This window comes from Lytechinus variegatus, chromosome 7 (assembly GCF_018143015.1).
Source record: "Lytechinus variegatus isolate NC3 chromosome 7, Lvar_3.0, whole genome shotgun sequence".
NCBI classification, from domain to species: Eukaryota; Metazoa; Echinodermata; class Echinoidea; order Temnopleuroida; family Toxopneustidae; genus Lytechinus; species Lytechinus variegatus.
The window spans coordinates 12,266,569-12,554,926 of record NC_054746.1 but is presented as its reverse complement, the minus strand read 5'-3'; the positions used below and the strand labels follow the sequence as shown (position 1 = coordinate 12,554,926).

Genomic DNA, 288,358 nt, shown 5'->3' with positions numbered 1-288,358 from the left:
GGTGCTGTTTGACAGATTTGACCTTGCATGATTTGGTAGATTGTTCCAACACTCCATGACCCTTTGGCTAAAGAAGTGGTTTCCTCCATCCAGTCTGAAACAAGTTTGGACAATTTTATTGGGTGCTGTCTGTGAGAGTTGTCATTGATGCTTGATGACCGTTCAGCTGAAGAAATGGTTTCTTATATCAATGGAAAGATTTTTGTTCAAATTTCATTGGGTGCCGTCTCTGAAATTTGACATTTCGCTTCACTACAATGGTTCATGCATTGTATTGTAATGATTGATGGGGGATTATAAACCATTGTGGGATATGAAGTGTACTCTCTCAGGACAAGCCTTTATTGAGTTTCCAACCCATTAGATCTATCTTTCATTGTCGGTGCCTCGCCTGATCTCTCAGAGTTCATGGTTATGTGATGGATATGCAAGCCAACATTTGGTTCTTGTATGATGGTGAATGAATAAATTAGTTATTTTTATCAAAATGCAGTGTTCACTGATAGAACTGCGATTGCATCATGAACAGAAAAGGGTATATATATATATATTTGCAAAATTATAATATATTCCATTTGCTCTTTTGAAAAGAAAACCCCCCCCCTTAAAAATAATTGTTTATTGGCTTGGTTATTTAAATGTGATGAGAGAAATGGAATGGTTTCATAAAAATATTAGAACATTGTAGTGTCAGTCATGGATAGTTAATGCTGAAATGATGTGAAATGATTGAAAATGGGCAGATACAGGGAGCATTTCATGACAAGTTTTTGTTAGCGATTATCACTGATTTGTTCTTAGCCAATCGGATACAAGGATTTGGTGGTGAAAATCACTGACAAATCTTCATAAAATGCTTCCCTGGATGGATAGTACAGGGAGGTATGGGAAGAGAGCACAATCAGTGGAGGGGGAGGGGGAGATGGTTGTAAGGAAGGGAGCAGATTAAAGGGAATAAGGTGGGGTTTTTTCAAGGGTGAATGAAAAAGACTAGATCGATTCTTATGGCAAGGAAGGGGGATGGGGGGTTGGTAAAGGAAATTTCTTATTATGAATGAATGTCCCCCCCCCAAAAAAAAAAGTAACTGTTGCCCCCAGTAACATAATCACTTGGAAAGTTGATGCATTGTCTTGCATACTATTGGCTACACAAAAGATCATTGAAATCATTATTAAAGCACTCTCACTGTGGCAAGTTGTAACCATGTACAACAGTATCCAGAGCACTTCTCTGTAGACTGGAAAATAGGTCTCTTAGTGGTGATGTCACATATTGTGTGATTTTGTCAAGAAGACCCCAAGCTCAGACTAGGCTGTGGGTCATTTTGTGAGGGTTGGGTCTGCCCATTAAATCAGGACATTGGCTGCTATGGTATCTTGTATACTTGAATGAATCTTCTGGACTGCTGGTCAATTTTTTTTTATTGGCTATTTTTTTTGGGAAGTCTTTAATAAAAGGATTTGGAAAATAAAAATGCAATTGCTTTTCATTTATGTTTATTCTGTCCACTGTGTACACATGTATATCATCCACTTACCCGCCCCCTTTTAATCTATTATGAACCCCCCATCCCATGCAAAATTTGGCTTTGTTCCTTAATCCCCCAGGGCGGGCCCCATTGCATGAAATTTACTATTAAGGTAATTTTGCCATCCATTGGGTGGTCTAATTTTTAGGGGTGGGGATGAGAAACAGTGCCTTCCATTTTCTGATTTTGGCAATTCCATAAAATAAGCCTTTTCTACATCCTACTTTATATCTTAAGTTTACTTTACTTCATAAACTGACCAATTCATGGTCATTTGACAGCATTACAGTCATAAGAAGCCAAAAATACTTGGGGTCAGACGCATGGAATTATGGAATTGCCCATTTGTATTTCTTTTTTTTTGAGGGGGGGTCCATGATCATTGCTCCTGCGACATTTGCTCCGGTCTCAATATCTCAGAGTGTAATAGCGTTTTTGGTTCAGGATGATGTACAGACGAGGCTTGGTGTATGTTTGGCTTAATGTGCAGATTTTCCATCAGAGCAATTGTCGCCAGAGCAACTGCCATGGAGCTCCATGGTCTACCAATGGATGGCAAAATTACTTTAATAGCATACAAGGAATACACACCAAGGGTATTAGTAAGAATTACATGCACAAGGCAGAGGCAGAGCTGAGGGCATTTTGACTGTTTCAGAGGTAACAAGTGTGGGTAATTATTCTAATGCTCAAGCAAAATGTGTATTATGTTTTATAGAAAATAGTGATGTGGATCCTTGTTTTTTGATAAATCATTCTCATCTCAATACAGGCAAAAAATTATTAGGGGCTATTTTCACAACTGCATACATGTATATCTGCAGTATTAGATCTGTTCAACGTTGTAGTGAATGGGGTGTGTTTTTAGGGCTCTTTTGAGCTTTTTGGTGAGAGGGAGGGGGACAAAATCAGCCCAAACCCCCATGAAAATTTCTCAATACCAATCTTAATACCATGACCACTCAAGCAATTTTTCTTAATAGCTAAATTTTATAACTGGTCATGAGATAGATTTGAGCCAATCATTTGCTAAGGATCCATATCACTATTTTATATTAATTTCATGCAACAGGGCCCAGGGCTGGTATTCTGAAAATTGGGTTATCTTAACCCCTGTTATCTGTGCTAGCATGTATCTGCATAGCAGTGCACATTTTATCATGAAATAGTTTTTTTTGGGGAAAATAGTCTTTTGTTTATCACAGAATACAATATTTTCATTTCCAGAGGTTGTCAGGTATGACGTATGCCATTGGCTCACTTTGATAGAGTTCTTTTTTTCTTGTGAATGGGTCTTTGTGCAGTAAACATAAATAAATTTTAAAAATTATAACACAGAAAAAATAACAAGATTTTCAGAATACCAGCCTTTAGGTTGTCATGGCTACTGTACAATGTGCAGAAGGTGTAAACCAAAGTTAGCAGGCTAATGTATATTCAAATTGTTTATCGTAGAATTCCTTTTTTTTCAAAAAATTCCTATGTAGGCCTTTATTTTCCTGGTGCAATTTTCATCTTTCTTGTCTTCAGAAGAACATTGATGATCACTAATAGGCCTATAAATCACTATCAATATAAACCAAAGGATTTCCTTTCTTTATGTCCATAGACCCTCATGATTTGGATTACCCTTATCCACAATGTACAAGCCAAATAACCTTCTATTAGCCGCCCCCCCCCCCCTACACAACACTCCTCCCATCCAGATTCTAAAATGTTGCAAAATGGATTGAAATTGATGGCAAACTTTTCCTCCTTTTAAAAAAATGATACTTTATGATTACACTAAATACTGTGTTAATCTGTTACACAAATGAAAGTAAGCTTGGTCAGCCCCATTTTTTCCATGATCCAAAAGAAAAATCATATAGAGTAAAATATTAAGTTATTGGTTAATGCCTTAATAACAATGCACTTTGCAACATTTTAGGTATAATTGAATTGAAAAAATGGGAGACAAGAGTGAACTTCAAAAAATGAACATAATTTTCTTGAAAATATTTTTAATTTGATAACAGTTTAGATTGATTTAAAATAGCATTTTCTGACAATGTGCTGTATATTTTGTCACACAGTCGATTTGTATTCTATAGTAATAATAATCAATCCACTGAAAGACACAATACTTAAGAAGTATGTATGTAATTAACAAGGCAAAAATAAATATATCAAATTGGCAATGCTAAAGGGTATTTTTTTTTATGTTTCTTAAGTTTATCATATAGGTTTGGTTATGAAGATAATCGGAAGTTTGTTCAGTTCTCTTGCTGAAGTGATCATTAGATCAGGTTTATCAATGTGAACATTAATTTCATGAAGTTCACTCTCATATTCCAAGAGGTCTGTAAAAAATGAGTAGACAGGAGAAGAGAGGCAGAGGAAGAAAGAGAGTAAAAGTGAGTGAGAAGGGGTGGGGGAGAAAAAGAAGTGAGGAAGAATGGGAGAGAAAAGGTGAATAAGATTGTGATGAGATCATTTGACAAGGGCGAATAAAAGAGCTGTGGGTTAAGTTAGATATGCTCGAGTTATATACCAAGATCGAAAGGGGGTAAGAATAGCTGAAAATGAATTGCAGTGACGGGAGGTGAAAAGTTAAAATGCAAACTCTGTCAAGAGTGAGGAAATGGATGAGATATGCATTTGGCATTCAAGATGGAATGTAAAGAGGGTGAAAAATTGAGGTTTTTATTTTTATTTTGAGGGGGCAGTAAAATAAAGTTTGAATTATTAATGATATGTAGAAAATTTATGATTGGTAATTATTCAAAGGAGTTGAGAAGGAAGGTGTTGAAATGACGAATGCAAGTTAACAATGACAAGTACAGAGGAGGAATTAGAGAGACAGAGGGTTAGGAATACGATTTAAATGAAAATAATGAGTATTATAAAGTAGAAGTATAAAATGAACATGATGGGCAATTCCATAAAATGATCAACCTCATTGTATACGTCCGATCCCCATTTTTCTCAAGTTTTACTTCACTTCATAAACTGACCAAGTCATGGTCATTTGAGAACATCACAGACTTTCAAAAGAACAAGAAATCAGAGACAGATAATTTCATGAAGGTCCCACATACAGGGGGTCAGACGTATATATTTTGTGGAATTACCCTGATGATGAATGACAGCGTTTAGTGATGAAAAATCAACAACCAAATATTACATAGTTTAGTGATGAAACTACAAAAAATGTGAAGGGATAGATGGGGATAGATAGGAATGAAATGGACATTTTTTTATAAATCGATACGAGAATAAACACAAGTAGCCAAAAGAAGGTGTTAAACGATCATTTACTAATCAATCGTCCTGGGTATCGTTTCATAAAGCTATTTGTAAAGTTACATGCGACTGGAACATGTTTTTAGGTGCTAAGTCAGCTAGATAGACATCTGTCAATGAGCACAAGAAAGGATACTAGTCATGCTTAAAGTCATTTGTAACTAAGAAACGACTTTATGAAACGGTCCCCAAGCAAAAAAAAAATAAATAAAAATAATAATGATAAAAAATTAGCCCAAATATCATCTGCACAGGAACTTATATAAGTTCGAATTACAAAGTGCACATCAGAAAATATGTCTATCAAATAAGATGTGGGAGATACCAGCAATCGAATACAATGAAATAATTTTACTTCTCGAATTCTATGCATAATTCTCTGTAAGTTTTTTTGGGGGGCCAACTTATAGCTTTTCAGGTGATAATTCAAATTTCAATCGGCGTAATGCCCCTTCCTTTTTTTCATTCTTGCGTTTCCGGCGCCTGCTCAATCGCCGTCTGCAAATAACTTTTTTTTAAGAACCTAATGTTTAACTTTTAGGAATGCTGTAAATCAGAATTATACCTATAAAAACGTTTTTAAACTAACAGGGATGCAAATTTATGCGATTTAAGCGACCGAGACGTACAAAGCATTGTCCTTTAAAGGAAAATGAAACTCTTGTATAAAGCTTGCATGAAAACAGTAAAATCAAAGAATATTAATGAAGGTTCGAAAACAATATCGGCAAAACAATACGAAAGTTGTATTTGAATGTCGAAATCACTGCTTCTAGATCCTCCAATTGGCAATACAACCAAGATTTGTGATACCACAATACAAATCCCCCCTTCCGAAAATATGCTCCAAAACATTTATTCTAGCACATTCATATCATTCGTTCTTTTTTTTCTCAAACTTTTAACGATTTGTTTGTTTTATTTGTTTGTTTTTACACACAAGCAAACTCGATTTCAGGGTTTGATTCTCTTTTAAGGTATCTGAAGACTATAGATTTGACGCATTCACCTTCACAGGAATATGGGAAAATTAGAATATTTCATGTTTCATATGATGAAATACGAAAGAAATAGTGAGTGGGTGATGTCATCAATCCCCTCATTTGCATACTGACCAGCATTTATATAATCAATTTCTCATTTTATATCCAATTTCCATGAAATGCTTGTTTGATATATATATATATTTTTTTAATTCAACATTTTTATAGGGACAATATTGGCAAATCAATGAAACTGTTCTTTTAAGACTTTAAGTTAAAGCACGAAATGTCCCATTAATTTAGTCAAAACAATGCAAATTTTCCTGTACGTCATAAAAAAAACATATCACAGAGTATTGACGTTGAGGCAGGCGCGAAAAAGCGAACCATTTCGTTGACACTTCCGCCCCAACGAATACTGCTGTAATATTCAAAGGACAAGTTTACCCCCCACCCATGTAAATTAAGATAGCGATACCATTTCAAATTTTCACTTATTTTTCAAAGAATAGTTATGCACAATGAAGTGATAAGAAAATAAAAGAGTCGGTGATGTCACTTACTATTTCTTTTTACTCTTATAGTAATAGTAGAGCGGATAAGCTCCAAAAATCACAATTGTGCAGATTTTATTAGTATATGCCGTAAGATCTATTTTAAAGATGGGAGGTAAATTTAAAAATGCCATTTTCGGCCGTTGCCATGGCAACGGATTAATTTCTCAAAAATGACATACATTACCATGTAAATGGTAAATAATCATGATATAGATGGATAGAATGATAATTTTCAAGCTTCCGATTGAATATATATAAAATTTAGAAACATTCAAAATCAATAAGATAGTTCCAATTGGTCCGTTGCCATGGCAACGGCTTGTTTTTCCCCAGAAAAATAAAAAATTTGATTAAAAAATAGTTGTAGAATATGATTTATCTTTAATTTCCCCTAATTTTAAAGTGTTAAACAAAGATGGCATTTTTAAATTTACCTCCCATCTTTAAAATAATTCTTACGGCATATACTAATACTTGTGAAAGTTTCATGCTTTAGTCAAAATTTACACAATTGTTCGGCTAATCCGCTCTACTATAATGAAGGATATATCAAGTTTTTCAAATTTGACAAGGGAGTATCTAAATGAATCACGATAAAGGTTGCAATAATGATAATAATTCACTTTCAAAAAGGAGACAAGCATTGCATCACTTAATGATGAAGAGAAATTAAGATATTTCTTATTTCATACAATAGAATTCAAAATGAATTGTGAACAGGCGATGACTTGTTTCCCCCATTTGTCTACTGATCATGATGTGCACAAAAGGTCATACACTTAAAACAAATTAGTCATATTGACTAGACCATTAGTCAGCAACTGATATGCCTATATAGTCACATTTTATATACTAGTCAGAAATAACTGTGTTCTAGTAAACTACGACCACTCGAAAATAGTCAAATACGACAAGAATAATAGTTCCACCTAGCTGACCCTATATTAACTAGTAGTTTTTGACTGATTTGTTTTTAGAGGGTAACTTTCCTATTTCCTACCCGATTTTGATGAAATTTCAGCATTATGCTAGTTTGATTTCCCCCTTTTCATTCCACTATTTTTTGTTGGGATGGACTTGACCTTTTACATCCTCGGGACATTTCCATCATGTAACATAAAGGTCTTCCGTCTCAGGCTAACTGAACCGTGATCAACTCTCAACATGATGAGAATGCATCGGGTGAACTCTGAAACCATGGTATCAAAATGGTAGAATCGTCGTTCGAATACCACCCCCGGGGGCAGTCAAATATATTGCTGTATATACACATAAAAACCGCGTTTAAAGGGGTGGTGTTTTTTGTTTCCAGTTTTGGACGAGGGCCGCGCGTGCACTCGTTAAGGGTATCGAAAACACCGATTTTCCAGAAAAGGGGTTGTTTTGAAAGAATGGTCATTCGCGGGGTCAAACGTATATAGGGTATTTTTCTTTCCAAAGTTATTTTTTAAAGACTAGTCAAACGTGTTTAGGGTATGTTTTTCCCCAAGCTTTTTCCCCCGAGTCATTCTAGCGACAAATTGTTTAGGGGCCAAATGTGTAAATAAAGCCCGCGAAAAACTTGCTTAGGGGGGTTATTTTGCACACAGACAAAACTCGTTTAGGGGGTGTATGGAAATAATTTGGTTACGCATGTGTACATCAATATATTTGACTGCCCCCCCTATACCACCATCAACATCCCACTCCTGGTAATAGTCGGGGAACTAACGGACTTTTGATCAAACGAACGAGTGTCTGAATATTATCAAGGAACCCTATTACCCGCAAACGGCAGTGCATCTATATGCTATGATCCCTATCTCAGAATACGTATTTCATATAAACACACTAAAATTGGTGATACAAGAGAGATTACCAAATGACCATTAGGTTCATACTATTTACAATGAAAATTGTCAAAATACACTTCCCCCATTTTCCCGGTTTTTCACTCTTTTTCATTAACCCTTGTCGTTTTGTTTAAAAAAATGTTTGTTACTTTCTGAAAATATCAACATCAATATACTGAAGGGAAAAGAGAGAAATACATTTTCCAATCAGTGGTGAACGCAATATAATCACAAAATCACCTTTGACGGCAAACCTTTTTTCTTCAATATATACATATATATATATATATATATACATATATATATAAATGTGCGAATAAAATAAAAAAATGCCCGTTTTACCCCCCCCAAATATATATATATATATATATATATATATATATATATATATATATATATATATTTGGGGGGGTAAAACGGGCACTCTTTTGAGGCGCCACCGCTTATATAGGGACCACATGCAGGAGAGATGCACTGTCAGACATTTAGTTTTGTTAAATGTGGGGTTCTACCTCCTTTTGTTTCAATATTCAGAAGAACCACCTATAAAACTGGGTCCTTTCAAGTGACGTCAGACCTCATCTCACCGTAAGACTATACCACACGCAGATGCCCAGCTCCAAACAACATTCTCCTATTCACCTGACGCCGCCATCACCCCCTGATGAAAACTTTCCAATTTCCTCGATGACCACAGACTGCATGCATGATTTCTTGGTTCCACTTCTAGTTGTGGCTCAGGATCGAAGGAGTGGAGGTCTTGGTCGACACCAGTTAATTCTTGCGCAGATGAAAAAAATAAACACACAAGCGAAACAATCTTATTATGTTCCGTTTCTCTTCTATATAATCAAACAAAATAACAGACCATAGGGCCCCTTTCTTCTAAGATAACAGTTCCAATAATGTCAAACATATTTGTAGTTATCAATAAAATTTGAGGACCGCTCTTATCCAATTAAAGTTGATTCATATTTATGCTCAGTGTTTAAGATGTATGTTGATATTTCTCTTTTGGTATCAAAATATTGAAAAATGTTTTGTAATTTTTTCAAAGATTACTTTTTAACTTGCTAAACGAGTTATTTTCAAAAGGTTCTAGATCTCAACCCTACACTGATGTCAGTCGTTAATCAGAATATTTTACAAATTACATGACATACACTGACCACAGAATCGCTAAAAAATTCCATGCTTTCATACAATATCTTTACACTGTGTACCTTTTCTCTTGCTAGTGATGCTTCAGTATGCCTGACATTGCAGCTTTTGTGTTACTGCCAAGGGATGCTTAGCTCGGGCAGATATACATACCATCGTTCCTTTTGTTCAACAGCAACTGGGTGATGACTGCAGAAATGATATTGGGCTCTTGTTAAAGGAGAATTAGTCCAACCCAACAAAACGTTGATCTGAATAAAGGGAGAAATCGAACAAACACAACGCTGATGATTTCATCAAAATCAGACGTAAAACAATCATTACATTTTCAAATTTCGCTAATTTTTCACATTATAGAATATTATTGTATAGCGCACGTATCCACCTTTTCGGTGCTCAAGACCCTTCTCTATTTCCCCGGCTAAGCTAGTCTACCGCTTCCGGTGCCTGCCGGAACCCATTTACCTCACCTGGGTTGAGTGCAGCACAATGTGGGTAAAACTTCTTGCTGAAGGAAAGCATGCTATGACTGGGAATTGAACCCACGCCTTCAAATTGAAAGCATTATGAAAAATACGAGACATTTGGCTTCCTCCTGCTCGTACGCACGGGCGTCCGTCGATATAACACATGATATTTTTATGAAAATATGCACCCTTTTTCTTAAAAGTTGATGGAGAGGGGGAAAAATTAATCGTATCAATTCGGGGTATTCAGTAATGAGTACAGGAGAAACTATATTTCACTGATTTTCATGATTCATCCCATTTGATTAACTCATCTATTCGTGTTTTGGGGCTAATCTTTCCCTTACGCATTGCTTTTTGGCAGAAGTTCTATGGAAAATGCACCTTTTTTCACACAAACTTTGAGACACTCTGTATTCATTCCCCCATTGCTCGAGAATGAACGGGCAGTTAACGACGGGGTTAAAGATTTATTGAAGAATGGAATGTATATTTCACGAAAATGAAAGCCATTTTCCCATTGGATATCTTCAATACGTGTTTTTTACTAGATGAAGTTAGTTGTCGAATAGGCTCTCCTGGCATTTGAGGTCTCTATCGGTGACGTCACTCAGGATCGTCATGCCTGAACCATCGGCCGGGCAGGGGTCGCAATGGTAGTATGATTTATGCATAATGCACTCGATATATACAATAATCTGGTCCTCCCGTTCAAATGAATGTGAAACTCATATAATTTTCATCAGAGCATTCAACATGAGTACTGTAGTACACATTTCTTTGTTATAAGTGAATTAAAGTCCCTCCAGTGAGTTTGATCACCCCTATTGTGAAAATGTATCACCCCTAAGTTGTAACACAGTCAGCTGTTTGCACTCAGGGTCACTCCGTGACCTGTGTGTGCGTTCAAGAGTTGTACACGATTTTCTGTCTCATTTAGGCAGAAATCTTTCATAATGCGAGAATCTTACCGACGTGGACACATACTAATGCATGAAGATTTAAATGACAAGATGAAAGCTATTCATTAAATCACAATAGGTTTGATTTGACTTTTTTTATTTGACTTTATTTTACATATTTCACAAGTACAAACAAAATTTGAAAACAATATCAGAAAACTTATGAGAATACAAATCAGACAAGGCATAACAATTAATTCAAATTAAAGAGAATAGCGATTTGGAATTAAAGACAAATAAAAGGAGTGAAATATGAGGGAACCTGCATAAAAAAGCAATGATTATGGTAATGATAATTGAATTCCACATATTCCACATATTACAAAAGAAATACGGAATGACTCGTGGTCAAAAGTAGATTTGAGGTAAAAGTATTAGGTGTGGTATCTTCTTAAGATTTCGAAGCGAAAATAAATTCAAACTACAATGAAATGTTAAGTAAAACTTAAAAAAATGATGTTGCAGAAGCAAATATATTTAACGATGATGGGCAAAATATAGTTAGTTGTTGGTGTATTCCAAATTTATGTATGCAGCAGCTCTCATACTGGTCTCAAAGCGTTCAGGTGGAAATCATAAAATCACCCAAACATACAGTAATTTAGATTTAGTTAGATTCAGTTCAGAGGATGATGGTGATGAATTTATAATTGTTGATTAGAGCCTAGAGGGTTATATGAGTCAAGAAAATCATGTTAAAAATATGAACTGGTGGCTGTTTCATAAAGCTGTTCGCAAGTTAAGAGCGACTTTAAGAACGACTGGTGAACCTTTCTTACGCGCTAAAGTCGTTCTTAAAGTCGCTCTTAACTTACGAACAGCTTTATGAAACGGGCCCCAGGAAGCTGCGGGGAATTTCATTTTGTAATATACTTTAAGTGCCAGGTAATATGGCAGAGGTTATAAATGACAGAGGTAAGATGCAGGGGTAAAAACGACAAAGGCAAAATTGGCAGAGGTAAAAATGGCAGGGGTAATAAAAAGTAAAATTGGCAGAGGCAATAATGGCAGAGGTGAAAATGGCAGAAGTAAATATGGCAGAGGTATATCATGGGTGAAAGTGGCAGAGGTAAAAAGGGCAGAGGTTAAAATGGCAGAAGTTAAAACGACAGAGGTTAAAATATAGGGGTGAAGATGGCAATCGAGGTAAAAATGTAAGTTTTTTTAACGGGGGTAAAATTGGCAACTCAAGGTGAAAATGGCAGGGGGCTTAAATTGCAGAGGTAAAGAAAAAATCACATTGAACTACGGAATCGTCAAAATAGCTTTCTCATTGACAACATAAATCGCTTCAAGACTCTGTGGAGCTACATCACTTTTTTGTAATTCAAAGATCGAAATTTAGATTACTAGCAGCTTTTTGGAAAGTCTGCCCCCACAATTATTTTGTTTGGGGTTGGGAGACTCATTGCATCACTATACTGCATTTTGTATAGATTTTACCAAAGTACACGAAGTTTATTCGACATAATTGTGGTAACAACAAAATAACTTCACTCATATCCATGTACTCTGTCCACATGAAAATACATTTACAATTTCGACTTCATTACTTTTGTGTAGTCTATTATAAATCTCATGATAATTCATGTCATAACAAATTGACAAATAGAATGATAATTCCTAGTCGATATCACCATGAATATAATAGGCCTATACTTTTGTAGGTTAAAAAGTCTCAATTATATAGGGGCGTCGATTCATATTCTTAAATGGGAGAGGTAAAAGCCCAATTTTCGGCGCGATAAAACAGAATTTTGATCAGTTTGTGTTTGATGGTATTTTCATGCCAGGTTTAATGGTTCTAAGGTGATTTTCAATGCTTTTTAATGTATATTTGCATTGCGTTAATAATGCTTTCTATTATCATAATTGTCAAAATTATTTGGGGAAAATCTCCCCATATTCTCATGGGGGAATACCCCCCCCCTTCCACCTCCACCAGAATCGACGTCTCTATAAGTATATTATTCATAATTTAAATCATGATTAAATCAACGTGAACTTACTCGACCAACCCTTTAATAATTTTTTTCCTTCATATAGCAACTACCGTCGTGGTGGAAAATGGGCCAATAAAAATCACGGTTTCCCATAATTACAAAATAGTAAAGTTACAGTAAAACTTAGGACTACAGACCCCTGATCAGCAATGTTCCTCTAATAATGAATGCACAATTTAATTTATAAGGAGAAACACACTTTCACTGGAAAAATTATCATCTTCATATCGGGAGAAATATCTTGTGACAGAGGCCGTCATTTCTCTTTGTCTCATGGCAACGAGATTTGTATGTGCAACAAAATAATTTGGTGAAAAGTTATTTTTATTCATGTAAGATTTTCTCAAAGACTGCATAGTAAAGACACGGTCACTTCATTTATATTGATAAACACAAAATTTAATACTCTTATGGCGGCCCTTTTGTTTCGACTTTATCGGTAATTTGGTGTTGGCAAAGGGCCATTTGCAAACACATTTTAAAGCCATTTTCAAGACCTTCCAAAAATTTTAAGTTGAGTAGGCATGTATGCAGACTTGCTGTTCTCCGCCAACTTTGTTGGAATGTGGAGTCATCGAAAAGCAGGCTTATGTTAAAAAATTGAATGATTTTTGTCCTGGAATATTTGTTAAAATTGTTTTTAAAATTACCGTATTTCACTTACCTGGTTTTCACCAAAGTGAACATTCCGTCTTTCCTCTCATAGGCAGTAATTTCGGGAGAAAAACCCCTGTCTTGTATCAAGCTTGAGAGGGGTTTGAGTATCCTCTGTTTAAATTCTGTTGTCATGTTGCGCCTTGGTCGGACATTTAAAACGCCATTGTTGTTTCCAAAGGCGGTACCACTTGCATTCCTGTCGGTGAAATACATTCACCCTCACCTGCTCATCAGCTATTCAAATTCCGGGGTCAAATTTCCCGCCATTGTTCGCTAGTTTCGTCCCAGTGCGTTACCATGGGCCTATTATGGGTTAGACACTCGTCGTTTTGTTAAACTGATTTGATAGTGAATGACTCCGTCAATGTCGTTTCAATAAAATTCCATGCAAAGACTACCAAATTAAGTTCAACCAATGTTTACTTTCAATTTTATATTAGCGATACCAAGTGAATATATCATTATTTCACACTCGACCCCTTCTCCTGAAATTTATGCGTTTATGATATTACACTTTGTCTTATCTGTTTTGATGAATATGGGTTAAAAATATGATAATTAATTTTTTATATTTACTAAAACTAGACAAGAACCCAGAAATGTTCTTTAACAGAGTTGCAATTAAGTGTAGGAGGGAAGCTCTGCAACTAGCGCACCATTTGTTCCGTTTTATTTTATGTCCTGTTCTGCAGAAGAATCCAGAAGTGACCCCCCCCCCCCTCTCTCTCCCATTGGCGACAAAAAGAGAAGAAGAGAAAGTTGAAAGTGAAGAAAGGGGAGGATCGAGAAAGAAAAATGAAGAAACTGAAGAAATTGAAGAAAAACGAATAAAAGAAGAAGAGAGGAGGAAAAACATTTAGGCCAACATGTAGACATAGACAAACTTTCATGACACCATATAGAATAAAATATATTAGAAAAAAAATATTCCCTCGGGCTTCGCGTTCAAATTTTCTGTTAACCGAGTCTTTTTTTTTCAAAACTAAATATTATAAACCCCTAATATCCAATTTCAACCTATCCCCCCCAAAAAACCCCCCACTTCTGCTGACTAGGAAAAAAGCACTAGCTGATTGAAGAAATAGGCCTATATTTTGACCAGCATCGTTTGATTTGATGAACAGCATAAATATATTTTTTCCCTAAGAATATAAATTCCAGGGCGAAACGCAAAGTCATTTTTTTTACCTGAAAACTGCACAGGCCTTAATGCTAAACACACTTGTTTAATTAATCGTGAAGGAGAAACATATTTCTCATTGAACAAGTAATGTGAGCGCGAAGCGCAATTGACAATATAATACAGGAGTGGAGTGCAAGTAGAAGCGACAGTTTCAAGCAGTATTTGTTTTTGTGAATGTCATACATATGTCGCGAAGAATAAAACAAACTTAGTACTATTTGTACAAAGTTAGGAACAGAAAAAAATTCTCTAAAAAAAATTGAGAGCGGAGGACTCCGATCGTTAACAAGAGGGTGCAAATGATCATAAAAAATAAACTAATGAAAGTGTGAAACAAAAAGTGAACTATTTCTTTCCGTATTTACTCGAAAACTCGAAATAAATAGGATACGTATCTCATTAAACGGACATTGCGAGCGCGATGCGAGGGCGGAAGTTTTATTTCGATATAGCCACCTGACAGTTTAATTACTAGTATTTGTCAATTCTCCACCTGATCATTTCCTTCACTGTTTTTCCTCTTCTTTTCTCATCCCTTCTGTTTTCTGTCTTTTTCCTTTCTTCTTTTATCTCCCCTCTCCCTTTTCTGCGCCATCAAGTGGAATCCGCTTATTTTATTTATTTCCACATTTTGTAAAAATATAAAAAAATAAAATAGCAAATGATGTTTCCTTTTTTCTCTCTCTATTTTTGGCAAATTATTTTGTTGCTTTATTTATCATCTATTCTCCTTTCACCACGTTTTTCTTCTCCCTTTCTTTTCCTACTTTCCAATACATTTGCTGTGTATAATTACTGGGAGGGTTAAGAAGCTAGGGGGTGAGGTCGTTTCGATCCCGGACTTCTTCATTAAAAAACATCACTTGCTTTTTTTTTTCATCGGGAGGAGGTGCCGGGCCATTTTAACACAGCTTATTTCTCCAACGCTTCATTCAATTTCCCCTTCCTCTTCTCTTTTATATATTTTTTTACTTGGGGATAGGGGAGGAATGTTCCACTGTCCTCCCTCTCTGGCCCCGCCTGCTAAAGGCGTGGTCCTTTCGCACCCGGACTCCCCTTTTCACCTTCTATTTGTTGGGAAACAATGATAACAATAACCTCCCTTTCCCATCTTTTTTTCTCCACCCCTCACCTTTCTTTGTCCTTTTGTTCGTTCTCTTTCTCTCTTCCTTTTATTCCCCCCTCCATCTTTTCCTTCTCCCTCAATTTCCCTTTTCAGTTTGTGCTTCAGGCTGGCATTATTTGATTATTTTACACTCCCTCAAGTTTGGTTTCTTGTTTGCAAATCCTGACCCACCCAATACTTCTTCTCATCACACACTGACTGAAATCAGGTAAATAATTTATGCAAAACGTGATATTATTACCCCTATCTAGGCTAGGGTATTTTGGGAGTTCATATGGGCGTTACATGAACCAAATTGTGATATCAAATCATTTTCTTATGTATTATATTGTTTTTTTTGCAATTTCTTATGTAATTCTGTTTTTGACATTTTATTTTTCATTGTCTTTCAATAAAATTTGTTGGGGACTCTTCTGAGATCATAAAAAGCATAAAAATATTAATTTATACCTGCAAAAGTAATAATCGTTATACATTTATGATTTCTGGTTGTACACAAAATCATGTTTTTGAGCAATTTTTGGTCTGACATGCGTGGCAAAAATATTGCGGGAATTGTTGACGTGTGGGTCTCCGAGGCCCCCAAACCCCCAGCCTACATAGGATATAAAATTTGCTATGAAGAGCACTTAGTTGAAATACATATACATACAGAGAACAAAATGACAAAAAATATTTTTAAACAAAAAGTTAATTTAATGTTGAAAAATAAATATTTCTGTTTTTATACGATCTTTACTCATAGGTCACTCTTCACTTTGGCAACCTTGCAATAAAAGTAGACTTGTTGGCACCGATAAAAAATATATGAAGTACTGAAGTGGCATCTTCTTGCACTCAATATGTCATCAACTTATGCTAAACCACCGAGTGCTAGCAATTTAATTAAAAATCAGATTTTCTAAGTGGTGGAAAATGAAAAATGATGTTTGCGTTTTGACAAAATCTTAATGCCGTGGAAAAATCAGAACCATCACAACCCTGCATTAACTTATGATTGTGCACTGTAAGGTATGTTTATAACACTTGATAGACTCATATCAAGACCACAAGGAATAAATAATTACAAAAATATAATGAATCTCGATTCTTCAATAATATCTCTCCCTTTCTTTCATCAAATATGCAAAGATAATGTTACAGTATTCTCCTGTTACAACAGTAACATTCCAAGAAAATATGCATCAATTCTGAAGTGGATGTCAGTTGTAATTAGGGCATTGCAATCCACTAAACAAAGAGATGTGATTGTTTCCCTATACATGCTATGGGTGGAAGATAATATTTCTTCAATACTTCAATATCACACATTTTCATTCGAAATTAGGACAGAGCTTGGAAACAAAATATTCAAAAATAATTAATGATGTGATGGTGATAACAATAATAACTCCATCTATCCCCCCCCCCACAAAAATATATAAAACAAAATTAGAATGACATTGTTCTTGTATTTTCTTTCAACTTTTTATGTTGAAATTTCAACATATACTATTTTCATATATCACATACTGCAATGCCATTGCTCTCTCATGTTTTCTTTTCTTCGAATCTTTAAGCAAAGGCACTTTAAAATATGTCAGCACAAATAATGACTGAATTGTCAGCTCTGACAATTGTAATACTATCGAATGTTGATTACCACTGTTGGTGCATGTGGGACACCGTTTAATGTTCTTTTTGTTAAGTAGAATAAAACAATATTAAACACAACCTGAATCAACGTTCAGTATTTCTCAAAATAAGACCTTTGTAAATTTATTAACGTAGGCCTGTAATTGCACTCAAATAAATTCTTACTACTTTAACTTTTGTAATGCAGTAAGCGGTGGCAACTACCACTTTTTATCTTCAGGGGTTTTTATCTCTGCTACAGAAAAAAAAATTTACCCACATTTTCCCTGAACTTGAAAGGAATGTAAAGAAAACAATGGATTAAATTTAAGTTGTGATTTAGAGTTGTTTATACTTAATTGCAGTTTATGACTTACATTCTTGCATTGCATTGCCTTATGGCATTCTTGAATGCTAAATAAAATCAACATCTTTTGTCAAACTGAGCTTGCCATGTGATAAAGAAATCTGTGATGAGGTTACAGTCATTGCTTACATGACTTCGACTTTACTCATCATCAGCAATCAAAGCCTTGTATAAGGTGAGTTGGAATTAGAGATATTGACAGAAACATGACAATCATACACTTTCAAAATGATATTCTCGTAGCAACTCTGTGATGAGGATTGCTTACAACTTTACTCATCATCTTCGTCATCAATAAATAGGACCAAGCCTTTTCCAAGGTGAGTTGGAATAGGAGATACAAGCATTGGCCGATAAAACAAGAAGCATATATAAATCATATACTTTCAAAGTAATGTTCTCGTAACAACTCTGCGACAAGGTTTGGAACACTGCTTACATTCCATAAACTTTCCTCATCATCGATATATAAGCCTTGTTCAAGGCGAGTTAGAATGAGAGATAAGTGTATTGGCCAATAAAAAAAGAAACATACAGAAATCAACATTTTGAAAGTGATATTCTCCTTACAGCTTTGTGAAGAGATTATCATCATTACTATGTGCATATTACTTCATTTTTTACTATATTCATTATCTCCATCATCAATAAATAAGCCTTGTACAAGATGGATTGGAAATAAAGAGATATTTTGCCCCTGCAACATACCATTGATCCTACTGAAATTCACTCATTAGGCCAAACATAAACACGAGCTTCAAACCTGAGCTTAAACTTAATCCTCAAATGATTCTGAACTAAATACCCATCACAACCCTAACCCTCATCTTATATCTTCAGATATCGTTACCCAAGAGACATATAGAAATCATAGAGAAGATAAGAGAGAACAGATGAAAAGTATTAGCAATGTCCCATCCATCCTTATTAAGAGCAAATGACATGTTACCAAGGACACATATAAAAATCACACAGGAGCTTAAAAAAAAGAGAAAAAAAAAGACAATTAGTCTTTGAAAGTGACATACGGACACACCTAGAAATATGCCAGACAGACAGAAGGACAGCTCAACTTAAACCTACGATTCTCAAGCTGACATTCCACTTTCTTCTGTTCATGAACTTCTTTTCCATAACCACCACCTCCCCTTATCGCCCAGTCCCAAGACCTTTCCCCCTACAATGTGACACACCTACAACTATCCCAAACACGCAGACGGACATATCAGCTTAAACCTACAAGTCTCAAGCTAATATTCCACTTTCTTCCGTTCACCAGTTTCTTTTCCGTGACCACCACCTCTACCTTGTCGCCCGGTCCCAGGACCTTTCCCTGCAAGATGTGATGCGGCATGTGGTTTCTGTGGCAGAGGCCGTGGTCTGCCAAGCCGACGTCTACAAACACTCCAAAGTGGACTGCGTTGACCACCCGTCCGGAGAGTCTCATGCCCGGCATGATTTGCTCGATCGTGATGATTTCCTGCTTGAACAGAGGCTTCTCAAATTCTATGATACAAGATGATTTGGTAAGGGATATAGAAGAAAGGATAAGTTCTCAGTTAAGATGATTCAAGGCAATGTTTCATCAACATTCATTGTTTAAGACGCTGTCGGAGCACTGGAGAGCATTTCATGAAATAGTTGTCAGAAGTTTTATATGACAAGTCCTGTTTTATCCGACAGTTACCATAGTAACAGTGCTTCTCAGCCAATCAAAATCAAGGAAAATTGTCAGATCTGAAAATTTGTTGGACAAAAACATTGATCAAAGGGTGTGTTTATGCTTCCATTGCGAGGACAGAATCTGCGTTTTCAAACGTCAATTCAAAACGCTGATCGTAAACATGGTTCTGGGAGTGCCTTTTTTCGAAAGTTTTTTTTCCCAGTTGTTATTACCTGGAGATAACATGGGGCAATGCGACTGTATTTGCCCACGGATTTTCATCTCATCGGAAGCATGTACCAAATGACGTCATTTAAACACGTTTACGATCGTGGTTCTGTTTATACTTCCCCAGAAAGCCTGATTCTGGTCAAACGACGTTTACAAACGCACCTTTTTGTGAGTTTATGATCGGCGTTTTGAAACAGCGTTTAAATGAAAGTAAGCATGGACGCAACCGTGTTTTGGACTAATAACACGTTTGGAAACGCTGATTCTGGCCTCAAAAGTGGAAGCATAAACACGGCCAAAGACTCCTGAAGAGGTCTGGTTGTTGCTATGGTAACTGTTGGATAAAACAGACTTTGTTGGATAAGACATCAAACAAGAACTGTCGAGAAACATTCCCCAGTAAGCATTAAAAAATTCAGCCCAGAATCATTATCATGTGACTTATAAAGTTAATCATGTCTAATGAAGGGCCAGTAGCATTAGAAATGCACTCAGTCTTAAAACTAAGATATCTTCAAATGCTATAGCAAAATATGTGTTCAACTGCAATAGATATAAGAATGATTGTATCTTTTACTGTTAGAGGGTATATAAATATTTTGTGAAAGTTAGCTCAATAAAGACAACATTTTACAAATATAATTGAATAAAATCCAGCAAAACAGAGATTGTTTTGCTGCATTGCTTGATTATAGAATAGAATGATTCAAAGTCAACATCAAGAATCCCCCCACAAAAAATTAATATAAACAAATTTTAAAATTGAAAACATGATGTATTAAGTCATATCCTATTGTGCCTATGGTAAACTTGAAGCCAAGCTTCTCTTTCAAATGCAAGTTATGATTTTTATGTCATTTTAAGATACACCAGAGTACAAGTTTCACACAAATCTATTACTTTTTTTAAAAACTTATATCTTTTCAACCTCAAAAATAGAACAGAGCTCTGCCATTGCTATGTGGGCACTGTCTGGCATGGCAACATACTACTGTATAGCAAATGATCACTGACTCTAGGAAGTATAAACAAATTTAGACTTACCCACTCGGATATCATAATTTCTTGGTTGTTGCAATCCATTGATAATCAAGTCTAATGTCGGCTCGCCCACACCAATACTCTCTGCTAATGATTCTTTACCTGATGGAATTTCAAATTGTTGGAAAGAATGGACATTATGGATATCAAACCAATTCCACCCAAAAAATGATGATAATAATCAACAACAACAAACAAATGTACCGTGAGGGTCAATATGCCACTTTTGAAAAAAATCTATGCATTTCTGCATAGACTTTAAACTTTCTTTTATCACTGGTCCATCCCCCCCCCCTCAGATCTCGGCAGTATAATGTGTGTTCAACCAAATTTTTTTCACAGAAGTTTAAGACACTTGGAAAGGGTATTACTTTTTATTTTAAAGGGATGGTCCGGGCTGAAAGTATAAATAGACGTATTAATAGAGTAAAATTCTCTGAGCAAAATGCCGAAAATTCATCAAAATCGGATAACAAATAACAAAGTTATTGAATTTTAAAGTTTAGCAATATTTTGTGAAAACAGTCGACATGAATATTCATTAGGTGGGCTGATGATTTCACATCTCCACTTGTTCTTTTGTATTTTATTATATGAAATTAGGTTTATTCAAATTTTGTCCTCCAAGAACTAGAAAAATTGGATTGACAACTGATTTAGTGCATTAGATATTGCTGCAACTTATTTCATTATATAAGGGAGACATATTATTTACACAAGTATGAAATAATGAAAAAATTATGATTTTATGTAATAACATAAGAAAATGGAAAGTGGAGATGTGACATCATCAGCCCACCTAATGAATATTCATGACGACTGTTTTCACAAAATATTGCTAAACTTTAAACTTCAATAACTTTATTATTTGTTATCCGATTTTGATGAAATTTTCGTCATTTTGCTCAGTGAATCCTACTCTATCTACTAAGATATAAATATTTTCAGCCCGGACCATCCCTTAAAACCTTGTACAGGATGATAATCTTTCTAAACTGTATTCTAAAAAAGCTAAAAAGATGTGTACATGTACACATCATGTGATACTTATTACTTGGTAAAAGATATCATTTTGAACAAGAGTGTCGCTGGGGCAAGCACATAATACGACTGCCTGTAATGTGGAAAATGGAGTTAATGGTCAAGCAAGAAAAGTAAAAGTTGGTATCTTGACCTTTGATCTTTTGACCTCAAAATCAATAGAATTCCTGGTATCCATGCTAGTATCATACACACCAAATTATATGAGCCTAGGCTAGGTGAAACTAAAGTTATTGCATTTACAAGGACTTCAGAAGAGTAAAATGAAAACATGTCATTGTGACCTTGACCTTTGACATTTAGACCTCAAAATCAATATGCTTCCTGGAATCCATGCTAGTATCATACACTACAAATTGCATGAGCCTAGGTTAAGTTAAACTGAAATTATTGCGTTTACAAAGAAAAGTTAGCGGACGGACAGGCTACCATAATACGTCCGTAGGATGCTTATATATAAAAGGAAATATAACATCAGTGCAGAGAAAAATGAAATAAGAACCCTTTTTACCTCTTGACTTGATCAGATTGTCTAGTTTATGTTTGATGCTCTCACTGCCAATGTCCTTTCCACTTGCAAACGCCATCTTTAAGAGTCTAGAAATTGGAAATAAAAAATACAATCAGATCATGCTACTGAAGTCTGCATTGAACTATTCTGCAACAGGTCAAGGAAATGGGAAAATTATTTCGTTATCCGGGTTTCTTAACTTTTTTTCACTAAGCAGTAACTTTCTTGAGTACTGGTCATAATGAATGAAAAATTTATTTAATGGGTCATTGGCACTTTAGAGTGTGTTCCATGCAAATTTTTGCCAGTAACGTGAAATACTTTCCCCTGTTACTTATTTAAAAGTTTATTAATATTTGTTTGAAATAACATAAACTTCATGAACATTTTTTTCAACAATTAATGACAGATGTTTCTTATAAAATTTAAGAAAAGTTCACTGTTGACATCTTCATCACCTGCTCTCCTCACAAGTAGCAAAAATAATTTTTGTTCACGAGTTATACGTCAGTTGGTCTACTTCTCAGGATGCATGGACTAAATCGATTTGGTCTTCTATGAATATTTGGTATAATTGCTCTTTGGACTATTCTATACTTGGTCTAATACCCAATTAGTCTAATTCTCATTTAGTCCAATGGCAATTTGGTAACTTTCACTTCACCTCCTAACTTTTTTCACTTTATCCAATGAAAGTTTGATTCATAAATACATGTAGTACATTTAACCATGCAGACTATCAAAATGGCCTTAAATCAAGTGAATATTAGACAAAATGAAAATAGACAAAATTGTTAAAGTCGACACAGTGGCCCGTATTCTGAAGTCAGGTTTAACTTCGACCATGGTCTAACTCAGTGCTGAAATTATGGGAAGCCAAAAGTGTCAAAATGTTTATTAAGTTGTATGTTTCTTATGTTTACTGTGCTCTTTCCTGATTCACCCATGGTGAAGACAATCATCTTTTTTATACTCCCCAGACAATTATGACTGATTTGAGAGCCAAGTGAGCTGAAATATGATATCGCTACTGTTAATGATTTATGTCACAATTGGCTTGCCATACTTAAACCACAACTTTAAACCTGAGTTTAAGTTAAACCCGACTTCAGAATACGGGCCAGTAGGATTAGACCATGTGGAATGAGACTAAACAGAAAGTAGAGGAAGCAGCTGTTGCCCATTCAGCAGTTTACATCAAAAAGTATTTCTCTAGTACTGACTTACTTTCTTGTTTCTTCATAAGATTCTGGATGAATCCAGGTGGCATCCAGTGGCTCTGGCTCAGTGGGAGGAGGGGGAGCTGCTTTCTTTCTTCTCTTTGATGGCCCGGCCGATGTCTTCCCTCGTTTTCTTGCCAAGGGTTTTACGTCTTCTTCATCCTCACTGCAATGATAGTTTTCCAATTCATTTATTACAATTGTGTGTACAGGATTTTTGACTGTCAACATTTATAGCACCGACCTACCTCTTTCAAATAGGCCCATGTCAAACAGGTTTGATAATCAAGTTAGGTTTATGAACAAATGAACCAGATCTAGATCTACAGTGATATGGTGACAGTAAACCATGATTTTGAAAACTTTCTCATGAAATAAATGTTTGCAAGCAGCTACAGATACTAAGTTTTAAGAATAAAATAGAACATAAAAAAGCCATCACTGATATAAAAAAATATGGCTTGGATTTCCTATAAAAAATCCAGAATATGTTCAGACAGTCACTCCGGCAAAGCAGACAACAAACTCATAATGAGATCCTAAAATAAGTTAAATCTTCCAAGGAAAATGACCCTCTTCTCTTCAGCAAACTTGTCAAGCAGTACATATCTTCCAGCAACATCAGGACAGAAACAGACCGCTCTTATTGTCTGTGATAAGAAGTATACAGGGCAACGACTCCTAGCAGGTTTAAATAAATGTGTGATTCTCTTTTTTATTCCTGATTCCTGTCGATTCTTAAAAACTGTTTTTAAATGCTTTTAATTAGGTGCTGTGGGGGGGGGGACAAGTTCCATCAACTCCATTTTGATTTCTTTAAGCTTGATTGTCAAAAAATTATCAAGTTGTCAACTTGACAGTGGTGGCCAACTTCTTCTTGTCAAATGAAGTAATATTGACATCATCCAGAACTTTAAGATTTTGCGTGGTCAAAATTTTGATTTTTTTTTTGCTTGATCCCTTTTGTTCAATTATATTTTGATGTGAACTTGACTCAATTTGCTTGATGTTATCATCACACTGCTACTTCAAACTCTCCCCTTACCTTATCTCTCTTTCTGCTCCCTCTCTTCTCCCCCTCATTCCCCCCCCCCCCTCTTCTTTCTCTCTCCTTCTCTGGGTGCTTTCATGTCGGGCCTATCCATTTAAAAGGAAAGTATTCTGATCGAAAATTTAATAACATCAGAGTAGAATTTGGGGCTGCTTATTGATAGTTTTGGTTTGGCTATATAGGTTAATTTATTTATTCGTTATTGTAATTTCAATAAAAGAAAACAGTCTAGTAAAAAGAGCATATGCTGCATCGCTTCATTTTAATAATGGGTTCCAAAGTTACAAACAAATATTATCAAAATAAATCAGTTTCCTTCATGTTCGGTAAAAACAAGGGAACCTTCTCAAAAAGAGCACTTCTGAAAGCAATTGTGAACAAACTCAATGATCATTATATAATATCATTAAAAAAACAGTCTCAACGATAACACCCAACATTCCCATGACCAATGCAATAGACTAAGAACCTATAAAACATTGGAAAAGATTATAAGATTAAAAATTACCTACTATTAGATATTGAAAAGACACACATCACTAATTTTGCAAAGTTAAGAATAAGCAATAGTAAACTTATGATAGAACAAGGTAGATATAATAGGATTGCTGTAAACGATAGAATATGTCGTTTGTTCGACTTATGTAGAGGATGAATACCATTTCACTGTACACTGCAAGGCCCTCGAAGAACCCCGAAATAGATTATTCAACAAGTTAAAGGAGGTGCTGCCGGATTTTATGAGAATAGCTAACAAAAACAAATTCCAATGATATTAGGTAGCTATGACATGGATATCAGCAAAATATGTGTTATAGAAATAAGTTATATGTAAGTGGAGAGACTGAGGATGCTTGAAAGAAAGAAAGAGATATTATGTTTATGTATTTATACGTATGGGTGTATCATGTTTAGGTATATTATGTATATGTGTGTATACTTATGCATTGATATGTATCTCGCATCTAACAGGTCATCCAAGATTGGTATTTTTTTCCTTTCGCTTTTTTTTTTACTCCGTCGTTGTTACTATGTTATAATATTTTTTTTCTTATATTTCTTTGTTTTTGATGATGATCCTGCAATGAAAGGATTTTTTATCAATAAACTTTTGAATTTGAATCAATTGCCATCACTGGTGCATCGAGCACAAAGTTTTTGAGTGGATCAAAGCCTTTCTAGTAGGACGTGTACAGAGAGTGCCTATTCGTGGGGATTTCTCCCAAAGGACACCTGTGATTAGTGGCATGCCTCAAGGGAGTATTCTCGGACCTCATCTCTTTGTCTTATATATAAATGACCTCCTAAATGTGATTAGTAATGACATTCAAATCTATGCTGATGACACTAAGATATATGGTGATGTCTCTGTAAACCAACAAACCTCGCTTCGGGATGACTTGGATGCAGTAATCTCATGGGCCCAATCCTGGCAACTCTCCTTCAACCAGGTTAAATGCAAAACCATGCACACTGGAAGAGTTAATACTAGAACAGCATACAGTATAAACAACCAGATTTTACAAGTATCTGTTGTACAAAAGAATCTTGGAGTCATGGTTGATGAAGAGCTAAAATTCCACTTACATGTATCGCATATCGTGAATAGAGCCAATCAGATGCTTGGACTAATCAAAAGAGCTTTCACTGTCATCTCAAATGCAACATTGCCAACCTTGTTCAAGACATTAGTGAGTCCTATTTTGGAATATGAAATGTAGTGTGGCATCCAAGGTTCAAGGAGGATGCTGTTCAAATCAAAAAGGTACAGAGAAGAGCTACAAAGCTGATACCAGAATTGCGGCATTTGCCATACAAGGATAGACTTGTAAGCCTTGGAATGTACTCACTACACTACAGAAGACTTGTTAATGTTGACTCTTCTGTATATTTCATCCATTCCATTCAAGACACAACAAGAGAATATCATCTGAAACTGTTTAAACAGAGGTCTAATACTGCTTTAAGGAGGAACAGTTTTAGTCAGAGGGTTGTAGACCAATAGAATAATCTTCCTCCATCTGTTGTGTCGGCACTCTCTATTGACTCTTTCAAACACAGGCTGGACAAACATTGGTCTTGCCATCATCAAATTCTCCCCTAAAAAAAAATATCTGTCCACCCTCCATGCAACATGCATGCATGTAATTTACAAGACATTTAAAATAGTCAAGTTGGAACAAGTGCTATCAGAAGGAACGACCGGGAGTCTCGACAGGCTTGCCTTCTTCCGTACATTGATGATGATGATATATATTTACATTGCCTGTTAACATTTGGGAAGAATCTTCAAAAAGTTTGCTGAATGCTTTCATTACATCTTTGAAGACTTGGTTCATGTTCCTTACATTGCTCTTTTCCTCCATGATGTTCCACAACGGGCTAGTAATTAACTTATCAATAAGACCAAGTGCTCTACAAGCTGCTATACACTGGGGAACATTAATATCTGCATTAACAGCCTTCAACAGGTTTTTTTGCTTAGGTATGCTAAAGAAATCCTAGAAATAATAAAAAATAAAATGAACACCAGCAGCATTATAAAATAATATATTGAAACGATTCCCTATAAACGGTGCTAATGGCACATGATTTCTGCCTCTCTCTCACTAAGGAACGCCCTAAAATGGACCGGTTTCCCTGATTTCTCGCAACCTCTATCCTGAACTACTTACAAATTGTCCTCACTAATCGTTCTACTCCACCTTCATTGCCTTTCGCTTGAAATCCCACTGCCCTTGCACCAACATTTGAATCTCCAAACACCATCTACTCACATTCTCTCATTGCTTGCCCGCCTGACCAGCCAATCCAATAATATAATGAAGCCCACAAAATAATTATTCATTGACGCTGTCTTTTCCTTCTGAATTTCTGTGAATTCCTCCCATCCAATTACAACACGGGGTAATAATTCCCGCCATACTGTTGCAACAGTTCGTTCAATTTCTTTTGCACAATGTGCCTGTCACTTATTGTATTTCTTATTTTACATATTACTTCTTCTATTTTACCACCAGGAAAGACTTCGCTAACATCATACAAAATAACCTTTAACTCGTCTGATGATTCTTTTGCTGATCCACCAACACCTTGTCTTACACCTAACACTAAAGTTTCGCCTCCTTCTGTATGTAAATCAAACGCCCCAAAATGATGACTGTATTTTGTTGTTCCATCTACCCCAAGCGTAACATTTTTTTCGTTCTCTTTCATAATCTTTTCTGCTATTTGAACTTCTACATACATATCACAAGCAAAAGTCCGTTTTGGTAACCTATCTACTTTCACTTTCATTCATTTTTCTAGTACACTTCTTATCACTCCTTCACAATTCCGTGTACGTTACAAATCAAATCTTGGTAAACCATTCTTACGTCATTGCTCTACTTTGCACCATCTACTTTTCTTTCAGTTGCATCGTCTTATATTTTTCTTCCATCTTTTCTTATTCTTTAACAGCTATCTTTAGTCTTTGCTTTTGTACTATTATCTCTGTTTGCATTTTTCTCATAGGTAGCGAAGTGTATTCTTCTTTTTTTATTGAACAGATTTTTGCCTCTTTTCTTCTTCAACTCATTGCAGATTTTTGCATATTTTTGTTCCAGTTTACTTATTTTAATCCTATTTAATTGTAGTTCCTTTTCCATCCTAACTACCATCGCCTTTCTTTGTTCTAGTGATGAACCTTTCCTCAATTCTTTTCTTTTAACATTTCTGAACTTTATAATCTTTTGATACTCTCTTAATAAGTGTAAACATTCCTTGGTCGATGTATCAATGCCTGGCAAGCTCGTAAATTCATTGAAATAAATGTTGAGGTCTCGGTAGCACACCGGGCTCCCATCGTATTCACGGCCGCCCGAATCTCTCCCATCTACGTCTCCTCTGATTTCAACACAAGTAGCATGAAACACTGCGTTGCATCTTGATGAAAAATTTATGAACTGACGTACTTCTTCCACTGACATTGTTGTTTGGTTGAATATAATTGCTCGTTTGAAGGTCTGTGAATCATGTAACAAAAGGCAGAATGCAATTGACGTCCGCTCAGTCTCCCTACTGGTAGTGGCTGCTTTGAATTTCATCATTGAAAGCAATAAGAAGGAAACATTCATCGCCTATCTGGATGCCGTTAAAGCTTTTGATACAGTTTGGCACAATGGTTTTCTGCTCAAGCTGTAAAAGGCCAGTACTCAGGGTAATCTTTGGCTTATTATAAAGAGATCGTATGAAGATCTTAGCTCTGCTGTGTGGAGGAAGGGCAGAATAAGTGGAAGCTTTCCAGAGACAAGGTGTAAGACAAGGAGGAAATCTTTAAACTCTACTCTATCTGGCTTTCATGGATGGTCAGATCAGCAGCCTCTATTCATCAGGCCTCGGAGCTTTCACCCAATCCATATACATCTAGGCATTCTTGTACTCGAAGGTGATGTTGCACTGGTTGCTACATCCCTGAAAGAACTGAACAGTATGCTTCAACTTGTCTTTGAATATTCTTGCAGGTGGTGCTATACCATCAATCCTTCTAAGAGTGCCATCATCACTGGAACTGGTCCCCAGACCTCAGAGGCATGGCAATGCGGTCCTAGAAGCATACCTCCTGTGGATAAGCACCCTCATCTGGGTATCACTGCTCCTCACACAAACTTGACGCTGCTTCTAAGAAGATCCACCTATGCTCTTTAAGTGTGGGCGCATTCGGAATAGGACTCACCCCCGCAGTCAAGGCATCACTTTGGGAGAGATATTGTATACCCAGGATGCTGTATGGTTCAGAGGTCATCCACCTAAGGCATCCATAGACTGCACAGATAGAGCCCAAACATCCATGTTTAAACTCTCCTAGGTCTCTTATTATGTGCCAGCATCCCAACTCCAAGACTGCCAAAATGTTCCAGTCTCTTCTTAACAAGTATGACCTACCCTCCATCAATGATCTTCTCATCTCCCCTATTTAGTACAAGCAATGGAAAAGACTCATGTCTAAAGCTGCCCTTGACTATAGGGATGGAGAATCCCAAGCAGCTCTAGCAACTAAATCCTTACTTCAGCTGATTAGTCACCTAAACCACACCAAGATTACAACCCTACTCCTGTCAAGGCTCAACTCTCATAGCCTCCGTCAAGCTTTATGTCTGAAGTGCAAACTTCTTTGTGGTGTCTATGCTACCAACTCACATCTCACTAAGACTGGAAAGCATTATAATAGCATCTGCTACTGCGATATCAAGAATGAGACTGTAACCCACCTTTTTGAAGCATCTACTCTCTATACTGAGCAAGGAAAAGGTTCCTCCGCAACCTTCCTCTCTATCTTCAACAAGATCTTGACATAACTCCTGTATCACAAGCAACAGAAGCTATTACAAATGTGATACTTCTCGGATTGGACACTTATGCAACGAGTATACCTGTTGCTTTAGCTCAACTTCACTACTGCTCTCATTTCTTGCATGAGCTTCATGTCAAAACGTTTTTGTTGGTGAATAATAACTAGACAGTCTTGTGAGATATTATAGCCCACCCTCTTCCTAGCTCTCTGGTCTTTCATTTCTATACATTCCTATCAAACCACTTTTTTGTGCACATACTGGATCCCAGAGTTCTCCAGGACTGAAGGAAATCAGCAGAAAGGGAAGAAGAAGATGGTGACAAGACATTTACTCCTGTGACAATTGCTCAGGACGTTATTTCATCTGAGATGTACGGTCAGGGTTAGGGTTGCAATAAGGTTACAGGTTAGGGTAGGTTGAGATAGGGTACATGTGAAGCTAGTCATCTCATTAGTGTATGGAATTTCTAGCAGAATAATTGTCGCCAGTGCAATTGTCATCGCAGCAAATGTCATGGAACATCACTGATAGAAACCTACCTTGTCGATATGACGATGACCTCATCCTTGGTAGTCTGCTCAGCGGTATTATTACTCGAGGGGTTGATCCTGACAAACCCGGCGCACTGTTTGAAGGTCTTGGGTCCAAGGCCCTTCACATCGAGCAGCACCTGACGATTGGTGAATGCTCCAACCCTCTGACGGTGGGCTATTATCTTCTTAGCTAGACCCGCTGAGATGCCTGAGACCCATCTACAAAATTAAGAAAGATACACTTAAAGCTGGTTCAGTTATTATCACCACATATCATGGTAGAGAACAAAATAAATCAAGCTTCAGAGAAGAGTCATGTCATATTCAGCAAAATTTGAAGAATTTGAAGTTAATCAAAGATAATTTCCACTGTCATTCTCATGAGCAGGCAACATTTGTATACTTCTTATTTCACAAGTTCCAACTACAGTTGACTACATTCATGGCAGCTATGCTAAAGGAGGATTCTCATTGTGGAGTACAAGGAGTGTCACATCTGACAGACATCTGACACATAGAATCAAATAATCATAATCATCATCATTATCCTTATCCAAAATGTCATCATCATCATCATCATCATGACCTCATAAGAGACATATAATTTGATAAAAATCAGTGAATCAATTACGGCACTAAAATAACAAAATGAACAAGATTTGACTCACTTGAGCAGAACTTCTGAACAAATGTTGAGATCCACTCCAACGAAACTCACACATTCCTCTACCACATCTCCTAACGCTGCCTTCAGTAATCTCTCTGGCACATCATGCTATTGTATGAAAATGAGAATGATTAATGAAACAATCTGCTAGTGATTTACAATGACAACTTTATAACCTACTGAAATCCTTGCATCTGATTGGGTAAAAGAAAATTATCCTTTGCAAATCACTGACAATTTTGTTTTCATGGAATACTCTCAAGGGGGATGTTTCAGGAAGCATCATGTCAGTGACTTTCAATGGCAGCTGTTATAAGCTACTGAAACCCTTGCATCTGATTGGGCGAGATCAAATTTTTTGGTGAAAACCCCTAGGCAACCAATGAAAAGATTCTTTACAAAGTGCTCCCCTGGTCATTGGACTAACGCCCGGTTGACACTTGCACACAATGTGGTGCCCGCATTGCCCTGCATTGAGGCGTGCCAGTGCGGGACACTTTATGGCACGACTTGGCTATATTAGTTCACGCAATGTCCCGACACGTTCACGACATGTTTGTGCATTGTTCGCGCATATTTCACGCAGTGTTCGCGCATAGCTCATGCAGTGTTCACGCACTGTCCCGACGTGCTTTTAGGAAATATTCTCGACACCCTATTCTGTGACGTATCTAGCAGAAATCTAAATATTAAAAGTTCTTGTGTTGACACCCTCTACGTTTGTTGATTAGGACGACTCATACTGATCACGTGGTCTGCACTCAAAATTTTGCGCATATCATTTGTGAACTATGCGTGAAGTATGCTTGACCTATGCGCAAAGTATGCGCGACCCTGTCGTGAACTGCGTGCCACTACCCGGGGGTGTACCTACTATTCTTTGCGCCACGAAATTTCTATTTCGATGCCATGCAGTGGTACGCAGTGGCACAACTAGGTTGCGCATACCCGGTAGTTCACAAATTTGTAATGCGTGCCAAAATTTTCAACATGTTGAAAATTTTGGCACGCGTTTCACGCACCTATCCGCAAGCTGGCACGCATAGCTCGCGCATTGGCCCGCATGAGTGCGTGCCCATGCGCAAACTATGCGGGAACCACAATGCGTGCAAGTGTCAACTGGGCATAACCAAAGATAAACTCCAAAATATGTTTATTTGTTGGATAATCGGTAGGGTAAACTCTGCAGTTTCCTAAAAATCAAACACTAACAGAAACTTTAACGTCTGAATATTAAACTGTAACATGTATTACAGGGCACAAAAATGATAATCCTATAGGATTCCAGTCTTAAGTGACATCAATACACATACAAGTCTCTGATTCTGTTTCACTAATAATGAGAGGAATACAAGGCTAAATCACAGATATTCCTTTATTAAAATATCATAAGAGGTATAAATATGTTCAAAGTTGTTTCCAATGATTCTTCAAATACATAATAAAGATCTTAACTTAAGCTTAAAAACTTAACCTAACCCAATCCTTTCTCATACGTTTTTCTCTTATGGAGAGTCATTGATGAAAATAGTCAAAATATTACCTGGTACATGCCAACACCTATGTGTTTTGGATCTATCTTGACAAGTTCAGCAAGAGGGTCTTGAAGTCTTCTTGCGATTGATACTATGAACAAAGCAAGCAGTGTGTGTGTGTGTGTTAAACAACATCAATCAGGTTGGTGTTTCATAAAGCTGTTCGTAAGTTAAGAGCGACTTTACGAATGACTGATTATCCTTTCTTGTGGTAATTGGTATATTAATCGGCGATGGTTTAGCGCATAAGAAAGGTTCATCCGTCGTTCTTAAAGTCGCTCTTATCTTACGAGCAGCTTTATGAAACGGCCCCCTGATATGATTGTTTACATCTGGGATCGACCTTTTAATTCTTATCTCGCTGAATCAATTATAGGGGAATAATAATGTCTTTTAATTAATTTAAATAATTGCTTTCCCATGAATATAGACTTCCATATAGCAACACTGGTACTGATTATCGTATACACATTACCCAAGACTTATTTCACAATTGGTATAATGGTAAGCGAACGTTTTTCTACTATGGTACTAAGTTATCGGTGAAAAATTGCCAAGAAAAAATCTAATAGACTAGCACATCATTTTCTCTTGCAGTCCAATTCTTTTATACAGTATGCTGAAGCCTGAAGGTATCGATCATTTTTAATTATCAATTTAAAGAGTGTACTTTTGCTGCACATCGAAAGTACATGCACCGATAGGACATATCAATGATCAGGCCCAATGAGCCGATCTCTGTGGGCGATTCCTGATCTTCAAATTGGCTTCGAAAGCTCTGCTCATTATACTTTATGCGGAATGTACATATTTTTGTGTTGGGGGCGATTGTGAGCCAGTAAACAAATCAAGTGCGCGTTTTTGAGCTGTATCACCTGCATCCGCACCACGAAATAAGAGCGACGTGAGGGACCAATTTTTTTGTGAGCTTATATGGTTAGCTGACTTAGTTTAAGAACTTTGTGTTATGAAAGATCACTAGTAAAGACACAGCTTCGAAAGTCTTGGTGTTGACTTTTGATGACAATTAAGTAAAAAAAACTTGAAATATTACAAGGAGCTACACAAACAATGTGTAATCCCTGGCTGACAGTAAATACCCATTTATCCGAAACCGTCAAATTTGAAATGATTAGTGGCATGAGTGGTCATTTACCAGATGGAAAAACGTTTAACTTCAGGACTAATACATAAATAAACAAACAAACGGATGAACAAACAAATAAATGAATAAATAAATAAAATAGTTAGATCAGGGTTACATACCTGCACTTCTAATGTTTGGATCTAACTTTGGCATCTCTTTCTCAGCTTCAGGTGACACACTGTATATTGATGCTCCATCTTCATTCACAATGCTATCAAAGATGAAAAATAAATGTCCTATACTTAACTAAGCTTATAGATAATGATGAAATATAGTGTTTGGATTTTACTTAAGCTACACTTAATGAAAATTTCACTCAGGTAATACCAAATAAAATGAAGTTCAAGGATTCCATGGCCTGGATGGTGTTTCAAAAAGCTGTTCGGAAAGTTACGCACAACTTTACGTAAGTTACAAATGACTTTACGCACGACTGGTGACCCTTTCTTGTGCTATATGATATATCCCTATGTAGCTGACTCATGTATAAGAACATGTTCCAGTCGTTCGTATAGTCATTCGTAACTTACGAAAAGTTTTATGAAACGGGTGACAGGTTTTTTGCAAAGTGATTAAGATTAAGACACTGTTACGATGTGCTAAGCACTATATAAAATCAGAATATTATTTCATTATAATTACATACCGGTACTAAAAATAAGCTTGCGGATAGCAAACTATAACAAAATGTGCGCTTAAGTAACAAATCAATTAGGATTTTAGTTCATATATATGATTAGTTCAGAATCCTTTCCTGTATAGTAACTAAAATTCTTTCAAGCTTAAATTTCTTAAAAGAATACCTGATGAACATTATGGCAACTCTTACCAATATTGGACATGAAGTGGATGAAAAGAATTTGACCTTATGACCTCTGAAATGAACTCCTCAGTTTGACGACACGCTGTTCCATTACCTATGCCGATGGTTTCACATCTTGGGTAGAGGGGAGGGGGGGGGTAGAGAGAAAGAGAGAGAAAAAGAGAAAGAATCTTTAACCTTGTAATTGAGAAGGGATCATATGTATTAAATCAAATATATATATAGATAACATTATCATATTCTTAATACAAATTAAGCTTCTGAAAAAGCAATATTTAGAACTTGCCTAACACGAACACAAATCAGGCAATTGAAAAAGTCATAAACATTTGCCTAGAGAAAAAATAATGCAAATCAATTCCCATTGGATTGGTTCACAAAATAAGAAAGCCCACACAATTGTGTTTAAAATAATTACAAGTACAGAATATAATTGAGTACATGAATATAAAAAAGGCCAAGTCCGTAGGGGTCATTTTGAGAAAATAAAAAAATACTGGACACTTTTCAAATTTGGGCAATTAAAGTATACTTGGCCAAGAGACAAAAATTGGACGATTTATATTCAGATGCTCAATTATTGCATTCACATTCTTTATGAAAATATAAAGTTATATCAGTTAGTTTACCCAATGGGCCATCAAAGTGTATAGTATTTTTCTGCAACTGCATTCATTTATCTTTTATTTCTTTCCCATTTTCTTGAGATACAAGCTTTTTGTTTCCCCAGGAAAATCATTACGGATGGAAAGAATCTTACTGGAATTTACGGATGAGATCGGTCATTCTTCGCTTCTCAAGATACCTATTCCCCGTATGCATGTAGCTTACATCAGTCATTACGATTTCACCTGAATAAAATATGAAGTCAAAACAAAGGAACATGGAGAACAGACCTTCTTGCTCCACATGAAACAGAAAAGGATATCAACTGTATGTTAATTACTGAATGACAGTTCGTTGCTGGAGTGTCATGGCCTCTTATCTCCATTGTATTTAAATTTCAGTCCAGCTTAGAAAAGCTGCAATTTAGAAATAGGGCATTGGTGGCAACCTCATATTGTCTGAAAACAGTCTCCTAATTCATGAAGAGGACTCTTTCTGCGCAAGAGAGTGTGGGTCTAAAATCAAGCTTTATCTAATCTGTCATCAAATTCTTTTGATTTTGAGATAAAAGGTTTTAAAACCCTAGCAATGATGTCGAGAAAGTGAGTACATACAGAAATGTTAAAAAAAGACGTAACAAACTTCCTTGTTAAAAAATGTAAATGAAGAGTTTTAATTTCTGTTGCAATCAATGGAGAATCATTACAATGCTTTTATTCCCTTCTTGAAGAAATGAAAAACAAAATAATTAAGTGCTTAAAGGTCAACTCCACCTCAGGAAAATGTTGATTGAATAGATAGAGAAAAATCAAACCAGCATAACGCTGAAAATTTCATAAAAATCGGATGTAAAATAAGAAAGTTATGACATTTTAAACTTTCGCTTATTTTCCAAAAATCAGTGATATGCACAATTCAGTGACATGCAAATGAGACAGTCGATGATGTCCCTCACTCACCATTTCTTTTCTTTTTTTATTGTTTGAATTATACAATATTTCATTTTTTTTACAAATTTTACAATATGGACCAAATTGACTGAACCATATAGTATTCAACAATGCTAATTCCATATGTTCAGGGAGGAATTGTTATATCACTTGAGAATGAGGAAAAATTAGAACATTTCATATAATAAAATACAAAAGAAATAGTGAGTGGATGATGTCATCAGTCTCCTCATTTGCATGCTGACCAGGATGTGCATATAACTGTTTTGTGAAAACTTTATAATGTTATAACTTTCGTATTATACATCCGACTTTGATGAAATTTTCAGTGTTATGTTTGTTGGATTTTTCTCTTTTTATTCAAATATATTCAAATAAACTTTTTATTGGGGTGGACCTGTCCTTTAAAAAGAAAAAGAAAAAAACTTCCTGAAAGTGAATTGGAATGCACTTTGTATTGGAATACTCAAAATGTTTACCTGAAGAACAAGTAATACAAAACTAGTTGATTTCAAAGCACAAGCATTATATTGGCATGAATTAGGTTAGGTATTATCAAAATACTCAGCAAAGAGTCTAAAGAATAGATTACATGAAAACCAGATACGAAGAATGTTCATAAAAGTAGATGACGCATTGGTAATACTTAAAAAATATCAGAATATAAGAAAAAAATTTAAGACACCTGTGGCAGATATGACGGCTAGCTTGCAGCCATTCTTGAACCCTGGGTCTATTCCCAATATAACCCTGCCTTTGACCGGTGGTGTAAGTAGTAACCGATGGAGATTTTGGGTGAATACTTCAATGGACGCTTTCTCTGCAGTTTTGTTCAACTTGGATCTAGAACAAATACAAATCAATATGTGTGTTAGTATTTGTCAACACAAATGCTTACATAAATCATCATCATCATCATAGTCATCATCATCATCATTATCATCATCATCATCATCATCATCATCATCATCATCACTGTCATCAATATTCTTTACCTGATCTCCCTCATGATCATCGGAGCCATAAGACGATTATAGGAATCCTCTACTGAAATACAGATGATCCTAGCAGCATATGAGTTGGGCTGAGTGTTGGAGCACCACTTAGTCTTGCACCAGTGGATGAATCTCTCGTTGAGTCTGTCCGGTAGACTAACCTTGACGGAGAGAGCTTTGAGCTCTTCTCCTCGGTTTATGGCCAAGACCTAGAAATTATTAAAACAGTGTACTTTATTGGGTGTTGTGGCTGAGAGGAGGAGTCTGCAGAATTCAAATCCCAGGGCAGCACTCGTGTCCTATTACAAGGCATTTATCTGCACTTGTCACTCAGGTGTAATAAATGGGTGCCTGGTAGGAAGAAATTGCTTGAATGCTTGAGCACAGGTCTGTATTCTGAATTACATAGGTGCGGTTTAACTATTTGTGGCGCAATGTATTTCTACGGTAAGGGTTTCATTTAACAGATCATTTTACATCCATTCTCATTTGGGAATAATATCAAAATTAGTTTTCTGCACCTTTAAAACATAAGGAAAAAGCACATTATACATGAGAAATATACAATGTATACCAAATCTTGACACTTTCAGCTTTTGATAGAGTAAGCACAGCCATACACTAAGAATAACTGGATGCCACATGAGCATTTTGTCAAGATTTGTTTTTTGCAAACTTGTCAAATCTGACAAGTCTTATAATAATAATAATAATAATATAGGTATATTTACCCAGGGTAGCCACTTCAGTTTCGAAAACTGTTCTACCAGCAGGCCCTGCTATAATTATTACCCCGGCTTTAGCTGAGCTGCCTAGGCACTCAAGCATTCAAGGAATTTCTTCTTACCAGGTACCCATTCACCTCACCTGGGTTGAGTGCAGCACAATGTGGATGAGTTTCTTGCTGAAGGAAATTACGCCATGGCTGGGATTCGAACCCACGCCCCTCTGTTTCAAAGTCAGAAGACTAATCCACTGGGCCACAACGCTCCAAAAAATCTTCTTGAATTTAATTGGCGGAGTACTGTTAAATATGGTAACTGTCATATAAAATGGTCACCAGAATACAGGCCCCTGCATTCTGAATTGGGCCTATGCCAAGAGTTAATATAGCCTTATATTAAAAGCTTCATATTAAGACTCTTCATTTTAGACAAATTTCTAAAGATATAGGGCCAATTGCATGAAATGTTCATTGCAAGACGTGTACTTTTGGTTAACCACTTGTTAAGATGTAACATATAAAGCACATTTTCAAAATTTATTACTATTAAAATCATTTACCTCAATTTTAAATCAATGTTCATTTATTAACAATGTATTTTGTTCATTTGAAATGAATGGATGAATAAAATAGATATACAGGTCAAATCTATCAAATGGATATCTCAAAGGGGCATCATGATAAATCGGCGACCCGAAAGACGGTCTTTGCAAAGACCCATTCATGCAATCAACCCCTGGTGGGTGTTTCATAAAGCTAAACATAAAGTTACGAATGACTTTATGGCCGACTGGAACATGTTCTTAGGTGGGAAAGTCAGCTACCAAGGAAAATATCATGAAGCCATTATGTCAAACCGTTGTTGGGGAGACAACAGCAGTTCAGGCCCTGAACTGCTGTTTCACACCCCCTTAACAAAAACCTTGTTAGAGGATCCAAGATATTTCAATCCCAAGCGTTATCAACCCTGTATCGCCCGATAATCCACATTTCTTTCACCTCCCCATAAGAACCTATTCGACCATAAACAGCAGCTGTTATATTATGTACGTGTAGTTCTGCCTGAAGCAGGCCTTTCAGAATTAAATTATTGTATTTGATATTTGTTCAAGTTTTCAAAGGCATATCGTGTTTTGAAATCAAACGTCATTTTGTTTTCAATTTAGTATGAAAGAAAATCAGCCCCGAAATAAAGAAACTATTAAAGAGAAATAAAAATGACTGCATGCGCTGGCGAGCAAGTTTGTCACACTGCGTATGTACGTGCTGGTAAGCTCTTTCGGACCCATCAAGGTCAAGAAACACATGTTCAGATCCTTAAAATAACGGTACCAGGGTGAGTTTTATGGTTCGAAACAGGGGTTTGCCTTCTCTAATGATAGTTTTGCCTCATGGCATAAGAAAGGGTCATCAGTCCGGCATAAGATAATTCGTAACTTACAAAAACTTTATGAAATGCCCCCACCCCAGGTGGATGTTTCATAAGGCTATTTGTAAGTTAAGAGCGACTTTAAGAACTGAAGTCATTCCTAAATCTTTGTGAAACACCTCCCAGGACTTTAATACTATACCTGATGAGGTCTGACCGTATTTATGCAGTGCTTCTTGTCCATGTAGGACTGGAATTTCTCAAAGTCTACTTGCTGGTCTTTCTTGGTCTTCTTCCTCGCCTGCGAGGCTTTGCTCACACATAAGAATATCTGTGAACTCATCTCTTTCACACTACAAATGGAAACAAATTGAGATTAAGGGGATTTTTCAGTAATTTAAGATATATTTAAACATCCATCTTCCACTAGATTACTCTAGTTGTGGATCAGGCAGTGTCTGAATTGATAGACGGAGTGAGGTTTAACGACACTACCAACACAATGAGTTATGAATGTCTGAATATCAATATGTCAAGTTTTGTTAAATAGTAGGATTTGTTTTCTAAATGTTAAGTATCTCTGATCTATGGGTTGAATTACAAAGCAAATGGTGGGAATAAAAAATGATAAACACTTCACAGGGAAATTTATTTTGTCAATTTCTCAGCAAAGTACACATTTTCTACCAGCATCATTATATTTTGATTTATACCTACTTAGATTCTATTAATTTTTTAAAAATAATTTGTGGAAGGTTCTAAAACTATCTTTTTTCTTACCAAGATCTCAGATAGTCCACTGTGGCCTTGTCCTTGGATATCACTTCAGCAACAATGTGCTGCACACCTTCCTCTACCTCTTTAGCAGTCCTTGTACATCCTAATGATAAAATTATTCCAAGTTAGTCCAAGATTGAAATAGTGCAAAATGGTAATAAACAGTCATTTCAGATTACAAATGTTGAAAATTTGATATCGACTTTCCAGTCCCGAATTTCTTAAAAAGAATTGTCATCAATATGTTTATATTACATTGAACCTTGTGAGCTATTCTTCAAAGTCATATTCCTTGCATGAAAAACACCTGTCATGCTATAAAGAGAGATGTTTAGTAAGATATTGTGGCATGTTGCTCTTTTAGGCACCTCAACAAGTCTGAGCTGCGTCTGTGAGCAGGATTCCAATTCAAATGGACGATCAGAAGTAAAAAGGCACCGAGCAGGATTCCAGCTCACCTGGACGATAGCAAGCAAAAGGCCCCGAGAAGGACTCCATTTCATCAATGTAAATACATCTTTCTGACTTATGATTTTCATTAAAAGATCAAGCATGCGATCTTGAATACATAGTAGTAATGCCGAAAATTTGTTCACAAAACACTACAATTCAGTTGGGTAATTGAAAGTTAAAAGGTGCTGAGGATTCCAGTTCAGCTGGATGATCAGAAGCAAAAGGCGTTGAGCAGGATTCCAGTTCTGTTGGGTAATTGGAAGTGAAAAGGTGCCGAAGATTCCAGTTCAGATGGATGATTGGAAATGAAAATGAGCTGAGGATTCCAGTTTAGCTGGACAATCGGAAGTAAAAAGGCGCTGAGGATTTCAGTTAAGATGGACAAACGGAAGCAAAGATACTGATCAGGATTCCAGCTGAAAGACGCAGCTCAGACTGTGAAGGTGCCTTACAGAAAATGTCTCTTATATCAATTTGTTGCTGGAGTGATAAAACTATCCAAAAAATGAAGAAAACAAATAGGAAAGCTCAGAAAAAGCTAGATAGTAGTGACGAAATGTAGCAACATTCTTTCGCCATATTTCTAAAAGATAGCTTTTATTACCTGGGTCCCATTGCATAAACGTTTCTATTATGGTAACTTTGCCATACAATGGTAAATACCATGGTAATCCTGATCAATAGCCAATCAAAATCAAACCAATCAAGGATTCCATTCAAGTTACAATTGGATGGCAATGTTGCCAGATTGGTAACTCTTATTCAATGGGCCCTGCCAGGCCTGAGAGTGGCCCTTTTCAAAAATATCTGTTTTTTGTGAACGTTGGGAGCGAAGTGACCAGAACCTCGCACCTAACAGCCGAGGGTCCAGGGGCAACACCCCGGAGGGGTCGAGGGGGCATAGCTCCCCAAAGCTCATGGATTTGGGGGTTTCAGAGGATCTAGAAGGCATCTCCTAAACACCATGAAGTGCCTGGAATTTGCTGTATAAAAGGGAAAGAATTGTGTTTCTGAGGCACAAAGTGCTTAAATTCACCAGGAAATATACTTTCATTGGTAGTGCATGCAACAATACCTCTCAATTATACATGTCAGAGGTTTAGGAGATTTTGAGTTCAATATTTCTGAATCAAATGCACAATACGTATATTAAATAATTCTTTAGCAAAACTTGTGAGCATCATACGTGTGCATAGTGTTCTTGGACCAAACTATTCAAGATACAAAATCATGAAAAAGCCGAGCATACATGAAAGTTCTGTACAACATATTACATGACTGAAATTTATTAGATGATCACAGTACTAGTAATTGCTTATTTGGCATTCCTGCATGATCATGCTCCAGCCGTGATCGCGTACTTGACTTCCTTATTACACCACATACAGTAAGCTTTACTGGGTTCCTAAATTTCCGTATGCACTCACTTGCCACCCTACCATCCACTGATTTATCAACCCACTTCCAAGTCCATTTCTCACGAACTCCCCTCCTCCCCTCCATCAAGAAATTCCCGTTGAAAAGCCATAATTTTTCATAAACTTTTCTTGTTTTTTTGCTCGCACGAAAGAACTCCTGTATTGACAAATCACCGTAATTGCGCCTAGCGCTAACCCAGGGAGCTCCCGTGCCCCGCTTCGCGGACCAGAGTTCCCTGGGTTATCCTAGCGCCTGCATGCTGCATGAATTGAATGCAGCCATCGCGCGCGCACCGGTTTCCTCCGCTGCAACGCGCAAACGGTCTGGTGGGTAATACAGAATGGCAGTGCCCACGATCAATCCCGACCGTGTGCAATAAACTTCAAATAGCCGTTGAAGAATCAAGTTTTCGAATGCATGAAGGCAATTTTCATAAAAAGTAACAATAGCAAGTTGCCAGAACTTATAACTTTGTGTGAATTTGGGCGCAATGTGCCCCTCATTTTCTAGCAATTTTTGCTAATAAGGCATTGAAAATAGACACCCTAACCCCCCTTAATTTTATACCGCATTTACATCGATCTCAGAGACCACCTATGTTGGTGAAAAAATATTGGGAGAATCTCAGGCCTGGCCCTGCTCTCATTTTTGGGGGGTAAATGTTAAGAAATGAGGTTTGAACAGGGCAGTAAAAATCACCTTCTGACTGGATGTAGTCCTGTACGTTAAAGAGACCTTTATCTCCCAAAATTTTCTCTGCTGCAGGCTCTAATCCAGCCTTTCTGGCTCTCTCAGCCAATGTTGTTTTTGAACCACTTTTAAAAGGAGCAACCTGCAGATAAAAACAAAGCACATGCATAGGCATCGACAGTCATTCAACTTTTCACATTCAAAAGCAATAAATTCTGGAAAGACAAAATCCTTACTGACCATTTGAACAGGAAAAGAACAGAAGTGTTAACTTACATTTGAAGCATCCTAATATGACATGAAAACATATCCAGTTATATAAAGCTAGCCGTTAATATTCAAAGCAATTTGCTAGCAATTATTGGTGTAGGATTATATTACAGAATTAAATCAATTACCAGGGGTGAATATTGTTTTTCATTGAATGTTGTATCCTAGGTTAACAAATTTGTATTTCTTTTTACTCACAAAAACAAAAATATTTTTAGTAAAAATCTAGGTATTTAAATTATTCATTTTTTTTTGGAAAAAAAAGAAGAAATTGAATTACTGACAACTTTAGTGAAATCTTAGATTTGAATTGGCCAAGAAATATTATTATTCGTACTATGACCCCAAACAGCTGATATGTTTGTGCCAAATATATGTGCAGCTAATGCATGTGACACTTGCTATACTCGAATAAATTTCATCATATTCCCATATTTTACAGTATAGGTTATTTGGTGTATAACAATCCATTTGTCAATTTAACTTTCAGCTCCCGTCTGTAACTTTAAAATGTGGATGCTCATAAACAGTTAGAATGCTGCAGATATGAAATGAAAATGTATTTTACAAGATAAATTCTGCAAGGTATACTCTGTCTGGAGGGATTAGATATCTTATCTGCATATTTGGAAGATAACTGATCAAAGAGCCTTTCCCGAGGAAAATAGACACATCGCCAAGAAGAGAGCACAACATATCTAAGATTTGACTATTTGAATTGTCACTATAAACCTGAATTTGAAAAAAAAAAAGTATGTAAGGATATTACCCTTTTGTAAGATGATAATCAAGTGTTATTCATATTACTGATCCTTTACAAAAGTTTAGTCAGGCATTACAGGGAAATCAAACTGTCCAACACCGGGTGTGGTCTCTCGTCGACTGTGTGAATAGCTAGTCTTGAGAGATACCATTTGAGATTCATAATTATCAATACATCTACAAACATAGCCTACATTATTTCATTAAAAAAAACTAAAATGCTTTGAGAGGAATAGTACCTGTCTAGCTCTTTCATAACATAGTTATTACAGTATGAATGTAATGAGTATTGAATGAGTGTGTTATTATTCAAGTGGGCCTATATTAGAAGACTACACAGCTGAGAATGTTGAATTGTGGGTAAGGATATTGGCCAGAATAGATAGGAGTAGCCAAGGGCTTGAGGTGGGACTGATATGGCTGCAGGTTCATATGCCCTTGAAGATCAAATGATGGAAATAAAACAAACCAATTGTTCCAGTTGCTCCATGCTGTAGGAGTTACAGAGCTTTTCCCGTATGTCCGTCGATAACTTTTTTTCCTTTCCAAGTTTCAGCAGATGAAATCTTGTCTTCTCCTGGACTGCCCTGGCATTCAAAGAAGATAAATTGCAAAAAAAATGCTATCAATTTGAATGCATTCAATAGCATTTCACTAATGAAATAATGTGACCACTCTTTAAAATGAAATCATGATAAGTCAAAAGGTATGATACTTAGTCCATAATCAATTCCTTCAATTTGAAATATTAATATTTCGACTAATGAAAATACATGTGACCAATCTGCTTCTAAAAATCATGATTAGCCAAAAAGAAGGATTTTTAGGTAAATTTGGGTTAATTTTCTTTAAAATGTATTCAATCACATTTAGACTAATAAAAGTATACCACCTCTCTCCTTAAAAATCATAACAAGTCCAAAGGTAGGATTTGGGTACGTATTCAATTCAATCAATTTGAAGATATTTAATAACATGATGACTAATGGAAATGAAAATATCACACCAAAACCCTCAATATGTCATAGGGAAGGATTTTGGTGAAATTATTTTTGGAAATTAAGCAAAATTTTAAAAAGTCATAACTTTCTTATTTTACACCTGATTTTGATGAAATCTGCAGTGTTATGCTTGTTGGACTTTTCTCTTTTTATTCAAATCAAATTTTTGTTGGGGTGGACTTGTCCTTTATGACTTTCTTCAATACTATATCATGAGTGTGATTTGTTGCGAAATTGCAAAAGGCAATACGATTTTCAGTTTCAAGCTTTCCAGGTCTTCAATTTCTTAGGACAAGGCCATTATTCTACAGGGCACAAATGGGAAAAGGAAAAATTAAATACATCAGGCCAATGAGAGGGGAATTCAGGCCAGACAATAAGGCATTCAAGGACATGGACTTTGATAGTTTGGGTTTAGTCAAAGCCTTGAATGTAACAATTTTCAATGGTGATTTAAAGTTAGTGAACCCCATTCAGAAAATGAACTCCTTTCTTCTGGGTGTTGAACGTAGACAACAACCCTACAATAGCACACTGTCCAGCAAGCCCAGAGAAACAAACAATATTGAATGTAGATGGCATAATTTGAACACTTTTGAATACGTAGATTTTACGGTGGGGCTCACTAACTTTTTTTATCAACACTGTAAAAATGATATCAACAATTTAGCTGATTTGATTATCAAAAACAGAGGGGGGGGGGTAAAATTCACAATTGTACACATACTTCAGCTCCTCGAGTGAAGATTTTATTTCTCTTATTACTGCTGCCTCCATATTACTGGTCTGTTCCTTCCTGTAACGTGCTATAAAGGGGACGGTGCAGTCCTCCTCCAAAAGTTTCACCACATTCTCAACATCTCGCTGTTGAACAAGGTGCCCATTACTCCTGTAAAGAATCAAGATTCAGGATATTATTAATGGTTTGTTTAATTACTACACAATTTCTTTCCTTCACTGGCAATAAATTAACTTTCAAACAATAAGCATTCAACATAAATACAAAAGAACGAAGATATGAAATTGAATCCTTAACATTTCAAGCAACTCAACAGAATACTATCAGGTTTATATGGTTATTGCTCAGTCATAGTAACTAAGACTGGTTGCAGATTCAATCCCACACTCAAGGCAATCTATTTATAACATATGATTTATTAATAATTCATGGCAAATGAATTTGCGAGAAAATCAATATAAATTCATTTACTATAATCTGGAGAAAAAAATCGTAATATACACTTAGATGTTGCATTTTTCATGGGATTTACAATCCTTTTGCAAAGGTTTTACAAGGACACGAAAGTCAAAAAAATCGTTCAACATTCACATTTAATGTGGCAAAGTATGCCAAATATGCATGAAATTGTTGAAAATATGCATAAAATTGTTGGAAGCTTTAAATGTTTGCAAAACCTTTCTGAGCCCAGAGAAAACCAGGTTTTAAACATTGTGGTGGTTATCTTATATGCATCATCCAAAATGATCTGATTTGTAATTCCTAAATAATTTATAGATGTAGTTCTGAATCCGTCTGGGCCTCAGGATAATTGTACAAACTGACATGACAAATGCTGTTTTTGTTAGCTTGCATTTCAATCAGTGTGTCAGGGTTATCCCAGGATATACTATTACAATTTACAAGAATAAACTTGCCTGATGCCTGACTCATTCAGATTATCACAGATGACGTTGGGAGGATGCCAGGGAGGGCCATCATAGAAAGACAAATCATTCAGATTTTCCTCATCGGATACAACGTCATCATCACCATCAGATGGATGTAATCTTAGAGATCTCCTCCTGGCCATGATGTCAAGTTCTCAACTTAGTGAAGCTCAGCAATCCTCGAAAACCTTTTTGAAGAAAAAGTGGAAAGACTTCCATGAGTGTCCAACTGCGCACAGGGGAATTTTCTTCTTTTCATTTTTGGGGCTAGCCTACTTTTCACAACTGACTGTCTAAACCTGCTTCGTTGGAAAATACTCAACATTGCAAAAAATTGATTTTTTTTTCTTTTTCTTTTCTTTCCAGGGCTCTTATGAGCACTTTGGGGCAAAATCACCCTGAGGGCCTGAGCCTCCATGTAATGGTTTCCCTCGAACAGCAACCGCAAAGTTTTAATCAACATTAAATCGTCAAGGAAGGTTTCCTCTACATAAGTTCCTGTACATAATTCTGTCAAGCGAATTCGACTTTGGGATCTTGCCTTCCATTTGGTACTCAGGCCTATGATTTTTATTAATTTTGTGTGAACTGTGAGAAACTTTTAATTGAAAATCAACTTCATGATTATGGTCACCCCATCATACCGTCTTGTTCCGACTGTGATTTTTTTTAATGGTCATCAGCCCCCCCCCACCCACTTTCAATTTACCGTTCTGCAGTCCCTGTAGGCTGTACGACAATAAAGTGAGATCCCTTCTCACAATCACATATCTGAACTTCTCAATCTCAGAAATCTCAAGTATGGAATTTGGGCTGATAATTTCAGACCATAAAGGCATAATCTTTATATCTTTAAAGTTATACAGCATCTACTGGAAAATAAAGTTTTCCTGCAGTTTATCTTGTTGTCTTCCTAGCTTGGACATATTTGAAATCTTCATAGAGTGATATGTATATTGTATAATGTAGGTTTCTATTCAAATTTCTAAAGTAAGTTAAGTGATCAAAAGGGCTCATCTTATTGTATGGCAGTGAGTCCAAACTTCATGTGTGTCCATACTTTGCGGACGGTCATTATCTCAAAAAGTAGCCAATATCCTTAAAATCTGACATCAACGTGAAAAGCAACCTAAAATTACCCTTTGGTGTAAGTTTCTTTAAGATGAGTTCAGTATTCACAAAAACATTGACAAAAGATCAGCAAATTTGTTGTGTTAGCGCCCGTTTCGAAGAAATCTGATATCCTCAAGCATCACTTGTACTATCTCGATCAGATGTTGGAAATGCTCTTCTTTTTCATATAACCTCACGCAATGTTAATAAACTTCAGTATGCTCAGAATACAGCTGCCAGGGTTTTAACTGGTACATCAAAATATCAACACATCTCACCAATTCTCCAAAAGTTACATTGGTTGCCAATCCGGAAGCGTATAGAATTTAAAATACTTCTTCTCACTTGGAAAGTGTTTAATGGTTTGGCACCAAAATATCTACAAGAGCTTGTCACGCCTTATGCACCAGCTCGAAGCCTGAGATCATCACACCAGCAACTTCTTAAGACTCCCAAGACACGTGTAGCATATGGTGCACGAGCTTTCTCTGCCTCAGCACCTTCTCTCTGGAATTATTTGCCATTAAATTTAAGAATTATACAATCACTGGAGACCTTTAAATCCAAACTGAAATCTTATCTTTTCTAACAGTATTAGTTATTGACACTTTGACACTCATCCAAACTTTCTCTTTCTTTCTTTTCTTGTGCGCCTCGGAATAGAATATTTCTAGATAGATGGCGCTATATAAATGCCTATTATTATTATCACAATATCATTTTGCAAGCAGATATAATAAAAAAAGGTGAGTTGAATGTGGTACTGACTAATTCTATGATGGTGGGCCCCAAGTCTGCACACCTAACAACTTGAGTTAAGATTTAACATGAATTGCTTATTTCACAAAATCTTTCAGTTAATAATGTTCCTTATATCATTAAAAGTATACCAAATTTCTCATTAAAAAATGAAAGAAAATATAGGATTTTCTTGAAAAAAACCTCAGGCAGTCATTTTCAGATTGAAAAAAAAATGTCCGCACACTCATTCACTTCGCACACGAATCAGGGATTTTGATGAGAAAGGCTGCATTTTGAGGCCGTCATATGAAATGCCCTAAATTCATTATTTTTCCACCATTTTGAATTGGATTTTTTAATGAATACCTGTCTATGTATTGCATGTGTAGAGTTCATGCTCGTTGCATATCTCAGGGCTCCACACTAACCCCTTTTTTCTACTGGTCCAACCTATTCATGTCGGACCAGTAGATACCCAGTTTTTCAAATTTTTACTGGTCCGAACTTAAATCTACTGGTCCCAAAAAATAAAGAAAACATTAAAAAAAGGCGCAAGTTTATTTTTCTAGCCTTTCATTACCCCCCCCCCCCAAATAAAATGAAGGAATGAAGGACAAAAAGAAAGCAAGACAGAAACAAAGAAGGAAAGGGAGGAAAGGAAAGGAAAGGAGGAAGGAAGGAAGGAAAAGAAAGAAAGGAAGAAGGAAAAGAAAGAAAAAAAGGAAGGAAGGAAGAAAGGAAGGAAGGAAAGGGAGGAAAAGAAAGAAAGAATAAAAGGAAGGAAGGAAGAAAAAATAGAAGGTAAAGAAAGGATAGATGTGAAGGAAGGAAAAAAGAAAGAACTAAAGAAGGAAAGAATAAAGAAGGAACAAAAATAAGAAAGAAAGAATGAAAGGAAGGAAGGAAGGAAGGAAGGAAAAGAAAGAAAGAATAAGAGAAAGGAAGGAAGCAAGGAAGGAAAGGGAGGAAAAAGAAAGAAAGAATAAGAGAAAGGAAGGAAGGAAGAAAAAAAAACTTAGAGGTGAAGAAAGGATAGATGTGAAGGAAAAAAAGAAAGAACTAAAGAAGGAAAGGAAGGAAGGAATAAAGAAGGAACAAAAATAAGAAAAAAAGAAAGAAAGAAGGAAAGAAAGAAGGAAAAGAAAAGAAAAGAAAAAGGAAATGAAGGAAAGAAATGAAGCAAACAATACAGAAAGAAAGAACAAATCCAGAAAGTAGTAAAGGAAAGAAAGAAGAAGCAATAAAAAAGAAAGGGTTAAAGGAGAGATGGAAAGAAGGACAAAAGAAAGAAAGAGAGGAAGGAAGAATTGAAAGAAGGAAGAAAGGAATTAAGGAAGAAATAAAGGAAATGTAAAATGATAGAAGGAAAGTAATAAAGGAAGGAAAGAAGCAAGCAATATAAAAAAAAGAAAAGGTAAAAGAATAGATGAAAGGAAGTAAAAAAGAAAGACTGAGAGACAAAGAAAGGAAGAAATAAAAAAGGTAAATAAATGATGGATGGAAGGAAAAAGAAAGAAACAAAGAAAGAAATGAAGAATGAAGGAAAGAAAGGGTAAAAGGAAGGAAGGAAAGAAAGAAGAGAATAGATGAATATAGGATGGATGGACTCAAGAATTAAAGAAAGAAAAATATCAAAAAAAAAAAGAAAGAAATAGAGAAAAATATTTTTTAAAAGGATTGAAAGAATGAAAGAAGGAATTAAAGAAAAAAGGAAAAATAAAAAAGACAGTAACAAAAAAATGAAAGGAGGGAAGAAACAAAGAAAGATTGAAAAGAAAGAAGGAAAGAAAGATAGGAAGAAAACAGAGGAAGAAAGCTAAAACTATCATCATAAATAATTTATTGATTTCTTTTTGGCTCAATTAAAATAGCTACGAAAGAAAGTCAGAAACCATGTGTATCAACACACACATAAATGCATATGTGGGGCTAATATGTATTCAGATGATATCATCTGATACCCGATCTGTTTGAACCAAACAGAAGTGAAAATTTATCCTTTTACTGCTTACAAATGACAGTTACTCCAATTTTTAGGAAATATGGACATTATAAGAGCCTTTCATGAGTATGAATCGTGAATTTTGACAGTTCTGTGAGTGATTTTTGCAAGAGTTTAGCCAAGCTTCGTTCGCACAGCCAGTAGAGAATTTACCATGTGGGTTGTGTGGCTGGCTACATGTACACTGTATCTACTCTAGTAACAATTACGTGCGATTCATTCTGTGTGTATTCTGTGTGTGAATGACAGAATTTATCGGGGGGAAATAGTTAGCAGTGAATTTGACCATTTCTGGAAAAGTTATTGGCCCAACAATGGTTTTTTATTACTGGTCGTGTCGGATCCTTAAAATCTTGCTATTATTTGAAAAATTACTGGCCCGACAATGATATATTTTACTGGTCATGTCGGACCAGTAAATCTTCCTATTTTTGAAAATCTACCGGCCCGACAGCGATTTTTACCGGTCTGGGACTGTCGGACCGCCGCTAGTGTCGAGCCATGCATATCTTCTTTTACTAGAATCGTGCAGATACGTGTGTGCACAGACTTGGGGGAACTTGCCACAGCATTTTGTTGTCTATCTGATATAAATATCTCACCTTTGGATTTTGAGCTCGAGTTTTTGTTTAAATCTCCTCAAAAACTCTGGTCCCCGAAGTCAGGTCACACTTTTTCAGAATGGTTTTCCAGCACAGTGCGCATTCAACAATGGGAATAGAATTTTGTGATCGCGATACCGGCGAATCCCCTTGACCTACTTCACATTTTTGTCAATGATTTTATAGGATGGGGGGTCGGGTGTTCGGACACTTTATCTTTTTGAAGCCTTCTTTTTTGTCTTTGGATTACACCACTCATCTAGCCTGGAGGCATCTGGGGAGTAAAAGTCATCTACTCTACGTAGGGTTACTCCCCACTGACGCCTGGGATCCCAAGCTATATTCACCCACGTACGGGTTCAAAACCTGAAACTTTCGCCCCCGAGATTTCTACTTTCCCTCTAAACCAAGATCTAGACTAGCCCTAAAACATGTAAGATGTACATGATGGGGTCCAACTTCATTTCCAACATTTCTGCGATATTGATTTCATTTTAAAAGAAGAATTCATTAAAAATCGCGCGATTTGCGTGCCGTCGCCAAGCGGAAGACAAAGAAATCAAGATGGCGACGTAAACACGGCCGTAAGCATGGTAAGCTCTTCCCATCTTTTCATAACAAATTCCTTGTTTTTTTAATGAATTCTTCTTCAATTGGTAACTATTTCTTAAAATTGGTTTTGCATAAATTGTGAATATTTTGTGAACAAATTTAAGCCTAAGGAAAATTTTTGAAAAGTCCGCAAAGTTTGGACACCCCATCACAGAGACTTAATGATATAGGCCCTAGCTTCTATTTTTATACGGTACACTTCACAGCCATTGGGTGATTTCAAGTTCAGTGTTGACCTTTTGGTGTTGGGTCAATTTTTACACGATTATATAAACACCAAACATAAAATGAGGATGGTCCCAAAAAGTCACTCACTCGTTGTTGAGATGTCAATAATGTGATCTGAATCAGTTTTACAAACTCTGAATAAGTTTTGGAGCTAGGGGAAGCAATCAAAATTTCAACACTAACACCAACACCAAGGCCAACACCGAACTTGAAATCATTTTGAATACCGCGCCACGCCGCCACGCCCCGGTCGCAGACGTGTATCATACAGACAGTGCGTACCGTAAGGGCACTAGTATTCAACCCGTTTGGAGAGTTTCCTCAAATATATAGAAATATAGAATTCACCTGAATTTCAGACCCGTCTTATTTCCAAGAGCAAATGCTGGTTATTCTTTTTCCGTTATTTTTTTCTTCAACCAGTCGACAGCGTGCGCGGGCGATCGAATTATACGGCGACGGTTTTTTGCACTAGTATTCAACCCGTCTGCACTAGTATTCAACCTAGCGATGAAAGATGGTCCTGTCTCTCAATCTGCCCTTGTCCCATCTGACTATGGACTAGACCATTTGAGATGAGACCAAACAGGGAATTAATCAAAGCCAGATACTTACATAGATCTAAACTAATTTAGCAATATAAACCCTTTTGAGATTTGCTATCTATCCTCACTAGGTTGAATACTAGTGCAATTCAGTGCAAAAGGCCATCGGCGCATAATTCGATCCTACGCGCATACAGTCGACAGATTGATAAAGAAAATACCGACAACAGATTACCCTGGAAATAACAAAGGTATGAAATTAAAATAGTTTCCATATTTCTAAATATTTTTGGAAATATGTCAAAATCTTTGAATTATGCCGGGTTGAATACTAGTGCCCTTACGGTATCGTAACTAAAATATTTAAACACGATTTTTTGGTCTTTTTTTAAACTTTAGTTACCACCACACAGAATTAAATTTACTACTTGCAAAACAGCATACCTAAAAATGTATCTTTCTACCTGGTTTCTGGTCTCTTGTCTTCAAAATTGTTGACAAATCGGCCTCGCTCTTGTGAAATTTTGAAGAAGCGCAGCACGACTTTTCAGAAATTTGAGCTAAGGTTAGATTTAGCTCCAGGCTAGGCCACAGGAGTTGAATATTTAAATCCCATTTAATTTGAATATCTGCAAAAACCGTAGAATTCATAATACAAAATTTATTTTTATCAAGATCAAATATGTAATATAAAATGATTATCTGAATTTTTAAGCATTTATTGAGGAGATGTTCAAAACAAGAACACTTAAATCTTTTCTAGAGACTACATTCTTGCTAGTTGAAGTTGTAGAGAACTTGAATCATGGACATGGACGCCGCGGTTTGTCTCCAAGATTTTGAAGATTTTGCTATCAAATACCTCCCAAAGAATGCTCTTGATTATTATAGGAGTGGTGCAAATTCCGAACAAACATTGAAAGATAATCGAAGCGCATTTGAAAGGTAATATAGATGTTCACTTCTTCACATGTTTCTGGTTAACCCCTCCGAAAAACTAATCTCGCACAACCCAACCGCTTTACCTGGAGATTAATCTCATGTGTAATTCGTAAGCAAATATCACGGGAACGTGACAATGCTTTTTCTCTTTGCGTGCTTAGAAATCGCTCTAGTAGAAGGTAAGGACTGCGTACTAAGACCGATCATATCCTCTCGTTCATCCATTTCAGCGATCCCCTGTGGTCACGCCCATGCCCCGCCCACTTTCAGGTGTTGAGATCCCAAAACAGCTTTTAACACTTTAAAAGATTAATTTCCCCTTCAGGATGTTCCCCCTCAAGGTCAAGGTTCAACCAGCTTTTGGGACTTATTATGGTTATGCAAATGACATTGGGGAAGATGAGACAGAAACTTATACCCTTTCATAAACCCAATTAAAATGAATTAGGCGGCTAATAGCAGCATAATTTGGTCGTAAAATTGGAGGAGGACAAGAGTTATCCGCATTACTCTGATGCTGGCATCGGGATAAGATTTTGAGTTTATGAACGCATTTCCAAATAATGCGGATAATTGCCATGGTGCGGTCACAAGGTCACCCTTTTCCAACACAACCGCATCGGAGGGGGCGTGTCCAGTTGTCATGGCGATTATCCGCCTTTTTCAGGACGGGCGCTCGTAAAAATAATGCGGCTTATTTTTGGAGTTTATGAACACAATATTTATTGAATTATCCGCATTACTCTTAGGCGGCTAATTGGAGGATAGGTTTATGAAAAGGGTATTAGTGAAAGAGCAATAATTGATCCAATGGCAATGTTTGTGTTTATAAATTTGCTTGAATGTCATGATGAAGTTCTTGTTTGAATTGTTGATTAAAGTGAAGAAAAGAAACAGTTCCTTCATTTGAGGGAGTTTAGTATACTATTTTTATTCCATATGCCATGATGATAATTTTTGTTTGTTCTTTGCTCTCCATTCAATTATTTTCTCCACTTAGTTTTATTTATTTTTCTTTGCCACGTTTGTTACCTTTTAAAAAACATTATTTTCTTTCTCTTTAATCACTCAAAATTTTTTTCATTTTCTCTTGTATTATATTTCTCTCTTCATTTTCTCTACCTCTTCATCTTTGTTTTTTTGTAAATGTAGACCTTGGCTTTAGATAGTGTTTTCTCTTCCTTTCCTATTTCATATTTTTTTCTTATTGAATAGTAGAAGAATCTTTTTTTCTTCCTGTTTGTTCATTGAGTGAACATTACTTTATCTTTTTTCCCTTTTCCTTTTTTTATCTTTCTGGTTCACTCCTTTCTCTGTCAATTTCATGGCCTGAATATTTTTCTCCATTTTCTTTATTCTTTTATTGTTCTTTTTCTCTCCTATTTTGTTTCCATTCATTTCGTCCTCCATCTCCTTGTTCAATCTCTTTGGCCTACATTTTTAAATTTCTCTCTGCTAAAAAAGGAGAAATTTCTTGTGATGTATTGGAAATACATATATTTTTACTAATGTCAACCTGTAGAACTGCACTATCTTTAAATATTTGATGAGCAGGGCACAGTTTCACAATGATATCTCGTAAAGGAGTCTCATTGATATTAATTTTCTTTTCCTATTTTTTTCTAATATTTAGACCTATTTTCATTCTAATTTAATGTAATTCATGGGCCCCTATTCTGATAGCAGGTTTAACTTAAACTCAGGTTTAAAGTTGTGGTTTAAGTATGGATAGCCAATTGTTTCATAAATTACTAACAGTAGAGATATCATACGTCAGCTAATTTTGCTCTCAAATCATTCATAATTGTCTAGGAAGTATTAATAGATGATTGTCTTCACCATCGATGAATCAGGAAAAAGCACAGTAAAATAAGAAACATACAACGTAATAAAAATTTTGACACTTGGCTTCCCATAATTTTAGCACAGATTTAGACCATGGTCTAGGTTAAACCCGACTTCAGAATACGGGCCTACAGTGTATTCCATCTATAAAAAAGTAAATATTTTATTGAATGAAAAGGGGTTGGTTAGCAGGCACATTTACTTTCATTTTCATAATCATAAAGTATTACATCATGCATCTATTTCGATAATAGAAAATGAAACGTTACATTTTTATTATATATTTCATTTCAATTTTAAGTTGATAAGTGAATTTTTAACGACAAATTTCCAATGCTTCTAGATCTAGGTCTTTCTAAAGCTTATCCAAACTACAAATCACACCTTATACCATATCATATATGATATGCTATATAAATGTTAAATAAATAATATACTGATTTGTATAGTGCAGAAACTATGTGCATGTACTCTGTGCTGTAATTAAGAGCTGTTGAAATGCTTGCAAACAAATTTAGAAAAGGGAAAGAAAATAAAATTGTATGGAAATTACTGGAAAAAATAGGTGTTTAGTCTACATTTGAATGTTTCTACTGATGGAGACAATCTTATTACATATGGCAAGCCATTCCATAATTTTAGGGCTTCGCAGGCAAATGCACGATCTCCCAAAGTTATCTTTGTGTTACGAGTCAGAGAACTGTGCTGGTTGTGAGTGTGCCTGTGAACTTTGGTAAAAGCTCAGAAATAAAGCTCTGGGCTTGACCAGTTTGTGCCTTGTATACAATTAACAAAATCTTAAAAGATATTCATTGGAGATTGATAGCCAGTGCAGATCTTTAGGATAGGGGTGATCCTGGGAAAATCTTGGTTGACTAAAGTAAATGTGTATGGCTGATTTATCAGCCATACACATGTCATCTGTACATGTACTTGCTGGAGACGCTTGATTTGAGCTGAGGAGAGCCCATACAACAAACTGTTACAATAATAAAATGGACAAGCGTTTTCATGCTTCCATCATCAAAATGTATTTTGGTGTGCGTATAATCTTATATCTGCCTATAGATCTCAATACATTTGCAGAAAGACTGTGCCCCTCTTAGATGGCACAATGAGAAGGTCCAGTAAATTCAAGGAATGCCATTTCAATGATGAAGCAGTCTTCAAAAAATCAGCTCAGAGTTCATTTTCTTTGTCTCTAAGGGTTCAAGGACCTCATTTTATAAGATATCCAATGAATAATCCAAGTTACTGTTTCCATTTATAAGTAAAGAGTTTATTGGAGACAAGTAATTGTGGGAAGTGTCACTGTAGACTTTGGACCATACTTTACCAGTCTCTGCTCTACAACTTAAATATGTAACCAGAAGGTGTACATTTTTCTTAAATGTCTTATTGATTTGATGCAAAGCAATATTTACAAATACTTCAATTTATTTGGTTACATAATTGTTACTAGTATTTGTAGTGCTACTTTATTAATGTTTCATAATAATTTTTACTTTTATAAATATGTTAAATTTATTGTGGAAACCAAGCATAATACTCTGAAACACACCTGCCTGAATTCATTACCAATCTAATTTGATATTTTTTTCAGACTGAGGCTTTATCCTCGTATTCTTCGAGATGTGTCTGTGCGTGACATGTCAACGACTGTCCTTGGTCAACGGCTCCCCTATCCCATTGCTATCGCACCTACAGCTATGCAGAGAATGGCCCATGCAGATGGGGAAGTGGCAACAGCACGAGGTATAAATACATTATAGAGAAAATAGAGATGATGATGGTGGTGATGATGATGATGATGATGATGGCAATGATGATAATGATGGTGGTGGTGATGAGGTGGTAATGATGATGGTGATGATAAAATGATGATGAGGATGATGGCAATGATGATAATGATGATGGTATTGATGATGATGATGCTGATCGATTTGTTGATCATTAGGATGGTGGTGATGGTGATGGTAATGATGGTGATTATGATGACAATCATTATGATGACAATGATGATGATCAATCAAGATGATGCTTTATAAATGAATGTGAAGAGAAACATTGTGTGTTGTTATCTCATAAAATATGATTAATAATTCTGGGAACTTGTGCTTTTTATCAACATTGCACATCCTGATAGTGATTTAAATCTATCTCATTAAGAAATTTTTGTGTCAATGTAGCACTGGGAAAAAAAAGAAATAGTAGGTGTCCCAAAAAACAGTTTCAATTATGTACCTTTCAACTTTAATCTGCCAAGAAAAGTGTTTAATAAATTTTCACCTGAACTGTTTTGACTAACTGTTTTATTTAAACTATTTTTTGGCTGCTTCCTCATGGAAAAATAAATCTTTGGTTTATTTCTAGTAAATCATGCTTCCTGAATAAATAAGACTTTCTAAAATAGTAGGTTGGGTAAACGCCAAGTAAGAGTCCATCTGCTGAGCATTTTAAAACCTTTCATATTGTTTGTTTTCTTGACTATACCCTACCCTCCTCCCCTTCACCCTTTCTCTCTCCCTTTTACTTCACAGCTGCTACAGCAATGGACACCGGTATGATCCTCAGTTCCTGGTCTACCAGTAGCATCGAGGAAGTTGCAGAGGCTTCTGGGAAGGGACTAAGATGGTTCCAGCTCTACGTGTACAAGGACAGAGAGGTCACCAGGGACCTGGTCAAACGTGCAGAGAGGGCGGGCTACAAGGCCATTTTCGTGACGGTGGATACGCCCGTGCTCGGGAAGAGACTGGCCGATATCAGGAACAAGTTCTCATTACCGGAGCCACTAAGGTAACAGGCTTTAAAGTTTTATATTGTAGGGAAAGGCCTCTTTTCCTGCTAGGTGAATATTTTTTTTATTACAGCAAAAATGTGAAAAAAATAAAAAGTTAAAAAAATATCTAAAGCCAGTCCTTAGACTAATTCTTAGACTAGTTCTTTAGATTAATTTAAAGCACTGAGGTACACTTTGAATCTTTCAACCCTTTGTAGCATTGATCTCTATTGGAAGAAACGAAATATTTTAATTTGAACTTGTAATGATCCCATTACTGTTTAAATCATATATGCTGAATTGTGAGGATGAACATTTTTCAATTCAATTGTCAATATATTTGTGCATTTCACAGTCCTTTGCATATTTAGGTTGCATACTTGTTGTGACGTGTGTCTCCTGAGTCCTCCTTGTAGTCCTGAGAGATTGGTTGATAACATCAAGTGCTGTGTGTTGCTTCTATTATTGATTACAATATTAGTTTTCTTGGATCTTACTTCTAGTTCTACTGATTAAAGGACAAGCCCACCCCGACAAAAACTTGATTTGAATAAAAAGAGAAAAATTCAACAAGCATAATACTGAAAATTTCATCAAAATCGGATGTAAATTAAGAAAGTTATGACTTTTTAAAGTTTCGCTTCATTTCACAAAACAGTTATATGCACATATCGGTCAGTATGCAAATGAGGGAACTGATGACATCACTCACTCACTATTTCTTTTGTATTTTATTATATTATATGAAATTTGAAATATTTTTATTTTCTCATCATTGTCATGTGAAATGAATTTTCATTCCTCCCCAAACATGTGGAATTCCATTATTTTAACATTTTGTGCTTCAGGCAAGGAGGTCATTGTTCAGTTGTATTTATCTTAAATTTGTCAATACTCGCCTTGGAGGCCATCTCTGAAAATGTCAACCTGCAAGGACAAGTAGGCCTCTCGTTGTGTTGAACGTCCATGGTGCATATAGAGACCTTATACATGTGACATAATCTTATAGCCCCCTCCCTTAGAGGATATAGAAATACATGTAAATCTCATTGTCAGAGATTACATGTGTACGCAAGGCAATGGCATTGACCTCTAACATGGCGGCTCGATGATGCCAATGCATAGATCTATTGTACTCAAATTACTCAAATTGGTGTGGCCTTTAAAAAGTTAGTCTGATTTGTATACAGCAGCAGAATAATTATAGAACAAGAAATGATATAGCCATGGTGCTTTTAAAGTTCTTAAGAATTCTTACGATTTCTTCTACAAAAGGTACAAAGCATATTATAGATTTAGGATAGCATTTTGGGATTTCCACAATCAAAACTCACTGCTGATTTCTTTGGATACTGCAAAATTGCAAATCGCCTCTAAAATAATGAAATAAAAAGAAAAATTATGGCAGTCTGGGCAGAAACAGAATATTTTGGAACTGTAATTTAGATTCACATACATTAGAAATTGCTAACTCATATCACAACCGAAATATGTATTTATAAGCTTGGTTTTGTTTTGCATGACTACAAGCGAGTGTCAAACTATAAAGAATTAACATTGCAAATTTGATGGCAGCGATTGTTTTAAGGACATAAAGTTTTATAGTTTCAAAGTACAAACCCCATCCAAGGTAGTATGTAATAAATCTTTTTATAAATCATCTTATTCAAATATGAAATTGAATAGCTTCATGTTATGCCAAGGATATCCTGAGATAATGTAAATATTGTTCATGCATATTTTTAGAAGTCTGTCAAAGTCCAAGCTCAATGTTTGAAATAAAAATGATTAATAAAGAAAAAAATCAAGCAACCATAAATGTTCCACTATTTCTTAATTACTATTAAGGATGCTGTGATAAGTGCTATATGAAAAAAAAGAATATTATCAAAAAAAAAATCAGTAATGATTATCTTCCATGAGGATTTTAAAAAGTTAACTCAATTCTTGTCAAGTGAAAGCACAGGAGTAATAGTCAGTATGTGTTCTGTGACATATAGGCCTATAGCTTTTATGTTTGCTATTTACAATGCTTTAATTTGAAAGTAAAATTTGCACCATTCAGGTTTTGAGTAATGATATTTTCATTTATTATTTTTCATTCAGCGAGTAAATGCTCACATACATGTAAGGTCACAATGAGGAAAAATTGAGCTAAGACTACACATGAGCAGATATGAATGTGGCATTTACACAGGCATTCTTGTGCAAACTAATTGAATATTTAAAAACATTACAAATACTCCTTTTCTGTTACAAGCTAGTGCTCTGCACTAAAAAGAATCCTGCTAAACCAAATATATGGATTGAATTGAACATACATTCGTGTGTTATATTCTTTTTCAATTAATAAATGTTGTTTTTCTTTATAACAGATTGGCAAACTTCACTTCGAAGCTGATCGAGTCGTGTGGTGTACGTGGATCATCCAGTTCTGGTCTAACAGAGTACGTAGCGTCACTGATTGATCCTACGCTGAGCTGGAAGCACATTGAATGGTTGAAGACTATCACATCATTACCAATCATTCTCAAAGGTGTCCTCACAGGTAATTATGTATTATTTTCTTTACGTAATATTGTCTTTATGTAATAAACATGTATCACTGTATTTTCATATATGAGATTGTGGATGATGTGAACACACATGAAACAATAAATAAATAAAATAAATAAATAAATTAGGATTGTGGAAACTACACACGCACACAGCAAACCCACACAACCGCAAACAGAAAAGGAGAGAAGGGTTTTCAACAAAAAATTAAAGGAAATGAATTGGAATATCATTGAAAGTTAAAAATGAGTGATTGATGAATCATTGAATTAAAATAGATAGAATTAAATGATTCAATGAATTAGTAATCAATAGAATAATGAATAGTTAGCTAATGATGGCATTAATTAAAGAAATATATGCAACATTATGCATAGAGATAAGACATTATTGAAGATAAGATTCTGAAAAGCTCTTGTTTATCAAGAAATCAGTTCTAAGAAAAACAGGTTTATATGGGAACCAGTTGGGGGTCGAGAAGGTGTAGCCACCCTGCCCCCCCCCCCCCTTGCATCCAAGCCTGACTAAGTACAATGTGTGCCGCTTCTTGAGATTCCCTGGTTTAGCCTTTGTGATTTAAAATTGATTGTAGTAATTACTGGAAAGGAGATAGAAATAGACTTCATATTTCCTTGGAAATGGTTTTATCTTAGAAATATTTCTTTTCTATTCTTGTCTAGCTGAGGATGCACGAGAAGCAGCAGCACACAATGTAGCAGGTGTGGTCGTATCCAATCATGGAGCTAGACAGCTCGATGGGGTTCCATCTACAGTAAGCTCAGTATATTTATGTTTACCACTATATTTGTATAATTTCCAATGACATGAACTGTCTAAGGACATTGAATTATTCATCAAAACCCTTTGCCAGAATTTCTCTGGAGCATATTTTCTCCTCAACTTAGCTGAAATATTAAACAAGTTAAGATGCAACTGAAAAAAGGTTATTTGTTAGATGAAACTGTCTTAATTTGTAAAATGATGTGTCATTCAGTTTATTTACATGTTTTACCATGATAGCCAGTAGCAGTTGTTGTACTTTCATTCTTTTGATAAAAGAAACCCTTCCTGTTAGCTGGATGATTTGGAAATCATAAACCACCCAGAAAATGTCGACCATTTTGTTGACAGTATTGAAAATATTATTTGGAATACTTGTATTGACCTTTTGAATAGATTGAAGCCTTGCCCGAGGTTGTTGATGCTTTAAAAGGCACTGGGTTGGAGGTTTATCTGGATGGTGGCGTCAGGACTGGAACAGATGTTCTCAAGGCGATAGCCCTCGGAGCGAGGGCGGTATTCGTTGGTCGGCCAGCATTGTGGGCTTTGGCATACAATGTAAGTGCAGTCATAGAATATTGACTTTCTTGTCAATATCCTATATAAAATTGTGATATGGATCCTACTTATATGATTGGCTGATATCTATCATGTGACCACTCATTTATTGTAGCTAACAGGCAAAGTTGTTAATGGCTAATACTAATGACTAGTTGTATTGACCAGTTATTGTTCTGAGGTGAGGATGGTTTATCAAATGGGCATTAGAATATCTAACCACAATTGTTACCTTTGACATTGTCCAAACTGTTTCAAAGGTTTTCAAAGGTATCTTGTGCATGTATAATTCATAATAATACTCGCAACGCTGTGTAGTATTTATAAATAAACTACCTGAATTTTTATTTTTTTACAGAGCACAAGACCACGCATAGTCTTTGAATAGGCTAGTCCAGGATTTGATTTTCAGTTTTTACATACCTTCCAAACGGAGGTCATTTTGACAATCTGAAAACTTTCCTGAAGATTACTGAACATCACAGCATATGATTGTATACAAACAGGATTTCAAGGATTGATTATTTGAGTGGCTTATCATAGCTCAGAGAAGAAAAAAATTGCTTAAGAATTAATATTTCATTTGACCATATTAGTTGAGTGCTCATTTGCTACCTTAGTCATAAATGAATACTGGATGTGTAGAGGGAAATTACAATAAAACATTGTCAATGAGAACAAGAAAAATATTGATTCATCTTCTCTGAGAATCATGTAAGCTGGGGGTAAATGTTAGCATACCAATCATAGTGGATCGGATTTCTATGGCTATCATTAAAAAATAGATTTAATCTAAGAAATAGAAAAAAAAAACTAATGTTCTGAAAATATGCAATTGGGTTGCTGAGGGTACACACAATTAACAATTGAAATATCCACCTCTCTTCTGCTCCTATTCGTTAATCTTTTGTTTTCTTTCCACATTTATTGACCAGGGTGAGGCAGGAGTGAAGAGGATGATTGAAATTTTGAGGGATGAGTTTAGTCTTGCCATGGCTCTTTCGGGTAAGACCTTCATGTTTTATACTTATGTTTTACGTGCGTATCTTGTGTATCTTGTGTATGTTGTTCATGTATGTTATTAATATTTTTATAGAGAATGTAAATAAATTGAATTGAATTGAATTGAATAGCAGATGTTTTGAAATCAAATTTCCAGATATTATGATGAGCTGATGAATAGGGGTACCCTTCCTAACAAGTAACCTTCGATTATATGCTTTCTCACAAGTTTTCTTTTTTTTTATTTGATTGTATTTTTTTCCTGAAAACATTCATCTTCCCACAACTACTAAAAGTTGTCAGGGGCAATTGCCTTGAAAAAAATCACTATTACTGTGACTGTACCATCCATCGGCAATTACCATACCAACATAACTCAACAGCCAATATATATATAGAATTCTATGGAAGTTGCCATTGGATGCAAAAGTTACCGTTATGCAATACATTCCAGATGGAATCAATCTCAGCAAAAGCAACTGGTTTCACGGGTACTTTAAAATTCTACACATTTAAGCGCATATGATTTATATTTTACATACAATGATTGACCTATTTCCTTTTTTTTTCATAATTCTTTTCAAGGTGCAACAAAAATCTCAGAAATCAACAGGAGATTAGTCCGAAGACAACCGCCATCTTATACCTCTTCAAAACTGTAATAGAAATTATCTGGAACCCACAACAAAAAAAGCTAACAATTGATTTTAGGGCTGTATTTGACCATTGATCATGCACAATGGTCATGGCAATCAAATGTAGAAATCAGCTCTACGGTCACTTGTTATGCTCTATGTTACCGGGCACTGGTCATCATATATTCCTCTATACAAATAATTAAAAATGAATGTATATTTTTTTACTGCCTTTGTCAAATCTGTGATATACATTATAATGTAATTGTGTATAGAAGTTTTAAAGGTGTGTCTGTTGATGGGCATGTGACCATTCAGTGTTTTAATCCTTCTTTGTGCATGCATTTAATGTAAGGTTACTAGTGAATGAGGAGCACTCCACCTGGGAGTTTAAAAAAAAAATCAGTTCTGACAGGTTAAGTGAAATCCTCGATTTTGATTGGCTGAAAAGCGGTGGTCTATGACTGTTACTATGGTAACTGTGGCCAAAGAATGAAAACTTGTCAGTGCTGAGAAATGATGCCCATATCTCACTTTAATCAATAAAGTTGGTTTTTGAATGAACTCATTTGATACATCCCACACCATTGACTTACTGCAATTTAAAGGGAATATATCTCTTATTCCAATGGAGTTGATGACAATATAAAAAGTGTACCATAAAATTTATTAAAATTTTATGATGTTAGGCAGTTTAGAACTTTAGAATATGGAAAACATGGATATCTGTATTTTTTTAATTTTATGTAATACATCTTGGCCTCCGCAACATTAATGTACAGATAAACTTGCATACAATAAGTCCAATATTCGCCCATGACCACATTATGCAAACGAGTTATATATACATACCTCATCAAATTTCTTCTTAGTCTATCAGATTTCTGTGATCCCAAAAGATTTGATTTCAGAAAAGTTATCTGTATTCATAAATATCAATGACTGACTGACTTAAGACTGCATAAGACTCCTACGGGTGATTCTTTTCCATTCAGTTCTACCCTGGGCTAGGACTACAGCATCCTGTAGTGGCTGTAGGAGGAATCCCACATCACTTCTGACATGGTCCCTCCATCTGGATGGGGGGCCATCCTGGTGGTCTCCTCTCTTCAAATTTCTGTTGTCCTTGACAGATATCTCGAAAAATTAAGTTAAACTTTGATATTTTCTACTTTGTGGACAATTTAGAAACTTGAAATCATGATATGAAAAAAGAAGATCAGTAATGTACAGTAAGATCATATTAGGCATAAGAAATGTTAATGTTGGATATGCATACTGCAGATTGGTATGAGTATATCAGGTCAAGTACATAGTTATTCACTTGCTACACTGTGTACTTCTGACAAATTGGCAATATCAATGATTACGGGTCTTACGGATCATTGAAGAACAATAATGTGTGATGAAATCTGATAAGAATGCCCATTTATCAGTTTTGAATATTGATGTGTAGACAATGCTACTGTGGCATGGTTTCTTGCCAGAATACACTGCTATTGTTCAGAGGAATTATGCCATATTCATGATTTAGTTCAAATGTGATTTAATTTTCATTTCATTGCGAGTAACTCTTCTATTTATTTCTATAAATTCATTTTTTTATTCTCTATTTTCAATAGAGATATATGAATGACTAATTTTTATTCACATTTGTGAAAAAAAAAATTCAAATGAAACCTGGAAGCTATTTTGAAACAGTATTATCAATGTTAATAGTTGCTTTTGAGAGAGAGAAAAAAAGCTTCCGATGTCATTAGGTGGTTTCAGACCGCCTCGAAGTTCGCCAGTTCCAGGTATTCTCTGATCGGGAAATTTACCCCGATCAGAAAATACCAGGTATTTTGGTAATGTGAAAGCAAACTACGTGTAATTTCCCCGAAAGAAAATACCCGCTAAATAGTAGGTACTTGGCGAAATTACGAGAACTTTCGTGGGGATTTTTCCAAGGTCGCAGGTATTTTGGCGATGTGAAAGCAAAATTACGGGAACTTTTAGCCCAGCGTGTCGTTGGGCGCGGCGGCGTTGGTGGCTGCTGGGCTAGTGATTTTGAATCTCGCGCCTTGCCTGCTTATCAGACCACACTGCGCATGCTCGTAACTTCGGGAACTTATCCCGAAGGATGTGTTTCGGGGCGGTGTGAATGCAGGAATAATTAACGGGTATTTTTTAGCCTTAAAAAGTTCTCGTAATTTAACGGGGATTCTTGTGATCGAGGCGGTTTGAAACCACCTATAATCACCTATGGTATTTTACTTAACATCTCCATATATAATGCAGTAGGTTAATGACTAAAGTTTGAGTTGTGCCATATGATTCCTTATTAGTCATAATGAAAATAGGTGTGTGACTTTTTATCCTGTTATACTTGATAAAATTTTTCTATAATGTCTAGGTTATTTTTTAACTTCAATCATATCCATTTTATTATTCACTGTGTGAAAATTCATTTTATGGAATTTGTATTGGGATTATAGGACAACTCTCATCCCCAAGAGGGCATCTTTCCAGGGCTTGTGCCGTCACATCTGGACGGGCAATCGTGAATCCAACCATCTGAGAAAATGCCCCTAAATTTTTGGAAGGTTGGGTCCAGTTTACCCGATGTTTTGTGAAAACTATAAACCAAATATACAAAGGGTCAGGTCAAATTGAACCTTACCTTTCTGGAATTTAGGGCGCCCCTTACTTAAATGGTCAAGGTATGTGGTTGCCTAACCACATGCGATTACCCGATGTGATGGCTCAAGTCCTTTCCCTGTGACTGGCTCACAGTTATCCTCAAAGTTATTGTCCTTAAGGTGAGGTGTCCTCTAGGGAGACCCCCCCCCCATGGAAACTTTTCTCCATGGGACTGTGCTCCACTGGATTTTTCATGTGGGAATTGTATCAGAGGAGTTATTCTCCCAAGGAGAATAACTTGTTTCCTTGATTATGTGTATTTTTTCAAATTAATCTGAAATTACCTCATGACGTGATGTTTAATTTCGAGGTTTATTTTTAATATTTAAATGTACTAGAACCATGCCTTATATCATTCTATTCTTGACACATAAATATTGCAATACAAACAAATTATATTCTTTATGTTGGGGCAAAATAAATGGCTCACATTTATATGTGGTTAATGATGCAAACTGGTTTATTGATTTCATTCTTGTATCATAGTTGTATTCTTGACAAGGTGTTCTTGGTCAGAAGAGTGGTGGTTTTGCCATTCAGTGACCCAGGTTTGATCACTCCTATGTGCCATATGGTAATAAGCATTTACTCTTTTTACCCAGTCAATCAGAGAGGATCTTCAAGGAAAAGTTCACACCAATGACAATTTGGTTTTTATAAAAGCAGAAACAAGTAAAAAAAAATATTTGTGAAGGTTTAAATTCATTTTTAAAGGCAAACAACTTCAACACCAATATTACCAACAAAGGTTCAATTTAAAATCAGAACTATGTTTTATTTTCCCAGCCATTTTGCAGTAAAGTGACATGGCCCTACCTCTTGTAAAAATATTATTGTTTGATTAAAACTTTCTTAAATCTTTTTTTTTAAGATAGCGCCAAGATTTCCAAACAAAATAACTAATTAAATGTACATTGGAAAGTGGTGTATTCAGCTTTTATGTACATCTGATATGTTTATTTCATCTTGATATATTTTTTTCAATGTCTAAAAGCTCATTCCAAATGTTATAGCGCCAGCTGTAATTTGAAACATTACAATGTGTTTTCTTAAAATCAAATACTAGTAAACGGCAAACATATCATCGTTTGTTTTAATATGAAATTTTAGTAATAAAAAATATATAATAGGTTTTTCATATTCTTTCGTACTTCTCTTTCAATTTCTCAGAATTTTTTTTCCTCTTTTTAATCTCCTTTTTTCAAATCTTTACCGGGCATGGTGGATCAGTGGTCGAGTGTCCACCTCATGAACACGAGGTCGTGGGTTTGATACCCGGCCAAGTCATACCAAAGACTTTTAAAAATTGGGACCTTCTGCCTTCTTGCAAGGCGCTCAGTATTAAGATTGGAGAAGGGTAATAATTCGTACAGGGCCCGCTGGTGGAGCAGTTTCCAATCTGAAGTGGCTACCCTGAGTAAATAAAACATCGTTAATCTCGAGCTTTCCCTATAATATTAACTACTTTTGTTATCCCTATTTACAAGGGGTGGGTAAGGGTCATTACTAAGATATTTATCATCATTTCCAATGTTTGTTGAAATATTCATACATAGCACCTTATTGTACTATACGTGTTTAAGCAAAAAATGCATTGTGTGATTTGAAGAGGGACGTACTTATTCATTTCCTCTTTCATTTTCTTCGCCCCTTTTAATCTTACTGTTGTCGTGGAATAACAAATGTTTTGGTATATAAACGTAAATATTGACCTGGAATTATTCTCTTTTGATATTAACAATTCATGTGGTCATTAATTAAATCATTTAATCAGATATTGATGTGTTATAGATGACTCAAAGTTAGATCACCTTGAACTTCTTTGTTTATTTTTTTAGATGATGGTTACTGTTTTTCACAAGATATTCAAAGTTTTCCTTTATTCCTTTATTATTGCTTTAATTAGCATCAGATATCCTTCTCTTTCTTATCTCCAGGACAATTTTGCTTATTATTATCAAAAGTAAAGAGATTCACCCCCCCCCCTCGGAATTTTACCTTGGTAGTTTTGTTTTATTTGAGTTACGGAGTATATACAGAAAGTTTCGCAATACCTAAAAAACTTTATCATATCTTTTACACAGAATTAAACATGTCATATTTGCAGACTACGATTATGCTAGATACAAATAAGTTTTAACCATTTCTAAATCATATTTGTATGCTTCTAACTGTCTGACAAGTCGTTATAAAAGTAGAAACGTTGATAAAATAAGACCATCAATTGGATAACTTCTATTCGTGCAGTAATTAGTAATTTTATATAAAAAGTATATTCATGCAAACATTCGGGTGACAGAATATAAAATATATTAGCACTCGAGTATTCCTGTATAGAGAAGCGTTCAGTAGCTAGGTGTGTGCTTTTTCAATTATCCTGGAAATGAATAGAAACCGGTAAAAACTAATATGCCTGAGTAATTTTTGAAATTTATTTGCACGACCAGAATTGTCATACTCAAAACATAATATTGTATTAGACCTAGGCTTAATCGGTTTATTACTCAAAAGTTAAGATTATAGGATACAGATTTTATTGGCATGCTATATGGTAGGGTATTACTTGATTTTTCATCCGCCTTCCCGTGATGGAAATTTCGGTCAGTTTGTATAACAGGGGCGGGGGGGGGGGCTGAGGGGGCTTCAGCCCCCCACTTTTTACAAAAACCGCGTACAAAAACGTAAAAATAACCATAGGATTGTGATTTTGTGTATAGTCAGCCCCCTCCCCCACTTTGAAAACCGTTCCGCGGCAAATATCCTCCTCTGAGACCTCAACAATTAGGACCCAAAGGGGATCTGAAGGAGATTCTGCGTGCAACCCTCTCATGCATGTTTGTGGAAATTTGGCAACTCTGCCACTCTTGGCCGATCCAACTTTTGAAGCATTCGTAGTATTTAAAAAAAAACACCACTTGTATACATGTTTTTATTTTATACGATTAACGCATTTATGGTTTTTCTTTAATATAGCGAAAGACGGGTTTCTTAACCAGGGGTAAACCCAAACTCGAACGCGTCTCATCGTGGCGCCCTATAGGTTCTTCTTTGGAATAAGTGGTAGCGATATACAAGTTCATGAAATAATCCGTTTTCAGGACAGGTTGTTCCAGATATAAAGCAAAGTTAACGATTCATGTCATATCTTTTGTATTATGGCAGGGGCGTGGCGCCATGCCTCATGGGGTCCTTGGTGACCGCCCCCAGCCGTTTCTTTTTTAGAAGTGGAAAAGCAAAATACAAAAGTGGAGAATGAAAGAAAAAAGAAAGAAAAAAAAACGAGAAAAATCAACGAAGAGCCTCTAAAGGAGAGGTCTTTATTGTGTAAATCTTGTCCCTCAAGTCAATTGAGACAAATGATCTTTATTTCTCAAAACGATGCATGTATATAATTGAGACGATGTTCATTCTCATTGAATACTATTTAGATCAATCGTTCGATCGGGTTTCTGAAGCAAAATAAAGATATATTTTTAAAAAATCTATATAGGGCCTAGTAATTTGTTTGAACTGCCAGCTATGCAATCCAACTTTCACTTATAGGCAGCTAGGGGCCGCGCGTTTTGAAAGTGATGGGGGGGGGGCGGCTGACCATACAAAAATAAAAAATAAAAACACTACCGACAACTAAAATGGTCTTCTCTACAAAAGAAAATATTTTCGAGGGCAGGGCTATATCCCCTAGTCCCCCCCCCCCCCGCCGCAATTTCGCGACCAGGCTTACAACAAAGCTAACAAAGCGATATCACGTGCTTGCAAGAAATTGGTTTTCACGTTGATACAAAAATAACTTTCTTCCTTACGAAACCACAGAATGTCAAGATCAAGGACCATGACATGATTCTTCTCCATCCACGTGCAGATGTTTATGAACGAGCGTTCCAATATTAACAGGGACCTGGAAACGATTTTGAATAGGGGGTGTGGGTGTGGAACAAAAATTTGACAGGCAAATAAAAGGGGGCTCACAAAATGAAGGTGATTTGGTTAAATTTCTCGTTTTTAGCATACAGGATTTTTCAAGGGATGCTGCTTAACACACGCAGCACCTTGTAGGTGTATCTCGTGGTACCTGATATGTGGTTGCATATAAGACTACGTAGAGTAATGCACTTGATCTTGCTTTGCAATTGGTCTAGTCCAAACAAACTACACGTAGCACGTGTTCAATTCGTGCATGGTGTTGTTGACTTAACGCAATGATGCTGCTATGAACTTGGCTGAGCTGCCTTGCATACTACAAGGTCATGGGAGTACGTATTTCAGAGATGATATGTTAATAAAGATAAGTGGTGTTTCGTAGCGCTAGCTAGATGAAAGTTTAGCATCCCTTGTTCAGATCGGGTACACATCAGTTATATATCTGTCGAGAAAACCGATTTATTAAACAATGGATGCAATTGGAAATCCAACAATATGCCGAAAGAAACCATGCGAAGCCGAAGATGAGGAATGCTGGCCATGTCAAGATCTACAATGCAAGCCAAATGTCGTCTGTTTACCAGACTTTGAGGAATATGCAAAGAAGAACATGACGAAAGAAATATTTGATTACTATGCAGGGGGATCTGGTACTGAACAGAGTGTGAGAGATAATCAAGAGGCATTTAAACGGTGAGTAGACACTCATTTTTTCTTCATTTTTTTTCTTTTACTAACACTGAACAGGTTTGCCAGACATAGCACTAGCCAGCAAAATTCCCAATGCAATAGTACGTATAAAAATACTAAAGTAGACTAAGGGGTGTTGCAAGAAAATATTTGCAATCAATTACAAAATTTCAGTTGCAAATCTTCAAGTGTTAGATCAAACACGAATAAAACAAATCTTTTCACTCTTGTTGATGTTAATTGATGTTTATATCTAATACATCTCTATATACAATGGTTATGTGGTTGTTAAGTCTGAAGTTGTTAATCAAGGCGTACGAATATCATGTTAATTACCGGGAAATTTGATTCACAAACGATTTTTTCTCAAGGTTTCATCCACAATAATACAGCACTTAAGTTGAATGATCAAACAGAAATATAATTATTCAACTATTTAAAGTATTGTAACTTATATTTCAATGTGTTTTAATTGTATTTTTTATTTGAGATGTACAAATTTTATTCAATTTGCCGTGAATATAAATGAAACACAAAGCATCGGTTAATAGTATAAATTACATTTTTAGTTCAGATATGTATAAATCACACATTTTGTAATTCAGATATTGACTAAAGAGTAGCGTAACTCTATGAAGAACGAGGGGGGTCGTAATATGGGAAAAGAGATGCTCTGAAAAATGACTACATCTTTAAAAAAATACTTGCCGAGTTGCTGTTATAAAGCTCATTCAAATCATGACCGTGACGCAGCAGGGGAGAGGGCAGTTGCCCTCCCCCCCAGAAATTTGGACTACTTTCATTTTTACTGAAAAGTTTGATAAAATAGTATGTAAGAAATCCTTCAATTCCACTTTAAATAGGGCAAAAACACCCCAGTGACAAGTTCAGTCGCTTCGCCCTTGCGCTTTTCGATAAAGTTTACTCTTGCTGCCCCCAGCGAAAAAAAATATGGATATGGCTGTAATTGAAATGGGGGCGGCCATGTCTTTCACACAAGATGACAAATCTATCTAAGATCATTCTCTGTCTAATTATCTAGATAATTATTGATTATTATAGCACATTTTTATCCAGGGGCCCGTTTCATTTAACTTTTATAATTACAGTTTCGTGCTACTGAAATCATTAAAAATGATTGATTGGCGATAAAAATTATTATAGAAATTGTGCAGTGGCTTTTAGAAATTGGCTTAATGAAACGGGATCCAGAAGTGTTTTATAACGGATCCTCTCGGTCTTTACCGATAGTGACTGTGTAAATGATCACTTCCTATATTTTCATGAGTTTAACCAAGGCGCAAATTGTGCGTTTGCTTGTATCACGATCATCCTGGATGTTAATATTGAACTCCTGGGGCCCATCTTACCAAGAGTTGCGATTGATCCAATTGATTGCAACTATGGATTGTCAACAATAATCAGAAATGTTGTTAATTTTTATTTTTTATTATTAAATACATGTTGGTTCAAAATATTTTCCGGAAATGGCGTATAATCATACATTTACTGTTTTTTTCTTGACAATTCAGTATGCTTCTTTATGTTTTCAAAGGATATTGAGCAAATTTCCAGAAGGAAAATTATGATATTGATGAATTTCCATGTAGGCCTACTTAAGATTGATCGGATCAATCGCAACTCTTTGTAAGACAGGACCCTGACACAAACATACTTTGGACCTTCTATGACATTAAACATCTTTTGTTACAGCTGTTCATCCCATGGCGGAGGGGAGGGGTGTTCCAATGAATTGTAAATATGCACAACCAAAGTAAGCATACAGAATCTATTGTGTGGACATAAAAACAATAAGCAATTATACGTGATGCTTAATTAAATACACGATAATGATAATACATGTATATAATACATGGGAAGCGCGTTTTATGAAAGGACTTGTCGGTAAGGATGAAAGAAATGCACAAAATGGAAGGTGCGTAGATTATTAAAAACATTCGTCATTGGTGAATTCATATTTGTTTTCTTGGTTTTAAAGATATGGAATCGAATTCACAAAATCCTTCAATATCCGAAGTCCTGATTCTCATTACTAATGGCGAGCTGATACTAAAGATAAGGTCTACATGCTGTGAAATTAGGGACCGAAGCGATTAATCTCCAGAAATTATGGTATTTTGAACTCTCAAATGCTGCTTGTCTGATTATTCATTCCTCCTTTCATAATTGATATCTATATATCCTGAACATAGAATTCGCTTACAGTCATATATTCTACGGGATGTGTCATCGAGGGATATATCGACCACCATCCTGGGACAGAAGGTACCCTTCCCTTTTGCCATCGCCCCTACAGCTATGCAGAAGATGGCCCACCCGGAAGGAGAAGTGGCCATGGCTAGAGGTAGGATCACTGATGTTGCTAATATAGGGAGATTTCGCTTCCACAACACAAAACGGATTCAAGAACACAATAATATTGTTTTGAAAATGCCCGTCAAATGACAATGATCAGCTAGGAAGGTCTTTGTCGAAAACTGGTATGCCGGAACAGCAGTGTTATCCTAAGTCCCGGAGCTGACGAAAAATTGCAATCGTCTTTCCCGAGTCCAAGATGAAACTACCGTGTTGATTCGTCAATTTTCGACAAAGACTTCTTGGTTGGTCATTGTCGTGAAGGGCTACGTTTTCTATGTTCTTGAATCCGTCGAAAATCAGAAGTCCCCAAAAGATGCAGTCACACCAACGAAACAAACTCTTAAATGACCGATGGTATGTCGTGGGTAATAACGTATCAATCGGTTGAGCTGCGTGGACTCTTGAGTGGTTTTCACGTTGTATCACCGGTGTGACTGTAGCATGAGATTTGGTGAAAAAAGGAAATTTAAGGAAAGGCCTACGAAGCCATCGGGTTAATGTTTTATCTGAATTAAATGGAAAAGTAAATGTATGATGTAAAGGAGAAAATTGAATCTATAATCAATTTCATGGCATCGTATTATCTATATTTGGTGCACCATTCCTCCTGAAAACTCATTGTCCGGCCATCGTGATATGAAATCAGGAAAAGGTCGTAGGTCTTTTACTTCGATCCATATGACTTTTTTTTATGAAGATGACCTTCAATACTTCATCTGGTTGTGAGGTAAATAATAACTTCTCCAACTCTTTCATGAACCCACTGTCATACGTCTATGTATTTAGTGACTAGTCACCAGATTTTTTGTTGTCACTGCTAGACATCGTTCAGGTACTTCCGGAGAATTACTCTTCTGTAATTCCTGTTTTTAAAACCTTGCTATAGCCGCCTCAGCCATGGGAACCGGCATGGTTTTGAGTGCTTGGACAACGTGTACAATAGAGGAAGTAGCAGCGGCATCAGGTGATGGACTGCGCTGGTTCCACGTGCATATCTTCAGGGACAGGTCAATTACGAGGAAGATCATTGAACGGGCGGAGAGGGCGGGCTACAAGGCTATCTTCGTTTCTGGTGACACACCTGTCCTGGGAAGGAGGCTTCGAGCGTTGAGGAGTGAATTCGCGTTACCGTCCAAATTCAGGTACAAACGACTACAATCTTTCTATTTTAGATCAGAGTTTGAATACCAGGTGATATAGATTACTCATTATGGTAGGCCTGTCAGGTACGGTTAGTTTAATTCTTGTATGCTTAATTGCTTTTACATAGCAGAAGGGTAGTCTAAGTATTTGTAGCAACTAGTTAGCCACATTACGGGATGATGTAATTCTCCCCCCAAACCCCCTTTAATGTCAAGCACTTAACTATCAATGTTCTGTGGCTTAGTCAATATGAAAATCCAGATATTTGCAATATTTTTTCAATTCTTAGGGTGATGCAATTTAACTCAAATCCAAAAGGCGAACTAGCCTTGTAATCCTAGTATATTTACTCTAAGTTTGACTTAATTCCTGGCAGATTACAGAGCTTTCCAAAGCAGTTGGAGATTGAGGATGGGGCAGATAATGACACCTTCCCGCAATACGTGGACACCCAAATCGATGATGCCGTTAGCTGGGACGACATAGAGTGGGTCAGAAGCATCTCGTCACTGCCAATTGTCGTCAAAGGCATTCTTACAGGTACATTGTAATCTATCTTCAACTTTTCAGAGGATATGTAGGTGTGTTATAGCAATGATGGAACAACCGTCTCGGTAGAACTTGGTGAAACTTGGACATAATATCACTGCGCATCCTGCTGAGTTTCAGGTCACATGTCTAAGATCAACTGTAATTCATGTTCAATGAACTTAGCATTTTATTTTGATGTGAATGATTTTTTATTAGGCCTAATTATCAATCTTCGTTGTTTCCAAAGTCAGCACTGCTGCTATATTGAATCGCGTGATGCAGGCGAGATTGAGACTGCATGCCAGAGGCGTTCCCCTTTTTATCTGGCTCCCAAAGTCAGAAAGGATACTGTTCTGTTATTGTAGACCTCCATGATGTTTACAATTTCTCTCAATCTCCTTGTGATCATACGATTCAAATCGAAATATAGGCCTACCATTATTCGATGATAAAGTTTGGACTCTTTTTTTTCTTTAGCTGCTGATGCCCGAGAAGCAGTATCGCGTGGTGTAGCGGGTATATGTGTGTCGAATCACGGAGGTAGACAATTAGATGGAGTTCCTGCATCGGTAATGTCACAATCTATATCGTAACCAGCTTCCTTTTCTCTCTATTTCTTATGCCTTTTAAAAATATCTCTATTTTTTTTTTAACCCTACCTCCCCCCCCCTCTCTCTTTCTCCCTTTTCATTGTTGCGATTTCTTACATCATGTGCATTGCGACATTGGGGCAAAGTATTACTAAAGGGGGCAAATCGATAAGACATGTGTCTTATAGACTTGCCCCCTATAATAGCACTGTCTCTGCTTTGTGAGAAGTACCACGTACGGAAAAAAAGGTTATAAATCGAGTGGAATGTTAAACGAAATGTACCCTATAATTCTTTTTATAGCAAAACCCACTTTACAGTTCGTGTTCCTTAGGCCTGGTAGTAAATGATAACTGCATGCGCTAGGTTTCCTTAAGGGGGTGTTTCCAGAGAAATAAATAACATCTTGCCAAATACAAATCATAAGTAACTGGGCACAGTTTTTATTCATCAAGACTTGTATTAATGTATGAATATCCACCTTTCCTGGACTAGACAATCCTTATAAGGGAAAAAATATCTCCCCACACATCCAATCATTGGGCTATTCCTTTCTCTTACTTGTCTCAAAACTCTTCGCACTTTCAGATCGATGTCCTAGAGGAGGTTGTGGATGCTGTTCGAGGATCCAGTATTGAAGTATTTTTTGATGGCGGTATTCGATCTGGAAATGATGTCCTCAAAGCTCTGGCGCTAGGAGCCCGAGCTGCATTCATAGGTCGACCGGCTCTATGGGCTCTTAATTATGATGTAAGTTGTTGTTCTTATTTCCGTAAGATAAAACTAAATCATATTCAATTCATTTAATTTCACATTTGCCTAAAAAGACGAATGCATATGGGCCTACATAAAGTTGTAACAGCAAACATAAGTTTGCACATGACACAAATATAAGAAATACAAATGTGTGCCATAGGTCTATCAAATCATGGACCGTTGCATAATATTACAAATCAAAAGTACATAAACAAAGTAAAATTACGGCTGGTAGACTGTGGTAGTATATTTTCAGCTGCAACTATAACTTTTGCCGCTGGTCCTTCATGGGGCCAGTAGTACGTGGTATACGGTACGTGCATTATACCTCGGTCGGAGGTTAGTCTGTATTTATATCCGCTTCCAAAGGTCATTCTAAAGATCAAGTCCATTACAACCTCTGCCCCATCATTCATAGACTTACGATTATGTTGACGTTGATTGGGTGTTGAGTCATGTTACCTTGGTACTTACCATAGTGGAAAAATTGCCATAAATTTATCAAACAGGTCCCCTTATGTTGATCTGAATAAAAAAGAATAAAAAGCATTTCAATTTTGTGTTGAAATAATGTTGTGCGAGTGATATATTTTACTTTCACTTGATTCCGCATAAATTACACGCACAACACAGATGGCTATGCTAGGGGCCGCGGAACGGTTTTGAAAGTGCAGGGGCTGAGCCGAAAATGGGAGGGGGTGATCATGCAAAAAAATCATTATCATATACGTTTTTGTGCCCGGTTTGGGGAAAAAAAGTGCGGGGTCTGCCCCCGTTTCCGCGGCCCCTGGATGATATGCAAGGGAGAGAGAGCTGATTGGACCACAAACTTGACATCTGTTTTGTATTTTGTTTTATGATATTTTTTTATATTTTAGAATGAGCGAAAAGTTATAATAATGCTGTTTCCACTGTCTTGTTCAAGATGAGATCAGACCGTGTCTTTTATTAGATGCGGAAAGAATCAAATTATTTATATTTCATATAACAAAATACAAAAAGTGTGAGATCCATCGCTTCCATTTCCTATTTGACACCCCATTTTGCCGTTTGATTTTCTTCTTCAAATGAAATTGCTTAAGCGCCAATCAATTACAATCAAAACAAAAAGAGGATATTAACCCGCTCACATCTCGAGAAGAAAGGTGTATAATGATTTAATGAAGGAAGGTATGCGTAAAGCGATTACACTTGATTATTCAAGTTTTAAGGTAATAGTTTGCCAAGATTCGTACAAGAACCCTGAGAAAATATCTTCCCGTTACCATAGCTATGCATCTGAAGTTCATAGAAGCCAGACAGGGTCATATTCAATATTGGATCATTGACCACAGAAACCTGAACTCAGAAATCAGAATTAAAATGATTTTTAAAAACAGAAATTGCAAGTGAAATGTTTGAATATCATTTTATTTTTTTTTAATTATTCCAAAATGATTCCAGGGTACTGCGGGAGTCTGCAAAATGCTGGATATTCTTAAAAAAGAATTTAGCGTTGCCATGGCTTTGACAGGTAAGAAAGATAGACTGCGATGCGTGAGTCATAAAGAATATCTTCCAATGTTTAATCGTTAATAATGTAATAATAATTGCAACTATGAGAATAGATAGCAAACAATATTTGACTGATACCATTCCTTCCATTTCATTATTGATGGTGTTTGCAATGATGTCTTTTTTATAACTTTTTGTCTCTTCTGCTCTGTTTGGGAAAAAAGGTGAACAAACTGGGACTTAATGCTTTGAATAGACTTAGTTGGTATAAGGCAGTGCTGCTTCTAGATTGAAGAAAATAATTAGCAACGTGTTGAGAAATTAATTTTTCTTGTTGGAAATCCATTTTTTGTCTCACCTGCGAAGCAAAGTGAGACTATAGGCGCCGCTTTTCCGACGGCGGCGGCGGCGTCAACATCAAATCTTAACCTGAGGTTAAGTTTTTGAAATGACATCATAACTTATAAAGTATATGGATCTAGTTAATAAAACTTGGCCATAAGGTTAATTAAGTATTACTAAACATCCTATTAGAGTTTCATGTCACATGATCAAGTTCAAAGGTCATTTAGGGTCAATGAACTTAGACCATGTTGGAGGAATCAACATCGAAATCTTAACCTGAGGTTAAGTTTTTGAAATGTCATCATAACTTAGAAAATATATGGACCTAGTTCATGAAACTTGGACATAAGGTTAATCAAGTATCACTGAACATCCTGCATGAGTTTCACGTCACATGACCAAGGTCAAAGGTCATTTAGGGTCAATGAACTTTGGCCGAATTGGGGATATCTGTTGAATTCCCATCATAACTTTATAAGTTTATGGATCTGATTCATGAAACTTGGACATAATAGTAATCAAGCATCACTGAAAATTTTGTGCAAGTTTCAGGTATCATGATTAAGGTCAAAGGTCATTTAGGGTCAATGAACTTTGGCCGAATCGGGGGTATCTGTTGAATTACCATCATAACTTTGAAAGTTTATTGGTCTAGTTCATTAAACTTGGACATTAGAGTAATCAAGTATCACTGAACATCCTGTGTGCGTTTCAGGTCACATGACCAAGGTCAAAGGTCAATGAACTTTGGCCGAATTGGGTGTATCTGTTGAATTACCATCAAAACTTTGAAAGTTTATGGATCTGATTCATGAAACTTGTACATAAGAGTAATCAAATATCACTGAACATCCTGTTCGAGTTTCAGGTCACATGATCAAAGTCAAAGGTCATGTAAGGTCAATGAACTTTGGCCATGTTGGGGTTTTTTGTTGAATAACCATCATATCTCTGTAAGTTTATTGGTCTAGTTCATAAAAAGTGGACATAAGAGTAACCATGTATCACTGAACATCTTGTAGTATTCAAAGTGAGCACTGCTGCTATATTGAACCGCGTGATGCAGGTGAGACGGCCAGAGACATTCCACTTGTTTATTTTTTTTTGGGGGGGGTATGATTTTTTTTTTTTTACACAAGGTTAGCAGCTCTGTCATAATGGGGCGAAAACATGACTGTCGTACAAGTACGTGACTTACGGGGATGGAACTTCACTTATGCGACAAGAACATGACTTATGGGGCAAGAACATGACTTACTGGGCAAGAACCTGGCAAAGTTGTGACTTCCGGGGCAAGCACATTACTTATGGAGCAAAAACATGACATATCGGGCAAAAACTAGACCAATTGGGCGTTGCTAGAAAATTAAGTTCAATAACGAATGAAGCATAAGTTAAAATAAAATGAAAAGTAACTCCTTTGATTAAACGCAAATTGTTTAGTTCTATTGCAACACAACTTTTCTGTAAAGCCCAATTACGCATGATTTTTGGACTTACGCTTGCTTTGAAATTAAACGTGTCTTTCACGTCCCCCCATTACACACAGTAAAAACGATGTTTATTTTTATACAATGCTGATATCGGAACCTAACAGTAGTTTAAACGGTTTAAACAAGTGTTCATAATCTTAAACAACCATGTTTAACTTTTGATACTCAATTCTCAATAAATTAAGCATGGCTGTTTAAGCTGTTAAACAACTACTGTAAAGTTCAAATAGTAAAATAGCGCTGTATAACATTATAAACAACGTAACATCCTTCATATAGTTTGAGACCAATGAGCACAGCGTTATTCGATGACGTAAGAGTTTCTTCATACATCGTTGTCAACTCGTATTATTTGTTTGTTTTCAACAGGTTCACTTAGTGTTGCTGACGTAACAAAAGACTTGCTGAGGAGACAAATCATTTACGCCAAGCTATGAGGATTACCAACACACTTATCACGAAAATATGGAAGCTTAAAAGTGCCACCGAGATGTTGAGATAATTATCTCGGGAAGTCGACATCTTGATAGCAAAAGATAAGATGACGAGATCCCAGATCTCATCATGTCGACATCTTTTAGAAGAGATGATGAGATGACAAGATCCCGGATCTCATCATGTTGACATCTTGTAGAAGAGATGATGAGATGACAAGATCCCGGATCTCATCATGTTGACATCTTGTAGAAGAGATGATGAGATGACAAGATCCCGGATCTCATCATGTCAACATCTTTAAGAAGAGATGATGAGATGACAAGATCCTGGATCTCATCATGTTGACATCTTGTAGAAGAGATGATGAGATGACAAGATCCCGGATCTCATCATGTTGACATCTTGTAGAAGAGATGATGAGATGACAAGATCCCGGATCTCATCATGTTGACATCTTGTAGAAGAGATGATGAGATGACAAGATCCCGGATCTCATCATGTTGACATCTTGTAGAAGAGATGATGAGATGACAAGATCCCGGATCTCATCATGTTGACATCTTGTAGAAGAGATGATGAGATGACAAGATCCCGGATCTCATCATGTTGACATCTTGTAGAAGAGATGAGATGACAAGATCCCGGAACTCATCATGTTAACATCTTTTAGAAGAGATGATGAGATGACAAGATCTTGGATCTCGTCATGTCTACATCTTTAAGAAGAGATGATTAGATGACATGATCATGGATCGAAGATCTTGTCATCTGATCATCTCTTCTACAAGATGTTGACATGATGAGATCCTGGATCTTGTCATCTCATCATCTCTTCTACACGATGTTGACATGATGAGATCCTGGATCTTGTCATCTCATCATCTCTTCTACACGATGTTGACATGACGAGATCCGGGATCTTGTCATCTCATCATCTCTTCTAAAAGATGTTGACATGATGAGATCCGGGATCTTGTCATCTCAACATCTCTTCTAAAAGATGTTGACATGATGAGATCCGGGATCTTGTCATCTCAACATCTCTTCTAAAAGATGTCAACATGATGAAATCCGGGATCTTGTCATCTCTTCCAGAAGATGTTGACGTGATGAGATCTGGGATCTTGTCATCTCATTATCTCTTCTAAAAGATGTTGACATGATGAGATCCGGTATCTTGTCATCTCATCATCTCTTCTAAAAGATGTTGACATGATGAGATTCGGGATCTTGTCATCTCATCATCTCTTCTAAAAGATGTCGACATGATGAGATCTGGGATCTCGTCATCTTATCTTTTGCTATCAAGATGTCGACTTCCCGAGATAATTATCTCAACATCTCGGTGGCACTTTTAAGCTTCCATACTATGATATGCGCTAGAAAAGATTGAACAAAACAATGATAATACGAGTGGACTTTACTGTGTCCCAACAATAGGATTAATCTCAAGATGTACCTACCCATTGATTGCTTAAAACCTTTCGGAATCTTTTATTTTTTTTTATTTTTTTCCAGTTTTGACAGACATTCTTGAGCAGTCAAAATTTTGGAATGTATAAAATCGTTTATTTTTTTTATTCCTGAAATGAATGATTCCAAATATATGAATGATTCTGTTCTATGTATTGACAGGTTGATTTGTATTATTTCTATTCATAGCCCAAGAATTAACTTTTAATTACATGACATTTAGAAATTTAGATTAGCAATTTTAGCTACTTCATATCTTGTTGAATTGTCTTTATTCACTTTACTGTGTACATTTACAAAATACAATGAAAATCATATCATGGACTTGGGTTAGTTTTTCATTAAAAATAAACTGCAGACGTTAATGGTAGACGTTTAGTTGATGCTAATTGTTGCAGAGGGATGTTAATGCTAATTATTTTCACCTTCATTGAATGAAATAATCATTTAATAACTAATTACAAAGTCATATGGTAATAGTTACATTTATGTAGCGTTTAATACTTTGTTTCTAAGCGTTTTCCATTATAATGATTATTAGCCCGGTCATGTCCGCACACATTGTATGCACTATCTCCACTCCCTGGGGGAGCATTCCAACAAGAGTTCCAAGACTCAATTGATCAATTTAAATCACAATTATAAATCATGTTCGACACACCAGGGTCCCGTAACACAAAGGTTAGCGATTAATCATAAGCTTGATTTTCACGATCGATTGTACATTGTAATCAATGGAATCAATCGTAGAAAAATGTTCTACGATCATTGCTAACCTTTGTGTTACGGGCCCCAGGTCAAGTGTTGAATACTCATCATGCCAATGTAGGCCTACCAACAATCTGGATATCCAAAGGTTATGATGTCCGTCGTATGGAGGTACATCTGCTTGAGTTTTCTATTCATTCAAAGGGTGTGGCGCTTTGTATTATTACGTAATATCCCACAGATGAATAGAAATTTCTGCGGATCGACATCACTGATGTCCATTTTCATAACGAATGCAGGGCAGGGTGAGATTTATGTCGAATGCTATTTAGAGGGAGATTGCCAGGGCCCTGGGAACTTGTTTTTAAATAAGGGGTGCTGATTTGGAAGAGAAATCTGACAAGCAAAAAAAAAAAATGTTGACGGGTGCTTTGGCACCCCCACTTCCCAGGGCCATGGGGATCTCGCTTGCCTGTCAAGTTCTAAAATTTGCCACCCTCCACTCAGGTGTAGTTAAATAAGTACCCGGTAGAAAGAAATTCTTGAGTGCCAAGACAGGCCAGTTGAAACCAGAGTAATATAACATTAAATAGGGCCCACCGGAGGAACAGTTTTAGGAATTGAAGTGGGTGCCTGGGTAAATATGATTTAGTTTTTAGTATTGTGAAACGATGTTTTATGACAGTATCTGAATCAAATTATTCACATTTAATATTTTATGTACTTCCGCACCTTTTATACAATCAACATGATAAACATGGGGTTTAAGTGCGATTGTACTGTGGTGAAACCGTAATTATTTTTCTACTTCATATTCAGGCCAACTTCATATGACATTAAGAGCCATTCGTTGTATAATATGTGTCTGCAAGTGTACCCCACCACAAGTTTTTGCCTCTAGGCCCACGCCTCAATAATATTGTAAAGCTATCATAATATGTTTTAACTACAAATTGATTTTGTATGACTTAATGTTTTGAAAAAATGAGAGATTTGTGAAGTGGAAGAAAATAAATGTTTATACAGTGAAAATTAAAAGAAAAATGGTTCAATCTAATGTGAGTTTGTTATGTCAAATAATATAAAGTAGATATTAAATTTGTGTATGGTTTTCTTTAAAAAATTACTTTCTTTTTCATGAAATTTCTCAAAATTGTATTTCTGTAACTAGTGATGAGACCCAGAAATCTCCTTTAGCAATCGATATTTCAATATTATATACGCCATTAATTCTAAGGTATTTCGCTTAACGGGGGTACTCTAGGATAAAAATTACTAGTATGTTATTTAATCAAATTATAATACAAAATGATAAACAAACACTGAAAATGTCATCAAAATTGGGCAAGGAATAAACAAATTATACACTCAGCAAAAAAAAGTTCTTGGACCCTTAAAAAAGTTAAAATATTCCATATAGATATTTGATTAAAGGCAAATTATTGTATGTCAACATGACCAGACAGTATTCCTCTTCCAGTATGACATGACATTTTCATGTGAACAGTCATGCATGAATGGTTAAATGCTTTAAACAATAGCAATGTCAGTAAAAGAAAATTGCAGAAATGGACCATTCAAATGCTAATGATCATGGCCATCCTGTAGGCATACATTCAGCAATATCAACATGCGTAATATATATATCATTTGAATTGAATGCTTTATAGGGATGCATCATGAGATGCATAATGAGATGGATCATTTGGACACTCACTTTCAAGATGAAGCTTTCCAACCAAAAGCATGCAAGAGCAATAGGAATGTTGCAGTCTGGGCAGTCATTTAGACAAGTGGCTCAATATTTCTAAGTGTCACCAACAACAATTTCAAATTTGAACCAGAGGTATTTGGCTACTAATGAAGTTAGAGACCGTCCTAGGAGTGGTCGACTTAGGGCCACCACCCCTGTAGTAGATAGGAGGATAAGGATAATTTTCTTTTGCTTATGCCAAGATACTGAAATTTGACATTTTGTTCATCGACTTAACTTTGACTTAAAATTCCAGTGGAATAGTGATGCATCCAAGGTGGATAACTTTCTCTTCACTATTAGAGTGGTATTTGACTTTAAGTTTGCTTTTATCGTTTAATGGATATTTATGCCACACAAACTTTCACAACTGAAAGAATGACTGATCGTTTGCGAGCAATTTTCTTTTACTGACATTGCTATTGTTTAATGCCTGTAACCAGCCATGCACTGACTGATCCATTTCTTGCAATTTTCTTTTACTGACATTGCTATTGTTTAAAGCATTTAACCACCCATGCATGACTGTTCAAATGAAAATGTCATGTCATACTGGAAGAGGAATATTGTCTGGTCATGTTGACATACAATAATTTGCCTTTAATCAAATATCGATATCGAATATTTTAACTTTTATAAGTGTCCAAGAACTTTTTTTGCTGACTGTATATATTTTAAAAGTTAATATTATTTCGTTGAAACAGTTATATGCATGTCCTCATGAAATAAAAATATGCAATGTGCGAGTTCATGACGTCATATCCCTCTTATTCACTTTTATTTTGTGATATAAAAGTATGTATATTCACAATTTGTCTTTGTAGAATGTAGGAATAGGATCGACTTTTGATTACCGCTGTGAGATAATTACTGCTGAAAATTACTTCATGAAAAAAGACATGTTTTTACGCACACGTAAATTAATCATGATTTCATGAGATGAAATGGGAAAGGGGGGGGGGCAGCAGCCCATTTATTGCGTATTTCCTGACGGCACGCAAGCTACTGTTTTTAACGAAACCTTGCCGTACTTTAAACTTCGATAACTTCATTGTTTTCATTAGAGTTTGATGCAATTTTCAGTATTGTTCTTAAAGAATTTTACTCTATTCATTTAGACATTATTTTCAGCCTGATGGCCTCCTTAAGAAACTTATCTTCGATTTGTAAGGTTATATCGAGTGAGAAGATCACCTACGCCTAATTTCAGTAACGGGAACCCGTTTTGTGCCCCTCTCCACAGAGAAAAGCCCTACATGTGTTTTTTTAATGTATATTCTGCTATAAGTTTTGTTGAACGAGGAATATTGAGAGATAGTTTATGACGTAAGGACTTTTTAATCATTTAAACATTCCAATGGTGGTATAACTTCGTTGACACACACATTCACATGCACACACGACCATACCCACATTATTGTACACGCACATATTCACCCACACACCCACCCTCATGTAGGGCCCACACTATTTCACCGTATTTAAGGGATGCATACACTGTAGAAAAAATGTGGTGTTGAAACTGACACCAGTTGGTGTTAATAGAGGACCACACCATGACGTGTCAAAATTACACCCTATATCAAATATAACACCAAAGAGTGTAAATGTGACCACCAAAGGTGTTGTAATAACACCTATAGGTGTTAAACTAACACTGTCAATTTAACACCGGGGTAAAACAACTGGTGTGGTCCTTTATGCACGCCGGTTAACACCACAGTTTTGCATGTGTATAACCTCTGGGCCATGTCTAAAAGTAGACAATTAAGCACCATACCTTCGATTTGTAGCCTGATTTAAGAGACCAAAAATTTTGAGATCGTGCCACTCCGGTGTTGATTTAACACCAGCACGGAATCTATATCTGTCCACATCAGAGCAGTGTTAAACAACACCAGTTTTGTAGTTTTGTTTTGGTCTAATACCAGACAGGTGTTTATACAACACCAGTTAGTATTATAAACAGCATCGGTTTGACTCCAAACTGGTGTTGATTCAATACTTCTCTGGTGTGGACAAATATGGATTCCGGGCTGGTGTTGAATCAACACCGGAGTTTTTGCAGCGTGTGTTTGGAACGCCCCAAATGAAATAGTCGGTGCCACACTTTCGTCCCCAGTTACAAGGCGACACACACTGAACTTGAGAAAGACACACAAGAAAACAAATGCACAAAGTACTAATCGAAACGATTGCATTTATTAACTATTTATTCCATCTACGACTAATGGTGATCATTATTTCATTCTTCTGATGATTTTAAATTCATTAAACAGCAACTTCTAATATAGATCTATTAATTTGGAACTAAGGTGAGGTGAATGTATACCATATGGTAGAGAAGGACTATATATTTTTTTTGGGGGGGGGTAGAAGTTCTGCTACGACAAATTTCACCCTCTCTGCGAGGCCTGACGAATAGAGTTTATGCATACGATCTATCGAAATAGGCTAATTTGAGAAAAGAAAATTTTAATTTTCGTGGGATATGAAAGCCGGAGATCATTATGACAGGCAATATAGTTATTGAGAGAATACCTGACGTTATAACATAAAATCGTCTTTTTACCCTCGATAATTTTTTTTTCCATTGTGAGTTTCATGATTATTATGATCGGATTAATATATATTTTTCATGAGGATTACTTACGAGTATCAACTTTTCACCATGCAAAAAATTCATGTCATTTAAGAATTGCATTTGTTTTCTTTAACCAAAACATGTTTAGAAATTAGATGATAAAAGGAAAGGATATGAATCTGATAAAACAATCCTACCAAAAATTATTCACAGCATGATTTCTGACATTTTGAGTCATTATTCGTCTTTCCTCCATGTTACATCATTTACACTAATACTAGACCTATATGCTCAATAAAATATCATATTTCTTTGTCAACTAATCACTGGTCTTTTACGAAGAATTCATGTAAAAAGTCAGTGATATTTTGGGATGAGTAGATCATTCAGGATCAACTTGGTACCCCTACAGTCACGCATCGGCTAAACCGACCCAACACCGACAAACATTACTGACTGGCCTTGTATTACAGAACGCGTATACTTACGCATCATAAAATAATTTCTATACGCTTAAAACTATGCAAGATCCTTCCAAATGGAATTTGAATAGGATGGTGCTAAAAAAGGACCCAAAAATAATTTGAAAGTAAAACAACAAAATGTGGTCGAAATGCCTAATCAGCAATTTAATGATTTTTTTCCTCCAGGAAATACATGTTCGGTAATACGATATCATTTCCAAGCGACCAAAACGTTTTACATGTGAAGAGGGGAGCGTTCGGAAGAAGGAAAACGGACATCTGCTCAAAATTTCACATTTTTTCATAGGTATTGGCGTATTCATGGTGGAATAAGTTTGATGAATTTCATTTCGTTTGATATGATTGAATTTATAAAAGGTGTTCGGTAACACGATCAACTGATAAACCAACCATGCTGGTAATAACACAGTGTGATCACAGTTTGTTCACATAGTCCACTATGTGAAAATATCATTCACACTGTTCAAACGCTCAAATTAAACAGTGTAGAAATATTTTCACGCCGTGGACAGCTCAATAGTGTGACTGTACACGGCGTGATGACATTTTTTTCATGGTCGACTACGTGAATATGCTCAAATTTTAACAGTGTGAAGGTGATTTCACATTGTGTTCCACAGTGTGGGACACTGTGTTCTTTTCAGTAGAGATATCGATCGGTTTGGTATCGGTTTCTTCGATGTGACTGTATCGTTGTTGGCCTTCCGACTATATTATGGCTTTGTAGGATAGTTGGAAGCCTCTATACCGGACGTTACTATCGGACTCGAAGGTCAACTGCATTCGGTTGGACGTGGATATAAAGGGACCGTCTTCACTTCTAGATCCACAAAATCTGAAATAAAGAAAGAGGGATATAGTGTCAATAGCATGATGGTTAAAGTGAAAGTAGCTATAACAACAATAATGAGAGTGATATAATAGTGAAAAAAATAGTAATAGTACTAATGATGAGAATATTTATAATCATGATAATGATGATTATGATGATGACGTTGATGAAAATAATAACACTAGTAATACTACTACTTCTACTACGTATTATTTTAAAATTATTCTTAGTGATAAGATTATAAGAGTAGGGCTAATAATAATAATAATCACAAAAATAATGATTATAATCTGTATAATAGAAATAGTAATGATAATCTTTATAATAATCATTATTTCAACAATAATGATAGTAATGATAATGATATATGGTGACGATGCATTGTTTAGCACAAGAGCAAAAGGTGTTTTCCATAAACTATGTCAGATTGCCATTCCATCAATGAGAAATCCCCCATGCAGTGATAACAACTTATGACAATTCAAAACTTCCTCATTTTTTTCTTACTTTACTTCATTTTTTTCTGTAATTTTTCGGCTCCTTTTATATTCAGAACAATTTGCCTGATAGATATATTTACCGTTTTGGTTGAAAATAATCATCGATGATTAAGACGTCGTAGCGGCAATTGTAACTGTACTCGATCTGCATGTCGATGATAAATACAGATATCCGCTGGCCTTCTTGGGTTTTAATATTCCACACATTTCTCCTCAAATTTGGGTAAAGATTCGGGTAGTTCGGTGATTGAACTAAAGCTATTGGTGCTGAAAGAATGACAAAAGTGAAAAAAATGGGACTTATAAACCTAAGCCTATCAATGCAGAAGTAATTTTTCAACTTTTTATTTCCGTGTATATAGCCAGTTTAGACAAAAATTGAGATGGAGTGACGAGCTCACAAAATTCATTGGTATAAATTGGATTGCATCAGCACAAGACAAGCACCTTTGGCACCAACTTGAGGAGGCCTTCGCCCTGCAGTGGGCTGAACATGGCTGATATGATGATATAGCCAGTTATATGTCGAGGTGTTTAGTTTGATCGGGCAAGACGGCAATTTCTTTTGCGATCAATAGGCCCTATATCATAAATGATTTGAACGTATTGTGAGACAATACAACTTTTAAACTATCACAATTATTTTTACTATTTGATGCATGAAAGTTGAGAAAACTCTAACAAAATATTCTTCGGGGACATTTTAGTACAATTTCTTACATTGTAAAACATGAATAATATTGAAATAGACGGTAAACGTAAGTATTTTTAGCTAAATTATGCAAAGTCTTACAAAAATAATTAGGAGGAAAACATGTCAAAATTTAGCTTGGTCAATGTAGAAATTTAACAATTCTAATATCATTTACAACAACCACATTTATATCGTTCAACGTACAAACCATGTGGGTGGGATGGAGGCCGGAGGGGTGGGTAAACTGTTCCAATATATCCTACAAGTTATAAAAAAGTATTCATCCCTCGATCCAATACCTTAAACAAGAAATTTTATTGATTTTTTTTCTCCTCTAAATAATGCCTCAAATTCTCATTACAGTTGTAACAATTATACGCTCCCTCCCAATTTTGGCAATTTTAGAGCCATTTACATTGTACAGTATTCAGTAATGTACATGTAAAGATTCATTATTTTTTGTTCCCAAGGAAAGAATCTGTAAAAAAAAAAAAATTGTAAATGAGGTATTACGATTATATATTTTTTTTTATTTGAATGGATTTGGTATTTACAATGCACCTGTTTTTAAAAGGTCAATATACGACCAAGAAACTTGGCATACCTCCAGTTGTGGTTGTCACAACAGGTGCTTGTGTCGGTGCCGCGGTAGTTACGACCGGTGCTGCGGTTGGCGCCGCGGTAGTTACGACCGGTGCTTCGGTTGGCGCCGCGGTAGTTACGACCGGTGCTTCGGTTGGCGCCACGGTAGTTACGACCGGTGCTTCGGTTGGTGCAATGGTTGTCACAACTGGTGCTTCGGTTGGTGCTGCGGTAGTTACGGCCTGTGCTTCGGAGGTTGTAAGCGGTTTATCAATGGTGAAGTGAGCTTTGAATCCTCTTTTAGTAACAGTTTCGTCGGAGGAGAACCATATCATCATACCATCCGTCGCAGTTATCGGGCTTTGTACAGAGTTTCCACAATATTTGACACCACCGTATCGAAGGTCATCAGTGTTAACCTGGACGTAGTCCCAACATTTGCCGTTGCTTGGACTTTCCAAGTCAAAATCATCAAACCACAGTGTTATCGTAGATCCAGGTTGGCCCTTTGAAAGAAGAAGCAGGGCTAGTTTACAATCAAAGATCATTAGACCTATATAAAATACTGCTTCTTTTATATTCTTTAAGACACGCAATCGCACATGCACTTTTCATTTTGATCAGTTTACTCTGCTCATTATACGTTTTTGTCGAGTCCGCTTTATTTTTTAAATTCCACTTCTTCTTTTCCATAATATCTTAAGGTGTTCTATTTCTTTCGATTCATATTTCACTTTTAATGCTATCATCACACTCTGTTATTTCCTGTTGCTTTCAGCTTTGTTCAATTGCTTCATTTCAACTCGTGTAATATCTATAGTATATAAACTTGAATGCCATCAGTTGGGTACCGAAAGATTGTAAGAAAGTGTGATTTGGCGTAATCTTGTATGCTAAAATTGAATGTTATATGAAAACGAAAATCATAGATAAAACAAGTGGAGCGTCTCTGGCAGTCTCACCTCCATCGTGCGATTCAATATAGCAGCAGTGCTGACTTTGAAAACTAATATAGCATTATTCACACAAAAGAAACACAATTCATTTAATTTTACAGTATTATGTTCATTGACAATAAATAACATTTGACCTTGATCATGCGACCTAAGACCTGTCGTCAGTGATACTTGATTACCCCTATATCAACATTTTATAAACTACATCTATAAAATTTGAAAGTTATGACAGCAATCTGATTACCTCCGAAATGGCCACAGTTCATTGACCTTAAATGACCTTTGACTTTGGTCATGTTACCTGAAACTCGCATGAGATTTTCAGTGATACTTGATTACTCTTAAATGTCTAAGTTTATGAACTAGGTCCACACACTCGAGGATTTATGATGGTTATTCAACAATTCCCCAAACATGGCCAAAGTTCATCGACCTTTGAACTTGGTCACGTGACCTGAAACTCGCACAGGATGTTCAGTGATACTTGATTACTTTTATATCCAAGTTTTATGAATCAGATTCATAAACATTCAAAGTTATGGTAATTCAACAAATACCCCCCATCATGGCCAGAGTTCATTGACCTTTGACCTTGGTCATTTTACCTGAAACTCGCTTAGGATGTTTAATGATACTTGACTACTCTTATGTCAAAGTTTTATGAACTAGACCAATACACTTACAGAGTTATGATGGCAATTCAACAACTTGGAAAAAGGTCATTGACCCTAAAAGACCTTAGTCATGTGACTTGAAACTCAAGCAGGATGTTTAGTAATACTTTATTACCCTTATGGCCTAGTTTCATGAACTAGGTTCATATACTTTCTAAGTTATGCTGTCATTTCAAAAACTTAATCTTCGGTTAAGATTTGATGTTGACGCGCCGCCGCGGAGGAAAAGCAGCGCCTAGAGACTCTCTCTGCTATGCAGGTGGGTGTTCCATAAAGCCATTCGTATGATACAAATGACTTTACACACGACTGGTGATCCTTTCTTGTGCTATGTGATATCCCCATGTAATTGATAATTGAGTTATAACCTAAGAACATGTTCCAGTCGTGCGTAAAGTTGTGCGTAACTTTACGAACAGCTTTATGAAACACCCACCAGGTGCCTGTTTCATAAAGGACTTGCAACTGTTGTAACTTTGCCATTATGGCAACTACCATGGTAACAGGGCTCAGCAGCCAATCAAAATCAAGCTTACCATGGTAGTTGCCATAATGGCAAAGTTACAACAGTTGCAAGTCCTTTATGAAACGGGCACCAGGTAAGACAAAAACGAGTATTGCTCTCAAATAATGAAAGGAAAAGACACAATCTTCGTCAGTGCCAATGGTGCTACAAAAAAAAGAGAATTTAAAATCCGTTTCTGTTCCGATTAACCAATTTTCGACAAAGACCTCCCAGCTGTTTTTGAACTGTGTTCTAAGATTCGTTCTGCGTGGCGGTGTGGATATACTCGCTGATAATAAAGTTACATTGCACAAAAGCTAGGCGTATGAATTGAACTTACCTGAATATAAATCATGCAGTAAGAGTTAATGAGGTACTGTCCCGATTCGTAGTTAGGGGACGTGATCACCCCCGATGCCTCAGTTCTTGTGATTTCGGTCACTTGAAGAGAAAGACAGGGAACGTATATCAATCACACCCACCCGAAAGACGGCATTGGTATCAATCTATGTTACGTTTGTTGTTGATTTGACATTCATCTTCTGATTCATTTTCAGGAAAACTTATACATTTATCTTAGCACGAAGAAGGGAGTCTCATGAAGCACCTTTTCAAATGATTTCCATTGACAATCAGATGTAATGAATCCAAAACCACAAATTAGTGAAAGTCGCCGGTAGGCCTCTATCATCATGAAATGCTCCCCACCTCTCGATGTATCCTCACCACATATGGATTGAATCCGTATACTCTTTATAATTTTGTAACCCTTTTTGGCCTTACTACCATCCGTTTCAAACCTGCTATAATGATTATCGTAACTGTAATTTTTGTACGAAGAAATTTGTATGTTTCATTGCTTATATATCTGTATTATTATACGAAAAATGTTGGAAATGGAAATAAGTGATTTTACGAAAATGGATATAGCAATAACGCGCTCTTTTGAGGCCATTGGAAAAACTTAGAAGTACTCCAAAAGGTCAAGAAAGCACAGAGATCCACACTTTTTTCTTGGATTCAGATCAACTCGGCCCCGCCAAATAATTAGGTTCCTTATCGTATAACCTAACCCTAACCTAGCCTTAACCCTTTTAATAGTATCATTTTCTCATATTGTGTAACGCGCTTGACATCTTTTCGTCCATGTTGGCTTTGTGTTCAAGTTCAAGTTTAAAAGTTTTAAAGAACAGACAGACGACCCTCTGTTTCAAAGTCAGAAGACTAATCCACTGGGCCACAACGCTCCACAATTTATTTGTTTATTTAATTAAATCTATTTATTTATTCATTTATTTATATAATATTTATGAGCACTTACCGACTTTATCGACATTAGAGCTCTCTGTGCAAAGAGATCCTGTCCAATCAGGGGGACATTGACACGTGCATGTTTTGTCCACAAAGCCTCCATTTGCGCAGTTAGGAAGTGGACTAGGACATCTCGAATTGCAGTTGTATATGTAATTCGCAAGTTTGACATCGTAGAAACTGAGCTCCGACCTTTGGCCGATGTACTGCATGTCGAAAGGTCGTTTCGTCAGCAAAGTCGGCATAGCGGCATCGATGGCGAATCCCTGCATACCAAAGATTGAACAGTTATCCAATAAGTCCACAACTTATAAACTGATCAAACCATATATAGATACATGTATATACACTGCAAAACACCGGTGTTAATTTAAAACCAGCCCGGTATCTATATCGGAAAACACCAGAGAAGCGTTGAAACAACACCAGAATCAAACCGATATTGGTGGTGTTGCTTAAATGCCTTATTAGCACTGGAGGGGGACATCATTGCTCACAAAGAGTACAGTGCCCCTCCAAAGCTACAATCATTGTCTCCTCCGGGTCACGATCCGCCAATGGGTGTTTGCATGTTCCAGAACCTCTCTGGTGTGGACCGATATCGATACCAGGTTGGTATTCACTTAACACCGGCGTTTTTGCAGTGTAGGCTTAATCATTTCATTTCGTTGGGCTTCAAGACATCGGAATAATTGGATACCCGTACAACGTATACATTGATCAAATTATCATAGGCCCATTGGCGGCGGAAGCCAGAAAATTTAGGGGGTGTCCACCTGAAATTTCATGAGTTGCCCACCAAAAAATTTTTGACAAGCAAAAAAAAAAGCAAAAAAAAAGGTAATCAACCTAAATTTTAGGGGGGACAACACACGTTTCAGGGGGGTCCACGTGAATTTAGGGGGGGGGGACGCAGGGAAAAAAGGTTATCAAAACAAAATTTAGGGGGAGGGGGACCGTCCCCCCCAACTAAAATTTAGGGGGGGACACGTCCCCCCCCGCTTCCGCCGCCTATGCATAGGCCTAAACATTTAATTTGGTTGCGCGTCTTTACTTGGGTGCATGTGGTAAAATGTTTCATTTGCTTGGGCTTCTTTACTTCGATGTAGGTGGAAACCTATAAATTGTTCAGACTATATATATATAGGCTCATTCCTTTCATTTGTTTGAGCATCCATAGGCCTACATGGTGTAGGTGGAATTTTATAGGCCTACATTGATCAGGCTATAGGCTTAATCGTTTCATTTGGTTGAGCATTCTTTCTTGGGTGTAAGCGGAAACCTTTACATCATTAATCATCAATCGTATCATTTGGTTGACATCCTTGCATAAGATGTAGAAGAAATTGCCAACAATAAAAACAAACCTGACTTTTTTTTACATATACGATACAAACGATAAATAAATCGATCCTTAGCAAACCAAATTCTCCTTTTGATTTAATACCTATGGAAGCTTAAAAGTGCCACCCAGATGTTGGGATAATTATCTTGTGAAGTCGACATCATGATAGCAAAAGATCAGATGACGAGATCCTGGATCTCATCATGTCGACATCTTTTAGAAGAGATGATCAGATGACAAGATCCCGGATCTCGTCATGTCGACATCTTTTAGAAGAGATGATCAGATGACAAGATCCCGGATCTCGTCATGTCGACATCTTTTAGAAGAGATGATCAGATGACAAGATCCTGGATCTCGTCATGTCGACATCTTGTAGAAGAGATGATCAGATGACAAGATCTTCTATCTCGTCATGTCTACATCCAGTGGAAGAGATGATCAGATGTCATGATCTCGTAACTCGTCATGCCTACATCTTTTAGAAGAGATGATCAGATGACATGATCATGGATCGAATATCTTGTCATCTGGTCATCTCTTCTAAAGGATGTCAACATGACGAGAATCGGGATCTTGTCATCTGATCATCTCTTCTAAAAGATGTTGACATGATGAGATCCGGGATCTCGTCGTCTGATCATGATATCATGATGTCGACTTCCCAAGATAATTATCTCAACATCTGGGTGGCACTTTTAAGCTTCCATAAATACCCCCTCTGTTTAATATAAAAAAATACTTGTACTAAAATGTATTTCGGTCATACCATAGGCAGCCTTAGGCAGCATAGGCACCATAGGCAGCATTGAATATTTGCAAATTAAGTCTGGACTCAAATACACTATAGCATGTAATATTGCATAATATCGATGTGGGTTTACTCACGTGGGATCCGTAATGCATTACGGACATGACATCATATTCTACTACATCGCTACTCATAACTTCGTCGAGAGTATACTTGTCAAAGTTGTGTCGCTGTGAAGTCTCGATGTTGCTCCATACGACATCGACGTAGTCATCGCGATCGGGTCTTGACTGTTCATGTTGGAATCCCATTGCATGCCCGATCTCATGGGCGACGGTTCCAAGCTGAAAAGGAAGTTTGAAAATATCATTTAAACAAATTATTACGTCTTTTATGATCACCCCTGTCCATCCATGTCAATGCACCCTAAATGGCTAACCATACGTGCAACTCTTAATTGCCATAATTGCTAAGCGAAGTGGCGCAAACAGGAAAATCCACACATTCTTATCCCCTCTTAAAATGGCATGACGCAGCGTGAACTGCTACAACATTGCGGCGTAGCAACAACTGTTAGTTACCTTTACTGCCCCCCTTTTTTTCATTTTAACGGTGTTCCCGCCACGACTTAAAAAAAAACCGGGGGCATCCGTGTATTTAATGCGAGTGTATGGATAGGTGCGGCCCTTAAGACCTAGTCTGTATGGAAGCAGAAACCCGTCAAAAAAAAAATATAAGACAACTAGCTACACGACCTCAATTATTTATTATTGATAATGCGGACTCATGAATGGAATACAAACAAGTTGGGTATCATATTTATTTTGGACTTTAGGTTATGCTGAGGATGTGTATATTAAGAATCTGACAGGGGCTACTTTGGTAACCTTGGGGCAACCTCTTTTTCTGACGTCATAAACAACACCATCCTTTTCACATAGGTCAACCTCTTGATTAATTAATCTGATCTAGTGTATGGAATAAACATCATGTTTGGTATCAAATTAAAGTTTATGGAAAATGGAATGTTCATTTATACAAAAATAAAACACACTGTATCATAAACAAGTACGAGTAGACCTAATGTCCCGTTCCACGTACTATCAGTTATCTTCTGAAGATGTCACGGGAGTAGAAGCATATATAGTTTTTCTCTGACGACACCGATATTTCTGTTCTACCAGAATGGTCTCCTTTTGGGGTTTACAAGTCTTCTGCATACTGAGGAAGAGGTAATCTATATTATGTATGGTATTGAAATTAGGAGGAAAATATGCTGGCTGTGCACAGACCAGTTGTGTTAAATTGGCAATGGAAATACTTTCACTCTGAACTGAATTTCTTACTCTACAGAGCCTGATGTAGAAGTGGATAGGAATCAGGATTAATTAAAGCTGTAGTATATTCATACTTTATCTCTTATTTAAGTAATAATAAATGTAAATATTAAGAGCCTACGTACCCCAACTGATAAGTCAGCAAAAGAGCGTGTCAAATGTGTTCTTCTCCAGGATCTTTATCCGGAGAAAAACTTATCCGAAAGACTCCCCTGCAACTTACCTTTCATGTATGGATGGGAAGTATAATGTTAGGAGGGCACTCCTGTACATTTTCGTAGCACAGTGGATACTCCCATCATGGAACTGTCAGAACTTGTTCCATGTGGATTAATATCGAGGCCACCATGCATATCTAGGGCTAGCGTTTGCCACTTTGGTGTATCGTATTGTGATTGCAGAGGGGGTAATCAGTCTGGAAGAGGATTCAGCAAGTTCAGAGTGGAAGTCTTTCCCTTGCCCGATTGAAACAATATGGTATCCCAACCTAATATATTGTCTGTGCACAGCCAGCTTTTTTTTTCTCCTAGTTTCAATACCATAACCCTAATATCGATCACTTTTTCATCAGTATGCAGAGGACTTGTGAACCCTAAAAGGAGAGCAATCTGGTAGAACACAAATGTCAGTATATGCTCTACTCCAATGACATCTTCAGAAGATAACTGATAGTACGTGGAACAAGACATTAGGCCTACCCGTACTTGATCATGACACAGTGGTTGCTCCCCATGAATTAACTTGCTTGCAGATGCAAGTCAGTGTCACCTTGTTCTATGAGGCTTAATGCAGTTGCTGCCCAGCCGTCGAATCATGTATGTCATAATTTATACTGCAAGTTTGGAACGAACATGACGAAGTAGGCCTATACAGCTATTTAAAAGTCAAGTCCACCCAAGAAAAATGTTGATTTGAATAAATAGAGAAAAATCAAACTAGTAGAACGCTAAAAAATTCATCCAAATCGGATGCAGAATGAGAAAATTGTGGCATATTAAAGTTTCCCTTATTTTTCACAAAAAGTGATGTGCACAACTCAGTGACATGCAGATGAGTCGGTCGATGATGTCCATCACTCACTATTTCTTTTGGTTTTTATTGTTTGAATTATACAATATTTCAATTTTTACAAATTTGAAACTAACTTTTGACCAACTTTACATCCCATTTTGATGAAATTTTCAGCGTTATGCTTGTTGGAATTTTTTCTGTTTATTCAAATCAATTTTCGCAGGGGTGGACTTGTCCTTTAAATGACCTTTAATTGGTCTGAACGCAATATAAATGCCTTGTGATTTATATACGTGATTTGATTTGGCATTTGCTATAATTTGATATCAACCATGATATGTATATTCCGCTCATTAATTAAGAGGAATGTAAAAAAGTTTGAATGGTTTGTGACGTCAGAAAAATAAAAATTCCTCAGGATGTCAAGGTCGCACCCTTCGGATTCTTGATATTCGCACTCTCAACTAAACCTTCGGCACAAAAATGCACATAATTCCTAACTTATTTGTATTCAAAGCCTTATATGTATTACTTACATTTGCAATTTACCTTTTATGACTTTAAATGACCTTTAACTGACATACGTGTGATTTAAATGCCCAGTGATCCATATATTTGAATTTGATTTTTCATTAGCCTTAATTTTATACCAAACATGATGTTTATTTCGTTGAATATGAAAGTCATATTTAAGAGGTATGTAAAAACGTGGGCGTGGCATATGACGTCAGTTTAAAAAAATGCCCAAGGGTGCCCAAGTGGCACCCCTCGCGCGTCGGATTCTTGAAGTACATACCCTATACTACAACTTTCATGGAAAAAAAATGCACATAACTTGACGGTCATGTTGTGTTTCTCCTTGCAGACTTGACCATTATGCATATAGTGACCGTGCGGCAGTAGCAATTTATGGACGGACGTGCTGCTACGTTCTTTCCGTGTCCGCTTTGGTTCGCTACATCACTATGTCGCTGGAGCTGTTAGTAAGTCCTAAGAAGATCGTTACGTGGACTTTGAGCATGTTTAAAGTCTACACAGTGAAAAATGGGTTTCCGGAAACCATGCAGACTCTGTCACGTCAGAAGTAATTTTTGCTCTTCATACAGTACAGTGCGTATCCAAAAAAATTTACACTTAGAAAAAAAAACCTGTAAAGTTATATATTTGAAATATCCTGAGGATTTTTTTCACATTTTAACATTGGTACAGATCCATTTATGCAAATGACGATATAACTGTCGAAAAATATTTCCGCTTGAATGAGCAGCACTTACTTTTGAAAAGTTAGTGAAAATGATTTGCGCAGAACTTTGTAATAGTTATGCGAATAGAAGTAGATCTTAATCATGATGAACACGTAGAATTTAGCTAGTATTGATTTGAGGATAACTTTTAGCTTTTTAAACCTGTTTCCTTGCCCGAAACACTTCGAAGAGTGCACTGCGCCCCACCCCACTCCCCCACACACCGAGGCTTTCGTGACGATATGTGCTTTACACTGAGCTGTGATTTACATGAAATGGCTACGGCTTGCTCGATTTTCATTTTGTTAATCATTCTCAAGCTTGGGAAAAGTGTGGAGAAACAAGTATTAAATGAAACATGAAATGTATATACACCCTTTAAATGATAAAAAAACTTAGTGAAAAAATGCTAGAGATGTCTATTTTTTTTTGTTCAGATTCAGTTATGTCCTCAGATCCAGCTGACACAAAAAGGGTAAAGGTTGTGCTTACTAAGTGTTGAAATTTCAATTTGGGTGGCAAAATTGGTACAAAATGCTTGAATGTATCCGTTTTAGTTAAATTGACTAAAAGTGCAAGGGAAATGTTTGAAAAATGTTTCGCAGGGTAAGTTTGATTTCGCCCTTTCCCCTTGATACAGCGTGAAAACGACCATTTCTGCGCAGATTTTTGCGAGCTTTACAAAAATGGACCGTGCTCACTCAAGTGTAACATTCTATCAAAACTTTTACTTTCATCGGATAAATGAGACCCATACCCAATATTATATATGAAAAATTACCCGCATGATGTATGTTTTTTAATTCCCAGGGCTCTTTCAAAGTGTAAACTTTTTTGGATACGCACTGTATAGCAGTTCCCGCTGCGCTGTGCATGGCCGTATTCTTTGACAAATTGATTAACCCACTTAACCCCCCCGCATTTCTACCATCTTCTGCTTTCTGTGAAGGGGGGAAGGTCTCATTTAGCAACAATAATAAGAATTAAGTCAACTACAGGTAATAATAGAAATCGATAACAATCACAAACAATTACAATTAATACTTAATAAATTAGGACAGGAAGACATGTTTTTTTGAACTGCAGAGCATATATCAAGTTCAGTTGTTGTTTTTTAAGCAGTTGGTTCTTGTAAAATGCTCTTGTCTTTAAATATTACTTGCCTCCGTGCAACCAGTTCCGATTGATACTTTCTGTGGAAACATCCCTGCCGTGCCTGATGTTGGTTGCCTGCCAACGTATGACCAGCACCTAGAACGAAATCAAATTCATTCTTAAAGATTCATCCAAATCATATCATACTATTTCTCTGAGTCATTAAAATAGTTTCCTAAGATTGTTACGGTATAAATATTATCATGACTCCATTTTCTTGACCTTTTGATAATTATATTTCTTTTCCCCAAACGTATTCTGAGGCGTAAATAATGGTTCGACCCCAAACCTGCTCATTTCGTTTTGCACGTATCTGGTGAACAAGTCTGACAATCTTTCGCTGAGAAACAATTAAGCCAATATTCGACAAATATTGTTTAGCGAGGAAATTTCATTGGTAATTGGGTAAATCTGATGAAACTGTGGGACCAATTGATCTGCTCAAATCATTTTGGGCAAAAAAGCAAGTTTTCAATAAGTAATACATAACATTCATTACATAACCTTAAATTTTGATCGCTAGCCACATGCTGGTAACAGACATAGAAATACTGTTATGAGCAACTTCAAACATCAAAGAATGCACGCCTTTGCTTATAATGACCAACTTACCCATCCTCTCGCACGAACCGAAGATATTGGTTATGACTAAGTGAACCTGCTAATTCGGAATATGGTACAAACTGAACACACGCCTTGTTAGTCCAATGCTCCATTGCAGCGTATATGAATGGTATATCTTCGCCTATAATTATAACAAAAGAAATGAAAGTTCATCAAGATGTTTACTTGCTTCTTAAAAGTAGAATATCGTATTGAATATTCTTATATTCATAGATTAGATGACGTCATGCAGCGGTCACATCAATGAAACAGATTCCAAATGACCGAATGCCTGTCATCGGTAATAATGTAATAACTTTGTCGGTTTGGAGTCGGTTTCACAGTTGTGACTGAAGCGTTATTGCACTGGGGAAGTCAAATACAAAGAATGCATCTGTTCTTTAATCACAACTTTAATTTTGATGACATGCATGGGGCGGGGAAGGAGGTTGACTGATTCCTTATTATCTTGCCGAGACACCTTGTCTCATCTACTCTTCCGTCATCGCCACCCGTCATCTCATCTACTCTTCGTCAACGAGATTCCTCTTCTCGTCTACTCTTTGTCACCGACACCCCTCATCTCATCTACCCTTCGCCAACGAGATTCTTTATCTCATCTATTCTTCGTCACCAACACCCCTCATCCTATCTATCCTTCGCCGCCAGGCTCCTTATCTCTTCTTCTCCTTGCCACCGAGAATCATTTTCTCACTTTCTCTTCGTCATCGAGGCTCATCTCGTGAGGGAGTTTTGGTAGTGACGATTCGGCCGCTCTCTACAACACACCATTCCTTTAAAAATGCAAGTTGCATCATAATGGAGAGCTGCGACTCCTTTAATATCTCATCAACTCTTCACCACCAAGACTCTTTATCTCTCTTGTTCTTTGCCGCCAAGACCCCTTTATATTCTCATGTATCCTTCGTCACCGAGATTCCTTATCTCGCCTTCCCTTCCCTACCGAGAACCCTTTTCTCATCTACTCTTCGTCGCTGAGACTCCTAATATCAATAACTCTTCGCCACCGAGACTCCTTATCTTTTCTACTCTTTACCACTATTACTCCTTATCCCACCTACTCATCACTGTAGAGACTCCTCCCACACCTACTCTTGACCTCATTTGCTCTTCTCCTATTCCTATATAGCCATCGTATCTCATCTCGTTTGCAGTCCTTTTAATTAATAACTCTTGCCTTATCTCATATTATAACACTTTCTTCTCCTCTATTTATATATTCCACTCTCGCCTGATAATTCTCTTATTTTCATTTTTAATCCATTTGTCTTCATTCGGCCGAAACCGTCGTAAATGTCCACTTTAGGACAATCATGGATCTTACTACTCTGTGCAAAACATTCCCTCCAGTTAATTGGTCTGAATGCAAAGCCTACAATGAGGAGTGTATTTGAAGTCACTCTCGTTTAGCAAGTTTTATATGTGCTAGTCTTTGTGCGAAGACCTACCTATAAAAAATAATAATAAGGGTCTGTGCCGGCAGAATTCTCTTAGTCTTAAGTTCAGTTGACGAGAATACATATTATACATTGCATTTGAATTATATTAGTTTATTTTTCATTTAGTGTAATCTATATCATGATCTTTGTATCCTATCGTGTCCCTTCCTTGAATAAAATAAATGACTAAAACAGAAGAAGAGAGAAAAATTAAGAGGTAGGCCTAGATGAAATCAAAGCTTACTTGGGCTATCAATTTGGAATGGCACAATGACGTCCCCGTTGTCGTCCCCAGCGTATCTTGTCCATCTGTACACAACATCTCTGATGGCCTTCCTCTTGCTCCGCCCATCCGTCATCTGACGAATATATTCCTCCTGTTCTTCATTCAAGATCATATCGTTGTTCTGTTCGTCACCTGGTACTCTGGATGAGAACGGGTCGACGAACTTGTTTTCAACGGGTACGTACACGACTTCGCCGTTGAATTCGAATTTCCTTATTGGCCGTTCCTATCAAGACACAACAAAGTAATTCACATTCATTGTTTCAAAACCCAGTGGAGATTAAATGTAGTTCAGAGTCCCGTCGTACAAAGAGTTATTTTTTATCTGATCAACTTCAATTCTATGGAAATCCATCATGATCATAATATTTTCTACAAGACATGTGATCAATATACATCATTAATAGTTATAAGAAAATAGAAAATATTTTGAACGAGCGTGCGAAATAGATATTGATGTTGCTGACTTTCCATAGTTGTGGTTGATTGGATCAATCGCAACTCTTTGTAAGACGGGGAATAGAACTATGATAGGGAGTTTTCGCTTCAGCTTTCGCTTCCACGATGCACGACAGATTCACGACAATGAACAACCAAGAAGTAGTTTGCAGTTTTGTCCTTGACTCTGGACAGACGACATATTTGCAATATTTCGTCAGCTCCGAAACTTAGGACGAAACTGTTGTTCCGGTTTACCTCTCGGCTGTTGATTGTCATTTGATGGGCATTTTCAATACATTTACTGCGTTCTTGAATCCATCGTGCGCACAAATGAGTGACGTGAAGCCGGCTTATATATCGTCGGCCTAATGCCAAAAGGGCCTTAACTGCTTTTGGCCATTCCGAGATAATGGCGTTTAAAGGTTTTGGCCTCTCTAATAATCAAAAGAGTGTGGTCGTTTTTTTGCTTTTGAAGCCAATTTCGATAAACGTGTTAAGTTATTAAGTTTTACATGAAATGTGTTAAATTTATTATAAAATATTCAGAACCCCTAAAATCGGGTTAAGGCCCTTTTGGCATAAGGCCGACGATATATACATATATACATTGTAAAGAAATGGATGAAGAGAACAATGGTAGGCGTAGCTTAAATCAAGGTTCCCCAGAGCTATCTACCCTTTGGAAAAATTGGTGATGCCGAAAAAATGTCTCTGCCGGGAATCGAACCCGGGCCCCCGCTTTGAACGCCGGTGCCCTAACCACTAGACCACAGACACGGGTTAATGGTTAGGGCGAGCCAGATCCGATTGACCGTCAGATAGACAGATTTTCGACACTATACCAATTATATTTTCCTTTGTCGGGTGAAGGTGAGTTTTGAACAATGACAAGCCGCCATGCCTCAGCTGGATCGAAGCTATTGCTTCTCTGGGGAACCTTGATTTAAGCTACGCCTACCATTGTTCTCTTCATCCATTTCTTTACAATATTTAAATAAAAAAGAGTTGCCAAAAGCTGTTGTACATGTAAAGCTTTACACACACACACACATGCACACATACATATATATATATATATATATATATATATATATATATATATATATATATATATATATATATATGTCTCCTCACGGCGTTTCTATCAAGTCTACTTTTGTTTATATAAACATATGTACACACAGACTCACTGGCGTATAGATGTGGGATAACTTATAGGGCACTGGCTCCCAAAAAATTTCCACGAGTGATGGGGACAAAATGGAAGGAGAAAAAAAAAGAACCGTTGAAAGATGACAGCATGTGTAAATTATTGTGCCACAATATATCACAAAATTCTATCCAAAAGGCCAATAAATGTTACTCGCTTACTTCACTCACTTTTAGGAATATAAACTACATACACCAAGTCATGCCCACTTAAAAATGTTGACTTTCTACACCACTGCAGAAAATGATACACAAAACCGTAAACTCGGAGACTTGCAAACTAATTTCAGATAAATACAATTCAATTCAATTCGATGTGGTTTGTTAATATACTTTCTATGCGACAAAAACCAGATTGCAAAAGCTTACTTTTTAACAAGGTAAAAATAACTTCTTCAAATACAGACATATAATAACAAAGTATAACAATATAGACTTAAATACTCATCAAATATGAAATTGTGCAAAATACATGCAAATATACCTAATGCGTTCCCATGCATGTATTAGTATTTGTAAGAAATAAGGCATTTTAAAGGATAAATACATCAGTACATGTAGGAAGTAAAGTAAAGTTCTCTTTATGTTACCTTGTTAGACAATGGCTTGCCTAGACTGACCGCGACCAAACAGGTCACCACCACGATGCATGCTGAAAAGAGTCCCATCTTTGGTTAAAACTAAGAGATACTTAGCTGAATGACGAGTACCACGAAATCTCTCCCAATATGACTGGTGTATTTATACAAAAATCACCACCAATTATAGTTCTTACAATAATACCGTTTCAAATTAATCTCGAAATACCTGTTTACCCAATTGAATGATATATATTAATTAATTTGATTACGTGACAAATCATTTACTCTGTAAATATACGAACGGCCTCTTTGTTTGTCTGTATTTGGAATGGAAGATGAGCAGTGTCCTCGATAAACAACAAAGGGGGAACACAAAAAAGTGAAAGCAATTCTTCTCAACATATTAAAAACATAAAGAAAGAGGAAAGAAAGAAAAAAAAAAAGAAAGAAAAAAAGAAAGAAAGAAAGAAAGAAAGAAAGAAAAAAAGAAAGAAAGAAAAAAGAAAGAATCAGAACCGTTAAAGCATTTTGTTGCCAGTTGAACAATTTGCATATTTTATATATTTATTGTTATTTCTATTTCATTATTTTTTTTGTGGGGGGGAGGTAACCCGTGGTCTGGGAAATGTATTGCTTTTTTAAGGGGCGGCGCAATTACAATATGGGCAAGGCGATCTTAACGTGACGTCTTTTTTTCTATTGAAATATAATGTGCTCTATGGGGATACACTATAGCAATCCTTTCTTATCATTATTTTCTTCCATTTCTTCCCTCCATTTTCCTCCTTCCTTGCCCCCTTTTTCACTACTTGAAAACCATAGGGGTGATAATCCCTGCCCCTTCTCTCCATTGTGGGGGCGTCAGACCTTCTCCTTTTCAAATATTGTCTTTGCACTTTCCTGGTTTTTTTTTCTCAATTTGATAATTACATTATAAGATATGGATCCGGACAATGTTTGTACTTAAAGTTTAGGCCTATGTATATGGACAAAAAAAACTTTATCTAACCACCTATTATAGAAAATTAATTAATTCTGACAAACACAGAAACAATTATTGTTTAACGTCGATAATGCAATTACAGTTCTCTGTCCCGGGGGGCTACTCAACTATATTTGCTGCGCGACCTAAAAAAACAAAACAAAAACGCCTAAAAGGGTACTTTTTGCTGATCATGGTGCGTCACGAGAGTGACACGTTTAGGTAAAGAAGGCCAAAATCGGACATAAAGGGTATGATTGTGGAGTAAAACAAATATATATCATGTACATGATAATAAATCATAACATTTTAGCCCCATAATTTACACAAATACAGTTTCATTCATTCATTGTTAAATAGTGTAATGGAAATTATCACTTAATTTACTAAAATTTAACTTCACACAGAATCTCAATTTGTTTAGCTCTTAAAAATGTTGTGGGCATTTTTTCTCCAAACTCGTTTTCTTAGCTTGCTACTTAGAAATTCGTGCAACTTCGATCCAACTTCCATTATTTTAAGAGGTTTTTCGAGAGATATTGTCATAAACATCGTTGAGAGGTTATACTTAATTGTATAGGGTATATTTCAAGATTTATACTTGTTATACTTGGTTAGGGGGCAAAATTGTCAAAAAGCACAAGAAATATATTTGAATAGGGTATAAACTGGACCAATGGATAAATTTGTTAAAGGGGGGGGGGGGGTGCATAACGTGTGGTCGCGCGTGTGTACAACTATATAGCTGAGTGTCCCCCCCGTTCGATGTCTTGCGGAATGAATTATTACATGTACTTTAAACGCCAGATGTTTTTCGTTTGATTATATCAATAAATCAATGCGTTTTTTGCCCTTTATTAGATAACAACATAAAGAAAATAATATCTGATAAATTAGGAATGGCATCTGTCACTAGCTTTTTCATCAATATTGGATGTTTCCGTGTTTCGTTACCATTCAACGTACAGCGACGTTGATTAAGGAAGCTCTGAAATGTCATCGACTTGTAGAAATTGCGAGATAATTCATCTCGCCAAGTCGACATAATAATGTATTATGTCAACTTGGCGAGATACTTTATCTACGGAAGCTTAGACGTGCCCCCAGAAGACGAGTTGAGAAGACGAGAAAAAGAGTCAAGATTACAAGAAGACGAGGAAAGAAGACAAGAAGACGAGATCCTCAATCTCAATAAGTTGACTTATTTAGGATGAGAAGATAAGAAGACAAGATCCTCAATCTCGTCAAGTCGACTTAACTAGGACAAGAACAGTAGAAGGCGAGATCCAGAATCTGATCAAATCGACTTATTTAGGATGAGAAGACAGGAAGACAAGATCCTCTATCTCGTCAAGTCGACTTATTTGGGACGAGAAGAGAAGGTCCTCAATCTCGTCAAGTCGTGTCAAGTCGTCTTCGTCAGGACGGGAAGTCAAGGGGACGTGATCCAGGATATCGTTAAGTCGACTTATTCAAAACGAGAAGACAAGAAGACAAGATTCTCAATCTCGACAAATCGACTTTATCAGGACGAGAAAACAAAATGACGAGTTGTGAAAACTCGGCAAATCAACTTATTGGTGCCAAGATGGCTATTCGCGATAGACTATAATTCAGTCGTTTCGTTTAATTTTTTGGTTGTCAATATTTCTGAAGTTCTCTTATATTTCCAACACTTTTTCATTTCTGTGTGAACAAGGTCAAAAACGGGGGAAAGGAGAGAAAGAAAGAGAAACGTATATATATATGTATATCATATTGCATGAATATTTTTTTCGTAACTTTATGAAACATTATATGCTTAGAGCCTATGAACCTATAATTCTTGTGTTTCTTTGCAGGGGCGGCGGAGAGAAGCTTTGTCGTCCTGACAAAGCCGACTTGATGAGATTGAGGATCTTGTCTTCTTGTCTTCTCATCCTAAGTAAGTCGAATTGACGACATCCTGGATCATGCACGTCTTCTTGACTTCCCGTCCTAACGAAGACGACTTGACGAGAATGAGGATCTTATCTTTTTTTTTTCTCGTCCTACAGAAGTCGACTTGACGAGATCCGGGATCTTGTCTTTTGTCTTCTCGTCCTTCGGAAGTCCACTTGCCGAGATCCAGGATCTTGTCTTTTTGTCTTCTCGTCCTACAGAAGTCGACTTGACGAAATCCAGGATCTTGTCTTCTCGTCCTGACGAAGTCGACTTGATGAGTTCTGGGATCTTGTCTTCTTGTCCTTCGGAAGTCGACTTGACGAGATCCAGGATTTTGCCTTTTTGTCTTCTTTGCCTCTTCTTTTTGTCTTCTTGACTCTTTTTCTCGTCTTCTTGACTTTTTTTCTCGTCTTAAATTATCTCGGCTTCTTGGGGCACTTTTAAGCTTCCGTATTTATCTCACCAAGTCGACATAATTATCAAAAGTTTTATGTCACCTTGGTGAGAAATTATATATTCTTAAGTCGACATACGAAAAAGTATGGAGCCTTTTAAGTGCCATCGACTTGACGACTTGGCGAGATACTTTATCTTCCATGTCGACATAATAACCTTATTATGTCGACCTTGCGAAATACGTCATCTCGCCAAGTCGACTTATAGAAATGTATATGTCGACACGATGAGAAACATTATCTTGCCAAGTTGACTTATAAAAAGTTATATGTCAACATGGCGAGATATTTGATCTAGCCAAGTCGACTTATAAAAAGTTATATGTCAACTTGGCGAGATATTTGGACTCTCGACGGGCCTTTGACACTTCACATCTCTCCATGTTGACATATAATGTTTTGTAAGTCAACTTGGCAAGATAACGTATCTCACCTTGTCGACATATACATTTCTATAAGTCAAATTGGCGAAATAATGTATCTCGCCATGTCGACGTAATAAGGTTATTATGTCGACATGGCCAGATAAAGTATCTCGCCAAGTCGTCAAGTCGATGGCATTTTAAAGGCTCCGTAAACAAGTGTGTGTCAACATGACATACAAAAATGTAAATGTCAACCTGGCGAGATACGTTATCTCGCCAAGATGATATACAGGCAGGCAAAAAAAACAGGGGAAACGGAGAAATGGAGGGGAAAGGGGAAAAAACGTAGTGGGAAAGACGAGATTATTGTTCGTTAAAATGTTATATTATAATTATGTTATGTTATATTACTTTTTAAAAAATTCGTAACTTTATGAAACATAATTTGTTCAGGGCCTATGTCTATTGTTCCTGGTGCTCGCATTTTCTATTTGACGAGATATATAATCCTGTTGTTCTAAAACCTCCCGTTTTATAAAATAATTATATTTCCTCTCACTTCGAATTATTGTTTTATGTAGTGGCATATGCTTCTTTTTCATGACTACTTAAAGTGATTGCCCCATTTTAAGGTTCCTGTCCGTGTTTACGTTCGCATAGTGGATTGGTGAGATATGTCTGCTCTTCATGAATTCCTAAAATTAGTCTTTAAAATGTTCCTTTTTCTGATCTTATTATCAAAAATTTCAGTACTTCGCGCTCGCATCATTAGTGGTTAGTGAAATGCGTATAGTCTTCGTGAATTCCTACAAGCAAGTCTTATAATGCCCCTCTTCAGGTCTGAATTTCCTAAACTTTCAGCTCGCACTCGCAATGAGATGCGTATGATAATCATGATTGCAATAAATACAAGTGGTTGTATTTAGATGTGATTCTATCAAAATCAGCAAGCGCTTGGCACTCGCATTAGATGGTGAGATATGTATACACTTAATGGATTCCTAATGGATTCCCTGTTTGGGGTCAATAAATAAAAGAATTTCAGCTCTTACTTCGCGCTCGCATTGTTTGTTTAGCGAGACAGGTACGTATCGTTATTACATGAATTTGCTTATAATGTCCCTTTTCGGTCGGAATATCAAGAAATTTCAGCTCGCGCTTCGGGCTCGCATTATATGTGATCAGTGAGATACACATCCGTTTAAAGGTACTGTCCTTCAAATGTATCTATAAGGTCAGTATATCTGGCAACTGAGCGTGCTTCGAGCGCTGACTCAAAATGTTTGCTGATGCCCCCCCCCATGCGGTGACCCACGGTACGCCACTGCAGGCAGGTGTTAGTCAACTTGGCGAAATGTGTTGTCTTGGCGAGATAATGTATCATATGATAACATAATTATGTCGACTTGACAAGATATAATTATCTCGCCATGTCTACAAGTCGATGGCACTTTAAGGGATCCGTAGCTAATGGCAAGCCATTTATTTATAACACAATGTTATCTAGAGGGGGATACAACCCACATGAAAATTTTGGTTTAAAGGAAAGGACAAATTAGACAAATAGCTGAAAATTTGAACAGTATGGAAGAACGATAAGAAAGATACGACTTTTAAATGTTTTTTTGTTTGTTTTTTAAGTTGTAATCACAGACTATGCATTATTATGGAGACTTCAAGTTGGTCACACTGGTAATGTCATAGTAATACTTTTACATAATGGTTACTACCAAGGAAACATTGATTATGATTGTCTGTTGATGGTAGTAGCCATAATGGCAACGTTACCTTTTTACTTGCAACGCTTTTTTTAAACGGACCACAGATGTGACAGCTTACAAACCTGCAAATAATACCGTCATAAGTGAATGTTTGAGTCAGCATACAGGTGTAATTAAGGTAAGCCAATTCTATCATATTCTAATCCTTGGTATGAAAAATCTGTTCTTTTACAAAGGTTTGTCCTTTATTAAACTTCATGACAATGCTTTCTTGGCATCAGGGAATAAAATCTTGAATTTCATTACTTGGTATAAAAAAAAGTCCAGATGTGAAAGCTACTTTATCCCTACTTCTTATCCAAATATAGAAGAAATCTCCATCCATTTTTTTTCAATCAACTTAGATTCAATATTTTTTTCTATGTATGGTAGGCACGGTATTGATAAAACAAGGTATGCTCAGGCAGCTGAAATATATTGATTCTTACAAACACCAATTAACAAACATTGTATTGAAATCGATGATTCAATTAAATCTATCTGTCGAAAAAAATATAAATGTAAATAATAAAGATTGTTTGGAAATCGATAATGCAATTATGATATCTGTCGAATGAATAAATTTAAATACAGTAAAGACCAATATAATTGCCGTTTAATTGTATCATTTCGGTCATTTATCAAAAACCTAAATAAGTGATACATAATACGAGAATGACATAGCATTTATGGTAATAGTTGCATTAAATTATTTCTGCGTTGGTTAGCCAATAAGCTCTCGTTCGTCAAGGTAATGCACGAGTTCTTGCGCAATAATGATATCACCCCCCCGGAAAGAATAGATAGATGGATAATAAATAAAAATAATGGTAATACTAATAGTAATGCTATTACTACTACTACCCGGGCCCTCGGAATAAGTTTTTAAAAGGGGGTGCTGGGGATTTCGTTTAGGGGTTGTCGTCAGAAAGAAGTTGACAAGCAAAGAAGACAAAGATATAAAAAATGGAATAACCCAACTGAAAAAAATGGAACGCAACTAAAATCGAATAACCCTACTAAAAATAATTTAATTAATTAAAAATGAAATGGAATAACCGAATTAAAATGGGATAACCCAATCGAAATAGAATTACCCAACTACAACGTAATAACCAATTAAAAATAGATATGAATTAACAGAAAAAAATAAAATGGAACTACCTAATTAAGATTGAATAACCCAACTAAAATGGAATAGCCCCCCCAAAAAAAAAAATAATGATAACTAATTTATTTTTAAAAATGGAACAACCCAATTGAAATGGAGTATGCCAACTATAATTGAATAACCCAACAAAAACAAAAATTGAAAAAAAATGGAAAAAGCCCAATTAAAATTAAATGACCAAATTAACACGGAATAACCCAACAAAATAGAAGAACTAAATTCCCTTTTTTTATTTAACAAGTGAACCCAATTAAAATGGAATAACCAAACTAAAAGGGAAATGCCAACAAAATAGAACTATAATAAAGAATAAAAAATAAAATGGAGTAAACCCAACTAAAATGGAATTACCCAATTAAAATGAAATATCCCAACTAAGATGGATAACCCAATTAAAATGGAATAACCCAACTAAAACGGAATAACCAATCAAAAATAAATATGAATTAATAGAAAAAAAATAAAATGGAACAGCCCAAATACTGATGTAATAACCCAACTAAAATGGACTAACGAATTTAAAATGGACTAACAAAAGCAAAACGGAACAACCAAACTTCAATAAAACCTAATTGATAAAAACGTAATGGATTAACCCAAGTACAATGAAATAACTCAACAAAAATAGAACTAAATTATTTTCAATGGAACAACCCAACTAAAATCAATAATAATAAAAGGCATTTAAATTGCTCCATCTATCTAGAAATATTCTATTCCGAGGCACGTTGTTTTTATTGTTACCCCCGCTTTAGCTCGATCTGCCTTTCAGCGCTCATGCATTCAAGGACTTAATCCCGCCGGGTACCCATTCACCTCACCTCGGTTGAGTGCAGTACAATGTGGATAAATTTCTTTTTGAATGAAATTACGCCATGGCTGGGATTCGAACCAACAACACTGCTTCAAAGTCAGGAAACTTATCCAATTGGCCGCAATTTAATGAATAACCCAACTAAAACAGAACTAAATTAACAATTAAGTAAAATGGAACAGCCCAACTAAAATAGAATAACCCAACTAAAATAGAACTAATGGAATAAAAATGGAACAATCTAGTTGAAATGGAATAACCCAAATAAAAAAAAATAAGTGAATATATAAAAAAGTAAAATGGAATAACCAAACTATGTAGAACTATTGATAAAAATAAAATAAAATGGAATAACCCAAGAAAAAAAATAGAATGGAATAACCCGATTAAAATTGAATAAACCAAATAAAAAAAAAAACTAAATGAATTTGAAAAATTGAAATGGAATAACCCAACTAAAATAGAACCAAATTGATAAAAAAAGTAGGATGTCACATCCCAATTAAAATGGGATAACCAAAATAAAAAAAGAATGAATGAATTTTAAAAAATATGAACTTAATCATTAAAAAAAATAAAATGGAACATTCGAATTAAAGTGAAAGTGAACTTAAATAAACAAATTAATTAGAAAAAGTAAAATGGAACAATGGGTCAAAATGGATTAATCCACCTAAAATGTAATAACATTTAGAAAACAGAATTAAATTTAATTTTTTTTAAAAACTTTTAAAGATGATAATAATAATATTGATAATAATACTAATCAATAATATTGATAATAATGATCATAGCAATAATAACAATCAGACTATCACAGTATATTATTATTTCTATTATTTATAATTGATTGATTAGTGGTGATTTTTCACCTGATTGCTAAGAAAGCATGAATGCTTGTAAGCAAGCAACCAGAGGACCGACGGCTTAAGGTCCTCTCCGAAGGACCTGGTACTGAGAATTAATGCCTTACCAAAGGGCACTAGCGCACCAAGGGAGAATCGAACCCGGGTCACCGGAATACGAATCCCCCGCTCTACCGACTGAGCTATCGCGCCTATTAATCAAATATCAATGATTTCTTTCAAAAAGATATCGGTCATGGATACAAAACGAAAGATTTTTTTTTCATTTAATCGTGTATTGTTCATGAATTTGATAAATCTTTATCCTGCCCAGTTATTAAAAAAATGAGGAAGAAGAGTAGGCACTGCCCGGATTTGAACCGGGGATCTCCTGTTTACTAGACAGGCGCTTTAACCGCTAAGCCACAGCGCCGTTCACATTTGCAAGGTTTTAAAAATGGCTATATTGTACTCACATCCAGAAAATCTAGTAATCTCTTGGAAAGTCCAGAATGATTCTATAGACTCCTATATATGCATGGATGGATCCAAGATGGATAGAAGGGTGCACAAAATGAATTAACTCTTTACTTAAATAGGGTAAGAATAAAGAAAGAAAAGAGAAAGGGGAGGGTCTCAATAGCACCCTCAAAGGACATGTTAAAAAATAGGGGCACATCTCATAAGAGGTTTCAAAATATACTTTACAATTACCAGCGGAAGGGGCAGCAAGTGCCCCATATACCGCATAAATTATGTTCTTGTGAATATTTGTGAGTTTCCTTATACGCCAAGTTAATTGTGGTTGTTACTTAAAATGCAATGTTGATCCCAGGAGGAGAGATAAAATATAATCAAACATTATCCTTATTCTGCCCCCCCCCCAAAAAAAAAACAACAACGAAAAACGAGACTATTTATAAAATATATACCGAAGGGGCCATGGGAATCACTTTGAAATAATATTTTTTTGCGGGGGGGATGGTACCTTATTTTCTCATTTTATTTATCAAAATATTGAAATGAAACAAATGGGGTAACAATCAATAATGATATGTTTTTGTTTTTATTCATTTAGAAATATATTAGAATACAAATAGAATTATATTATAATTCAAATTCGTATTTATTCATTTCCACCACCCCCTCAAAGAAAATGCGGTGGATTCAAGATTGGTCATTGGGGATGATAATAGGCTCCACTTTTTTCCCAAAAAAATATCTGACAAGCGACGATAACCCAAATTAAACGGAAATGTCCAAATCAAATAGAACCAATTTTTATTATTCTTTAATGAAATGGAACAACCAAACGAAAAAGGAATAACCAGACTAAAACGGAATAACCTAATTAAATTGAATAAACTAAAATGGAATAACCCAATTTAACTCCAATAACCAATCAAAACTATATATAAATTAATAAAAAAGATAAGATGGAACAGCCCATCTAAAATGGAATAACCCAATATTGATAATAATAACAATAATAATAAGACTATAAGAATAATAAGACTATCAATGATAATATATATTATTATTAAGAAATAATAATTATTCAAATGTAAATAAATTTCCTACACAGATATTGAAAATAATGGTCACGGATATAAAACGAAAGACTTTTTTTTTAAATTTCGTTTCGTATCGTTCATGAATTTGATAAATCTTACTCCTGCCCAGTTATGAAAAAAAGTAAGAGTAGGCACTGCCCGGATTTGAACCGGGGATCTCCTGTTTACTAGACAGGCGCTTTAACCGCTAAGCCACAGCGCCGCTCATAGTCGCAAGGTTCTAAAAATGGCTACATTGTACTCACATCCAGAAAATCTAGTAATCTCTTGGAAAGTCCAGAATGATTCTATAGACACCTATACATGCATGGGTCAAGATGGATAGAAGGGTGCACAAAATGAATTAACTCTTTACTTAAATAGGGTAAGAATAAAGAAAGAAAAGAGAAAGGGGAGGGTCTCACTAGCCCCACACATGACATACAAAATAGGGACACATCTAATAAGAGGTTTCAAAATATACTTTACATATTAGCAGAAGGGGCAGCAAAGGCCCCATGATACGCCGCATAATTGTCTTCAAGTGCCCCTTTTTAATTCATTAAGGGGGGATTCCATGCTAAAAAAATCAGCTATTTTTCAACATATTTTCCACACAAACGAAGAATTTCAATTGTTTTTGTGGTAATAATAGAGTTCTACTGGGTAGACGTATGAAAAAGTGACAACCAACAAAAATATGCTGTCCATGGGTGAATTAGAGGTGAAAATGTTGCGTGTCGTACGGGACATTTCTGAGTCCCGTATAACACAACATTTTCGCCCTTGATTCAGCCATAATCAAATATTTTTTGTCGGTAATCAGTTTTTCACATGACTACCCACTATAGCTTTATTATTGACCAAAAATAATTTTTCACTGCTCAAGCAATCAGCTAAGAGACTAAAAATTGTTGACAAAATGTCCCATACGCATGGATCACGGGGGGATGGGGGATATATCCCCCCATTTCAATTGGGGGGAATGGCCTGTATTATCATCCCCCAATATTTCAAGTGGGGGGAATGGCCTGTATTATCATCCCCCCAATAATTTAGGGTAGAAAAATTATAATAATGATGATGAAAAAATGAAAGTTTGATCATGAATGATTATAGTGATGATTATAGTATGCCATCAATCAGTTTGTTTCCCTCGCAATTTGTGTATATTGTTATTAAATAAAAACATTCTTTTCCAGGACTTTTAAACAGATGGGTGGAGGTTCAAGATGAAAAAGAATGACATGTTTTTTTAACACATGACATAAAAGGACCTGGACGAAAAACAACTTTTGTTGATAGGGTGTTCCATCCCACCAGTGGTGAATAAATCAATTTTAATAAATCAATTAATTCAAAAGGGTGGAAAAATAAACGGGAGTAAAAGGGTGGCAAGATAAACGGGGAAAACCCCACGGACGTAAATCCCAGAGAGGTAGATCTTGAAAAAGTACAAATAACTTTTCTCAGATTTACCCCTCCCCACATCCAAGTGCATGATGTTTGTTCCATTTAATCTACAACCATTTTGAATATCACTTCATTTTTGTTATGTAAAATAACTAAATCGCCAGGCATCGCTGCTATAAAAAAGTTATCGTAACCAAATTCCAATGCGCGAAGCTACCAAGAATTTCTCTTTGCGCAAAACGCGCTGGTGATAAAACATGTAAAAGCTGTTGAACAAATTATCCTGATTATATTGCGGACATAATCTGAAGCTAAAAATGGATGCAAAGCGCAAAAAGTATTCCAAAATAACAAACTTCTTTCAAGCAACCCCAAGTATAAGTGAATTAGAATCGTTTGTTTTTGTTTCATGCACTTATAAAGCATTTAAAACATGTTAAAATCAAGGGTTAAAATCGTCTAAAGGCCTGTTCACACCGCCCGAGCGTTGTTGGAGCGGTCGTAGAGCGGAAAGAAAAAAAATAACCACCGCTCGCTACCGTTCACCATTTTCGATTTCGATTGTTTGTTTTTGTTTTCGATTTTTTCCCCAATTTTGTGAGCGAAATTCGGCCCTCCCTACCGCTCCACGACCGCTCCAACAACGCTCGGGCCGTGTGACCAGACCTTCAGGAAATTCCCAGGAATGACGGTATAGCCCGATGGCGCACGAGAAGTCACACAGTTTGTAATTTGCACTAGTCTTTGTCCGAATCTGCATTTTATCATTATGCATTAAAAGGAAAAAAGGTATTGCCAGTCGGGTTAGATTTAAGTGAGAAGTTGTATAAATCATGCTCAATAAACAGATCACTTTGTACATGGTCCAGACAATTTTTGTCCTTTTTTCTTTCTTATGAGTTTAGAATAGGCTTACTTGTAACACAAATTGAATTAAAAAAATTATACAAGTACAGTGCACTGCAACAATGAAGGAATCTCAAAGAACACCATGCATATCAACCACTCCAAAATGTCCTATATAACTTGTGATTTAAGTGGGGGTATATGTTGAAAGATCCCCATCCACAAGAACATTTGTGTCAATCATCCCCCCCCCCAACCGTACCGATCGACACCCATGCCCGTACGACACGTATGGAATCGCCCTAAGTTTCCTTATATGCCAGCTTAATTGTTGTGGTTGTTACTTAAAATGGCAATGTTGATCCCAGGAGGAGAAATAAAATTTCATTTTTTTTTCTTTTTTTCAAATAAACATTTATTTTATTTAGCAACCATTTGCTGTTTTCATTTGGCAACCAGTGAATTTGACTATTATCGCTGAGTCTCATTCTCGTTTGGTCTTATGTCCAGTTGGTTCAATGTCCACTAATTTCACCTACTTTGTTCACATTGCCAACTGGAGGTTTTGCTCATGTCTAACAATATCTAAGTTGTATTATACCAAGTGGATATTAGACGAAATGGTATAGCCTAATGGAAATCAAGCAAAATGGTAAATTGGCTACATGACAATAAAACTAAACTATTAGTAGACGAACTGCTTGTAGACCATCTCGGTTTGGACAGTGTGATGAATTGGTACGGTGTCGGCAAATAGGGCCTACTCTATCCTTCTTTATCCTATTTTAGAAGAGCGCCATCTCACCGCTTCTATTTAAAGGACAAGTCCACCCGAACAAAAACTTGATTTGAATAAAAAGAGAAAAAAATCAACAAGCATATCACTGAAAATTTCATCAAAATCGGATGTCAAATAAGAAAGTTATGACATTTTAAAGTTTCGCTGAACATTTCACAAAACAGTCATATGAACGAGCCAGTTACATCCAAATGAGAGAGTTGATGATGTCACTCACTCACTATTTCTTTTGTTTTTTATTGTTTGAAATATGAAATATTTTGATTTTCTCATCATTGTCAAGTGAAATGAAGTTTCATTCCTCCCTGAACACGTGGAATTCCATTACTTCAACATTTTGGGCTTCAGGCAAGGGGGTCCTAATCATCAAATTCGTAAAAATTGAAATATTCTATAAATCAAACAATAAAAAACAAAAGAAATAGTGAGTGAGTGACATCATCGACTCTCTCATTTGGATGTAACTGGCTCGTTCATATAACTATTTTGTTAAAAATAAGCGAAACTTTGAAATGCCATAACTCTCTTATTTTACATCCGATTTTAATGAAATCTTCAGCATGGTGCTTGTCTGTCTTTTCTCTATTGATTCAAATCAACATTTTCTGAGGTGGACTTGACCTTTAACCAACACTCTTTCTCTTAGGGCTCGAGAGTTACCACAGAGATGAATAGTACTAGTTGATTAGTACATATCTCTATGAGCGTTACACACCATCATCATGAAGTATTGTTCAAGTTTGCAAGGCACCACTGAGGTGGCACTCGGGTGTTCTGATGAAGGTGGTGGTGGTGGGGGGGGGGGGGTGACATTAATGGACGTTAGTGTTTTTCTTCTCAATTGAATGATAGGTGCCACATGTTTCTCCCCCGGCCCCTTTGATCCCTCACTTAAAAATGAAAGGGGGGTGCCCCTACATTCCAAATAGCGTCGCTCCCGAGGAGGGATGCTTGTGATTGAAGGGGAAATTAACATTCACGTCGATTTGGTTTTAATTAAAGAAGAAATTCAAGTCAAAATTAATAGATTCACAGAGTAATCAATTTTCAAAATTTTATTTTGTGACGTCTCAACGGGTGCCTAATCCGGTTTTATCAAATCAATCAAATTCACCCAAATCCCACATTTCTTGCGATTTATAAGTTAGAAAATTCATCTTATTGAAGAGGGCAGAGTTACCGTCCTGATCGGTTTATAATTTAAAGCGATTCTAACCATTTCCGAGATAAGGAAAAAAACCAGATACAATTTTAGCATTTTTTAAACACTTTGTATTTCTAAGTCTTGAAACACAAGAATTTCACAATTTCATAAGAAGATACTAGTATATGACACGACGCTGCGCGCCCCTCCATCGTGCACCAGTTCCTCTTTCGAGCTATGATCACGTTTTCCCTCATTAATAACTGGCAAAGCGTTTCTACCATGATGTAGCAGAAACTTTCTCTCATTGGCTAAGAAGTTTCAAATGGGGCGTGGTTTCAAAGAAGCTCCTCCTATTCAAGCACAGCTGATCAATCGCGATCGCAAGTCGAAACACACGTTGTGTGGAAGAACCGCACAGGAATTACCTGGACTGTCGGATCTCGCATGCGGACGATTAGCTGGTGATTCGGAGATCAGGCTGACCGAAGAAGTGCAGGCACGGGAGAACTGGAGGAACAAGGACGGGTAGTTTTCGGATTTTGATTTTACTGGACCAACTTTACATTACAAAAAATAATTGCAGAGATTTACCTGAAGAGCTACTTCCACTCGGTAAATATTATTTGTGTTTTGTTTTAAGAGAACTGTTCGCCAGTGAGAATAATTGGAGTCGTTGTCGTGTCGGAGGATCGCATCGGTAGGCCAAGTCCCATAAATTTGTTATCTACCCATACTGTTATAAAACAAGTTACGTGTAGATCCTACTAGATTATTTACCGTTACTCAGGCTGCAATTGCATCCCAACCTTAAATCCCAAACCCTAAACCTTTTCTTTATTTTGATGATTATCCTAATTTGACCCCAATCCTTATTCTTAAACCCTCAGACAGTCAAATGTATTGCTGTACACATGCATGACCAAATCATTTCCAAACATCCCCTAAAGTAAAACAGTTTTTTTCTCCGTGTGCAAAATAACTCCCTAAACATTTTTTTTTGCTTCGGGGAAAAAGATTGGGGAAAAAACATACCCTAAACAAGTTTGGCTAGTCTTAAAAGAAAAGCTTTGGAAAAAGACATAGATTCACCCTAAATATGTTTGACCCTGTGATTGACCATTGACGAGTCTTTCAAAACCACCCTTTTTCTAGAAAATCAGTGTTTTTGATACCCTTAACGAGTGCATGCGTGGCTCGCGTCCAAAACTGAATAAACACCCCTTTAAACATGTTTTGGGGGATCATGCATGTGTACAGCAATATATTTGACTGCCCCCCTTCCCCTGGTGTGATGGGTTGGTCAAAATTATGTGCCATGTTTAACAATTGCAATATCTCTGAATTTGCATTTAGAATGGGGTTTATCCTCTCTCCCTTTCTTACCCCCGTCCCGGCTTGGTCTTAATTTTTTGTATAACCTTTTCTCAATGTCTTCTATTCATTCTTCTTTGTTTATATTAAGGTTTTTACTCTCTTACTTTCTTAGGGAATGCACGGGGGGGGGGGGGGGGGGGGTAAGATACCTATTGCTCTGGTAATGTTTCAGAATTATTTTTTTCAAAAATACATTTTTCTTCTGGGATATTGCTTGATATAACATTGTTATTAAGTGACTATTGTTTGTATAACATTGAATAACACACCAGAGTACCAGAATTTGGTACTGCATTACTCTTTTCAATCTATGAAATATTGTTATTAATGTTGCTATGGTAATGTTGCTCTGGTAATGTTTCAGAATTATGTTTAAAAAATACATTTTTCTTCTGGGGTATTGCTTGATATCACATTGTTATTAAGTGACTATTGTTTGTATAACATTGAATAACAAACCAGAGTACCACAGTACCAGAATTTGGTACTGCATTACTCTTTTCAATTTATGAAATATTGTTATTAATGTTGATTTTAATCAATACAATGAGGAGAAAAGCGGCATTCTTTAAGAAAATTGGTTATATCCGAAAATTTTGCATTCTATCATTTATCTGATCTTCCTCCAGGCAGTGCATAACAGAAGAAATTTTGGACTCCCAGAGTCCATTGTTATAGCTAAATGCATGTAGGGAATCTTTTGAAAATCTCTAAATTATGCCAAATTATTATTATTGTTGTGTATTACATTCAAAGTAGATTGTGGTAAGTTTTGCTTTTTGTTGGGGTCATCAAACCCCACAATTTGCTACATATTAACAAGAGGTTTTTATACAATCTATGAAATGTACAACCTTCATTTAGATGACTTATTGATAGTGGTTTTTCATTTAACTTTGTCATTTCAAACATTCAATACTCCCATATTAAGAATAAATCATTTTTAGTCTTGCACCTCAAGGCTTGTACAATTTTGTAAACGTAATTGGAAAATGTACTGTAGACAGTTTTATACTTCCGACACAACTGCATTGCCAACAATGGAACAAACAATGTTTGTCTTCTGTTCAAACGTTTTGCATTGAAATGAAGCTTATAGCTTGAAATTACTTGGTTTTATTTTCAGGTTCAAAATGCTATAGGGCAATCTTGACCAAAATTTGACCTTTTGCAAAAAATCTTATACTCTTGAAGTTTTGATTTTATCTGAAAGAATTGGTTTCATCTCAAAGTCATAATGCTCCAAAGTCCTTTCTTGCCCATTGGGATGTGACTCCCCTATCATGCCTATGCCATTCTTAGACCTTATTCTTTACAATTTTATTGATAACATTCAATATTTTCACTTCATATCAATTCAATTTACTTCAATTCATATGAAACTGAATTCTTCAAATACCATCATGTACATCATTATATTGAGCATTATTTGGGATGACTTATGCCCATTTCCTTGTGATAAGTAAACAAAAAATGAAGGAGAAAATTCTTTGTGATAATAATTACAAGCACATATCACTCCATCAAATTCTGGTAAAAGCAGAAATAGGGGGCTTTCCATGAACATCTCGTAATTTGATTTGTAGGGTGCGTAATGTGCGAAGTTTATGGGAAAGATTACAGTTTAATCTTTTGGACATTGATTGATTTACATCCATTCCAAATGGTCACAACATTGATTTCACCTTAGCTGGTTGCTTCTGTGGATTCATAAGAGTCAACCAATCAGGTGTGAAATTTAAAAGAGAACCACGTAAATATTTGCTCAGAAACACCGTAATTCTGACAACTTTGTATATATGTCTCACAGCTCGGTGGGGACGGCTTCATTGTTGTAATTCATATCTTGCATTGCTGTAAGTGCTTTACGATAAAGCATCAAAGAAATATTGTTGCAGGTGGTTTTAAAAACTGTTTGAATAGTAACTTGTGGGAGAACGGTTCAACTCCTAAAATATTTTTGCCGTCAATCGTAGAGGTGATATTTACGATCAAGTATCAAGCCCTTGAAATTCTCAAATTCCTTTTGGTAATATCTGAGAGATATATCATTTTATGTCTATAATTCATGATGTAAATGCATTCATTGTATATGTTTCTGACAGCATCGCGTAAGCTGTGAATTACAAATTGTTATCTTGCCCTACCCAACCTTCCACCTTCCCTCAATATTAATATCTGGGTAACATCTCATGAAGCAATATATGGTCGGTGATTTTCACTGAATTTGTTATAAGCTACTAGAAATCATTGCGTCTGATTGGCTCAGAGAAAATCACTGATACTCCTTTCATAAACCCATCCTCCAATTAGCCGCCTAAGAGTAATGCGGATAATTCAATAAAAATTGCGTTCACAAACTCCAAAAGTAAGCCGCATTATTTTTACGAGCGCCCGTCCTGAAAAAGGCGGATAATCGTCATGACAACTTCGCCCCCTCCGAAGCAGTTGTGTTGGAAAAGGGTGACCTTGTGACCGCACCATGGCAATTATCCGCATTATTTGGAAATGCGTTCATAAACTCAAAATCTTGTCCCGATGCTGCTATTATGCGGATAATAGCAGCATCAAAATAATGCGGATAACTCTTGTCCTCCTCCAATTTTACGATCAAATTATGCTGCTATTAGCCGCATAATTGGGTTTATGAAAGGGGTATGAATGAACTCTTTATGAAATGCCTCATGCCTATGACACCCCTGTGCACATATTTTGGAACTTTTGTTTCTGAAATATTTCCATTATCTGCAACACAACCTGAGGAGTCGGTATCAAGATTCTGTTTTGCTATCCTTCATAATTTTCCTTTAAACACAGATCCATACCTTTCACTATAAAGTTGGATTAATTTTAAGTTATGTTGTGATATTTATTTGCAATTATTGCTACCAAAGTTTTTATATTTTTTTTATCGATTGTTACTCATAAGGAACCAAAAAACACCCCACATAATGCTCAATATACCTAGATAGGAAGGGGGGGGGGGCACTTCCATTTTAGTGGATACCTTGCACAACCATGGGGTCTCGAAATTGTGACTAAACACGTAGCTTTCCTAGCAAAATAGATATCCTTTTTTCATTACATACGTAATGTGCCCTATCTTGAAAAAAGACATCATTTTTACGTGGTTTTTGGTCGTGCATGGTATGCACTCCTCAATGGAAGTGCCCCCCTCCCCCGGACCTAGATGTGTATAAAGGGCTTAAATAAATCAAAGCCATAGCCTTGAATGCCTGATCAATTCAACCTAATATTCCTCTCAATGGTCTTGTATATTTTTGTGCCTTTTTCAATTATCCTATTTGTGCTGTAATATAAAAATGTGCCCTGTAGAAAAATGGCCTTTGTCGTCAAAATTATCAAATTTAAGGCCTGCATAGATTTACAAATTACAAGAGAATGCAACAATATTTTCAGCATTCAGTAGTGAATGAGTGAACTTTAAATGTGTGTGTTCTTGGAAATTTTTGTATTCACAAGTGCATTAGACAGGTTTAAGCACATGGAATTCACTTTATACAAATGACTGAAACTTTCAATGGTTCATTCTTTGATTTTTGTTTCTGTTTTGAAGTGTTTTTAAGTGATATTTTTTTTTCCTTTCAAAGTGAGGATTTTTTTTCTTTGAAGTTAGGATTTTTTTGTCCTCCAAAGATCAGACATCCAACATAACAGATTTTATAAACTGTTACAAACTTAATTAAGATGCTTTATTTTTTATGTTGTTACATTCGCATACATGCATACTCTAACATGATTCTTGAAATGATTTATCCATCAAGAAGGATTTAATTCATATCAGGGTAATCATTATTTCCATGTCGTGTTTGTCAGAGCTCATTAGTCTTTGAATTGGATATTGTAAAAGGAAATATGCAATGCTATTGGAGCTGCATTCTGCCTCGGATTAGGCATGGGGTTTATTTTAAGCTGTGCTTTCACATGTACTTTAACACCATGAAAGAAATATATCTTTGGAATAATATTGACATGATCCATAATCATAAGCTTGACACTCTAACCCTGATAAAGAGTTTTTAATGTAATTTTGTTATTTTCTCACCTCTATGTGTTTTTTATTTGATAATTTTACATCCTTTGCTTATTTGTGTGTTATTCATGTTCAAATCACTTCTTTCAGTTGATTTTTGTGTTCTTTAATTTAATTTTTCATGTTCTCTGTTTTTAATCATGAAATAATTGTTAGTATGCGTTGTTTCTTATGATTTTCAATTTTTACATGGAGTGGCCGAAGAACAGCCAGTAGGCTGAAGTACGTATGCTGTGATTAAATCATGGAGCTTAATCCATGATTGAAAAAATACATGAAACATAATGATGCCATTGTCGCAACAACAAATCCGACTCCAGACTAATCAAATCTAGTGAATTGTTTTGAATGGCATACTGTTGGTCAGTTTGGAGCATGGCCATATGCAGATTTTTTTTTGCTGGGGGGCTGCACGCATAAACTTTTTTGGAAAAAAATCAATAGCGAGGGGTTGAAGCAACCAAGCTTGTCATTTGGGCATTTCTGCATTTTGTTAAGTGAAATTGAAGGATTTCTTGTTTACTTTGGCGAATTTGTGCAATAATCTCAGTAAGTTTGATATGTAAGTTTGCCAAAAAAATTCAGGGGGGGGGGGGCTGCCCCTTGCCCTCCCCCACCCCCTTGTATACAGCCATGGTTTGGAGTTGATTTCATTGGTGTGACTGTTTGTTAATATGAAATAAATCTTTTCTTTGAATTGAGTTTTATGAAATTATGCTTTTGATAAGTTCATTATGTCAAGAAGGATGTGCTGTAGTGACACTTGTATTAATGATTTTAACATTACTGAAATAGTTTCCTGGGTGTAAAATAAAACATAAAACTAATTATGATTATGTTTAATTATGCACTGATGCAAAGTCTATTGTGTCCTGATTTGGAAAGAATGCATTTCTTTATTTCCATTCATTTTTCAGTTAGACCTGTAATGTTTTGATATCAAAGACAATTTATTGAGGTGATTATAATGAAAACATACTTCAAATTGGAATATTGAATAAAAGTAATAATTGTAGTTTCTTAACCATTTATCCACAGGCATACAATGGCCTTTAGAGAGGTGCAATGGCTTTCTTTGATCTGCATCATTGTCATCTTTAGATCCAGTCAGGCTTCGCAGGTATGTTTATCTCTTTCATTTAAAGATGCTCTTAGAATAAAACAAAAATAATATGATAGCATAATACTGACCACAATAGTTGGGAATAGTAAAGATGAAACTAAAGCAATGAAATATGACATAAAAAATGATGCATTTGTTAACAAGATCACCTCAGATTTCACGATCTTCAGCATCTCAAATGCGATATTGAACACGATTGAGTATTGAAATGTCTTTAAATTTGTTCTCAAAGTGGAAGCCTACATAAGCAGGTGCCAGAATTGGCCTTTCTTGTGATGGGTCAAACAGGAATAAAGTTGCGCTGAATAAAGCAGGAAATAATCAGCTTCATATATTTGATGCTGAACAGTACACCGCTGATGGTGTTTGTGTTCTGTGTTTTGTAATTGAGTTTTTAATCATGAGCCATGTTGCTGTTTAAATTTAAAAATCTACATTGATTACACAGATAACTCTGGCCCTACTAGTGTCTTTGGAATCCCACTGACACATCTAGGAAAAGTTTGAGAACCCCTGATATACAGTTTTGACATTCCTAATTTCATTATTCAAATACATGTAATGACAGCATGATCCTTGTGATATGAACTAGCAAATATTACTGCACACAAAAGTTGTTTGAAGATTACATTCCATGATAAATTCATGAAAGCTACTCTAAAAACAGACACACTAACATGTATTAAAATAATTTTATTTTCATCTGTCATATTTCACAAACGAATCTGAGAGAACTTGACTTTTTGTTTTCTTGTTTTGCTACCAATTTTGCTGGAATGCAAATATATATAGCCATTCAATCCCCTAAAGAGTAAATATTGTAAAGAGTAAAAAGAAGAATGAAAGGTATTTATGTCCAATAGAGTGTTCAAAATATAACTGTATGGTATGGTCTGAATAGTCTTCATGCATAGACCCTGATTGAAACTTTGATCAACAAGTGGGTCTACACATAAGACTAGCACAAATACATCCTGCTGTTTCAAATTCAAATGAGAAAGACCTTCTGTGCACAAGCTAGGCAGGGACCCTAGGCTGAATATTCAGACCACTTTCCTTGAGTGATGGGTTTGCACAGCATACAAAGGTCTGGATGTAAATAGATTTAAATTGGGTTTGTCCAGTCATCTATTTGCTAGCCACTTACAGTAAGTGCCCATTTGAAAATAAGAAAAGACATGACATCTTGACTTCACACATATTTGATAGACAGTGTCCAAATACTTCCTCGAGAGCCTGAATTAACATAGTCCCTAGTCAAGATGAGTTGTGTTACTCCGTTCCTTTCGACTGTAAAGAAAAAAATATAAAGTATAATTTTTATGAAATCACAAATTTTACAGTCTATTGTTGTTGTGAATTTGAGAATGATGACGATAGACATATTGTCATTTGTTAAGCATCAAATCCACTCTGTACATACTTGAATAGTGAATTGTGAAGTAAATCGATATTTTTTAAAAGGACTCTAGTGAGATGAAAGTTTTGATGTATCATCCTTCCAAGACCAATATTGAATTATATCAGTACTGATCTAAGGAAAAGAAGTTGTGTAGAAATAGTGTCCCCTTAAAATATTTTAGAAGGCAAAGTATTCAGTGTCATGGCTCAGTGGATAAGTTTCTGGACTTTGAACCACAAGGTCCAGGGCTCAAATCCCACCACAGCACTCATGTCCTTTTTCAAGGCATTTGATATCAGTTGCAAGTCTTTTCCCAGATTTAGAAGATGGGTAAACCTGGTAGGAAGGAATTCCTTTAAAGCTCTCGCACCTAATCGTGGTAGCCCTCATAAAGCCAAGTTGACATTATGCTGTGCATAGAAACATGGTATGAAGTGTTATATAAATGTTACTTTTATCATTATTAAAGGAATGGATATTTAAAAAGTCACTTTATAACCCCCCCCCCTCAAAAAAAGGAAGAAAGCAGTCTGAATCAACCTTGTTAGAATGATAATCTGGTAAATCAATTGTGATCTGCTCAGTGATTTTGACAAATAAAGAGGAAATGATTGATTTTTTGAAAAACTTTTTCTCCAAAAATCCATATTACTGGTTACCTTGCAAATTGAGATTGAAGGTGTGCCACTGTATACATTGTCAGTAAATAAAATACATAGATTAAGATTTAGTTATTATTATCATCAGCGAATAGACATGGATTAAGACTTGCTGTACCAGAAAATTAATGATTAGAATAGAAGCCCACTTCAGATTTGAAGGCATGACATTGTACCCTAAATAACAATGGATTTAGGAAGACGAGGATTATCCACTGAATAGGGAAACACCACTCTTATAATAAAGTACTTTGTTGGTTTAATTGGTTCTTTCAGACTTATACATGTTGAGAATTTTCAGACCATGAAAAACACAAAATGTATTAAAAGAAAGGAGGATCTATTCGCTCCATATCACCTTGTATTTCAAAATTTAATTGAAAAAAGGAAAATTGTGTGATAGAAGAGATGTAGTCTATACGTTCCCCTTTTTGGTAGGCTAGACAGTTTTTGTTCGAAAACTGGACCATTTGTCAATATGAGTCGAAAATAGAAGTTTCTGTAAAACTTGACAGGATGAGCTGGCGTTAATTGCTTTGAGAAGGTTTTGCTTAGTGTACAAATATTTAAAAAATTTTACCTACATTTTACAAAGATTGTCTCTTGGTGTTATTGTCTGATGTTAATTAGTTTGATAGGTTGTTGAATACGTTCATTAGATTTTATATTTGATTTAAATCAGTACCTATCAGCATTAAAACAAAGACTTGATATGAGAATCAATAAAAAACTCAGTTATAACATTAAAAAAGTGACTTGAAAGAAGAGAAAGAAAGAAATTCTTGTTGAAAATCTCATGGTATAACATGCAGTCTTTTACAATTACAAAGATATGGTACAGTCCCACTCGAAAAATGCAGACTGACAAATGCTATAATGTTATTACCAGTGGCATATCAGAGGTCAGGGCCCCGTCTTACAAGGAGTTACGATTGATCCGATCAGTTGTAATTCTATGGAAATCCATCAGTGTCATAATTTTTTCTACAGGAAATTTGCACAATGTCCTTCATAAACAAAGAGAAGCACAGTGTATTTTCAAGAAAACAATGTGAACAAACATGCATAAATAGATGTTGACGTTGCTGGCCGTCCATAGCTTTGACTGATCGGATCAATCACAATTCTTTGTAGACGGGGGGGGGGGGGGGGGGGGGGGGGGGGGGGGCCATTTTTGGAGTTGGTTTTGTTGATGTGTGACAAGTTTAGTTCCATGATTGATTTATCTGACATATTATAAGCTGATATAAAACATTCCACTCATGTTTACTGCCATGGGCTCATTGTTACTGTAGTCATTCACTATTTGATAGTATATAGGAAAAAATGGGAGAGTAAATGTGTGTCCAGGACAGGGATAAATATTTGAGCACATACATGTAGGTGTGAAGAAATGACTTCAAAGAAATGGGCTAGTTCAGGCATAAGATTGAGAGTTCATGATCATGGCAAATGTTTACAAAAGAAGGTGAAATTAAGAAATTAAAGGGGAAATGCAATGTTGAATGAAGAAAATTAATGATAAAACTAAGGATAAAAATAACTTTAAAAAAGCAGGGGTCTGTTAAATATAACCCTGTTTTGAGTGAGTTAATCAACACAACTACTCAATAGGTCCCTATTGGCTGAATGAAAATTGTGTTGCATTTGAGTTTTATCTAAACAATTGCTCAATTTGTATTTGGTCACATTTATAAGTATTATTACAGAAAAGTAATGAAAGGGTTTGAGTCAAGTAGGAAAAATAAATAACCCCAAGTAATGAGATATAAATTTGCCACCCATTATCATGTTTTATAATAAGTTATCTCCTTTTATGTATTTTTTCCTTTCATGGTTTATACATACCCACTTATGTCAATATTAAACATTTTTTTTTTTTAATTTATGAAGAAGTTATATTTTATATTTTGAAAAAGAACATTGACATCATGTGTAGTCAATTATTGGTTACAAGACCACAAGAAATTGTGTTTGTAGTTGTGCACAGTTTAATTGATCCATCTCATTTTATTATGTTTCTATACCAAATAAACAAAATTTTAGATTTGGGCTATATTTCATTTTTATTTCTAAAAGGCCTTACTTGCGCATTTAGTATCCAAGTTATTGCCAAAATCTATTTTGATTAGTATTTCAGTCAATTTACTCATGTTGGATAACCAGACAATAAATCCAGACTTTTAAGTTTTAGCATACAGTATGTGAATGAACTAGAATCTATACATTGGCAAGGAACTGCACATAATCCAAAGTTCACGCTGTGCGCTGTCTCTTGTTACAGTCCTGTAATAAATTGCTTGTTTGCAAACATGCTGAATGTCAACATAATCCAAGATTGACTCCAAAATATGTCAACGCCATATTTACACTGCCCAGGTTTTGTGTGAATACTGTGGGATTTTTTTTAGGGGAGGGGGGTGGACGCAATGTTATGAACTTCAAGTAAAGTGTAAAGAATATTAAGAACAAAATGATTCATTATTGCATTTATCTGTAAAATGGTAAATCGTGTGAATTACTTTGAAAATCAGTTGATTAACAAAGGAGCTCATTAAAGAGAGAGAGGGGGTGGGGTGGGGGAGGAGTGAGGAAGAAGGGGGAAGGGTGGAGATGGAGTGAGGTTTAGGCGAAAGAGACACAAACAAAGGAAATTTAAGAAGGTATTTTCCAAATTTTTGCCCTTCCTAGCCATGCACAAGTGAATTTTGGTTCACAAGTGGGAGGGGGTATGGCACAAGATCATCCTCTCCTACGTACAAAATTTTAAATTCAAGGGTGGGGATGTTCCCTCCAGGATAGCTACCCTTGTTCCAAGCTCTTCATGAAATCATAAGTGTACATGTCAGCCTATTACAAAAATGTTTACATTCAGATATGTGAAGTGTTCACATATTATTTCAGAGGAGATCGGCTGGCAGGAGAAACATTTTCAGAAGTCAAGACCACATCACAGGGCTTTGGCCTGTAGTTGACTCTTCACTGTTTGAAGGCAATTTAAGAGGGCATATATGTCTTCATTTCTTTGTTCATTCTATAACTGTTGAGTGTCGTACAAACCAGACATTTGCAAGGTCATTGTAAATATGGATTTACATATATGGATTCACTTGGAAATCATTAAAAAAAACTCTGAAAAGATTTTTAAAATTAAGGTAATTTTTGTGTGATATAGCTTAAATATATGAAATGTGCTATTTTACTAGTTTAAAGCCAATTAAAGAGAGCATGTATGTATTCATTTCTTTAGTTTATTTTTGCAAGGTCATTATGTTTGAATTTTATTTCACTGGGAAAATCTACTGACAAACACGCTTCCTTGAAAAGTGAATGGAAAAATGATTTTTGTGTACTAGCAATTTTACAAATAAATTCTTGGGATTGCAATCTTGAGACTATAAGCCAACAAAATAGTTTGCTAATCACAATTCTGTTAATAATAATCTCATCATTGTCTGATCAGAATAATTTTCTGGTTTAGAAACGGTGTGATAATTTGAAAACTTTGGGTTGTGAAGATGGCCTACTGATGTCTAGGTTTGGGGTCAATGACCTAGAACTGCTAGGAGACATTCTTCATTGTTTATTCATTGTAGGATAACATTACTTTTATCTTAATTGCATTTTGCAGTGGGTTCAGAGAGAGACACCTCAGGCAAACCTGGGTAAAGGAGGGGATATGATACCAACTGTTACTATGCAATTCCTTCTGTTGGGGTTGGGTGAAAATAGAGGGAAAGAGAGAGAGAGAGAGAGAGTGAAAGAAAGAGAAATATGAGGGTTTTTTTTAGAGGAACTTATGTTTGATGAATTTTGTTGAAGATTTTTTCATTTGGCAGTAAAAGGGTAATATTACTGCTCATTATCATGAAAAAAATTGTTCTTAGTCAAACATTTTTTTTGGGGATAGATTGTTCAGGCTAGGTTTTTGCAATCAATAGTGTCATATTGCCCTTTTACTTTCCGAACAACAATTAAGTAAAAAAAAATTTTTAGCCTACTGGATTCTTTGAAATTTATCATGTTTTCATAAAACACAAATTATATCATTCATCATTAAAAAAAACTTAAAAAGTCAGAACCTTTAATATCTTGGTTATCTTTCATAATATTTATACCTCTGCCAAGCACTTCTGAAAATAATTTGACCCCCCCCCTGAATCCAATTTTCAAAAGTTCTCCAAGATATTGTGAGAAAGTTGTCAAATATATACCAGGAAAATCATATCTTATTTGATAGGCTTGACAGAATTACCCTTTTACCTGCTTAGATCTATACCACTCCCACGGGTACTGTACCTGGCTTTTTCGTCTTAACCTCAGTACCAATTTATGTCTGATGGGGGAAGGTGAAGTTAATTTGTACCCCTTGCCCTAAGGCATTACCAAACCATTAACAGCTGTTATAATCCATATCGGATCCTAAATTGAGGATTATGGGCCCAATTTACTCCTGCAGAAGCCACCTGTGAAAGTCGATGAAAAAAAAGTCAAAGAAAAATGTAAGTAAACTTGAGAAAAATAAGTTATATTTGAATAGTGTATTTCATTTTTGAGAGTTAAATTGGGAATTAAGGGACTCTTTTTTAAAATAATGTCAATACTGAAACCTTTTTTCAAGATTTTATTTCAATACTTTAATTTCAAAATTAAAAGTGAATAGTTAATTAGAAGATCAATGATTATTTGCTGATGCTGAAATTGAATTCTGAATCAGGATAGTATGAAATTTCAATGAGTTTATTACCTAAACTCACAAAAGCTTTCTTCACATTGCTTAGCAAAACATTTAACAGATAACGCCAAAATGTATATGAATGATCGTTACACGTTAGTGCCAAATAAGTAAAATTTGTCAAAAAATAACACTTTATGAATGAAGAAGCGGATAATTAATAAACTTTGTCAAGCTCAATACCAGTATATTGAAAATCAATTTATATAACAAAACATTTTATTTTTCAAATTTTTTATTTTTTTGGCCCTAAAATTCTGTCCATAATTTGATTTTTAGTGTTTGCTTCAAGTTTGCCCCACAATAAATAGAACACAATAGATTTTTGGGGGTATTTTGTACCATAAATGCAAGTTGCAATTATTGAATTATTGTTTGTCAATATGGATACTTAAACATCCCCTTTTGTAAAGTAAATAGTAGGAACAAAATATAAAATTTTTAGACAAAGCAATAACATGTTTTTGTACCTGGATTATTTTTTTTGTGTGAACAGAACTTTCCATTCTTTTCTCTTGTAACTTAATTTTTTAACAATATATTTATCGTGCTTAAATACAACCACTGATTTATTGTTTGCCAATGTGGATACTTAAATATGGACAGATTATATCATTTGGTGAAATGAATAGCAGGGCCAAAATTTTAGGTTCTTTGAGATAAATCATACAGCAATAACATGTTTTGTGTAAGGATATTTTTCCTTGTAGAATGGTGGTGTAGATTTGCGAGCCATGATTTGCCCAGAGGGCTCGGACATTTATTAAATAGGAAAATGTAATAATGCTACGTACTGTTGATGAAGAGAGTACAAGGCACTTCAAAGAGCGGATAATTTTGAGGCGGTGAAACATGATTTCTAGTGATTATTTTTCAGGGCAAGTTGGTCAATGCAAACCCTTCGTGATTTGTTCCTGAATGGGGTGTGTGGGGTGGTCATGACTTTGAGTGATGGAAGCAGAAGGGGTACTCCCTGCCATGAACGTGTTGCTCCCCTTAAATTTGACCCCCAAACCAACAAAAATACCAAGTACCGTACAAATTGCATTTTCTTGCATTCAGTTTTCTGATTGAAAATTTTATTCGTGGGTCAAATTCATGAAGGCTGTGGAGGAGGGGGTGGGGGGAGTGGTTGAAATGAAGGCTGGGGGGGGGGTTGATCGTGTATATTTCTGAAGTTTGTAAAATGTTGAGGGTGTGTTGGGGAACTCGACACTACATTATGGAAATAAGTCTTTTCATTAGGTGTTGAGTAGATTTTGATTTTTTTTTCTCGATTGGTACCTGTTTATGCTTGCATCCCTATTCTGTAATTACCGCGCATTAATCTAAAAAATTTGAATAATTAATCTTAGAGATCTGATTGGTTGAAAGTTTATTCATAATGATTTCAGGGTCAAAGAGCTATGTCCATTGTACTGGATTACTGGCAGCGTTGGCAGCGACGACACACCCTGCAAATATGAGCCAGGATGCTATACAGTGGATTGGATCGATCAAAGAAATTCAGGCAACTTCCCAGTGGAGATTATTTTGTGATATTTGTAAATACAATATAAGGTAGACTGCTTGGACATTCAGAGTTTTTGCACATACATGTAGATGTAGGTGCTACTCTTGGCTTGTGGGTGTTCAACCTGTTCTTACAAGCCCCCTTCACCCATAGCAAACCAATTTCCCCCTGCCCCCTCCTACATCTCAGACTAGATGTAGGTCCGGAGATTACATTGAGTTTTGATAGCTTCTGGTAAAAATAGAGTATTACCGTGTTTACACAGTGACACGGCTCGGGGGTTCGACACGCGAGCCGTGCTCAACACGGCAATTTTATGCTGTGTAAACGCGATCAGTGTGATCCGCGAGCCGTGTCGAACACAGCTTTTTTGATCCGCCAAAATCGTAGGTTTCAACCCGCGAGCCGAGTCAGACTCGGCAATTTTTTCGTGTGTAAACAGAAAGCCGTGTCGAACTCTCTTGACCAGGTCACTGCGCGCGCTTTCACTTTTGGCATTGTTGTTGTTCGCACAGACAAGATTCGATTCCGGCGGTGAATTTCCCGCGTTTAATTTGCGACGTCATAATTCTTCCGTTCGAGATCCGCGAGCCGTGTTGAACTCGCCTTTTTATATGTACGTATAAACGTGATCTCTGATCCCTTCTTCGCAGTGTTCAACCCGGCTCGCGGATTCAACACCCGAGCCGAGTCAATGTGTAAACACGGTAATTATGGACCTTAGAATTAGAATAACAAAAGAAAAAAGATCTCTAAGTGGATGAGAATGTGTCACATATGGACTTTGTGTAGCCTGTTTGTCTAGAGAGATAAGTAAGTTCATCTAGATATTCAGATATTATCATTGCTCCCATGTGTAGTTAACATTATTGAACAATACAAATCATAAGAGTATGATAGTAATCAAATGCAGGTGTATTACATTTATTTTAGGAGCAGCAGTGTGTGCAGACCTTCCAGATTTGAATTCTTATAAATGAAATAAAAAGATTTATTCCAAAATATACCCAAACTTTTTGCAAAAATATATTTCTGATCTGCCGATCTATAGCAAAGACAAAATGCTTTTTACTGAGCCAAGTAGAGAATAATTTTAGTCAATGAAAGTACTTGCCTTATTCCCATGCAATCAGATGCAGTGCAGATATTTAAAGTGTGAGTACTACTCACCAACATCCCCCCTTTAAAAAAGATGCTAACAATACACAATAATATTCCATTTGATGATTTTTAACTTAGGGAATGTAGTAAAATGAAAGTAACTTTTTTATATAAAGTAAATGATGCAATCAAATAAATTGGTAGATGGTATTTTAGCTGTGTAAAGAGTCTTTTATTTTAAAAGGTTGGACTTTCATTGAATACATAGACTTAACCAATAGAAGATACTTGGTGAATTAAAATGATGTCTTAAAAATTTATTTCATCATGGTTACAAACGTTTTAATTTTCAAGGCTATTTTTATTGTCTTTCTTTTCAACTGTTACATGTCCTTTCTATTTTGTCACTGCAGATTCCCCAAATGAATTTCTGCAGGGCCCTTTTTCATAAAACCTGTTGTAATAACAAAATTGCAATAAAAAAATGTGCATTTGGTATAATAACAAGCTTTATGAAACTGCACAAAGTTCTATTTTTATCCTTACACCACAGTGAATAATTTACCAGTCATTGACACTTCTGTTTCAAATCAGATCAACCCATAACTTGTTCATTCGCTGTCCCAGACAATCGGTATATCCATGCTCATTCATGGGTTTTGTAAAGTGACTTTTGAACCAGCGAAAATTACAAACTTCTGTTTCATGTTGTTGACATACCCTACCTGTTTGCACATGAGGTTCATAAAGCTATGGATTGAAGTTTAGTCGCACAAATGATCTAAATTTTCAGGGGTGTTAGGTGCTTCGTGGGCCCGTTCTCATTACTGTTCTAAAACTAGTTTACTGAAAAGTAGTTTAGTGGAAACTAGTTTACAGTGTAAGGAGAAAGCTCTAAGCATGCAGTCTTGGAAATCCAGTTTAGAAACCGCATCGCAATGTAGTTTTCAAGATTGTTATCCCTATTTAAACTGGTTTTAGCGGAAGTGAGGGCACAACTGTCCACACATGTCTATGCTGTAATTTCAAATTTCATGCAAAACATATCACCCCTCCGAGAGCAACAAGACCGCTTTTCGTTAATGGGTTTTTGGAAACCACTTTTGGGTGATCAGATGGGAATGCTAACAAAGTGATCTTCCAAACTGGTTTCCTGAACCAATTCCTGTAAACTATGGTAGTTTTAGAAAGCATAATGAGAACGGGGTCTATGAGATTCATGTCAGGTCACACAAATGATCTAAACAGTGTATACTATCCCAACTGGTGACCTGGCACATGAAATGATTTATTTAAACTTCTCTGATACCGAAAAAAGAGATTGGGAATGATGTGATATTGTATGGTGACATGGTGATATATGAGGGCAGAGGCAAAAGATATTAGGTGGTTTCAAACCGCCTCGATCACAAGAATCCCCGTTAAATTACGAGAACTTTTTAAGGCTAAAAAATACCCGTTAATTATTCCTGCATTCACACCGCCCCGAAACACATCCTTCGGATAAGTTCCCGAAGTTACGAGCATGCGCAGTGTGGTCTGATAAGCAGGCAAGGCGGGAGATTAAAAATCACTAGCCCAGCAGCCACCCACGCCGCCGCGCCCAACGACACGCTGGGATAAAAGTTCCCGTAATTTGCTTTCACATCGCCAAAATACCTGCGACCTTGGAAAAATCCCCACGAAAGTTCTCGTAATTTCGCCAAGTACCTACTATTTAGCGGGTATTTTCTTTCGGGGAAATTACGCGTAGTTTGCTTTCACATTACCAAAATACCTGGTATTTTCTGATCGGGGTAAATTTCCCGATCAGAGAATACCTGGAACTGGCGAACTTCGAGGCGGTCTGAAACCGCCTATTGAGAGCATTTCTACAAATACAGTGCTGCTAAACACTTAGTGAACCCACCAGAAAATGAACATATTTAAAGTGTTCAAGTTCTGTCATGTTCTAGATATTTAAGTCATTGAATATTCAGGTGATAAAATATTACATGCAATATAGTTTGTTTCTCTGGGCACGCCAAACATTGTAGTCTTGCTGTCTCCATCCAACACTGCATGAAAGAGTACATTTTGTGGCAGGGTTCACCAACTTTTGAGCACAGCTGTATTTTGGTTTATTTTTGTAGTAATACATCTCATAACATAAATTGACTGAGAGATACTGTACATAGTGAATCAAACAAAATTTGTTTGATGTACTATCTTAAGATTTATAAGTTTTTGCTAGATTTACTATCTTGTACACATGCTTTTTATTTGATAAGATACCAGTTGCAACAGCATTTTGGACCCACCCCTCCCCCCATTCAAAGAAAAAAAAGACCATTACTTGATTTTATATTGCATAAAGCAATATGCTTTATATTGAGGTATTTGTTCAAATTGAAATCAATACACTCTGAAAAACACAAAAAGGTGGAAAAGATAGAAAAGGATAGAAAAGGGCTGAGAAATGACAGTGTTTATTTCCATTCTTATTAAAAATTGTGTCACCCCTTTATAAGGATGACTCACCCCTCTCCATCCTATCATTCTTTATAGTGTATCTGAAAACTTATTCTACTGAATATGGCTAATAATGAATATAGAGGATGGAAATCCATTATTTCTATTGTATGACAAAATTCTCTAGCATTACTCTGTAATTTGTTGATGACCTAGATAAACAAGAATACTCTATTCAGCAGAATTGAAATAATTAACAAAAATAAGAAGATCAGCTGCTTAATCAATTGTCATTTAAACAGAAATTTGATATAGGCTTTTCTTTTACTTCTCGGAAAATCTGCATATATTTTTTTCATAAAGAGGGAGTTTCAATGCAGTTTAAATCAAAAGCTGGTCCAATTTTTGTCAAAGGGGTAACCCAGTACTCCTTTGTGAAGTATCTGCCTATTTTCCTCAAGCACGCAGAGTTGGATACAATCAAAGAATCCAACTCAATCAAAGAACGAAAGAATTGCCCTTTTGGTGACTTTTTCCAAAGTGACTTTGCCTGAAAGAGAAAAGAAGAAAATACATTATTGTAGAGCTGCTTAGGACCTGAGGATCGGAAACAAAGGCATTGCTACCCAAGGGGTACATGAAATGCACCCATACATGTGTGAAGCAGGTGACATTGGAGGGCAAAGTCAGTTGCAGCCTGTTCAGATATAAAATGTTTATTCCAAAACTCAACGAAGAAAACTTGATTTGAAAATGGAAATAAATGAATTGAATTGAATTGAAAAAAGTGTGTGCCATAAGGTGCTTGGGTCTCTCCGCTTGCCATTCTAGGAAGTCTCAAAGTGCAGCCTTTTCTGCTGCTCAGACCATTCTGCGCATATTGATAATTAAAAAAACCAACTTACCTCTGGAAGTGTGTGGTTCAGTTGGGTTTGAACCAGCTGAAGGTAAACCTGTTTAGTATGAACCAGTTTAACTTGTGATCAGAACACTCAAAGAACTTTTAGAAGCGATCTTAAGAGGTCTTGTAAGCTGGTACAGAAACTGACCTCACAAGACCCGGCACTTTGGATATTTCAACCAGTATAATCAGGATTAGATCAGACAAAACTTCACAACAAAAACTGTGGTGTTGACCGGTGTACATAGAGGACCACACCAGTTATTTTACACCGGTGTTAAATTGATGGTGTTAGTTTTACACCTATAGGTGTTATTATAACACCTGTTGTTGTTACATTTACACTCTTTAGTGTTATGTTTAATCTCTAGGGTGTAATTTTTAACACCTCAGGGTGTGGTCCTCGATAAACACCAATTGGTGTCAGTTTCAACACTGTAGTTTTTACAGTGTTTGCTCTGGAAGTTATCTTCACCTGCAAATACTGCAGTTTGTGCAAATTGCCTTTGCTTTTTAGTACACTTCACAATGCAAGCCGCTCAAAACAGTTTCAAATTTTGTGAGGAACATTCAATCTCACTGAGAATGTTCGAATAGCAATAACCAGTTCTGAAGGTTGTGATGTGAATGCTCAATCACAAAGTGATATTCTAATTTTCCTTAAAGGACAAGTCCACCCCAACAAAAACTTGATTTGAATAAAAAGAAAATTCATGAAGCATAGCACTGAAAATTTATCAGATCAGAAAGTTATGACATTTTAAAGTTCGCTTAATTCACATAACAGTTATATGCACATCCCTGTCGGTATGCATATGAGGGGACTGATGGCATCACTCACAATTTCTATTGCATTTTATTACATGAAATATTATTATAATTTTCTCCTCATTGTCCTGTGAAACAAAGTTTTATTTCTCCCTAAACATTTGGAATTACCATTGTTTAACATTTCATGGTTCAGTCAAGTTGGTCCTTTTTGTCAAATCTGTAAAAATTGAAATACTGTATAATTCAAACAAAAAACAAAAGAAATAGTGAGTGAGGGACATTATAGACTCTGCCATTTCCATGTGACTAATTTTTTTGCATACTGGTATCTATTTTGTGAAAAATAAGCGAAACTTTGTAATATCATAACTTAGTTATCTTACATCCGATTTTCATAGAATTTTCAGCATTATGCTTGTCTGATTTTTCTCTAGTGATTTAAATCAACATATTTCTGGGGTGGACTTGACCTTTATCTTGGTTTAATAGGGAAAGCATTTTAATAGGTAGCTGGGCATAATCACCAAGCCTATTGCCGCAAGCCAATTCACATCCTTGAAAAGGTTGTGTGATTTCAGGCAGAAACGTAATATATTATTGGAATTAGGGAAAGTTTCTCCACTGCATGGGGCAACAAGAATTAGGGGTAATTAGTGATGTGTGCTTGCTGTGGTATATTAAGTGGCTATTTAATTGACCGGAAGAATTGAAGTGTGATACATTTATGAAAACTTGACCTGTTTAGTGATATACTATTTACTGCCTTTTTTAATTGAATGAATGTTTATTGGTATTGATTACTATTTAGAGCTAAAATTGACTAATTAATATAACTGTATAATAACTCATTGTGAGTTCTTTTTAAAGGCCAAGATGGTATTGACTTAAAGCTTTAAGCTTAAGGGAGATTGGTTTGATTTGATCTTTTTTATTTACATATCATTAACGAGATAAGTAAGTGGTATTCTTGTCAAGTTCTTCACCAAGATTATGCAATCATTTATTTAATGAGAATCATTGTGATAAATCTGCAAATATCTTACCTAATGTATGTGCCTTATTACTGTATAGCTGATGTGTAAATGTTTGATTTGGTAATCTTTTAGTAAATGATGAGTTCAATTTTGTCATAATAGTGGTCCTCTTCTTTCAGAGGACCCTATGGTTTTGTGAGAACTACTTTCTAATTGAAACAATAGCAAGAAATTATTAGAACAAGCCCAACTAGATTGACCTCGAAGTTTTGATGAAATTTACAAGTACTTCTTCACAGAATGTGTTCTTATGTAGTTTCTGCATGGAGTGAAAATAGCCAATAATCTAGGCCAAGTTCGCACAGGTTGCTGTTATTCTAAATGTGAGTGATGTGTGTGATGCGGGGAGACAAAAAGTGAGTGTGTAGCAACCACCGTCTTTGAACTACACGTCTTGCTTATGTTGTTTTCTTTTCAACAACCAAGACTCGATGCGGGTTTTTCATGCGACATTCATCGATAAAAAGAAAACAACAACTTACAGCCGCTGTTCATAGTCTTGCCGCATGAGACATATAGCTAACAAGGTTTTGCATAACAGCATCTCAGACACACGAAAGCAACTAGACAATAGCTGCGGCCTCCGCCAAGATCATAAGTTAGAGTCATAACTACTTTAAAGATGAACTTGTTTTTTTTTTCTTCAATAGCTGAATTATTTGGAAAGTGTGTGAATATACCAAGACAAGTTCGGCAGCTGGTAGTGATGGCCATGCCATAATTTAGCTCACAATGCCAAAGTGAACAGGATGCACACTTAAAACTGAAGAAAGGTATCTCTGATTTACAGCACTATTGATGTCAGCGGTCGGCATGACCTCATGCCTAAGTACTTGATGTCGGTTTATTTCTTTATCTTCATCGCATTCATGATTACGTCTTCGCATGGTCAATAATATACCAAGGCTGGCTGACAAACAACACCTCACTTTCAATGAAAAACCTTTGACATACATTTTTCATAGTTATACCAGAAAGGAAAACGTGGTTGAATGCCGACTGTCAATGTCTTATGCTTTTGTTCAGTTTAAGTTTATATTTTAAAATACCAAGTATCAAAGCGCAGTTGAGTATATGCACATAGTAACTGCGCTATGTAAATGGACATGATTGACCAGATTTAGAATTATAATCCCTAAATATCCCAGAGTGCCAATGAGACTTCTGAAAGATAGAAAAATATCGGTTGACCCTAAACTCCTTCTTTCAGTTGACCATATGAATTATTATTTACCAAATTTTTTTTTCAAAGTTCTAAACAAGGTAAAGTGACAGAAAGAAACAGGTGATAAACAAACTCAAGGGTTAGATCATTATATTCCTCTTGGGAAGTTACTAAAAAACTTGACCACTTTAAAAATTCAATTCTTCTCTTCTTTTTCGAGGAGGGGTCAAGGCTTTGAAACTTCCTTGTCTGTTTGCGATTGGCATTCCATTGCCAATGTTAAAAACTCTTTCAAGATCAGAATATTTTGCAAATAAAAGTAGGCATCCAAATTTCAGGAAGGAGGCTGTCACGTTCAAAAGTTATTGCAAAACACTGTCACATATTGTAAGCTACTGAGTGAATATTGCTGTGAATATGTGATGGTGCCACATCTCTTCTGGGTAAAAAAAAAGATGCAGATTAACATCTAATGTGACACAGAAAGGATCAAATATGACCCTGAAATGGTAACATTACTGGACATTATGACTCCAAACAGGCCATGGCACCAACAGACCCTGTTTCTTGTTCAATTTCACCTAAGATTTCTTTTTTAAAAAGTTTCAAGGTCACCATAGATATCTTATGATATATCTTTCATTTCATTATGATTCATTTACCACTTTTTGAAAGTTTCAAGGTTAGTAGGTTACCATAGATATTTTATAATTCATCTGGTATTTGATAGTTTTGGGAAATTTCATTATGGTATACATTTATAAGATGGCAAAAACCTTGAATGGTGGGGGGCCCCGGGACCTGGGTCTTATTTTTATTCTATATCATTGTGTATGCACTGGTGTCAATCACACTAAGCCAAATGTAAAACCTAACTCTAATCCTAGATGGTATAAGAAGGATGTAGCAAGGGAGAAATATAGAGAATTATTTAAACTTTTATTGATAAATTATTATTTTGTTCATTCCTGGATGAAATCTTGTTTCTTTCAGGACACATTTGTTGACTTTCATGCCACATTAAACATACCATGTCCTTCAATTTGATGATAATGATATAACATGCAACGATCATTTACTCTGGTGGGTATTTCATAAAGCTGTTCATAAGTTAAGGGCAACTTTAAGAACGACTGGTGATCCTTTCTCTCATGCTAAATAATCACCAATGGACATAATGGTGAAAATCATTTACCACAAGAAAAGATCACCAGTCATTAACTTGCGAAAAACTTTATGAAACGCCCCTCTAGCTGCTGCTTCCACCATTCAATGCATTCACATTTATCATGTCAGGTACCCATTCCCCTCACCTGGGTTGAGTGCATCACAGTATAGAAGAACTTCTTGCTTAAAATAAGGAGAACACACCCTGGCTGGAATTTGAACCTGCGACCCTCTGAAAAATGAGAGTCGGAACCACCAGACCAGGATAAGCCCACAAATTTGATGCTTTCACCAATATAGGGACATAAATATCCGCATTTGGCATACAGTACACATGATTATTCATTGTGTGTTCATTAATTGTGCCTATCAGCATGTTTTATGAGAAAAGCTTAGCCATTGATAATAGTCCTCTTGAATCACAGATCAAATATTGACTTTGGTCCTTGTCGCAGGGGATATATTTCGTCCTTGGTGACTTTGATATATGTTGCGTTCACAGCCATTCATGATTTTACTCCGTTCAGATTATCAACATTTATGGTATAGCAACATGCAGTAGCAAATAATGTTTGACCTTAGTCTGAAGGCTTTATAGATACTAATCGGCATGTTTAATATTCATTTATACCACAAAATTTCCTTTTTTTGTCACTGCTGTTGCCCATTTCATATACCTAATTACATTGATGAATATACAAGACTACTATCAAGTGTCATATTGAAATGATTGGTCAGCTGTTCTGACCTCCCAAAACTTAAACTTTCTTTTTCTGTTGCTTTTTCTTTAGTTCGTATATGTGCTGTAAATACAAAGACTGTGTACTCGCTATAGCTTGAAAAGGCTAATAGATTTATATGTCCTTCAATCTGCTTTAACGAGTTGTTTATCATCCGAGGTATCAGGGGATACTTCATTCCATACAAGTACGCTTCTGTTTATTACTCTCACATTTTCCCATTGTCTTTTTTTTCTTTTTACAGTTTCAGCAAAAAAGAAAATGCCCCTTTTTATACAAAAATATTTTATGAAGTATTATTTTTGTGTGAGATACACTGCTAGAGCGAAATGGATGGTTAAATATCATGTCTAATTGGATATATTTCTTTCCCTGCTCTTTCTCTCACTCTCTGTGTACCTTGTTTTGTGACTCTATATATCTGTGCCTTCTGAAAACCACTTTAAAATTTTGGTGAATAATCTAAAAGTTTCGACCTCTCTGCCAGCCAGTCACTACTACATGTATGATATCAGTAGAGCCATGATGATATCAACTTGTTTGACCATAAACTGTTTAGATGTGGATAATGTCTTACGATTTTACAGGAACTTATTTACTTTGCCTGATCAAAATAAAGATATTTGTGTATTTTGTTATCTTTAACATATAATGAATTCTAATGTGTGAAATGAGCTGAAAGTTTCAGGATATGATGTGTTTTTCTTGTATCCAGTCATTGGATTTGTTACAATTAAGACAGGGTGTTGAAAGAAAATGAAAATAAGATAATACTAGGTTTTATTTTTTCACAAAGTAACCAACAGCTAAAAACAAAGTTGATGGCAAATACTCTTTTGTGAGATTGGGTTGTTAGAAGATACCCAAGAATAATTCACATTACTAACCTCTTACCAAAGTTTAGTCATGAGTATGCATATGTTATGGAAGAGTTTCTCATAATTAGGAATCAATTCTTCACAAATTAATGAAATTTAGCTGCGGATTACTCATAGTTCTTGCATCTCATCCCATTTCAGATCCATCGCATCGCCCGTCAAGCAGAGCCTGAGTCAGGATGGGGGGAATGGGGCATCTGGAGTGCATGCTCAAGATCCTGTGGAGGAGGGGTGTCTTACCAAGAGAGACAGTGTATCGCTGGGTAGGTTATGAACGTTTTAAAAACCCTTTCAAATCTTTCTCTCCGGCATAAATCTCAAATTACCTGGATAACTTTTTCAGGTAACAACCTTCTTTAAAGGGGTAAGAAGCCTACATCACAGGGTGTGATTCACTCCAATTATTTTTTTTTCCTTGGGAGATTGCTATATAGTTCTACGATTATATACGTACTATACTTAGCTTTACTTTAATAAATCCAACATCACTTTTAGGACTGTCTGTTCATGGATGAAATGTAAATCCAAATATCTCCACACTATCAACTTCAACAACTAGTAATCCAGTAATCTAGTGAATAATGACATCACAGTAGGGCCGTCTGCACCATCCCGAGTTTTCAAATTAGCGCGCTATTTCTGATCCGGCAAATTATCCCGATCTGAAAAATCTCGAGATTGTTTGTAATGCAGACGCAATTATCGCGCTAGTTCGTAGGATTAATCTCGAGATTGCAATCCCAAGTCAACTCGGGTTTATTTGCAAAATAGCGCGCTATTTACGAATTATCGCGCTAATTCGTAGGTGCAGACGCACTCGGGTTTGGACTCGGGTTAATTTATTCATGACCTTCAGTCCATAATGCAATTCGCTTTCCATTTCCGCCTTGGTCAAAACATAAACACATCGCGATTGTACCGAACGCATGCGAAAGTCAACTTTATCGCGAATAGCGTTCATCAATTCCCCAATCAGCAACGATGGTGTCCAGCCCCCCAGTGAATGGATTTTGGGAGAGACCAGACCGATGGGGAGGTGCTCATTATCGACGATGGTCATAGTCAATAACAATACTGACAGCAGTGTCGTCTTATTCCTTCGCAAAATGTGAGCAAATAGCATTTCTTTCCTCCTCCCCCCCCCCTTGTCGTTGCCTCCTCCGCCATCATATTAAACGAAGAATACTTCACTCGCTTATAATTATGTTATAGCGCGGCTGAGCTGAGAGGATTGTTGCATAACAACGGTCGAATTCGGCGAAAGTGCTAGTGAAAAGCAATTGCATATCGCGGGAAGTTATTCAAAAGCGCGGGCCGTTGAAACTCCAAGATCGGAAGTGCGCATGCTCGGAATATCGGGCTTGTTGCCTCGCTCGAGCAAGAATCGCTCTTCGTGCGATGGTGGAGACGGGGTTTCTTGAATCTCGAGATTAATCGCGAAGAGGGCTGATCGGGCTAAAATCTCGAGATTGAGCAAACTCGGGATGGTGCAGCACCGCCTTGTCACAGGCCTTTTTATTAATGCCAAATCGGTTCCAAATCGTGATATCAGTGCTGTCTTGCAACCTTTTATGAGTTTATCTCGATTTGGCCCCTTTTCCAGATATATTACTTGTCTCAAACAAAAGTAATATGGGGTAAAATATTAATTAAAAATTGATTCAGGAAAACTTGATAATAATAATAATAATGAGACTTGTAAAGCGCCAAATCCACTCTGTAGAGTGCTCAAGGCGCGTAAAGAGCTAAGAGTTAAATAGCAAAGTTTTTATAAGATTTTTGAAAACTTGATAAGTGAAAATTTCATTTGATAATTGTGATTCATAATGGAAATCTGATTGCAGCTTACAGCATAGTAAGGGGTGGGCTCGAGAGATAGAGGAAACAGTGTTGTGGATGTGGCAGTTGTTGTTGTGATGGTAGTTACTTTGAAAGTGCATAGAATTAGAAACGTTTAAAGGTACATGATATGCACTATGAATATTATTGTTATAATTATTACATACCATGGAGGTGGTCCTAAGGTCAGTCGTGATGGAGAAAGAACAATGTATAGACCAATTCGGTTCGAGTGCTGTAAGTGGAAGGGGGATGGGTGCTTGGAGTATACCTATCATGGACAATGTGTATTGATGGACGATTGAATTGATTGATAGCTAATAGCGAGGTAGTTTGGGGAAAACATTTTGAAAAAACTCACACAGGGTCTGTTTGAGAATATTTATATCAAGACCCTCTTGTGGGTGTGGTTGAATAACTTTGTAAACACTCCTGTGCTCTAAAAACTATTGCAATGGCCATCTCGTACCCCATCATCCTAGCTTTAAAGGCTGAAGATGTGCAATGTAAATATGGCCTGTCTTGTATTTATTTAAGCTTGCAAGTAGCATTTATTATTGTCCTGAACCCTTTTTTTGCATGAGACTGAGTTATGTGGCTGCTGAGTGTGGCTGCTAATTATTGTTAAACCACGACCATACTTCCACAAAGTGTAGAATCGACCGACAGTGTATTCTACATCACTTTCGTCGAATCTCATGGTTATGATTATTCTGTAATTCCAGTTATTGAAATAATTATATCTTTGTTACCACTTTGATATGAAAACTTGATATATTCAAAATTTAAAAAAATGATATATAGGCTTGTACCGAACCTGAGATGCAACACTATTGAACATAAGAGTAGATAAGTTTTAGTTTCTTGTAACCTAGACACCGTTCTCATTACGCTTTCTAAAAGTAGTTTACTGGAACCAGTTCAGGAAACCAGTTTGGAAGATTGCTTTGCTAGTGGTCCCATTTGATCACCAGAAAGTGGTTTTCAAAATTACTTCACATAAAGCGATCTTGTTGCTATGGGAATTTTGGGAACGCTCTCAGTGGGGTGACACGTTTCGCACGGAGTTCAAAACTGCAGCGTTGGCATTCTACGCACAGTGTGCTAAAAATGTGCAAAGATCGATTCCCGAAGTATGGTTGTGTCCTCAGTTTAAACCAGTTTAACGAGGCAAAGCGATCTTCAAAACTACATCATGAGGTGGTTTTATAAACCGGTTTGGAGGATCGCTTCCAAGATTGCTTTTACCGTTCTCACTACACGTTAAACTAGTTTCCAGTAAACTAGTTTTAGGTAGTTAGAACATTGTCAAAAGGGCCGTCTGCACCATCCCGAGTTTTCAAATTAGCGCGCTATTTCTGATCCGGCAAATTATCCCGATCTGAAAAATCTCGAGATTGTTTGTAATGCAGACGCAATTATCGCGCTAGTTCGTAGGATTAATCTCGAGATTGCAATCCTAAGTCAACTCGGGTTTATTTGCAAAATAGCGCGCTATTTACGAATTATCGCGCTAATTCATAGGTGCAGACGCACTCGGGTTTGGACTCAGGTTAATTCATTCATGACCTTCAGTCCATAATGCAATTCGCGTTCCATTTCCGCCTTGGTCAGAACATAAACACATCGTGATTGTACCGAACGCATGCGAAAGTCAACTTTATAGCGAATAGCGTTCATCAATTCCCCAATCAGCAACGATGGTGGATTTTGGGAGAGACCAGACTGATGGGGGAGGCGCTTATTATCGACGATGGTCATAGTCAATAACAATACTGACACTCAGCAGTGTCGTCTTATTCCTTCGCAAAATGTGAGCAAATAGCATTTCTTTCCTCCTCTCTCTCTCTCTCTCTCTTCCCCTCTGTCGTCCGCCATCATATTAAATGAAGAATACTTCACTCGCTTATAATTATAGCGCGGCTGAGCTGAGAGGATTGTTGCATAACAACGGTCGAATTCGGCGAAAGTGCTAGTGAAAAGAGTACATGTACTTGATTGCATATCGCGGGAAGTTATTCAAAAGCGCGGGCCGTTGAAACTCCAAGATCGAAAGTGCGCATGCTCGGAATATCGGGCTTGTTGCCTCGCTCGAGCAAGAATCGTTCTTCGTGCGATGGTGGAGACGGGGTTTCTTGAATCTCGAGATTAATCGCGAAGAGGGCTGATCGGGCTAAAATCTTGAGATTGAGCAAACTCGGGATGGTGCAGCACCGCCTTTAGAGTCTATAATAGGGCCAAAGTGATCAATTCAATCCCTTCCTGTTGTACATGTAGATATGCATCATCAACGTGATGAACATCTATAAAAGGAAACCCAGATTTTATGCTCCATCGATGTTGGGTGTTAATTTTGGCGCTCTCTTTGCTGATGAAACCGATGAATAGGACCATCATATACCAGCATGTCCAGGGTGGGGTTTCACAAAAGTTTGTGAATGATTTAAAGTCACACTTAGCAAATATAACATGCACATAATCCAATCAATCTTTACTTGGGAAATGTGGTCAGAATACACAGCCTGCAATGGTTTGCGTACTGAAGGAACAGCAAGTTTTAAACATGCTATCCTTTTTGTGAAGACTCACTTGAGGATCTAAGTTTCAATTTAGGTCTATGCATGCAGACTACAATTTATCCAGAGCCAAATTAGCCTCGGAATGGTGCCAACTGGGAGTTGACTCTATTGAGAGTCAAAGTGACTCAAATTTGAATTGATTTAACTCGAAATGGTATCCAATCAGCTGGTAATCACTTAATTACAAGTCAAAGTAACTATGAAATGAGTCACTCTTACTAGAACCAGAGTGGGCTCCCACCTAGCACTATTCCCAAGTTCAATTCGACTCCTCTAAAATAAGAGTGCATATTATTAAATACGTAATTCCAATTACAGATACATGGTAGCACTTTTCCCCTTTACATGAGCTGACCAATGTGGTGATGCAATATTTACCACATGCATCTGGAAATTCAATTTTGATTTTCAGTCACACTCAAATCTTTGTGAAACACCTCCCAGGTACCGAATTCATGAAGAGAGCTCTTTCTGGTTTGCATGACTTCACCCTTTTGTAGCAAAGCCGCTTTTGAGGTGCATGCAGGTTGACAAGACAAAATGCAATCATTTGTTTGATGGCAACAAAAGATGGACTAAAGACCAGAGTGTGAGCAAAAAGTCAAGTTATTGTGTAGATGAATCAAGAAATAAGCTTGTTGCATGCATGACTTGCTCTGCGTTCTGCACAACTATCATTTATTATAATTTGAGAGAAGTATGGAGTAATTTGCCTTGAGCATATTTATTTATAATATCATGGTTCTTTGATGCTGCAAGAATTTGAATAGCAAGAGCACATTCAATGTTGTTTTTATGCGTAGAGAGAACATCGTTAGTAATTTTGAGAAGATCATGAAGATATCTCTCCTGTCTTGATAAACATGGTCCAGTATTTCAACAACTTGGTAAATGAAGTATGAAAAATTAGTGTGATGAAGGTCGATTGAATGACAGAAGTACTGCAAGATTTTGTATTGGCGGTGAATTATGATGTGTTATTGGCTTATGTCATGAAACCTTTTTCTCATCCTTTGAACATGTGTGATAGCTATGTTGTTGATACATGATTTTTTTATAGATGGTATTTAGATACTAGACCTCCATAAATGTAAACGTTTTATTCTCAGGATGTTTGTACTAACATGACTTCACATAACAAGAACCCATTTTGCTTTTTTATCATCTCTTACACCAGACATCAAATCTTTCTGATAATTTGACACAAATTACACAGCAAAAACTGTGGTGTTAACCGATGTAGATAGAGGACCACACCAGTTATTTTACACCGTTGTTAAATTGGTTGTGTTAGTTTTAAACCTATAGGTGTTATTACAACACCTATGGTTGTTACATTTACACTCTTTGGACGATCCGCCATCGTCAAGCACGCACAACAAGAGAATCACCGCATAGAATGGGAAAGGAGCCACCTAATCACCAACATCCGGCACTGGAATACCAGAAGGGTCAGGGAAGCCATTGAGATACATCAACACAACACTGTGCCTCAAGACCCTGGCCTCCACATCAACAGCATCTGGCACCCAATCCTACGTCACCACCAAACTTCTAACCAATCCACAAACAACCAGCCGTCCACCGTCACTCCACCGAGCCCTCCTACCCAACACAGCAGTCTGATTGCATCACCAACTCAACCAGGGACTCCGCCGACACACACACCACCGCCACCGACACCTCGCTACAACCTCCGCCGACGACCCAACACCTCATCCGTACACCAGGCCACCCACTCACTCCCGCCGAAGCTCACCCGACGAGTCCGCCGACCAACACGCACAGAACGCCACCATTGATGTACACACCGCCGACACACACACACGCCGCCGTAACTCACGCCGCCGTCTACTCACCACGTCCGCATACGACGCCCACTCGTTTCCCGCCAAAACCACCAAACTTCTAACCAATCCACAAACAACCAGCCGTCCACCGTCACTCCACCGAGCCCTCCTACCCAACACAGCAGTCTGATTGCATCACCAACTCAACCAGGGACTCCGCCGACACACAAACCACCGCCACCGACACCTCGCTACAACCTCCGCCGACGACCCAACACCTCATCCGTACACCAGGCCACCCACTCACTCCCGCCGAAGCTCACCCGACGAGTCCGCCGACCAACACGCACAGAACGCCACCATTGATGTACACACCGCCGACACACACACACGCCGCCGTAACTCACGCCGCCGTCTACTCACCACGTCCGCATACGACGCCCACTCGTTTCCCGCCAAAACCGCCGACCCACACACAGAGCGCCACCTACGACGTCAACCCGCCGTGACCGCCGGCCTAGAGCTTTCCCCCACGTCCGCACGCACGCCATAAGTACCGCCGCACGCCGAGCGAACACTCACTCCTGAAGACGGACAGTCAACCTGTCCGAAACGTCGAGTCTCTCTACTACTCATCATCTCTACTCGCCGACGCAAGCCAGCATCTCCTCATCAGCTCTACTACTCAAGCTGTTCTCACTCAACATTCCTTCTGGTTTACAGTCCTTTTCAGGACTATTCTCAAGAAAGAATACTCTATTCTCAAATCTCCACTTTCTCGCCTATCCACTTCCTCTCTCCTTCTATCCACTGCTTCTATAACACTCCACATGGTGTACCGTAAACCACATCAGCAACTCTTTGGTGTTATGTTCAATCTCTAGGGTGTTATTTTAACACCTCAGTGTGTGGTCCTCTATTAACACCAATTGGTGTCAGTTTTAACACCATAGTTTTTACAGTGTAAATTTCCATATTTTATGCTGGTGCATCGCCATTACTTTTTTTATTCATAATATCCTTGGTCACCTCTGCTAATCAGCTGGCTAGACTATCACCTTGCTGAATGGGTATAGTTTGTAGGCTACTATGGCATGGTGATGCAAGTCAAGCATAATAAAGGAAACCATGGATGAGGGCTATAGTAAGTTCTATTATCTGGTAATTGCCAAGAGAGTTTTTCTAGTAAATTAACAAGCCCTCCAAAGCCCAGCCACAATAAAGATCAAAGAACCGCAGACAACAATGGCTCGTGACCTGAGCTAGATTAACCCTCTCACAATAATGTTGTGAACAAGGTCATGTAATGCAGAATATTATAAAGGAGGTCTTAAAACCAATTCATGCTTAAGAAAATTCACAGGAACAACTTAAAATCATGCTGTTAAATGCATTTGTGAAATAGACAAATAAGATATTGATTTGTTCAGCATAAAACAAAATAAAAAGTAGCAAGAAACTTGTTGATTGTATGATGTGCAAAGATAAAGTATTGACCAGTCAGAAAATGCAGAAATAAGAAAGCTTCATAGACTAGGGCCTGATTTAAATTCTTCACTTTTTTGTGAAAAAAATCCTCCCATCTTGTCATTTTTACATAAGATTATTTTAGACATTGTGTCATTCATGCAGACAAGATTTGTCGAACAAGAGTTGTTCCACAAATTTGTGGAACAACAAATTGTCGTATTCTTTATTTGAATACTCTTTCCTGTCAAAGTGCTTTATTTAGTGGAGCTTCAGCACCATAGAACACTCCACCCCCATTCTTCATTTTTACAAAGGCTTATCTTTGTGGGAAGGGCTGTACAAGGAGGACAAATGGATTAAGAAGGGATTAGTCTTAAAGAGATTAAAGGTTTGAATTGGAATTTGGATTAAAAGTAGAGTTCTTGAGGGGGTTGATGACACACTTAATTTATATGGATAAGTATGGTTTGATGTACAATGATTCTTCATAAGACATGTAAGATGGACATGATTATTTCTGTGGCTTTCTCTTCTTTGACTTAAAAGCCAAAGAGATTACAACAGGATAACATGACAAAGTGTATAAGAGCATTAGCACCTGAACCACAGATTTCCTCTCTGGTGAAGTGGTTGTACCCTTCAGTCACTTTGTATCCATTCCCTAGCGGCCAGTTCCTCAGATAGGATTTAAAGTCATTGCTACCTAGGCTGTTGACCTCTTTTGGCAGCCCGGAGACAGCATGCTAGGTTAAGAGGGTTATATTCGTACATCAATGTCTTGCATTTCAGGAAGAGAAAATTGAAGGTCCAAAATAATGACAGGGTTCATCATTCTCATGATTTGTTGAATGGTTGACTTAAGAACATTTATAATATTGCCATGAGATACTCCTATAATGATAAAACTTTTAGATTTTAAACCAGCAAGTTTTGTTCCATGCACACACAGCTGTGAATTAGAAATAGAGACCTCCTGATGGAGTGAGTTTCTTGCCCACTTAAAGACTTAATAACGCAAATGCTTTCCGCAAAATTCATTTTGTATTGAATAATAGATGAACATTTACTCTTTGACCCAGTATCTTGCCCATGAAACAGAAGTAAACTTCCCACTTCCTCTAGGGAGAGGACTCGGATGAGAATGACATCTTAACTCTATGATTTCTGAAAGTTTAATGTAATTCACTTTTTCAATTGAATATCATTAACTGAGGAATTCATTGAATTTGCAGTTTATTATTTCACAAGCATGGGGCTTGGGCTCCCCATTTTTTTTCAATTAAATGTGTACAAAAAAGTGAAAATGACCATCTGTATGTGATTTTTGAATGGGCAACCCCCCCCCCCCCCCTTTGGCTTAGCCCCCATCCCCAATTTCAAAACATCCCATGGCCCCTGTAACAAATATCTTATCCCTGGAGGTTTACTGATGATTCTCATATGGAGCGTTGTGGCCCAGTGGATTAGTCTCCGGACTTTGAAACAGAGGGTCGTGGGTTCAAATCCCAGCCATGGCGTAGTTTCCTTCAGCAAGAAATTCATCCACATTGTGCTGCACTCAACCCAGGTGAGGTTAATGGGTACCTGGCAGGAATTTATTCCTTGAAATGCCCCAGCGCTGTAAAAGGCTGCGGGGCTAAAGCCAGGGTAATAATATCCAAGTCCTTTGGAAGCGCATAGAGACGTTATTTATAATGTGTTATTCGCTATACAAGAACTGTCTATTATTATTATTATTAATTTTATGATAAGCAACACTGGCATTTGATTTAAACCTGGCGCTCTTAATAAAATCAGAGAAATAGATGGGAATCCCAAAGGGTTGAGTATTGGGATCAGTTTTGACTCTCAGGGGTGAGCAGGGGTGACACGGGGGTGACAGGGCAAGGCATTGCACCTGTCAGAGGTCACTGGCAATAACCTCATAAAAATGAATGTTTTATTATTAAAGGTGTAACCATTGATTAACCCACCAGATCACCCATTTTATTCAGAATTACACAACAAAATTGAATAACTTCGAATATGCCCTTTATTACTTTAATTGTGTTGGAGAAAAAAATGGATCTGTGCCAAACTTTGATAATAGCGTGGCTGGTTTGTGTGGATTGGTTCAAATTTGACACTTTTAATTTGTTTTATTTGATGCCCAGTTCCGACAATTCATCAATAAATTGCATTGACTGTAGCAGGAATTTTTTTTGTAGGTGCCAAGAACATGAATGCTAGATGATGGTAGCTTGGTTGAATGTTATTTTTGTGATGCTTTATTATTCTGCTATTGGAATTGAGGAGTGTGGTGTCAGATGGATAATTTTTTCTGTCGATTTTTGTGACAAGGAATGAATGAACAAATTTAAAACCAAACATGTGGGATTTGTGTGATAGGTCCATGGTGTGATAGGTCCATGGTATAACACATATATTTACCTTGCTTGGTGCTCAAGGTACTCCTGTATTACCCTGGCTAAGCTAGTCTACTGATCCCGGTGGGCACATCTTTTTGATGAATTACTTCCTGCTGGTACCCATTTGGGTTGAGTGCAGCACAGTGTGGGTATTTTTGCTGAAGGAAAACATACCATGGCATGGAATCGAACCCGCGTCCTTCTGATTGAAAGACAAGAGTCTTAACCACTATAAGGGGGGTGTGAAAGAGAGGGAGAAAGTAAAGGAGAGGGGAGGTGCATATGAGAAAAAAAGAGGATAGATACAAAGAGAGAAGATGGCAAGCAGACAGACACTTTACTTTTCTTGTTTGAAGCAGGATTGAAGTTCACAAACTTGAGCAAGATAAGAAGGTGATCCAGTTTATCAATCCCAAGGTCTGTCACGCTGGGGTCTGGCTACCAGTCTAACCCAGCCCAGACCCTGGTCTCCCTTGAGCATTGTCCTGATGGGGTGAAGGTGATAAGGGGATTAGCTTACAATGTCATTATAACACCTACCCTGGGGGCTGGAAAGTGATACCCAGAGGAACAACCTCCAGAGACCAGGAGGACCAAACATTGGTCCTGGATGATTGTTCCTCCATCATCATTGAAGGATCTTCTGGATATGGAGATGGCTGAAGGCACAGCAGTGACTGAAGATGTAGATTACAAGTATCATTAGATTACACAAACTGATTAACGCCATTGTTTGATATCTAACCCTCTAGATGCCCCAGACATTCGTCTAGATGGAGGGCAAGTTTGATGAAATTTATCCATTGTCACTTATCATTTGAAATGTAGTTTTGAGTCTCACCCCTCAGGATTTGAATTACACAAACCAATTGAAATTATTCTTTGATATTTGTCTTTTTGGTGCCCCAGTCTTTAGATTGAGGGCAAGTTTGATTTAATTTTGATACCCATTGTCACTTGTCATGTAAAGGACATTTTCAGTCTCATCTCTCAGAATCTTAATTACACAAACCAATTGAAATCATTCTTTGATATCTACCCTTTTGTTTTTCCAGTCTATACTTGGAGGTCAAGTTTTATTTAGATTAATAGCTCTCAGTCACTTTTCATTTTATGGGTAGTTTTGAGTCTCATCCAACAGAATTTCAATCATTGGGCCAGCCTAGTTATTGTTCCGCATTCCATTCATTTCTGCAATATCCTCTGCCTGTTAAAGATCTGGAGGCGTTGCTTTAAAGAGCAATTAATGTGATTTTATTAGTAATTATTTGAAATGTATGTTGGCATTGTATTCTTAAGAAACAATGAAGTGGAAAGATGATAAATCATGTTTGATATTGGACTGCTTGAAGGATAATCTGTGAAGGTGTGATTTAAGTAGACAACTAACCTAGAAATAAAAGGCATTGGAATGTAAGGGCAGACCTTTACAAATTCCACGGAGTGTTCAATTAGTGGTAAAGAGAGTTAGTTGGGTAACATATTGCCAATTTAAGGTGTGCTGAAGTTCTAAGGGAGGAGAGGAGGGGGGGGGGTTGTTCGTTACCCCAACTTTAAATTATTTTATGTATGACATCATACAAATTCCATTAATGGTAAAGACTTAAGAGAGTAAGAGAGTTGGGGTTAAGCATGGTTTTGTGCCACCAGGACTATCTGCACTAGCCTGAGTTTTCGAATTAGCACACTATTTCTGATCCAGCAAATTATCCCAATCTGAACAATCTTGAGATTATTTGTAATGGAGACGCAATTATCCCGCTAGGTTGCTGGATTAATCCCGAGATTGCAATCCCAAGTCATCTTGGGATTATTTGCAAAATAGTGCGCTATTTTATGAATCATCCCGCTATTTTGCAGGTGCAGACACACTCGGGATTATTTATTCACGGCATCAGACCATAATGCATCGATGCCTTGCTTGAGTAGAAATCGCTCTTGCGATGGTGGAGACGGGGTTTCTTGAATCTCAAGATTAATCGCGAAGAGGGACGATCGGGCTTAAATCTCGAGATTGCAGAAACTCAGGCTGGTGCACCACCTAATGTGCTGTGTGCAGATAGGTTCAAATGTATAGGGATAGGGTGCTGGGGGGGGGGGGGGTTCTTTGCTTTAACTTTAAATCATTTTAAATAGGTCCTACGACACCAATCCTTCAATCCTAGGGTATTAGGGGAAGGCGGGGTAAGTTGAGCATAGGGGCAAGTTGAGCCACCAGCCCCAGGCCAATAATGAATGAGTCAGACATTATGGTGGTGTCATGTATTGATGACCCATAACATAACCCCTAACCCCACCACATTGTTTTCAACTTTGAAACAAAAAGTAGTTTTTTAGAGGGAAAAATATGAATTTCAGCCAAAAAAGTAAAAAAGAGTGTGAAATAGATAAGTGCTTTATAAACACACACGTCTTTAAATATAATAAAGACATGATAACAACATTATTAGTCCAGGTATGGATCTTCATTCTTGTCATAGTCTTTTATATGATGGATGCATAATAAATGTGTGGATACAAAATTATTGCACTAAGTTCGGACTGGGGTAAGTTGAGCCAAACAGCATGGGGCAAGTTGAGCCATGGTAATTCCTATGGTAATGTATCTTAAAAAACAAACAAACCATAAAAATCGATTGAAATGCTGGCTGAAAGGAGCAAATTTACATGACTACTCTTTTCCTTTTAAAGGATGTTAGTATTTATAGAAAATTAGCAAGTGAAAAGACTTTAAACAAAAAATTGACATGCTTGTTCTCCCCTCATACATTTTGTACATAGTTTTTGTGGCTCAACTTACCCCAGAAGGTGGCTCAAACTTACCCCATATATGGGGCAAGTTGAGCCATTTGACATCGTTTTTTTCAAAGGTCACGATGACTTTCAGTGTGGGGATAGAAAGTTATATATAGGTGGAAAATATTTCAGAAGAATTAAATTTCAAGGCAAGGTACTTATTTCGACAAGATTATTAATCATATCAATTCTAACATGCAAAAAGCAAAAACTGTCACAACTTACCCCGCCTTCCCCTATAGATTGGATCCACCCTCCCCCTGTTATCTACATATAAACCCCTATTTACCATTGTCACAAAAAAGTGAGATATTTTTCTGTTTTCAATCATGGAATGCACGAATATCATATTTTTTATGTACATTGAACTTTAAAATATTAAAAAATATTAAGAACACAGTGTTTCTAGCCTTACAATCATAGCAACTATCTTTTGAAACAAGACCGACAAACGGTATATGAATGAAGTTTTCTACATATTACGTTCAAGTTGCTAATGTTTACCTTTGAGTCATTGGACTATAAGAATTACCTTGGAAGTGCAGGTGTATTCAAGAATGTTAATCCTATTGAGCAATTTATTGCTCTTCAGCTGATTAATATTGAACTGCTGGGAGTGGAAGTCAAGTTGAGTGGGATGGTATGTGGATAAGCTTGGAATCAGGGGCTTATCAAGCAGAGCAAACTGTTGGAAATCAATTTAATGTTTGTTCTGTCCACTATTCTGCCTATGGATATGTGGATGGAATAAATACCACTTCAAATCAAATGTCAAATAATTCTGCCTATATTGTACCAAGCTTGAAAAATTATGTAGGCTGAGGTCATTTATGCGAGCCTAAAGAGAGATGAATGTGATTTTTCATGAAAAAAAAGGTATTCACTTCATTATTTAAAAGTGGAGAAAAATATCTGCTTATTTCCAATGGGATCTTACATTCAAGGGCATGTATAAAGGGGCTTCTCTGTTCAATTGCTCAATATTTTCAGATGGAACATAGTTTTTTTCCCCTCTTAAATTACAAGCCTTCTAAAATGCAAAATTTCAATTTTCTATAGTATTCTAAACTTCTAATTATTTGTTCTTTGATAAGGCAACATAAGTTTTAACTTAAACTTAACGGCAGCAAGACAATAAAGCTCAATGATCGCATGGTAAACAGTTGCAAACCACTTTGGTCAGGAGATTTTCTTCTAAAATTAGATTTTGCTTTGATTTTCATGATTTCTTGTGAATTCGGTTATTCAATTTTCTGGCCCTGATAGCTCTGTGAAGTTTATGTTCTAACTGAATTTCATGAAATTTTACCATATTGGTACAACAGTCACTCAGGTTTTTAATCTCTTTAAGTACTACTCCCACTCAAAATCCAGGAGTGGCCAGGAAGGAGATTTAGCATAGATAGAACTTGGAAGTAACAGATATATTTGCTTCTTGGGACGATAACATGCGATAAGCAGACAAAGAATTAAATAAATATTTTGCTATTTGGCAGACGTCTCTATCTTTGTAAATATCACCAGGCCGATAAAACTACTGGTGGACTCTGTTAGATAAACAGAGAAGTTCTTTGTTAATTAGCTATAAAATTTTATGAAGTTTTATTTTTGTCATGATACCTGACCCCTACTCACAGTAGTACCATATGAATGTAGGCCAAATGTGCGCAGAGTGCTCCTTAGAGATTTACCTCAAAGTAACTGGTGCAACGTGTGACAAAACCGAAATAGTTTAGGAAAAATTACCTCCTCCAGAAACAATTATTTTAAACAATTATACCCTATTCGAATAAACTCTTTCAATGCTCCCTCTTTAAATTCAGTGTTGGTTATATTATGGCCAATATGGACAATTCTCTTGCATCTTTTAATGCTTTTCACATGGGGAAAGAAGAGGAATGGAGGGGAGGGGCTTGTTGGTTCTGTGTGATGTAGTTAGAGGGATCAGCCATCAGCAAAAATTCTTTGTTATTGCAGAAACTTTCTGAAAAAATCACACCTCAGCTATAAAATCAACTACAAATTACTAGTATATCACACTGGATTCCTTATTTATTGATTTGAACACTTTCTGATCATGGAAAAAAAATGATGATACACAAAGGAAAATCTTATTTCTATTCACCAAACAGTTTGTCCAGAGTATCTTTACAGTTTTATCGCTTTCCACAGGAAGAAAATTTATGTTGAGGAGATTTTACGACCCATCTGGTGAATGATAAATATTCACTTGTCAGGTAGCAGTCAGAGCTGGTTCAATAGCAAGTATTTTGGGAAAAATAATATTTGTCCTGTAATCAAAAAAATTACTGTGTATTTGGCCAGGAGAGGATAATATCTTGTTGAACTTTGGTCAATAGAGGACACCTTGACTGAAAAAAAAGAAGAGAGCAGTTTTAGGGATAGAAGGATTGGGGTAGGCCTTTATGAATTAAAACTTCTGCTGTCAATGGTCAGAAACTTTTAAATTAAAATATTTCGAAGGAAAATTTGATTAATGTAATCCCATGTGGAACCTTTCCATCTGGGAACAATATAGTGGTGATAGATTTACAAAGGAATATGGGAAAATTATACAGGACATCCAAATTTTCTGTAAAAGGATGTTCTGTTTCTTCCTATTGGAACATGATATGTTTTGCATTTTGTCGCTTTTATAATTTTGTGCTTATATTTAGAACTGAATAATAGATTTACAAAATAAGCCTCTTTAGTTTACATAGAAAATCAAATTGTTCATGAAGTGTTCATAATATCTTCCTGTCAAGAGCCAATGTCAAACATGAAATAAATCTGTGGTAATAACATTTTTATTTTTGTGAAAGCAGAAAATTTAAGAAACTTTTAGATATCGGACAAAGGATAAGAAAAGTATGGATGACTGTCTTAAGAGCCATACGAAATCTCTATAAATCTCAAATTGGCAATTCTGTTGATACGTCATGACAGATGGGAGGGACAACTCTCCAATTTGTCATGTACATAATTATCACAAATTTGTGGTTTTCTCCCAAGTGATTTTTCCCATTATAAGGCAGTTATCAAAATATAATGCAGACAACATATCATACCTCTGTATAAATACAAAATAATTTTCTGAATTTAAACTTTGGAGAAAGAGAATTTTTTTTTTTGGGGGGTGGAGGGGGTGTTTCATGTTTAGAGCGTATATAGCGGAATACTATTATTATGTGATAATGTACTAGTACATCTAAGAAACATCTAAGAAACATCTATTATTATGAATGTGCTAAACTTCACTGAATGTTTGCTAATGACTGCATGGAGACATGAAGGCTGATCAAAGGAGACATTATGTGCCGTGAACCATGCACTCTCCTACACTTTATTATCATGGAGGAACATGTAAATATTTTCATGTCAATATCTTATACCCCTTTCATAAACCAAATTATGCGGCTAATAGCAGCATAATTTGGTCGTAAAATCGAAGGAGGACCAGAGTTATCCGCATTATTTTGATGCTGCTATTATCCGCATAATAGCAGCATCGGGACCAGATTTTGAGTTTATGAACGCATTTCGAAAGTAATGCGGATAATTGCCATGGAGTGGAGGTGTGTGTTCGGTTGCCATGACGATTATCCTCCTTTTTCAGGATGGGCGCTCGTAAAAATATTGCAGATTATTTTTGGTAGAATTTATGAACGCAATTTTTGTCTCACCTGCGAAGCAAAGTGAGACTATAGGCGCCGCTTTTCCGACGGCGACGGCGGCGGCGTCAACATCAAATCTTAACCTGAGGTTAAGTTTTTGAAATGACGTCATAACTTAGAAAGTATATGGACCTAGTTAATAAAACTTGGCCATAAGGTTAATCAAGTATTACTGAACATCCTATTAGAGTTTCATGACCAAGGTCAAAGGTCATTTAGGGTCAATGAACTTAGACCATGTTGGAGGAATCAACATCGAAATCTTAACCTGAGGTAAAGTTTTTGAAATGTCATCATAACTTAGAAAATATATGGACCTAGTTCATGAAACTTGGACATAAGGTTAATCAAGTATCACTGAACATCCTGCATGAGTTTCACGTCACATGACCAAGGTCAAAGGTCATTTAGGGTCAATGAACTTTGGCCAAATTGGGGATATCTGTTGAATTCCCATCATAACTTTGAAAGTTTATGGATCTGATTCATGAAACTTGGACATAATAGTAATCAAGCATCACTGAAAATTTTGTGCAAGTTTCATGTCTCATGATTAAGGTCAAAGGTCATTTAGGGTCAATGAACTTTGGCCGAATCGGGGTATCTGTTGAATTACCATCATAACTTTGAAAGTTTATTGGTCTAGTTCATTAAACTTGGACATTAGAGTAATCAAGTATCACTGAACATCCTGTGCGCGTTTCAGGTCACATGACCAAGGTCGAAGGTCAATGAACTTTGGCCGAATTGGGTGTATCTGTTGAATTACCATCATAACTTTGAAAGTTTATGGATCTGATTCATGAAACTTGTACATAAGAGTAATCAAGTATCACTGAACATCCTGTTCGAGTTTCAGGTCACATGATCAAGGTCAAAGGTCATGTAAGGTCAATGAACTTGACCATGGCCATGTTGGGTTTTTTGTTGAATAACCATCATATCTCTGGAAGTTTTTGGTCTAGTTCATTAAAAAGGGAAATAAGAGTAACCATGTATCACTGAACATCTTGTGCGAGTTAGAGTAGTATTCAAAGTGAGCACTGCTGCTATATTGAACCGCGTGATGCAGGTGAGACGGCCAGAGGCATTCCACTTGTTATTGAATTATCCACATTACTCTTAGGCGGCTAATTGGAGGATAGGTTTATGAAAGGGGTATTAGTCTGCCATTCTTACTCATAATGGGATTAGAGAAAAGGCCCCACATACTAAACCATGTGCTGTTACAGGATCAATGAATTGTAGCCTTTTCACCTCATGCCAGATATTCAAATTCCAAGTACATGGATGGGACACCAATTAGAATCAAGAAATTAAAGGAATTGCAAAAGAGAATTCTCAATTATTTATTAGTGGAAGCATCATGGTGTAGTGGTTCTGACTCTTGCATGGTAATCAAATGGTTGTGTGTTTGAATCACATCACAGCCTAGCGTCGTTTTGGAAGGCATCAATCCCCTTTTTGCCAATTTCCACCCAGAGATGCAAATGGGTACCTGGTAGGATGCGAAAGCATATGTGTAATATGCCTAGTGATTGAGCTTTGAAACTCTTGTTGGTTAGCTTCCCCAGGGAGTAGAGAAAGTGCATACATTGTATGCAGGATTAGGTGACAGGGGTAATAATGTATTTGTTGATTAGTTTCTCCAGTGATGATTGCTCTGGTGCAAAATTTAAACATAAAACCTAAGCCCCAATACCAAATAGACCCTGACCCTACATTATTCTGAAACATATTATGTCGTGTCACTGATAGGAAGCCCATTATCTCATTGTATCTTTTCATATCTAAAGGCCTCTATAGACATGCTATGACTCTCTGATAATCATGATTATTTTAGGATTTGTTTAATGTGAAGTTTCACACATTTTGATATATTTATTCTTGGGAGTTTAAAGAATGATAGACAAATTGGTTCAATTATTAAAAGATATTTTTATAATGATGATGAATATCCAGGATACAGGTAATGAGACTTTCCAAGAATGAAGTCTTCGGGACTTTCCCTTTCAGTCGAATTTGATTGATATTCCTAATGAAAGTTCATTGTTATTCACTTTTTTTTGTGGTGACTTGTATTAAAAGATGTGATTGTGGAAGCAGAGAAATTTAAGGTTTAGTGTACATTTTCCTGATGAAATATTTGAAAGAATGCAATATTATTCAATGTAATCGTCATGTAACCCATTAACAATTTTGTCTAGTTTCTAGTTGGACTTTGTCCATTTCATGATCCATGTGGTCTTATCGACTAGATGATCTGCTAATGAACCAAATTTTCATTTAATAATAATAATATACAGTTCTTGTATAGCGCATATCACATTATGAATAATGTCTCTAAGCGCTTCAAAGCTCCCCGGCTGTAGCTCGGCAGCTGTAATTACTCAGATCACAGCACACACGCATTTCAAAGAGTAAATTCCTGTCAGGTACCCATTCACCTCACCTGGGTTGAGTGCAGCACAATGTGGATGAATTATTTGCTGAAGGAAACTACGCCATGGCTGGGATTTGAACCCACGACCCTCTGTTTCAAAGTCCGGAAACTAATCCACTGGGCCACAACGCTCCACAAAAGTATAGAATAATAAGTATATAGAGTGGAAGTAAGACCAACAGGGTATAAGACTAAATGAGAATTAGACCTAGTTGGTAACATTAGACCAAATGTATTATAGACCAAATGGTAATTAGACCAAACGGGTTGAGCGTACGTGGTATTGGACAATCTAAGAAGCAGAATCGAGTGAACGTAGATTTCCACGAATACCAAGTTTGACCAATGAAGCAGTTAGACCACTGCACCTCCAAGTCCTCCAGTTAACTGTCTAAGCAGATTAAAAAATCCATTTAAGCCAGGATTTAAGTGAATGGTAAGGAAACCAGTACAGAAGCTCTAGCTGAGATGAACTCTATTTATACATAAGTGGTTCATTGAGTTACACCTGGTGGGATATAATTGATTTTGCAGGAAGTGCTAATGCCAAAACATTGCATTGGATTAGAAGCTTAAATGTTGTATTGTCTTGATTGTTTAACTTGTTAGAAACCCATCCTGCAAGTCTGTATAATCAATTGCTTTCTGCATTGCTCCACTCGATGACAGTGACGTAATTTTGAAAGGCTGAAATTTTGGACATGTTCAAACATCCCAACCCCCACCCTAAAGTAAAAAAGGTGGCATATATTTATTAATTAGTAAATTTGATTTCAATGTGCCATTTTCTTCTTTATGTTAAAGAAAATCTGATGTATAAATCTTATGTTGAATGAATGCAATGATTAAATGATTTAATTTTATAATTTTGTAGGTCTGAGGTCCCCTATCCTCCCCCACCATGATCTCAGTTTCTAATGTTGTTTCATGTAAAAGGTGTAGAAGTTATATGTGTATTTCATGACACATGTTTTTCATCTACAGCAAAAGCTAAATTTCTTGTACATTAAGGGTGCGTTTATTCGACATTTTTTTACCCTAGAATCATGATTAGAATCATGATTCAAATCATGATTCTGCAGAATCACGATTGCGTTTAGTCGAAAGTGGAAATAAACGTCTTTCAAATCACAAACATGAAACACGGAAAAAGGGGCGTTTTGAAAGACGTTTCTGTAGAATCACGAACGAAAAAGGTCGTATGAACGATATCGTGATTTGAATCATGATTCTATGACGTCATTGTGTCGTGCTTCTTCCGGGTTCGACTCAAAGGCGCGCGCTGTGTTTCGTGCAGGTTAATTTTCGTGGAGCAGTATTGCCAGTGTAGTACCGGTATATGCCAATTGTCACGTGCATTTAGGAATTATCATTCTGTGTATTGTACCCCCGGGGTTGTACTGTAGCATCATTTGTATATTTCATTGTTTTCATCAATCTTGTCTTCAAGTTCCAAAGGCAACTATACTTCCTGTGTCAAACTGCGCACTGTGATGCGCACTGGATCGGCCCGAATTCAGGGAGAAACAGCGTTAGAAAGATGGTCGTATAAACGCTGATTCTGTCGGATCGTGATTCATGTTGCTGTTTTGAATCATGATTCAAATCGTGATTCAAAGATTCTGGGTTGAGGTCGCATAAACGCAGCCTTAGATCACTTACAGCACTTAACAAATTATGATAAGGGTAATACATGAAGGGTCTTGACATTGTGCTATTCAGGCTTTTATCTTTCATTCATTTGTTGTCCATTTTTGCAGAAATTTCCCTTATATGCTCAAAAGATATCCTTCAATGTAAAAGAAAAATGCCTGTATAATTTAGGGGTGTTGGGTTCTTCAATTAATTTCATTATTAACAGATAAATTAAATCTATGTGTAAATGACCATTGTTACCCTTTAAGTGTTTGTTTGGAGTTGAGGGACAAAGGCTGTTCTTCCCACAAGCCCTCTGTCCATGTGCATCAACCATCGGTATGTAATGATATCTGACATCTATTGATAGATGTGTGGTAATGCTACCTTAACATACCATATCACTGTGGAGATGCGAAGTTATGGTTCACACTGTTCAAATGCTCAGTGTGGAGGTTATTACACGCTGTGGACACCTCAACAATGGGATTATCCACAGTGTGTTCAGATAGTGTGCGATAAGAAGATGTAATTTATAATGATAAATGCTCAAACCACAGTGTGGGAAGATTCACAGTGTTGAAATGCTAAAATTTAACAGTGTGAAGATAACTTCACACTGAATACAAAGAGTGTGAGTGTTAAGAGTGTGTTCATATAGTGATTGGCAACTCAGCGGTGTGGGTTTACACAGTGTGTTCACATAGTGGATGATGTCAAGATGTTTACAGGACGGAAATGATTTCACACTGTGCATGGACACCTGGATAGTGCAAGTGTAGGCCTACACAGTGTGTTTACATGGAAAATCATGTGATAATGTGATGCACACTGTTATATTCTCAAATTTAACAATGTGAATATAATTTCATACTGGACACATCTACAGTGCGAGTGTGAATAGTGTGTTCATATGATGGATTTTGTGAAGGGGTGATTCACACTGTTAAAATGCTCAAATTTAATAGAATTTAATAGGATATATGTTCATGCTGTGATATGTTCACACTGTGGACACTACAACATTGTGAGTGTTCAAAGTGTGTTCATATAGTGTACAATGAAAACATGGGATTGATACTGTTAAAATGTTCAAATTTGATAGAGGATAAATGTTCACATTGTGGATACCATGATTATGCGAGTGTTCGCTGTGTGTTCACTTATTGGACTATGTGAAGGTGTGATTTACATCAGTAAACTTCTTGAATCTAACAGTGTGGTGATGATTTCACATTGTGGACATCTCTACAGTTTGAGTGGAGGGTGTGTTCACATAGTGCACAATGTGATTCACAATGTTAAAATGCTCACATTTAACACACGGTGAAAGTGATATTACATTTTTTCACCCTGTATCCACAATTTAGACATACTTTTCTCTTTCCTGCAGGGATACATGATTTACTTTTCTATAAGAACAAAAAAAAAAAGCTAATTTCTGAAATAAAGCAGGTATTATCAATGGCACCGTATCCATATTTTCCTCAATTTCAGCTTAAATTATTGTATAGCATTGATATAAAAAGTGATAGCATAAATGATAAAATAAACTGTCTCAACTGCCTATGAATCAAAATGAAGCATACAGAAGATTAGTTTGCAGGTTGAAGAGAGCAAACAAATATAGGTCAAATTTATTCTTTACAAAGTCCAGTGCAAACTACCTCCTGTATAATAGGCCATACCTGTTTCAAAATTAGATTGAAGTTTGTACATGACTGTGGCATATTGATTGATGATTGACAATAATTATATCAAATGTGTCTCAGACCTCTTTTACCCTTTTTCAAAGAAAATGGCCGTAGGTGCATATAAAACGTTAGTGGTAAATATATCCTCTGCATTGTCAAATCGTTGTAATGGGTAGTATTAAAATGATAAATGGCCACACCTTCAAACCTGATTGAAAAAATGGAATCTTATTCTTGTTTAGGAATTTTTATCTCTTATTTCACTTTCCTTTCAAATTAGTTGCTGACTTGCTGAGAGCATTGATGTTAATATTTGATATGGTTTTGTATTCCAATCCTAACAATTTTCTTGGTAAATTGGTGGCTATTACACTAGAATTACTACACACCTGCAGGAACAGGGGGGGGGGTGTGGTGTTTCATAAAGTTGGTTGTAAGTGAAGAGCAACTTTAAGAACGACTGGTGATCCTTTCTTACGTGCTAAACTATCTTTAATGAACATTTGGTGTATACAATTTACCACAAGAAAGGTTCACCAGTCGTTCTTAAAGTCGCTTTATGAAGCATGCATCAGGACATATTTAATACCATCCCCGTCATGGCTCCTCCTCAAATGGTTTATTTCCAATTCGTCCAATTGCCCACTTGTCTACTACCATTTTGTCTACCATCATTTCGTCCATTCACCACAAGATCTACTACCATTTTGTCTACCATCATTTCGTCCACTCACCACATGGTCTACTTTCATTTAGTCTAATGCCATTCCATCTAATAACCAGTTGGTCTAGTGGCCATTTAGTCCATATACCATTTGGTCTAATTGGACTAAGTGTTTAATTGTGCAGAATGAATGAAAAATAAATGGATATTAGACCAACTGGTTATGACACGAAATGGTGATAGATGAAATGGTGATTAGACGAAGTGATGATTGGACCAAATGGTTAATGGACCAAATGGTTGTTAGACAAAATGTTGATGGATGGAATGGCATTCGACTAAATGAAAGTAGACCATGTGGTGAGTGGACGAGTTGGCAGTAGAAGAATTGGCAATTTACCCCTCAAATAGCTTGGCTTGGATGCGGATCACAATGAAGTGGACTCGGCAATAAAGTTTGTATACATGAATTCAGAAATAGTCCACATTATTTTTTTACAAGTTCAGCAAGGGAATGGTGCGGAGGGAAGGCCTGAACAAGTTCTTGTAATGTAACAGTTACTATGGTGATTGAGTTTGTCTTAGTACCCCTTTGATTTTGTTGTGGCTGTTGAAATCAGGTCAAGTGAGAGTGGGATAATCTACTTGAAATGTTATAGTAAAGTCACACCAGACAAACCAATTCCAGGTCAACCAAAATTATTACATTATTTCCAAGTGACATGCCATAGTTCAGTTTGGTGTCAGCTTCATTGGTGTGACTGTAACTTTATCCTATTCAGTGTGATGTTGTTTGAGAAGGATGGTGACAGTACAATTGATGATGGATTTGTTGTGTTGGACGTTGGTCTATGAACAACCTTGACTTGTGTGAGAAATCCTGATAGAAGTTAAACCTTCAAGTTTATCCCCAGTTCCAAAATTCAAAAATTCTTGTACACCTTTTTTGCAGCTGAATGATACAAATACAGATGAAAATTTGTTTGACCAATTCATCATGGATGGATGAGGAACAAGTGAAATCAACATTTCCATTGTATCTGTTTGTCTTAGAATACTTGTTTGAGCTATACATGAAGAATAATATTTTGTATTCATGAGGCACTCATTCAATTTCCTATTCAAATAATACTATATATACACCACAGTTTTAGCTCTTAAAGGTGCATTTAAGGAATTAATCCTGCTGGGTACCCATTCACCTCACCTGGGTTGAGTGTAGCACAATGTGGGTCATTTTCTTGCTGAATGAATGATACATTGCTGTGTACTGGAACCCACAACTCTCTAGGGCCGTCTGCACCGGCCCTGGTTTTCAAATTAGCATGCTATTTCTGATCCGGCAAATTATCCCAATCTGAATAATGTCGAGATTATTTATAATGGAAACGCAATTATCGCACAAGCTGGCAGGATTAATCTCGAGATTGCAATCCCAAGTCAACTTGGGATTATTTGCAAAATAGCACGCTATTTTATGAATTATCCTGCTAATTCGCAGGAGCAGACGAACTCGGGATGATTTATTCACGGCGTCACCATAATGCATCGATGCTTGGCTCGAGCAAGAATCACTCTTCTTGCGATGGTGGAGACAGGATTTCTTGAATCTCAAAATTAATCGTGAAGAGGGCCAATCAGGCTAAAATCTCGAGATTGAGCAAACTCGAGCTGGTGCAGCACCACCTTCTGTTTCAAAGGCATGAGTCAGAACCACTCAACCAAAATGCTTCATGTCAAAGAATGTCACAAAAAACAAATGAATTTTACATTAAACTTATAAAGCAGAAAGGCTGAACAAAATCAGCAAAAGAGAAATTGTTAGAATTTATTGGAATCTTTTGACATTGGTCCTATTGATTGGGGAAGGTTTATAGACCACTCATTGATAAAGTCTTGTTAGCTTTCTGACTGACAGTACAATGGCATGCATCAGCTAGTGGGCAATCAAGTGATGTGAACTGCAAGAGAAATCAACCATTACAAAGGAAAAAAGTGAAAATACCTGTAATGATCTAGGTTTCTTTTAATTCCATTTATGATGGTATTGTAATCTGAAGTTGACCTACAACCATTAGATTTGTGCATTACAGTTAAATGTAGATCTTTCCAGAATGGCTTAAAAATCTCATAATATCTAAAGTCGATTTTTAATCATTAATTGAATACCCTATGTGTTAAAGAGCTGGATTGAACTAGAAAATGTTAACAAGAAAAACACTCACACGTTTCCATACTTACAAAATTATTACTTTTGATTTGATGATTTTCTTTTTTGTTTTCCTCCTTGTCTTCTACTTTTACATCATTTTGTATATATTTCTAGCAGATAGCAAATGTTTAAATATGAATGTATTTAGGTAAATGACATCATTGACTTCAGCTGTTCTGGCCCATTTTGCGATTTAAATTCTGGAAATATCAATAGTTTATTCATTTATGTATACATTCATTTATTGATATTTTACTGTTACATATTGATTTTTTACAAGAGCTGCCCATTGAGCAGAAGTTGGTCTTTCACAGGGCGATGGAATCCGACCCCGACCGTCATATGCCACGCCGGTCCTTGCAATCAATTTTTTTCTTAATGCAACTTAATAAGTGACAAATTAATCATACTACCTGTCCAATAAAAAAATAGATAAATCAAGCAATGATTTGACTTCCCAAACCTTGTCATCATCAAGGCAATCAGTGGATCTAGAATTCAATCCAAGATGTTTTGTTTTGTTATTCCAGACCAGGGCTATGTGTCGGTCCCCAGAGGAACTACAGGTCGTGTCAGATCCAGGACTGTCCTGAGGGAGCGATTGACTTCAGGCTTGAACAGTGTGCTTCCTTCAATGATATCCTCTACGAAGGTAGACTCTACAAATGGGTGCCGTACGAAGGAGGTAAGTTCTTTAGTTCTTGGAACAGCTTGCTTCCTTGATGATTCTTGATGAAAGTAAACTGTTCAAGTGGGTGTCTTTTGAAGGAGGTTAGTTCTTTAGTTCTGTGATCAGGGTGCTTCCTTCAGCAGTGTCCTCTACAAAGGTAGATTGTTCAAGTGGAGGCCATATGAAGCAGCTTATTTCCTTAGTTCTTGATCAGTGTGCTTCTTTCAATGGTGTCATCTGTGAAGGAAGACTGTTCAAGTGGTTGTCTTTCGAAGAGGTATGTTCTATAGTTCTTTGAACAGTAGGCTGCTTTCAATGATGTCCTCCATGAAGGTAGATTCTGCAAACGGGTGCCATACTAAGAAGGTAAGTTTGTCAGTTCTTTAAACAGTGTGCTTCTTTCAATGATTTCCTGTATGAAGGAAGGCTGTCCAAGTGGGTGCCTCAAGAACGAGGTAAGTTCTTAGTTCTTCCTTCAACGATATCCTCTATGAAGGTAGATTCTACAAATGGATGCCATTTGAAAGAGGTAGATTCTACAGTTCTTTTCGGGGGGGGGGGGGGGGATTCCATCATTAGGAGATGGACACTTATATCCATACAAACACTCTCAAAATCGATAATCATCATTCTTGTACCTCATAGTCCTACCCAGAGTAGCATATTTCATATTTTCCTCACCCTAAATAATGCCTCAAATATTTTTTTCTATGATAGTGTGCCCTTTTCAGGAATCCAGGGATGAAAGTAGACTGTATTTCCCTGATTCGGCAATGTTTATACCTAGTTTACTGTATGCACAAACATCACCCAGCCATGAAAAACCTCGACTTCTGTCTCAGTCCCCATCTCCCCCCCCCATGATAAATACTTGCATAACCCATAGACATCAAAGTATCATCTCTTAACCTATCTTCATTTTTTAAAACAACATTCATTATTCAACCGGTTGAGATTAGTCATGTCATCGCAGGAAGCAACCTTCAAATTCCCCCAATTAGTAGTCAATCGCCTGGAATTCCTGCAACGCTAATGATCATGTTTAAAAAGATCCTGTTCACCAACCCCCATCGGACAAAATTAACTCCTTGAATACTTGGAAGTGGTTCATTGCTATAAGACTCTAATTGTGAACTGGAGTGCCCTCTCCTCATGCTGACTTGTCAGAACTCTATTTACCTTGGCAAATTATGTACTTCCATTCTTCTGTCCTTCTGGACTATATGTTTTGTTAATGTACTTAAAGGTTGAATGTGTTTATCAATGTATTCTTTATATTCAAACTTTGGAGCAATATAATTATACGTTCATACATATTACAGGTGGTGCACCACTTTTCAACTTTTTATCATCCAAACATTTGGAATATTAGTTAAAATAGATTTAGAGCACTATGAGAGGAGATGGGCCTATAGATGTAGAACAATTAGTCATTTTGTCAACATCTGCTTTGAGTTTTTTTGTGTGTTGAATATAAAAATAATCTTTAATGCTATATTAGTGGAAATGAGTCATCCTGACTTGTACTACATAAATACATTCACTTTCTGGAACATTGGACTTCCTTTCATGTGTGTCAATCATCTTTACAATATCTCCAATCTTTCTTGTTTGAATCAGTAAATGCTCTGCATCTGTGTTCTTTCCCAATTTATTATCCATATTTTCTAGATTTACTTGAAGACTAAAGTATTTGTCATTCCTTTTGTTTGTTTTTCCTATCCACCCATTGCTCGATACACCTGTTCACTATATTGACATTGTCTATGCACCATTGGTGATTACTAGCTGTGAATTAATCATGATTGTTGGTTACTCCATGGATGGAAACTTTTTCCCAAATAATGTTGATACATGAGCAGTTAAGTGGTAAGTCATGCTGAATCGTTGCATTGTTTTCCATTCATATCAGAATAAACATTTAATTCATGTAGGACAGAAAATTGGAGCCTGTCACTTATAGATTGTTGTGTTCTGTGAGAAAATTGTGGTGATTTTGCTGGCCTGGGACCCCCACAGCCTTGATGAAAATCTAGGGTCTTTACTTTGGGCAATCCTACAGTATTTCAGACTTACTGTGAATATATTAGCCAGGACTTTTTTTTATACAAATTTTCTTCCAAGTACTCATACAGAGAAAAATTAAATTTCTTCCTTTTTCTTGAGAAAGGGAAGAGGGGAAGAGCTCAAACATTCTTACAAACATGATGAATACATTTACCCATGTTGGAGGTCAAAATATAAATCATACATTGTTGATTTTAATATTGGATCTTATAGCCATTGTTAACCCATGTTCAATAAGCAGCAAATAAGTATGGCTGTTTTTTTCGTTCTAAAGTACCAGTACCAGTAAATGAAGCTTACTTCATTCTCTTCACAGGCCTATATTGGTTAATACAAACTTATATGATTTTTCAATCATGGCTCTCACTTTGCAAAATCTTTTGTTATTCATATTTTATTGATATTTTGAGGGACGTGAATATTAAAAGAAAAGGCCTGTATTGGTTAATAAAAATATGGTTTTTCAATGATGGCTCTCACTTTGCAAAATCATTTGTTATTCATATCTTATTGATATTTTGAGGGAAATGAATATTAAAAGAAAAGGATTAAACTTTCATTTTCCTTAAGGGTGCATGGGCAAGTCTTGAGTACTGAGGATGATATAAGAAAAACAGACCAGGGAGATTTATCATTTTGAGTTTATGGTGCTTTAGTTGGTGTCCAGGAAATATTTAATTTCTTGTGGGGAATCCAACCTATTTCCACCTCATCCTACCCGGAAATCAAAAGTGTCCGAATGATCCGGCCAAAGGCCCTGTAGCTTTTTTGTATTTGTCGAGCATCATAGAGACTCAATTTTGCTGATATTGAATATTAATATCTGTCTTAATGAAGTGATAAATGTCTTGCTTAGCAGATAAAATGATAAAATTTTACTTCAATTTTTACTAATAAAGGTTAAAAACATTAAGTTTGATACTAAAAAAGGAAAGTATCTTTTGGATTGGGGTATACCTGTAGTTTCTTTCTTATGTTTGACACTTATTGAATACCATATAGGTAGGATATTTCTGGATGTGAATTTCAAAAATTCATTTATTTTGTTTAAAAAAACAAAGAATCGGTCGGTCAAGGGCCTATATATTGAAATAGACACTAAGTGCAGTTATGAAAACAATAAAAAACACTGCCAAAATGCAGTGGAAACATGCCATTTGATGAACTTTCATTGACTTTATTTTGTATCCGTTCCCACATTTCTTGAATTCTCATAGTCTGTCTATGAACAAGATTCCTTTGAAGTTTCCAGAGAGTGAGAGAGAGAGAGAGAAAGATAGAGGGGGGGGGGGGGTGGAAAATAGAGAGAAGGGGTAGGAAGAGGGGAGGGGGTGCCCTTGTATCAGGAAAAGAGAGTGAGAGAAAAAAAAGTAGAATATGGTATCCTCTTGAATACTACAAATATCAATTTGTATATCTTTAATAGTGATAAATACACAAAAGAAGAAATCCAAACTATTACCCCCCCCCTGAAAATAATGAGGAAGCCCTTCCATTGTATTTTAGACTAGACATTAATGTTTACTTTAAAGAGCTTCATTATTTCCGAAACAGCAATTAAAAAGATTATGAATGTGAGCAATAGTGACAAAATGAAGTTGTTTGAGGAAATCTTATACCCCTTTCATAAACCCCATTAAAATGAATTAGGCGGCTAATAGCAGCATAATTTGGTCGTAAAATTGGAGGAGGACAAGAGTTATCCGCATTACTCTGATGCTGCTATTATCCGCATAATAGCAGCATCGGGACAAGATTTTGAGTTTATGAACGCATTTCCAAATAATGCGGATAATTGCCATGGTGCGGTCACAAGGTCACCCTTTTCCAACACAACCGCATCGGAGGGGGCGTGTCCAGTTGTCATGGCGATTATCCGCCTTTTTCAGGACGGGCGCTCGTAAAAATAATGCAGCTTATTTTCAGAGTTTATGAACGCAATTTTTATTGAATTATCCGCATTACTCTTAGGCGGCTAATTGGAGGATAGGTTTATGAAAAGGGTATTATTGGAACAGGAAGGAGAATAGTGAGGTTCCCCCAGAAATGTATTTCATGATGAGTATCAGAAGACAACTGTGTAGATCCATTTCTAGAAAAATATCAATGTTTCTATATTCATGATTTGTATTCAATTAATTTCTGAAGGGAGGATATGTAAGGGATTTTGTTCCTTGATTCACTCTTGATGGAAGATGTTGATTAATGGAGGTTTTTATATGTTCTTTCACATGAATCGCCAAATTCTTTTAATTTTTTTATTCCTCTAGATTACAGTTTTTTTCATTTCCAAAAATTTATCCAGTTGAACACTGTCTGGGTTGATTTTCTAATTGCGTATTGAATATGTCAATCATAATTTGGGGGATCTAATATATCTAATGTTTTGAGTAATAATAGACAAACAAATAATAGGTCCATGATGTTAATTAATGCTTCCAATCTGTGACTCTTTGGATTGGGAATTTAACCCATGTGTTTCAAATTATATCCATTAAGTTTTAAGACACTGCTTTGATTTTGATGGTTTTTTTTATTGCCAAAAATTGTTCTCTGAAAAGGATTATTTTAAGGGGCATTGTAATTTCTTGCTTGATATATCTTTGGCTGCGTTTATGCGACCTCGACCCAGAATCATGATTTGAATCACCATTTGAATCATGATTCAAAACAGCAGCATGAATCACGATCCGACAGAATCAGCGTTTATACGACCATCTTTCTAACGCTGTTTCTCCCTGAATTCGGGCCGATCCAGTGCGCATCACAGTGCGCAGTTTGACCCAGGAAGTATAGGTCAACATTTTCGCACGTGTTTCTAACTTCACGTCGGCTGCTAGATTTTTGCTGCCGCCGGAGCTAACGCGCGATCGTTTGTGCAAGTGCAACGCTTACTCGGCTTCCAAAAAAATCTTTTACTTCCAGAATTCCGTGTATTGGACCTCGTATTGTTTTTGATCGGGAACGGGGTCATCATCCTCCCTCCCACCTCCCGATCGATTTTTCTTGTCTATGATGGTCCTGTACTGGGCACGAATTCTGTTAATTTTGTCTCGACAGGCGGTGCCACATCTCCGTTGAAATCCCTCCCTCGCAAGCGCCGCTGAAAGGGATCGTCTTATTTCTGTGAATCCCGGTAAGGGATGCTTGTGCTTCAGGCTGAGCCCAAAGCACAAGCAGAGCCCTGAGTTCATCGTTGACCAGTCCAATTTGTGCCTTTGGAACTTGAAGAAATGATGGATGAAAACAATGAAATATACAAATGACGCTACAGAACAACCGCGGGGGTACAATACACAGAATGATAATTCCTAAATGCTGGCAATACTGCTACACGAAAATTAACCTGCACGAAACACAGCGCGCGCCTTTGAGTCGAACCCGGAAGAAGCACGACACAATGACGTCATAGAATCATGATTCAAATCACGATATCGTTCATACGACCTTTTTCGTTCGTGATTCTACAGAAACGTCTTTCCAAACGCCCCTTTTTTCGTGTTTCATGTTTGTGATTCTAATCATGATTATATTCAATTTCGACTAAACGCAATCGTGATTCTGCAGAATCGTGATTTGAATCATGATTCTAATCATGATTCTAGGGTAAAAAAGTGTCGAATAAACGCACCCTGAGAAAAAGTGATCTTTTATCTTACTCATCATCAAGCAATTCAGCCCTCTAGGATGAGCCAGAGTTTAGAATCCCCACTTCCATCAGCCCAAGTGGGGCAATTCGTATATTGAGCATGGACTGTGACTGAGGACCATAAATGTGTTTTGGGGCCTCTTTGTTTCTCAGCATAAGATTAACTAAAATGAAATGTCTCAAATTTAATACAAAATACTGAAAGCCAAGTGCATTTCACCAGTACATTGGTGAATAAACCTAATTCAAGAAAACCAGAGAAAATCTTTCTCAAAATTGTATGCTAATTGCATCTTTATTATTTATATATCTTGGGTTAGTTATAATAGAGACAGTTTGTCATATGAGAAATGGCAAAATTAATTTGGAAACCCAGGCTGATGATGACAATGCACCTAGTAGTTTCAAATAAATACTTTATCTCCAACCCCACAAAGCTTCATCCGGGGACCAGGGCATTTGTATTAGCAATAGGATAAATTATTATTGGAATACAATTTTCCAGTCCTTCACATATTGAGATAAACCTGACATCCTACACAAGCATACCCCTCCCTCCCCAAAAAATCCATTTGTTATGGAAAATAAATTTGGCCTGTTTAATCTTTGATATATATTTGGATGAAATTTGGGCCTTTGTCAGTCATAAAAGCAACTGAAGCTAAAGTAAATTAATTCTGTTGTTGTCATTGATTTGTAATTTTAGAGCTCATATATTTTGTTCACCTTGTGGTATGTATTTCTTTTAGAAATAAGTGATAATTTTCAAATTGTTGGATATGATATGATAAAAGAGTTGATATGGTTCTCTAGTTGAATATAGAATCCTCTTTTTTTCGCCAAACTTTCTTTAGAACGATACAATTTTTTTCTCTTTATGTCACACCGATCCAAAAACCTAATTCCATCCTCCCATTTCACAGACAAAGTGTATGAGCTACCCTCATCCATGTAATTCGGTTAACCAAATATGAAATCTTTGGTCATATAGATTACAAAAATATATTGGACAAAAACACCCATTAAACCTGTTGTGATGGTGGAATTAACTTATTGTGTTGACCTTTTGTTGTGGCAGACTAAATCTTTTAAAATAAACTTTTGAAGATAATTTCATTCAGGATTGCTTGTTAGTGGGGTATTTTGCCAGATCTTAGATCAACTAGATGGTCAAGTTTGTGGTCATGGATAGGTCATGGTCAATATCCTGGGGTAGTGGGCAGTGCTGCGCCGGCGTATTGTATTCAGTGTGATATACGTAACCAACTATCATGAAATTATGAAAAGTTGACCAATCTGTCTATTTCTACTATTCTATATGGTCAAAGTCATAATTTATAGGGCAGATTTTGTCATTTGACGTGGTTAATATAAAGCATTCATTGCAGCAAAAAATAAACACAATTCATCACTTTCTTGAAATAACTTTGGTCATTTTGTTTTGCTCTGTTGGTCAGTAGATGTCAAACCATGAATCACTGGATGGACACTCTGGCATATTTTTGTCCATCTATGGACTGACCAGTTCAATTCCCTCAAGCATTTTAAAGAAATATTTTCATATTTTGATACCACATCGGCACGTTCTACTTAGACCCGAGGAAATGACAATATTAGGGTTATAGTGTGTTAGTCACATCTCCACATTTTCCAAATTATTGTGCTTGAAAAAAAATCTTATCACAGTTTACCTACCAGGTAGGCCTAATGTTCTAGACTGCAAAGCTATATATTTCTTCCGGATTAAGGTAGAAGATGATGAAGTTTTCTACTTTAAACAAACAGTGAACTGTGATACATGTATATAGTTTGTTTAAAGGATAGAAACCTACAAACTGACATGTAGTTGCCTGGTTTCTCATCTGATTTTAATAAAGATCTTTTGGTCTTTACAAGAGCTTTTTCATCATAACTGTTTCTTCGTAACCCTCATAATTAATGAAAATAATGATAATGACGATGATGATAATAGTAATATAGGCATCTATATAGTGCTATCTATCTAGAAATTATTCCGAGTCGCATTGTTATTATTATCATGACCCTGGCCTTAGCTCGAGCTGCCTTCAGATAATATGGTATTGAAATATTTTCAGATGCTCTGTTACTTGTGGTTAATAGATTTATTACATTCAGTATTAAAATTAAAAAATACAACTAAAGAAATAAATATACTTCAGCAGATATTAAATTATAATTTTTCTTGATGGTTATTTATTTCTTTTGAAGATCAGCAATATGACACAAAGTTTGTGCTCACAAATATTCATGGTGCTCCAATTGCAATCTTTGTGACCATCAAGATAAAATTGTTAACAATAGAAATTGGACCAATTTGTGTGTTTTGTGTGATTTTTGTTGAGATTAATCTATTTGATTTTGGAAATTCTGTTTATATCGTTAAAATGCAATATGATATCATAATTGTTACCCTAAATATTTAGCCATCTGTTTGAAAATATTTGATTGATAAGACTGAGCATAAACATGTTTATGAGTTTTCTCAATTATATGACTGAGTATGAAATATTGTGGAGTCCTTTAACCCATTAATTAGCAGTAACGGTGACTGATTTTATGACATGAGGTACAAGCCAAATGATTGCATACCAATATTCCTATAAAAAGTGTAGATAATAGGAAAAATTGCCAAGCCCTTTTTTATTAACCATAAACTTTTGTTACAAGATTGAATTTAACATGTTAAATTCAGGTTTTGGGGGGACATTGAGAGTCAAAGGGAAACAAACATTGTTCATTTATATATATATTTGTTTTGCATTCATTTATTCAGATCTTGCTTTACATCTTAACATACATTTTCTAATATTTTGTCCTGAAACACGAACAAAATACTTGATAAAGATGGAAATATGTTTGTTCAATGCTACCTTCAATAACTGCCTTTGTAATTTTAACAAAACCAGTTTCTTGCTATACCATGTCATTGCATAGGGAATCTCAATTGTAAATGACAACCATCATATCCTTGATAGTTTATTGAAGGGCTTATTATAATAATTACAGTCCTTCTTGATGAACTTTAACAAATGAGTGAAGATAAGATTGATTTAAGGACAAATATATATATTAGAGAACTATTGCGCTCATATTTCTTCTTGAATTTTGGTGCTGAGAATTCGAGTAGGGCAATAGTGATGATCATAAAGAACATGATGTTATTTTCATGTTCACAAGTGCATTTTCTCTATGACTGTTTGATCACATTTTGTTTAATTCACTGTGTACATACAACTTAGCTTCAAATCTGTCTTATAAAGTCGGCAAGAACTGTTTTATTACTGTATATTTCAAAGTGCATATGCTTTGAAACTGTTTGAAGTGCACGTCCGTTACATAGAATTGCGCAGTCTCCAAGTTACCATTCTGTCTGCCCTGCAGAGAGTCTTGGAATAGGGAAAACATTGAACATACAGATTATCGCAATGCAATATCAACCTCTCGGGGTCTGATACCCTTAAATAAACTCCCTAGAGGGGTGAATTTAAATCCATCTATACAAGCTTCCATCACAGTGCTGGAAAGCATTGCCATTTTCAGAGTCTTTCATAGTTTAGAACAGTACTTTAACCTTCACATCTTATTTCTCTAAGTCAGACCACTGCACTTTGAGCAGATAATGAAGGTAACATTCCGTATTCGGAATTCCCCAAAGATCATAACGGTGTGAAATCTTTAATGAAATAGCATAAAGAGCAAAAAGATGTCAGGGTACAACATTGCGCATGAGGCAACATTTCTAAAATGGATTGAAAAAAAATATACTTTTAAAAATTTGCTTCTGTATAAGAATAAAATAAGATCCTACACCAAAGATTCCACTCGAACTATAGCCTAAGTAAACAATTATTTTGTTTTCTCTTTTAAAGGGCTAATAGTAAATTACTGATTGGGCAAGAATTCAAATATGCTATTGAATCTGGAGTACAGATCAAGAGGTTTCCCTGCGAAACAGGGTGGGCGGATCGCTGGCAGATTCAATCTGAGAACGGAGGAAGTCAGAAGACAATTGCAAAGCGGTGTAGATCGCACCCGTTCTGAATCCAGTCAGCAAACGAACATCTTCCTTTCCTCTAAGAAGATATTGCAAAAGCGTGCAATCCTTGAAATAATCTATGCATTTCAACTTGCGAACGCCATTTTCCTCAAGTGATATGGAAAGCGAACTCATAAAAAGTCATGAGCTTGTCACATTCAAGCCTTATTGCTTATTGGTCGATTTTCGTAGACAGATATAAATATTCATATCAAAGCTTCAAGAAAATTCACTTTTCGTATTCATGAGCGGCGCAAGGCACTGAGAATTGCCCGTGCATGATCAGTAATTTGCCCACAAGCCCAGCACAAATCAGTTGGCTAGGCTGGGCTAGATGTTGATACAGATACTGTGTAAACAATTCTTTCAATATTATGAATCTCTTGTTAAAGTTACTGGCTTTAAACTCACTATTTTCATCAAACACTGAAGTTTTTTTCATTTTGAACTGTTGCTTGCTTAAAAGGATGGTCCATGAAATCATAAATGTTTGATTTTTTCATACATGTGTAAATGATGTGTCTCAATGATGATACAATAAGCTGTAGCAATAAATAACTAATGCACTTAATCAGTTGTCAATCCAATTGTTTTAGTTCTTGGTAGAGAGTAGAAAAATTTTGAATAAAACTTATTTCATAATAAAATACAAAAGAACGAGTGGGGATATGACATCATCAGCCCACCTCATGAATATTCATAAAGACATGCCTAGATCTGTTTCACCGGAATAATGCAAATCTTTCGCATTCAATAACTTCATTATTTGTCACCTGATTTTGATCAAATTTTCAGCATTTTGCTCTGTAAATATTTACTCTTATTATTAATATATAAATGTCTCCAACTTGGACCATCCCTTTAAATGATTTCATGGTAAACATCATGTGCATGTGGTTTGTTGTTTGGCAACAGTAAGTGTGGATGTTGATGGCACATGGAGGTTGCACTTTGGTACTAGTCTGCTGTGCAAACCCTTCACTCGAGTAAAGGGTCTGAATTGCAGCCTAAAGCCTAAAGGGTCTGAATTGCAGCCTACTCATGCATTGTGTAAGTGTGAAGACACGCTTGTTGATCAAAGTTTCAATCAGGGTCTGTGCCTGCAGACTACTTTGGTACTCTATCTGAAGGTGCAGTCATATCAACAACAAAAAACCTGACTCCAGACCAACGAAAACTGACCAATACTACCAATGACACCCAATGGATCGGTTTGGAGTTGGAGTTGTTGGTATGACTGTAGAATGAAGCTTTTTAAAGGATCGTGACCCAGATCTACCCTAGGATCTGAGTGAATGATGGATTGTTTTAATCCTCTTATTATATACCTTCAAGATTAACCCCTTTTTCTGTTTGCAAAATTGTACAAACTGTGTGAGGTCTAGCATTCCCTTGTCATGTAGTTGTGTTGCGTATTACCCCCTCTTCCTCAGACTGACATTCTGATAACAATATATTTCTTTCTATTTGTTTGCAAAAAGTGTTAGAGTCAGAGACACACACTCTTGATCACATCCTCAGTTCGAACTTTAATGTCCTAAACATCTAAACTTTACAAAGCACATCATAGTCATTATTATTCCTCTTCTCTCACACTGTCATTTTTTCCTCATCTTGAAATCGTCATCTATTATAAATCTTTTGACATTTGTAAATATGTTTCTAAGTCATATACCCATGTTAATTCATTGATAATCTGATATATTAGTGAGTTTGTACATGATGATGTATGATCATCATGACAAATTTATTGCAATCATCACAACAAATACCTTCAATTGTATGCCAAGATTGTTTATCATTGAAGTTTTCATATTAGAAATAGTTCTAAAAGTTTATGGAGTCCAAGGATTTATTTAATATCACAGATTGCCCAGGGTCAGGTGCTTTAAATTTTGTATTTTATGAAGACTTTGAATATTTCATAGATGACAATACAAACATGCCCCCTCGTATTCCCCATTGAATAGATTCACCTCTCCCATGCCTCATTAGTTACTTAATGTACGTCAAATGAGCTGATAATATCATTGTCCTCAAAAATATGATCGATTGGATGCTTTGTGAATTTCATGTTTTGATGGTGTTATTGCCGAAGTTATGCAGGTCCTTGTCATAAAGAATCACGCAGTACATGTAGTGCTATCACAGCTACAGTCCATCACTTAAAGGGATGTATGACATGTGACAAGTGATGAATTGTTTTATCGGGTACCGATTAAATGTCGGAAATTTGTTATCAGAGAATTAAAACGTCAGACGAGAATTGAAGATACATATAAAGAAAATATCATAATCTTTGCAAAGTGTTTTGATCAAAAACTTTTCATATTTTTCTCATTTTTGCAGATTTCTCATCAGTCACCTTTAAAAAAATCATATCTAACCTGTTAGGAGACTAATCTGTAGTTCATATTATATCCATATATAAACTGGTATTACTGCAACATAAAAAGAAACATTGTTTTTAAGAGGAGCAATAGCCATATGATGTATTAAAAATTTCAAAACAACCAAAGCAATTTGCAGGCAAACCATGCATTATTGAGTCAATTCATATGTTTTGATGATTATGCAAGGATATAACAAAATCTTGTATTCAACTCACAGCTCCTGGTATCACTGTCAACTCTAAACACTTAATGATGATCATTTGTTTTCAGTAATTACAAATACAATATGACAACTACTAAGGCCTTGGTCAATGTCAGCTCTCAATAAAAAGTAAATGCAATGATTAGAAAGCAATCTGTAAATTTTGTTCACTCTTGTTTCACTTTAAGTACGGTACTTTTTATACTCCTGAAATTTTGGGACTAGTTTGGTACATTTTGAATTGGATTCTGGAATCAAGATGAATCAGTACATAGTTTTGAAAAAAAAGAGTTTTCACCATATATGCAATGTTTCAAGATGCATGTAATGAATATAAAATCAATTATTAATTTGAAATATGAATTTGAAGCTATTGAAATGAAATACAAATGATAGTCATGTAATGATTATCTCAATAGCTTCTCATGTAGGAATCTTTTTGAAATGTCAACCTTTTAAAACCTTGTAGTCTTTGCTAATTCCAACATACTGTTATATGCTTTTCACATTGTATTTCCGTAACCCCATACTATCCTTAACCCCCGACTATCCTTAACCCCATGCTATCTTTTTTGGATTCACACTGTCTTTCTTAACCCCACACTATCTGCTTAGCTGGGGTTAACGCCTTAACCCCGGACTATCCCACAGCTCATGAATATTGATGATTTTACCATACAGAGCATGATTAACATGCAAATTCGACTTCTGTGATTGGCTATTGCTTAGCCCCACTTTTCCTTAGCCCAGTTTCGTTTCACACTGCATCTCATAGCACCGCAATAAGCCGGCTAACCCTGCTTTTTTGCAGGGCCAGATAGTACCGTACTTCTTACCGTGCTAGCCCACTTTGCTAAAACATAGTGTAAAAACGAAGTGGGCTAAGCTTAACCCTGGGAAATTGGTGGGGCTAAGACCCACCAATTTCCCGGGGTTAAGGAAAAAAAAAAGTGCAATGTGAAAAGCATATTAGAAACTGCCCTGTAATCATTGCTTTACATCCTCTTTGATCACATTCAATAAACAGTTTAAAATACTTAAGTCCTTGTCTCCTAAACCGAACTGCTTTTGAGCAATTGCCTTTAATACATTAAACATGACATTGGAATTTCACTTGTTTGTTATGAAGTTATGAGTTATGGTAAATTTACCAGAGCATGTAATGAGGAGCGTGTAATTCTGTTTGCTTGTTTGCCGAAAGTCTTTCCTTTGATGTTTAGTGATTTCCTCACTGTTGCCGAATCATTTTTATTCTTTGCCCTTTTTGTGATTCATTGGTACAGATATATTGAATATTTTTTTCGTGATCAACTAATGACTTTTGCTCACCATTGTTTGATTATATCATATTTTGCATGCAGAAATGAAAAAAAAATATTCCCTTAAACTTTCCACAAGCCAGAGCCACCAATCCAAGCTTATTTTAAAATTATTTAAAAAAAAGACCTATATAGAGTTAAATTTTTGTGCAACTTTCAAAGCAGTAAATTCAAGGAATAGATTAATTTTACCTAAAGAGAAAAAAAGAGGACTTTGTTTACTTAAAAGCGTTCTGCTAAAAGTTATCTAGGTCTAAAAGTAAATGGCTCATTAAATATGTCAGATTTAGTTTCTTCATTGTAATTAGACGCTAATAGGTTTCAGTCAGCTATCTCATTTGAAACGTTGTAAACAAACTGCATAACAAACTAGTCTGCTCTTATTTAGGATATGCTGTCATTTGGACGACCAGGGAAATTGCTGATTGGTCTACACCCACTTCGTCTACTTTCGGTTTGGTCTTATTGCAAATGGTCGCGGACCGATCTTATTGCCGTCTGCTCATTTACCAGTTTGTTTACTTCCAGTTAGGATATATTCATCTAATATCTACTTGGACTAAGGTCATGTTTATGCTTCCACTTTTCAGGCCAGAATCAGCGTTTCCAAACGTGATTAGTCCAAAACACGGTTGCGTCCATGCTTACTTTCATTTAAACGCTGTTTCAAAACGCCGATCGTAAACTCACAAAAAGGTGCGTTTGTAAACGTCGTTTGACCAGAATCAAGCTTTCTGGGGAAGTATAAACAGAACTACGATTGTAAACGTGTTTAAATGACGTCATTTGGTACATGCTTCCGGTGAGATGAAAATCCGCGGGCAAATACAGTCGTATTGCTCCATGTTATCTCCACGTAATAACAACAATCGGCAAAAAAAACCTTTGAAAAAAGGCGCGCTCAATTTGACCTCGCTTTACGATGCGAAGCCAGCTGGAGATCGTGATTTGCTCTGAAAAGTTAAGCATAAACAGCACTCTCAGAACCACGTTTACGATCGGCATTTTGAATTGATGTTTGAAATCACTGATTCTGTCCTTGCAATGGAAGCATAAACACACCCTTAGACTATCAGAAAGATCAAATGCTTTAAGACCAATCAAATCAAAATCATTGACTAGACGGGTCCTCATTCCCACAGGTTTTGTAGGATAGGGATATTTCCTTGGATAACAACAGCATGAAATCAGAATGAAACCATTTTTTTACATGGTCTGGTTAAAAGAAAATAAAAAGATACCCATCACAGGTATTCTAATACTGTGTCCATGATTCCCACAAACTTTTGTATAATTATCAAACAAATTTGTGTCTAATTACAGGATAATACAAACTCCACTCTCTTTGGCTGTAATTTAAATCAAGGACATGGAGTAACCACATAGGAATACCCATTTTTTGTATATTCATCAAACTTCTTTATGTCTAATTACAGGCTAATTCAAACTTTACTCTCTTTTGTGCTTAATCAAAATCAAGGGGATAAAATAAGGACACAGGAATACACACTTCTTGTATAATCATCAAACAACTTTTTGTCTAATTACAGGATAATACAAACTTTACTCTTTGGTGTTTTTAATAAAAATAACGCTTACTCAATGACTTAATGGAACACACACACACAAGTCATTTTAGTCAATTTTGGAATTTATATTCTTTCAATTCTGTGACTTATGAATTATGGTTCCTCAGGCCATCAATACAGCACAAAATGGGAAAATTTGTGAAGGGCAAAAATTACCCAATGCCAGGCATTGAGGCTAATTAATTGGCCTTAGTTCAATTTGAGCCCTGCTATGGAGTATTTATCAATAAAAGAAACTTTATCCAGAAAGTACAGATTGATCAAAATTTGTGTTAACATGAATATATTTGCCTAAACTTACAGTGTTATAACCTATAGGATTTGGATAGGAGGGAACCTTGGGGGACTCAGACATGGACATCACCCCACCCCCCCCCAAAAAAAAGGACTAAGAAAAAATGGAGAAAAAAAAGAAAGGCGAAGGCTGAAATACAGTATTATTTTCTGAATATTATATGAAAATCTATCAAAAATTAATTTTTGCTTGCTTGCTTTTTAATATTTTTTTTGCCCCATATGCCATGTCTGGCCCCTACAAATTTTTGGCTCATAACGCTACCGGTATAACCACGTTGAATATAATCAAACAGACTTGGCAACTTGTAGTTCTAACCTGTTTGTAGGAAGTGTCACTCCTTGTCTAAATTCTGTAAAAATCATTAACCTGTGCAAGCTTCACTGCAAAGTGGTGCATTCTTTGATTTTTTAAGAGGACTGCTGATATTTCAATTTGTAGAAATGGAAGGAAACCTTAAGAGTTGAGATTTCCCACAGAGATACCCATTTCCTTACTTCATCAGAACGAGGTGTAAATATTTTGATAAGTGGATTCTTCATATGTATGACTAGTCTTAAAGTGTTAAAATGTCACCACAATAGTATAGAATTATCAGTAAAACATTTTCTTATTCATTCATTATTGCAGTTTGATGGGTAGTTGCAAGATTAATTGTAATTATTTGGGGGTTGACTTATTTCAGGTAGATTTTGAAAAGAATCTCACCAAATTGATTTTTAAAAATATTATACCACAAAACAAAAGGAATACCTTGTGATGATTTTGATGCAATTAATGAGGACACTTTTATGTTGAGCAAATAAACAAGAGATACGATTCTTATAAACATTTATAAACACTTCTTACATAGTATTTCTTGTCATAACTTATCAGTATCACCATTTAGTTTTCAAATGGGAAGGAAACGGTTACCTGTACAAGATATCTGTTCCTTTCATGTCATAATAAATCATAAAGGTGGTTGTGAAATGTTCATACAAGGGGAGCATTTCATGAAACAACTAGTTCAGTGATTTTCACTGACAACTGTTATAAGCTACTGAAATCCTTACATCTGATTGGCTCAGAACAAATTGGTCAGTAAAAACCACCAGCTATTTGCTCTGTGAAGCACTCCCAGGATCTTTATTCGCTGGAATACATCTTGTCTTTCTGCTCGTACTAACATGCTTCAATCACATGAATGGAACTATGGAAGTCATCAGAATCTTTGATTTCGATCGGTTTTGATAACCCACTGCGATGTATTCAAATAGAGATCTCATGTTCTTCCCTGGTAGTATCAAATGTGACACCATGTAATCTGCACTTTTACATCTCAACATAAGTAATGTTCTTGAATGGATGACCTTGGGGTAGACCCATAAAACAATATGGTAGAAGAAAAGGGGGTTTGAATGGTTTCATTTATTTCAATTTTCTATTGATGAACAAAATGATTGAGATGTAATAGAAACTCTGATGAAGTTTAGTATTTTATGAAAGGTTACCAGTGCACATTTAACAATATTATTTAAATGGAAAAATTTGATACGACTGTCCATTTATTGCAAGGTTAACAAAATATTTTGAATATTTCATCTGTAGGCATTATTCCACAGTTTTATCCTGAAATCAATTCCTTTCCAATCCTTGTAATAAACTGTTGAGGTTCAAACAGGACATATTAATTATTAGCTAGTGATCTTATTTTCACTGCCTTTATGCTCTGAAGGCACTTTACATTTTAAAACCACTTATATTTCAAATGTAGATTGAACCTCATGTAAATTCATATTAGGTTTACAAGATTGTATAAAATGCATCATTATGCTTGCTTAAATTAAATTGCTATTTTAACAATTTCCTTTGTTTCAGGTCCAAACCAATGCGAACTGAACTGCATGCCTAAAGGGGAACACTTCTACTACCGTCATGCAGTGAAAGTTATTGACGGAACCAGATGTGGACCCAACACTATCGATGTCTGTGTGGATGGGGTCTGCAGGGTAAGACTAATATTTCTTTCTCTGTTATTTCATCTTTCTATTAAATTTTCTGCCTTTTCTTTGAATTTGCTTTAACTTATTTAATCAAAGCTGACATGTAGACAGACCTGGTGGGTGCTTCATAAAGTTGTTCGTAAGTTATGAGCAACTTTATGGACGACTGGTGACTCTTCCTTTGGTACTTAATCAACATCAATGAAAATCTGATGTGTGTCAATTACCACAAGAAAGGATCCCCAGTCATATGTAAAGTCATCGTAAAGTTACTTGTACCTAACGAACAGCTGTATGAAACACCTACCTGGCCTATAGACACTTGTTTTATATTCTATACAAAACCAAGCAAGGTTGATAGTCAAGTAGAATGAAATATGCAGGTGTACTTCAGGAACTTGAGGTTGAAACCAATCATATCCTACACCAAAGCTCACTACCTGTTAGTAGCACAGGTCAAGTTCATTACTGACCCCATTCACCTTAAAAATTGACCGTGTATTTATGAGCACATATACTGCCATATGAAGACTGCCCAAATAGTCTTTACAGACAGGTTCCTGTATTACAGTTGAACCTGTGTATTAAAGACTACCCAAGGTTGACCAGAAGTGTGGTCTATATGAGCAAGTGGTCTCTTACGACAGGTGAAACCAGTAAGAAAAGTGGTCTAATTAGGAAGTGCTTTTAAATACAGGTAGGTTTGAAACCTGTACACAAAGACTGCCCAAGGATGCTAAGGAAAGTGGTCTTTATTTTAAGGGCAGGAACTTTCCATAGCCATGCTCCAGTGGAGGGAGGGTTGGGGGATTTAAGGGATACCAAACCTGTGGTCTTTACAGACAAGTGGCCCTTTTATATTATACAGGTGGAAGCTGGAACAGGATTGACTTTATTTGGAATTTGAAAGTTTCAAATGGAGGAACATATTTTAATCTGCCAATGGAGTTAAGGAATGCAGACATGAAATTAAAAATTAAAGAACGCAGACATGAAATTAAATTTCTGTTTCTAAGTTTGGGGTCAAAAACTATGAATGAACTAACCTTGATTTGGCTGTATATGACCTTTCAGCAACCACCTGAAACTCTTCTGTTGAAAAAGAGAAAAAATATAGCCTTGATGAAGCTGCTTTGATTAACTACTTAATGATATAAATGAGCAGATGAGGAGAAAAGTTGATTTTACAGGACATTTTGGAGACTGACAAAAATTGGTTAAATGTCTTTAATTTCACACACTGATTGGATTTAAACGGGTCTGGGTTCAAGCTCCTGCTTCAACTTGACACCTCAGTGGTATTGATGTAGGAGCTTTTTGAGTGGCTTGTTTCCTGATAGTGCAGAGGAAATAGATCATTTAGAAACCATCACAACAATGTTACCTATGTCTGCTGCAACCGGGTAGCCAGGATTTCATTTTGGAGGTGGCGGTAAATGCACGCGAAGCGTGCCAACACTTACAGAGCGCGCGAAGCGCGCTCCCTAGGGGATGGGTGCAGGGAGGGGGAGTTTCCCCCTCCCGCGCGAAGCGCGAAGCTTTTAGTGTTTCATAAATTGAAATGAAAAGGAGCCGTTTCTCTTGTCTCTAGTACCTCCAATTCGGTTGACTATATTGCGATTTTGAACCTTGTTTTCAAAAGTGATTGTGAACGCATAAAAGAGGTATACAATGGAGGAAATTAAAATAACTCCGCGCGAAGCGCGGAAGCTAAAGTGTTTTATCAATTTTTCTTGCCATAAAAGGGTCCCGAGAAAAGGGTATTCTCAAAGATATATTGAAACTTTCTTTGGAAAGATCAGATTTGATTACAAACAATTTAGCATCAGTGCATATTTTTAACTCGCAAAACAGAGGAGAAGATTGGTAGAGGAAGATATTCCTCCCCGCGCAGAGCAATGAAACTCTGAAATTTCAAAGGGCGGACGTTTCATCAAATGTAGATATCTCTAATACCCAATCATCTCTAATTCAATTGATTTTCTAAGATTATTGAACTTCATTACAAGGAAAATAGTGCGCATAAAGTTGAAACTTCTGTGATTTATTGAAATTATCTATCTATATAATAAAGGATGATTATTTTTTTTTTACTTATCCTGAAGCGCTTCATTTTGAATATAAAGAAACTTAAGTGTCATTCAAAATTTCAAACTGAGGGCGCAAAACAGGACAGGAGATGAATGTATACAGGGAAATGACATTTCGCACAAACCGTGTCACCCCATCACTGAGAGCGTTCCCATAACAACAAGATCGCTTTATTAGAAGTAATTACATCAATGTAATTTTTTAATATGAAATAAAGACGGTAAAAGAATAAATATGAGAAAAAAAATCATTAAAATCAAATAAGGAAGTGTGAAAGTTCTTTTGTGTTACAGATTGAAGAGTGAAGTGATCTAAAATTCAGAGTTCTAAGAAATATGATGGAAAGCTACAGGTTTAGGTTTAACTTTTCTGTATTCTCTGCATCATGGTGAGCTCACTGTGTGAATACGGTACGGTATGCAACTAAATAAAATAATTTACTTGGCAACGATTAATAGTGATTCACCATGGTAACGACACATGATATAACAGGTGTCAACCTGACTTAATTCTTTTGACACAGGTACACTGTATCTGTTAAAATTGATCAATGAATAATACCACTAAACTATTTTACTGGTATGTTGACATTGGTTTATTCAAAGTGTAAACATACTTTCAAAAACTTTATTGATAGTGTATGATTTAGCTCATAATTTTAATGATTATTGATTGACAATGGGGCAATTTTATCAAATTTTTTTCTTAAGAGCACACCTGAAAGGTTTTGCATAAGACAAGTTTGGTTATTGATTTGCTTTTGGAAGCTCCACAGCATTATTCGAATTCTTCATTAAATGACACAGATATCTGATTTTGAAAAAACCATTTATTTCTATTTGTTTATTTCTAACATTTTGAAATTATCTATTTCTCTTCATCTCCAGAGACGATAAAAAATAAAAAACAAAGTATGATTTTAAAAAAAGCTCAACTATAACTAAGCCTTGAAAATAATTGCTTGCATACAGGGGACTACATTTATACTTTGTGAAGGTTTGTATCCATTTGGTTTACTAGCATATTTCTGATTTTTAGATTGTCCAACACCATTCAGCTAATTGTTACTTGGTGTAACGTCCAGATGGTCTGATTTGCAATTCCCCTGCTTACCTTTTTTTGCACTTTGTCAATTAAGATTTGGTTCATAAACTTTTCACCAAATTATGTAGACTAAGCGGTGTTAGACCAAGTGGATATTAGACCAAATGGGTATAGCCTTACTGGAAATGAGACAAATTGGTAAATGGATTAAGTGGCAGTCAGACCAAATGGAATGGAGATGAACAGGTGGTAGACCAGGGCCCATTGCATAAATGTTACCACTTTGCCATCCAATGGTAACTTGCATGGAATCCTTGATTCTGATTGGCTGTTAATCATCGTTACCATGGTAGTTACTATTGGATAGCAACGGGGCCCAAGTGGATAACCCATTTACTGTCTATGGTGCAGGCAAAAATTTAAATTTTTATTTTGGGGGGCCATTTACAAATTACTAATTTTAGCAAAAATTTAAATTTTTATTTCAGGGGGCCATTCACATATTACTGACTAATAACATTGCAATGAATGAGGATTTTACAGGGCTTCCATTTGAGTTTCCAGTGCTCTTTTGAGCATTTCAGGAGCAAAATTGCCCTGAGCCTCCATGACATCCCCCCTACAGTATACACCCATACTGTTATCATGTGGTATACAAGCCCTCTTGCCTCTCCCCCAATAATAGGTCAAGTGCATCATCAATGACTTGCACGAATCTAACTTGTCATCTGTACTTTAGAAACCAAGAAATGCGGTTTGTACTTTAGGCATAGATTAATGTACCCCCTGCTCGTGAATGCTCTTGTGAAACCTGATAATTCCATTACCCTATGGTATCACAGATAGATTGAGTTCATTCATTGACTTGAATGAGATAACCACATGTTTACTGACACTGGCTCTGACCTATTTTAAATGGTAATGAAACAGACAAAGCAATTATTTTTAGCTCGTTGCAAAAAGGGGTAATAAACATGAAATATTTGCATGGTTGATTAGGGGTGCGTCCAATGTTTTGATTTTGGGAGTTCATCTGAGGTTAAATCCATTGTTGCATTGTGATATGGTTATTACTTAAAACCACCGAAATCTTTTATTGTAATTTTTGGTAATAGATAGTTTTAAAAATCATCTGAACTCTGAAACAAAGTTGAGTAAATGGTGTAATAAATTTGGTGAACTTCAGGTAAACTATCCAGTGCATTGTTTTCAAACTAAATACATGTTCTACAAAACATCAATACCATATTTATATATATTACCACCACTCTGTTGTATAAGCCTTCATATTTCCCAATTATTGATGCCAACCATATCAACATGAGAAAGAGAAAGAAGTGTCTCACAGTTTTAGTCATCAAGCAGTCGTTAAACATTATTATCTCAAATGTTACCCTACGTGTTAACTGAAATAAAACTTTAAAATACAGTTTTTATCTGGTGTTGTGGTTTTATTCAGATAATTCACCATCATCCCTCTTAGTATATAGGTGTATCAGTGGCTTATCTAATTCAAACCCGATAATTCTTTATGTGGGCGGAGAGTATGTGTGGGAGGTGTCTAGAGTCCGCAGGGATCTTTAGTTACCGAAGAGGGAATATTAGTGTTGCCTTCCATGTTTTCATGTCTTTTATCATGATCTTGACACTGTTCAACATGAATCTGTCTTTGCAACAGGTTGCAACATTCGTGACCTACTTTTATATGAAAATATATTGAAACATCTTTGTTCTCTGTATGATTTACAGGATCTAAAAAGGATTGGTGTGGGGTCCCTCTGACATGATAGGTTTTGACCTGTAGGCCCGTATTCTGAATTCAGGTTTAATTTAGACCACGTTCTAACTCTGTGCTAAAATCTATTACATTGTATGTTTCTTATGGTTGCTGAGCTCTTTCTCTGATTCATCGATGGTGAAGACAGTCATCTATTTATACTTTCTAGGCAATTATGAATGATTTGAGAGCCAAATGAGTTGGAATATGATAACTGTACTGTTAGTGATTTATGTAACAATTGGCTATCCATACTTAAACCACAACATTAAACCTGAGTTTAAATTAAACCCAACTTTAGAATACGGGCCATGGGGTCTACAGGCTCTAAATATTTAAGTTAAATTTCAATTTTGCTTGGTGAGGAAAAAGTCTTAAATAATCAATAATATAAAGGGTGTGTGTGTGTGGGGGGGGGGGGGTTAGAAGTCTTATTAATTGAAATCATCACTCTCTGGTTATGTGTGTTCTGCTTTTCTGTTTAAATTTGATTTCTCGATTAGGCATGTCTATATGGCCCTGTCTTTTATTTCCTCTTTTTCTCCCCCCCTCTATTTTATTTTTAATAATGTTTGCAATGGGTTGCAGTATAATAAATCATTTTGATAATTATGTTCAAATATTCTATGCAATTTTATTTAAAAAAAACATTTGTAGGCCTACTTCTTTTTAATTTTTATGTTGATATTTCTTATAATTTGTGTTCCTGTTGTATATGTTTTTAATATGAAAAATATTTTGTTTGTGTTGATTGTTTCTAACATCAGATAATAGTGAAGTTTAAGTTCTGTGGCTGCTGGAAATCGGTGTCGGTATGTGCCTTTATGACTATACGAAGGAAGATGAAAGTTCATATTTCATCCAAATGAAATACAACCTTCACTTCATCATGAATTCTTGGTGGTATACCGTATCCAAATGCTCATCATTTTATTTCTTACGATCTACATGTAATGTACTTTTGTCTGAGTGGTGATCTGACTCAATCATCAATTTGGCCATCAACACATCATCATGTCATCAATACAAGAGATGATTTTAAGATGGAACAAATGATCTCTTGTAGCAGAAAGCAGTAACCAGAGTTGGCAGTCTTGTAGATCTGGGGCCCGTCTTATAAAGAGTTGTGATCGATCCTATCAATCGCAACTATGGAAAGCCAGCAAAGTCAACATATAAAATGCATGTTTGTTCAATTTTTTTTTCTAGATATGAATGTATATCCATAAATTTGTTGTGTTCATGACAACTTGGAGTTTTCCCCTTGTTTACAAAAGACATTTTGCAAATTTCCTGTAGAAAAAATTATGGCACTGATGGATTTCCATATTTACGATTGATTGGATCAATGGTAACTCTTTGTAAGATGGGGCCCTGATTTACAGTTTTTTATGACATATAAAAGTAGAAAAATGAACTTTTTATAAGAATGCAGTTTTCCACTCTGCCTATCCCTGCTGGAAAGAATGCTGTCACACAGTATGATCACAGTGTGTTCAAAAAGTGGACTGTGTGAAAATATTATTCACACTGTTAAAATGCTCAGATTCAACTGTGTGAAGGTACTTTCACACTGTGGACACTGTGACATTGTAACTGTTCACAACGTGTTCACATTGTTGATGATGTGAATATGTGATTCCCACTGTTGAAATGCTCAAATTGAAAAGTGTGAACATGTTTTCAAACTGTGGATGCCCTGACAGTGTGACTGTTCCCAGTGTGGTCACATGGTTGACTATATGAATATGTGATTGACACTGTTGAAATGCTCAAATGGAAAAGTGTGAAGGTGTTTTCAAACTGTGGATATCATGAGAGTGCAACTGATCACAGTGTATTTACATGGTTGACTATGTGAATAAATATGTGATTCACACTGTTGAAATGCTCAAATTGAACAGTGTGAAGGCGATTTCACTCTGGGGACCCCATGACAGTGTGACTGATCACAGTGTGTTCACATGGTTAACTATGTGAGTATGTATTCACACTGTTTAAATGCTCAAATTGAACAGTGTGAAGGTTATTTCACACTGTGGAAACTTGACAGTGTGACTGATCACACCATGTTCACATGGTTGACTATGTGAATATGTGATTCACACTGTTGAAATGCTCAAATTGAACAGTGTGAAGGTGATTTCACTCTGAGGACCCCATGACAGTGTGACTGATCACAGTGTGTTCACATGGTTAACTATGTGAGTATGTATTCACACTGTTTAAATGCTCAAATTGAACAGTGTGAAGGTAATTTCACATTATGTTTCACACTGTGAACACACTGCGGCAAACTGTTTTTGTATATTCCTCCAAACCCTACTCTGCTTCTTTGTCCCTGACTCCCTCCTTCACTCATTATCATAGTTCATGATTCTTGTTTTACTCTTGTAAAATATCTCCTGGGGATTCTTAACTTGGATTTTGAAACACCATTGATGATGCGTGTTCTATTACAATGTTAAATTTTGAAACATATACATATATTCAATGAAGACTATTTGATTAATGTTTGCTTCTGATTCATATATGTGTCCGACCATGTTCATTTTGAACCATACATCTAATTATCCTACAGAATGTGGTTTTCAGTATTCATATATCTATTTCTACCACTTCCATTTTAAACATTTCTGGCTTCCGTCACAAGTTCACCTTGAGCATCTTAATTCAGCTGCAAGTAGTGGTGCCAAACAGATCTCACATATTTTATCTTTTAATATTGTCTGGTAACAGGATTTAACCCGTTTCTGCACTGCTGTTATTGGTAAAGGTGCATTTTTATTGTCAATAATTATCTATTTATCCTGAAAAAATTAACCATGGCTACATTTTGTTGTCATCCAATTGGAATTCTCATTCATTTTTTTATCTAGGATTTTATGGGAGCTAAACGGGTACTTTTGATCTTTATGATTTCTAAAAGATAATTGTGTGAAACCTTTAAAAAAAAATGATATTCATTGTTATAATTTTATTTTGAACTGGTAAATATTTGTTTGATGCTTTTGGTTCATAACATCAATACTCTCCAAATAGATGGATTTTAAAGTTCTAAAGTCTATTGACAGAGTCAGCCTTGAAAAGATCAATGAATACATGCATATTTGTAGGTTTCACAAATAAAGGGAAAAATGTTCAAATATGTAATACAACACACATCTTTTGGTATTCTGTTAGCTTTTCGCCCAAAGGAGGCATCAAGAGATTATCTCAAATGACATTAAATTCGTAGACACACTTTGAATCAGGAATTTAGTTGTGCCATCCTGCATTTGGCAGGAAAAATCTGATTATTGTTCCACAGCTTTGCACATATACTTTACCATATATTAGTTCAAATCTATGATCTTTACAGATGTTTTCTGAAGAAAAAAATGTTTATGAAGTTTAAACATTGTCCACTATATAATACATACTGGGCTGCAATTTGGCTTGCATAAAAAAAATTAAAGTTAGATGGATATGATATTCAACTTGGGTAAAATCTGATTCATCAGTAGAATGAACATTTCAAGTACTAAAGCAGAATGTTTGTCTGGTCATATTGATTGTAGCCCTGTGAAAGAATAAAAATATTTTGAAATCATATTCAATTTCATCTTTTTAGAGAGGAAGAACAGCAATTTGGGGGTATGAGCTATGCAATATATGTAATAATATGAATTGTGTGGTGGGAAAAATATGTTTAATGTATAGCTTATTCATTGAACGTATGGTGAATTATTAGAGAAATTAGAAATTAAAAATTGCCTCAAAAGCTTAGTTGAATTTGTACTTTATTTGTGAATATCTGCTGGACTATCTTCCCCAAGCACATCTTTAAATCCTGTTGCTACATTACTCAAAGCAAATGCCTTAGTGTGGGGGAGTGTGTTTCAGTCAATAGCCCATCAAAATATCATCCTGCATGAGACCTTCTAAGAGAGGGGAAAGCAACATACAAAAGAGGAGATTTTCAAATGTGAACCTTCAAATACCTCTGTCAAATCTTCTTCACCCATCTTTGACTGAACATGAACTTTGTTCTACTTCGTTCAAGACATAGCTCATGGCATGCGTGAGGTATGACAAACTTACAAAGTTGTGACAAAGCCTACACATGGATCAACGAGAATGACATTTATATGCGTCATTGTGTTTCATGAAGCAGGGGCCTGTTTCATAAATACCTGTCCTCAATGTAACAGATGCTTGCAATCTGTAGGGACATATGAAACACCCACAAAGTTGTTACAAAGCCTACGCATGGATCAACAAGAATATTGTTTGTATGTTTCAGTGTGATAAACGAACCAGGGCCGTTTCATAAAGCTGTTCGTAAGTTAAGAGCGACTCTTGGAACGACTGATGAACCTTTCTTACGCGCTAGACCATCGCCAATGAATATACCATTTACCACAAGAAAGGATCACCAGTCGTGGTCGCTCTTAACTTAGGAGGAACAGATTTATTTAACACCCACCAGGGGCCTGCGCAACCCACCCCCTTCTACCAGGCTGATAAAAACTTATGAATCCTGGGCCCCATGTTACAAAGAGTTACGATTGATCCAGTCAATTGTAACTCTATGGAAATCCATCAGTGTTATAATTTTTTCTACAGGAAATTTGCACAATGTAAACAAAGAGAAGCACAGTAACAATGAATGCATGAATATACATCATAGTTAGAAAATATTTTGAACAAACATGAATAATACATGTTGACATTGCTGGCCGTCCATAGTTGCGATTGATCTGATCAATCATAACTCTTTTTTTGAGATGGGGCCCTGGGTTTGCAATCTCTTGAAATCTTGTAAATGTCAGTGGTAGAATTATCTGTTTATTTACCAAAATTCTTGTACCTTTCTTTTTCTTGGTTTGAATTTGATTGCAACATCTCTCATTTCCTCTTCTGTAATTTTGTATACACTTTCTTTTAATGTAACTTCTTGACATTTTCCTTTTGGTTGATGTTTTAGGTTCTCTCATTGTCTTTTCCCTTGTAGTCTTCCCTTTTAACATATATTTTTGAGAGGCTTTGGATCTCAAATATTGGTGGGGGGGGGGGGGGTGAGCTGAAACAATCGTGAACCTTTTAACCATTGATTTAGATGAGATTTTAGGTTTAGAACTTCATAGGCCTATATGGTGAATAAAAACTCCTTTTACATCACTGAAAATATATCTGTATACTTCGTGCTGATGAATAGAAGGTCTACTTCATACAAACAATCACATCATTCCTTTCATCATTGGTATACAAAATCTTTCTTTGCTTGCTTGATTTAATTTTTCTTTTGAAGTTTTTTACTTGTTCTGCCCATGTTCATGTAGTCCCTTTCAGTCCCTCTGTGCCTTCACCAGTTAAATGATGACATTGCTGTCTGCACCTACCTGGTTGACATTTCATAATACTTGTAATAACACAATATTTGTGGTTTTGTAAGCTTTTTAGTAAAAATACAAAAATCAAATGAAATGAGACATACCAGGAACCTGGTTCATAAATGTTACTATCTCTGACAAGATGTGATTTAATGATATTTATCATAGTAACAGTTGTTCTTATTGAATGAAAACTTGTAAGTGGTGATAACCTTTCATAAAAGCACGGGCCAAGATGTGCAGGTACAAAGAGGTTTATGAAAGGATTCAGTTCTATGTTCACATTTTTGTGACAGGCCAACACATTTTGGGATCTCTTGGGAATTATGATTAATATTAATGATATATTTTCCCCTTTAAAAAAAGAAGATACGATCAATATTTCCATCTTATTGTTGTCTTTACATCATTATTCTACATTCACTTGCCATTACAGTCTATTAAACAATTTTTATTGCTATGGTAACATAGCCCAAGAAACGAATGAATATTGTAGAAATATACAAGTTATGATTTACGTCCCTTAAGCTGGTATCTGATCTGTGAAGAGATATTGTAGAGCTGTAAATTGTTCATCATGGTCAAATTATCACTCAGATAATGATTTAGGTCAATGTATGATATTTTTGTCTGTTCTTTATCAATCTTGACACTATAACTCCAGCTTTGTATTACTTCTCACTGGTCAAACACTCGTGGGAGATCTTATACTTGTGAACTGACATTTCCATTGAACTCACCGCCTTTCATTGACCAGATATTCCTAAAAGCAACTCTCCAAGGGAGTTTCACTCAAACTCTCCCTTCTCTATTGTCAATAAATAGAAATATCTTTACTTTCCCAAGGGATAGCCCAGTTTGCTTTCATCTTCACTTGGAAAGAGAAACCGGACTTTGTAAACAAGGGGTGTTCATTACCAAAAAAACTTTGAATAAAATGTCAAGATCATAGGTACACTTTATGATCACACATTGCTATCTGTATTTAGTCTCTTTTTTTTGTGGGGGGGGGGCAATAGATGGGTATGGAAGAGTTAAAGGGTAATAGAAACTTGCTGAAACTGGCAATGATTTCTCCTTAAAGCATTTTTTTTTTACTGTAGATGGATTATATCAACAGACTAGATGAGTAATTGGAAGGTTATCTCACATATATTACTGGAAAGTTGTAGCTATCAGAAACTATTCTATCCGATCTAGAAATAATACGATTAAACCCGAGATTATACTCATTGGATACTGTGGGTATAGATTGGCAAGAGTATAGGTGGTGATGGGGCCCAATCCCTCAATTTGCAACTTTGGAGGAGGATCCAATTGTTAGTATTTAAAAAGAAATAAAAAAGGAGTATTTTGTAAAACAAAACAAAAAAGGAGCAAAAGCAAGAGAATGTATATGTTTTTAAAGTGATTTAGTTGCATTTACATATCTCTTCCCCTATATTTGTCTGCATTTTGTGCAATATAAGTTCCTTGATATGGGGCTCAATTTTTTAAGGTTTACCCTTCTTTAGGAGGTAAAATGTGAACAAAAAAGTGAATAGGGAATCATTTAGAAAAAAGGAATGAGTTTAGTGGTGTTATAAAATGATATGGTGATACGTGTATACAAAGCCTGCTTCCCCCTTCCCGATATTGATATAAGGAAATGAAATGGCTCACGTGCATTTTGGGGTCTGGTAGTCAAGACTACATTTTCATTCAAGTACAGCATATTGATATGATGACATTGACATGCTATCTTGATTGCAAAACAAACATACATGGAGAGATCAAATTGTGTTGATTGATCTGCTAACCTGAAACCATGATGGCATACCTCCTTGCTTGAACCATGGACCTAGGTCCATGCTGAAACTGAGAAATAAAAAAGAAGAAGTCTAGGCCCATGTTAGCTGTCTTACTGAATCTTTGACACCGGTCTCATCATACTTTCTAAAACTGGTGTACTGGAAACCGGTTCAGGCAAACCAGTTTGGAAGATCGCTTTGCTAGCATTCCCATTTGATCACTTGAAAGTGGTTTTCAAAACAACTCACTTGTATTTATTATTCAACTGAAATACATGTTAATGTACTCTTAAACATGGTTTTCTACATAGATGGTACAGCTATAATAAAATGCATTATGCAAATAGCCAGATTTTTCTGAAGCTCACACTAATAAGCTCTTAGCACCCAGGTATTGATTCTAAAAAGAAAATTGAAGTATAGGACTCTTAAAATAATAAGGAAAGACCGGGGGACTAGAAATGCCAATGTCAAAAGCGCTCGGGGATATTTCTTTGTGAATGTGACCAAAGGGGGCACATTGGTATCTAATGATGTTTACTATCTTAAGACACCTGTTAACATTATTTTCCATCTCCCCCCTTGGTACTCCAATAGTTTTTACCCATCGTGCCCATGGGCCCTAAAATCTTCAAACTATTTCCTGGCGTGGAACATAAGAACATCCCCCAAAGAAAAAAAAAAGGAAAGGAAAATGTAAATTTTCAGAAGAAAATACTTAGACCCATCACCCCTACGTTCTAAGGTGATTCGGAATTCTGCTCATTTCTAGAGATGGATAGAAGTCTAAATTAGCTCAGGGATTAGGCCCCCTGTAGGCATGTCATTGTGATGGAATGTCAATGTTTTCAAAGTGTCTGGTAAATCCAAAAAGAGAGTGCAAACATTTAGATGCGTCATAGTAGGTAATGTCTGACCTTCGTTTGGAATGGTAGTATTATTTTGGTCTTCTGCATCATCTGACTGGTGTCTGGTATGGTTTACAAAAAAAAAGTTATTTTTGTCCTTTTTTATAATGCTGTTTAGATAAATTGTTTCTCAATGAATAATACTCATATCCATCATTGCTTTGTTTCCAGAAAGAAATTATTCAATTTTAAAGAAAATTAAGAAAATTTGACAGCTGCCTGTACAGGAATTTCTTTGTGTGCCCTAATTCTCTCCTAAGGTTTGGGGAGAAAAGGTAAATAAGATATACTGGTATATTCTCCCATCAGCATGTCTAGAACACAAGATACATATACTGATCTTCGACAATCAAATTTGTCTAACCTCTGTAGTGAAATATTCAAATTCTTTTGCTAAGCCTCTCCTGATTATGATTGTAAATGCTTAAAAAATTTATCGAAAAGGAGTGCTATATAGTTTGATATTCTTTCTGAACATGCATGGTTCCTGCATGTGAATACAACTTGACATTTCACTTGTATCAATCAACCTTTTTCTGGTTAATTTGATTGGCTCTAAAGTAATCCTCTGTGATATTCTAGTAAGAAGTGATAAAAAACCCCAAACAAACGTCTTTGGTTTTTCAAATCAAAACACCAAGTAAGAAAACGAAGAGAAGAAAGATGCCCCAAAAGAGAGGGAAGAAAACTATAGGTAATTAATTTCTTGGGTATTATAAAGTACTTGAGCTTATTTTTAATTCCCTCTCCCCCCTGAAAAAAGGAAGATATTGAACTCTAGGTGGTTTCAGACCGCCTCAAAGTTTGTCAGTTCCAGGTATTTTCTGATCGGGAAATTTACCCGATCAGAAAATACCGGGTAATATTGGCAATTTGAAAGCAAATTATGCGTAATATCCCCGAAAGAAAATACCCACTAAATAGTAGGTACTTGGCAAAATAACGAGAACTTTTGTGGGGATTTTTCTAAGGTCGCAGGTATTTTGGCAATGTGAAAGCAATTTACGGGAACTTTAAGCCCAGCATGTAGTTGGGCACGGGCACCGTGGGTGGCTGCTGAGCTAGTGGTTTTGAATCTCGTGCCTTGCCTGCTTATCAGACCATACTGTGCAATGTGCGCATGCTCCTAACTTCAGGAATTTATCCCGAAGGGTATGTTTCGGGGCGGTGTGAATGCAGGAATAATTATTGGGTATTTTTTAATAATAATTACCAACATGCTTATATAGCGCATATCACTGCCAAATGCGTCCTTATGCGCTTAATTGGATATTATTACCCTGGCTTTAGCCTCGCAGCCTTTTACAGCGCGATGGCATTTCAAGGAATAAAAAAATTCCTGCCAGGTACCCATTTACCTCACCTGGGTCGAGTGCAGCACAATGTGGATGAATTTCTTGCTGAAGGAAATTACGCCATGGCTGGGATTCGAACCCACGACCCTCTGTTTCAAAGTCTGAAGACTAATCCACTGTAGTCTACAAATGTAGACCCACATCTGCAGTGTGTGTACCTCAGCTGATTCAACGAGTCTGCATAGCAGACTAGGTCTTCTGAGGCTGCAGAAGTGGCTCGCTTCGCTCACCCTTTCAGGCTCACCTCACGAGCCATTCAGAGTCTGCATAGCAGACTAATCCACTGGGCCACAACGCTCCACACCATTTAGCCTAAAGAAGTTCTCCTAATTTAACGGGGATTCTTATGATCGAGGCAGTTTGAAACCACCTAATATCTGTAAAACACTGTAGAAGAATAAGTAACTGACAAGGCAGAGTATAATGACTGAAGGATGTAGGACTTCACCCCCTGTGGTTTCATATTCTATGATGAGAGGAAGTAATACCCCTTTCATAAACCCAATTACTATGAATTAGGCGGCTAATAGCAGCATAATTTGGCCGTAAAATTGGAGGAGGACAAGAGTTATCCGCATTACTCTGATGCTGCTATTATCCGCATAATAGCGGCATCGGGACAAGATTTTGAGTTTATGAACGCATTTCCAAATAATGCGGATAATTGCCATGGTGCGGTCACAAGGTCACCCTTTTCCAACACAACCGCATCGGAGGGGGCGTGTCCAGTTGTCATGGCGATTATCCGCCTTTTTCAGGACGGGCGCTCGTAAAAATAATGCGGCTTATTTTCGGAGTTTATGAACGCAATTTTTATTGAATTATCCGCATTACTCTTAGGCGGCTAATTGGAGGATAGGTTTATGAAAAGGGTATAACATTGTGCATCATCTTCTTTCACTATCATGTTTATTTCTTGGTTTCCTATTCAAGTCGTGTTGCCACTTGTGAAGGGACCCACAAATAGATCTATGGCCATACCCTTCAAACATCCATGGTGTTCATTCCTTGTTGACATAAATGTTTGATAAGAAAAGTGATAAATGCAATACAACCAAAAAAGTATGATGAACTTCTGAAAGCCATGTTTTTTTTTCTTTTTACCTCCATATGGCTTGACTATTCACTGCAACTATAGGAAATATTTCGGAGATTTGTACTAAATTAGCACTTGGTCTTGTTTCTGATTGATCTTATCCCACATGGTCTAATTCGAGTTCTGCTACAACCAGTGCCGGCCGCACGTTTCTGTGTGGTCAATACAGATTGTCTACTAACCATTTGGTCTAATTTCCACTAAGCCCTTGAATTGTGTCTCAATTTTTGGTTTGGCTCTACCCATTTCTCCTATTATCTACTTAGTCTAATTATAACATTAGATGAACTATTTTTTGAAAAAAAATTACCGGGAAAAGCAAAATATAATTAGTAAAATTAGAGGGCATTAGACTAAATAGAAGTTAGACTAAGTAGTTATTAGACCAAGTGTAGTTTAGACCAAATGGGTTTAGCCCATGTGGTGTATGAGACAACCTGATAGAGCACACCAAGTGATTATAAACGCTCAAAGAATATTTGCATTCAGGTATATTAATAATGATTCAATCAAGAAAGGAACTGATTTATATACATAAGCTAAACAAACATGTCATTTTGAGATATTGACTTAATATGAAATGAACATGAAGGCCAGTATAAAATAATTAATTTGTTTGGCCTAACCCAATATTTTTGATTGATTTTTTTAACTTTAAAGAATGGTAAGACCCAAAGTACAATTCCTATTTTCATCCACTCCCTCAGAAATGATTAATGATTACTGATTGAATATCATTTTTCATTTCTTTGAAGTTCGATGTAATCAATTTAGTATTTCATTAAAATGACCAACAGCATTACATTATAGAATCATATGACATATCCAGTTTTTTCAAAGCTTTAAAACATCCTGAAACTAATAGAAATAAATATAATGTGGAATTAATCCTTACTTGGTTGAGCATGAATGGGCATCTTGTTCGAGGAAATCAAGCGTGATTTGAGTTCACGGCCCTGTGATTGAAAGGCAAGAGTCACAATGTCTACGCCAAGATACCTTTTTTTAATGAATATGGTCAAATCTATGATCATGATAATGAAAAGCTTAAAATGGCATGAAAAAAGGTATAGCCATGGTATTGAGTTTCTGTCTTTAACTTTTCGATATCAAGCATGGACATTAAATAGGCCTAACATTGAATAATTCACATGGAAATCATCAACAATTTTTTAATTAAATTTATAACAATTATACAACAAATTTGCTTAGCTTTTGTGCACAAATTACAGATTAGCAAAATGATACAGAAAATGAGAATGTACTATATTATTTGAAATCTGATTCGCACTTTTGTTAAAAAAAGGAAAAAAAGTTGATACTTGTATCTTGAAAGCGCAACGATGATATGACAGCATGATTCCTGAAGCTGAAAATACACTGGTGAGTCACTGCTGAAAGAAATTGACTGTTTCACCATTGGTATCCCCTATAAAAAAACAGAATTTAGAAGATTTTATTCAATTTGTCAGATATGAGGGTATCCCGGGGTCAACTTAAGGATGAGCAGTGGCAGAGGATAGCATCTTATTTATCTGTAGGGTGATTCATGTCTCTATTTCTCTCATCTACCTTAATGTCTTCCTGGTGCCAGTTGCATGAAAGTTTGTGTTTACACAAAACATAAACATATCGGAGGCAAGTCCCAAATACGCACTTCTGATTGGATAAAAATGAGGTTGTTTTTAATTTTGGACTTTTGTTCAATTGCAACTATCTGTGCAACAGCCCCAGATCATTTTACTAAGTGGATGAAAGTGGGAAATTGAACCTTATCTTATTGGATCGATGCCACCCGCAATAGGCAAAAAGTCTCCATTCCTTTGAGATTTCCTCCTTTTCTTCTTTTAAATCAATTTAAAGTGTTTTGTTTCAGGGGAAAATGTCACAGGTAATATTTTCAAGAGAAATCAATCAATTCATGTTTTGAAAATTGCCTTGTTTCATGTGATTTGATAAGGAAATCATCAGTAACTTGAGATTTATAGTTCAGGGTAAAACAGATTGTTGCTTTTTGTTCTCAAGACCTATTTTCTAGTAGGTTTAGAAATGTACCTCATTGCTATTCTTAGATGCGTTTCCGTTTGCGAGAGATGTTTTCAGATGTTTACTGGAATAGTTTTCTACCCAAGAGACTTAACCGTAGAAATTCTCCTTTCAATCCATTTATATCATAAAGATGAAGGGAAATATCACTGTTTGAAACATGCACTACTATTTCTGTCGACCAGACTTCCCAACTTTTGAAATTGTTTAACCATGATGGCAAACAAAACCTATGAAAATGGAGGGGGTCATTTAAGGCAAATAAAGAATTGTAAATGACTCAAGATAGTCATGGTTATATAATGGTGAATAGAATCATGCACCTTTGTAACATGTGCTGGAATGTCAGACTTCCAAACCTTTGAAATTGACTATAACCATAATGGTAAACAAACCTAAGAGAATGAAGGAGTCATTAATGGGGAATGAATAATTGTAAATTACTCAAAATACAAATATAAAAAGAAGAATCACATTTGCAACATGCACTTCTGTTTCTACTAATCAACTCCCAAACCTTCAAAATTGATTAATCATAAAAGTAAACAAAAACCTACGGGGATAGAAGAGTCATTTATAGTGAAGAAGGAGTTGTAATGGCCCAAAGTATAAATTGTTATACACATAAGAAAAGACTTATCACTTTTGCAACATGCATTACTATATCTACTAATCAACCAGACTTTCAAACCTTCAAAATTGATTAACCTTAATGGTTAACAAACCCCTATAAAAGGAGGGAGTCATTTAGGGGGAATAAGGAGTTGTGAATGACTCAAAGATGAAAAGGAGAATCACATTTGCAAAAAACGCGTTACTATTTCTACTCATCATCCAGACTCCCAAACCTTCACAATTGATTAACCTTAATGGTAAACAAACCCTTATAAGAGTAGAGGGAGTCATTGATGGTGAATAAAGAATGACTCAAAGATAGGGATGGTGAGGGGAAGGAAGAGCACCTGCTCTGAGAATCTGGAGGACATCAGGTGGATTCTGGTGACTGAAAATAAAAAAATGAATGTGGTCTTGAAATTGGCATTGTTCCATGCTGCTCTATGTTCCCCCTCCCTCTTCCTTCCCCCACCCTGTTCCTGACCTCTTCAGACTGTCTTCAGTTCAAAGATCTTTCTTCATCTTTTTTCTTTCTTTCTTTCTTTCTTTCTTTCTTTCTTTCTTTCTTTCTTTCTTTCTTTCTTTCTTTCTTTCTTTCTTTCTTTCTTTCTTTCTTTCTTTCTTTCTTTCTTTCTTCCTTCCTTCCTTCCTTCCTTCCTTCCTTCCTTCCTTCCTTCCTTCCTTCCTTCCTTCCTTCCTTCCTTCCTTCCTTCCTTCTTTCTTTCTTATTGTCTTTCTGTCTCTGTCTCACTACTCACTATTTCATCTATTCTTCCTGTTTCCTTTCAAACTTGAAATCATTTGTTCCTTTGCCTGTCTGCTTTCCTCTCTTCTCCCTTCCAGTTGTTTAGTTTTATAATTATTCAAGATTTTATTCGATTACAATTTATTGAGATTTGAGGGAGTTTTGTAATCAATATAAACTATGTCTCTATGATTTTACCATCCATATTTGCGTAATATTTTTGTGTCCATAACGAAAAAAGGGAAATGTACCAAGCATGGTGTGGTGTATTGTATATTACAAAAAATATTGTTACTAAACAAAGGTTTGGATTCTCAGCAATGAATATAAGATTGACGAAAGAAGCAGAAACTGTTTATTGCACCAATTATTAAAGTGGACCACTGACTTAGCAAACCAGGTTAAGGACCCTACTTCTATTGTGTATTTTGCACTGTAGAAGAACGTTGCTTTTTCAGATTTTCGCATTCATCTCTCTTTAAATAGAATTTAAAACTTATTTACACGAGAGCTCAACCTACACAGAAGACCTTGTAGTTCTTGATAGATCAGTCTCTCACTTATGTACACATTGCCCTTCAATGCTCAATAAATGTGCAGATTAAACTCTTATGAGAGTCTTTCAGAATAGTTTTGCATTTGGAATAGAAGCCCATGCTTTTGAAAAAGTTGGCAAATCCACACTCAAATGGGATTGTATTTAGAGGCTTAATTAAGATAGGATTTTGATACAATTTAGAGTGAAATGAACTCCAAGTCATTTATTCCCTCACAATGCTAATCATAAAAGAGTGGATTATTACTCTTCTCCATGCTATGAAATCATATCTGAAAATCTTTGGTGAATAATCAAATTGACTCTGGGAGAAGAACCCCTAAATTGCTACAAATTTAATTTTCCTTCCTTTTTCCTGTCAGGCAGAAATGGATAAAATCCTTATTTTGGCATGTGAGTTGCAGGCATGTTTAGTAATCCTAACATCTTCATCAGTGCAAAGTTTTTTTTCATCAATCAGTAAAAGTTCCACCCATAATGCAGCCTGATCTAATTTTATTTGAATAAGTTTTTAATAAGATAGGACCTGATTCAAGATATAAATATTCATCTAAAAACTTTTTTGTTTGCTTTTAGACCATGGTACATGCATGTCGTTTTTTATCATCACATATTTATGTCTTCTGAAATTTTGCAAATTCTTGTCCAAGTGAATAAACTATTAGAGTATAGAGCTGTTAAAATTCTTCAAGATTTGAATATCCAAACTTCATATAAATTTGAATGATGTGCTTTCCTGTATAATATTGTAAATGATTAACTTGTGTGTTGGCTCAGTCTGTAGAGCTTCTGCCTCACAACCAAGAGGTCAGGGTTCAATCCCTGGCCGCATCACAAAAAAAAGTTAAAAGATAGGAATCGCTGCTACCCTGTTTAGCGTTCAACAATCAAAGGGATAGATAGAGCTACATTGATCTAGTGCTGCACAATTGCTGCGGAGCCCAAGACCTATTGGGCAAAAAGTATTTTCAGAGTATTTTTATTTCAGATTTCATTTCAAACAATAAAATATGGATTTTCATTATACATTATACTAACTAAGCTAATTAATTTGATGATACATGTCATGATGATGTCACTTTAATTATATGAATATGTAGAGTAACTTGATGGGTTTTTTTCAAAGTGTTTGATATCCTTTCGGTCTCTGAAGATAGAATAATCAGGGGTGTGGGAGTTCAGATTTTTATCTGATTTCAGATTTTTTTTTCAGCTTAATTTCAGCTTTTTTGGCTTTCCTCTGTACAAAAAGAATTGGTGCTCGTTCTATTTCAGACTTTTTCACCACTCCTCAGCTTTTTTCAGATCTTTTTGTTTGTGACCAATCACACCCTTGAATAATAGAAAGATTGGGACATTGATTTGATATCTTAATTGAAATAATTATTTAATTACTTTTCTTGTGTTTCAGAGTGTTGGCTGTGATATGATGCTAGATTCCAATGCTGTGGAAGATATGTGTAGAGACTGTGGAGGTGACAATAGCACCTGTCGCCTGTTTGAAAATCGGTTTACAAGGAGGAAGCTTCCTGAAGGTATGTTAATGATGAAACCTGAAACGATCATTCAATAAATTAATGTGGTGTTGCAGCGAACTTATGATCAATTGCTAAGCAATTTTGGTCCCCAAGTCCATTGTATTTCTTGCAATTGCTTAGAAATTAGCAATATATTATTGCTGATCTGCAATAAGGAATATGAACTGATTTCTTTTACACCTGAAATGAAATTGCATCAGTAATGTTTCTCGGAACTCCTACTCTGTGTCTTGACAATGATTTATAAAGTTATTCATAGATTGTAAGCCATTATGTAAAATAGATCATGAATATCGCTTTCATTATTTTGTCCGATAAAAATGAAATTTAGATGATCTTGTACAGTAGGGTTGCTACTAAATTATAAAAAAAACGAAAGCCAATGGTTCAGCTTTTAATAATAATAATATAGGGTATTTATATTGCGCACATATCCACCTTGTTAGGTGCTCAAGGCACTCCTATATTACCCGGCTAAGCTAGTCGTTCATAGCGCACACAGCTTCTTCAGGAATTACTTCCTACCGGTACCCATTTACCTCACCTGGGTTGAGTGCAGCACACTGTGGATCAGTTTCTTGCTGAAGGAAATTATGCCATGGCTGGGATTCGAACCCACTGCTCTGTTTCAAAGTCCTTAGACTAATCCACTGGGCCACAACGCTCCACACAAATTGCTTTAGCAAAACCTGTTTAGGAGGACCACCTGTGTTTAAGACCTCGGCCCGTATTCTGAACTCGGGTTTAAATTAAACCCTGGTTTAAAGTTGTGGTTTAACTATGGAGAGCCAATAGGTGCACAAATCCCTAACAATATACATCCAATTTATTAACTCATATGACACCCATATTGTCTGGGAATGATAACTGAAGTATTTTTCATCATTAAAACATTAAAGGGAACAAAATAGTAAATATAAATAGAATGTTAGAATTTTTGGCTCCCCATAATTTTAGCACAGACTTAGACAATCCCCTGCAGAAATTTAAGCGTGCCGCTTGCTAGTAACTAGCATGCGACTAGCAGGGCGCTCGCTTAATAAGCGAGTGCCTGCTAGCGAACAGTCCCTGCTCGCTAAAAGATCGCTTAACTATTACTCTGCACGCATATCACACGCTTATTAAGCTAGCCGCATGCTAGTTACTAGCATGCCGCAAGCTTGCGCAAGCTAGTCGCACGCTTCCCGCAAGCTTGGAAATTTCTGTAGGGGATGGTTTAAGTTGAACCTGACTGCAGAATACGGGACTTCAAGTTTAGTTTCCCTTAAATAATTTTCCCATTGAATCGTGTAACAAAGGAACCTCTCCATAAAGACCACCTCCCTTGTCTCCAATCACTGGTCTTTATATACAGGTTTTCTGTCATTTCTATATTTTTTTCTCTCACAGGTTATAATGATATCCATATCATACCCGCTGGAGCTACCAATGGTCGTATAGCGGAGATTCGAGGGTCCCGAAACTATCTTGGTAAGCACAATTATCTATTTGATTCAAATGAATTCATGTTCAAATATTCATGATCTTCGTTTTGTTTACTTTGGAATATCACTTATCGTAAGGGTATTTCAAAGTATCCAATGCCATAAGGGAAAGTGTGAGATTATTTGGAACTTCATGAATCTATATTTCCTACCTCATTACTATTCAATTATAAAAGAATGTTAAATCAATAGCTTTGATCAATTACATGCTTGGGATTTCAATTAAAGGATGATGAATAATGCACTCTGCTTAATGGACTTCAGAATTAATAATTTTAGATAATCTTGTTGAGTGAAGAGTATGTGGTAAATATTGCTGTCAAGTGACTTATTTTGAATTTCCTAGTTTAGTATTATCAGATGAATCATAATTCATGAATGGATTTATGAAAATGTCAGTAAACATGCCTTACTGGATCAAATGTTTTATAATTTTTTATTACAATTCAATTGAATAAATGTTTGGAATTATGAACAATTCTTTTTCATCTCTGTAGCTAAATTCTCAAGAAAAATACTGGGAAAGAAGAAACCACCTGTTTTATCATAAATCTGTTTTCATATTTTATAACTGTATTATATACATAAAATTAAGAATAGAGGAATTTGACCATGACCAAGTTTCTTGTGAATGAATCTAAATTTACTGAGTAAACAGAAGGTAATTTGGGGTGTGAAGTACATGTGACTTTAAAGGTTAATACCTTCAAAGATTACAGCATTTAAAGTTGAGTTACAGCAGACTTTGTAAAGTGATCCAAATTAAGTCCCATTGTCAAGGGGCTATTTGACAAGTGTAATTCACACCAGAGTGGTTTTTGAAGTGTTAACTTTTTTCCAGTAGCCACGAGGCAGGTTATTTGAGGTTGGCGACTAGTGCAGTTTAAGTTCCCCTTTGTAGGGTATAACAAATGGGTCAAGACATATTTATCAAAGTGATCTAGTAATATATATTCTAAAAAGAAGATTTGATGTAATGACAATACCATGTTTTACTATCCATAAAGCAATGTATTGTCTTGCTCAAAGAGTGAACATCGAATCAAATGTTACCCCTGTAGGCCTTTATTTGAAATTCACGATTCAATATTTGCCTCATTCACATTTAATTTGTAAAGCAAAGAACTTGAATGATCTCAAATCATAATGGAAATTATTGAGTGAAAATCTAAGGACTTATAACTGCCTTTCATATAAATCATAGTAGATTTAACAGGATCAGTAAGCTACTTTATGAAATTAATACTTTTGAGTCATATCATTTTATAGATAATTGTGTCGAATTCCATTGAAATTAGCTGTTAACAACACCATTCCCACTGTCGTGCGATCCTTTATGAACACCGCGATAAGCATTTGTAACTGATAGCGACAATCTTTGAACTATTCAAACAATTTCTACAATAATAACCATTGCCACGACTGATCTGGTATGATCTGATATGTTCTTAAACAATCACTACCATTACTCCACGATTAAAACCACCGTTTAATACTTGGTGCAAATCGTGAAAATGGGAACAAGGTATTAAGGTTCCCACTTGATTTTGATAATTTGGTTTTGTTGATAGTCATTGTTAGAATAGAAAATGATATATTATTTTAGATTCAGCTGTCTTATAAATGTTTCCACCAGAGTTTTTGTGTCCCATTTTCTCCAAATCTCTTTCATTAAACTTTTAAAGCACTGTTTACAATTTTAAGCATGCTGTTTCATAAGTCTGTCACTCTAACAAAAACTGTTTAAAGTTTTAAACATGTTGTTTAAAAATTCAAAAAAATTGTTTAAAAGTTTTTAAAAACTTGTTAGAGAGACATGCTTAAGCAACATGCTAATTCTTGTTTACTGTGTATTGAGTGATGCATGGCTTGACAAAGAGCCTGGGGTTACTTGTTTAGAAGAAAAGATTGAACTGACAGCTCTACAATATCCAATAAGTATCAATGTACAAGAAAGAATGTGCAAGTTCTTTGTAATCAAAAGATTAAAGCATTGGAGTCTAGCATTTCTTAATCTGCAATGATGTCATGAATAGAGATTTTGATGAGGATCAAATAGTCAACATATCTTTCTTTTTTCAATTATTTTTTAGTCTAGCAAGGAGAAGTTACAGAGGTGCCAACTAATACTGATTTTCAGTATTTATTAGTACTGAAAATGAAAAGAATACTGATGATTTCATGCAAAATACTGATTTCTAAGTTTCAGTTTTATGTGTTCTATGGTATTTCTTCCGAACTGATTTCCTCACCAAAAAAATGATTTTCTACTTTTAAAATACTAAAAATGCTCTTGTTCAAGTTGGCAGCTCTGTACTCAATAACTAAAACTTTTAAACGATTAAAACCTTGTACATGAAGATTGCAACACATTAGCCATATTCTATCCAATTTAACTTGTACACAAGGCATGAATTAAACCTTTCATGATGTTTAATAAAGAGCAAATATGAAATGAAGATAAACTTAAGTTCTAGATAATTTTGAAAATATTAATTTGCATTTGCTACAGGACAAAAGAAAAAACTCATTGGGTGAGATGCTCAAATCACAATATACTTCTCATGGTCATGTTAGAAGATATATGAGTATTATGTCTGTTCTATTTTTTTTGTAAGAAGTATTTAGGTCCTTTCATAGGATCCAAATTTTAGAAGGGCAAGATGGAGCTCAGTAATACATTTAACAGTACAGGGAAGTTAAGGAATTTTACTGTTCAAATACATTCTAGAAGATTATTTTCCTTTTCCACAAAATCATTCAAATATGTCTTTTGATAATTTGATGTCACTTATAAATGGATTGAATTTTTTGCGGGGGCGTCTTTTCCCCTCCAAATGAGTAGCATTAACATTTCTAAAGCAACATATTTCAATAACAATCCAACACACAGATAGTCAGTCACATCACGTTAGGAATCCATTCATCACTACTTTATTGCATATTTGCTTTATTGATGTGCTTTTAATCCTAATGTCCCTGTAAATGACATCTCTCATTGATCAAATGCTTGTAATAAAATACTCTTGAATTATGAAAAATATAAGAAGAACATCTATGTGGGTGACATGTGTTGGGACAATACAGGCAATAAATCTTCTAACTCTTGATCTCTAAGCAAATACTGCTTTTGTTGGAGAAAAATTGATAATCATGTTTTTCGCTCCTGTAACGTGTGCTGCTTTGCAATCTTCTGTATATTTTAAATGGTTCTTATTGACATTTGTATTCTTTCCAGTATTCCTCATATTCCTCTGAAGTAAAAAAAATGAAAAAAAAAATGCCAACATTCAAATCACTACACAATCTCATTTTGTCAAAGATTTGTGTTTATTTGGAATCATTGTGTGATTATTTAGAGAAGTCATTGAAAATCTAAAGTTATTTTCTGATCCTTAATGTGTAAAAAGTTGTCATTTATTTCCTTAAATCACCCATATCACAACCTGTTAATCCTGTATTGTTATGAATTTGTTTTCATGACTTTAATTTTTCATAAAGCAGTTGATAGTTTAGTACAGGAATCCTGACAGATGATTATCACCAATTCACTCAATAGCTTTACAATGCTACCCTAGAAGGTTAATGTGCACTCATGTATCATAATATTGGCTTATATTTTACAATTAATCCTTGCTTGATGAGTACTAGGCTATATGCTTAGTAAATACTGATATTAATTAGTTCACAATCAATCCAGAAAGTATAAATACCCTTTGATTTAAAGTCAAAATATTGTGTAAATTTTCCTATGATATATGAGGGTAAATTGCCAATTTGTCTACTGCCAACTTGTCCACCCACCACATGGTCTACTTTCACATAGTCTAATGCCATTCTGCCCAACATTTCATCTAACAACCATTTGGTCCAATCATCACTTTGTCCAATCACCATTTCATCTCATGCAGTTGGTCTATTATCAATTTTAGTTTCATTCATTTTGCACAATTAACAATCAGTCCAATTAGACCTAATGGTATATACGGACTAAATGGCTATTGGACCATCTGGTTATCAGACTAAATGGGGAGTGCATGAATTGGCAATGAGACCATGTGGTTAGTGGACGAAGTGATGGTAGACCAGTTGGCAATTGACTGAATTTGGATCAGATGAATTGGAAATAAACGTCTATGAGTTCAGTTACCTGACAGTGAGAACACAATATTCACTTCATCCCCTGAGTAGGGTGTGTTTATCATCACACTTGAGTGCTAAACAAATTTATTCTTCCAGTAACATTTTGACACTTCAATTCTATTTTCATCCATTATCATGTTATCATTATTTGCTATGAGCAGTTGAGCTCCCCTAGTACAGCAATGTGTTAAGGAAAATGTGAGCATTAATTAAATGGGAGGAAAATAATAACAGAAAGTGTTATAATTAATTCATGTTTAGTGTTTTATAACTCAGTGGTAAATGTTCGAATTGCTTATCATTTCTTTGTAATTTCTATACATTATTCATATTTCCTGGGAAGCATTTCATGAAAGCAATAGTAATATTTTCACTGACGGCTGTTATAAGCTACTGAAATCCTTTCATCTGATTGGCCCAGAACAAATTCAGTGAAAATAAATGACTATTTGCTTCATAAAACACTCCCCGGATGTTGTATATTAGATCTCTTAACCTGTTAACTGCTGAATTATGTGATCCACATAGACTTTGTACAGAGATACCCGGTTTCAGTAGCCACCCGGTTAATTCTTTGTTATCTGTTCATCTTTGAAAACCTTTTTAAAGCTTTGGAAAAGGTTTGTTCATGTTAATGATGATCTTAAATTCAAATATTTCAAAAGTGTATGAGTTTATGATTCACCCTTTCGGACTTTATGACTGTGAATTCAAACATTGAAAATGGAATAACCCTCAGATTCACCAAAGTCTAATACAGGCTATAACTTTCTTCATTCTCACTTATGGCTGATCTCTATGATGGCTCTTTTCTCACATTTTCTTCCATGTAATCTTTATTTTCCTTCTGTCTATCAGCATGTCTATATTCCTCTACCTTCACTCTCAATTTCAATTCAAATATTTTGTTTCAACAAATAAAAAGTTTTTGCTGCTTCCTCCTCTGTTTCTTTCCCTCGTTCATTCTCTCTATTTTTTTCACTCCTTTTCTCAAGCAGCATAGCGTACAGGGAGGGGAGGGACGCTTGGGGGAAGAAAAGGAAAGAATTAAAAGGAAAAATCAGTAAACTATTTCCAAATATTATGTCAAATCTATCATGAAAATAAAATTTCAATTAAAAAAGGTTAGAATTTTTGCTCGCTCATGTCACTCGCTTGCAGCTGTTTAGAAATTTTGCCCAATATGCCATATCTAATGTCTGGTCTCTTTAAATTTTTTTGGGCTCATGCCACCGTCAAGCAATGTGCAGTAAGTTGCGTTCAAAAAATTTTCTTTTCTTTTATTCCAGAATATAAAAGGAACATTAATTTCATAACATGAACCAAAAAAATAATGAATCAAATTATTTTACATTGCTCTTTTACATTCTTTTTGCAAAGTTCCAATTATTGAATAGCATATATCCAGCAGGAATTGGCTTAGGATTAATGTGCATTTTCTGGGTTGAAATATTATATAATTTTTCATTACAAAAACTTGATGAAATTTCAGATACATTTTCAAGGAGTATTAGGAAGAACTAATGAAAATTTGCCCTTGTCAACACTTAATCTAGGGACAACTTATTATTTATGACCCAGATCTCAAATAGTAACTTTGAAAATAATTAATCTAATTTCCCTTTTAATTGAAAAGTTACTGAGGTATTGCTTGAAGCGGTTTAAATAATCAGATTGCCCGAAAGAATTCTTGACAAATGGCAGTCAAAAGTAGTGTATAGTTTCTGTATTTCCTATTAAAAAAAATGTTATTGAATGCAGGATACCTTTCATCATAACTCCTCCCAGAGTTCATTCACTGTTTCAGCAAATAATATTTTAATTTCTAGCTTTCAGTACAATGAAATACTGCTTGGTCTACACTTGGTCTACACACTTGGTCAACACACACACACTTGTCTCCTTTCCATTTGGTCTCAACTCACATGGTCTATCCTAGTTCATCTGCAATCAGTTTGTCCATCTAATCATTTGGTCTAACTTGCCATTTGGGCTATCTACTATTTTGTCTAATTACTGGTATAGGTTACATGTATATCCGTATTCTCTAATATCCATTTTGTGGAAACACCTCTTAGTCTGTGGTTAGATGAACTGTCTGTGAACCAAGTTATCATTTGATAATTAATAACTTAAATGGAAAATGATAATGTATATTTGACCATCTGGGTATTAAACTAAATGGTAATTAGACTAAATGGGTAATATGCCAATTTTTTGTAGACCAAGTATCAATTTAACTATATTGATTATATACCAAATTGGTTTAGCCTATGTGGTATTGGACCATTTGAGATGTTAACTGTCTGCTCGTAAACCAATTGGATATAAATCTTTAGAACATGTCTAATTTGAGGTTTTATAACAATAGGAATATACCCAAGTTTCCTGTAGTTCTGTTTGCTTCTTTTGTGTCTGTTTTTCAGTCATCTTTCATATTTTGCACAGGAAGTTTGTCATATTGATAAACAAAAGGCTATTATTTGGCATACTCTGAGTGACGGGACCATTGACAAAACACCCCATCACTACATTTTGATAAAATCCATATTTTTCATATGTCCTACTTTCGGAGGTGTTTGAGATTTCCTGTTGGTAGTATAGAAGTGCATTGGAGTGAGATTTAATGCCACAAATGATATTTATTACCATTTCTTCTTTAGATCAATGTGCATATATCCATATTTTATTTTGGTCGCATTTCAAAACCATTCTTGTTGCCTGATTAGGTTTATAGAGTTCTGATATGTTTGCTTCCATGTTTGTAGCAAAAAGGTGTATTTTTAGGATGTGTGTTTCTGTGTGCATGAATTTATTGCTCGAGGGTTTATATTTGGTTGGTTGTGAGAATGGTTGTGAGATGTATCTTATATTTAAGAATTTTCATATTTTGCTATTTTTACATTTTTTTCAAAGAGATGCAAATAATTTTCAGCTGCGTGCCTCCATAGCTTTCAACAATAGTCAAAATAATGTTTTTTTACGTGCCCACATATGTTTAAACCTTACTGAACTATGCGAATTTCTTTATGATTGAAAACTGGAAGATTGCCATCTGAAAGCTGAAATGACCATGAAACTTTGAATAAGGAAATTTGAGAGTTATTGAGGTGTCTTTGATTCATATTAGATTCAATTTAGAATCTCTATCTTGTCTTCCCTTTTTGGGATGATATAATTGCCACAGGCCTTGATCGTTGATGGGGTTAAATGAGTCCAAGCAGAATTCTCAGTAATCCTTATGACATGGTGGTAATAATTTATGTTTGTTTTACAGAATAGAATTTAATTTTCTTGTTTAGCTTAGCTTCTTAACATGAAACCCCTATGATTTTAATTAATTCATATTTGGTTTAATCATATAACTTCACACGTGTCTTGTGAAGTAGATATATGTCATTCTTTCTTCTAGTAATATATTTTTTTACCTAGGCCATGCTTCAGTTTCAAAGTTGCGTAAAGTGTATACATGTTGACCAAATGACACCATAGTGCAGAAAATGAATAACTGTTTTGACCATCTTTGCATCTTAATATTGGTATTACCTCATATGAAGAGTTTAATCATTTATTTATGCAATGTGATTATCTTATAAGCCCATATGAATGAATATGATAGGTAGCTACAACTCTGATACAGCTTTGATTGGTGTCTAGTGCGTGTCTGCTATCTAATTGCATTATTTGATATACATCGGTTCAGAATTAAAGAGGAGAGAGGTATAGATATCTTGAATTACGTATTCTCATTACTTGGTTTGATAGATGGCATATTCTCAAATCTATACTCTAATATCATCAGGATATGGAAGGCTCCTAGAAAACTTTGCCAGATTAACCAACAAATTTCTTGTGTGAGTCAAAATCGACTTTTAGCTTCTGCCTGCCACATTCTTTTCTGATATTCATTCGTAATACTTTTCTCTTATTCTTTTTCTTTTCTTTTTTTAAAGCTGCAAAGTAATCAATTATTTCTGCCCCCAGTAACATATTTCATTTTATTATTTTTTTTTTCATCATATACATATTTCTATTATTATTTTTTTTTTTGGGGGGGGGATAAAACAGCTTTCAATAAAAAAAATATCTGTGTCACACCTGCTTTGACAAACTTAGTAAAATGAAGTAAAAAGTAACAATGTTTTTAAGCATGTTGGGCAAAATATCTGACATTTATAACTGATGTTTTAAAAGGATTTAGATATTGAGACAAAGCTCGGCAACTCCTTTGGTTATTAGCAAAACATGCATGTGGTCATCTAGGATGATGTTTTTTGTGTGTTCTGTATGAAAATTATTAATTAACCATCAGAATCTAGGAGAGAATAAATGAATTGAAATGATTTAGGTTTTAACAGTATTCATTGGGATTACATGGTCGTATACACTCTTTCAATATTTGTCATTTATCTTCAAATAATGCAATAGACCTACGAAGATAAACAAGGTGTATTACAGATTACTTGTTGACAGAACAAAATTCAACTTTGGAAGTTATTTGTTGTACCATCTGGATGTATCAAACTTTGCACATGTTTGGTTAATGGGAAACATGGAAGAAACTTATACACATCTGCATACCAGTTGTTCTACTGATCTACTTTTTTGTAATTGGATTGAATTTGGAAGCATATGTGCAAAATATTACGTTATAGATATATTTTCACTCATGTGGGCGTATTCAGTTTTGTCCATGGTAACTGAAAAATCCAATCATAAATATGTCCAAGGCATAATGTATGAGAAGAGTGTATTTGTAGATTTAAAGAGAAATGCCAGTAGTTGCAGTAAACAATGATTTCATGAGAAAGTCTGTAAAACCAGGCTTAATTGTCAGAATATCATCGAGGATCTAGATCTGGTACAGTTACATAAACTGAACTTTGTAAAATCTTGAAATCTACGCTGAAAAACGTTCACACTGAAGATCACCAACACAGATAGGCACACGTGGGACAGTGTATTATTATTGCTGGAATAAAGACCCGACGGAAGTGACCAAATCCGCGCTTATTTTGCTTATTTCTCAGCAATTACACAATTTCTCCCAGAATCCTTTGGCACATATAATAATTTTATTTATACAAACAGACACTTGGGTGGTCATTATATTAGATTCTGTAAAAAGTCACTTTGAGATCGTTACCAAAACTGGAACTTATCTTTAAAAGAAAAGTCCCAATCTGTGACTCCAACAGTGATATATTCCCCCAGCTGTGGATTGTAACAGGAATAAGAAGGAAAATAGATGGCATCAGGTAATCATATCCTGTCAAATGAACTCCTTAAGGTGACATAATACAATAACCTTAAAAATTTTCATTCAGATTCACGGGCCACTTGCATTGACGAGTGGATACCATGTGTGACCAAAAAACATGTAAAAAGGATGTCTTTTTCAAGATAGGGCATGTTACATACATAACGTATTAAGGAGGTCAAAAACAATGAAATATGAAAAAAGGGTATCTATTTCACTAGGAAAGCCAGGCCTTCGTGTTTAGGATCAAATTTGCGAGGGTATAAAAAAATACTAAAATGTTTTATAAAGGATGTACTTTTTGCCCCAACAGTCAACACTACGTAATAAGAGTACAATTTGCACGAGGTGTGGTAGATGGAGCCTTACAAAACAGAATGATTTAGGTAAAGGTAAAACCGACGACCGAAGTCCGTGACATATCACTGTACTTGTTTAGGGGTTCAATACAGGGAATACTTGCCAAGGGTATCGTTTTGTTTCCAATACTTGTTAAGGGTAGAGTTTCACACGCCAATACTTGTTAAGGGGTGCATTTTCAGAATATGGAAAATACGTGTTTAGGGTGCTTTTTGAGACCCCCATGGTCGCGCGTGGTATCCACTCATTAATGAAAGTGCCCCCCCCCCCCCGGGTTACAGGGTCTACAATTTTGTTTAGTTTGGAGTCTTATAAAGGTTTCTATAAAAAAATCTTAACATCTAATTTCCATTGTAGGGGCATCATTTGATCATCGCAGTGGCATTTTACAATATACAGGTGTACTTTCATTGCCGGGTTATTGTAGGGTCTGCGCTTGGGTATTGTACAATATGTATAGGATCTCTGTATGGAGTCTTCATGGCTTTGTCTTTGGTCATTGATGATGCTCAACACAAGAAATTGTACGATGACTGTATATAATGTAAACACGATTCCCCTGAAAATTATAGACCAATCTATCATAAAATTAATTGTAGCAATTTGAAATTAGGTGTAAAAGATGATGGACCAGTATTCTATCAACCTCTCGAGCTTTGTGCCAGAGATATCTCAAGCAAAGCTGAATTGAAAGATGTATCATGCGGAAATCAATGCTTTTTCAACAATACTTCTTAAATTTGTTCCATGACATTTTCTCCGGCGACAATTGCTCCGGTAGAAAATCTGCATCTTCCAAACGGTGAAACCTAAATTCTAACTTCCAAAAACTAAATAAACCATAATCATTATCTTGACATTCTGAATCGAAAACATTATTACAATCCTCAAGATCAGGAAGAAACGTCTTTGATATAAGAGAAAACGTCCTTAATTTCAGAGGATAACATCCTCAATATAAGGAAGAAATGTCCTCAGTATGAAGAAGTAAAGGTCCTTAATATTATAAGGAAGAAACTTCCTTTATATAAGAGAAAATATCCTTAATGTCAGAGAAAAACATCAAAGTAATGAAGAAACGTCCTCAACATAAGAAAAAGCACCCTTAATTTAAGAGAAAAACATCCTCAATATAAGGAAGAAACGGAGGTAAAGGTTCTTAATTTAGGAGAAAAACATCCTCAATATTAGGAAGAAATGTCCTTAATATTAGAAAAATCATCCTTAATTTAAGATAAAAGCTTCCTTAATATAAGCCTCCTCAATATAAGGAAGAAACGTTCTCAATATAAGGAAGAAACGTTCTCAATATAAAGAATTAAACGTTCTCAATTTATGAGGAAAAACTCCTCAATATAAGGATCAAACGTTCTCAACATAAGATAAAACTTCCTTATTTAAAAAAAAAACAAACCTTAATTTAACAAAAAAAATCCTCAATATAAGGAAGAAACGTCCTCAATATAAGGAAAAATGTTCTCATTATAAGAAGGTAAAAACTTCCTTAATATAAGGAAGAAACGCCTTCAATATAAGGAAGTAAATGTTCTCAATATAAGGAGGTAAAAGTCATTAATATAAGATAAAAACCTTAATATTAAGAAAAAAAAACTTAATTTAACTTTAAAAAATCCTCAATATAAGGAAGGAGGTAAATGTTCTCAATATAAGGAGGTAAAGGTCCTTAATAATAAGATAAAAACTTCCTTAATTTAAGAGAAAAAAAATCCTCATAAGGAACAAATGTCCCCATAATAAGAGAAAGCACCCTATATTTAGATAAACATCCTCAATATAAGGAAGAAAGTTCCTCAATATAAAAAAATTACTTCTTTATATTAAGGAAACTTCTTCCTGATAATAATGAGGATTTCTTACTTATTCTTACTTATATTGAGAACGTTTCTTATTTTGAAGATGTGTTTTTCTCTTCAATCAAGGATGTTTTCTCTTATATAAAGGAAGTTTCTTCCTTATAATATTAAGGACCTTTACTTCCTTATATTGAGAATGTTTTTTCTCCTAAATTAAGTATGTTTTCTCTAATATTAAGGATGTTTCTTCCTTATATTGAGGATGTTTTTCTCTTAAATTAAGGGTGCTTTCTTAAGTATTAAGGATGTTTTCTCTTGTATTAAGGATGTTTTCTCTTATATTAAGGAAGTTTCTTATCTTATTTTAATGAATTTTACCTCCTTATATTGAGAACATTTTATTATTTATTATTAAACGTTTGTTCCTTATATTGAGGATGTTTTTCTCCTGAATTAAGGATTTTTTCTCTTATATTAATGTTTCTTCCTTACATTGAGAACATTTACCTCCTTATAATATGGACATTTCTTCCTTATATTGAGGATGTTTCTTCCTTTATTAAGGAAGTATTTACCTCCTTATAATGAGGACATGTCTTGATTATATTGAGAACGTTTCTTACTGACATTGAGGATTTTATCTCTTAAATTAAGGTTGTTTTCTCGTATATTAAGGACGTTTCTTCCTTTATGAAGGAAATTTTTACCTCCTTATAATGAGGACATTTCTTCCCTATATTGACATTTCTTTATGAGGATTTTTTTTTCTCTTTTATCTTAAATTTATATTAAGGACTTTCTTCCTTATATTGAGGATGTTTTGCTCTTACATTAAGATGTATCTTTCCTCCTTATATTAAGACCTTTTTATTTTATTAAGGTTGTTTTATATTAATTAAGGACCTTTTCCTCTTATTGAGAACAGTTGACCTCCTTATAATGAGGACATTTCTTCCTTTATATTGAGGATGTCTTTTTTAATATTAAGGATGTTTTCTCTTATATTAAGGACGTTTCTTGTATTGAGGATGTTTTGCTCTTAAATTAAGGATGTTTTTATCTTATATTAAGGACCTTACCTCCTTATATTTAGGATGTTTTACTCTTAAATTAAGGAGGTTTTTTCCTTAAATTAAGGATGTCTTTCTCTTAAATTAAGAATGTTTTCTCTTATATTAATATTAAGGACGTTTCTTCCTTATATTAGGAACATTTACCTCCTAATAATGAGGACATTTCTTCTTATATGAGAACGTTTCTTATATTGAGGATTTTTTCTCTTAAATTAAGGAGGTTTTTCCTTAAATTAAGGATGTCTTTTTCTTAAATTAAGGATGTTTTCTCTTATATTAATATTAAGGACGTTTCTTCCTTACATTAGGAACATTTACCTCCTAATAATGAGGACATTTCCTCTTATATGAGAACGTTTCTTATATTGAGGATTTTTTCTCTCTTAAGTTAAGGATGTTTTCTCTTATATTAAGGAAGTTTCTTTCTTATATTGAGGATGTTTTGCTCTTAAATTAAGGATGTTTGTATCTTAAAGTAGGGACCTTTATAATGAGGACATTTCTTCCTTAAATTGAGGATGTCTTTCTCCTAAATTAAGGGTGTTTTCCCTTATATTAAGGACCTTTACCTCCTTATAGTGAAGATGTCTTTTTCTTAAATTAAGGATGTTTTCTCTTATATTAAGGAAGTTTCTTCCTTACATTGAGGGTGTTTTGCTCTTAAATTAAGGATGTTTGCATCTTATATTGAGGATGTCTTTCTCTTAAATTAAGGATGTTTTCTCTTATATTAAGGAAGTTTCTTTCTTACATTGAAGATATTTTTCTCTTAAATTAAGGATGTTTTGCTTTTAAATTAAGGATGTTTTTATCTTATATTAAGGAAGTTTCTTCCTTATATTGAGGATGTCTTTCTCTTAAATTAAGGATGTTTTCTGTTATATTAAGGACGATTCTTCCTTATATTGAGGATGTTTTGGTCTTGAATTAAGGACGTTTGTATCTTATATAAGGGACCTATACCTCCTATATTGAGAACGTTTACCTCCTTATATTAAGGAAGTTTCTTCCTTAAATTGAGGATGTCTTTCTCCTAAATTAAGGGTGTTTTCTCTTATATTAAGGTCCTTTACCTCCTTATATTGAGGATGATTTGCTCTTGAATTAAGGATGTTTATATCTTATATTAAGGACCTTTACCTCTTTATATTGAGAACAATTTACCTCCTTATATTGAGGATGTTTCTTCCTTATATTGAGGATGTCTTTCTCTTAAATTAAGGTTATTTTCTCTTATATTAAGGACGTTTCTTCCTTATATTGAGGATGTTTTGCTCTTAAATTAAGGATATTTTCTCTTATATTAAGGACGTTTCTTTCTTATAGTGAGGATGTTTTGCTTTTAAATTAAGGATGTTTGTATTATATCAGGGACCTTTACCTCCTTATATTTAGAATGTTTACCTCCTAATATTAAGGAAGTTTCTTTGTTATATTGAGGATGTCTTTTTCCTAAATTGATGTTTTCTCTTATATTAAGGACCTTTACCTCCTTATGTTGATGATGTTTTACTCTTAAATTAAGGACGTTTTTATCTTATATCAAGGAAGTTTCTTCCTTATTGAGGATGTCTTTCTCTTAAATTAAGGATGTTTTATCTTATATTCAGGATGTTTCTTCCTTATATTGAGGATGTTTTGGTCTTGAATTAAGGACGTTTGTATCTTATATAAGGGACCTCTACCTCTTTATATTGAGAACGTTTACCTCCTTATATTAAGGAAGTTTCTTCCTTAAATTGAGGATGTCTTTCTCCTAAATTAAGGGTGTTTTCTCTTATATTAAGGACCTTTACCTCCTTATATCGAGGATGTTTTGCTCTTAAATTAAGGATGTTTATATCTTATATTAAGGACCTTTACCTCTTTATATTGAGAACAATTTACCTCCTTATATTAAGGAAGTTTCTTTGTTTATTGAGGATGTCTTTCTCCTAAATTGATGTTTTCTCTTATATTAAGGAACTTTACCTCCTTATGTTGAGGATGTTTTACTCAAGGACATTTCTTCCTATATTGAGAACGTTTCTTACATTGATTTTTTTCTCTTTTAAGTTAAGGAGGTTTTATCTTATATTCAGGATGTTTCTTCCTTATATTGAGGATGTTTTCTCTTGTATTAAGGATGTTTTCTCTTATATTAAGGAAGTTTCTTATCTTATTTTAATGAATTTTACCTCCTTATATTGAGAACATTTTATTACTTATATTAAGAACGTTTGTTCCTTATATTGAGGATGTTTTCTCTTATATTAAGGACCTTTACCTCCTTATGTCGGGGATGTTTTGCTCTTAAATTATGGATGTTTATATCTTATATTAAGGACCTTTACCTCCTTATATTTAGAATGTTTACCTCCTTATATTAAGGAAGTTTCTTTGTTATATTGAGGATGTCTTTCTCCTAAATTGATGTTTTCTCTTATATTAAGGACCTTTACCTCCTTATGTTGAGGATGTTTTACTCAAGGACATTTCTTCCTATATTGAGAACGTTTCTTATATTGAGGATTTTTTCTCTTTTAAGTTAAGGATGTTTTATCTTATATTCAGGATGTTTCTTCCTTATAATGAGGATGTTTTGGTCTTGAATTAAGGACGTTTGTATCTTATATAAGGGACCTCTACCTCTTTATATTGAGAATGTTTACTTCCTTATATTAAGGAAGTTTCTTCCTTATATTGAGGATGTTTTGCTTTTAAATTAAGGATGTTTTTACCTTATATTTAGGACCTTTACCTCCTTATATTGAGAACAGTTTACCTCCTTATATCAAGGACGTTTCTTCCTTATATTGAGGATGTCTTTCTTTTAGATTAAGGATGTTTGTATCTTATATTAGGGACCTTTACCTCCTTATATTTAGAATGTTTACCTCCTTATACTAAGGAAGTTTCTTTGTTATATTGAGGATGTCTTTCTCCTAAATTGATGTTTTCTCTTATTTTAAGGACCTTTACCTCCTTATGTTGAGGATGTTTTACTCTTAAATTAAGGACCTTTTTTCCTTAAATTAAGGATACCTTTCTCCTAAATTAAGGACGTTTTCTCTTATATTAAGGACGTTTCTTCCTTATATTGAGGATGTTTTGCTTTTAAATTAAGGATGTTTTTACCTTATATTTAGGACCTTTACCTCCTTATATTGAGAACAGTTTACCTCCTTATATTAAGGATGTTTCTTCCTTATATTGAGAACATTTACCTCCTTATAATGAGGACATTTCTTCCTTATATTGAGGATGTCTTTTTCTTAAATTAAGGATGTTTTCTCTTATATTAAGGAAGTTTCGTCCTTACATTGAGGATGTTTTGCTCTTAAATTAAGGATGTTTGTATCTTATATTAGGGACCTTTACCTTCTTATATTGAGAATGTTTACCTCCTTATTAAGGAAGTTTCTTCCTTATATTGAGGATGTCTTTCTCTTAAATTAAGGATGTTTTCTCTTATATTAAGAACATTTACCTCCTTATAATGAGGACATTTCTTCCTTATATTGAGGATGTCTTTTTCTTAAATTAAGGATGTTTTCTCTTATATTAAGGAAGTTTCTTCCTTACATTAAGGATGTTTTGCTCTTAAATTAAGGATGTTTATATCTTATATTAGGGACCTTTACCTCCTTATATTAAGGAAGTTTCTTCCTTATATCTTTCTCCTAAATTAAGGATGTTTTCTCTTATATTAAGGACCTTTACCTCTTTATAGTGAGAACATTAACCTCCTTATATTAAGGACGTTTCTTTCTTATATTGAGGATGTCTTTCTGTCAAATTAAGGATGGTTTCTTTTATATTAAGGAAGTTTCTTCCTTATACTATTAAGGACCTTTACTTCATTATATTGGAACTACAAGACTGGAGCAAATGTTGCAGGAGCATATGTCGTGTCACCTGTTCACTTAGTCAAATAAACAAAACATTTATCAAATTAAAACTATTTATATTACTTTTATGTTGAAATTGACTTGGTAGAAGTCATTTCAATGAGATGTCAAAGATGATGGACCTGCGCTCTGTCAATTTATTGAGCACTGTGGCAAAGATGTCTCAGGCTCAGGTCAATGGAACAAGTGTACTATCCCGAAATTGAATATTGGTCAACGGAGTAAGCCACCCTTGCCAAAGAAAAACAAGATTTATCAAATCGAATTATATGTTCTATATTTTTTGTTGATGTTGCCTTGGTACACAGTTTCCTCATGTTGACATTTTCTTTTAACATATTTATTCTTCCTTCATATTTCAGCTCTGAGGAGTGTCCATGGTGAATACTTCTTGAATGGAGATTTCAGTATAGATCTTCCTCACTCCTTCAACGCAGCCGGTACCGCCATGGAGTACAGTAGAAAAGTTGGAGCACCGCAAGATAAACCAGAAGTCATCACATTCCTTGGACCTTTAGAAGAACCACTCTATGTTGTGGTGAGTTGCAATTTTACTGCATTTCCATAAATTAACATGCACATAAGCAAAGGTTCAGTCGATATTTTCATGAATTTGTTTAATTCTCACAAGAATCCTTATTTCATTTTATTAAATCTATTCGATTAGTTTTATTTTATCAGGGCGACTCTTTCAGAAAAATGTTGTTTACCCAAGAGGCCCATAAACAAAATACAGAAAAGTAGGACAAAGCTTGTGTATAGTTTTGGTAAATCCAACAAAATGCACCTATCACTATTCCAATTCATTGCTAGCTAATATGAATGGATATGCCCTATAACAGTTATGATGTGGAGGATATGAAATGAAAATGTGTTTTAGAGGATAAATTTTGCGATTTTACATGGAAATTTCAATTGATCGGGTCACCCGATCATATTAAAATATCTGTGTTTTTGTCTTTCAATTAAATCCTATTCCAAATCATGGAATGGGCTGAAACTTTCAAGATATGTTCTTTGTAACTTTTGGATATCTAATCACTAAATTTATAAGATAAGTGCTTGAATGCCCATTTTTTTTAATTTAAAACAAGCATCGCCAAGAGAGGGCACTATATATCCAAGATTTGAATATTTGAAATTTTCTCAGAGAAGTGCAGTTGGAAAAATATCTAACGGTCTCTACGCTTCAGTAAGAGTTTCATATTAGATGATATTCGATTATCAATCACATTATTGACCCTTTACCAAAGCTATACACAGGCTTTTAAAGATCCATATGAAGTCAAGGAACTTAATAAATCTAACCTTCATGCAATTTACTTTGATTGTATGAGCTATCATTAAAATAATCTTATAAGTCTTTGTTTAAAAAGCTGATTACTGAGGGTAAATTTTGGAAAGATGATAAAGGTGCTAATGATTTGCACTTGACAGAACACCTGTTATGGGATATGAATTCATATCAACTATGCCAGAAAGGTTATCCTATGATAAAGTTATCATATGATAAAAAAAATTATTTGTTGTGGGCATTGGAACTACAGTGTATAAACAGAGTCAAATGGGAGCTAATATAAGTTATAATGATAAACCCGAATATTTCAGAAATCTTACTGAACATTTCATTCTCTTTTCTTGTTTCGTAATATCATGAGTCAAGAATTGTATCTTTATCTCCTTTTGGAAAGAATTGCATTTGTTGTACGTGATCTGCTTTGATGTTGAAAGTTAACAATTATTCTGAATAGATGTAGTTGTGGCCTTTTGATTAAAGCCCTTACTGCATCGACATTAGAGGATAAGAAAAATCTTATGGCCTAGATGTCTAAGGAGATAAGATAGCAGGATTTCAGTATTGTTGCGGCAACTTTAAAAAATAATGTTATCCTTTCCCATTGCCAAATGAAGGTTATTGTATGTTCTTTAGGGACTTTATGATTACAGCAAATAGGGCCGATTGAGGGTCTAGATGGCAGGTCAGGGCAGTTCGCCCTCAAAGTTAAATGAAAGAAGAACCCTATATTATTGAGTTTGGCCAATTCGCTTTCAGTGGGTTACAGTATTTCACTATTACTTTTGAATTATTCTTATCTAACAAAGCAATAAGCAACTTGTTCCCATAAAAAAAGTGGCCACACTCCGTAATAAAGTGCTCCGATTGCATCCAACTTCGGAGGCAAACCGCTGTAAACTGATTTCTAAACCGGCAATTTGTGATCGCCCCTAAGTAGTCTATTATGGTCTGCTTTGGGTTCGAGTTATACAAAATTAGAAGAGTGAGGCAATATAAGATATAAAGGGTTTAATTCTAATTCGACCAATGCCAATTCATCCAATTGCCAACTCGTCTACTATCATTTGGTCAACCATCTGTTCATCCACTATCCACATGCTCTAACTGCCACTTTGTTCACTTACCATTTTGTCTAATAACTAGTTGGTCCAATAGCTCTTTAGTCCATATACCATTTGGTCTAATTAGATTTAGTGTTAATTGTGCAAAATGAATGAAAATGAAATGGATATTAATTAAACCAACTGGTAATAAGATGAAATGGTTATAGAAGAAGTGGTGATTAGACGAAGTGATGATTGGGCCAAATGGTTATTGGACCAAATGATTGGTAGATGAACTGTTGGTGGACAGAATGGCATTAGACTAAATGAAAGTAGACCATGTGGTTAGTAGACGAGTTGGCAGTTAGACAAATTGGCAGTTTACGGATGCTGAGCATGCCCCGAACATTACTATCCTTGCCTGACATATCAAGTGTTTGTGATGACGATGTGGATTTTCCCTGAGTAACATTGTCACAAGGATTGTGATTAGGCAGAGTGCAGGTAGTGCTTGCAAAAACTCTGTGAATCGCACTGCTGCTCTCTACCTCTCGGAAGGACAGAGCCATTATCAATAGGTCTTTGTTTCACAAGGTGTGAAGTGTGATTTACAGTTATTCTTAAATAATAATAATTATACTTGCTTATAAAGCGCTTAATACTTACTTTGTGAGAAGTCTATAAGCGCTCTACAGTATATGCAGCATAATTTCAAGGAATAAATTCCTGCCAGGTACCCATTTACCTCACCTGGGTTGAGTGCAGCACATTGTGGATCAATTTCTTGCTGAAGGAAGTTACGCCATGGTTGGGATTCGAACCCACGACCTTCTGTTTCAAAGTCCAGAGACTAATCCACTGGGCCACAACGCTCCACACAAATGCTGATGCATACATACCTAACATGCCCGGGGGGGGGGGGGGGTGGGGGCACTTCCATTGACAAGTGGATACCATGCACGACCATGGGGTCTCGAAAAATACCCTAAACAAGTATTTTCCGTTAACTGAAAATGCACCCCTTAACAAGTATTGGCATGTGAAACCCTATCCTTAACAGGTATTAGAAACAAAACAGTACCCTTGGCAAGTATTCCTCTAAACAAGAGCAGCGATATGATGCATTTTCTACCGCACACAACTGGGAATTGAAATGAGACTCTTAATTCACACCTAAATCTTTGTGAAACACTCCCCAGATTATTATGATGTAAGTTACATCGCAGTCTGCTAGCAAACATGCAAATGGAAAAGTCAGTATTTTTCAAAGACCTATAGGTACTGTTCACCTTGGATCCAACAAGGGAGTTTTCATCACTTGTTTGGGGATGGCTGAAAGAACTGCTAACCAACAAATGATGTGTTAGGAAATGGTTCTATTTAAGGACCTTCTCCTCCTACACCATTGCTTTCACACTCTTGTAATCCATCGGCTTTGTACCTTGTTTCCTCTGCCTGGAGTAGCAAATCTCTTAAAGGTTCCATTTCAAGAAAGCAGGTTGTATGAAGTAGCAGATCTCTTACAGGTTCATGTTGAAGGGAAAATACAGTAAATCAACACGTTTTTCTATTCTTTCACTCTAAGTTTATATTTACAGTCTTATGAAAATACAGAAACACAGATAAATAGTAGAAACACCAGCTAAAAGAGTAGAAACAATTTGAAAAATAAATATACTTAAAAAGTAGTATTAAATTTTTTTTTTTTTTTCAATTTGTTTCCCCTCCACAGGGATTTTATTATTATTCAAACATAACAAGATATCTTTTCAATGACAAATCAAATTAATAACAACGAAATACAGTACAACAGTAATTGCAACAAATATATAAATTGAACTGTCAGGTTCACATAATAGTAAACAATTTAAGAAACAAGCAAGGAGTAAATGAACAATAATATTCATATGTATAATTGTACATGGAAAGGGAACTGAACAGATCACCTCATGTAAACATGGCACGTAATTGAAACCATTTCTTTGTAAACTTTACCATTTTACAATTTGACTCTGCGATATATTTTTCATTCTTGAAATAGTTCTGAAGTGCAAATTTGATATTATCAAAAACAGGTAATTGATGTTTTAGTCTTTAAAAATCATTCAAAATGCATTCAAAATTAAGTCAAGAGTACAATAGAATAAAAATATAACAATGAGAGGAGTCGTCAAATGAGTCACATTTAATGAAGTGAAATTAGTAAATAATCACTTAAAGTCAAATTTATAAATAGAATTGCATAGTCATATTTTGTATCATTATTATAAATTGCTGGTATTGAATCTAATTTCGTAAATCTACAAATCATAAATATTTCACAAGTTGATAAAAGAAATGCGTTATTAAGTCAAGTTTGTTGTTAGCTACTTTATTGATTTCTTAACGATATATGACAAAATAAAATTTATTGCATGTTATGTCATTGCATTAAGCTGATTCAAATTTTTTTTTTCCATACTACTATGTGGAAGAATGAAAAGTTATATGAAGGCCTATTTGATGTATTGCCAATTCTCTGAAGGAGTGAATTAAGAATGATCGATGAATGAAATCCTTCACTCCTACAAAATATAACACACAAATACCCTCACCCTGTCATCCACATATTATGCATAATTTTTTTAATATAAATACCACTCTAACATAATTATTTCTCGGGGGCAGCGGAACAGTTTTCAAAGTGGGGGGGGGGGGGCTGACCATGCTAAAAATCACAATCATATGGTCATTTTTACGTTTTTGTACACGGTTTTGGAAAAAAGTGGGGGCTGAAGCCCCCCCCTGCCCCCCCCCCCCGGTTCCGCGGCCCCTGTTTCTGTCTCATGGGACTAAAAACAATTGAAAATTACCTACATTTACTTTACATATGACTAAGTTACCAAGCCATGACCACTGATATGAATTCCCTTTCCACGATTTACCCTTGTTTTGTCAATGAAAAGACTTCACTACTTTTTTTTTGGAGTTCATTCAAATCTATGGCATTTTTTCACTAACCACAATCCGGGCCAGAAGTTAATGGCATAATTACCTGTGCAGACTTTAAGTGGTATTTATTGGCTTCCCACTGATCTAGTTCCTAAATTAACAGTAGATGCCATGACCAATATCAACTACAAATTTGACATCCTGGTGTTATATTTTGATACTTATTACAGTCAAAAGTTTATGTTAATGGGTTTTCCCTACCCTATGTTGTTATACATTTTCCATGAGAATAGACTGAGTATGGTTACCTATTTATAGATGCAAGTGTCATGAAATTGACTCTAAAAGTGTGATCTTCTTAATGGAAAGAGAGAAGGTTTTTACACTCTGATGTTCTATATAAAAAAATTAGAATCAGAGATTTCTTTGTAACATTCCTATAAAATAGTTTACTCTTAATTTTTAGTGATTTCAATAGATCCAGAGTGACTGTGATTCCTGTGAATAGTGTCCAACCAAATATTGGATCTTCAGTCCCAGGGACCTATTTTTAGATTTCAAAGGATTTGAATTCAAATCAGCAATGTTAAAACATATCTAAGGGTCAGCTTGGTCAATGTACACAGCAGCTGTGGATTAATTTTAAATCCTTGTAAATAAGAGTGTAATAATTCTGTCAGGGGGGGGGGACAATGTCGGCCACAACCATTCACTCATCAAGGGCAACAAGAGAAGAACATATGAGGGCATAGAGACATGCATATAAAGTGGTGTGTGGTGTTTATTAACATTAAACAGAAACAGAAAAAACCTCAGTCTAGTAATGGCCCAGGAATATATGTCTCCTGGTCAGTAGCCATGAATATACAACAGATTCTATATCAGGGCTGGTAAATAATAACTACAAACATACGGTCAAATGCTAATGTGCAGCTTCCAAAAAAGTCAACAAGACGTGACAACTTTGTTTTGTGCTGTGTATGGGATAATGTCACTGCCCAGCTACCAGGCCTTGCCTAATATATCTCCGCATTTAAATATTCATGATGTCACATTCTAATGCATCAAAATATTATGCTATCAAACATAATTACACATAATAAATGTGTTATATACATGTGTATGTAAATTTATATTCATGCTTATTTGTCCAACAATTAAATAGTAAAATATGTTAAAAATAATAAAGGGGAGCTATTTTCCTCGGTGGGATGACACTAGATCCACGTGACCCCAAAAGTGATTAGTTTTCGCAGTCTGTGATAAAATTTTACCACACCCGAATTGGTCGTATGGTGGTAAAAAATAGAAAAATCAAACAGAAAAATTAAGAAACTAGTTTGGCCACTACAATTCTATAGGATTTATATGTACCTTAATTAATGCTAAGCAGAAACTATGGCACATAAAAGTGTTAATTCATTAATAATCAATTTTATAGGGAACTTTGCTTTGCATTACCATGAAGAAAGCATTATCATTTTCTTGTCTGTTATCTAAAAAGGATACCTGGGTAACAGTTTGTCACGTTTTATCAGACCTTGATTAAGATGCATTGTCATCATCCAGCTCATATAAGTAAAGTATTGTAGAGTTTCCTCACTTGTCATCATGTCTCTTCCATTGCCATGGTAACATGATATTACAGGTGAAAGATCATTCATGTCTTCTCTAATACCTCCAGGTTCCAGAATGATCCCAATGTGATATCCTTTAAACCTTTCTATTTTTACCGTTGCTATATTCTAATATTTTCGGAATTCATTTGGATTGTTCTTTTGCAATCATGGTTAAAGTGATGTTTACCAGAGTTTTGTCTTTGATGATTTAAAGTAATCATAAAATACAATGAAATCAGTACATAAATATAAATATTGAAAAAAAAACTCATTCCCTTCACTAATCAAGACATGCAAATCACAATTGCATAAAGTTTTATAGGATATGAATTTAATCGATTTATGTTGCAGAATTTTTTTAATTAAAAAAAAAAATGCCTCTCTATAAGTAGTTGTGTAATTAACATACAATTCAGAAAGACAGTCACCTTTACCTTGAAAAATTATCATCAATTATCAATCCTTCAACTAAAAGTAGGGAGAGAATGATAAAACAACTTCTGCCTAAAAAGATGGCAGTCATAGTACTTGAGATAGTTGCCATTGCAGATGCAAGATTTGGATCTACATTGCCAGACAAGCAGACATTTTAAGGATTAAATATCTTGTTGGTAGACACCCTGGTATCAGCATCTCAGTATCATCTAATCCCAGATGATTGATGTTTTCATGGTTAATAGATCCAGAACTATCTTAACGTCCAATCTAGTCTATTACTTGATGAAAAAAGGGTTTCATCTGGACTGGAGCGTAGTTCAGTGTATCTGAACTTATTACCTATTGTTGTAGTTTTTAAATCATGTTTTGTTATGAATTATAAAGAGCATTTCATGGAACATATAGTTAGAGTTTCTCATTGACAGCTGTTATAAGCTACTAAAATTCTTGCATCTGATTGGCTGGGAGGACATTTTTTTCTGTGAAGATCACTGACAAGACTCTTCATGAATGTACCAGCTTTGGGTTGGGATAGATGATTAAAATCTAAATAGTCATTAGCCATTATCTATCAATCTATTTTTTGAAGGAGATTATTCAGCTGTCAAGTTCACCCACAAAAACTGTCCTGGTTTCATTCTTAATAATTTAGGAAATTAATACAGCATTAATAGAAGTACAGCAGTATGAGAAGAGCTAGGTGGTAGTAGTAGGAATAATAATAATAATATAGGTATTTATATCGCGCACATATCCACCTTGTTAGGTGCTCAAGGCACTCCTATAGGCGTTCATACAAACACAGCTTTTTAAGGAATTACTACCTACCGGTACCCGTTTACCTCACCTGGGTTGAGTGCAGCACATTGCGGATCAGTTTCTTGCTGAAGGAAATTACGCCATTGCTGGGATTTGAACCCACGACCCTCTGTTTCAAAGTCCAAAGACTAATCCACTGGGCCACAATGCTCCACAGTAGTAGTAGTAGTAGTAGTAGTAGTAGCAGAAGTACATGTACAAGTAGTTATAAAACTAGATTTAGAAGTAGTTCAGTTGAAGTAGTTGAAATAGAACTAGAAATAGTACCAGTTATGATGTATTACTTCTTTCCTTAAATTTTTTTAAGTATCATTACTGTGTTAAGTATCATTACTGACAAAGTATCTTTATCCTGTAATGATGGTCAAGAGATTCAAACCATGTAAGAATAGATACTCATCATTTCTCATAGATTTCCAATGTCACCAGTGCTAAGATGCGTGTCTCCTACGTCAGACATCCCTGCAGTGCGTAATCCCTGATGAAAGCCTCTTCCATGGTGACCAAAATCCTGTACATGCCCAACAAATATTAGTGATGTGTTGTCTGTTTAGCTCTATCTTTGTGTATGACATTCAACATTTGATCTGAAGTGAGTTATTAGAAGGGTGCATATGCAAAAAAAAATACCAAGAGATTTTTCAAGTGAAAATATTTGGATTTGAAGATCCATTTGTAAGACAAGAAGGTATTCTCAATATTATGGTAAATCTTTAAAGACCCTGACCGGTGTAAAAACAATCATATATTAAAAGAAAGGCAATGATTCATACAATACAAATATACCAAAAATATTCTATACATCTCCTTCCATTTTTAAGAAATATTAGATAAAAATCAAAGAAACTGCTCTTCCAAAGTACGCTTTGATTGAGCACCCCACGTCGCCTGGAAAGGATGACGTCATGTTGTGTCTGGAGGGTCACGATTCCATAGGTTTGTGTACAAAAGCATGGGGTATTTTCTTCCATTTCTATATTATGAATCCAATTTTTTTTCCGTTTTCAGATGAAAATGGCACTCACAATTATTCACTGTTGAAATTGATGGAAACCTACAACTATTCACTGCCTTTTTTGTGACTTCTTTGTTTGGCTCTTATTGGGCCTAAATTGCTATGTCAGGAAAAGTTGTGATACATAATCTGAATGCAGATAGATTTGAAATCTACGCCAAATAAGCAGGAAATAAAATATGGCAAAAACTAGTTCAAAACTGTAGATTTCATAATTTAAGCATGTAGGAAAAAATATATGTGATATCACTCTGTGATGGAAGTGAAGAAAATGAAATGCGTAATCTGGAAAGCAAAAAAATAACCCAGTTTTTGTCTCACCTGCGAAGCAAAGTGAGACTATAGGCGCCGCTTTTCCGACGGCGGCGGCGGCGGCGTCAACATCAAATCTTAACCTGAGGTTAAGTTTTTGAAATGACGTCATAACTTAGAAAGTATATGGACCTAGTTAATAAAACTTGGCCATAAGGTTAATCAAGTATTACTGAACATCCTATTAGAGTTTCATGTCACATGACCAAGGTCAAAGGTCATTTAGGGTCAATGAACTTAGACCATGTTGGAGGAATCAACATCGAAATCTTAACCTGAGGTTAAGTTTTTGAAATGTCATCATAACTTAGAAAATATATGGACCTAATTCATGAAACTTGGACATTAGGTTAATCAAGTATCACTGAACATCCTACATGAGTTTCACGTCACATGACCAAGGTCAAAGGTCATTTAGGGTCAATGAACTTTGGCCGAATTGGGGATATCTGTTGAATTCCCATCATAACTTTGAAAGTGTATGGATCTGATTCATGAAACTTGGACACAATAGTAATCAAGCATCACTGAAAATTTTGTGCAAGTTTCAGGTCTCATGATTAAGGTCAAAGGTCATTTAGGGTCAATGAACTTTTGCCGAATCGGGGGTATCTGTTGAATTACCATCATAACTTTGAAAGTTTATTGGTCTAGTTCATTAAACTTAGACATTAGAGTAATCAAGTATCACTGAACATCCTGTGCGCGTTTCAGGTCACATGAACAAGGTCAAAGGTCAATGAACTTTGGCCGAATTGGGTGTATCTGTTGAATTACCATCATAACTTTGAAAGTTTATGGATCTGATTCATGAAACTTGTACATAAGAGTAATCAGGTATCACTGAATATCCTGTTCGAGTTTCAGGTCACATGATCAAGGTCAAAGGTCATGTAAGGTCATTGAACTTTGGCCATGTTGGGGTTTTTTGTTGAATAACCATCATATCTCTGTAAGTTTATTGGTCTAGTTCATAAAAAGTGGACATAAGAGTAACCATGTATCACTGAACATCTTGTGCGAGTTAGAGTAGTATTCAAAGTCAGCACTGCTGCTATATTGAACCGCGTGATGCAGGTGAGACGGCCAGAGGCATTCCACTTGTTCTGTGTACAAACCTATGGAATCGCGACGCTTCTTACACAACGTGACGTCACGGTCTCGAGGCATTTGAAAAGCACAATAAAGCCTATTTTCTAAGCCGGGTTCGAAGCCCGATAATTGGAATATTCTTAAGCAAAATACTCAGCTGGGAAGGGTGAAAATGAATAAAGCTCACAATGCTGTATTTTACCTTATAAGCTTTCGATTGGTATATAATTTGTCAATTTCATTTTTGGGTCCGGTCTGGGTCTTTAAGTGTGTATTTGGTGATTATTTTCATGTTATTAAGGAGATATTTTCATGGATTTTATAGTCAGTATTAAATAGAGGATAAATGAATTGCCTTTTTTTGGATAGGAATGCATGACAGAAATCTCCCTTTATGTTCTATCATGATTTAAGTGTGTTTTTTCCTCTTTTACTGTCCAATACTAAAATTGTAAGAAATGTTAATTGATGCAATTAATTGTAGGCCTACATTTGGGATGATGGGGGATGTGGGTCTGTTGTATCTGACATGAATCTCCGCTAAGAATACAGTTGAAAATGTCCCTACTATGTAGTACAGAATACAATTTCTGGTCAGAGATGGGGAGGGGGTGAAATAGTCCAAGGGGCACCTCAGTTTTGCCTCGTGTAAACATTGAGTGTTTGGAAGTTGTTATCACTGGTAATGCCATCATTGACACACACATGTCTGGGCTGTCATGTTACCTCGTTCTTGACATGGGAGATCGTTGGTGGGAATTGACAAGTCCTCTATAACATTCATTCAATCATGTCCGCGCACAATCTTCCCACATACCCGAATGGAGCGTTGATGGAGGAGTTATTCAATTACTCTTGATGTCTTCTTGGAACGTTCATGTAGGGTAAAGGGTTACAAATTGATGCACTAACATCTTCAAATTCAATATAAGAAATGTCTTCCTGTATACAAGCATAACAAAGCACCGTGGAGGAGTTATTCAATTATGACCACAGTCATACCAGGGAAACCGACTCCAGACTGAACAAAGCTGTTATGTCATTTTGAATGGCACTTGATCAGCCAGTTTGGAGTCGGCTTTTTAATGGTTACTTATAATGTTGCATTTCTCTTGATGACTTCTTGGAATATACAGGTAGTGCGAAAGAAGAGATCAGGTACAACAGATAATTAACAAAAAGTGCATGATCCTAGATGCTAGGTTCATGTTCTTGGTGTTCAGATTAAGTCAAGGAAGAAACTACCTATTTTTCATACCATCCACATTTATAAGATAAAGAGAAATTGTTGATAAATGACTCTCAGAATATGGGTTTTTCGGTTGAAAAAAAGTGGTGACAGGGTCATTGGAGATAGAAGATTCACTTTTGTTCCAGGGGATTCTGAAGAATGGGGGGAGGGGTGGGTTGGGATGAGGAGGAGCTTTAGGACCCCCACATAAAAATGTGCATGTGGAGGGGGGGAGTATGGAAAGCTTCTCATCCCAACCCACCCCTTCTCCCCCCCCTCTCCCCATGCACATTTTTATGTTCGATGCTTATGGGCAATAGCAATATGTCAACAAATTGAAGAAAATGTCACATGTTATGGGAGTCTGTTCTCCCAGTTCCATTTCAGAAGTCTTCCATGCCACCTGCATCTTCTTTTAAAAAAAATTTAGGATAGTCCCTAATTATTGAAATAATTGTGCAGTTTTAATTTTCTTTTTTTTACTGAAAAATAAAACATACAATAAAATAACACACAAACCAAAAAAAAAATCTTTGACCCACTTTAAAAGCTGAAGCATGGGAACTGTCTTCAATTAAAAAGGAACCACATGCCCTGGGCCCACCAAATACCCCTAAATACTTATCTTTGTTCATACTGTTAAAGGTAGAAAGGTGGAAAAAAAAGGTTTCATTCTGGAGCTAGCATGTAAACATACAAGGTAGCCGAGATTTGACCTTGTTTTTCGCACCTTTATTCCTATGAAGCGTTTTGTACAGTTCCAGCCTAAAAGTGCAAGCCAACAATTTCATGTTCTCATTCGAACCACATATAATATAACTTGATTTCAATATCTAATAGAATTAGGTTACCCTCTCACACAACCTGAAAGTGCTCCCTGTTCGAACATTGAGAGTTGTTTATCTGCCAGTACCCTGAAATGTAGGCTGCAAATGAATTGACTTGAATGTGTGTTATCGTGACCATTATATCATTAAATTGCCTCTCGTGTTACATGTACTTTTCTTTCAATGTGTAACTGCGGGCTTGGGGTTAGTATATGTAGGACAAAAAAAATCAGTCTGTTCATTTTATACTGTACTATATGGAAGTGTTCCTTTACCTAGGATGATCTGTGGAGTGTTTCATTGGAACAAATGATCAGTGATTTTCTCAACTAATGTTGTTTTGGGCCAGTCACATGCAAGGATTTCAGGAGCTTATAACAGTTGTCAGTTAAAACCACAGACTATTTGTTACATGAAATGACCCCCTGTTCTGTTCATAACCAAGATTCCAGCAAGATTTAAAAAAAAATCCTGCTTGATAATACGTTATCTGCTAGAAAGAACTGTGCCACACAGTAGGTTCATAGTGTGGTCACATAATTGATAATGTGAAAATGTGATCCACACTTTTAAAATAACCAATTTGCAGTGTGGAGTTAATTTTACACTGCTACGTCTTATGTATGAATGTTCACTGTGTGTGCACAGTGTTTTTACATAGACTTAGTGAACCGTGTGAATATGTGATTCACTGTGTTAAAATGCTAAAATGTTATTTTTTCACTGTAGACACCTGCAGTATGAGTTCCCCAACAGTGTTCACATATTGGACTCGATGAAGATTCCATTCCTGCTGTCAAAATGCTGAAATTTAACACAGTGTGGAGGTGTTTTCACACTGTGGACACTTCTACACTGTGAGTGTTCACATAGTGGACATATGGGACAATGTGAAAATTCTATTCACGCAATTAGAGTGCTCACATTAACAGTGTGATAATGATTTACACTGTTAACATGTTCAAGTTTAACCTGTAAAGATAATTTCACACCCTGGACACCTCCACAGTGTGAGTATACTGTGGTTCACATTGTAGATGTAATTTACACTTAAAATGCTCAAATGTAACAGTGTGATTTTACACCATATTTCCACACTGTGAACACACTGTAGGACTCTATGGGAAACTGTAGGACATTGTTCTTTCCAGTGGGCTGGTTATTTCATATATTGTAGACTGGGGTAAAACAGAAATATTATACTGCAGTCAAACCAACAAAACTGACTCCCAACTGAACAATCATATACCATGTAAAATAGCTTAATTGCTTTAATCTAGTCTCTCTTTTTTTTTGGTAATCTTGTTGCATGAAGTTTTGCAATAGGGTGAATGAGTAGAATTGGAATTTTTTTCTTCTATTTTATGAAGAAAAAAGGGGTTGGGGTGGGGGTGGCAAGTTGTATCAGACTTGACCTGCACTTCCGATGGCTTTGTCTTCTGGCTGATAGGGACAAGCTGAGGACAGGTCCCCGGTGATATTGTCAAGCAGCTGTACATGCCAGACGCTTAGACTAGTGCCAAGGGACTTCATACTATATCATCCTAGCTGGTAGACTTCTTCATGAAACTTTTGAAAGGAAAGTACTCTTTGACCAGGAGTACCTTTTCTATTGAATTTTTATGTGACAGATATCCTTTTGTAACAGAATCAAATTGGTCTACTGCTTATGCAGCCAAGTGACAGATTTTTTTTTAATCAAAATATATTTTCTCTTTTTGCATGTACACTAAACAAAGTGCAGTGTTCCAATTCGTATCATCCTAACAAGAAAAAATGTCACTATGAAAAAACCACATGGAGCTATTTCCATAAAAATACTAAGCATTTTGTTTGTTTGGCTATTTTATTTTTCATCTAGATTTTTTAATCTTACAATAAGTAGGCAGACAGTCATCAATCTGATTTTGATAATGTTTGAGTTGTGAGATGTGTTTTAAAAGATGCTTTGTTATTGACAAATTATTGAATGTAACAATAACAATAATAACTGGAGGGGGAAGAACAAAACTGAGTTGGAACGTGAGATCTGCAGCGATGCTGTGCAAACTTTCCAGGCAGATCTTAAAGTAAATATAGCCTAAAATAAAATGTACTGGTATAACTTACACATTGACCTATTTTACCATTTCATGAAGCAAAAATATTTCATGTTGATTTTGAAAAGGAGAATGAATGAAAGTATTCAATTGTTGGCGGAAATAAAGTACTCATTCAACAGAAGGGTCTGTAATTTGAGACTATAAAAATTTCCACTCTGTCCATAGCACCTGTCATTCAATCTGTGCTATTTACTACCAGTGGAATGTGGCATAGCAGTGAACACAATCACGATAATACCAACTAACTTCTAACCAATCATGAGAAGTGACAGAAAGAAAGTAAATGTGTATAGTCTTGTATATCAGACCCTTTTTGACTTACTTTCCAGTTTGATAAAAAAGTAAAATTTCAAAATGATTTGATCCTATCTATCAACAATGCTTGGTGCATTATATCATTTTCACTTCAAAATTTTGACATAAAACACCCAAATGTATTTGATTCTATTTACAGTTGTGTCTGTCTACCAAATTTGCTTGCTAAAATTATCAATGTTCATGCTTGTGAATAACTACGTAAGCTATTAGCTTTATGTGGGTCGAAATTGCATATAGTCAAACAAGTGAATACCTGAAAATATAGGAAAGAAAATACAGCACAATGATTTTTTTTTCAAAATGACTTTTTAGTATGCAGTTATGTTCTTTGCTGCTAGTAATTACATGATTGAGAATTATGAGTAAAGGATAAAAAAAATTATACCACTGTAAACAAAGAATTTTTCCTTAAAGCTAAATTACAGTAGTTGCAGTAAAACACTGATTTCGTGAGAAAGTCTGTAAAACCAAGGTTAAGTATTACTATATCATCGTCGATCTAGATCTGGTACAGTTACATAAACTGAACTTTGTGAAATCATTAAATCTAAGCTGAAAAACAATCACACTGAAGATCGCTAACACAGATAGGCACACGTGGGACAGTGTATATTAAATTGCTGGAATAAAGACCCGACGGAAGTGCCCGAATCTGCACTTATTTTGCTTATTTCTCAGCAATTACACAATTTCTTCCAGAATCCTTCGGCACATATTTTTCATTCATATAAACAGACACTTGGGTGGTCATTATATTGGATTCTGTAAAAAATCATTTTGAGATCGTTACCAAAACTGGCATTTACCTTTAAAAACTAGCACACTGCATGTGTTTAGATCCCATTTCACACAGAAGCCATGAAAGTATCACATTTAGGATAAAAGAATGATTGATTATGACAAGAATCCATGAATTTGACAGATATGACACTCTAGAGTAAGCAAGTCCTGGCCTTAAAATAGAAAGGTCACTGGTATAAAAAGATTGTAACAGTCCACATTCATACAGTTATTTTGAATAGTGAGGTAGAAAGCATTACACTTGTACATCATGTTTAGTTTTTGTGAAAATCTGGTTTTGTTGGATACTCCATCTGGTTCTCTGTATCAACAGGTTTGCATCTATAATGTGTCCCTACATGAATTCAAGTGATGATAAGATTTATCAATCCAACAATAAGTTCCAATTTAAAAAAATAAATGATCTTTAGATTCACCAAATATTTTTATTGTATGCAGGTAGAAGAATTTTATCATTTTGAAAAATAAGGTTGAAAACTATGCATGGATGAATAGACAAGGCACATTGATAAACAGCTGACAATTTTTAGAACAGTAATGTAATGTAGTAATGTAGACTTCAGAAGGGTTACATTTAAAGAGAGATCACTTCTTCAGCATGGTATTGGTTAACATCTATCCGACTTCAAACACATAAAAGCAGAACCCACTGTAATTTTGTATTTAAAAACTTACAAATATGTTTTCTTCTGTCACTAGCATTTCAGTCCATTGCCCAAACTTTCATTATCATTGTTTGGCAAATGTTTGTAGGATGGAATTTCATCTGAGTATGTGGGTGAAAATGCTGTTCTTTATTTTTTGAAAGATGAGAAGGGCTGGAATATATTTGATCTTCTTGATGACATAAGAGGGCCTGAGATGGGGAAGTATGTAAGGCATGGATCCATAGACAGGAACATGAAATGACTGAACAAAGTTTTGAAGTTATAGAATATGATGTTGGTCTAACAGAAAACAGTTCATGTTCACTTTGTCTATAAGCAGTTGGACTAATTTTCAGATAGTGTAATACAACCCATTTGGTTTAATAGCTGTTTGGTCTTCCCTACACTTGGTCTAATAGTCTAATAAACTGGTGGTCTATATTCCATTCCATCTAATTCTTACTTTTTACTTTGTCAAATATATATTCATAAACTCTTTTCATTTAATTATTAAGACTTATGCCATGGTCACATTTGTTCTACGACGGCCGTACGGCGAGTCGAAAACAGCCGTTTTAACATTTTTTTATCCAACTAAATATAGGTGGTTTGAATCAAAATTGATAAAACGGCTGTTTTCTACTCGCCGTACGGCCGCTGTAGAACAAATGTGACCATGGTATTAGTTATGTTAGACCAAGTGGATATTAGACAAATGGGTATGACCTAACTAAACATGAGGTAAAATGGTACATGGGCTTAAAGGTAAAAGACAGTAGTTGCAGCAAGCAATTATTTCATGAGAAAGTCTTTTAAATCAAGGTTAATTGTCCAAATATTTGTTTACATCTAGATATGGTGCATTCATGTAAACTTATCTTTGTAAGATCATGGAATCGTAGCTCAAAATCGATAATTCTGATGATCACTAACACTGGAAAGCATATGTGTGGCAGTGTACTAATATTGCTTCTAAAAATTTACTTACATTTGATGGAATTCCTTGCTTATTTTTACTTGTTTTTCAGCAATTATGCATTTTCTTCCAGAGCTATTTGGCACTTAATTTTCATTTATACATACAAACACTTTCATGGTAATTTCATTGGATTCTGTTCGAACTCATATTGAGATTGTTACCACAACTGGTTTTTATATTAATGACAATTAGACCAAATGGTAATTAGATGAACTGGTAATGAACTAGGATGAGACCAAACAGAAAGTATAGATGAAATTGTCATAGACCATGTAGCAATCTAACCAACAAACTTCGCCCACTTAGTATTTTCTACCATTTGATGTATTTGATTCCAAATAAGTCTCGTATGAAACTTGTATTTGTGTAGGATGATGTTAGCTCTTAAAATGTCTAAACTTTAAAATTGTTTACTTTTCACTTTCACACTGATCCATACTTTTTATATTTTCACTTTTGTTTTCATATACTTTCACTCTTATTTCCAGTTGCTGACCCAGGGTAGGAACCATGGAATTGAGTACTCTTACTATGTTCCAAATGGAGTAGGTCCAGATGAACCGGATTCCTATTCCTGGACCTATACCCCTTATTCTGACTGCTCCAAGGAATGCGGAGGGGGTAAGTTCTTATTCCTTGTCTCCAGTGTTGTAGCTAGATCATTTTTTATGCCGGGCAAAATGTAAACAGCAAAGCGTAACAAGCAAAGTGTAACAAGTGAAGCGCTCACCCCTTATTGCCAGGGGGGGGGGGGGTCCAGGACTTAAGGACTTCTAGAGATACTACAATCATCAAATTGAGGGGTAAATTTTGTAATATTTCAAATGGCCCAATTGAGCTAATTTTTCTGCAAATTTTTCAAACAATTTAGAGGGAATTTGTGCTGGAGCACTAGGCAGGCTAGCCTGGCGCAGCCAAGGATAGCTAAAACACTGCTTGTCTCTTTTACATACCTTAGTGACTCTACCCACATATACATGTAGTGAACACAAAATATGAAAAAGTCAGCATTATGTGATTAAGCTTCCTTGTCTGAATTCCACATAAAGAAGCATAAAGTATAAAGCATGTAAACAAAAAAGTATGTTTAATCAATTTAATTGAATGAAAATCAATCTGGGTGGTATCAACCCATGATAGGGATATGAACTATCTTGCAAAATGCCCAATAGCTTTAAATGTAGGTTTATTACCATTACAGAGTTGAAAAAAGCTTGAGTCAAATATAACACATGGACTTAATCTACATGTATTACAAAGTTGTGAAATGTTAAATGTCATGAATAATCAATAGAATTGAAGAAAACAGGAATTGAGCTTTAATACTAATGATCTTGTCCGATTTGAGTAACAATAAAGAGGTATAGAGAGCAATTCTTGTATGAGAGGCAAGTCACTGGGACTTTGACTAAAATTAGTTTAATGATTTAAACATCCCACTAAGAACAAAACAAAGTAGAAAGCTATATGACTTTAGAAAAGTACTAATTGAGATAATAGCAATTAAAATAATTAACTTCAATTACAAAACACAATTCTGAATAAAGAAATGGTAATAAGATCAGAAACCAGCTAGGAAAAGTTTTCACTATGAAGATTCACCTCTGAAGATCTTTGCATCTACCTGACATTGAACTGCTGGTTTAATGAAGCCGATGACAGAGCTTTATTTGGGTTTAATGAGGAGTTGGTCATTTTATTCTCCCACCTGTGTTTCTTTAGTAAACTGAGACCAGTCGTACAACTAGTACAACTCAACTACGGTGGCATCCTACATCCAGGTGCGATGACAAATTGACATGATAAGTCCAGAGAGAGTAGTTTGGTGCAACCTTTTCTCCCTTGACAATTGCTCCTCCTCAATTTTTTTTCCTGAAGATATGAGATTGAATTGGGGTTATGATAGGATTTTTCAGGCACAGATCTAGATCCTGACTTTTACAGGGTGCCAATTTTTCTCAAAAAAATTGTCCCCTAAAAATAAATAAAAAGAGATCATTGCCCATTTTAAGGGGTGCATGATGAAGACATTCTATGGAGTGCACCTTCATATTTTCATGATTTATGAGTTGCACCCACACCTCCGCCTCCCCCTGGATTCGCGCCGGCTTTGTTTCAGAATGATCTGAGGATTTGGATTAAGATTAATAGGGTAGTTTTAAGTTCAGATTTATGTTTGGCTAAATGTGTAAATATTTGGTAGGAACAATTATCAAAGAAAAAAATGTCATGGAATCCCGAGATAGGCCTATGAATTTCAGCAGAAGATATAGGGGAAGGGGATTGATTTTTTTTACAGAGGTGTGCCATTGAAACTGTCAAAACCTTTCTGTTTTGGGGGGGCGGGGCTATAAGGGGGGGGGGGGTAGCTGTTTCCAGTGTTTTAATGAAAATGAGCACTTCAGTAATGAAATTGGTGATAGGCCTATATCTATCCTGGATGGAAAAAATACAAAATCATAACCAAGATTGTCAATCTGAAACCACCCTCCTTTTTACCTCCATGCGGATACTGCAAGCAATATTTCTTGCAGAAGTTGCTGATAAGAAGCAGCTCAACCCATATACTCTTTGAGATGAATAACAATCTCTGCCCCTTCCAATATAGGAAATTTAAATGAATCTGTCACAGATCATTATTGAAAGTCCAAATTTCTTCAATGATACAAAAAAGTGTTATATCTGATTGATAGCAGTTTTTGAAATGAAAAAGCAAAAGTTGTTACCTTTTACTTCAAAGAAGCAAAGGATTGAAATTCTATCAAAGATCAAAGTTGTTCTTTACTTTGGATTTATCTGCCCCTCTTATGCTACAGGCACACAAATGAAACCAACTCCAAACTGACCAATGGCATGTCATATCATAAAAGTTATTGTCAGCCTGGAGTCAAATTTCCAGTGTGACTGTAGTATATAAGATTAGTAATGAAATATATTTTGTGTACCAGTTTTCTCTGTATGAGGTTAAGAATACAGCTATGAAAAAAAAATTGGAAAATTTCTTCCCACAATCACCGTCCTTGGTTGTAGACGTGTTTACAAGGATTCACCTTTTTTTTCAAAGCAGACTCCTTGTGAGTAGCTTAAGACCTCAGGTGTGTTACACTTATCCCATAGGCATATCCACCTTAATGGGCATTTGATCTCCCGTAAACTTGAAGAGATTTATAGAGGTTAGAGGTCAAATACTACCCAGGTTCCCCAGTGGCCGTTGGTAGACTTTCATGTCTGATGAAAGGCAAGTTGCCGAGGACAATGTTCTGAGCAGTTTATAAGTACTTTCCTGTTTCTTTCTGATTTTTTTATTTACAAGTATGATTTTCTTTCAGTGACAAAGGCAGATCAAGTAACAAATTACACAAAATTCCTTATTTGATTTTTCTGAAAATTTAATACACAATCATCAAGCTTTGTTCCAATTTTTTTTTTCTATCAAACATTTGTTAAGGCCATACAGCAGGTAAAACATGTTATGATAACAAATTAACTTTTCAAAGCTACTGAAATCCTTAAATTTGATTGGCTGATACTAAAATTGTTATAGAAATTGTGCATAAATTATTTGAACAAGTCTTTATGAAACAAGACTATAATTGGATTCTCATGTGGTGGTTTGAAACTGTTTGCCTACATTTTTGATCAGGTTTCCAGACGAGGACAGTAACCTGTACACGTTCTGGTGACTTTGAAGCAGTACCGACCTACCTGTGTGACCCCACCCTGAAACCAAGCAACAACAGGACGTGCAATGCAGAGGCCTGCCCTCCAGTGTAAGTTATTGCTCCCTCTTAAAAATTTATCTCAAATGACTGTAATCAAAGATTAGTGAAACCTAGCTGTCTCTTATGACTAAGCAAGTGAAATACCAAATGTGGCCCTTATAGGCAGGTGGCTGCTATAGACAGGTTCTTATACACACAAAATCATCGTCATCGTGATAAACAAAATTCAAATGTAGAATTCTTTGCACAAGGATTTGATAAGAGACAGATCATATAACTTGGGATAACACTATTTGTCTCTAACAGTTGGAATTAATATCGTTCTATCATTGTCAAAACAACATTTTCTCCTTACTTTTCATTATTCATTTATTGATTTCTTATTTGATTTTGTTTTTCTATAAATCACCTGACTCCTAGCTTTTACAATAACCCATGACCTAGATTCCTTTATCCTTTTAATGTCCAAAATTCTTAGATTGTATCCCCTAAATGTTTATCATCTTGCTTTCAAAGTATTACCTCAATGTCATCTTGTTGTCAGCATTCTAGTTTTATATTTGTTTATTTTGTTGTCGTCTTTATCTCTGACTTATTTTCTATATTTATGGTCATGTATATTTTTCACTGGATCATCTAAGTTTGTAACGTGCAATATGATGGGGGTCAGTGCATCGAAATAAAGATGTCGTAGCCCCTTTATAGGTCCGAACTTTGTAATACCAGTATCTCACACCCCGAAGTATACAAACTCCTCAAATCTTTTGAATCGCCTTGATAAAATGTTTATCCAGGAGTTACGTGTGACATTCCAGCCCGTCCCATCCTAAGGCTTGAAAATGTCAAAATATATCCTATTTTTGTCACCTTGTCTACAAACAACGGTGTTTATGTGGCTTATCTCGTTCATCAGTATCTTAACTTGGCATTCCATAGACAGGGATGATCTTGGTTAAACTGGACAGACATCCCTGGAAGCATGGATTATGGAGTCAGTATCAAAATTGATGTTGACATGAAATGATGTATATTTTTCATAACATATTTTTTTTTCATTTTTGGATACACCATTGCACAGGTATGATGATTGTATTTATGAAAAATGGATGAAACATATCTACACCAATATTTTGTTGTTGTGGGATAGCTACCCTTCCATCCCATGGCTTATGAATTGTGTTCAGGAAAAAGATCATAAGAATGCATAAACATTATTTTATCCTGAATTTAAGATCATGCGTTAAATTAAAGAAACATTGAATTTATGTTATATGATACTTTATAATAGTACAGATCAGCTTTTTGAATTATCACAGTGGAAATTTGATTGTATGTCAGTACAAAATATGCAAACACACCAATGAAATGAAATACAGGATGACAAATTTATGTTTCAACTTATATTTCTATGACAAAATCCAACAAATCTCTTTCAATGAAATTGAGCAATTTCATTTCATGAAATATCCCTCATATTTTTCTACAGTAATTTCTCAAGGCTTATTTTTCAAAATATCATAAAAGTTGTTTTTGTTTACTTTTTGTATATTTTCAAAAATACATAATACACTGAGATGAGATACTGCAATTCATGATTTATATAAAATTCAATTAAAAATTCAGACTGTAGTAATGTAGAAAACAATTGGACTCGTGTTTGAATATGCCATATGAGAGTCTACATTATCCAAACTTGTCCAATATTCCACTGACTATTGCTCTGAGTTAATCAGATGCAGAGGAAATCACTGACCACACTCTCAACTTGAACTTCAGGTGTGGGAACACACGCTCCAAACTCATTCTAGCTGAATGTCCAAACTATAGATAGACAAGTGACAATTCTATGTCAAGCGGAAAGGCTCAAATGATTTCCTGACATAAATCTACCGTGTCATGTTGGTGGATTCACAGGTAAACTGACGGTGGTAACAAATGTTCTCATCTCTTGTATGATGCCCATTCTACTCATCGTGACACATGGAAATGTATCTCCCAAACCATGGCATTGTTTTATAATTGATCAAATAAAAACATGGTCTAGATATTGATGGAGTTTTTCCCTATCTGGTGCACCATTCATAATAAAAATTGATGAAGGGATTCATTACATGATTAAGACTGTAATTCAGGGATGAGTATTCGGGTTTTGAGATTTATTAATGTTGTCTAAATTTGTACTTTTATCATATTTCAGCAAAGAGCCTAAAGATTTCACTGCAGAATATTATAAGTGATTAAAGGAAATGAACTAATATCGTCATATTTCAATTGAAATATATAACCATTTAAAAAGACATGGCATAATTTAAAAGAAACAAAACAGACAAATTAATTGAATGTTTTTAAAATCATAAGGTGATATAATATCTAACAAGGATTTTGGGGTCTAATTACTATGTGATATATATTTGTTTAATACCCAATATTGAGTGGGTATTGTCTAATTTCCAGTTGATCTAATATCCACTCTATCTACTTTTTTTTCACTTTTTTCAGATGAATTTTATTTGTTATTTTCTAATCCCAATTAAGTCTAATGCCCAGTTGGTGTTATTTCCACTTCATGAACAAATTATTTTTTTTTACTTTCTGTCAAATTGGATTTTGATTCATAATCATTTCATCTAACCATATAGATTAAGTGCTGTTCAAACAAATGGGATTTGGACAAAGTATTTATAGTCTAACTGGAAATTGGAAGAAATTGTAAATGGGCAAGCAGACCAATTGGGTAGTAGACAAATTGGTTGTAGACGTAATAGGATTAGACCATGTTGGACGAGACCAAATAGAAAGTAGAAGAAGCAGGTGTAGTTCAATCCTCAATTTACTGAAGTGTATGGCCTGTATTCTGAACTTGGGTTTAAATTAACCCTGGTTTAAGTTGTGGTTTAACTATGGAGAGCAAATTGGAGCACAAATCCCTTTCAGTACACATTCAGTTTATTAACTCATGTGGCACCCAAATTGTTCATTATTGTCTGGGAATGAGAATTTGGGTATTTTTATTTGGTTATGAAAGGAAAATGAATCAAAATAGTAAACATAAAAAAATATACAATATAAACAATTTTTTTGAATTTTTGGTTTCCCATAATTTTAGTACAGAGTTAAACCATGGTCTAAGTTAAACCTGACTTCAGAATATGGGCCTATGGGTTTACCTCCACTCCCTTTAGCAATGTCAGGGTTAAAAATGGCAATCTTTCCTGACATTCCACATATGCATTCTTCATCAGTTTGTGTCTGGCTGTGTACCTGACATAATTTGTTTGATGAGAATTAGCAATCTGTACCTGTAGAACAACTATTTACACAAAGTAATTGGTCCCACCTTTCAAACAGTGTCTGGTATCACTATTACAAGTTGAATGAGGAAAGCAGAGTGACAGATAGGAGTAACTATCCTATATTCTTTGATGATTTCAACAAAGTATGAAACATATCGTAGCTTGCTTTACATAATACTGTTGCCTCTTAAAAAGAAGTTGGCAGATTCAGACACAGCTATCCATGGGATTCTTTTAATTTGAAAGATTTTTATTTGATAGATTTTAATTTGATAGATTTTTCTTTTTCGCTTTTTTTTCTTTCGGTATCTAATATGAAAAGTACATTAAAGTCACACATTGTATTCATGTTATTGTACATGTATGTTATTTATGTTCTTGAAAGCAATGGTTGTTTCAAGTTGTAACAGCTACAATTTTGACCAATATTTTACCTTTGTGGAAGATTTTTATTATTTATTATTTATTTATGTACTGCGCTTTCCCCAAGATGGCCCAAACCGCTAACAGTAAGCATGATAAGAAAAGGAAAAATGTAACGAATATAAGAGTGAAACTTTCAATCTTAAAACTCTGGATTGGAAAATAAAAATGTTTTAAGTGACTTTTTAAATGAAAAGACAGATGCTGTACTGTATATTCTAATATTCTTTCAGGTTAACTCGAACATAGCATTAAATGTGTATATTATTTATGGCTAAGTTTGATGTAGAGAAGTTCATTTGTCATCATGATCAGCAAGATTTATGCTCTTGAATGTTAAAGGAATGAGATATATGGTATCTTATCAGGGGCTAAACAACCTATCACGTTACCATCCTTTTCTTTTTCTGTAACAAACACATCCAATTTGTAGCCATTTATATTTTGTCTTCTGGAAGGTGAGGTTTTTTCTGACATTGTGCGCATACCTGGGACTAAGTAGTGGGGTTAACTGGGGATGAATGGTAGAGCCTTATTGATTGACAGGAGACATGCACACAAACAAGTCTTATGCCATCTTGTCAACAGAAGTGTGAGTTGCAGACATGATATCGGTGACCTCCGCCTATTCATGCGACGTCCCAGAATGAGAAGAAGTTTATTCATTAATGTACTGCCTTGGATGCCTGTGTAAGAGTAGAATTGAAGATGATATCGGCTTAATTGTACAGCACGGTATCGTTACACTGTTATTCTGATCGAATAATGAATGGAGCTAATTGTTACAAATATAGAAGAAGTTTATTCATTAATGTTGTGCCTTGGATGCCTGTGTAAGAGTAGAATTGAAGATGATATTGGCTTAATTGTACAGCACGGTATCGTTACAGTGTTATTCTGATCAAATAATGAATGGAGCTAATTGTTACAAATATATTCCTCTATGCGATTATGAATATTCTAAAAGTAAAAGTAAGAAGAACCCCATTGTCACAGAGATTCAACTTGAAGACAATAATACAGTATTATTTTTATCATTGTTTTTAGCTAATGGTGAATGGAGCTATTTGTTTACAAGACAATGATGATGAGTATATTTTCATAACAATGTAAGTAGATGGAACTATTTGTTGATAAGTTGCATTTATTGGCATAATTTTTTTATGAAAAATATAATATGATTTCTAATGAAAGTTTGTTGAAACATGCAATTTATGTTCTCATATCATACACCTAGAAAATAAAACTTGCTGACAGCTATAATTTCATTTCACTATCATGTTATTTTTTTTTTAAATTGCCTTCAAACACAATTACCCCACATAGAAATAAAAATATTTTAGAAAGGGGAAGGACGTTTACATCACACCAACAAATCCTTTTTATTTCATTGCTGCAATGTATAACACACATGTAAGATATACTTGAAGAGAATATGCTGGTGTTCCAACAGACTTACTTGATAATGAAAACTTAACATTTATATGCATATGTGTATTTTTTTTTATAATACCACTTTATTATTTTTTTTTTTTGAAATGGATGCACAATTGAATATATGTTTCCTTTTTTGTGACTTTTTTTCTGTTTTAGATGGTACATCGGAGACTGGAGTCCATGTTCCCAAACATGTGATGAGGGTTCCCAGGTCAGGCAGGTCTACTGTAGTCAGCTGTTAGAGAATGGCCGCAGGGAACCGGTGGAGGAGGTGTACTGCCTAGCCATTCTAGGATACAAGCCTGAGTACCAGCAAGATTGCATCGACCAGCAATGTCCACATTGGGTGGCTGGAGAGTGGTCAGAGGTGAGTAGTAGTAGGCAGCGGAGGAAGTATATAAGGGTGACGGGCAATTTCGACCTCATATCAGCCCAAGTCGCCCCTAAAATCCCCCCAAAATGCATGCTCTGGGGCAACTATTCTTTCTAGAGTCGCACCAAGATCTGTTCCAAACAATATTCAATATAATTTAGATAATAAGTATTCTAACTGTGGCAGAAGAATAATATTTGCTTTTACTGCACAATTACTTTTTACCCCTAAAAGTAGCCCTTCAAATAAAAGAAATATTCAATTGCATTTGTTAGAAATCACACATATAAAAACAAGGAATATTGGTCAACAGATTGATATTTGTTAAATGGTCAAGGGCATCCCTTATTTCCATTTCAAAATAAATGAGCCACTAAATTGTCACAAAAGATACAATGTGTTCAAGTCCAGTAAATGAGGTTGAATGAAATAGATCAATGGATAGATAAAATCAAACTAGGACAACAGATATAATAGAATGAATTAATAATCATAGCCTTTTCTTGATGTTTGCATTATAGGAATCATTAATTGGTCAAGCTATAGAAGATAAAGACCATTACATTGAAAAAAAACAGATACAGAGGTTTTTATTTCCAATTTCGTTGTTCATGTTGATTCTGGGATAAAAATTACTATTGACAATTACCTGTACATGTATTTTGATACATGACTAGACTTTGATACATGAATAATGCATTTTCCTTCAATCTCTAGAAACATTCTAATGTTTTCCTGTGTATTTTCTTGATAGTCATTTAAACTGTTGTAGTAATTGAAAAGGTATTGCAGAGGAACTTGTGCCAGGAAGGAAACTATGCTTGCGGTATTTGGGGGACTTGGCCCAATCTTTTCTGAAGTACAGATATATATATATATATATATACACTTGGTGAATGCTATCCTTGTAAAGAAGAGTGCTCGATGTCTGTGATGAGGCAGAGCATGAAATAAAATAAACAAAGTTACACAGATAACGTGTGGTTCATCAGTACTTTATTGATTTGCTACTCGGAGTTTCACGCAGATGCGATCTTCAGGCAACAATAAAGGCTAGTGGCAATACCATTTGAACATTAACAATTCACTGAAAAAGCGCGCAGAGCGCGCAACCCCATTTCACGCATATGGAGCGCAAGGTACCATGGTAATTTAGCGCGCTGGGATGGTTCCACTGAGAAGAAAGAGAGAGAGAAAGAAAGAGCATTAGAGAGAGAAAGAAAGAGAAAGAAAAAGAAAGAGAGAGAGGGGGAGAGAAGAGAGGAAGAGAGAGAGAGCGCGGGGGGGGGCATGAAGCGACAATGCACCAGTGAAACTGGGTTAGGCAAGAAGATGCAAAGCGATTACGAAAATTCTTTCTTGAAGTTGCACAAGTAAAACTTATTCTGATGACGGCATTTAGAAATGAGTTCCGGTCTCTTATTTAGGAGTGATTGCTTGTCAGCGTTCATTATGAGCAGCTTCTCAGATAAGCACAGGTCACACCTCTTAGACTCGTTGGTGTAAGGATGCGCACGTCGGGCAATCGACCACTTGATGGTGTAGGGTGTATCATGCCGTTTTAGATCCCAGATGAATTTTGATAGCTCCGTGCTGTGTTGATACCTCTCATGTCGGAAGGATAGGAGATGGTTGCTGTACCTCAACTTGAAGGGGGGCTCCGTAAGGCCGATGTAGACCATCGTTTTGCTTGGGCTAGTAACTTCGGCGTTGTAGATGATGTTAGTAGCCAAGCAGTTCCCTTGAAGGGGGCAGAGGTTCTTGTTCCGGCAGTTGCATGTTTTGCTGCTACTGGTTTTCTTGCCTTCTTCCATGTATAGCTTGTTATGGGCCTTGATGATGCTGGCAACGTTCGGCATGCAGCTGTAACTGACCTTGAGGGTATTCCTGTTGAATATGCGATTCAGTTTTGATTTCTTGGGGAAGTGCTTGTCCACAAGCTTCAAGAAGGTGCCACCGATGTTTGTAGCGACGTTCTTGCTGAATGGCGGGTTGAACCAAATAATATTCCTTTGCCTGTTTTTCCTTTTCCGCCTAGGACGATCATTCATGTAGGACAAACCTTCCGGGTACCCGTTGGATTTTAGGGCATCATCGTAGATTGGGGTGGCTTTCCTGAAAGACTCTTCGTCGCAAGAGATGTCAGACAATCGTCTGCTTATTGAAGCTGGAAGGTTCTTGATGATATAGTTTCCCATTTTGAAGAAAAGATTTTATTTCTGCATGAATATTTGTTTAGTTGAAGTGTTGCCTTGTGTAGATTAATTTACATGTGTCATTGGGTATGATATTGGCACAGATTCATGTATTGTTCACTATTTCTTATTTCACATTGAGGACTAAAGATATTTTCTACATTTGCCCCTCTCTACCCAGGTTTAGTAAATGGGTACCTGGAAGGAAAGAATTCCTTGATGTTTGAGCACTTAATCATGGTAGCTGTGCTAAAGCCAGGTGTAGTGTTGTTGAAATAACATAAGAGTCAATGTAGAAAGCAGATATAATGAAATTCAGTCTTGACTCTCTGAGTCCAGTTTAATGTCTAATTCAATATTGTACATTTCGGTGTGGCTTCACGATAGTGCAATTAAATTGCTCAACTTAAACATGTAAGATTACAATGTATGCAGTAACTAACCAGGTGGTGACCTGAATATCGTAACTGTTCATGCACAACATTACTTAGAATACATTAAAGTTGCATCAATGATTGTATACACAACACCAGGATATTAGTATGAAGCTCTAGGGAACATTATATTAATCACTGATATAAATATTGCATATTTTAATGTTATTTTCATTTCCATTATCATTGGTAGTGTTCTGTAGAGTGTGGTGATGGTACCCAAGCGAGACAGATCCACTGCATGGCTGATCTACCGGAGCCAGACTCCTCCTGTGATGCCTATGATAGACCAGAAGACGAACAAGAATGTAACCTAGGACCTTGTGATGGAGTGGAATGGATGACATCAGAATGGACACCGGTATGTTAATGATGATGACGACAATGATGAAGATGATGAACATGATGATGATGATGATGATGATGATGAGCTAGACTCATCCTGTGATGCCTTAGATAGACCAGAAGAGGAATTAGAATGTAATGTAGGTCCATGTGATGGAGTAGATTAGATGACATCAGAATGGACTAAGTATGTTAGCAATAAAATGATGATAATAATATTAGTTGTGATGATAATGATAATAGGAAAAACAGTAGCAATAACAACAAAAAAAAAAACATAACAGTAGTAGTAGTGGTAGTGATAGTGGTGGTGGTGGTAGTGGTATTGGTAGTGGTATTGCTATTGGTAGTGGTAGTAGTAGTGGTAGTAGTAGTGGTAGTAGTAGTAGTAGTAGTAGTAGTAGTAGTAGTAGTAGTAGTAGTAGTAGTAGTAGTAGTAGTGGTAGTGGTAGTAGTAGTAGTAGTAGAAGTAGTAGTAGTAGTAGTAGTAGTAGTAGTAGTAGTAGTAGTAGTAGTAGTAGTAGTAGTGGTAGTAGTAGTAGTAGTAGTAGTAGTAGTAGTAGTAGTAGTAGTAGTAGTAGTAGTAGTAGTAGTAGTAGTAGTAGTAGTAGTAGTAGTAGTAGTAGTAGTAGTAGTAGTAGTAGTAGTAGTAGTAGTAGTAGTAGTAGTAGTAGATTATTATATCATTAATGCATATATGGATGTTTCACTCCTTATATACAATTCTAATAGCTTGACTATTTCACTGGGTATTTTTTCATTATTTTAAGAATGTGACAAAGCCAATGGCTACACATTCTGACATTGTTAGTAGACTATATTGTCGAATTCTGTCAGCTCCAAGGAGGTTTCCAAAACTTTGCAATTTTTTTCAGGCCTTCAGCCCAAGGGCCAAAGAAATATAAATTCTCCTCATCTTCATCCTGAAATTATTATCAACCCCAAATCCTGCTATACACTTACCTTGAGGCCATGTCATCAGACAAAAAAAATCAAGTCTTCATTCCTCCATTTCAATCTACATTATCATTATTGTTATCAATACCTTACCGTACTATTCCTCTTGCTTATATCTATGGCAGTGTGCAGGTCTGTGCGGTCTTGGTATCAAATCTCGTCAGCTCTTCTGCGCTACCAGGGCTGGTACCGTCTTTGATAAAGATCTTTGTGAGATGTCTGCCATGCCTGATATGACATCAGCTTGTCCTCTTCAAGAAGAGTGTGGACCAAGATGGATGGCTTCTCACTGGAGTGAGGTATGTAGATCAATTAATGCAGTTGAAATTCCTATTTTATATTTAATGTTGAGTAAAAATTAGAATGATTTAATTCATTTTATATTAGTTAGCTAATATGAATATAATATTAGCTTCCAAAAAATATAATAATTCATTATTAAAGATAAATTTAACAGTAAATAAAAATAAATTATTTATTTCAAATGTTTTTTTTTTTTTTGCAAAAATACCTTTCTTGCAAATATGTAGACTTATTCATACACAAGTATTTTAAGGAATATTATTCTTTTAAATACTATTTTATCAAATCTGCATAGTTGTAAAAATTAGCAGGAGCTGAATAGAGTTGATAAAAGGAATAATAAAAATTCAGTTAGAGAATGTTCCATTATTCTATTGATAAATCAAGATGATTTTGGGGGATTGAGTATCAACAGATGGAGCCATTCTACCTTTCCAGACAGATGAAATTTCAGTATCGTCCACGAACCTATCATTCATTCCTAATCCTTCATTTCTTTCACAGTGTTCTGCTACATGTGGTGGGGGCGTGCACTCTCGTATGGTGTTCTGTGCCGATGTAACAGAGGACTCCATGGTGCAGGTCGAGGATTCAGACTGCGACCCAATGACCAAGTTTGAGACGGAGGAGATGTGCAACACTGAACTGTGCTCTGATGACTATGTCTGGTTTGTAGGACCATGGGGACAGGTGAGATAAAGAGATCAAAATTATGCATTTTTCTTTATTATTATCCTTGGTGGAAAAGGACACAGTGGTGTTCCACAGTGTGTTCACATAATGGATAATGTGATTATGTGATTCACACTGTTGAACTTGAGCATGTTAAAGAGTGTGGAACATATTTCCATGCAGTCTGCTATGTGAATTCACTGTGAATACTCGCATTGTAGAGATTCCACAGTGTGGAATTATCTTTACACTGTTCAATTTTAGCATATTAATTGTGGTAAAGTGTTAATCACATCTTCACAAAGACAACTCTGTGAACACACTGTATACACACTGAAGCAATTAGGCACACTGAATACACTAAGAACCCACTTTGAACACACTAAGAACACACTGTGGACACACTGTAAACACACTAAGAACACACTGTTGAAACACTTAGAAATACTGTGAACAAACTTAGAACACATTGTGAAGAAAATGGACACACTATAAACACACTGTGGACACTTAATACTGAACGCACTACTCACTGAATACACTGTTAACTCTGAGCACACTGTAGAAATACCAAGAACATACTTTGAACACACCTTGACAACTTTCTGTCCACCAGGGGTTATATTAATTTTTATTATTTTTATCATTATTATTTTTTTCTGTGATGCCACCAATAACTGGAATTTGACAAGTAAAATGAATTGCTCTAAGCCTTTCAGATTAGTAATTATAGGTGTGCAATTTGAGCACTCCAACAGTGGCCCCTGTCTCCCATTATGAAATAATAATATTCAGTAATTTCTTGATATGCAAACTTATGAGTCATTTCTAGATAAAGCCTCCATTTAAAGTCCTATCCAAGGAACATATATTTCTAAACCATAGTATCTGCATCTTCAATACAGGAGAGTCCTGCTCCAACATAAAGTGGATTCCAATTCAATCCAATCTATAGAGTATTTGATTTAGCGCCTTTTCCTTGCAGTTACAAAGCGCTTTAAAATTTTCTCCACTAGATATCAGTCATCCATTTGCCTAGATTAATTTATTCATTGTCCATATATTTGAAAGTATCAGTTTGCCAAAAAGAGTTGGTAATGTGTACAGAATCTAACTTTTTACCCATATTTTCAAGAGCATACATTAATGATTACCATGATGTTGATCCATGTAATCATAGAATTGTTAATTTTCTTTATAACAGTGTTCCAGGCCATGTGGAGTAGGTTCCAGGACTCGAGTCCTAGTCTGTATGAAAGGAGAGATCCCCCAGATCCCATCCCTCTGTGAGGACTCCATACGACCTGTCAGTGAAGAGCAATGCAACACTACACCTTGCACTACAGGTAAATAGGAACCTGTGTTAGCGGCCACCTCTCAATAGCAGCAACCTGTCTATAGTGACCACTAAAACTGATTCCTGTGTCCCGAATTTACACAAGAGGTTGCAGAAAGTGTTGCGCTTAAACGCAAGTCAAAATATCGAGCACAAATCCCGTATACAGGTGGTTTATTGGCTGAAAATCAAGTTGTGCCAGAGTTTTTGGGTTGCGTTTGATTGCAACTCTTTCTGCAACGGACTCCCAGAGGTGAAAAACTGTGGAGTAGATGCAAGTTTAATGTATGATTATGCTTAATTATTCGACCTTTCTCAGAGCACAGGCTAAATCAAGTTAGGTTATGTAAATGAAATCATGGTTCTGTAATCCCTCCTGGGGATGTTTCACAGAGGGTTCAGTGTTTCATGCTGAAACACCAATGCAGACATGTTATTCAACATGTGGCCTGATGGATGTAAATGCTGTAGTGCGCATCCCACGTACGTGATCAGGGGGGTGTTTCACAAAGATTTACGTATGACTTATGTCGCACTTAAATGCTGATGCATACAAGATATGCAACGCGCAATTTCATTGATCGATAGTGCGTGTCCTCTTCGCATGATCTGACCAATGCGGTCATGCCTTTTATATCGCAGCAAATAGACATTTAAGTGCGACTCTAAGTCATACTTAAATCTTTGTGAAACACCCCCCCCCCCCCAATGTGTTGATGTGCTATATACCGCATGCAACCGAAATTTAAATATGACTCGTAACTTACATTTAAATCTTTGTCAAACACCCCCTGGTTTAAACATTTTTATGTGAATATGGGCCATTCTGTGCATAAGAACCTGTTTACAGCAGTCATCTGTCATTTATAGGCCAATTTTGTGTTCCCCTTGGGTGGTCACTATAGACAGGTATCACTGTAATCACATTCTTATTTAACTACCTCAGATCATCTATTCTCATCTTATTTGATTAAAGTTTGTAAATGTGATCAATGACACATGAGCCTAGACCACAAAAGTTGTTATCAATGACAATAAAATACAGGTAAATAATAATACTCGCAACCTTATGGTAAACAAGTGACATAATCTCATCTTATTTTTATTCAACATTTGGTTGTTTGATAAATGAAACACGGTTCTATTCAGCAAAAGTTCTTATCAATGACGGGATATGTATGCTTTGGTGTTGATTAGTTGAAAGGCATTTTTACTTTGGTATTGAATTGCCAAGTCATTGATAGCGAGTTTTGTATAAAGGGGTCCAAGGCTGTGTTTCACTTGCCAGTAAGCGTTCCCAAGTTACAAGCTACTGTAATAGACTATTGAACTTCTTAAATTCAATTGACCAATTGCAAATGCTTTTACAGTTGTCTGGCAGTTGTTACTGATGACAAGAAAAAACTTGAAAAAAAAATGGTCTCAAGATATTGTTAAATTTGTCTAGTTTGTATGTTTCATTATCTTTCTTATCTGAATTTGTTTTACACTCTTTATAAATATCATAATTCTATTTCTCCCACAAAAACTTTCATACAAATCTAATGATTAGATATTTTTTCTTCTCTGTCTCACAAAGTTATGTATATATGAATGATGCATTAGAAATATATTTCTTGGATTTGCACTGTATTTTAAATATTTGAACCATTATGTTGAGATAGAATGGCTATGATGTTGTGATACTTAATGAACGTTTATAAATATTTTTGTAAGTTGTTGTTAATCTTGTTTTTTTATCTCTCATAGGAGGGAACCGATCACGTAGAAAGAGAAAGAGAAAAAGGATTATTCTCAAAAAATCTTCACAGCCTTGAAAATTTATTCCTCATAGTTGATTTCTAACAAATTTCATTTATAATTTTCAATATATGGAATTAGTTTTTTTGTGTTTTTGGTTGGTACCCTTTCCCTAACTCCCTGGTTGTGACTGTTGTTGAATTTCGATATTTTAAAAATTATTATTCCAAAGAGCTTTACTTTTTTTCCATGTATTCAATTTATTGTTAAAACTAAAAAAATGAATCGTAGAGGGTATACAAGTATAATAATTTGGCATTTTCTATATTGTTTAACTAAAAGAAAAAATTCTACATATTTTTTTAATTTCATTTTTGAGGGGATGGGGTGGGGGTCTTATTGAATTGATCATATGCTAAGTTGTTATTGATAGCAAAATAGACATAACTTCACCTTGTCAATTCCTTTTGACTCTACATTTGTAAAGGAAATTTTGTTGCAACAAACTTCTGTCCACATGACTGCTAAATATGATCTACTAAAATTTACTGCTTCATATATTTGTTTGTTAAGACTAACTCAAATAAAAAGGAATCAAAATAGGAATAATTATTTAATATGTGTATCTTCAAAATAAAGAAGAATTAGTTGATAGAACTCATCAATAGAGTTCACCTCAATTAGAATACTCTCTTTGCCTTGATGCATGAGAATTAAGATTCTCTCTTTTACTAGTGACCTTCCTATTTGAAGTGTATTATATCATTTACATGTATACAAGTCTAATTATATAGTCATCTTTTCCATTATGACAATATTTAATATATTTTCAAAGGTTATAATTAAACTTTGGGTGACTTCAAATATTCTAGACAATAGATTACTCTATATTAGAGTAGATGTGGAATGTATATATTTTTGTTGTTTTAATTGTTTGATCTGATTTGAAACAATAGAGCATGATTTTCATATATAATCATATTTTTCAGAGTATGCGGTGATCAACATATATATGGTTCATTAGTATGCCGTTGAGTGCCAATGATATATTCTTGACTGTGAAACTTTAATTAAGTTTAAAGTCTAGCAAAATGAAAAAGAGTTCATTACAAGTTTAATGTAAGCCTTTAAGTAGAAAATGAAAGAACTTTATCCATGATTTAATTCTGTTTTTCATTATCAGATCAAGTATCTCTTTTTTTAATATTGTTAATTACTCTCTGAAATGTATCAATGTGAAATAGATGTGACCGTCACAGTGGAAGAATTGGAAACAGTAGGAACAGTGATAACAACAAAAGAAACTGAAGAAAATATATTCACAACATCTAAGACAATGATCATTACTGAAGACGCAACTGAAGAAGTGATTATAACTACAGGAGAAACTGTGACCATCTTCGAAGCTACAGATGTCGCAACTGAAGAAATCACTAAAGATGTGACAATTGAAGAAGAAGAAGGTACTACATTTGCCACAGATGTAGTGACTGTCAATGAAGATGAAACAATGAGCTTTACAGAAATTACAGAAGTTCCGGTGACAATCGAGATAGAGGTATCCGACCCTGAAACCACCACACCTACACCTGAGATGCTTCACGGTGAAACGGAAGGACTGATAACCAGTGTGGCTAACCCTGAGATGGCCGCAGTGATCGGTTCTGAAGCAATCCAAACAACACTGCCTGCTACATCAGGTATACCTCTCACCACCCTGGCCAAAGTCCTCACCACAAATATACCCTACACCACGAGCACCAACAGCACCCAACTGCAGGAGAAGTCTGATCAATTAGATCTTAGTTCCAATGATTCTTTATCGGTTGAAGTTGTTTCATCTAGAAGTGAAATTTCTTCAGTCAATGTGGTCGGTCAGTCATCATCTCGTGATGAAAATATCTTGAATGATGGTAAGATATGGAAGACAAATTAATAATGTTGCAGCAGCACTCGCACTGGTAGTTTTGCACCTAACACTGTAATGAACACTCCATTCGTGAGCAGAAACTAAAACTTACAGGTTATCAGCATGTTGGCTTTTAAGTTTCTTTTTTTATGATTTGGGGAACAATTAACCATTTACTCCACATTTTCTGATTTCTTATGCACCGACTATTTACTCTTTCTTTTGTTTCATATCTTGTTTCATTTTAAAAACCTTAATACCTGCTAATCATTGAAAAAAAAATTGTGTTTCAGGAGAGATTGATTTATTTGTTTAGGCTAGAATATTTTCTGGGTATAAGTGAAGTCTAAGCAAAACTAATTTGATGATTATTTTAATTCTTCATTTCTGTATGCTGACTTAGCAGTAACTTCTTTTATGAACATGGTTGTAAAATTTTGAGGATTTTTTCTTCTCAATCAATTGAGAAAAAGAGAGGGAGGGGAAGAGATAGAGAGTAGGAGAAAGAGATAGAGAGAGGGGGAGAGAGGAGGTTTTCTATTGACTCAGTCATTCTCTTTGCACATTTGTACACCTTTGTATGATATTTCTACAGTATTTGATCATCTTGATTATTAATACACATGTACATTAGCTGTAAACTCTCAATCTACCGTTTGGAATTGTTTTATTCTGATTTTGTCTTAATGGTTAATGGTCACCACTTATTACTATTTCTACAGTATTTGATCATTTTAATTATTAATACATGTTGCTGAAAGCTATCAATCTAATTCTTTGAGCCTTTTATTATTTTGATTTTGTCTTAATGGTTAATGGTCACTTAATTCATATGCACTGATAATTTAAATGTATATGTGTCATAATTCCAGTTGTTCTTAATTTCTACTATCATTGACATAACAATTCTTCTCTCATTTCAACTATAACATGTATATCAATTACTAGAATATAATTTTATCTCATTAACCTTTCTTATTTAATTGACTTTAGTATTTTTCTTTTGATTATTTTATCTTGTATCAGATTTTTTTCACCCAACATGTCCATTTCAATCTCATGTCATATGATATTTTATTGCCCTGGTACATATCAACAATTACGACTGATGTCATTTTGATTTGCTGTATTAGTTTTACATACCAATATGTGTATATTTAGCTTTGGATTATTGCATGAATGAATCAAACTTATTTGAGTATTTAAGCATTCTTTTCATTACTGATGTAAGCTGTGTGATCTTTACAAATAAAAGAACTTGTAGAATCTCTCATCAAAATCGTCCCATATTTCATTATATTTTGTATTAGATATCAAAGTTATTTTTAGATTCAAGGTTAGACATAATTATCTTCTAAAATTTCACAAATTAATATTGTTTTCTTTCAAGATTATTCCAAAGTTTTATTTCACATTTGAAAAAACTTATGTGATAATAACAAGAGTCACTTATCTCATTGAAGTAGTGAATATCTACTTTTTACATTCCTTAACAACTTAGATATATATGACAGGCAGCATTGATGATATAGACAAAAAAATTAATCAATATTCTTGTCATGCCCTGTGAAATGTGGGCCTTTTTTACAAATAATTATGATAAATCAAACTCATATTGTGATTGATCCAAACTTCCTATCTCTCATGTGCACAATTCAAAATCAGTCTCAGTTTGATTTTAATGTGTTACAACTCTCTGTGAAATGGGGCCCTGGGCCCCATCTCACAGAGTTATGATTGATCCAATCAATCATAACTATGGAAATCCATCAATGTCATAATTTTTTCTACAAGAAATTTGCAAAATGTTCTTTGTAAACAAAGGAGAACACACCAAATTGTCAAGAAATCAATATAATTATGGATATACATTCATATCTAGAACTTTTTTTGAACAAACATGCATTTTATATGTTGACATTGCTGGCCGTCCATAGTTGCAAATGATCGGATCAATCGCAACTCTCTGTTAAATGAGGCCCTGATGTTTTGTTGTTTTTATGTTACATTGTATTTTAATGTACCTATAAAATGTTGTCTTGTCTTCTATTATTATTGTTATGATACTTTCTGTACATACATGTAAATGGTTGTCCTGTTTTCCCCCCTTCAGACATTCTTGAAGAGACAGAAAGTTCTGTGAGTTGTGAAGATAGTGAGTTTAGATGTTGTCCTGACGGCGTAACAGCCGCTTCAGGGCCGTTCATGGAAGGGTGTAGGTAAGTTAGTGGTCATGGGAGGGGGGTACTTTCTATTGCAGCATTTATTGGCAAATGCAAGCGCATTCCTCCGCTTTCATTGTTATGTCATATCACCTCCACTGCATGCACTTTAATGAGTAAGTTCACCCTGATGATGAAGGTGTTTGAATAAAAGAAGAAAAATATAGGCGAAGGTTTGATGAAAATCCGTGAAAGAATTAGAGAGTTATGAATTTTTTTTTTGAGGGGGTCAGATACGAGCAAACCTTCCCATATGTCATGTGATATAAATTCCATATATTCCCATTCTTAATGGTACATGGTGACTGAAATATTTTTTAGCATAAGCGAGTATGAAATGATGTCTGATGATATAAAAATGCCCAGGTTTTCTGAGAAAATGGAAATATATGGTATTTTATTCCAATGGGGGAGAGGCTTGCGTGTAACATTATAAAATCAAAGCCTTGAAAATTTTAATCTCTGTTAATCTATGATGGCTTTTAACCAAATCTTCACCAATTGTTTCTTTGTTTTTTCTGCTTTTATTTAAACCAACTTTATGTCAGGATGAACTGTCCATTTAATAATCAATGCTGGCTGTATGTACGCCATTATGCACCATCGCTCACATATATCGCTCATATCATAAAACTACAATTATCCCATTTTGACCCATCGCATACTGCTACAGTTGTACTATTCTGATTATCAACTTTATTGAATCGATTGTGTTTTAATCATGATTTATCCCACCTTGGAACTTAGGAGGGAACTATATATTTCTTTCAAAGGGGGAAATCCTCAGAATAATGGACTTATAATTGGCACAATATACTCATGCTTACATCTGTTTGTGTTCTTAGTTTGTCATTGGTGCAGGATTTGTTATTGGGATGTCTTTGGTTGTATAATTCTTTAACAGTATTGCATTCTCTAATTTCTCATTTTTATTGATATATTTCATTCATTAGAACAGCATTTCTCAAGTATAATCTTGACAGGATACTGGTTTATTTTGAGGAATTGATAAATGGAGTTAATCCTGTATTGATGATAGAAAAATTAATAAAAACATAAGGTTATGAATCTATCCAACTTTAATCATGCGAAAATCCGTCACACTGAATCTAGCTTCACTTGAATGAAAAATTATTTCTGTTTTAAATATATTTTCTCTTTTGTACTTTCATTTCATATATCTGTGTTTAATTCTTATCTGACATTTTTGTGCAGTTGGTCTCTTCAGTTTTGTTGCTATCATTTTCTATACACCCATGTTCATGTTTCATGTTCTCTTGTTTATCTATTTATCCAGAAATATAAAAAAAATCACCAAACTGAAAGTACAATAAATCCCAATGCATGAAAATTCAATGTATATAGTTTTCAGTTGTCCATTTCACCTATGGTCTGAATTCACAGTGGGTTTTATCTTCAACCATGGTTCAAAGATTTCTGTCCAGTTATGTGCTTCTTTAAACACTTTAATTGTGCTTACTTTAATTTATATTTCCCTTGTTTGAATTCTGGCCAATGTGTTCATGTTTTGAATGTTGTTGTTTTGTTTGTATTGTAAACCCATATCATATTCTCTGCTGCTTCATCCTGCTGTATCTATACATGCATCTCATATGGAACTTGTGTAAGTTATTTTTCTTTAATCTTTATCATTTTCTTTGATCAATTTTTACGTAACTTGGCTTAATAAGGAAGGACTAAAAATTACCTGTCCTTAACATAGAAAGTGCGGTGAATGATGATTTTGAATGATGATCTTCAGTCCATTAATTGACATTACAGTTTGAAACCATTTTAATACAGCCTATCATTTTAAACAAAATTATGTGTTTTTTTATCTTCTTTTGGGTACATTTACTGTGCTTCTTCGTTATAAAGCTACCATAGAATTGTGAAAAGAACACTTTGACTTAATGTGCTTTCCTGAAAACATGTAATAATCATTTTGGTGATCTTATTATTAGGTCTATTAATTCAAAAATATAAAAATATACTCTGGTCAATACATTTAACATTCAAGCAAAATGTATTTTCATCTAATTTGTAAATTTATATATGTACATATAAGAAATTCAGAATGAATTTTAAAAGTTTTGTTTTATTTCAATTTCCATTTCTTCTCCATCATACTATAATAACTTCATTAAAAACTAAAAGCATTTCATTTTATAATGTCAAAATCAGTCTAATTGGTCATGTTTTTAGAATAGTATGTTTAAGATCAGGAATTTTGTTTTCCGAATTAACATATTGAATTTTTACTCTACAATTAATGCAACATGACAAGAAAAAGTAAATATTTGATGAATAATTGATGATAATATTGTTTGTGGTGAATATTTGATACAATTAAAAACTAAATGTGAGTTGGTAAATTTCTTTGGGGAGATAATTGATCATGTTTGTGGTGAATAAAACAGAGGAAGGAGGGGATAATATGAGATTATAATTGATGCAGTTAAGAAACTAAGAAGGGGGGGGAGCAGGAATTAAGGAAAATATTTTTTGTTGTAGTATTCTTGTGGACTTAATTTCAATCTTCTACATTACAGAGACTGTGAGCAGACACTGTTCAAGTGTTGCCCCGATGGAATCACCCCAGCCAAGGGAGAAGACTACGCTGGCTGTGAGGACCTCAAGGAGCTAGTAGGTGGAGAAGGGGAGAGTATCGGGTGTGACTTCACCGAGTTTAGCTGTTGCCCAGATGGTGAAACTGCTGCTGCCGGACCAAACTATGAAGGATGTGACATTGATCCCATCGAAGGTAGTATCACATTTATCTGTTAAGGCCAACTAATTGTGGATATTGTTTGTACAGTGCGTCCCAGAATAAACGAAACCGAGATTTAGCGATCATTTATCATAACTTAATCATAAATAGAATAGACAAATGACCTATCAATTTAAAGCTTAGAATCTCCTCTTTCATCTGATATTACTTAGGTTATTTCTTATTCACGCATAAGTGAGCAAAAACAATTTGAAGAAAGGATACCAAAAACTCATTTGGCGGGGGGTATCTGGGTTTCAAAAAGAAAACCACATTTCTGAAAAGTTCAATATCTGCTCTTTAATTTGGTACCTAAATTACAGAAAATGGTCAAGAAATAAAAAAGTTCTGGTCATTTGAAATAAGGCTTGTATTTCCATAATTTCATGAGATAAACATGTTTTCACCGGTTTCCCACAGAAGCTTTCGCATGGTGAACAAAAGATTTAATGCATGGCTGATCGTCAACAAAACAGAGTGTTGAGTGAGTTTGAAAGCCAGCCTGGAGAACCTCTTCATTTTATGAAATTATTGAAATTCAAGCCTTGTTTCAAATGACCAGAACTTTGTTATTTCTTGACCATTTTCTGTAATTTAGGTATCAAATTAAAGAGGAGATATTGAACTTTTCAAAAATGTGGTTTTCATTTTGAAACCCAGATACCCCCCGCCAAATGAGTTTTTGATATTCTTTCTCCAAATTGTATTTGCTCACTCATGCGTGAATGAGAAATAATCTAAATAATATCAGATGAAAAAGGAGATTCTAAGCTTTAAATTGGTAGGTCATTTGTCCAATTTATTTATGATTAAGTAATGATAAATGATCGCTAAATCTCGGTTTTGTTTTTCTGGGACGCACTGTATTTGTTCTCGAAATGGATAATAGTAATAATATTCAACTTTTATATAGAGTTTGATATGAAAAATGTGCTCCATGCTATTACCATGGTATGCAGGTATTCATTCTCAATAGGAAGTAATTAACTTCACCTGGGTGGAGGGGGGCAAATTTAAATAAATGCCATGTCAATTAACACAAGGCTTCCCCGGACCTTTTGGTTCAGGGTCCAGAAATCTAACTCTGATCCACAAGGTGGCAGCAGTGGGATAATGAATACACTTGTATACATCATCAGAATGTATTATTGTTTTCTGACTCTTCTCAAATGTCTATTGTTTCACTCTGTTCCTTTTATATTAATGCACTTTATCTAAATTTGAATAGTGAATATAGCTTTCTTCAATTCATCTCATTATGATCCTTATTTCAAATTTCCTTATGTCTTTCATGGCATCAGCATGCCTATATCATCTCTCATTTTATTTATGTTGTATGACTCAGTTCTATGATATGAATAAACTTTAACTTCGGCAAGTGAACAAAGCTTCTGCTATAGCATTATTTTATCAACATTAGTGCGATTTTCCTAATGTCTCTTTTACACTATCATCCATACCACCAGATCGTTGTTCTCTAAAGAGTGACCCTGGTACTTGCCGAGCTTGGATAGTCAAATACTACTTTGACTCCAACTATGGTCAGTGTATTCAATTCTGGTATGGAGGCTGCGGAGGTAACGCCAATCTCTTTGATACCTATGAAGAATGCAAGGAAGAATGTGTTGGTGATGACGAGCGACTCGCACAAGAAGGTGAGTTGGATCAATAAGCCAGTTCATAGTTCCACTCTTCACATGAATTGTGATTTTCATTTACATCCATAAAAACAACAATGCGTCTACGAAGGATTGGTATTTCACAGTTTCCCAAATACATTGTACAACATACTATAATATGCATTCAAAGTAGAAATGCAACGAATACCTTCATAGAGTGTTCATTGATGTGCTATTCTCCATCCTGCTATGTAAGGCTTACGGAATATCTTGCTTTGAAATCTCCCTATCACATTGAAAGAAATGAAAGGTCATTTTACCAAAATTGTCAATGAAGTAACTACGAACTGGTCTTTTTATTTTGATTGGGATCATTTACACCAAAATCAATTTCAGTGGTTGTATCATCATTCGGGTGTTGAAATATAAGAATTGTGAGGGGAGCTCAGTAATTGCTGTATTTTAAAAATATATGGCAGTGGTTGGAACCTCATATTGTCTAATTAAATAGCCGTTAATTCCTGTTGAAAACTATTACTCCCATTGATCTATTCTGTAAAATTTGACTAATTTTTTAAACACAATGTTTTCATCATTAAATCATGCAGAATTTTCAAGTTATGATATATAATTCATTGAGTATATCAGAGGTATAGGTTTATAATTTAAAAAGAATGTGATAGAAGTGTTTAAAATATTATTAATTTTATTGATAGGACATGATGTGCAAACCACTACAGGTATTTTTTCATCATTTCAAATGTGATTAATTTTTATGTGGTTGACATTTGAAATAGAGAGATAAGAAATTACATCTTATAATATTCTTCCCCTCAGACCTCTGTATTCTGCCAGCTGATCCTGGCCCATGCAAGGGCACATTCAATAACTACTTCTATAATGAGAAGACTGGCAGATGTGAGATCTTCAAGTATGGAGGCTGTCGTGGTAACAAGAACCGCTTCAGAACCGAGGCAGACTGTGAAATTGCTTGCGGAACATTCAACGATGGTATGTAACCGAAATTCATCAATAATTTCTTGGTGAACCTCGCAGTAATAGGGGCTGGTTTCATAAAGACTTCTGTGGTAACTTTGCCATTATGATAACTACCATGGAAACCTTGACTGTGATTGGCTGCTGAGCCCTGTTACCGTGGAAGTTGATATAATTGGAAAAGTTCCCATAGTTGTAGCACTTTTTGAAATTAGGTCCCAGATTCATAAAGCTTAAATCATTGGCATAACTGTGGATAGTCCAACATGACACAATTATCTCCTCATGCTTGTCTTTTCAGCACTATTAAAAACTGTCTACCAGCAATAAATGCAATATTTTTTCTTTCCCATAAAAGAGTTGCAATTTTGGCCCTGTGACAGAAAAGCAATCAAGAAGTGTTATTGGCCAATCAAGATAATTTTTTCCCCATTGATAACCAAAACATCTGTCATACTGTTAAGAATTTGTAACTGATCACAAATCTTTAATGTTACAGGGTTCATAAATAAATCCAATTAATAATGAAAGAGAACAATTTAGAGAGTGTTGTGTTTCAATTGCCATAGTTAATCTATACATTTAAACAATTGTGTGAATTGAGACCATTTCTTCTCTTGTTTACAAAGGACATTGTACAAATTTCCTAAAGAACAAATTATGACATTGATGGATTTCCATATACGTGGGGTTGATAGGATCAATCATAACTCCCGTAAGACGGGGCCCTGTTGTATGTTATCATCTACCATAGATAGTGTTCTTGATTATCATTTGTTTATTGAATATATAAAGAGATGGAATAGAATTATCAAAGTTTATTACTTCCAATTATATGAAAGATTAATTACGATCACCTTTGAGTATCACACAGATGATATGGAAATAGTGGCCACATATGTCACATATTTGTTTTGCTTTTTGTGTATGGATGTATGTGTCTACAATACAAAACTAGTTAAACCTCAGGAAAACAGTTTTGCTCCGATATATGTGCATGTTTTGTAAATATATTTTTCAAACTTAAGAAATTGAATAATTCATTCCATCATCTGGCTATTTATTCCCAGATTACATCGTCTATAATTCTGGCTAATAGGTACTCATTAGTGTTATAATTCATTTGACCATTAAAATTAAGATATACATACAAAGGAAATGATATGAGATAAGCAAAATGAGACAAAGCATGTGGACTACGGTTTCACAAGGAGACATTCATCCGTTGCATGAAGTCTCCTTTCATGCTGCTTTGAGAGATAAAATTTCATAGTGTCATTAGTATAATTAATATAAATAATCATATTTGTTTGTATTAAGATCCATGCACTCTGCAGGCAGAGTATGGGGACTGCAGGGACTCTCACGTCAGGTGGTTCTTCAATGCCGACACTCGAATGTGCGAAGATTTTGAGTATTCTGGTTGCCGCGGTAACCAAAATCGTTTCATGAACAAGCAGTCGTGTGAGGAAAGATGCAATGCCAATCTTATAGACCATGTTGTGCCAATTACTAAGTATGGTAAGTTAATTTTTTTCAAAAATTTCTTTACAATTATGCTTGTATTTGCTTTAGAATTTAATTACATGTTTGACAAAACGTGTTCTTTTTTTGAAAACAGGTTATATGCAAATTTAGGAGTGACGATGATTCTATGGAACCTCATATTCTAAAGATATCTTCAGCACAAAGATGTTGAAAAAAGAAGGTAGATTAACAAGTTCAAAGAATAATACTACATATATTACTAACTCTGTTTCTGTGTCTGTTATGGTACCCCGTAGCAATTCAGCGTGACAATTTTTTGCTGGTATAACGCCAAGCTGGTAAATTACCAATTACAGTGGAGAAACATTTGACATCTTAAGTTAATCAGGCATAGTGGCTGACCCAATTGACGACAGGTATCACTCTTGGGTCTTTTCATCATAGTGAAGACAATGGCAGAGCGGGATTCAAACTCACAACCTTGCGATCATGAGTCCAATGCTCTAACCACTATACCACGCAGCCCCTGTGTCTCAAAAGGGGTCTGTCAATTTGAAGATCACCAAATTATCAACTTTTGATAAAAACAAATGGTGTGTAACTAGTTGTCAACCTCTGTTCTTAATTACAGAGCAGTGTAGTGTAGCTGCAGATCCAGGAAACTGCTTTGCCTACTTCCCTATGTGGGCATATGATGTAACAGAAGGTAAATGCAAGGACTTTGTGTAAGGTGGTTGTCAAGGCAATAACAACAGATTTGAGACTGAGCTGGCTTGCCAGGAAGCCTGTTATGTTGAAGGTATGCAATCATTTTTATCACATTTTAATTTTGGAATAAAAAGGCAAGGGATATGGCTATTGCTAATTCATTTATAATACTGTAATAATTTGATGTGGCAAAGTGAATATTTTGCCTTGAAGATGTGATTGTGAGATCTTACTAAAACAAAAGTATAATTTGAACACCTTACTATCATTGCTTTTCTAACTTTAGAACATCTCTTGATTTAAAAACTATGGCTATTATACGACAATTTGTAAAGACGTATTCAGCATTTTCAAATTTAAATAATAGTACAGTCAATATGGTATTTTTATAACCACCCACTCTTCTATACCATCTTCCCATTTTCTCAAACCTCAAAACGACCAGGCAAGACACTTTGCGAGCGTCTGCGCGCCCTCCATGAGGCATCCGGGGTGCTTGACCAACCCCAGTGTAAGTTTGATGGTAGCTTTGAACCCCTCCAGTGCCCTCCTAGGAGCGGTGATTGTTGGTGTGTGACAGACCTTGGTGAAGAGATCGATGGCAGCAGAATCACTAGACAGCTTCACACACTCAGGCTCGACTGCTCAGGTATTTGTTTAATCTATTAACTTATTAATTTCCAAATCAAAGGAAAATTATAGAAAATGCATATCAAACTTCAATCATTTTACTTTGTGGAGGTGTCATTAAAAGCAGAAGCTTTACAACCCTCTCCCATCTCTCCCATCTTGGAAAAAATATAAATTTTGAGAGTATTACAAAAAAAATCACCCACTAACATGACTTTTCCATTGATGAGTGTAAAAAATATTAAGTTGCAAAAGTGAATTAGATGCAGTGTGGAAATAACTATAAAAACAAGCAAAACAAAGCACATTCGGGATAATTTATTTGTATCATTAATGTTTTATATGTTCCATGCTTGATTGTCCACATGATCTTAAGAATTCAAGTCAAAATCATTGAAATATTTGTTATGTTCAAGAGTACCTTGCAGTTTAAGCCATTGTGAAGGTTTGATATATGGTGTTTAAAAATGTTTTTAGGAGTTTGATGTATTTAAGTGGAAATATTATCAAAATAGATAAAAATATACAAAGAGTGTTTGAGAATTGTGACTATTTTCATATCTACTGCTGATACCATACAACTTTCTTTTGTTAGGATATATTTTCATGCACATCCTTTCTTTGCCATGTCTTGAAAATTCTTCTGATTCTCAATTATAAACACTTCACCGACCTTTTAACACTCTTTGATATAGTTAAAATATAATTTGAGTGGAACATAGGTTACAGGACTACTACTGACGGTAATGTTAATTAAAACTATGATAGTGACAATGATATTATTGATGATGATGATAGTGGTGATGACGGTGATAACAGTCAATTTGTAATTTCACATAAATTTCAGTTATAGTAATAAAAATACCAACATATATTATGAATTTTTTTATAATTGATGACCAATTTCATATCTACTTCTGATATCATAATGATTTACCCAGCAAGTCATATGCGGAATAGAAAGCTATCAAGTGTGAATCCTTTATTTAATAGTTACCATAGTAACAGACACCTGTGCTTCTCGGTCAATTAAAACAAAGAAAAATTGCCTGGTCTGAATATTTTCAACCCAACAGATATTAATCAAACACCTCTCAACTCAATGAAATCATAAATCCACCTTCCTTACACTCCTTACACTGTATATATTCCCTAAATTCAGTCTATCCAGACAGCGCTGGCAACTCCCGACCGACCATCAGGACGACCACTGTAGACATGGCTGAGCTGACCCTATGCCAGCAGGATCAGCGTACAGCTCAGGGTAGCTATGTTCCTCAATGCACCGAGAGTGGAGACTATGAACCCATGCAGTGCTATGGATCTAACAATGATTATTGTTGGTGTGTCAATGAGAACGGTGAGGAACTGGACTTCACCAGGACGCTACCGGGACAGGATAGACCAAGCTGTCAAGGTAGGTGGCCTAGACATTTCGTATCTGAAAATGGGATTTGGGGTGAATAGAACTATTTTTTCTTCAGGTTAGTTCCTTAAGGAGCAGTTATTACCAGGGGTCATTTGCAGAATCAAATGCAACTCTAGATATCTCATGCATCTTGATCTTCAACCAATCCAACTTGTGCCTTTATTGAGATAGTATCTGTTTGGATGTTTGTTTTATAAAGTTGTTAGTATAGTTACAAACTACTTCACTTATGACTGGATCATGTTATTAGGTCCTATGCCAGCTCCATAGGGATGTATCATTTACCGCAAAAAGAATCACTGGCCGTACATTCAGTTTTTGTCTCACCTGCGAAGCAAAGTGAGACTATAGGCGCCGCTTTTCCGACGGCGGCGGCGGCGTCAACATCAAATCTTAACCTGAGGTTAAGTTTTTGAAATGACATCATAACTTAGAAAGTATATGGACCTAGTTCATGAAACTTGGCCATAAGGTTAATCAAGTATTACTGAACATCCTATTAGAGTTTCATGTCACATGACCAAGGTCAAAGGTCATTTAGGGTCAATGAACTTAGACCATGTTGGAGGAATCAACATCGAAATCTTAACCTGTGGTTAAGTTTTTGAAATGTCATCATAACTTAGAAAATATATGGACCTAGTTCATGAAACTTGGACATAAGGTTAATCAAGTATCACTGAACATCCTGCATGAGTTTCACGTCACATGACCAAGGTCAAAGTTCATTTAGGGTCAATGAACTTTGGCCGAATTGGGGATATCTGTTGAATTCCCATCATAACTTTGAAAGTTTATGGATCTGATTCATGAAACTTGGACATAATAGTAATCAAGCATCACTGAAAATTTTGTGCAAGTTTCAGGTCTCATGATTAAGGTCAAAGGTCATTTAGGGTCAATGAACTTTGGCCGAATCAGGGGTATCTGTTGAATTACCATCATAACTTTGATAGTTTATTGGTCTAGTTCATTAAACTTGGACATTAGAGTAATCAAGTATCACTGAACATCCTGTGCACGTTTCAGGTCACATGACCAAGGTCAAAGGTCAATGAACTTTGGCCGAATTGGGTGTATCTGTTGAATTACCATCATAACTTTGAAAGTTTATGGATCTGATTCATGAAACTTGTACATAAGAGTAATCAAGTATCACTGAATATCCTGTTTGAGTTTCAGGTCACATGATCAAGGTCAAAGGTCATGTAAGGTCAATGAACTTTGGCCATGTTGGGGTTTTTTGGTGAATCTCTGTAAGTTTATTGGTCTAGTTCATAAAAAGTGGACATAAGAGTAACCATGTATCACTGAACATCTTGTGCGAGTTAGAGTAGTATTCAAAGTCAGCACTGCTGCTATATTGAACCGCGTGATGCAGGTGAGACGGCCAGAGGCATTCCACTTGTTCATAAGTTAAGGTCACATTGTCCCATGCAAGCCATTCAGGTAAGTTGCGGGTGATTGCCCGCTACTCACGCACAACAAAGTTGCGCTTCTTTGGGCAACCGCTTGTGAGATGCGTGCAATATGCTGTCAATGCGGGCGACATACGGATAGCAAAAACTAGTTACCCACAAGTCACATGCAAGGCTTGCACGGAGCGATGTGACAGGGCCTTTATGTATGGCTTTATGAAACACCTTCCTTGGCTCTAAATAAAAAGCATCAATTATAACCCATAACTTTCCACCTTCTCTACTCCTACAGGTATCCTAGACTCTGTATGCTTCACCACATACAGGATGGTCACAGAAGGTACCCAATCTTCAGAATACATGCCACAGTGTACGCCTCAAGGTCTGTTTGCCAAGCTGCAGTGTCAGACAGAGAGAGGCTGTCTTTGTGTGAATGAATCCACTGGGTCTGTCCTGTTTGCAGTGGATGTTGACCCTGAGATGGCCACACCTAGGTCCTGTGATGGGATAAGTACCAGAGGTGGGTAAAGGCCAATCTTTATGGCCCGAATTCACAAAGGTGGTTTTGAAAACCCACGGTTGAGTCCATGGTTTATGTAGATTTCTTGTATAAATTACGCTTATTTTACTGCGTATGTTAAAAAAATGTCCAATGCTGATGCGTGCTTTTGTCACAGTGCGCCAAATTGACGCCTGTTGCCGTGGTTATCCACACTATTTTATTCATGAGTCCACTCTTCAAACAGTGGACTTATGAATAAAATAGCGTATCTAACCATGGAAACAAGTCGTCAATTCGGACATTTTGGACATTGTTTAATAAACGCGCTAAAATAAGCGTAATTTTTACAGGAAATCTGCATGAATCATGGACTCAACCGTGGGTTTTCAAAACCATCTTTGTGAATTCGGGCCAATATGTTTCTTCAGGCTACAGTTTCACCAAGGGAACAAACTCCAAACTGACCGATTATATATCATTTGAAATAGCTTTGATCAGTCAGGGTTGGTTTTGTTGGTGTACCTGTTGTATTTGAAATAAGCAGTATTGCAGGATCTCTTCTTAAATTGAAATAAATTGGTTTATAAAACAACAGAAACCAGGCAAACTGGAGGGTGAAAATGTTCAGTTTACAAAAGTAAATCAAGAATTAATATAATTATCCAAAGTTAAGACACAAATCATGAATCAATTGTAGTTTTTGAAATTATTCTAATGCTAATAAAATGAAAGTTACTACTGATAAAAGAATCCTTTAAAATAAACGGATAATTCATCAGTTTTCCACTATCATGTTTGATTTATTAGAAAAATATAGAAATAGAGTGAATTAAATCAGAGAAATAACAAAAATATGAATGGTCTGTTATGGCAAGCATAAATCATGTGATTGGTTTAAAATGGAATAAGAATTTATATAATATTTCAATTTGAGTGAATTAAATAACATGTCCATAAAATAAAAAGTTTTGAAAAAGCTCTATTCTGATTATTGTGTCGACCAGTGATAGGGGTGAAAGTTAAGACAAGTATGAAAAATAAAGATGTTACATAACACTTGTATTGCTCATCCCCCCCCCCCCGCCCTTTTTGCCTTCAGTCCTGACGGTCTGTCAGATCCATCAACAGGAGAGCCTTGCTACGAGCGGCGAGGCTGAGAACCGTTACATCCCCGAGTGCACCTCAGACGGTTCCTATGCACCTATCCAGTGTTATGAAGGCCAGGCAAGGTACTGCTGGTGTGTCAACGAAGCCGGAGAGGAGATACCGGGAACCAGAAGGAGGGGTGAAGAACCAGACTGCACAGTTGGTAAAAAATACATTTTTAGTTTTGATAAATCCAGTGAGTGTCACTATTCCAATTCTTTACTAGATCATCTAATTGTGTATGTGCCCTAAAATGGATTGTGATGTTGATGATATACAATACGATAGAAATGTGTTTTATTGGAAAAATTTTGTGAATTCGCATGCAAAATAATGACCTACCCGATCAAAATTAAGTGTATAAAGTTCTCAAGCATGGAATAAGCTAAAAATATCAGGATATAATGTTGTATGTACCTTTCTAATATCAAATTACTGTATTTGTAAGGTAAATGCTCAGAGGGCTTTTTGAATTACAAAAAAATTAAAAATATTTGTACTGAGAAAGGGTGCCAGACATGACACAATTCCAATTTAAGAGTAAAGAGAAAATTAATGGCCACTACATTCTTGTAAGATTGAAATGTCAGATGATACTGGAGTATGACTCACATTATTAGAGGCTTTAAAAGAGAAGCCTATCGTTGATGAAATTCTTTATATGTAGAAATATCTAAATTGGTCTTCAATCTGACTTTTTTCTGTGCAAATTCTCAAAATTGGTCAGCAGTATTGATCACCCCTAACTGTGAAGATTCCCTCATGTGGTTGCAACCATGGAGGCATAAAGCTGAAATATGTTACTCAATATTTTGTTTATGTAAATGATGTATTCATTTATTTTCAATGCAGAGAACGTAGAACCTACGGAAGCAGTGACCGAGATGACCTCGGCAGCAGCGACACCAACCGTAGCAAACACAAGATTAGAGACAACGACCACCATCGTCACCACCCAGGCATCCATCATCGATGTCAATGATGTCATAATCATAGGAGAAGAAGGGACGTTAGAGGGAGAGGAGGAGGATGTTCCAGAGGAGATACCGGAAGAGGAAGACTGTACTGATAGTTCAAATTGCCAAGGTTGGTCCCTTAACCAGATTATTTCAATTTATTTCTATATTTCCTCTATGAAATATATCAAAAACATAAAGATGTGCAGAAAAATTGAAATATTAAGTTGATTAAAGCAATTTATTTGTGAGATAGTATACGTGAAAGAAAAATAACGAGCCAGAAAATGTAATCAGATATGATTGGTACCGCTAAAGCATCTCTCTTGGCTGATGGGGAACTTTCAAAGCACTTAAATTGCATAGAATCCCGTCTTGAATTCCTCTAGTGGACTGTTAGACAACATGTTATATGAATTTTATAGAGAGAAAAAAAATGTATACTTTTATTAATTATTCTCATAACAGAGTTTTTAAGACTGATTTTGGGGCATCTTTACACTTCTTTAAAATTCTCCTTTTCCATGCACTCAAGGTACTTCCTCAGCAAGCATAGGCCAAAGTCAATCTCCAATCTCTGCTACACCTGGAGACATGGTGGTTCTGACCTGTGAGGCAACAGGATCCCCAGCCCCAACCATCTCATGGAGGAGATTTGATCAGGATGTCAGTGAGTTTGACGACCGGAGGTTCCAGATCGGCGAGGATGGGGTATTGACCATCCTGCACGCCAAGGTCAGCGATTCAGGACCATTTGTCTGTGTGGCTGATAATGGCGTCGGAGAACCGGATACAGCAAATTTTGAGATAACAGTTTCAGGTGAGAAAGTGCAAGGCTTGGTTGCAATCAACAAGTTCAATGTGTCTTTGAAAATGTGCTTATTTTTCATTAGAAGAGATTTCAAAAAGAAGAGTTAGTAACTCACAAGAATCTACATACTTTGTTTTCACCATTGTGAGTGCATTTATCTAGGCCCATATTCTCACGAGGTTTCATTTTTAATATAGTACAAAACCATGGTTTGTGCAAGTTTTGTTATATTATCGTGCTTTATTTAAGCATGAGTTTAGCACCCTGTGTGAAAAGGGTGTATTTATAATTCAATTTTCTTATCTTAGTGTACTTTGCTTATGAAATAAATGTAACTATGTACACACAAAATATATAGTCCATGGTTTTGTACCATGCTACAATTGAAACCTCTTTGGAAAAAAATGGGCCTAACTATTAGTATACTTTTCAATATTATCATGATGAATATGTTTCATACATAGATAAATAGAATATAAGCACATTCTGACTTATTGGCTCTGTTTTGCTGAAACTTCTTCATTCATTTCCTACTTTTTCTTCATAGACCATTCTCGACCTCCAAGGAGGCGTGGTGGACATCGCCAATCTCGCATCAAGGTCCGGGAAGGCAAGAGCGTCAGCATGAACTGCAGAGCCAAGGGCAACCCTCTCCCAACCATCACCTGGGAGTTCCAAGGGTTAGAACTCTCCGACATTGAGAACAGGATCACTAAAGGAGATGGAGGACTACTCAGGATCAGTGATGTCAACCTAGCGGACATGGGCACCTACAAGTGTACTGCCAGGAACATGTATGGCATTATACAGATGAGAGTCTTTACTCTTATTGTAGAAGGTGAGATGGAAATTAGTCAACCTTACCAAAGTCGAATCTGTTGGGACTGAAGAAAGAGCTTTGACCTAGCTGAAAAATTCACAAGCGCTGAATATGAAGAGAGGATGACTTGGAAAGATTTTATGATTATTTGACTTTATTTTTTACCTTAATAGCCAAGATTGAATGTATGTTTAGCAACAAATTGCACTTTCATTTCTCCTATAAATTGGAATTTTTTATTTGGTGAAAATTAGGCATAGTTTTGGGGATAATTTCCAGGTAGTCATTCAAGTGATGTCTTGTCCAAATCCCAACCCTCCTTTAGCCTATGAAATCCCACCACCAGAGAATGTCAAGGGAAAGGTGATCCCATACGTTAAATGTTTTGTGTTGGCCACCATGAGTTTGTGCTCTAGGACATTTGACATTTTTAGATCCAAGGTTTTCTCAATCCACTAACGATATCATTTTTTTTTCTTTCTTATTTCAGCTGAAGTTGCAATAGTGGATCCTCCCATCAGCCAACAAGTTACCGAGGGTGATACCGTCAACCTTCTTTGCGGAACCACAGGGTCGCCTAAACCTAATGTTATGTGGAATCGTAATGATGCTCCTTTACCCAATACCAATCGATTCATCATAGGTTCAACTAATGATCTAACAATTAGAGGTATGAGTTTTCGTTGTATCTTTTTTATGAAGAGGTTATCCCTATTTTAAGAAAAACAGTGTCCTACAGTGTGTTCACAGTGTGAAAGACAATGTGGGATAACCTTTAGTCTGTGTAATTTAGGCATTTTTAAAGTATGGATCACATTTTAACCTTGTCCACTATTTGGACACACTGTGAATATGAGTTACATTATCACATAGTCCACTATGTGACCACACTGTAAAATTTATCTCACACTGTCCACTATGTGACCACACTATAAAATTTATCTCACACTGTCCACTTTGTGACCACACTTTAAAATTTATTTCAGTGTCCACTATGTGACTACACTATAAAATTTACCTCACACTGTGTCCACTATGTGACCACACTATAAAATTTATCTCACTACACTGTATATGACCACAATATAAAATTTACCTCACACTGTGTCCACTATATGACCACACTATAAAATTTACCTCACACTGTGTCCACTATGTGACCACACTATAAAATTTACCTAACACTGTGTCCACTATGTGACCACACTATAAAATTTATCTCGCTACACTGTATGTGACCACACTATAAAATTTACCTCACACTGTGTCCACTATGTGACCACACTATAAAATTTATCTCACTACACTGTATGTGACCACACTATAAAATTTACCTCACACTGTGTCCACTATGTGACCATACTATAAAATTTATCTCACACTCTGTCCACTATGTGACCATACTATAAAATTTACCTCACACTCTGTCCACTATGTGACCATACTATGAAATTTACCTCACACTGTGTCCACTATGTGACCACACTATAAAATTTATCTCACTAAACTTTATGTGACCACACTATAAAATTTACCTCACACTGTGTCCACTATGTGACCACACTATAAAATTTATCTCACTAAACTTTATGTGACCACACTATAAAATTTACCTCACACTGTGTCCACTATGTGACCACACTATAAAATTTACCTCACACTCTGTCCACTATGTGACCATACTATAAAATTTACCTCACACTCTGTCCACTATGTGACCATACTATAAAATTTACCTCACACTCTGTCCACTATGTGACCATACTATAAAATTTACCTCACACAGTGTCCACTATTTGACCACACTATAAAATTTATCTCACTAAACTTTATGTGACCACACTATAAAATTTACCTCACACTGTGTCCACTATTTGACCACACTATAAAATTTATCTCACTAAACTTTATGTGACCACACTATAAAATTTACCTCACACTGTGTCCACTATGTGACCACACTATAAAATTTATCTCGCTACACTGTATGTGACCACACTATAAAATTTACCTCACACTGTGTCCACTATGTGACCATACTATAAAATTTACCTCACACTCTGTCCACTATGTGACCATACTATAAAATTTACCTCACACTCTGTCCACTATGTGACCATATGAAATTTACCTCACACAGTGTCCACTATTTGACCACACTATAAAATTTATCTCACTAAACTTTATGTGACCACACTATAAAATTTACCTCACACTGTGTCCACTATGTGACCACACTATAAAATTTATCTCACTAAACTTTATGTGACCACACTATAAAATTTACCTCACACTGTGTCAACTATGTGACCACACTATAAAATTTACCTCACACTCTGTCCACTATAGGGCCGTCTGCACCATCCCGAGTTTTCAAATTAGCGCGCTATTTCTGATCCGGCAAATTATCCCGATCTGAAAAATCTCGAGATTGTTTGTAATGCAGACGCAATTATCGCACTAGTTCGTAGGATTAATCTCGAGATTGCAATCCCAAGTCAACTCGGGTTTATTTGCAAAATAGCGCGCTATTTACGAATTATCGCGCTAATTCGTAGGTGCAGACGCACTCGGGTTTGGACTCGGGTTAATTTATTCATGACCTTCAGTCCATAATGCAATTCGCGTTCCATTTCCGCCTTGGTAAAAACATAAACAGCGATTATACCGAACGCATGCGAAAGTCAACTTTATCATAGCGTTCATCAATTCCCCAATCAGCAACGATGGTGTCAAGCCCCCCGTGAATGGATTTTGGGAGAGACCAGACCGATGGGGGAGGCGCTCATTATCGACGATGGTCATAGTCAATAACAATACTGACAGCATTGTCGTCTTATTCCTTCGCAAAATGTGAGCAAATAGCATTTCTTTCCTCCCCTCTCTCTCTCCCCCTCTGTCGTTGCCTCGGAGTCCGCCATCACTCGCTTATAATTATAGCGCGGCTGAGCTGAGAGGATTGTTGCATAACAACGGTCGAATTCGGCGAAAGAGTACATGTACTTGATTGCATATCGCGGGAAGTTATTCAAAAGCGCGGGCCGTTGAAACTCCAAGATCGAAAGTGCGCATGCTCGGAATATCGGGCTTGTTGCCTCGCTCGAGTAAGAATCGCTCTTCGTGCGATGGTGGAGACGGGGTTTCTTGAATCTCGAGATTAATCGCGAAGAGGGCTGATCGGGCTAAAATCTCGAGATTGAGCAAACTCGGGATGGTGCAGCACCGCCTTTTGTGACCATACTATAAAATTTACCTCACACTCTGTCCACTATGTGACCATACTGTAAAATATACCTCACACTCTGTCCACTATGTGACCATACTATAAAATTTACCTCACACTCTGTCCACTATGTGACCATACTATGAAATTTACCTCACACTGTGTCCACTATGTGACCACACTATAAAATTTATCTCACTAAACTTTATGTGACCACACTATAAAATTTACCTCACACTGTGTCCACTATTTGACCACACTATAAAATTTATCTCACTAAACTTTGTGACCACACTATAAAATTTACCTCACACTGTGTCCACTATGTGACCACACTATAAAATTTATCTCGCTACACTGTATGTGACCACACTATAAAATTTACCTCACACTGTGTCCACTATGTGACCATACTATAAAATTTACCTCACACTCTGTCCACTATGTGACCATACTATAAAATTTACCTCACACTCTGTCCACTATGTGACCATATGAAATTTACCTCACACAGTGTCCACCATGTGACCACACTATAAAATTTATCTCACTAAACTTTATGTGACCACACTATGAAATTTACCTCACACTGTGTCCACTATGTGACCACACTATAAAATTTACCTCACACTCTGTCCACTATGTGACCATACTATAAAATTTACCTCACACTCTGTCCACTATGTGACCATACTATAAAATTTACCTCACACTCTGTCCACTATGTGACCATACTATAAAATTTACCTCACACAGTGTCCACTATTTGACCACACTATAAAATTTATCTCACTAAACTTTATGTGACCACACTATAAAATTTACCTCACACTGTGTCCACTATTTGACCACACTATAAAATTTATCTCACTAAACTTTATGTGACCACACTATAAAATTTACCTCACACTGTGTCCACTATGTGACCACACTATAAAATTTACCTCACACTGTGTCCACTATGTGACCACACTATAAAATTTACCTGACACTGTGTCCACTATGTGACCACACTATAAAATTTACCTCACACTGTGTCCACTATGTGACCACACTATAAAATTTACCTCACACTGTGTCCACTATGTGACCACACTATAAAATTTATCTAACACTGTGTACACAGTGCAAAAGTCAATTTGACACTATGGACTATGTAGTGGTGTCCACAGTTTGAAATTACTTTTACAATGTAAAATTCATAAATCACATCTTCCCATACTTCATTGTGTGAACACACTGTGTCTTTTCTAACAGGGTAATGTAGAGTGGTGACTTGGACTTCAGCTCTAAAAGTAAAAATTTTCACTTTTTCTCTCCCATTTAGACATAAAACAAACAGATGCTGGTAAATACTCTTGTACAGCAGCAAATGGAATCAGTACAAGAACAGCAAATGCAGTGATTTCTGTATCAGGTAAATCAATAAAGTCAATATATTTATCAATAAATTGGCATTGGTAGCATGAATTTTAGAATAATATTTTTCAACTTATAAACTTAATGTGGATATTTCTATTTTGAAAGTTGCTTCAGAAGTCATTCATCAATATTTATTTTCAACGTCTCCACCTTAATCATCACAACATCATTACCATTGTAATCATCACTGCTATCATCTCCATTATCATCATTACCACCATCATCAACGTCACCACCAGAAGGTATAATCCCCTTTCCCCATCTTTCTTCCCACCCTTTACTCAGGTGCCGAGGTTGATCCAAATTGTCAAGACCAGCCACAGTACGTATCCTGTCAGCTCATTGTTATAGCAAAGCTTTGCTCGACGTATCCGTACGGCAAGTTCTGTTGTAGAACATGTCGAGACAATGGCATGCTACCACTCACCACTGCTACGCCTTGAATGTATGAGGAGGAGCTGATTTTTACCATTTTGCCAACCAAGACCACTCCAGATATCTTCATATTTTTATTTTATAATTTAGGTACCTCTTGTTTAATCTCGGTTATTATCCTAAGAGAAAAGTTTTCAAAACTTCTCATTTGAAAATAAAGTTAAATTTTGTTATGTCCTTTATTTTTTTGACTTGGTCAAGACCCCCCAAATTATTAATAATCTGAGGAGAATCAGATCATTTTATGTTAAATTTAAATTCCATCTTGAATTTTTTACCATTGTATATTCTTCAAAGTTGTCAGTCAGTAAATATTTTAAATGCAGAACACAAATTATTTGGGATTTTAATGTTCTTAACAGTTTACATCTTTCAAACTGTTTTTGGTTTTTAAATCACATTTCTTTTAGTTAGGTCCTGCACTTTACTTAGTTATTACATGGAGATACAATATGAGGTACTTACCAATATATTGCAATATGAAATTATTTGTGTATGATTGTTTAAAAAACAGTATGCCATCCACCACAATCGTGCTTCCAAATGTTTTGAAGTTGTGGATCTGATTTTCTAACTTAATATTTTTCTTTTTATAAAGGTTGGTAATATCCGACATTAACAACAAGATTGTTAATAATCTCAATGCTATAAACTTACTGCATAACTCATGTCCAGGGTCCTTTTTCAAAAAAACTTGTTATGATAAGTGTAAATCCACTGAAATCGTTCAATGTGATTGGCTGATAGTGAACTTGTGATAGAAATGGTGCATTTGTTATTATAACAAGTCTTTGTGAAACAGGGCCCTGTCTTGCCTGTGTTTGGTATGCGACTGAAGGGGGATATATAAATAGGTGGGTGTTTCATAAAGCTGTTCGTAAAGTTATGAACGACTTTACGCACGACTGGTACATGTTCTTATGTCATAACTCAATTACATAGGGATATCACATAGCACAAGAAAGGATCACCAGTCGTGTGTAAAGTCATTTGTATATTACAAACAGCTTTATGAAACACCCACCAGGCATGAGACTTGATACTACATTAATGATTCAAATAATGTGTCTGTTACTTTTACTAGTATGAAATCATACCAATCCTGGGCCCCATCTGACAAAGTGCAACAATTGATCCGATCAATCGTAACTCTATGGAAATCCATCAGTGTCATGATTATTTCTGCGAAAAATATGCACAATGACCTTTGCATGCAAAGAGAAGCACAGTGAATTTTCAAGAAAACAATGAATGCATGAATATGCATCATAGTTATAAAATATTTCGAAAAAAGATGCATAATAGTTGTTGATGTTGCTGGCCGTCCATAGTTGCGATTGATCGGATAAATCGTAACTCTTTGTAAGACAGGGCCCTGGAAGTTTGGTGGATAGCCTATATATAATTGTTACGAAACTCACATGCTGAAAGAGCAGTATGTGACATCACCTCCTCCATTCAGTAGCAGTAATAGGGGGAGCATTTCATGAAAGAAATGGTGATTTTGCTCTGAGCCAATAATTTGCAATGGTTTCGGTAGCTTGTAACTGTCAGTGAAAATCCCTGACAAAACTTGTTATGGATACTCCCCAAATATCAACAAAGATGGGATCTGATAATGACCAATATGGAAGTAAAGACGGTGTGAATGCAAGTATGCAATTCTTAGGATGACCCCCTCCATTGTCTTTCAGTTCCTCAACTCTTTCAGGCCTAGAAATCATTTTTTTTACATTTTGTAAGCACAATGGAATGTATATTTGAACAAAACATTCGCAAATGATCCTGAATATGCATTAGAAATCAACATAGTCCACTTATCTTGTCATGAAATATTTCAGCAAATGTGCTTCTAGAATGCTTTATGTTATACAATTTTGATTTTAAGATACAACATATTTATAAGCTTAAGTTTAATATTAGTTTCACAACAGTCTTAGAAAGTTGATGTACATATATATTTTTGTGTTGATTGTTGTGATTAGCCTTTGAGCCTCTTAACATTTTTTTTACATTTTTAATTTCTATTGGTAATTATTTTGAAATTACTATGGCATAGCCCAAATTCTTTTGTATATAACACCCGTGGTATTAATACTTCTTATTTATAAATATATATATTTCAGTGGGTGCTTTTTGTATGTTTCAACTTGTGTGTCTATGAGGTTAAGTGTAGATATGTTATACATGATATTATCATTGTTTCTTAAAAGTGATCATAAAGATTCATTCATTCAGTTATTGCAAATAAGTTGCAAAAAATACTTTTCTAGGTTTACTCTGCATTTATTTTATATTTTGGTAATTTGTAGTTATATTTCGAGAGAAGAGTATCACGTACTTTCCACAATGGTGCTAAATGATTTGCTGCATTTGTATATGCCAAAGTGTACTGCAACAGCAAATTATATACTACTATTTTACTCATTACTTGGTTGTATTTGTGTAGTCATAAGCCTGACAATCTGCAGAGCAATACAACTTTTTACTACTTAGATAGATTTGATGACCAATGTAGATTAATCCTGAATGTTGGTTAAACTTTGTATTCATTGATTGCAAGAGCATATTTTGTGGCTTGAATGTTTGTTTTGATAAGGGGCTGTAAAGAAATGATCTAGTTCAAAAGAATGAAACAAATCAGTGTTAAAACTTCTCTAAAATGTAACTTCATGGCTGGAAAAATGCATGAAATAAATTCATAATATATTGTAAGTCAATATTTCAGTGTGTTTTTCTTTCTGAACAAATTTGCTCTTTTAAGAATATGGGACCAATGTAAAGACATTTTTCACGCATCTTATGTATATGTTTACGCATTACCTACTGACTATGCATTTGTTCATTATATTACATGTAGCTACTGGAATGTTACAGCAATAAGTGCACTTTACGAGACTGTATTGTTGCCCGAGGTGTAGCTGATTTGTCAGCATTTCAGCAGCTTTGTACCATCATATGGATCTACTTTTTATGCATATGTACATTCATGCTGCACATTGCTACAGGGATTTTTGAACTTATTTGTTTTTGTGACAAACACTGTCCATTATCATTATGAAATAATCCAAACACCAACTTGATTTTGATGTATCAATGCCCCCAAACACTGTACGATATCACATATAAAGAAGAAAAGATCATCTGTATACATATACTGCTAAGGGTATTGTTTATCATCATCTACAATGTATTTACACTTAGCAGTGGTCCCAAAATAGCACGACACTACCCACATATTCAAATAAAAATTGATGTGTTCACTCATGATGCATATTCATCAAGTTAGATATCAAACTATGGTGTTTTCCCATTTATGTCTCCAATTTACTCTTGCAATTGTTTGTCATGGAATCTTAATGACCAGGGGCTCGCAACACAAAGCTTAGCAACAATCGTGCATTTTTCTATCAGTCGTAAAAATCAAGCGTACAATTAATCACTAACCTTTGTGTGATTGGGCCCAGATCAAGTATTTTGTTCTCCATTTTTTTTACTAAGAGTTTATTTACAGCATAATTTATGTAA

At 35.7% G+C, this 288,358-nt stretch overlaps 5 protein-coding genes and 2 non-coding genes across 10 annotated transcripts; 3 read left to right on the top strand and 4 right to left on the bottom strand.

Moving 5' to 3' along the window:
- Positions 1-17,434: 17,434 nt before the first annotated feature.
- Positions 17,435-52,626, bottom strand: LOC121418464 (S1 RNA-binding domain-containing protein 1-like). Of its 4 annotated transcripts, XM_041612357.1 has the most exons (20): positions 52,517-52,620; positions 50,823-50,825; positions 46,198-46,397; positions 45,269-45,430; positions 44,010-44,127; positions 42,518-42,650; positions 39,950-40,049; positions 39,372-39,522; positions 37,077-37,285; positions 36,767-36,924; positions 35,286-35,376; positions 34,532-34,639; positions 33,822-33,913; positions 32,564-32,646; positions 31,022-31,128; positions 30,360-30,572; positions 23,441-23,599; positions 22,214-22,299; positions 20,665-20,763; positions 17,435-19,232 (listed from the first exon to the last, which is right to left on the bottom strand). In XM_041612357.1, exons 3-20 carry the CDS (start codon positions 46,350-46,352, stop codon positions 18,952-18,954), a joined length of 2,505 nt encoding a protein of 834 aa, XP_041468291.1. In that variant the 5' UTR covers positions 46,353-46,397; positions 50,823-50,825; positions 52,517-52,620; the 3' UTR covers positions 17,435-18,951. The 4 variants fall into 4 exon arrangements, with proteins under 4 accessions (XP_041468291.1, XP_041468288.1, XP_041468289.1 ...); XM_041612354.1 differs by lacking the exon at positions 50,823-50,825 and having other exon boundaries at positions 52,497-52,626; XM_041612355.1 differs by lacking the exon at positions 50,823-50,825 and having other exon boundaries at positions 52,517-52,622.
- Positions 52,627-52,844: 218 nt separating this feature from the next.
- Positions 52,845-64,347, top strand: LOC121418463 (hydroxyacid oxidase 1-like). Its single transcript, XM_041612353.1, has 8 exons — positions 52,845-52,997; positions 56,443-56,594; positions 57,380-57,635; positions 59,994-60,166; positions 60,855-60,946; positions 61,351-61,512; positions 62,448-62,517; positions 63,100-64,347. The coding sequence occupies exons 1-8, from the start codon at positions 52,858-52,860 to the stop codon at positions 63,174-63,176; spliced, it is 1,122 nt and encodes a 373-aa protein (XP_041468287.1). The 5' UTR covers positions 52,845-52,857; the 3' UTR covers positions 63,177-64,347.
- Positions 64,348-69,845: 5,498 nt separating this feature from the next.
- On the top strand, positions 69,846-79,634 carry LOC121417965 (hydroxyacid oxidase 1-like). Its single transcript, XM_041611674.1, has 8 exons — positions 69,846-70,445; positions 72,656-72,807; positions 73,708-73,963; positions 74,341-74,504; positions 74,973-75,064; positions 75,674-75,835; positions 77,285-77,354; positions 79,543-79,634. The coding sequence occupies exons 1-8, from the start codon at positions 70,222-70,224 to the stop codon at positions 79,608-79,610; spliced, it is 1,188 nt and encodes a 395-aa protein (XP_041467608.1). The 5' UTR covers positions 69,846-70,221; the 3' UTR covers positions 79,611-79,634.
- A 7,098-nt stretch (positions 79,635-86,732) lies between these two features.
- On the bottom strand, positions 86,733-104,217 carry LOC121418462 (blastula protease 10-like). The gene is made up of 10 exons (XM_041612351.1): positions 104,101-104,217; positions 101,819-102,086; positions 100,124-100,256; positions 99,520-99,607; positions 94,902-95,108; positions 92,679-92,934; positions 91,698-91,798; positions 89,245-89,728; positions 88,027-88,213; positions 86,733-87,449 (listed from the first exon to the last, which is right to left on the bottom strand). The coding sequence occupies exons 1-10, from the start codon at positions 104,176-104,178 to the stop codon at positions 87,323-87,325; spliced, it is 1,929 nt and encodes a 642-aa protein (XP_041468285.1). The 5' UTR covers positions 104,179-104,217; the 3' UTR covers positions 86,733-87,322.
- Positions 104,218-112,766: 8,549 nt separating this feature from the next.
- Positions 112,767-112,839, bottom strand: TRNAT-AGU. Its single transcript has one exon. It is a non-coding gene; the product is annotated as a tRNA-Thr (tRNA).
- A 1,270-nt stretch (positions 112,840-114,109) lies between these two features.
- TRNAT-AGU lies at positions 114,110-114,182 on the bottom strand. The gene has a single exon. It is a non-coding gene; the product is annotated as a tRNA-Thr (tRNA).
- Positions 114,183-118,526: 4,344 nt separating this feature from the next.
- Positions 118,527-285,732, top strand: LOC121418461 (papilin-like). The gene is given in 32 exon segments (XM_041612350.1): positions 118,527-118,776; positions 124,631-124,712; positions 143,374-143,495; positions 168,970-169,124; positions 186,541-186,671; positions 207,475-207,598; positions 208,991-209,071; positions 225,988-226,163; positions 243,585-243,717; positions 246,740-246,866; positions 252,128-252,338; positions 255,167-255,334; positions 256,401-256,574; positions 257,083-257,268; positions 258,455-258,596; positions 261,571-262,239; positions 264,349-264,454; positions 267,010-267,221; positions 268,694-268,882; positions 269,684-269,857; positions 271,163-271,363; positions 271,962-272,129; positions 272,484-272,687; positions 273,831-274,085; positions 275,808-276,035; positions 277,117-277,326; positions 278,016-278,249; positions 278,655-278,939; positions 279,478-279,768; positions 280,241-280,420; positions 284,301-284,390; positions 284,681-285,732. Coding segments are annotated over 31 exon segments (5,859 nt in total). The 5' UTR covers positions 118,527-118,776; positions 124,631-124,637; the 3' UTR covers positions 284,839-285,732.
- The last annotated feature ends 2,626 nt before the right edge of the window (positions 285,733-288,358 follow it).

What these genes read in the sequence shown, in the direction of transcription:
- LOC121418462 (XM_041612351.1), bottom strand. Translation starts at nt 104,178, where the DNA reads ATGGGACTCTTTTCAGCATGCATCGTGGTGGTGACCTGTTTGGTCGCG. An exon ending in TAATGCATTACGGATCCCAC is followed by an intron (nt 92,935 to 94,901) that starts GTGAGTAAACCC and finishes TTTGGTATGCAG; the next exon opens with GGATTCGCCATCGATGCCGC. An exon ending in TGTGACAACCACAACTGGAG is followed by an intron (nt 88,214 to 89,244) that starts GTATGCCAAGTT and finishes TCATTCTTTCAG; the next exon opens with CACCAATAGCTTTAGTTCAA.
- LOC121417965 (XM_041611674.1), top strand. Translation starts at nt 70,222, where the DNA reads ATGGATGCAATTGGAAATCCAACAATATGCCGAAAGAAACCATGCGAA. An exon ending in AGAAGTGGCCATGGCTAGAG is followed by an intron (nt 72,808 to 73,707) that starts GTAGGATCACTG and finishes ACCTTGCTATAG; the next exon opens with CCGCCTCAGCCATGGGAACC. An exon ending in CGTCAAAGGCATTCTTACAG is followed by an intron (nt 74,505 to 74,972) that starts GTACATTGTAAT and finishes TTTTTTCTTTAG; the next exon opens with CTGCTGATGCCCGAGAAGCA.
- LOC121418463 (XM_041612353.1), top strand. Translation starts at nt 52,858, where the DNA reads ATGGACATGGACGCCGCGGTTTGTCTCCAAGATTTTGAAGATTTTGCT. An exon ending in GGAAGTGGCAACAGCACGAG is followed by an intron (nt 56,595 to 57,379) that starts GTATAAATACAT and finishes TTTACTTCACAG; the next exon opens with CTGCTACAGCAATGGACACC. An exon ending in TCATTACCGGAGCCACTAAG is followed by an intron (nt 57,636 to 59,993) that starts GTAACAGGCTTT and finishes TCTTTATAACAG; the next exon opens with ATTGGCAAACTTCACTTCGA.
- LOC121418464 (XM_041612354.1), bottom strand. Translation starts at nt 46,352, where the DNA reads ATGGCCAGGAGGAGATCTCTAAGATTACATCCATCTGATGGTGATGAT. An exon ending in TAGGTGTTGGCATGTACCAG is followed by an intron (nt 31,129 to 32,563) that starts GTAATATTTTGA and finishes TTCATACAATAG; the next exon opens with CATGATGTGCCAGAGAGATT. An exon ending in GTCATCGTCATATCGACAAG is followed by an intron (nt 23,600 to 30,359) that starts GTAGGTTTCTAT and finishes CTATCATTGCAG; the next exon opens with TGAGGATGAAGAAGACGTAA.